At 39.6% G+C, this 220,748-nt stretch overlaps 3 protein-coding genes across 4 annotated transcripts; 2 read left to right on the top strand and 1 right to left on the bottom strand.

The window, feature by feature from the left end:
* The first annotated feature begins 3,637 nt into the window (after positions 1–3,637).
* itpr2 (inositol 1,4,5-trisphosphate receptor, type 2) lies at positions 3,638–151,391 on the top strand. 2 transcript variants are annotated; one of them, XM_057835807.1, is made up of 57 exons: positions 3,638–4,001; positions 21,448–21,518; positions 21,715–21,833; positions 21,934–22,020; positions 25,165–25,323; positions 32,367–32,465; positions 32,535–32,618; positions 32,722–32,868; positions 37,035–37,130; positions 37,432–37,476; positions 44,201–44,352; positions 45,637–45,736; positions 45,823–45,983; positions 46,413–46,554; positions 49,255–49,413; positions 51,076–51,248; positions 51,581–51,700; positions 51,905–52,087; positions 52,244–52,495; positions 52,578–52,725; positions 55,561–55,708; positions 57,723–57,910; positions 58,000–58,126; positions 58,225–58,282; positions 58,432–58,597; positions 58,696–58,863; positions 61,472–61,558; positions 61,669–61,794; positions 61,882–62,004; positions 62,203–62,403; positions 64,843–65,094; positions 67,500–67,625; positions 67,712–67,840; positions 68,084–68,198; positions 68,403–68,578; positions 70,145–70,287; positions 72,648–72,756; positions 94,088–94,208; positions 96,087–96,274; positions 96,355–96,535; positions 97,161–97,318; positions 97,390–97,590; positions 98,978–99,088; positions 99,212–99,307; positions 99,396–99,515; positions 103,238–103,372; positions 103,453–103,645; positions 103,958–104,083; positions 109,124–109,299; positions 109,368–109,532; positions 109,631–109,814; positions 120,180–120,263; positions 122,403–122,524; positions 122,618–122,783; positions 122,876–123,036; positions 146,569–146,730; positions 150,540–151,391. In XM_057835807.1, the coding sequence occupies exons 1-57, from the start codon at positions 3,910–3,912 to the stop codon at positions 150,618–150,620; spliced, it is 7,962 nt and encodes a 2,653-aa protein (XP_057691790.1). In that variant the 5' UTR covers positions 3,638–3,909; the 3' UTR covers positions 150,621–151,391. The 2 variants fall into 2 exon arrangements, with proteins under 2 accessions (XP_057691790.1, XP_057691789.1); XM_057835806.1 differs by having other exon boundaries at positions 97,065–97,318; positions 150,540–151,390.
* An 11,409-nt stretch (positions 151,392–162,800) lies between these two features.
* Positions 162,801–194,660, bottom strand: sspn (sarcospan (Kras oncogene-associated gene)). Its single transcript, XM_057835644.1, has 3 exons — positions 194,345–194,660; positions 187,917–188,003; positions 162,801–166,810 (listed from the first exon to the last, which is right to left on the bottom strand). The coding sequence occupies exons 1-3, from the start codon at positions 194,564–194,566 to the stop codon at positions 166,457–166,459; spliced, it is 663 nt and encodes a 220-aa protein (XP_057691627.1). The 5' UTR covers positions 194,567–194,660; the 3' UTR covers positions 162,801–166,456.
* A 15,859-nt stretch (positions 194,661–210,519) lies between these two features.
* bhlhe41 (basic helix-loop-helix family, member e41) lies at positions 210,520–220,442 on the top strand. Its single transcript, XM_057835693.1, has 5 exons — positions 210,520–210,704; positions 210,798–210,864; positions 210,973–211,080; positions 211,169–211,280; positions 216,742–220,442. Exons 1-5 carry the CDS (start codon positions 210,643–210,645, stop codon positions 217,635–217,637), a joined length of 1,245 nt encoding a protein of 414 aa, XP_057691676.1. The 5' UTR covers positions 210,520–210,642; the 3' UTR covers positions 217,638–220,442.
* The last annotated feature ends 306 nt before the right edge of the window (positions 220,443–220,748 follow it).

Here is a 220,748-nt window from a genome sequence, read left to right as displayed (position 1 = left end):
CAGGTGGAAACAATAGGTCATTAGGTGACAAGAGGAAGGGCAAGTACACGACTATGAAGAGGGTGAAGCGTTCAAAATAAAACAGGAAGCGACGTGACAATACAATGAAGTTTTAAATCAGGGGTCCCCACACTACGGCCCGCGGGCCAGATACGGCCCACCTTCATTTGGTCCGGCCCCCTGAACAAAAAAAATTGACTTGTGTTATTTCCTGACTTTTTCTGTGAAGAACCCAGAGAGGGTTATTTGGTTATCATCTGTTTAAATAATAGTGTTATTATTATATTATATTATATTATATTATATTATATTATATTATATTATATTATATTATATTATATTATATTATTTTTATTTTATTTACTTGTGTTCCATGAAGAATCCAGAAAGGGTTATTTGATTGTGGCTTTCTGAAAAACAATACATTTTTACATTTAGGCACTCCTGCAATCGTCACACTTTTTCTGTTACAAACCGACCCCGGCCGCTCATCAGAGAAGGAAAAATTTATGTGGCCCTCACAGAAAAAAAGTTTGGGGACCCCTGTTTTAAATGAACGAATAAATAAAAATTGTAGTGTTAATTAGTATGCAGTGTTGCTTTTGTCATTGTAATTGTATATCATTTTTGAATTACCATTTTACTAACCTCTTTTATTTATTCATAAACACATCATGAAAAAAAATAATGATACATACAATTTACAGAAACCTTTCACACATGTGGACAGCACATTTTGGGTCATGTAGGCCACAATGATGTCCACATATTGTGCATACAAAAATAGTCACTTGCCCAATAAACACACAAATCTGATACTCTTGAAAAAGGGCATAGGTTTACATAGGGACTGTAGGGACATAACACAACCAAATTTTCAGGATGCTCAAATGATCCCCACAAACTGTTAAGCAAGCATATTTGCATTATATAATGACTTCATTTATATAGGTCATTTAAATCTTCTTCCTATATGTTGTAAGGATAGAATTGATCCTGCCATTATTAAGTGAATTACAGTACTTTCATTATGTTCAGACTTACACTGACCCCTTTTCACTCGCTGAATGTGCCAGTCCATTTTCCCCCCTCAAACCCACTTTTGATTGGCTGATGACTTGAACCCACCCCACACCCACTCACCCATTCACAGCCCGACAGAAATACAACATGCCGCCTCCTCCACCACCTTCAAAGACGAGGGATATTAGAAGTTGTTTTCCGCCAGCAACAGCCACTGTAAGTAATGTAAAAAGACGTCAATCTTGTGGCGGTGGGGAACACTCCACTAATTTTGCTACTGCTACAGTGCTTCAAGTCGATTTTACTCACTGAGATTTCTTGAAATAAGAAAAACAGCTAGCTGAAAATAAGCTTAACAGACTTATTTTAAGCAAAACTTCTAGTTAATCTAATCTCAAAAGAAAAAGTTTATCAGAAATGTTCTTAATTCAAGAATATTGTTCAAAACATTATTTGATTTTTTTCCCTCTTGTTTTAGGTGAAATACGACCAACTTTTAGATGTATGGGCTCAATACGACCAAATAGTAATATTTACTTAAATTAAGTGGAAGAATCTGACGCATTAATCTGTTAACTAACCTTTAACACTCAAGAAAAGATGGAGAAAATAATTTGACTAGATTTAACAAAAAATATCACATTAAAACGTTATAAATTTGCAGTGTGAAAGGTAGTATAGGCCAATAAAGATTTATTTTGCATTAATCATTTAGCCTATCAATGAATTAGGTTCATATTGGTGAAAATTTTAGCCCTGAACCCCATTCATCAAATATGTTTGGTCTTATAATGTCCCATCCCCAGCAAAAAGTGTACATGCAGGTTATGCTGTTGTATCGTCCCTACCAATATTAAGACCAAACCTACGCTCTTGCTCTTGAAGGAAAAAAAAGATCATTTTTGTGTGACGGACAATAGAGAGGACACATGCATGAAAATTTTACCTTCCGCCATCTGGTGGAAGAGCATTTAATTGTTATGTATGGTTATGCTCGTCAAAACATCACCGTCAAAGAAAGATCAGCCGGTCAATTCGAGTTTTGTCGGAACTCGTTAATAACTATCAGAGCAATTTGACCCACAGGCCACGTAACAACCTCTTGCGGCTCTGTCTAATCTGCTACAAATCAACTTTACATCAAGCGCCATCATGACTTCCCTAAGTCATACCAATTCATAAGCAGATTTTAAGGGGGAGCCCAGGGGGGCCAGGCCCCCTTCCCGATGGCCAAAAAGTGTCATTGCATGTAATTGACTATCCTATACGCATATAAGTTGTAAAGCAATAAAACTGCCACAAAAATGAATGAAATGAACAAAAAAAAAAAATTTATATTGGGTCAAAATTATTTTTTGAACAGATCATGTGACTAGCACCTTAGACAGTCATTTTCTTTACATATAATTTTGATTTTAAAAAAAATTAGGGGAAGGCAATTTTATTTTTTCAAATGATTTTTTTTTTTTTTTTTATTGAAGCAACTTTTTGAGGGATTGAATGATTGCGACACAAATGTCCTACCCTAAATATGGCCCAAACACAAAAAGGATTGCTTCAATTAAAGAAAACTTTTTCAATGAAAAATGAAGTGTTCGATTGCAAATTTTTCAATCTCAAATATTTTTTCGCATTCAAAAACTTTTTCTATGATTGAAATTTTTCTTTTTTTTGATTGAAGTGATTTTTCTTTTTAAAAATATATATATATTTTTTGAAGCAACTTTTTTTTTTTGATTGAATAATAAAGACAAAAATGCCCTAGCCAAAATGTGGCCTTAACACAAATCAACATTACTTCAATTAAAAAAAAACAAAAAACAACAACAAAAAAAAGACTTCAAAAAAAGGAAAAAAAGGGAAAAAAAATCAACCAAAGAAAAACTTTTGCTTTTTTTTTTTTTTTTTTTTTTTTTTTTTTTTTTTTAGTTTTTTGAGTTTCAAATTTATTTTTGCATTTAAACACATTTTTTTTATTGAAGCGGCGTTTTTTGGTTGAAAATATATATTTTGATTGAAGCAACTTTTTTTTGATTGAATAATAAAGACACAAATCTACCTCCACATGGCTCCGCCCAGGGCATACAATTTTTGACTGGGGTAACTACATTGGCACGACACCGGCGGGCGTACCATATTCAATGGATGAGGATCTTGGCGAAAGGTATTGCCTAAGCAGCCTGATTTAGAATTCCCCTTAAGAATGATGGGGAACAAAAAATGGTCATTGTCAATTTATTATTATAAATATTCTTGTAAGTCAATTTTATTGCTGACACTGCGTTTCGAGGTCATCAACATGTTGTGCCCCCCCTGCCTCAAAAGTCAAATGTACCGCCTATGTACCAAATAAATTTATGGATCATTTGCTGGATCTGCTGATTTGAAACTACAAAACTCACACTTACATGGATTTTTTGATTCGATTTAAATCTATCTATTCCACTAACCAGTCTTTTTATGATTGGCTATTTTTAGCAGCTCAGCTTTTTCATCGTACAGGTGATCCATTATTGTTAGTGTCTGTCATGAAGAGGAACAACTCGTGTTGTAATGTTCAAGGACCTGTTGTGAGGGAGGACTGAGCGGAATTTGCTCAAAGGCCTGACAGCAGCAGTCTCCGCCCCCTTGAGGTGGATGTGAAAATCTGCCCCTGACATACAGGAAGAAGTTAAATACGCCTGTCAGAAGACGCCACTTTTTCCAAGAAGTTCGTTGAAAGTTCATTTACACGTCCTTGGCTCTACTTGATTGGGTCCGCTGATTAAGCAGAACATGAAGACGGAAAGTTGATGATCTCCTGAAACGCGTGGATTACTTCAAGCGAAGACGTGGGCGCAATGGGGGAAGCTGGACAAGTCTGAAGCAGATCATCACGTCTCAAAAATGTCAGAGCACCGATCCAGTTTCCTTCACATTGGAGACATTGTGTCTCTCTACGCCGAAGGCTCAGTGAAGGGTTTCATCAGCACTTTGGGGTACGTCGCGTTCACTCTTTCACTTCTTTTTCGAACTCATCAATCTCGACTGCTGTAGTTCGTTCTTCACGTGTCTTTCTTTCTAGCTGCTAAAATCACACAAACATGTAAATGTCACACCACAGCCGCTTCTCGTCTAATGCGTGTCGCGACTGTAACAGGTATTCAAAGCAGGAAGGCAAGTGCAAACGATAAAGATCAACTTTCTTTTCCCTTTTGGCTGAACCCCACCGAGGAGGAAGTGGTGCTTTCTTGTCATTGACGTGCTGCTTGTGGGCTACAGAATTCCCCTACAACAGTGACGCCACGATTATCAACCGTGAACTCAACCTTACAGGGTAGAGACTTTATTTTCATTAATATGAACTAAGAATGGACCAACAGTCACTTACCAGGAAAACTACACAAAACCACGAAATACAATACATAAGAAATGGTTAAATAATACCAGAACCACAATTTCGAAGCATAATGATTATGTATCTAGAATACAAGGGCGTAGATTTGCATAGGGACTGTAGGGACATAACACTACCAACTTTTCAGGATGCTCAAATTATCCCCACCAACTTTTAAGCAACCTTATTTGCATTATATAATGACTTCAGTTATATAGGTCCTTTAGATTGTCTTCCTATATGTTGTAAGGATAAAATTGATCCTACCATTATTAAGTGAATTACAGTACTTTCATTATCTTCAGACTTACACTGACCCCTTTTCACGCACTGAATGTGCCAGTCCATGTTTTCCCCTCAAAGCATGTTTGATTGGCCGATGAGTTGAACCCCCCCGCCCCCCACACCCATTCACAGCCCGACAGAAATACAACGTGCCGCTTCCCCCGTCCCCTTCAAAGACGAGGGATATTAGAAGTTTTTTTCCCGCCAGCAGCATCTGCTGTAAGTAATGTAAAAAGACGTCAATGTTGTGGAGGTGGGGAACACGCCACGAATTTTGCTACTGCTACAGTGCTTCGAGTCGAGTTTACTCACTGAGATTTCTTGAAATAAGAAAAACAGCTGGCTGAAAATAAGCTTAACAGACTTGTTTTAAGCAAAAAGTTTGTATATTTAATAGGGCTGTCAAACGATTAAAATTTTTAATCGAGTTAATCACAGCTTAAAAATTAATTAATCTTAATTGCAATTCAAACTATAAAATATGCCATATTTTTCCTCTAAATTATTGTTGGAATGGAAAGATGAGACACAAGACAGATATATACATTCAACATACTGTACATAAGTACTGTATTTGTTTATTAAAACAATAAATCAACAAGATGGCATTAACATTCTGTTAAAGCGATCCCTGGATAGAAAGACTTGTAGTTCTTAAAAGATAAATGTTAGTACAAGTTATAGAAATTTTATATTAAAACCCCTCTTAATGTTTTCATTTTGATAAAATTTGTAAAATTGCTCGCCATTGTTGATGTCAATAATTACACAATGCTCAGGTGCTGAAACCCATAAAATCAGTCGCACCCAGGCGCCAGCAGAGGGCGACAAAACACCAAAAAACACAAGTAACAAGTGGACATGACACTGTGCTGTCATTTTAATCTGTTTGAGCGGGGCATGTGCGTTAATTGCGTCAAATATTTTAACGTGATTTATCAAAAAAATTAATTACCGCCCGTTAACGCGATAATTTTGACAGCCCTAATATTTAATCTTAAGAGAAAAACTTGTTTGTCAGAAATGTTCTTAATTCAAGAATCTTGTTCAAAACATTATTTGAAAGAATTTTTTTCTTGATTTAGGTGGAAAAATGACCAACTTTTAGATGTACGGGCTCAATACGAACAAATAGTAATATTTACTTAAAGTAAGTGGAAGAATCTGACACATTAATCTGTTAACTAGCATTTAACACTCAAAACAAGATGGAGAAAATTATTTGACTATATTTAACAACAATGATCAGATTAAGACGTTATAAATTTGCAGTGTGAAAGTTGGTATAGGCCAATATAGATTTATTTTGCATTAGTCATTTAGCCTTCATATTGGTGAGAAATGGAGCCCTGACCCCCATTCACCAAATATGTTTGGTCTTATTAATGTCCCATCCCCAATAAAAAGTGTACATGCAGGTTATGCTGTTATATCGTCCCGTGGATGACGTGAAGGCTCATGTTTCAGTGCCATTGACGCCACCAGACGTCCAATCTAGTTTGATTGGTAGGGTTGGCATTGAATAAGGAAACCAACATACAATCGAACAAAATACCATGAAGGAAGATCGTACACAAAAATGGTGACAACCTTTTTTCTTTATACATCCACATTTACTGGTTGCGTGTAGAATCTGGGCCTGTTTAGTTGAACACAACAGTGACCGTATGAATTCATTTTACTTGTGGACTACTGTAGTTAAGTTCTGACATTTCAAAAGAAATGGTTGCATATCAATGTTTCCCATTTTAAGTCGTAGTTGACTAATAAGCAAAATCATTAGCATGATCAGTTTGTGTGTATGAACTGTATGTGTGTATGGATCTACAGTCATGGGAAAAAATTAGGACACCCCGTTAAATATGCAGTTCTTTATTAAGAAATGTTCAAATTGCAATGTCTGATCTTGTTTTTTCTTCATCTCTGAAGAAAGTGATTGAATACCAGGTAAACAACAAAATGAATATTGTTTTACTCATTAAACCAAGTTTATCATATAAAAATGCATATTCTCACTGAGGAAAAAGTGAGGACACCCTACCACCTAATAGCTAGTGTCACCTAGGGTGACCATATTTTGATTTCCAAAAAAGAGGACACTCAGCCCGGCCTCAAGATACTTGAATTTTACTCGAAGTTCACTCAAAGATGCCTATATCACTTTAATATATTTAAAGTGTGCCCCCTCACTCTGGATGGAAAAATGCATTTTGAAAAAAATAACAATAAATAATGACTTATATATACAGTATATAATGCAGACCCATGGAAATGTAGTCCAGTCAATACACATACACACAGTAGGCTATGTGCCAACTTAACATTTTTATAAATTACTATAGCGACAATTGTCCTTGACAAATTGTTATTCCCATTCAATTCATATTCTCATTAAATGTTCTAGATTGCACACAAACAATAACCGAAAAAAAACCTGAAAAACTACTCAACTAGTATGTTTCCAAACGTAGCAGTTCAAATTTACGTTTTCCATAATGCCTAGCGTGGTTTAGCTTACTGATAGTTAGCTGAGGCAAAAATCAAACTTTGCTACAAAAGTTTATTACAGTCAAAGCTCCGACAGAAGTCAACAGTTGCCATTATATACGTATTTATCGTAAAAAACTTAACAACTGGGCAGGCGTTGTGGCCAAATCGTCAACCCAGTAGATGGCGGTAATGCCTCATGATAGGGGTAAACTGCCAACAAAAATAAGAATAACTACTCCGTCCCTCCCTTCTCGTAGGAGCCATGTCAACTGGTGCCACCCAGCGGCCGGAGGGATTCTCTTAAAATTGGTCCTGTGAAAAATCATAAAAACCGGACATTTTTATGAATTTATAAAACCCGCCCGGACAACGAGGATACTACGTGAAAGTAGGACTTGTCCGGGCAAAAGAGGACGTTTGGTCACCCTAGCGTTACCCCCTTTGGCTGAAATAACTTAAGTGAGACACTTTTTGTAGCCATCTACCAGTCTTTGACATTGGTCTGAAGAAAGTTTGCCCCACTCCTCAATGCAGAATACTTTCAGCTGTGAGATGTTTGAAAGGGGTTGTACAACCAGTTTCATGCCACCCCACAGCATCTCAATGGGATTAAGATCTGGGCTTTGACTCGGCCATTCCAGGACGCATTTCTTCCTTTTCAGCCTGTCTTTGGTGGATTTACTGGTATGTTTTGGGTCATTGTCATGTTGGAGGGTCGAGTTTTACTTCAACTTTAATTTTTTCACAGATAATCTTACATGTTCCTCAAGCACCCTCTAATACACGTTAGAATTTATGGTGGATTCTATGATGGTGAGCTGGCCCCAGTCCTACTGTAGCGAAGCATCCCTAAACCATGACACTTCAATTTCTATGCTCCACAGTTGGTATGAGGTTCTTTTCCTGGACTGCTGTATTGGGTTTACGCCAAACGTGTCCTCTGTTCTGGTGTCCAGATACTTCAATTTTAGATTCATCTTTCCAAAAAAACATTATTCCAGAAGTCATGGTCTTTGTCTACATTCCCTCTGGCAAGCTTCAGTCTGGCCTTCATGTTCTTCTTGGAGAGCAAAGGTTTCCTCCTTGCACACCTTCCATGAAGGTTAAACATGTCTCTTTCTGATTGTAGAGGCATGCACTTTCACATCAACAGTAGCAAGAGCCTGCTGTAGGTCCCGTGATGACATTTTTGGATACTTCTTTTAGCATCTTGCGGTCTGCTCTCGGGGTGAACTTGCTTGGACGGCCAGACCTGGGCATGTTGGCAGTTGTTTTGAATGTCCTCCACTTGTAGACTATTTTCTGGACAGTGGAATGGCTGATTTTAAATTCTCTTGAGATCTTTGGAAATCCCTTACCTGACTCATAAGCGTCTACAATCTTCTTTCTGAATGCCTCAGACAGCTCCTTTGATTTCACCATGGTGTTTTCACTCACTTCAACAGTCGGTCACTGTTGAAAGTATTCTGCGTTGAGGAGTGGGGCCAACTTTCTTAAAACTGATGTCAAAGACTGGTAGATGGCTACAAAAAGCGTCTCACTGAAATCATTTCAGCCAAAGGCGGAAACACTAGCTATTAGGTGGTACGGTGTCCTAACTTTTTCCTCAGTTTTAATATGCATTTTTGTTGATAAATTTGGTTTAATGAGTAAAATAATGTTAATTTATATTGTTTACCTGCTATTAAATCACTTTCTTTTCCAGAGATAAAGAAAAACAAGATCAGAGATTGATATGTGAACATTTCTTTATAAAGAACTGAATATTTAAAGGAGTGTCCTGTCTGTCGTCATACATTATTATATCTTTATACAACGATACGGTATTTAGCAATTCTGGATTACTTAGTATACCGCAATTTGATTACTTTCAAGGGCTTTCAATCTATTTAATATTGTATTGTGTACACATTTAACAAAATCAGTTCCACTTTACCAGAAACAGGTACAAAGTAACTGTTTTTGACAATTTTGTTGTTGAAACATTTGAGACATTTTGAGAGCCATTCTTTATTAAATACATGTCTTATCTAAAACATGGCGGCATTAATCAGTGTTTTGTGTTTTGATCGATTTCGATTAGATTCAAAGGCTTTTGATTTATTTAAAATAATATGTACACATTTATGATAACACAATCAATTAATTACATGTCACCTAAAGCAATCAAAAATAGAGCAAGAAGAAATTTTCACGTTTTTGACAATTTTGTTGGTAAAACTTTTCATAAATGTAAACTAAAACCATTGTTTTTAAAATAAACAACATATATAAAAGATGACGATGATAATCATTGTTTTACGTTTTGATCAATTTTAAAAACTAGCACAAAATGCCCTCCCCCTTCGAGTTGCCAGAGTTTGGGGTCGACCCCAAACTGGAACGGTATTGTACATCTTATTTGGAATTTTCATGTAAGATGTTTTCAATGAAATAATGCCAACATTTAGAAATGACGACTAAAAGAGCCGTTCCATTTCTTTCTTTTTTACTGTAGCCTATCCGACATGCCACTCCTCACACGAGAAAAACCATGAAACTTAGAATTGTGTTCATTGAGTTCAATTGAAAGAGTTCTGTGCGTTGCTCTTTTCCCAAACCAAGCATACTTTGATCCATTATTGATGATCTCCACTAAATGTTAAGGGAATTTAGATTTCACTTTCTGAAGAGGCCCACTCATGAAAAAAAATGCAACTTTACTAAACATACTAGTTAAGATTTACAGAAAAATGGAATTGATTAGGGTTTTATGGGAGTTTAAGTATGCAAATTTACCTCATTTGCAGAGGAAGTAAAAGAGGCAGCTCTGGTTTTGTTTTATCTCAGTAATGTTTTTGTTCAGTCAATACCTACTGTATATAGCCACATTACTTTGTTTGGCTGCATCTTCACTGATCCTAAACTAAAAGAGTGTCAGGGTTCCATGTAGGACCTAAAGCCTTCAAAACATCTTGGTGAGGAATGACACTGCCCCACCCACCTGCCTCATGCTCCTGTTTTGGTTGAACCCAATTTAGGGCACTCATTTAACTCTTGGGTGCCATTGACGGTGCTAGACGCCCAATCCTTTTGACTGGGTGGGGCTGGCAGGGTTTGATCCCTGACAGCATTCCAAGTTTTCATGAATTGGACGTACAGTGGGGCAAATAAGTATTTAGTCAACCACTAAATGTGCAAGTTCTCCCACTTGAAAAGATTAGACAGGCCTGTATTTGTCAACATGGGTAAACCTCAACCATGAGAGACAGAATGTGGAAAAAAAAACTCCAGAAAATCACATTGTTTGATTTTTAAAGAATTTATTTGCAAATTATGGTGGAAAACAAGTAGTTGGTCAATACCTAAAGTTCATCTCAATACTTTGTTATGTACCCTTTGTTGGCAATAACGGAGGCCAAACATTTTCTGTAACTCTTCTCAAGCTTTTCACACACTGTTGCTGGTATTTTGGCCCATTCCTCCATGCAGGTCTCCTCTACAGCAGTGATGTTTTGGGGCTGTCATTGGGCAACACGGACTTTCAACTCCCTCCACAGATTTTCTATGTTGTTGAGATCTGGAGACTGGCTAGACCACTCCAGGACCTTGAAATGCTTCCTACGAAGCCACTCCTTTGTTGCCCTGGCTGTGTGTTTGGGATCATTGTCATGCTGAAAGACCCAGCCACGTTTCATCTTCAATGCCCTTGCTGATGGAAGGACATTTTCACTCAAAATCTCTCGATACATGGCCCCATTCATTCTTTCCTTTACACAGATCAGTGGTCCTGGTCCCTTTGCAGAAAAACAGCTCCAAAGCATGATGTTTACACCCCCATGCTTCACAGTGGGTATGGTGTTCTTCAGATACAATTCAGTATTCTTTCTCCTCCAAACACGAGAACCTGTGTTTTTACCCAAAAGTTCTATTTTTGTTTCATCTGACCATAACACATTCCCTGAGTCCTCTTCTGGATCATTCAAATGTTCTCTAACGAGCTGCAGACGGGCCTGGATGTGTACTTTCTTCAGCAGGGGGACACGTCTGGCAGTGCAGGATTTGAGTCCCTGGCGGCGCATTGTGTTACTGATAGTAGCCTTTGTTACAGTGGTCCCAGTTCTCTGTAGGTCATTCACTAGGTCCCCTCGTGTGGTTCTGGGATTTTTGCTCACCGTTCTTGTTATCATTTTGACACCACGGGGTAAGATTTTGCATGGAGCCCCAGATCGAGGGAGATTATCAGTGGTCTTGTATGTCTTCCATTTTCTAATAATTGCTCCCACAGTTGATTTCTTTACACCAAGCGTTTTACCTATTGCAGATTCAGTCTTCCCAGCCTGGTGCAGGTCTACAATTTTGTCTCTGGTGTCCTTCGACAGCTCTTTGGTCTTGGCCATAGTGGAGTTTGGAGTGTGGCTGACTGTGGTTGTGGACAGGTGTCTTTTATACCAATAATGAGTTAAAACAGGGGCCATTAATACAGGTAACGAGTGGAGCCTCGTTAGACCTCGTTAGAAGAAGTTAGACCTCTTTGACAGCCAGAAATCTTACTTGTTTGTAGGTTACCAAATACTTATTTTCCACTCTAATTTGGAAATAAATTCTTTAAAAATCAAACAATGTGATTTTCGTCCCCCCCCCCCCCACACACACACATTCTGTCTCTGATGGTTGAGGTTTACCCATGTTGACAATTATAGGCCTCTCTTTTTTTTTTTTTTTTTTAAATGGGTGCCGGGTGGCCCGGGGGACCTCCCTGGGTCCCGGGGGGGGGGACGATGGCTCCTTTGCTGGGCTGCGGGAGGAGGGATGGGCTGCGCATGGCCCCCCGCCCCGCCGCCCGCCCTCCCTCCCCGGGCTGGCTGGGTGGGGGCCGTGGCCCTGGGTTGGCGCCCGCGCGGCTTCTCCGCCCGTCTGCGTGGCTGTCGCGCGCCCGGTGGGGCCTGCGTGCTGCTGGATGTGGTAGGGCATGCTCTGGTTGGGGGTCCCGGTGCCGGGATTGGCGATGCGGCGGCGTAGGGTTGGTCGCCAACGGGCTTACACTCATAAGAGATTCACACGATTACTGGGTTCTAGATCACAGAACTGATTTGTGTACACTCTACCCCTTTCAATCACTTATCTTATAGACACCCCCACCCCCATTCTCCTCTTTCACTGGCCAATAGGCCCCCACATGGTGTAAACCGGAAATACATCTCGCTGACGATAGCACCAGCATATTAGTAACTAGTTTAGATGTTCAATGTATTTCTAGTTGTTGTTTGTGTATGTGTTTCTTTTCCTTCTTCTCTTGTATTTCTTTTCTTCTGTCCCCCCATAATCCCTTCCTGTTCGCTGCTTTGTCATAATAAAAAGGTATTTTGAATGATCACAATGGGAGTATGTCAGACTCTCAATGTGAAACATTAAAACTGTTCAGAATCCGGGCAGTTAGACTTCCATTCTCTGTGTCAAACAGCTGAACAGGACAGGTTTAAAAAAAAAAAAAATTACAGGCCTCTCTAATCTTTTCAAGTAGGAGAACTTGCAAAATTTGTGGTTGACTAAATACTTATTTGCCCCACTGTATATCGTTCTCAATGGTAGGCAATGAGCAAGGGCATAGGTTTGGTCTTAACATTGGTAAGGACAGTATAACCACATAACCTGAATGTACACTTTTTGCTGGGAATGGGACATTAATGAGACCAAACAGATTGGGTGAACTTGGTTTATGGCTACATTTCTCACAAATGTAAACCAAATTAATTGATAGGCTAAATGATCAATGCAAAAAAATCTGTATTGACTTATACTAACTTTCCTGTGTATTAGTTCAGGTGGAACAAACCTTTCTTTTCAAAAACTACTAAAGATACATTTAAGAAATTTCCCAAATAAATGTCTGGGTTTTATTACCAAATTTAAATTGCAATATTTGAACATAAATTATATTAACACACATTGAATACAAACTTGTTGATAATCTCTTAACTTTCCAGGAATGCTAAAAATAAACATTTGTCTTAAGACCACTCAACATTGTCTGTCTAAATAAGTAAGTTAAATATACGGTAGTTAGAAAACACTTCTTAGTAAGAGTATAACAAAAATAAATAAAAATGGAGTCTTCGTTCAGGTAAAACACTAATGCTTTTGTTCACAAGCACAGCCAAACTCCAAAAATTAAAACTTTTTAACCTCTATTATGATTAATGTATGATTATCTGAGAAAAATGTCTGCATAAGCTGCAAATAACATTTTTTAAATAAATAATGAACTAAAAGGGTTTCAGGGTTCCATATGGGACCTAAAGCCTGCAAAACAAACTTGAACAACTTGGTGAGGAATGACACTGCCCCACCCACCTGCCTCATGCTCCTGTTTTGAGGGGGAGCGGGGGTATAAAACGGTTTTCAACTTTGAATTCCTAGTTTATTTGTAATACATTGGCTTCTGGTCTGTTATTTATCCTTTGAATCCTGTAGAGAAACCATGTTTCTAATTTGGGGCTGAAAATTTAGGGGAAATTCTGCTCTAAATCATTAGTCTTGATTTTGCATCTGCGCAGGAAAGCTCCAGACATTGAACAAGACTTGTGTTGCTGCCAATGCAAAAAGTAGCAAACAGGAACAGCAAACATAAAGGTGTCCTTGGTGTGATTGTGAAGCCAAGCAGTAAAACAAACTGCTGTATTGGATTGTCAACAAGACCTCTTAGCACCGTGTCAGAGCTTTGTGAGGCAAAGAGTCCAACCCGTATAAGCACACTTTTGCTTGAGCTGGGCGGAGTGTCTTTGTTTGCTTAGGTTAACATAAAATCTCTTCATCTATTGCACACCTTTATATACCCAACAATCAGAAGCTAAGGTCAGTTTAAGTTCACCTGAACCATCCCGATTCATTCCAGCCCTTTTCGTCTTGGATTTCATGCTTTAAGTACCGTATATTGTATTTGGAATAGAGTACTCCTCTGAAATAACCTTGCAAACAAGACGGTATGTCCTGATTTATTAATTCATCATACAGTACAGTCTTGCCAACCTCAACTATCCAACCACTTCCCTGGTCATCTGATGTTTGAGCCAGTTTGGAGAAAGAGGTGGGAGCTGCAGACGTGACATGGAACCAACTATCTGTTTGAATACAATGTTGAATTGCAAAGCAGTTCTTTCAGATTGGTCCATTTCTGAAGTTTGGTCGGAAATGCACAAAATTTCCTCATTAAAAAAAAGAACAAAGAACATGACAAAGCTTTGTTTCTGACGGGAAACGATGATTTTTTTCCCTTTCACGAACCAATACATCATCATCCTGTGGCTTAAAGTGGTGGGCCAATCAGGGGAAACAGGCGGGAGCTTCAGAAGCAACTATTTGCATGAATACTATGGCAGAATGCAATGTGGTTTTTGTAGAGTTTTCTGAAGTTTTCTGAGTTACACTTAATTTCCTCATTAGAAGAGGAGTACAAAACATCACTAAAAGCTTTTTGTCTGGAAATTACGTTTTCGTGAGTCGTCCAATCAGCAGCCAACGATAAAAGCCTTTGTCCATTCAGCAGCTGTATTTTTATTTTATTTTATTTTTTTTTGAAGGTTTCTCCCATGAAACAAGTCTCGATTGGATCTTTCCCTGATTGAAATGTGTACTATATACGTAGCATATATATGGCACAATTAATCTGGTTTGCCAGGTTAGCTGTGATGACTTATAAAATAAAAAATCTGTACGGTAGGATACTTACAGTTGACCACATTTCCACCACCTTGGTCAACTTGGAACTTTTGGGATTTTGATACCAGCTGCATCTCCACAGTGTGTCAAAGTCACTCCGCGCATAGCCAATGCCCAAGGCTTGCAGCGACACACCAACTGCACTGACAGAAAATCGGCGAACGTTGAAATTTAATATTGAATATTTAAATTGGATGTGCCCTACAAATGGCTGGCAACCAATTAACGCTATACCTTCTGTCCATAATTAACCGAGACAGGCTGCAGCACCCCTGCGACTTCTTGAAGATTAGTGGCTTGGAAGATGAATAAATGAATCTACATGCAATATCTCTCCACCTACCAATAAGTCAAATCTTGTACACTGCTGGCCAAAAGTATTGGCACGCCTGCAATTCTGTCGGATAATACTCAATTTCTCCCAGAAAATGATTGCAATTACAAACGGTTTAGTAGTAGTATATTCATTTATTTTGCTTCCAATGAAAAAACACAAAAGAGAATAAAAAAAAAATTAAATCATGATCATTTTACACAAAACTCCAAAAACGGGCCGGACAAAAGTATTGGCAATAACAGCCTAATACTTGGTAGTACAACCTTTAGACGAAATAGTTGCGAACAACCGCTTCTGGTATCCATGAATGAGTTTCTTACAATGCTCTGCTGCAATTTTAGACCGTTCTTCTTTGGCTCCAGGTCTCTGAGATTTGAAAGGTGCTGTTGAGGTAATTATCGAGGGTTGATTGATTAAATATTTGCTTGATTGATTCTTCTCCAAACTGCCATTTTCAGATTTCTCCACAGGTGTTCTATGGGATTTAGGTCTGGACTCATTGCTGGCCACTTTAGAAGTCTCCAGTGCTTTCTCTCAAACGATTTTCTAGTGCTTTTTGAAGTGTGTTTTGGGTCATTGTCCTGCTGGAAGACCCATGAGCTCCGAGGGAGACCCAGCTTTCTCACACTGGACCCTACATTATGCTGCAAAATTTGTTGGTAGTCTTAAGACTTCATAATGCCATGCACACGGTCAAGCAGTCCAGTGCAAGAGGCGGCAAAGCAACCCCAAAACATCAGGGAACCTCCGCCATGTTTGACTGTGGGGACCGTGTTCTTTTCTTTGAAGGACTCGTTTTTTTCCCTGTAAACTCTATGTTGATGCATTTTCCCAAAAAGCTCTACTTTTGTCTCATCTGACCAGAGAACATTCTTCCAAAAAGTTTTTGCCTTTCTCAGGTAAGTTTTGGCAAACTCCAGCCTAGCTTTTTTATGTCTCTGGGTCAAAAGTGGGGTCTTCCTGGGTATCCACTATCCGAGCATAGAGTTCCTTTTCATTCAGACGCCGATGGATAGTACGGGTTGACACTGTTGCACCCTCGGACTGCAGGACAGCTTGTTTGGATGTTAGTCGAGGTTCTTTATCCACCATCCGCACAATCTTTCGTTGAAATCTCTCGTCAGTTTTTCTTTTCCGTCCACATCTAGGGAGGTTAGCCACAGTGCCATGGGCTTTACACTTACTGATGACACTGCGCACGGTAGACACAGGAGCATTCAGGTCTTTGGAGATGGACTTGTAGCCTTGAGATTGCCCATGCTTCCTCTCAAGTCCTCGGACTGTTTTTTGTCTTGTTTCTTTTCTCCATGCTCAATGTGGTACACACAAGGACACAGGACAGAGGTTGAGTCAACTTTAATCAATTTTAACTGGCTGCAAGTGTGATTGCTACCACTTGTTGTGAGCCACAGGTAAGTAACATATGCTGTCAATTACACAAAAGAGAGAAACATCACATGATTTTTTAAAGGGTGGCAATACTTTTGTCCGAGTTCTGTGTAAAATCCTAATGATTTTTTTTCTCCATTCTCTTTTGTGTTTTTTCATGGCAAGCAAAATAAATGAAGATATTACTTCCAAAGCATTTGTAATTGCAATCATTTTCTGGGAGAAATTGAGCATTATCTGACAGAATTGCAGGGGTGCCAATAATTTTGGCCAGCAGTGTAGGTGGTGGGCGAGCAGCAGATCAGGGCCAAACTCAACTCTGTGCACAACACCCTCCACCACAACATCTCTCTCATCGTCACTCAGACAAATTTCTTCTAAAAAGTCCGATGTATTGCAGGAAATATTCTCTGATTCAAGATCGAATTGTAATATCGCATTGGAGTCTGCCATTGTGTTGCAGTCACCGGCTCAACTGTTCACTTCAAGTGACGTCAGACTCGCAATGTTTCCACGAAGCCCTATTTTATTCGCGAATGCTATTTATTTCTTCCTTTGTGATATACTGGAACAGGGGCGTTACCGGGGGGGGCAGGGGTGGGCACTGCCCACCCAAAGAAAACGATGTAGTACTAACGGCAGTCAGGGCACCGCGTATGGTATCCCAATCATATAGTACTGAATAGTACTGATGTGTTCTAAGTTTTAACCTTTGCGTTATTACCTCTTTTTTCACCTTAAAAAAAAAAAAGAAGAAAAAAAAAAGAAAGAAACGTTGATTTTGTTCCTAGGGGGCGCTACACACATTTATGCATATTTTGATTTTTTTTTACATTTTAGCAAAGTTTTCACCAGTGTTCACCTGGCTGTTGAGTTTGGTGAGTTTTGAAGCATTCTGAGGGGGTCAAAGTAGGGCTCAAAGCGTCGGCGGGACAAAGAATGACTGCTAGGGGGCGCTACATACAAATTTTAAGGTGCAGTAGCCCTAGGCTGGATTTCGACCTACTTGAGCATTGTAGCTTTTTTTTTTTTTTTGCCCTCCCCCCAGGTAAGACTAATTCCCACCCACACCTTGCATCCAGGTAACACCACTGTACTGGAACCAGTGCATTTAGCTTGATGTACGTTGCGATTCAGAACAGCAACGAGGGTTTAAAAAAAAACAACAACAAAAACATAAACATTTTTGTGGTTTGTTTCTTTTTGTAATCAGATATGTACTGGACTGTCTCAGAAAATTAGAATACACAATATTCTAATTTTCTGAGACAGTCCTGTATATTGTTCTATGTAAAGGACGTCAGCCAAGGTCGGCCCCCCACATTTTTACCACGCCAAATCTGGTCCCCTTTGCAAAAAGTTTGGACACCCCTGCTTTAAATGGTGGATTAATGTACAGGACTGTCTCAGAAAATTAGAATATTGTGTATTCTAATTTTCTGAGACAGTCCAGTATGTTCAGAGATAATCCTTTGAGGTTCCTTTATTAGGTGCACCTTAGCTTAACGTCATGATTGACCCCGAGTTGAGTAGCCTACTGAAAGTTTGTGCTTCTTCGCATGGGTACTTTGTAAATGGTCTGGTCCGAATTCTACCTGATCTGCTGTTATGTTTTTGGGTTACACTTTTTTGCTCTTTTGTGAACATTTACAACATTTATCTTTGAATGTGTATGTCAATACTACTGTCTAATCAACAGGTTAAAACATGTAGCAAGTTACAAGCATTTGTCATATGATATAAAATCTCCATGTATCATTTGTTCTCTCCCACCTTCCTTTTGCTGACTCTGAATGTTATTCGGTTGTCCCTTTGACAGTATATCTTGTTGTTTCAGTGTGTTTGATGCTGACTCTGGAGCTATATTTAGATCCTGTGTGTCCAGCTTGGTTGCTTTATCGTTGGTTCATGGTTAACCCAGTTACAGAGCAAACCAGACACACTGTGTGATCGTCAACGCGGCTCCTTTGTACTGAAGCTCTTGTCTGTGTATTTTAGTTACTTATTTGTGAGCTTTTGGCACTTTCCTGTTTTGCTGTTTTTCACTTGATGGTGCCACCTGTTGGCTTTGATTGTTTTCTATCTATCTAAGAGGCTTTTTTTGAAAATAGAAATCTGTCTGAGGATTGGGAGTGGAATGAATTATGCCTTGGCTTATTTAAGCAGTTACAGGCTTGTCATGAATTGGGTGAATTGTGCATTGCATTACAGCAGGATGAATGGGTTGGTTGTGCATTTTAGCCTGTGTCTGTTGATATTGAATTACATGCTTTTTGCCTAGTAATACAGCCAGTAGCAATGGAGTAATGTGGCAATAAAGCTGTCAACATCCCCTGACCACAACTTCACAATGCTTTGACTTCTATTCCAAATCAGGAAGGGCATATTCATTAATTGGCAAAATGGTTGTTAGGAAATTTGTTAGTTGTTTAATAGTTTAATAATAGTTGACTAACCAACCACAACCAGAAGAGATGCCATTAGTTCAGTCTCAACTTGTCTTACATCTAAGCAGACCTAGGCAATTGCAAAACTTGTCCAAATGCGTCTTTCATGGAGCCAGGAAATGTCTTGTGTCAGCAACATTTCTTTCATTGCCTGATTATGGTGATACATGCACCAGTCACATGTTAATGTTTGCTGGATACTGTATGTCATTGTTCTTTGAGGTTTGTCTCCGTGTGCAAACATCAGACTCATTATTGTACTGTATATACAATATATAAAGAAAAGCCATTTGGTCACCCTGTTTTTGGAAGATTCATCTCATAGGTTGACTTTTATTTATAAATGTCAACTAGGTTCTTTCTCATTTGGCCACCTTTGTGAAAAATATTCTGTAGGTACCAGTCCCCTCGTGTCCTTGCCTTATGTTAGGGGAAAAAAGCTTAACCTTATGCCCTTTCCTCTGCATAGGACCTTCTGTAAATGGAATTAATATTGTCATCCTTAATCCCTCTTGGCAGTTTTAGGAAACTTCTTATAACAGAACTTGTTAACTCAATCTCTACCAAACATCTTGTCACAACGCATCCCCTTCTTTCAAGCGCCACAGAATATTGTGATCTATGGCTACATGAACACAGAATTTACAAAAAGAAAGATTACTGTCTTTCATCATATAAGTTTGATTCTACTCTTTTTCATTCTTTAGTTATGTTATTATAAAAAATATTGTTTATACGTATTTGGTATTGAATGAGTTGAATCGGTTGGGTATTGTCACTGTTTTTAAATCTTTTTTTTTTTTTCTTCCCAAATGTATATATAATATATGGCAGAAAACACTCAGGTGACTTGAAATTCCGCTCTGAGACCCCCAATTTGGCGAAATTTCAAAATTGTCCGGTATGCATGTGAGATATATCATAGGAAATCGTAAAATCTCAATTTTCTGGGGGAAGAAAAATTTTGAACAGGAGGGCATTTTTGAAAAAAAAATAAATCTTTTTAAATAGCAAAACCCTATCTGGAGGTAAGAGCACGCGAGAGCAGAATACAGACGCCGTGACTTTAACGAGATATTATCGCGGACTTACTTTGTTTCGATCCAAACCCTCCATCAGTATCAAGACACAGCTATGAATGGCCACAGCTGGATTTTTGGGGGATTTTATGGGTGAAACATGGGTCACGATGCAGAAATCGAAGACATCAAGGAGTGGTCGAGATTTTCTTTTTCATTTATTTACCCTTTTTTGTTTGGATCGATTATTCATCATGTAACATATTGTAGAAAATGCGACAGTAACAAAAAAATACAATTCAGCGATAGTTATGAGGTAGATATCCGCGACTTTTTTACAGACACCATTTTTTTCATTGTGACATGATTTATTTAAAAGTTTAAAATATGTGAGTGAATAATCTTTTAAAGTCGTTTAAAAAAAAAAAAAAGATCATCAATTAATGATTCAAAGCTAAAAACGACATTTTGAATAATAAATATAACTAATTACCTTCGTTTTATGGCTGGGTTGAAACAAAAGCGGTTGCGCGACGTCTGCAAATGGGGGTTTTCAGGGTAAAACGGACAAATTGAAAATAGTTCGGGGGCTTAATGCGCCATGAATCTGCTATGGCAGCATATAGACATATTGTTCTATCAAACACAACAGTTGTTTTGGCTTAAAATACAGCAATTTCTTTTAAAGAGGAGTGCAAGAGCAGAAACTGCTTTTCTAGTCTTTGTTTTCCGCCATATATAATATATATTGTATGTGTGTGTGTGTGTGTGAACAGTACAGCACTTGTGTGAGATACTCTTAACATGTGTGATGTTTCATGGCCATATCACGCAAAATAAATTTCAATAGCTCAATAAAGGTTTACTTGGTTAAGAAAAAGGTTAAAATGTTCAGAGAAATATGGTCAAACGCTCATCACCCATTAAGTAGAGCTGCGTCATCTGAAGCTGTTATTATTGACTATCAGAGCGGTATTTTAAATTTTCTATAAAAGTGTCTTCGTCTTTATACTGGAGAAAATTCTGAAACAAAAACACTCTCATATATGCACTAGTAACTGATATTCTAGACCAGTGAGTGTATATTAGTAATGTGGAACAAGAAATTCTTATTTAAAAAAAATAAATAAATAAAACAACCTCTAATCAGGACTGCACAGTTTCCTCTTGTGACAACATCCCACGGATGCCCATTTTAGTAGCCATCAATGGGTTCATCTTCACTAAGTCAGAAACTATGCACACACTTGATAACGGGACAAAATGTCGACAACAGACATACACTATCATGGCTATTGTACAGTACGTTATCAGCTGCACCACAAGGACACCAATAACATCAATACAGTATGCTGATTGCACTTGTGTTGCTCTTTTCTGCAGTCTTGTCGATGACAGATGTGTAGTCCAGCCTGATGCAGGAGACTTGGCAAACCCCCCCAAAAAGTTCAGAGGTATTTGGAATTAGTCCCACATGCACACGCACATTTAATGGTAACTGGGTTGTCCAGTCAGTGTTTTTGTCCAGTGTGACTCCAATAATGTATCGTTTTATTTCACTGATTCCAATGGCCTCTGCTTGGTAAATAAACATGACCTCCAGCTGATTCATGCCTGCGTGCCTGACTGCTTTGCTCATTTGCTCTGCAGATTGCCTCTTCAAGGTTTGTCCCATGAACAGGTACTCCGCCCAGAAGCAATTCTGGAAGGCAAAACAGGGCAAACAAGGAAATAACAACACGCAAGCCGACTTATTCAAGAAATTGCAGGTTAAACTTCACTCAGTACACATAATTAATTGTGTCTGAATATCTTAAGTGATTGTGTTAAAACATTTACTGTGTTTTTTTTTTTTTTTTTGCTACCCAGCATGCAGCGGAGCTTGAGCAGAAGCAGAATGAGACTGAAAATAAGAAGCTACTTGGAGAAGTTGTTAAATACAGTAATGTTGTCCAGGTAGGGGCCACCTGCGAACGCTCGAGGTGTCAGATTGTACTCACTCCATATTCTGGGTGTGTTTGCGCTATCTGAGCTTTATTGGTCATTTAATGCCACCTACAGAGCTTCAACAGTTAGTGTTCTCAGTTCCCAAATGTTTATTGAATGTAGAATGAAGAAACTGTGATGTAACACGGTGGTAAACGTGACATTGTCCCAGTTTTTTGTGAACATATTCAAGTAATAGTACTCTAAGTTAATGATTACTAGTAGGGTTGTTCCGATTGTGTTTTTTTGCTCCCGATCCGATCCCGATTGTTTTAGTTTGAGTATCTGCTGATCCCGATATTTCCCGATCCGATTACTTTTTTTTGCTCCTGATTCAATTCCAATCATTCCCGATAATTTTTCCCGATCATATACATTTTGGCAATGCATTAAGAAAAAAATGAATAAAACTCGGACGAATATATACATTCAACATACAGTACATAACTACTGTATTTGTTTATTATGACAATAAATCCTCAAGATGGCATTTACATTATTAACATTCTTTCTGTGAGAGGGATCCACAGATAGAAAGACTTGTAATTCTTAAAGGATAAATATGACTTTGTATATTGTGACTAAAGATTGCCATCTAGTGTATTTGTTGAGCTTTCAGTAAATGATACTGCAGCCATTCAACCCAAATGCATGATGGGAAGTGCAACCATGACTGTGCATAGGGTCACCAATTGATATATCTTCTCTGTGTTGGGAAAGAACTTATGGTGTTAAGAAAATGATCAACTACCACCTTTCTTCCTTACATTGCCTCCCACGTTAATTTTAATTGCTGAGAGAAGGAATGTAAGGCTTTAGCCAAATAATAAAAGGCTCCGAAGGCTGTCAAAATTCTCTCTACTCCTCATACACTGTGTTTAGCTCTATATATTGGTAAAGCATCGCCTTTATAGATTGAACGCGACAATGTGTGAGTGGGTCGTGCAGCGCATGCGTTAATTATTTCACGTGATTAATTAAGAAAACATAATTACCGCCATTAACGCAATAAATTCGATAGCCCTACTGTAAGCCAAAACGATGAGTGTAAGACATTTTGTCTGTAACGTTATATACAATTAGAAGACAATTTATATTAAAAAAAAAAAAAAAAGGCATGTCCGATATTTTTTTGCCGATTCCAATACTTTGAAAATGACGTGATCGGACATCTTTAATTACTTGCTAAAACCACTAAAGTTTATCATACTGAACATTTAAAAAAAATCTTTAGTGTATTCACTTAAATATAGGTTGAACATGAATTTGGAATCATTCTATTGTTTTTATTTATATTTAATCCAACATCCCATTTTCATTGGAATTGGGCGTTGTGTAATTCCTGGGATTGAACCAAGTTTCTCCGAATAGAGACTATGAATCATACAGTCGTAAGACTTGGTGGGAGGAATCTTGGCAGAGGAAGAACAAATTTATATGTTTTTAAGTGGTTGGTCTCAAAATTAAAATGTATATCACGTGATGTAAATCATTGTTTCCACCACCAGGCATAGCCATCACCAGGGGAACCAACCGGTCCCCATTTACAGAAGTGACCTTGGATTTTGTTTAAGTGATTGGTCCAGAAAGAAACTGTCTAATGTTAACTTAAATTGCTAAAGATATGATGGGTTGCCAAGGGAAACACAGTAAAGCCTGATTTATGCTTCTGCGTTGCGGTGACGAAGTAGCGACGGCGTAGGCCCTACGTCGTCAATGAGGATTTGAAGTTCTGCGTCAAGGGAAGGCCACTAGATGGGTGTTGCGTTGTGCTTGTGCGGTTTTGGGGGACTCTTGTCGAATTCCTTGAGTTGTCTTCCGGTTTGACAACAATAGCAACGAAGATGGAATGCTTGAATGTGGATCTTCAGCTCTTCAACATTGAACAACAAATGTTGATCATACAAATGTTGAGGAGCAGGCGATGCAGAAGACTTGCGGAAGTGGTCTGTTCGACAGTTGATGCCGCACAGACTGGCAGTCACATTACTAACTCTAGCTTCAGGTGGAAGCCAGCAAGCTGTGGCGGTTAGCTTCAAATTGGCATCGAGCAATGTGTCCAGTGTTTTGTCTCAGGTTTGCATTGTGGACAGCCCTACAGCCCGATTTTTTTGCAGTGTCCTACAACCAGCCATTGGGAAGCCGTAGCAGATTTCTGGTGGCTATGGAACTTCCCAAACTGTGTTGGAAGCCTTGATGGTAAACACATTATAGTAAAGGCACCGAGGCACTCTCATTCAGTGATTATGTATCATGTGTGTAAACTGTCTATTGTTGAAAATTAAACATCAAAAAAATTCTTTTGACACCACACCTGTGCTTTATTCTTCATATACTTGAAGTGTAAATGTAAATAAGTCACAGACTCACAGCAAACCTATGTACAAAAAAAATGATAAAGTGCACCAACCAAAAATACAACATAAATAAAAATACGACATATTGATAAAAAGCTGGCAGTTTTTGGCCGGGTGGGTCACCACTTTGTGTGGCCATTCGTTTCCAAACACACACATACTTGTCTCGGAAGTTATTCCATTTTTTTATGCGTTTACAGACCTCCAGCCCCGTGTTTTCAACAATCTCCTTCCAAAAATTGCTCGCCATTTGCCAATCTTTATAATGCCTTGACGAAACATTATACAGGTGGTCGTACTTGCGGACCTCTTTGATGATCCTCTCGTCGGCTTGGTCCATTTTTGAGTTGTAGCGCAACAATGTTTGTAAATGGCGGTGATTTTGCGCGGAATCGGAAATAACAGTCTGAGCGTCACGTCACCATGCGTTGACGTGAAGCGTAGTCAGGATTGTGTGGAGGTGCACGTCAGGCTCCGGCGTAGGGCCGTAAATTGGGTTTGCCTTTATTGTGTAGGTCCACCGCAGAAGCATAAATCAGCCTTGATACTACTCTATTTTATTGAGATGTACCTCATTTCTGTACATCATGACTGTACAGGTATACCGAGCACCTCGGGATTCCCAAGTTTTCCTACGCTTGTATACTTAGAATTTGCTTAGATTTTAATAACACAGGCTCTGGTTTTACTATACTTGCCATGAAAGAGTTGTTATTGCACTATTAGCCTATGAATGTGCTTAATTATTGGTTCTCAGCTCCTGCACATCAAAAGTAATAAGTACCTGACTGTGAACAAGCGTCTTCCCGCCTTGTTGGAAAAAAATGCCATGCGGGTTTCTCTGGACCCAGCTGGGAATGAGGGCTCCTGGTTCTACATTCAGCCTTTCTGGAAACTCCGCAGTGAAGGAGACAATGTAGGTGACCGTCTACTGGAACTCATAATCTCTACAAAGACTAATAATGCAACAAAAATTAAAACTCTTGCAGTCTTCTAGATTGTTTGTCCAATTCCAAGTAACCTTTCTTATTTTGTCCCTCCTCTTTGGCTTTAGCGTCCTATGGTTAAAGGTATTGCTCTTGATTGTGCATGAACATTGTTCATTAGTGGCTCAAATAAGAAGCATGGTTAGAAAGGCTTTCGCTCTCTTCTATTCTCTCACTAATATTCCTTTAAATTGTTTGACACCACTGAATTCAAAACCACAGTGTTCTTGACTGTAGCTTCTCAACACAACAATTAGTTATACTGTCCTAAATGAGGGAAAAAATAGCCTCCATGCAGAATATGATTATTTGCAAATCCTTGCACGCTGCTTCTGTTAAAAAGAAAAAATAAATATATACAGTATATATTTACACCCCCCCCCACACACACACATATATATATATATATATATATATATATATAATATTAGGGCTGTCAAACGATTAAAATTTTTAATCGAGTTGATTACAGCTTAAAAATTAATTAATCGCAGTTCAAACCATCTATAAAGTATGCCATATTTCTCTGTAAATTATATATATTATTATATATTATTATATTATATATTCTGTAAAATAAATTGTTGGAATGGAAAGATAAGACACAAGATGGATATATACATTCAACATACGGTACATAAGGACTGTAGTGGGCATTTTACTCTACTGTCATTTAAATCTGTCTATGCTGTCCTAACTCCGAAGCGTCTACTTTTTCCAAAGCTAGACAGCTAGTGAACGACGCCTTAATAATCAGACGTCTTTCTTTTTCATCTGATTTATTAATAAAATGGCCTCAAACCATTGTCCTCTTTAGACCGTCGTAAAACTACAAAAAAAAAAAAAGTACACAAGCATTGCATTAGCAACAACGTTAGCTTAGCACGCTATACAGGTTCACTAAACATAAACAAAAAGCGTCTCATACAAAAAATATAACATTTCGCTTACTAACATAATATGTACGTTCTTTACAACAACCATACTTACGGACAAATCTTGTCCAAGGATCATATAAGCACAACATTACAACGTAGGCGTCAGCCCGAGACGTCGTGCAGCCATACTGAACTGGCAAGAAAGCAATAAACCATGTCGCAAAGCGACCACAAGAGTTCGCTGTTAGACAGCACAAAAAGCCTTGCTGTAAAACTTACCAAAAGGCAGAACACTGTCTGAGTGGGACATGTGCGTTAATTGCGTCAAATATTTTAACGTGATTAATTAAAAAAATTAATTACCGTGCGTTAACGCGATAATTTTGACAGCCCTAATATATATATATATATATATATATATATATATATATATATATATACCTATAGTACAGTATATTGCCAAAAATGCTCACCTGCTTCAGTCGGTGACATCCCATTTCTAATCTGTAGGCTTTAGTCTGACATCGGCTCATATTTTCTATGTACAAAACTATTATTTATTAGAGATGGCCTGATTGCATATTTTTGCACCGAGTCAGTCACCTGATTTTGAGAATCTGCAGATAATGAGTCCCAATACGATACCGACAATAAAGGTTTTTGTTGTTTTTATTTGAACAAAAGTTCTTAATGTGTTACAGGACTGTACTTTTTACATAACTTGCGGAGTATAAAACATAGAGTGGTATGAAAAATAATCTGAACCTTTTGGAATTTCTCACATTTCTGCATAAAATCACCATCGAATGTGATCTAATCTTCAAAATTACACAGATGAAAAAAGTGTCTACATTAACTAAACCTATGAATGTTTGGGTGTTTTTTCCTATTTTAATGAGAATAGTATGCAAAAAATGACAGAAGGGGGAAAATAAGTAAGTGAACCATCACATTTAATGTTTTGACCGAGCTATGATGCACATCAGACAATGATTCTCGGAAAGACAATTCTTACCCCGTGTGTGTTTTATAGTGGGCAGGGCAGCTTTAAACCACTCATCAGTGATTGGGCACACATCTGACTTAAAATGCTTGGTAAAAATGGGTTTCAATTGCTCTTTAAGTTTCCTTAGGCAGAGGGTTCACTTACTTAATTTTCCCCCTTCTGTCATTGTTTGCAAGCCATTCATTCAAAAATGAAAATCTACAAATGGCTTAAGGTAAAGCAGACAATGTATTTTCATCTTTATGATTTTGACAAAGATCATATCGCATTTGATGGTGATTTTTTGCTGAAATGTGAGAAATTCCAAAAGGTTCAGATACTTCTTCATACCACCGTAGAAGAATTTTCACCAGATAACTCGAATAGTTCTGTTTGGGATGGGCCTGAATGATATTGTAAAAAAACTAACATTGCGATATAAAGGCTCCACACTTACTTTTTGTATTGGTTGCACTGGTGCACTATAGACTTCATAATTATGTTGTTATACTTCATATTTGTATTGTTATATTATGAAGTCTACGGGTGCGCCTGACTTTTTTCTTGAGGTGCACCAGCACAAAGTGCATTTTTTTTTTTGCATCACCTTTAATGCCATACTTATAATCACTGTCCAAAACAGATGCTACACCATCGTTTTACGCTTTGTGGATTATGAATGGGATGTCACTAAAATGCATAAGAAGTGTGGCACACACAGTTAACCGTAACTATTAATTGTGAACATACACTCCTACATTGGATATATTTTTATATTGGCTAGAATAAAAAGTGCCAAACTGAAAAAGAATCTCTTGGAATAGTGCAAAGATAAATACTCAGTCAGTGTTTCGATTACTTCAGCCTAGAGCTAGAGCAAAGTAAACATTTGCTGATTTGAAATGATGAAATAGACTTCTAAAAGTGTTCGTAATACTCCATTTGATAGTCCCCTCTCTGTATATTCGCATTTTCCTAGTACAGTGGTCCCTGTACTTACGAACGTCTCTACATGCAGAATTTTCAGGTTAAGGTTAAGGTTTGATGCATTTTTATGCATTTTAAAAGATTTATTTCTGAATTTCGGGAGGCTTGGAACCGATTAGGGCATTTACATGGAAAAAGCGTCTCTACTACTTACAGAATTTTCAGGTTACGAAACTACTTCCAGAACCAATTAATTTCATAAGTAGAGGTACCACTGTAGTGATCAGTGATAACTTCTTCTTCGTCTGTTATATATGTATATGGCAGAAAACACTCAGGTGACTTGAAGTTCTGCTCTGAGACCCCCAATTTGGCCAAATTTCAAAATTGTCCTATATGCGTAATGCATGTGTGATACATCAATGGAAAGCTTAAAATCTCAATTTTCTGGGGGAAGAAAAAATTTGAACATGAGGGCATTATAAAAATAAATAAATAAATAAACAAACAGAAAAACCCTAACTGGAGGTGAGAGCATGAGAGAGCAGAATTAAAGATGCCATGATTTTAACGAGATATTGCGTACTTAACTCTTTTTGATCCAAAAACTCCATGTAACATGTATCACCGAGTGTCAAGACACAGTTGTGAATGACCACAGCCGGATTTTTGGGGGATTTTATGGGTGAAACATGGTAATATAACAAGGCAAGGCAAGGCAAATTTATTTATATAGCACAATTCAACACAAGGCAATTCAAAGTGCTTTACATCACATGAATATCATAAAAATCACATTAAAATCAATAGAACGTAAAAAAACAAACAATCGAAATAGGAAATTGAACGCAATTTTTATGTATAATTTTATCACGAATAGAATAAAAAATAAATAAACAAAAATAAAACAAATACTACGACTACTGCTAATAATTGAAATCAGCAAAGGAGATAAGAATAGAAAGCAAATAGAATGAAATATATAGACAGCTATGGATATGCAGTTCTAAACAAAAACGTTTTTAGCCCCGAGTTTAGTCACGATGCAGAAATCGCAGACATGAAGGAGTGATCGCGATTTTCATTTTCATATATTTACCCTTTTAAAAGTTTTTTTTTTTTTTCAGTTTTGCTTTGTTTGGATCGATTATTATCTAAAATGTTGGGGAAAATGCAACACTAATGAAAAAAATACAATTAAGCGATACTTATGAGGTAGATATCCGTGACTTATTTACAGATGCAAATTTTTTCATTGTGACGTAATTAAATTTTTTTTTTTAAGATATGCGAGTGAATATTTTTTTTTTAAAGTATTTAAAAAAAAATAAAAATAAAAATAGACATTAATTAATGATTATGAGCCAAAAATGACATATATTTCGAATAATAAATATAATTACTTCTTTTAATGGCTAGGTTGAAACAAAAGCGGTTGCACGACGTCTGTGAGCGGGGATTTCCGGGGTAAAACAGACAAATTAAAAATAGTTCGGGGGCTTAATGCGCCATGAATCTGCTATGGCACAGGTGTCAAACCGATTCCAGAAAGGGCCTAGTGGGTGCTGGATTTTGTTCCAACCGATAACGCACAGAGAGTTTAACCAATGAACTTCCTGCTGAAACAAGCAGCACCTGACAAAGTTTAACTGATTACACATGTAAAAGATCTAATTGGTGAAAAGGCGTCCTCTTCATTGGTTGGACAGCAAACCTGTACCCACTAGGCCAGACATGTCCAAAGTCCAGCCCGGGGGCCAAATGCGGCACGTGGACAAATTTCATCTGGCCCCCAGCCTCTGTCATAAAATCAATAACGTCTGGCCCACACACACAGACTTAATAAATTGGTCAACAGTACTGCTACCAGCATATGAAGTCGCTTACACACTAAATGCTACTCCTCATTTACCCACTAAAAGGCAGCAGCACTCTAAGCAACCTTACCCCGTGTGACCCTTTACTCCCAATTTTCTAAACCGGCGACAATTAACAAAAAAATAAGAAAGTTGACTGCGACGGCCGACGCTTCAAGGATAGGTGGAAATTGGACTATTTCTTCTCTAAAATACGCAACAACTGTGTCTGCCTCATTTGCAAAGAGACAGTCGCTGCTTTTAATAGTTCAATGTGAGGCGATATTACCAAACAAGACACGCTGACATGTACGACAAGATTACAGGGTAAATACGTAGCGATAAATTGAAGCAACTTGAAGCTGGTTTAATTTCACAGCAGCAGTATTTCGCAAGAGCCCGAGATTCGAAAGTGCACGCCACAAAGGCCAGTTGTGCGATTGTTGAAATTACTAATTTAAAAAAATAATTAAGCAAATGTGACACACAGAATGGCTTGCTAAAATATGCTTAAATATATTGTTGTACGTAAAGGACGTCAGCCAAGGTTGGCCCCCCACATTTTTACCACACCAAATCTGGCCCCCTTTGCAAAAAGTTTGGACACTCCTGCACTAGGCCCTTTCTGGAATCGGTTTGACACCTGTGTGCTATGGCAACATATAGACATATTGTTCTATCAAACACAACAGTTCTTTTGGCTTAAAATACAGCAGTTTATTTCAGAGAGGGGTGCAAGAGCAGAAACGATAGAACAATATGTCAATATGTATAATTGTGTTCGATAGAACAATATGTCTATATGCTGCCATTGCAGATTCATGGCGCATTAAGCCCCCGAACTATTTTTAATTTGTCCGTTTTACCCTGAAAACCACCATTTACAGAGGTCGCGCAACCGCTTTTGTTTCAAACTAGCCATAAAAAGAAGGTAAGCAATTATATTTATTATTTGAAATGTCTGTCATTTTTAGCTTAGCATCATTAACTGATGTCTAATATTTCGTTTAAAAAAAGAAATCGACTTAAAAAAAAATATTCACTTGCATATTTTAAACTTTTAAACAAATTACGTCACAGTGAAAAATTTGGCGTCTGTAAAAAAGTCAGGGATTTCTACCTCATAACTATCGATTAATTGTATTTTTTTTGTGTTTTTTTCGCATTTTTCCCAATATATTAGATGATTAATAATCGATCCAAACAAAAAAAATAAATAACGTTTAAAAGGGTAACTATCTGAAAGAGAAAATCTCAACCACTCCTTGTTGTCTGCGAGTTCTGCATCGCGACCCTTTTTATATCACTGTTTCACCCATAAAATAAAATAAAAATCTAGCTGTGGTCATTCACAGCTGTGTCTTGACACTCTGTGATACATGCTACTTGGAATTTTTGGATAGAAACAAGGTAAATACGCGATAATATCTTGTTAAAATCGTGGCGTCTTTAATTCTGCTCTTGCATGATCTCGCCTCCAGTTAGGGATTTGCTGTTTAAAAAAAATTTTTTTTTAAAGATGCCCTCCTGTTCAAAATTTTTCTTCCCCCAGAAAATTGAGATTTTAAGCTTTCCAATGATGTATCACACATGCATATCGGACAAGTTTTAAATTTGGCCATTGGGGGTCTCAGAGCGGAACTTCAAGTCACCTGAGTGTTTTCCGCCATATATATATACACACACGTACTGATAGGTAAGGTTTATTTGAGGCACAATGAAACCGTCATAGGCTGCAGCTTCCCATGACATTAACCCCTACAGGACAAGTTATATGAGAAATTCAATTATGTGAATACTCAAAATATATGGTGAACAGATTTGAATGATATCCTATAAAGGACAGTATCAGAAAACCTGATAAAATAGGATTATGATGCAAACAGTGTGTTCCCATTGCAGTGTGCAAAAATATTGAATATGCCTCTACAAGAATTTCAGGTTTTCCATATCCACTAGTCCAGATTTTTAGATTACCATGTTGTCCTGTATTGGATTTACACATCATGTTTCACACAATGTAATAGTTCACACGGTAAACAATGGAAATTTAGTTGTTGATTGAAGTTTTTTTATTGTGTGATGCTGGAGAGCATGAACTGAGAGACCTTGTATGCTGCACCCATGGTCAACTCGCCATAGCAAACATTCATACTGACATACTATTTGCAGTGAGCATGTCTACAATTCACCCTGCGGCACACAACACCTCCAAAATGTGATGGGGGTTTTAGAATTTTGCATGAAGACACTCCTACCTTCATTACTTTTAGATGTTTAAAGCAAATTTAATTTTGGAAAGCAACTGTGTAAAATTTGACCTAAAGGTGGTGGTTGGAGACAAGGTGGTGCTGATGCCAGTGAATGCAGGGCAGCCTCTTCATGCCAGCAATATTGAGCTGCTAGACAACACGGGCTGCAAAGAGGTGGGACCAATAATAAAACTTTCAAAATTCTGCTGACTCACCTGCTTTCCCCCCTGCTACATGTTTCAGGTTAATGCCGTCAGCTGCAACACTAGTTGGAAGGTCACATTGTTCATGAAATTTAGTGACTACAAGGAAGACATCCTTAAAGGGGTTTGTTTGTTCTTTTGCAATCATTCCTGTGTATCTTTAAGTGAAAGTGCTTGAATTTGTGGCGTTAATGGTACTCTGTACATGTATGTGTGTCTCGTCTCAGGGAGATGTGGTTAGGCTTTTCCATGCGGAACAAGAGAAGTTTCTGACCTGTGACGACTACAAGAAAAAGCAGCATGTCTTTCTTCGCACTACTCTGCGTCAGTCTGCCACCTCTGCCACCAGCTCCAAGGCACTCTGGGAAGTTGAGGTGAAACATAGAATGATAAATACTTTCTTTGAATGCCTTTTCAAGTCTTTTTTTTTTTTTTTTTTTTTTTTTTTTTTGGTGAAAGTCTTTTGGTATCCTTTGGAACAAATTTCCAAGACTAAACGTTATTTGTCTTAAACGCAAGATGAATCTAATCAAGTGTGAGTTTAAGTAAGCATATCTAGAACTAACAATTTTCACATTCATTGAGGCAGTAGTGAGGCATAAGTTGCCAGCGCCTCGGTACACTCTAGTTCTCTAATAGTTCTTTACTACTTAATAAGGTTTTTTTGGTTGTGGAAGAGTCTAAAAAACACTCAAATCAACAATAATTCTCTTTAGAGCCTCGTAATAGCAAATATTCTTTTATTTTTCAATCAGATAATGTAATTACAATTTTAATAACAAAAAAATTAAAAATATTTTATATAGTTTTTTAAAAATTTATATTTAATTTTGTATCTAATTAAACAAAAAAAAAGGGGAAATTTTACTTAATTTTAAAAAAATGTAATTTAAAAATGCTTAAAAGGGGGAAAACAATTTTTTTTCTGATTATTCACTAAGCACTACAAAAACATTTTGTTGAATCTTATTTTAGGAAGAAACAAAGTCATTCTACATGTTTTACTTTCACAGGCCCCTATAAAGACATTTGGCGGGACGCATCTGGCCTTAAATTTGACACATGTGCTGTAACTGGTCTAAAAATACCTCGTATCACTGCATTGTTAAAATTGTTCTTTGCTTCCATTCCATGCTTCCGTTACGGCCGGTATAAATTGTGATTAAATTAGTCAAAGCTAATGTTTTGAGACCAAGCCCTAGATCAATCCTGTTTCCAGTTAAGCGCGTGCTAGTCGTCGTTTTTGCTTGCATTGTCACAACCTACTGATGAGTCTTTAAAGTTAAAAACCAAAAATACACTTTGGGCCATTTTCAACAAACCAAATTCTTTGATAACCTAGAAAATTCAATCTGCCTGGTCATACTAGCTTCTGAACGCAGAGGCGTTGCGTCCCATTAGGCAAACCAGGTAATTGCCTAGGGCCCCAGCCAGCAGGGGCCCCCGGAGGGCCAACAGATTTAGCACACACAGCTTTACTGTACTGTCGCAGCAATAAGTGTAAGGAGTGTTTTATTTCCATGGAATCATTTGGCAGATGATTTTACTATTCTGTTATCAATCCCAATCAGCACTAACCATGTCATGTAGATTAAACATGTTTAAGAAAGTCCAATCAGCTATTAATACCACATGATTGTTTAAAGAGTGCCTCACCAAGTACTCTGGAAAGTCCCTGCCGAGTTGGTTTACGTTGATTTTCACAGGCCACGTCATTATTCATGTGACTAGTTAAAGAATGGTGATTTTTTCCCCAAAAGTCTATTATTAGGTCTATCGTATTCCTCGTCGAATACTCTATAAGAAAAATATAACATATATGTATCTAAAATAATCCTAAACGATTTTATTAGCAATTTTAATACTCCTTTTAGCAAGGTTCCTTGGGTATGCGTACGCTCCCACAGCAACCAGTCCTGTTATTGTCCTACGTCACAAGCGCTGCGTATTCTGGGACCGAGAATAGGCGTAAGATCCGCATTTTGAGCAGAGGACGGCCACCTGTTAGAGGAAGTATTAATCTGTGCGTCCATGAGCGAATGTAAGAATTTCCTCTTCATGCCATAAAGTTCTTATGATAAGTTAGAGCCGTTATCAGCGTGACTGTTTCGTGTTTCTACTGTTACATCAGCTGGTTGCTCCCGCTCATTCTCGCAGCATCGAGGAGAGCGTTGTTTACATTATATTCACGTTGCACATTTGTGTTAAGAGGGAATGTGTTAGTTTAGCATCTTAAAATGATAATGTACATCTATATGAGTTTACAGTGCTTAGTTTTCGCCACTTTTATGGCCAAAACAACTCACGTGCGCGCAGCGCGCACTCGCACCCCCCACCTTTGTGTTCATTATACTGCGCGAGTATGTATGTGTCAGAGTGAGAACGGGTGGCAATCTGGCCTTTTTTTAATTAGCAAAATGAAGTTAAGTTATCCTTCTGCAAGCGGAAAAGAAAGACAAAAAAGCAGAATGTTACTTGTTGCTTGGGGCCCCTGGGGACCCTTGCTACACTTCTGTCTGAACGTAGATAATGGCAGAAGGCAATGACTTTGGATGTATTGAATTTATTACATACGCTGCCTTGGCAACCCGCAAACGCAAAACTGATATTATTTTGTGGCCCACTTGTGGCACTCGCGGCCGAACAGCTCATGGTTAAGAATACTCTTGACTTCAAAGGTTCCTAATGCCCTCATTTAAGATACCTTAGTTCAGACATAATATCACATTTGATGTGACCTGCAATCTACCCGGATTGTGGCTTTCAAACATAGAGCCGTACACTGCAATTTACCTGGCTCGACCTCTTTCAAATATGAAGTGTGCCAGTTTACTATTCGAATATTCTGCTGAAGAAATTACGTTGATATGAGACCAGACTAAACTAAGACACATTCTCAATTAGGAGGGGGACCCTCTTGGTACCTCACGATACGATTTGCGATACGATTTGCGATACGAAGCTCACGATAACGATGACCTGACGATATGGCGATACAACGATTATCGATACATTGGTCAGGAAATCATTCTACAAACAACTAATAAACAGAAAAACAAGCTTCTGGTGTGAATTGGAATGCGTTTATCACTAGTAGACGTCCAATCCATTTGAACTGGGAGGGTGGCAGCGAATGAACATTCGTTCATTCGCTGCCATCCCTCCCACTTCAAACGGATTGAACGTCTATGGCCGTCAGTGGCAGCCAATGCCAGGCAATGAGGTAATTTTGGGCTATGTAAGGTCATTTTCCTGTTGAGTTTGAGTTACTTCCTGTTGATTTTGGGGTATTTTAATGGTAACTTCCTGTTTATTTTGAGTTACAGAGCAGGAAGTGACCTTGGAATGACCCAAATGAATAGGCAGTGACTTAAACTCAACAGGAAATGACCTGTAAATGCCCTGAAAATTGGACAGAATGACTGTGAATGCTCTGGTTTCGAATGAACGAACGTTCCCAGTCTAAATGGATTGGGCGTTGTGCACCGTCAATGCAGCCTTAGAGTTAACTGAGACACTATTATGGTGGAAGATTTTGGTAGCAACTTGTTGGTTCCTTTTTATTTATTTATTTTTAGACAGTGACACCTTTTTAAAACGGTATCTTGATTCTTGGCAGGAGCATACAGTATTGATAACCTTTTGGGATACAAAGTATGACGATATACAGTATCACCATTTCGATATTTTGTCAGACCCCTATTCTCAATTAAAAGGTTTATTTAAAACAATATTAGGAAAATGCCCTATAAACACGGTCTTTGCTTAGCCACAGAGTCCCATGCCTTATTTTTCTAAACCCTGAGATTGGCAAATGGTAAACAGATCTAGTTTAATCTAGTTTAACATCTTTATAGTTAAATAGTTCTTTGTTTACTGTTTGTCAAATGTTATTTCATTTTACGATCAGGAAAATTAGGAAAAGTCATAAAGTCACTGCGCTCTGAAGCAGAACATTACCCACTGCATTCGTAACATGACCTGGGAACATTTCGGACTTGTGACCGGGTCTCGAGCTGTAATGTCCAAGTCAACTGAGCCAGCATTGCGTCTACACATGAGTGCGACCCGGAAAAATAGCATTACCCAACACCGGGGAATGCGTAACTGGACATTACAAAGTTTCATTTTTCTAGATTTTTTAAAAACATTTTTTTGTGTGAACCAGTTGTTAACAGAATTATTGAAAACACCTATTTTTTCATGGACTATATTGCAAATGTTATTATCATATGCTAGATTGCCCTGTGAGGCAACCAATACATTCATGATCTTTACTTGACTTTCTTGTACACTATACATTTATATACTGTATGCACAAAACATGATTAAATAATTTATTATGGCTTGATTTCAAAATAAATATTCAGAGGTTTATTTAAAAAACTACGCCAAAATGTAGTTCATACATTACTGTATTGTGAGAAGAACGCAAATCTAACATAATTCATGTGTTTAAAAACTAAAACACAAACACTAAAAAGTTTTTCTCTGTATTTTGTCATGTTTGTCTGAATATTTTTACCCCTTATCTGCCCAGGTTGTTCACTATGACCCCTGCCGAGGTGGAGCTGGCCAGTGGAACAGTTTGTTTCGCTTCAAGCACCTTGCAACCGGAAATTACCTTGCAGCTGAAGTGAGACATTTTCAATATAAAGTTAAAAAAAAAAAAAAAAAAAAAAAAACACAGGCATCACCTTAATTACTTTAATCTATTAAATAATTAAATACTTGAGTCAATATTTAATTCTAATCTTAATTTTTATGATACTTTACATGAGTGAATTGTTCCTCTTGAGAAGGATAATACTTTACTCTAGGTGGCAGTATTTACTTTGTTACAGCCAGCATCAGTTCTTTACTGTAGTTTGGATAGTCCTGAGCAAATTATGATAAGTCTTCTCTCGAGGTCACTTCTGATTTTTCTTTTTCTGCAGGAAAACCCCGAATTCAATGTTAAAAATGTTGAGACGAAAGGAGAGGTGAGTTTTTCCTCATGTTGATATTGAGCTTTTATATGACATAAAAATACATGCAACCTCATCTGTGCACCAATACATTCTATATAATATACGTTGGAAATTGACCTATAAAGAGCTGGGCCACTTAAGTGATCATTTTACGCCATAAGGTGAGTCAAACCGCAAGAGAATGAGTCATGAGATGGAGTTGTTTGTCTCAAACTCTTTCTCTCTTATTATGCAATTTTGCAAGATCTCAGAGACTCTCAATTTACTAAACACATACACACACACGCCCGCATGCCTACTCCTATTCTATATCTAGATTCTTAAGCCCCTAGCTACCTTGCACATTTGTATGCAGGCGGTGAGCGCGCACACACAAACTGTCTCACCCTCACACACTTTCTTATGCCCACGCTGAATTTCAGACACACAGGGGGCTCCTTACATAACGTCTGGGTGTGTGTGTGGATGGGGGGTGTTCTGCGAAGGGGTTGGGAAGGGTAGAAGACGTGCTGTCTGCTCTGCTCCGCTCGTCTGTGTTAAGCTGCTGATGTGAGTCACCAGCCAACTGGATAGAGGGAGGAGAGGTATCGAAGCTAAGGTTTGAAGGGACCTCTAGGGATCCTTCCATTTACATGCAAAGAACAGTGGTTGAAATTAACCCACTAACTGCTACATCTCATATCATTCTAACACTGCAGTATGAGCCACTTTACAGTGGGGCAAGTATTTAGTCAGCCACCAATTGTGCCAGTTCTCCCACTTAAAAAGATGAGAGAGGCCTGGAGTTAACATCATAGATATACCTCAACTATGAGAGACTGAATGAGAAAAAAAAATCCAGAAAATCACTTTGTCTGATTTTTAAAGAATTTATTAGCAAATTATGGTGGAAAAGAAGTATTTGGTCACTCACAAACAAGCAAGATTTCTGGTCACGCTCCAAACTCCACCATGGCCAAGAACAAAGAGCTGTCAAAGGACAGACCAGAAACAAAAAATTCTAGAAATAGATCTTACTGGGAAGACTTAATCTGCAATAGGTAAGCAGTTTGGTTTGAAGAAATCAACTGTGGGAGCAATTATTAGATAATGGAAAACATGCAAGAGCACTGATCATCTGCCTTGATCTGGGGCTCCCCACAAGATGTCACCCTGTGGGGTCAAAATGATCCCGAAAACCGTGAGCAAAAATCACAGAATCACTAAGGGGGAGCCCGTAAATGACCTGGGGAGAGCTGGGACCAAAGTAATAAAGGCTACTATCAATACCACACTCTGCCACCAGTAACTCAAATCCCGCAGTGCCAGATGTGTCCTCCTGCTTGAATGAATGAATTGAATGAATGAATGAATTTATTGTCATTGTCATCATCATCATCAAATCATTGACAGTTTCAGAGAGTGGAATTTTACCCGAAGGAAAGACGAAGACAGACAAGGAAAGACGGGAAAAGCAGATGCTTATCGAAACCCGTCCCCCATCAGCCAGGGATGCACAAAAAGCATATTGTGCAACAGTCCAGTCATAATCTTCACATTTCGTTCAAAAGTCATTGATTGCCATGGATTTTCACATATTGTCAATTCGAGTGGGTTCATTGTATCAGTTGATGTCCAAACATGGTCGTTGGCTTGGTGTAGGTCTCATCGTAGAAAATATTTTATCCAGAGAGGTCAATGCCCAATCAACAAGCTCCATTGTGTAGCAGGTCAAACACTGCACTCTGCTTAAGCCAGTACACGTCCAGGCCCATCTGAAGATTGCTAGAGAGCATTTGGATGATACAGAAGAGGACTGGGAGAATGTCATATACTCAGATGAAACAAAAAAAATAGAACTTTTTGGTGTACAACTTTCGTGTTTCAAGGTGAAAGATTGCATCCATACTTACTGTGAATCATTGGGGTGGAAACATCATGCTTTACAGCATTTTTCTGCAAAGGGACCAGGACACCTGATTCGTGTAAAGGAAAGGATGAATGGGGCCATGTATTGTGAGATTTTGGGTGAAAACCTCCTTCCATCATCAAGGGCATTTGGAGATGAAACGTGGATGAGCCTCTCGGCATGACAATGATCCCAAACATATTGCCTGGGAAACAAAGAGTGGTTTCGTAAGAAGCTTTCTAAGGTCCTGGAGTGGCCTAGCCGGTCTCCAGATCTCAACCCTATATGAAATCTTTGGGGGGAGTTGAAAGTAGAGCCATGCAAAATTTCCGATTCTTAGATTCGAGAACGATTCACAAATATCCAAATTCCGATTATTGAATTATACCAGGTAAAGCGGAAGTAAAACACAGTCAGCGCAGTCTTTGGGACGCAATGAGGAACGGACCGAGAGTAAATATCATGTTCAACTCATGCCGCTAGATAAAAAAAAACAATCATACCTGACTGCGGCCGACAGCCGCTACAAACAACGCCCAGTTGCTAGTTGCTACAAACATACGACTACAGTAGATATCATATATATGTAGAACCAGATGCAAAATGACAGACGACGTTGGTGTTAAAACATGTATTATTGAACAGAGATGCGAAATGGCAGACTTTCCCGCGTGAGTAAACAGCCGCCATCTTAAAGCATTAGACCTCTCTAGAAGGCTCTGTTGTAGCGTTCCTAATTAACTTTTTATCTGAAATACTCCTAAATCGGCAGAATCTTGTCTTGAATCTATCTTTAAATGATGAAATAGTTTTAAAACTTTGACAAAAGTAGACAGAAGGGAAATTATGGAATAACGGGAGTAATTTTAACAACTGTAACAGTTGATTCACAACATTAAATTGAATGTTGTTTAAAGCTGCTGATACAGAATGGGGACTGGAGTTTTTTTATTTACTGTTATTTTTGTATATTTGTTTACTGTGATATGTTAACTTGATACTGAAATAGTAGTTTGGTTTAGCCTGAGAGGATTTTTGAACAATTTTGGAACTAATGTACAAAACATTAAAAAAAAAAAAAAAAAAAATCGTAATCGAATTGTTAGGTGCCCAAAGACGCCCAGCTCTAGTTGAAAGTCAGTGTTGCCCAACGACAGCCCCAAAACATCACTGCTCTAGGAGGAATGGGCCAAAATACCAGCAAAAGTGTGTGAAAACCTTTGAAGACCTACAGAAAATGTTTTGACCTCTGTCATTATCAATAAAGGGAATATAACAAAGTATTGAGATGAACTTTTGTTCTCGACCAAATACTTATTTTCTATCATAATTTGCAAATAAATTCTTTAAAAATCAGACAAAGTGATATGCTGGATTTTTTTTTTCTTATTCTCTCATCGTTGAGGTACACCTATAAAGAAAATTACAGGCCTCTGTTATCTTTTTAAGTGGGAGCCCTTGCACAATTGGTGGCTGACTAAATACTTTTTTGCCCCACTGTACATCCCGTATTGTAGTCAAAGCTGTCAAACTGCAGTTCAGAGATCATCTGTCTCATATAAAAGATCAACTTTGGAGTTACAAGCAATTACTTGTGTGGTGCAAGTACGAGGATTTATTTTAACAATGTGCACTGCACCAATAGCTTTGGCTACTTATAGAACTTCAGCTTTTGTGGAGCAAATTATACATGTTAACATTAGGAGTGGGAACCTCTTGGTACCTCACGTTACGATTTGCGATACAAAGCTCACGATAACGACGATCTGACAATACAACGATTATCGATACATTGGTCAGGAAATCAGTCTAGGATATTCTACAAACAACTAATAAACAGACAAACAACCTTCTGTTGAGAATTGGAATTTTATCACTAGTAGAAGTCCAATCCGTTTGAAGTGGGAGGGACGGCAGCCAATGAACGAATGTTCATTGGCTGCCACCCTCCCACTTCAAATGGATTGGACATCTATAGCCGGTAGTGGCAGCCGAAGCAAGTTAATGAGGTAATTTTGGGCCATTTAAGGTAATTTACCTGTTGATTTTCAGTTACTTCCTGTTGATTTTGGGGTATTACATGGGTCACTTCCTGTTAATTTTGAGTTACAGAACAGGAAGATATCTGGGAATCACCCAAATGAATAGGCAGTGACTCAAACTCAACAGGAAATGACCTGTAAATGCCCTAAAATGAACAGCAAGTGACCTGTTAATGCCCAGAAAATCAGACGGAATGACTGTGAATGCTCAGGTTACGAATGAACGAACGTTCCCAGTCTAAATGGATTGGGCGTCGAGCACCGTCAATGCAGCCTTAGAGTTAACTGAGACACTATTATGGTGGAAGATTTCGGTAGCAACTTTTTGGTTAATTTTTATTTTTATTTTTTTTTACACATTGACACTATAGGAGCCTAAATAATGGTTTAGTTAATTGTTCTTGTTAATTGTGAATAATTTATTTTGACTTTATGGAACTAGTTTGTGACGTCACGTTTGACGATGTATGCGGAAGTAGCTGTGTGTGCGACAGTTGCATTAAGGCATAAGCCAGAGAGAGCCACACAGTTTTTCGACCTCTATCTACTCTCTCCATTGATCTCTTTATGTTTTCGAATTAAACTATCAAATGGATTATTTTTTGTTTCCTCATTCTCTCATTTGCTTTTTTGTTCGTGTTTGGATTACGTTTTGTTGGATTAAACAAACAAACTCGAGTCTTTTTTGGCTGGTGAGGAAAACAAGGAAGAGAGCGTTGAGCTGGGCTTTGTACATTTTGGAACCTACAGACACCTTTTTAAAACAATATTTCGATTCTTGGCAGGAGCATATCGATAACCTTTTGCGATACAAAGTATCACGATATATCGCCATTTCGATATTATGTCACATCCATAGTTAACATTGCTGTTCGCTAGCTGTCACATAGTTTTTCAGTTGGGTTTATGTCAGGGTAATGTTAGGGCCACTCAGTGACATTACTGCTTTAAACATCTAGAAACTTGCATACACCACCAAGATGGATGTTGTCCTTCACTAGAGGAAGTCCAGGGTCCAACTAATTTCCAGTTAGTTCACATTTCTCGTTGTTATTTCCCATGGAAAGTATTTAAGTTGTTCAATAATCCATATATTTGTCCACTGCTGGCCAAAAGTATTGGCACCCCTGCAATTCTGTCAGATACTGCTCAATTTCTCCCAGAAAATGGTTGCAATTACAAATGCTTTGGGAGTAATGCCTTCATTTATTTTGCTTGCAATGAAAAAAAAACACAAAAGAGAATGAAAAAATAAAAAAAAAACATTATAATTTTACACAAAACTCTAAAAATGGGCTGGACAAAAGTATTGGCACCCTCAGCCTAATACTTGGTAGCACAACCTTTAGAAGAAATAACTGCGAACAACTGCTTCTGGTATCTATTAATGAGCTTCTTACAATGCTTTGCTGGAATTTTAGACCAATTTTTCTTTGGCCAACTGCTCCAGGTCTCTGAGATTTGAAGGGTGCCTTGTCCAAACCGCCATTTTCAGATCTCTCCACAGGAGTTCTATGGGATTCAGGTCTGGATTCATTACTGGCCACTTTAAAAGTCTCCAGTTCTTTCTCTCAAACCATTTTCTAGTGGTTTTTGAAGTGTGTTTTGGGCTATTGTCCTGCTGGAAGACCCATGACCACTGAGGGAGACCCAGCTTTCTCGCACTGGGCCCTACATTATGCTGAAAAATTTGTTGGTAGTCTTCAGACTTCATAATGCCATGCACACGGTAAAGCAGTTCAGTTCCAGAGGCATCAAAGCAACCCCAAAACATCAGGGAACCTCCGTCATGTTTGACTGAGGCGACCGTGTTCTTTTCTTTGAAGGCCTCGTTTTTTTGGGTTTTTTTTCATGTAAACTCTATGTTGATGCCTTTTCTCAAAAAGCTCTACTTTTGTCTCATCTGACCAGAGAACATTCTTCCCAAACGTTTTTGGCTTTCTCAGGTAAGTTTTGGCAAACTCCAGCCTGGCTTTTTTATGTCTCTGGGTGAGAAGTGGGGTCTTCCTGGGTATCATACCATAGAGTCCCTTTTCATTCAGACGCCGAAGGATAGTACGGGTTGACACTGTTGCACCCTCGGACTGCAGGACAGCTTGAACTTGTTTGGATGTTAGTCGAGGTCCTTGATCCACCATCGGCACAATCTTTCATTGAAATCTCTCGTCAGTTTTTGTTTTCCGTCCTCATCTAGGGAGGTTACCCACAGTGCCATGGGCTTTACACTTATTGATGACACCGTGCACGGTAGACACAGGAACATTCAGGTCTTTGGAGATGGACTTGTAGCCTTGCCTATGCTTCCTTGAGTTATTTGGTCTTCTTTCTTTTCTCCATGCTCAATGTGGTACACACAAGGACACAAGACAGAGAGTGAGTCAACTTTAATCCATTTTAACTGGCTGCAAGTGAGATTTTAGTTATATCCACCACCTGATATGTGCCAGAGGTAAATAACAGGTGCTGTTAATTACACAAATTAGAGAAGCATCACATGATTTTCAAAGGGTGTCAATACTTTTGTCTGGCCCATTTTTAGGGTTTGAAATGATAATGATTAAAATTTTTTTCATTCTCTTTTGTATTTCTTTATTTCCAACGAAGTGAAGATATTACTACCAAAGCATTTGAAATTACAATCATTTTCTGGGAGAAATTGAGCATTATCTGACAGAATTGCAGGGGTGCCAATACTTTTGGCCAGCAGTGTACCTAATGCAATATTCGAGTACTATCAATGATGCAATTTCCTCAGAATCTACCAAAATATATTTTCACCAATAAATGTTTGTGATTGTTGCTACAGAATGAGACTGACGCTGTGTATTGCAAGAGAAAGCATCAAGCAGCAGACAAGATAGCTTTTACACTTGTTTCAGTCAAGCATGGCAGTGACCTAGCCTCCCTCTTTGAGCTGGATGCCACCACACTGCAACGGGCTGACTGTCTGGTGCCCAGGTTAGTATCTTATGAGTAAACTGAAGTTATATTCAAGATATACTGTATAGTACATTTACCATGAGAAGTTTTAGTTCAAGAAATTTTGTGAATTAAAAAGTTCGACACATTTTTAATTGTCTGGACAATTGAAAATAAATGATGATTATTATGATTTCAAAATCAAAATGTGCAAATTTCCACATCATCTGTAGTTTAAATAGTTCTGTGTCTTCTTGAAATAGTTCTACTCTGTCTTCTTAAAGTAGTTCTGTATTTTAGTCACTTGTAAACAGAAGTGCGTAGTACCGCGTTACATGTACTCCCTTAAATTTACTTGGGTAACTTTTTGAGAAAAATGTACTTCTAAGAGTAGCTTTACTAAGCCATGCTTTTTACTTGAGTAGATTTGTGAAGAAAAAAAACTCTACTCTTACCCCGCTACTATGGGCTACACAAGAGTCGTTACATTTTTCTCTTTATTCTACATATTAGGGTTAATTTTTAGTTTTTGCTAGCAATGCTATTGCCTAGAGTAGCACTGCAAATTTCACCAATGAGACATTGCAAAAATAACCACATGACTCCATTAGTCCAATCCGACGCAAGCTTGCCGTTCTATGATCACGCAAGCCTGTTGAATCACGCATTTTTAAGCCCCGTAACAAATTAAGTATTTGACACAGAGCGCTGCCCTCAACGTTAATCGAAAGCGCAGATTTAAAAAAACTCTCTCCCAGTTTTTATTTGGCACCGATGAACCACGGAAAACCGGAGATATGATCCTTTTAATTTAATTTTATTTAATTATTTAATTGTAACTGTGAAGGAACTACAGTATTCACTATTCAAACTAGGAACTATTTTCTCTACTGGAGGGCAGGACACTCATGCTCTTTGGACGAATAATGCTTCATTACTGTTTTTTTTCTTTCTTTAATGATATATTTTTGTTATTTGGTTTAATGTGGTGATGTAATGGGTTATTGTACAGTATCATCATAACAGTTCATATAGATAAGTTTGTTCTGAGAGAAAAAAAATACCATTGTTTAAAAAAAAAAAAAAAAAATCTAACAAAAATAAGCAGTTACTCAAAATGTTACTCATTACTTGAGTATTCTTTTCACTGGATACGTTTTTACTTGAGTACATTTTTTACTCTTATTTGAGTAATATTGTTTTGAAGTAAAGCTACTCTTACTTGAGTAAATTTTCTGGCTACTCTACCCACCTCTGCTTGTAAACAAATAAAAACTTGTGTTGTGCCAAGTGCTGATCTGGTTTTTAACTTTTTTTCTACAGAAACTCTTATGTGAGGCTCAGGCACCTGTGCACCAACACATGGGTGACAAGCACCAACGTGCCCATTGATGCAGAAGAGGAGCGTCAAGTCATGCTCAAGGTTTCCGTAGTTTTGCTCACACAAACAATTAGCGCAAACTAAACTCAGATAAATTACTTGGACATTTCCTTTGACTGTCTCAATAGATTGGCACCTGCTCTACTAAAGAGGATAAGGAAGCTTTTGCTATTGTGTCCGTTCCCCTATCCGAAGTCAGGGACTTGGACTATGCCAATGATGCCAACAAAGTTCTTGAGGCCACCGTGAGAAAGCTTCAATATGGAAACATCGCTCAGAATGAAAGGAGGTAAGGTAAAGTCAAGTCGAAGAGTGGTGCCAAACCCATTTTTGTCACTGGCCACAATATAATTCTGGTTTCCTTGGTAGGGGCATTATGAGTCTGCATCCCTGTATAAATTGCTTGTCGGTCTGGCGCTAGTCGGTTAAAAAAATTACGGCCAGACTGAGGACAAGACACATTCTGAAACTAGAAAACAGTAAAGAAAAAAAGTATTTCTACCACTGTATATTATTTGTTTGAAAAGAAGGGTGTATAACAAAAATTGCTTGCAACATCTCAACATTTTTTGAACTGAAGTCTTTGTAAATTTTTGATATTTTAGAGAGACACATGAAGTTGATGCACATGATTTACTTTGAAACCTGTGAAGTAAAATCAAAAACTTGTGTCTACAACTCATGATTTCATGTTTTTGTACCTTGCCATCATTTGCAGGTTTGTGACTAAGCTACTAGAGGACCTGATTTTCTTTGTATGTGTGGTTCCAAACAATGGTCAAGAGGTTCTGTCTGTGGTCACCTCCAACCCCAACCGAGAGAGGCAAAAACTGATGAGAGAACAGAACATCCTCGCTCAGGTTGTCACTAATATCTCAGTAGTTACAAACACTCACGATATTTAACGTGTTGTTTTAATATTGTGTGTTTAACAGCAAAATTCAATTTACCAATTCTATCTTGCTACACTCCTGCAAACTACACTTCCACTACAACATGCACATTATTTAATATTGCTCTAAGTTCTTTTTAAGCATTGTTTTATCATTTTTTTATATAATTGAACGCCATTTTACCATGTTTGCATGACAATTTGAGTTAAAACTGCCCAGAATGGCTTTATCCTAGTTGGTCTGCTTGGTTTGGAGTTCTACAAAAGTTCATTCATCTTCTTAGCTGCTTACTATCATGAGGGTCGCGGGAGAGCTGTAGCCTATCCCAGCTAACTATGGGCAGTAGATGGGGTACACTCTGAATTATTTGCGAGTTAATTGTTGGGCACATCTACAAATATTCAACATTACATTTCCAACTCTTTGCTTTGATTGTCTGTTGGTGCATTGGATGTGTCGGTGGAAGACTGTGGGAGTTTGCAATGTGTGTCGTGACTTTGACACATAGCGGAAATGCAGACTACAATCGTTCTTCAATGATATCTATTATTATATTATAATATATTATAATTATTAAAAAAAATAAAACACTCACTTGGCTTCACGGGTTTCAGTCAGGAGCCCAGCATTCGCCATGACTTCCTGGTTCCAAAATGTTTGTTTATACATAGCCAAAACATTTTTTTCACTTGATGCTAACACACTCACATGGTGCGTCAAGTCTGGAGTGTAGACTTCATAATGTACATTATATATGTATGTATACAGTGGGGAGAGCAAGTATTTGATACACTGCCGATTTTGCTGGTTTTCCCACTTGCAAAGCATGTGGAGGTCTGTATATATGTATGTATACAGTGGGGAGAACAAGTATTTGATACACTGAGGATTTTGCTGGTTTCCCCACTTGCAAAGCATGTGGAGGTCTGTAATTTGTATCATAAGTTCTCTTCAACTGTGAGGGACGGAAGCTAATACAAAAACCCAGAAAATCAAGTTGTATGATTTTTAAATAATAAATTTGTATTTAACTGCATGAAATAAGTATTTGATACATTACCAACTAGTAAATATTTCGGCTCTTAGTTATTTTTTAAGAACCCCTCCTGTTCTCCACTCATAAGTAGTGTATTTGTTTATAACAATAAGTCCACAACGTGGCATTAACATGATTACCATTCTTTCTGTTCAAGGGATTCACGGATAGAAAGACTTGTCGATCTTAAAAGATAAACTTGAGTACAAGTTTTCTATTAAAACCTGTCTTAATGTTTTCGTTTTAATAACATTTGTAAAATTTTCAGTCAAAAAATAAACTAATAGCTCGCCATTGTTGATGGCGAGATAGTGTAAAGCGCTTTGAGCGCCTTGAAAGGTGGAAAAGCGCTATATAAGTATAACACCAACCAACACCAACGTCGCTGAGCGGGACGTCACATGGGCTCCCTGCCGTTCTTCCACAGTGTCTTTAACTACGTAAGGTAGTGATTGAAATACACCACAAGGTGTCAATAGCGAGTTTTAAATTAGAGATCTAGCCAAGGCAAAGTCTGAGTAAGTTTTACGTGTATTTTGCATAGCTATTTTGATTGGGAATGCCAGTTCTCTTTGCGTTGAGCACTTTTCTTTTTGTGAACATTATTTTTTTTTTAGAGATAGGAATATTATTTTGGTTCTGCTTTCACTAAATGATACTGTAGCGACTTCACTGTTCCGCCCAAATGCATGATGGGAAGTTGGGCAACAATGACTGTAGGTGGTGGCTGCAAATGGTATACAGAATGAACTGTGTTGTGTTCAATTAAGCGTGTTAAGAAAATGATCAACACCTGTCATTCTTCCCCAGGTTGTTCGCCACAATACGTCAAATATAATAACGTGATTAATGAAAAAATTAATTACCGCCCGTTAACGCGATAAATTTGACAGCACTAATGTATTTATAGGTATATATATGTATGTATATATATATGTGTGTGTGTGTATATATATGTGTATATGTGTATATATATGTGTATATATATATATGTGTGTATATATATGTGTGTATATATATATATATGTGTATATAAATAATATACACGTATATTATGAAGTCTATGCCTGGAGGTCATGTTTTAGGTGTCCAAGGGTGACTGACAGGCAATAAGGAGGGGAAAAATAAGTAAATTGAGAACCAGGCGAGGAGGCCTGCTCCTGCTGGCGTGCAAGCCAGGAAAAGTGCCCCTTGACCAGCCAGACGACAAACAGCAGCAGGGAAAAACAGGAACTGGTCGTGTGACAAAAGTATTTTACTAAACCACAGAACATGTGTATGTCTAGATTTAAATGATGCTTTATTTATATACTCTATGTTTAACGTGGCACATTTTAGAACCAGGAATTAGCAACCTCCCAATAGCATTTCTCCGCGGTCCGATATTAGTGGGCGTGGAGAGAGAACGACGAGGGTAGGTTGCATAATAAGGCGCGGTACGATGTCATTCTGTGATCAAGTTCAAACCCTACTTTTTGCAGATTTAACTTAAAAAAACAAACTATACAGATAAAACAACTCAACCAGGGCACACTTCCATTTCGACCCATGAAATGGTTCAAAATATTGGAAATTGATTTGTGTCTCTAAGTTGTAAGCCAAGTTGAATCATAGGGGTCTCTGCATTTCAGATTTTTGGTATCCTCAAAGCTCCATTCACAGACCAGGGTGATGGCCCCATGTTAAAGTTGGAAGATTTAGGAGACCAGCGCTATTCCCACTTCAAGTATATGCTGAGACTCTGCTATAGAGTGCTGCGACACTCCCAGCAAGACTATCGCAAAAATCAGGCACGTTTCACTGGTGGTCTTCCCGTTGTGTTCATGCACATTCACCCAACTAAGGAAACTAGAATGTTTTGTACAAACTCTGCCAGACTGTCTAGAAATATATTTGTTGTGATCACACATTGCTGTACATATGGCAGTAACAACAGAACTGATATCTTACATATTGTCTTTTTTCCCCCAGCACTGTAAATGTTACATTTGTTAGTGGAATAGTAAACCTTCATTTTTAAATGATGTGATGGAATTTTATGTTATTCCCACTTAAAGAAGGGTATTGCAAAACGTATAGCCATGTAGCTCATACTGTGTTATTACTTAGGCTGAGTTTGTATCTCATTTGCCTTTTTACTGACCAAAAGCAATAATAGTGTCATTCAAAAAAAGTAACGAGTTGACTTTTCACGATCGATTTAAAAAAGTATTGTACAGTATTTCGGTAATAGATTTGCAAGTCTGCCTTTAAAATTTATTTTAATGGGGGTTAATACCACTAATTATAGATGTGTTTAAAATTGATGAACAATTAGGGAAATATATAACGTTATTTAATTGGAGAGGTAGCACAACTGTGTTTTCGTCATCTCGTGGTTTTGTTGATCAAAAATATCAATTACACTGCTGGCCAAAAGTATTGGCACCCCTGCAATTCTGTCAGATATTACTCACTTTCTCCCAGAAAATGATTGGAACTGTGTTCTTTTCTTTGAAGGCCGCGTTTTTTCCCCCTGTAAACTCTATGTTGATGCCTTTTCCCAAAAGGCCTTAGTTTTGTCTCATCTGACCAGAGAACATTCTTCCAAATCGTTTTTGGCTTTCTCAGGTAAGTTTTGGCAAACTCCAGCCTGGCTTTTTATGTCTCTGGGTCAGAAGTGGGGTCTTCCTGGGTATCCTACCATAGAGTGCCTTTGCATCCAGAAACTGACAGATAGTACGGGTTGACACTGGTGTACCCTCAGACTGCAGGACAGTTTCAAGGTGTTTGGATGTTAGTCGAGGTTCTTTATCCACCATCCGCACAATCTTTTGTTGAAATCTCCTCAATTTTTCTTTGCCGTTCACATACAGTATAGGGAGGTTAGCCACAGTGCCATGGGCTTTACACTTATTGATGACAATGTGCACGGTAGACACAGGAACATCAAGGTCTTTGGAGATGGACTTGTAGCCTTGAGATTGCCCATGCTTCCTCACAATTTTGTATATCAAGTCCTCAGAATGTTTTTTGGTCTTGTTTCTTTTCTTCATGCTCAATGTGGTACACACAGGACAGGGGTTGAGTCAACTTAAATCCATTTTAACTAGCTGCAAGTGTGATTTAGTTATTGCCACCATCTGTTATGTGCCACAGGTTAATAACAGGTGCTGTTAATTACACAAATTAGAGAAGCATCACATGATTTTTCAAAGGGTGCAAATACTTTGGTCGGGCCCATTTTTAATGTTTGTGTAAAATGATGATGATTTGATTAAAAACACTTTTTCATTCAATGAAGATATTACTACCTAAGTATTTGTAATTGCAATCATTTTCTGGAAGAAATTGGGCATTATCTGACAGAATTGCAGGGGTGCCAATACTTTTAGCCAGTAGTGTATGAAACCAACTGTTCTTTTCTCCAACTATTGTCTTATTAATGAAAATGTATTAATTCTGCCGCTTAGGAGTACATAGCAAAAAAGTTCTCCATCATGCAGTCGCAAATTGGGTATGAGATTCTGGCTGAGGATACCATCACTGCTCTACTGCACAATAACCGCAAGCTGCTGGAAAAGCACATCACAGCCAGAGAGATTGAGACATTTGTCAGCCTTCTCAGACGGAATCGAGAGCCCAGGTAATTTTCTACTGTGCATATTCACCTCTCAGATTACAAGTTACCGTGCGAAAAAGAACAAATGAAACAATTGGCTTCTCAATTTGCTGTGTACGTTCATTCACATTAAGTCATGTCAAATTAGTCATAATATACTAAGATGCTTAAAAGACATCTGCAAAATTTTCTTTGTAAAACACATAAATGGTCCAGAAAATCTCACTTTGAACAAAAGACTTCTCACCTCAATTAAGTTTATGACCTCAAGGCCATTTGATAGGGCTTTCTTTGAACTCGTTTATGAACTTTAAACTTTACTGTTGAACTACACTATATGTGCTTTATTCCTCTAGATTCCTGGATTACCTATCAGATCTTTGTGTGTCCAATAAGACTGCTATCCCTGTCACACAGGAGCTTATTTGCAAATTTATGCTTAACCCTGCCAACGCAGATATCCTTATCCAGACAAGGTGAGTCATACAACGAGGTGATTATACTACTTCAATGAGAGTTTCCATTTTTACTTGTGTATATACTGAACATGTTTATTGGCAAAAAAAAATCCACTACTGTCTGTGTCTCCTTTTGTAACTAACATTTTCAGTGACTAAATCAGCCTGCTGTCACATTATGTTGTAGTTACAACTGCTCTTTGTCACATTCCCCACATCCAGACTAATCCCTAATGCCGAGACCCCCCTGGAGCCCCCTCTGATGCAGGAAGATGGCGAAGACGAGGAGGTTTGGCTCTATTGGATCGACAGCCACAAGGAGCCTCATGGCAAATCCATCCGCCATCTGGCTCAGGATGCTAAAGGCAATCATAAGATGGATGTAGATATCACCACCTACTACAGGTTTCCTTATTGCTGTTACTTCCCAAATGTGCTAAAACTTTTTTGCCCTATGGCGAAATGTTTTCTTAAAAAAAGCACTCGAGTGAGGTTTTTTTTTTTTTTTTTTTTGTAGACTACTAGCTTTTTTCCAACCACTTATTCATTTCCTATTGTCAGGTATCAGCTGAACCTGTTTGCTAAGATGTGCCTGGACCGACAGTATCTTGCCATCAATCAGATTTCCTCTCAGCTTCCTGTGGATCTTATCTTGCGCTGCATGTTTGACGACTGCCTGCCCTACAACCTACGAGCCTCTTTCTGTCGCCTCATGTTACATATGCATGTGGACCGTGACCCACAAGAAGCTGTTGTTCCTGTGCGCTATGCTCGGCTCTGGACTGAGATCCCATCCAAGATCACCATCCACGAGTGAGCATCCGACATCTAATCAATCACATCCCTTTGCAAACAAACTTATGACCTCTCCCTTCAATATTGTGCTTCTTTGTAGTTTTGAATACGAGTCAGCAGATTCCTCAAGAGAGGAGATGAAGAGGAAGTTTGCCCCCACTATGGAGTTTGTTGAAGAATACCTCAAACATGTGGTCAGCCAGCCTTTTCCATTTGGGGAAAAAGACAAGAATGAACTCACTCTAGAGGTAGAATAAAGTTTATACATTGTAAATCATAATCTATAAATACTGTACAATGTACAGCATTATTTTTAGAATAGCCAACACATCTTTGCAAAGGAACTACTGTGTAATGCATTTAATGTTTTATTGTCAAGAGTGTACATTAGGGGTGGGGTGTGACAAAATATCAGAATGGTTATATATCATGATACTTTGCATCCCAAAAGGTTATCAGTATGCTCATGCCAGGAATCGATATATCGTTTTAAAAAGGTGTCAATGTTTAAAAAAAACAAAAAAAAAAAAACAAACAAAAAAACACCATAATAGTGTCTCAGTTAACTCTTTGGCTGCCATTGACGGCGCTTGACGCCCAATTCATTAAGACTGGGAAGGGCGAATAAACATTCGTTCAAAATTAGATCATTCATGGTCACTCTTTCCGATTTTTGGGGCATTTACAGGTCCCTTTCTGTTCATTGTAGGGCATTTGCGGGTCACTTCCTGTTGAATTTGAGTCACTGCCTATTCATTCCCAGGTCACTCCCTGTTCTGTAACCCAAAATCAACAGGAAGTGACCCATGAAATGCCCCAAAATGAAGAAAAACTTACTAAAATTCAACAAATTACCTCGTTGCCTGGCACTGGCTTCCACTGACAGCTACACTTCTGGCCAAAAGTGTTGGCACCCCTGCAATCCTGTCAGACAATACCCAATTTCTCCCAGAAAATTATTACAATTACAAATGCTTTGGTAGTAATATCTTCAGATATTTTGCTTGCAAAGAAAAAACACAAAAAAGAATCAGAAAAAAAAAATCATTATCATTTTACACAAAACTCCACAAATGGGCCGGGCAAAAGTATTGGCACACTTTGAAAAATCATGTGATGCTTCTCTAATTTGTGTAATTAACTGCACCTGTTACTTCACTGTGGTACAGAACAGGTGGTGGCAATAACTAAATCACAATTGCAGCCAGTTAAAATGGATTAAAGTTGACTCAACCTCTGTCCTGTGTCCTTGTGTGTACCACTTTGAGCATGGAGAAAAGAAGAGCAAAGAAACGTCTAAGGATTTGATAAGGCAAAATTATGAGGAAGCATGGGCAATCTCAAGACTACAAGTCCATCTCCAAAGACCTGAATGTTCCTGTGTCTACCGTGCGCGGTGTCATCAATAAGTGTAAAGCCCCTGGCACTGTGGCTAACCTCCCTAGATGTGGACAGAAAAGAAAAATTGACGAGAGATGTTCAACGAAAGATTGTGCGGATGGTGGATAAAGAACCTTAACTAACATCCAAACAAGTTCAAGCTGTCCTGCAGTCCGAGGGTGCAACAGTGTCAACCCGTACTATCCGTCGGTGTCTGAATGAAAAGGGACTTTGTGGTAGGATACCCAGGAAGACCCCCTTCTGACCCAGGGACATAAAAAAGCCAGGCTGGAGTTTGCCAAAACTTACCTGAAAAAGTCAAAGACATTTTGGATGAATGTTCTCTGGTCAGATGAGACAAAAGTAGAGCTTTTTAGGAAAAGGCATCAACATAGAGTTTACAGAAAAAAACAAAAAAAACGAGGCCTTCCAAGAAAAGAACATGGTCCCCACAGTCCAACATGGCGGAGGTTCCCTGATGTCTTGGGGTTGCTTTGCTGCCTCTGACACTGGGCTGCTTGACTGTGTACATGGCATTATGAAGTCTGAAGACTACCAACAAATTTTAAGCATAATGTGGGCCCAGTGCGAGAAAACTGGGTCTTCTTTAAGCAGGGCAATGACCAAAACACACTTCAAAAGCACTACAAAATGATTTGAGAGAAAGCACTGGAGACTTCTAAAGTGGCCAGCAATGAGTCCAGACCTGAATCCCATAGAACACCTGTGGCGAGATCTGAAAATGGCAGTTTGGAGAAGGCCCTTCAAATCTGAGACCTGGAGTAGTTGGCCAAAGAAGAATGGTCTAAAATTCCAGCAGAGCATTGTAAGAAACTCATTGATGGATACTGGAAGCGGTTGTTTGCAGTTACTTTGTCTGAAGGTTGTGCTCCAAAGTAATAAGCTGAGGGTACCAATACTTTTGTCGGACCCATTTTTGGAGTTTTGTGTAAAATGATAAGGGTTAAAGTTTTTTTTCCATTCTCCTTTGTGTTTTTTCATTGCAAGCAAAATAAATAATACTACCAAAGCATTTGTAATTCCAGTCATTTTCTGGGAAAAATTGAGCATTTTCTTGACAGAATTGCAGGGGTGCCAATACTTTTGGTCAGCAGTGTATAGAAGTGGGAGGGGGCTGCTAGAAGTGGGAGGGGTTCATTCGCTGCCACCCTACCAGTTCAAATGAGTTGGATGTCTACTAATGATGTACTTAGAGCAGAAGGATGAAAAGAGCTTGGTTTTATGTTTATTAGTTGTTTTGTAGAATATCCCAGAATGATTTCCTGACCAATATATCGCTAATTGTTGTATCGCCATATCATGAGATCGGTATCGTGAGCTTTGTATCGCAAATCGTACCATATCGTATGGTGAGGTACCAAGAGGTTCCCACCGATAGTGTACATACTGTAAGTGGTACACATGAGCATTTCAAATAATTAAAGTGTGGATCAGATTTCCAGGTCACTGTGCATTTGCATACCAAAAATATTGAAGATCAGCCACCAGTATGATTGTGGTCTGTCCAGCCGTCAAAGGGATTGTTGTGAGGGCCAAAACCCCTCAAACTAATTATTGTCAAAGCAAATGTATTTATTTGTGTCAGGCCATTATTAGAGTAATACATCCCCTTACAGTTTGTCATCTAAAAATAATACATTCTCACTGTACATTCTTGAATGGTTTTACTTTCTCTCCTTTAGGTGGTGAATCTGGCTCGTAACCTGGTGTACTTTGGTTTTTATAGCTTTAGTGAGCTCCTACGACTCACACGCACTCTACTGGCCATACTGGACATTGTTCATGAAAGTGAGCGGGTGTTGGACAAGCTCAACAAAAGTCCAGAGGCGGGTGGGTGTTCCTACATTCAGTGTGCAGTGGTACATTCGCCTAACTTGATTGCAGTCCGTGTGGGCTCAGTTACCATAAAATGACAGTGTGAATGCTATGCTATGCTAGGTTCATACTGGAGGTCATAATGCACAAATCCAATTTTTTTGTGTTTTTCCGACTTGAGTAAGCCATTAATTAACGGTCTGAATGGGACAAGTCGCATAGGCATACCAGTCAACCCGAGGCCGTTGACAATCTTACAAATAATGACGTATACCCTTACAAATTGGTGACTAATCTTACAACGTTGTATATAGCGTTCAATATGAAACAAAAATAAAACTCATTTTTTAAAATAACATGAATTTATATCTAAATAATATCTTCAGCTACATCATGATTACTAAAATTTAACAGTGACTTTTGTTATAATTTTAAAGTATGTAGCACTTTGGCAATTTCTATCATGTCTTGATGGCTGCACTTCACGGCACTTCAGCTCGCAATTCAGTTTGACTTGCTACAGCGTCACAACAAACACTCTTCTCTCTCCGTGTCTCTGACTTTTCTCGCGTCATTCAACCAACATAGTAACGCATAGTAACACACATTGTCTCTTTGCCGAGATGGTGACAAAATCCGAACGGTGAAAAAAAAATGTAACGCACGAAAAACGTATAGCTTTTGAACGTAAGTCGTACACATTTAAAAATCAGTGCTCACTTGTACAAATTACACCGAAACCGTACAACTTGACAAGTATGTGTCATAGGAGTGGACCATTTCAAATCCGATCTAGTTAGTTTTCACATGAGGTTTTAAATCCGATTTGGGCCACATTTTTCAAAATGTGGCAGCGGTCTGAACTATCGAGTTTCCCAAATTAAAATTCATACAGCAATTACATCAGCAAAGAGTGGACCAAAAAAGGACCAAAAGAGCAATATTTCAATATTCCTTACATGGCCAAGAGTTTGGCCAATCTGACCGTATGTGTCTGTGTCATGCAAGCACAGTGCGTGTATGCGTTCTTGTATCAATACATACTACTTTGAATAAAAGAGTAAAATGGGATTATTTATGTCTTTTATTTGAGTCCTCTTTTTGTTATTCAATAATAAAGAGCCAGCATATGTGCAGTGTATCAGAAAAGTGAGTACACCCCTTGCATTTCTGCAGATATTTAAGTATATCTTTTCATGGGACAACACTGACAAAATGATACTTTGACACAATGAAAAGTAGTCTGTGTGCAGCTTATATAATAGTTAATTTATTTTCTCCTCAAAATAACTACAAATATAGCCATTATTGTCTAAACCCCTGGCAACAAAAGTGAGTACACCCCTTAGAAACTACGTACATTCCTAAATGTCCAAATTGAGTACTGCTTGTCATTTTCCCTCCAAATTGTCATGTAACTCGTTACAGGAGTGCTGTCAGCATTGCAGCAGAGATTGAAGAGGTGGGAGGGTCAGCCTGTTAGTGCTCAGACCATACGCCGCACTCAACATCAAATTGGTGTGCATGGCTGTCACCCCAGGAGGAAGCCTCTTCTGAAGACGGTACACAAGAAAACCCGCCCGTCTCATCAGACCATAGGACATGGTTCCAGTAATTTATGTGCTTTGTTGACATGTCTTCAGCAAACTCTTTGCGGGCTTTCTTGTGTACCGTCTTCAGAAGAGGCACTGTATTTATTTGTTTTGATGCTTCTGCACATGCGGGTCAGTTTGCTTAGCATGCGTCATTGCACATGTTTAATACTTGAACGGGCTCAAAGGAAAAAGGCAGTCCGAATGGGCACCCCAAAAAACAGGTGACAAAAAAACGGAATGGTACATGAAGACCTGTGGTCTGAACCAAGCCTCTGTGACTGATTGGTGATCAGTCCAGGATGTGTGATGGTTAGCGCATCACAACATTTAAGCATTAATCTTTTTGTTAACAAATGGCTCAGCTGGAACATGTTTACTATGTAAATAAATACTGGACAAATGTCCAAAGATGTGAAAATGGTCGTCTCCTCCAGGTAACAATGTCCTCCGTACGATCCACGGTGTTGGAGAAATGATGACCCAGATGGTGATGGGTCAAGGTGTACCACAAGGCCTACCTGACACGTCTCCCTTGCTGCGTTACGGGAAAGGACACATGTTTGTGGACAATGAGGATGTCATGGTGATGGACACCAAGTTAAAGATCATAGAGATCCTCCAAGTAAGCACTCTCATGAGAACGGCCAGGGAGTTATCTGATGCAAGCTCATCTGCGTGATTTTTCGATCGCGTTCTCACTTTATTTTGCAGTTCATCCTGAGTGTGAGGCTGGATTACAGGATCACATATCTGTTGTCCATCTACAAGAAAGAGTTTGGAGAAAAGAGCATGTCTGAGAATACAGCTTCACAATCTGACATACTCCTGATCATGCCATGTAAGACGCCTAAAAAAATGTGTTCTTCTCGTAATGTATTTTGGCCTCGTGACCTCTCTGTTCTAAATACATTGCTGTCCACCTTGTTTTGTCTTCAGCTCCTGAGCCAGACATTGATGAGATTGCAACTAAGGCAGAGAGCATGTTTGCTGGGAGGTAGGTTGAATTGGCAGTGAGTGTGTAACAAACATTAAAACCTGATAAAAAATTTATTTTGATTCCTTTGGTGCTTAATGCTCGACTCTTTTTACATATGAACACCACTGTGAATGTGGGTGAAAACTTAAAATTCCTGCTTATCTCAGCTCCGAGTTAGGGGCAGTGGAGCTCGATGACGAAGGTGGCCGAACTTTTCTGAGGGTTCTGATCCATCTCATGATGCAAGATTATGCTCCACTGGTCTCTGGTTCACTGCAGCTCATCTTCAAACACTTCAGTCAGAGAGCTGAAGTGCTGCAGGCCTTTAAACAGGTGCACAGAACTCTTGCCGAGTTGTGTAAAGTCAGGTGAATCGGATTGCTATTGTAATAGTGAACTTACTGTGTATGTGTGTCTGCATATTTTTCCAGGTCCAACTATTAGTTTCAGAGCAGGATGTGGAGAACTACAAACAGATAAAGGCAGACCTGGACCAACTGCGCCTAACTGTTGAGAAATCAGAACTGTGGGTGGAGAAAAATGGAGTGTATAGCGGGGAAGACCTTGGCGTCAGGCAGGGCAAAGAACAGAACATGGAGGTAAATATACTGAAATCTTCATATTGCATAGCTGATACACATACCGTATTTTCAAGACTAAGAAGTTTCAGAGTGTAAGTCTCGCAATTCAAAATGTGTGTGATGACCATGTGTTAGGAGAAAATGTCTGTCCTCCACAATTTTTCTTCACCTTGTTAACTGAAGAAAATAAGTCGATTTTTTTTTCTTCTGACAGGCTCTATAATTCTCTTATGAGCAGGAGATGATGACATGATAATTCAGGAACAAAAAGAATATACCGAGTGTACATTTAGTGAGGAAAAAAAATAGGAAAGCTGGCCGGCTGGGAAGAAATCGCCCCCGGGAGCACCACAAGGCGCTCCTGAGTCGATCTGCCTCGACCAGTCAAGTTCATACAGTTTAAATTTGTCATTTACACAACCAGTGGAAAAAATATGTTGGGAGCAGTAGCCAACCCCCCATTTCTTATCAACAACAACCTTGAGCAAAAGGCGACTCCTTGTAAATAAAACAATATTCGTCTCCAGTACAAAGTAGTCATAACACAGTACAATGAGACAATACATGATTATGTGTGACGGTGTGAAATGAGCAGATATATATATTTGTGTGAATAAAAGGAAATCTATATCTACAAAACACAGTCACTATTATATCAGGATGAAAATAGCTGTAATTTGAATAGTTGACAAACCTCATATTGATTCCACTTTCATGGCCAGCAATGTTGAACGCATCAAGCGGTGTACGGTTCCTTTAGCTTAGCAAGCTACAACGTTACAGTGCTTCATCTCAGCAATGGGCATTTCGTCAGCTTTCTTCAACTTCCGTAGCGTGCACATAGCCTTTTACTCATGGTTGTGACTAATACTCATTTTACCAACAGTCCCATTGGGTTGGGTTAGCGTAGATCAGTGGCGAACCCTTGTCTTGGAGGGGAAGCTCAGTGTGTCCACCTGTGATGGTGCAGGTGCTCAGCGGCACCTGCTGCTTGGGAGGGTAAGAAATGGAGTGTTAGAAATCAACTCTCCAATTACAACTATTACAGCAGCTTAAAAAACAAACACCAGAAATAGAAGCTCAATTTTTCGCTAGTCGTTTTTAACAAAGCCAGTGTCGCTATAATGATTATAAAAGTCTCTGGTTCAACTCAGATCAACGGAATGAAAATTAAAAAATGCCTCCCATGGATGTTAATATGACAAGATTACTGATTCGCTCATTTCGCTTTTAATCAAGAAGGGAATCAGACTCAGACAGATCATCCAATCATCATGCAGAGAAGAGGGCATCCGGGCCAGGCGAGCCCAGAGAAGCTCAGTGTCCCATGGGCAAAATAACCCAACCTTTAGCCAATGAATCCTCTGATTTCGCTGTAGTGGAACAATGTATTCTCAACTCTGAAGATGCAGCGCAGTCCGCACTGTTTAAAGGACTGTGAAGCTGCGGACATGAAAAAAAAAGCAAGCCGCATCGTAACCAGTGTTACAAAGCTATTTCTGTACAAAAGTTGTTGAGCGCGTTATTGCGCACATTTAGTCAATGACATGTACACACAACGGTATACATTTGATCATTTGTTTTTTGACATTTTGATGGAAGCTCAGCAGGCTTAGAGCAATCACCAATGGCTTAGATGTAGTCCCTTTGCCTATTCTGTTCGCTCCTGGCTTGAGTCACTCCAATGCAGTGACCAAGTTGTCGTCCGTTCTTTGGTCAGGGCTGTTATCTTTATCCACCTGGCCCAGGAAACAATATGCGACTGTCTAGATTTGTGTAGCTTAACAACCTTCCTCTCAAGGGTTGTCAAAACAAGTACGACGGATAAAAAATTCAGCCTACTTTTAATTCCATTCAAAATTTACCGTAGTTCACAGACTGGTGTGTTTCGAAATGTAGGAATGCACTGTAGTGGAAGAACAGGTCTTAGACTGCCTTCGCCTAGCATTTTGCCCACTATGCGAAATCCAAAAATTATATCAAACGGCTCAAAATCTGTAATCATTTTAAATTATCATTGGTTAGATTAATATATGTAATATAAACAAATATATGGTCAAGTCAAGGTTCAGCTCATTACCTGTTCACAAGCCAAGAGTGGCCTCTTGTAGCTGGTTGCGAGTAACATTTACTCCTTTGTGTAAAATAACATTGAGAACATGTAAAATTCTATATTTTAACATGAGATAAGTCGCACCTGAGTCACAGGCCCAGTCAAATAGGCCCAAAAAATAAAGTGGTACTTACAGTAGGCTGTTAATACAGTAAATTTAATCTAGGAAAGCAATATTTATTGGTTCTGCCTGTCAGCATGCTATACAGTTTGTCACTGGCATTGATAGAGGAACAAACGTCCATTTTTTTGTATATTATTATTTGGACAGAAAGATAAAATTCGATAACTTCCTGCTGCAGACCTGATGATCTCCACCGGCTCAGTCATTGCGTAGCAATGATTTATTTTTGTTTAGAACTGTAGGGCCCAGCATATTTTGATTTAATGCATTTTCCCCAAAAAATGGGTACCAATATTTGCTGCTTTATCTTGTCTGCCGCCATGATTGCCGATGGATTATGTAATAAAATATAGCTCGTAACAGATTTATCTGTGTGTTTGCCTTGCCAGGAGACAGGACTGAGCACTGTCCATGATGGGAACAATAAACCTCAAATTGACAGCAACAAGGAAAACAACTACAACATTGTGAAAGAGGCGAGTTTCATGTCTCTTTCTTCACGTTATTGTCTATTCGTCATCATTGTCAAGCGTTCTGTCTGTCTGGTAGACTTTTGTCAATAGAGTGTTCTTTGTGCCTAACGTAGATCTTGCTACGGCTGAGTAAGCTGTGTTACCATGGTAAAAAAATCCGCACGCAGCAGCAAAGGCTTCTCAAGAACATGGGAGCTCACACTGTTGTGCTGGACTTGCTTCAAATCCCCTTTGAGAAAGTGAGCATGAACCACAACTGTTAAGACACTAGTTTTATCTCAAAGTGTCTATCTCCCATGACCTCTTTTTTAATTGTTCTTTCCCAGAGTGATGAAAAGATGAACGAGATCATGACCCTGGCACATGCCTTTCTGCAGAACTTCTGCAGAGGGAATCATCAGAACCAATTCCTGCTTCATAAACATCTCAATCTGTTCCTAACCCCGGGGGTGGGTATGATTTGATAGACAGGGAATTTACTGTTTTAATTAGGGATGCACTGATGCTGCTACTGTACGTCTGTAAACAAAAATGTTATCGGTGCATCCCTATTATTAATGCTCTGTGATGTGAGTGTTAAATCCCTTCATTGGAATTGTCTGTCTTGTCTACATAATAGACTGAATTACTTCTCTGTTTCCCAACAGTTGCTAGAAGCTGAAACAATGCGTCATATCTTTATGAATTACTACCAGCTGTGCAATGAAATCAGCGACCGCGTTGTTCATCACTTTGTCCACTGCATTGAAACGCATGGGCGTCATGTTCTCTACTTGAAGTTCCTGCAAACCATTGTGAAAGCTGAAGGAAAGTATGTGAAGAAATGTCAGGACAAAGTCATGACTGAGGTGAGTCACTTTAGAAATTATTTCTTTGCCGTCACAATTGTTCAGTGACTTGTAAAACAGCTTTTAAATATTAAAAAATGCTTTATGAAGAATGGAAAACAGTAGTGTCTCCTGCGGAACTGCCTGAAACGTATACATTGCCTGAAAAGATGGTAAAGGAAAATCATGTTCAGTAAAACCTAATCAGCCACTTTACGTGAAAACAAGGCATTCGTTTGTGCAAATGTTTAAAAATGGGATCTTTAAACCGGTCCTCAAGGGCCGCTCTGGTTCCTGGTTTTGTCTGGATCGAGCAAAGACAGTTTAACCAATGAGGTTTCTGCTAGAACAAGCAGCACTTGACTGCAATCAACTGATTACACTTGTGAGACACCAGATTGATGCAAAGGTGTCAACTTGTTTTGTTGGAACAAAATCCTGCACCTACTGCGGCCCTATGTGGAATGGTTTGGAGACCAGTGGTTTCAAGGAACAAGACAACAATTGTGTATATTCCCTTCATGTAAGGTATTTAAGCAAACAAATTGCAAATTTCCCTTGAAAATTGAGAAAATACTGTTTAGGCAGAAAAATATGACGCTAATGAGAAAAGGGCCAAGACAATTAAGATACTTTAAAACCGTTAAAAGAACCTTAAAATCGATCCTAAAATACACTGAGAACCAACGCAGCCATTTTGACGCAAGTCAGGACATATGCTGCTGAATTTTGTAAAAGTTGTAAACCTGAAATACATTTTTGGGGAAAACCAGAAGACATTACATTAGTCAATACGCCAGGTGATAAAAGCATGCATTAGTCTTCTTGTTGACTTGAAAGAGAATGGGGCAGACTGTGGTGTCTTTCTTCAAATGGTAAAAAGCTACTTGTAATTTTTTCATGTCTGGCAGTGTTGTTTTTGGCAGCCCTTTAATTTTTGTCTGTCTTTTGGACAATAACACTTATTAGTCATTATTTTGTCATCTCAATATGTGTTTGTCTTTTTGTTGACAAAAACCCAAGCCTAATTTAGTCTAGTTTTAGTCGACGTGTACTAAAAAAATGTTTTCTCTGTAAAATAAATTTTACTCCTTGAATAATTGAGTAAATAAAGGTTGCCAATTATTTCGAATGAACATTGACAGACGAGCACATATTGTACGTCTACAAGTACAATGCGATTGGTGATAATACACACTTAGCAGGAAAACAGTACAATATTTTCGATTAATTATCCCACCCGGACAGTATGTTTAAAAAAAAAAAGAAAAAAAAAAAAAAAGGGGGCAGTTTAAAAGAACGCTAGAGGTTAGCATTAGCCTAATGCAAATCCTATGCTAACGCTATGAGTTACATTTATTGTTTGACGATCACTCAGCACAGATCTTTAAAGACTATACAACAATGTAAATGGGAAAATCCATTGGCAGTGTATCAAATACTTGTTCTCTCCACTGTATATTCTCTCTGGCCAAGATAGTAAAACAAATCTTACTGTGAGTGCAGGCTGACAACACACAAAATGTCACACATTGTGAACATGTGACAGAAACTATTGCGCATTTTCGTCTCAATCTCATCTTTTCAGATGAAAACTGGCATTCGTAAAGTTAAGTTAGGTTAAGTTTTAGTTTCCCAAAACACGTTGTTAGCTCGTTCTCTCATCATCGTCATGAAAAAAAGTGTTCGTTGACAAAATATTTTTGTTATCGTCATCTTTGGGGAAAAAAAAAACAACAAAAAACATAGATGTGTGGCATAAAAGACAAGTCAGAGTCAAAGATCTCACCAAGGTTCCACACATATGGAGATGGATTAAACATCAGTGACTGTAATGCAGATAAAAATCTTTCTCTGTGGGCCTCAGGGCCGATGACTAAAATTACTGCCATCTAGGATTTAATATCAGTAATACAGTTAAGAAGTACTTCCATTATCCATGTGTCATCAGGAGACTGCGCATCATCAACATAACTATTAAAGCTGACTCAATGTCTTCTGAATACACTGCCAAGTGGAAGCATATGGAGAGTAAAAAGAAACTGGCCCTACAGTAAAATTCAACCCTGGGGTACCCCGTGTGTGATTTCATGAACCCTCAGGTCTTATTTAACCTAATTGGTTAAACAGTTTTTGCTGGATCGGTTGGAACAAAAAATTTGCATCCACACTTGAGGACCACACGCATGGATTTTGACTGCGGGAGTTACAGCCATTCTTGTGGCTTGTCATTAAAAAAACAACCCAATTTAACAAAAATTTTGCGTATAACGTTCACAATAGATAATCTCATAGAGCCATTTAGCATTTAGCCATTGTAAGTACGGTATACCAGTAGTGCAGAGGTACTGAGTAATGACAACCATGCTAGTGATGCAAAGAATTGCTAATGATGCAGATGTCGATACATAATTAGCTCCTCAAACTAAGGCTAAAACAGGATCCAAATTATTCTTGCAGCTTGTGAACGGAGGTGAGGATGTCCTGGTGTTCTACAACGACCGCTCCTCATTTCCAGTCTTAGTCCAAATGATGGGATCTGAGCGTGAGCGCACTGATGAAGATGGAGCGCTGGCTTATCACAACACGCTAGTCGAGCTGCTTGCTGCCTGCACTGAGGGCAAGAACGTTTACACTGAGTTAAAATGTAACTCCCTGCTTCCGCTGGATGACATTGTCAAAGTTGTCACTGATGTCAACTGTGTCCCAGAGGTAAACACATCATACTAACCCACTTTTAGAAACCAAAGAAATACAGTAGTTGCCCCATTTTTGTGTTTTTTTGTGACTATAGTTGAAATCTTATTGATGAAAATGTGTTCTCCATAAATTAATGTTATTGAACACAAAAAGCTAATTTTATTTTGAACTTTCGTAATACAGTACAGTGGTACTTCGACATACGATCACGTCGACACACGATCTTTTCGACATCCGACGTAAAGTTTGACCCGCCATTTGTTTCTACATCCGACGACATGCTCGAAATATGACGATTTATGACAGCGCCGCAGTTTCTTTGTTTTCTCGCACGGTGGATTTTCTTGTGAGACAAAGCAACATGGGTTCCAATAATGTTACTGCAGGTGGTGAAAATAGGAAAAAGGTGAGGCTTACCATTGAAATGAAGATGGAAATGATGGAAAAATATGAGCTTGGTGTGCGCATCCGTGAACTGCCTCGACAATACGGCTGTAGACTGTCTATGATCTCGCCGGTCCTCCTCCGTTCGCCAGTCTTTATAAGTTAAGGCAACAATTATTATTATTGTAACATAACCAAAGAAATCGCCAGATTCGTCAGGTTTTTGATCATTTATTTCAGAACTTGTGCAACAAAACATGCCTACTGTCCACTGCAGCTGAACATAAAAAGTAAAAGTAAAAAGTCCTCTTTCAATCTGACACATCGGCCACGCGGTGCATTAAGGTACACCATGCAAAAATACATCTGCCTCTTTAGAACCCGATTAGTTACATTAGTATACCGATTTTTCTTCATAATTTATTCGTTTTTCTCTGTGTAATTCCTATTTGCAATAGTACCAGCAGTATTTATTAAGGATTTAGTCTAGGCTTTCGGCTTGTGAAACGAAACAATGGAATCCTAATGTATTCTTATGGGAAAATCCTGCTCGACATATGACCATTTCAACTTACAAACAAGGTCCTAGAACGAATTAACTTCGTATGTTGAGGTACCACTGTACTACCTTTGATGCATACATTTAACCACACATTTTGTATACCTAGACCAAATCTGAGGTAGTGATTTAAACATTCATTTGATTAACTGGTATATGGCGGAAAAACACTCAGTTAAAGTTCTTGAAGGACTTGAAGTTCCGAAGACCCCCAATTTGGCCAAATTTCAAAATTGCCCTACTGTATAAGCATGTGTGATACATCATCGGAAAGCTTAAAATCTCAATTCTATGGGGGAAGAAAAATTTTGAACAGGAGGGCATATTTGAATTTTTTTTTTTTCAAATAGCAAAACCCTAGCTGGAGGTGAGAGCACGCGAGAGCATAATTAAAGAAGCCATGATTTTAACGAGATATTATCGCGTTCTTACCTTACTCCATGTAGCATGTATCATCGAGTGTCAAGACACAGATGTGAATGGCCACAGCCGATTTTGGGAGGATTTTATGCATGAAACATAATATAACAAGGGTCGCGATGCGGACAGACATCAAGGAGTGGTCAAGATGTTGTTTTTCATATATTTACCGTTTTAAATGTTTTTTTTTTTTTTCAATTTTTCTTTGTTTGGATCGATTATTTATCATTTAACATATCGTGGAAAATGCGACAGTAACAAAAAATAAATAAAATTAAGCCATAGTTATGAGGTAGATATCCTGACTTATTTATAGACACCATTTTTTTCATTGTGACGTAATTTGTTTAAAAGTTGAAAATATGTGAGTGAATAATGTTTTAAAGTCGTTTTTTTTTTAAACGAAATATGAGGCATCAATTAATTCTAACCTAAAAATGACAGACATTTCGAATAACAAATATAAGTACTTACCTTATTATGGCTGGGTTGAAACAAAAGCGGTTGTGCGACGGCTGTAAACGGGGGTTTTTTAGGGTAAAACAGACAAATTAAAAATAGCTCGGGGGCTTAATGCGCCATGAATTTGCTATGGCAGCATATAGACATAGTGTTCTATCAAACACAACAATTCTTTTGGCTTAAAATATAGCAGTTTATTTTAAAGAGGGGTGCAAGAGCAGAAACTGCTTTTTCAGCCTTGTCTGTGTTTTCTGCCATATCGTAGTAGAGCTAGAATGGACAAAGGAGCGGCAAGACTAATATGTGATTATATGTAAAATATAATGTTTTTACAAAAATATCCAATCTTCTAAATTTATTTCATTTGAATCTAGTTATGAAGAATTCTGAAACATGAGACAATTGGAGTACACTGTATATATTTGAATGTTACCCAAACAACAAGTGTGTTTTCCAAAGTACTTAAGATCGTAACAGAGGATTACAACTGGGATAAGCTCCAGTTCACTCATCACCTGAATACAAGTACTATTGAAGTTTTACAAGCGGATATATATATTTAGCCTTACATTTAATTGTGTTTACCCAACAGGTGAAAACTGCATATGTGAACTTTGTCAATCACTGTTATGTAGACACAGAGGTAGAAATGAAAGAGATCTATACCTCTAATCACATCTGGAAGCTGTTCGACAATATCTTGGTGGATATGTCCAGAGTAAGATACAGATTTTCACGTCACAAGCACCATTTGGCATATTTTGAGAAAATAACACCCTGATGATATTCCTTTTGTGTCTCCAGGTGTGTAACACCACCACAGACAGGAACCATGCTGATTTAGCCCTCGAGAAGTATGTGACAGAGACCGTAATGGCCATTGTCACAGGATTTTTTAGTTCACCTTTTTCTGTGAACCACTCCAACCTTCAGGTACCCTTACACAATAACACATAATAGAAATTACTGTTTTCATTTCAAAACTGTTTTGCTTGTAAGGAAGGAAGTTATTTTGATATTTTGCTATCTAGTGGTGAAATTATTATTGGTCTCTTTTGTTGAAATTCTAATTGCAGGGATGATTATTTAAAATAAGTAGTTCGTAATGACGTCTTATTGGTAGCCATCTGTATATCATTTGATTCCAAAGGACTCTGTATCCTCCCTTTGCCACAGACGAACCAATCCATCTTCATCAAGCTGCTCCAGTCAGCTTTCAGGCTCTACAACTGCACATGGGTCACTCAAAAGGCAAACATTGAGAACTGCATTAGAACACTCGCTGATGTTGGTAAGTAATGTTAATGTATCCAGCATTGTGTTGTTTCTTCAAACCACAGCACATTGTAATCCATTTGTGAAACCTTAATCAATTTGACTAGAATGCTGAAAACAATTTAACAAATCTCTGCGACCCTCGTGAGGAAAAGCGGCATGGAAAATGAATGAATGAATGAATGAATGAATTTAACAAATTTTCAATGCTTTTCTACAGCTAAAGCAAGGGCAATAGCAATCCCAGTTGACCTAGATAGTCAGGTGAACGCCTTGGCTCTAAAGGTCCACAGCATGGTTCAGCGGGCAAAAGAATGGAGGTTTTCTGCACGCGGACGCCCCCGTAAGGAGCACTTGGGTGGCCCGGACTATAAGACCATCATTGAAAAGTTGCAGGTATTCATCTACAATCTAAAGAACAGATGTCAAACTCGTGCTCCAGGGGTCACATCCAGCTGCCATATCAGTTTCTGTGGCCTGTGTAAGGAAATCTTGCGTGTATAAAAAAAAAAGAAAAAAAATTTAGTCATCTTTCTCCCATCATTTAAAATGCAATGCAAGCAAATGGATAAAAAAATAATATAAAAAAAAAAAAAAACAAGAGATTTTTTTTTTTTTTTTTTAACACAGCACTACCTTTCCTACATATTCTCATCACGATTCTGGGTAATGGTTGCCAGTCGGGGACCTGGCAGCCACAGTAATAGGGCAGTTAGTGGGTCCCCCACTTTTCTCTAAGGGTGGCTCCCGGGGGCATGGCCTCCTTTTTGCCTGGCTGCCAGTTGCAAGGGTGTGGGGAGTCGGGGCTACGGTCCCGCCCCGCCCGGCTTCTCGGCGCTCTCCTGCTTCCGCCTTCCCCTCTTTTAACTACTCGGCGGGTATCCTCCTTGGGCCCTTGCATGGGTCCCCAGCTGAATGTCAGTGGGGTGTCGCCCACTGTGGGTGGGGATCCTGTCCTACCCCGGGCCTAATGGGCTGCGGGGGTCCCGCGGTATGCCGTGTCAGTTGGGGGGTTGCTGTGTGGGCAGTGGTGGGCATGGGTGGCTGTGGCATGTCTCACCAGCTAATGGTCCGGGGACCACCCTGGGTCCCGGGGGAATGACAACAGCTTTCTTACTGAATCTGCAAGAGGCGGGATGGGACGTGGCCCTGGGACGGCTCTCATACAGCATTTGCACTTGTCTGTAGGACTATCGCATGCACGTTTGATGGGATTCACGCATTACTGGGTGCAATTAGACTTTTCAATTTTGGCTTATTTTAGCAACACAGGTGGACAAAAGCGGTAGTGTTTTGCTTTAAGGAAGACAGTGTCATAAAGTCCTTACCTACCAGTCGCCTGCAGATCGATTAAATGACATTTCTGTTTCCAGCTGCTGTGTGAAGGATGAAAGTGATGATGTAATGAATACAGTTTTGGCTAAACAATAGCATATGACGATGTTGAAAATAGAAACATTTCATTTTGTACCATATGTACAGTATGTACCAACACCTCACCCCCACCCGAACTCGTCCACACTTTTTTTGTCTCTTGTTGCTTTGCCATATTTGCAGAATTCGCATGAACGCGTTCACATCGACTTCCTTCTTTATAATGAATGGGGAAAGGGGGAAGTGACGTATGCCGTGAAACAGCACGTTTTTAGTTTTTTTGTGTGGCATGGTTCCTGCCACCCTCCATAAAGTTGATTAGTGCCAGTGAAAGCTATAGACCCCCTCAAGATATAGAGAGATGTCATTAAACTACTTGTCAGTTGACATATCACAAATTTTATGAAAATATTTTATAAAGGTCGAAAAGTTACCCAGTGTTGCTTTAAATCATTACTTCAAAGCCCAGGGTGTTAGGAAACAAATGACATAAATATGCTTTAAAAATACAAATTTCCAAAATTACATCAGGTTTTTATCCATTCCACATCAAAATTAATTGCCGAATATGCTTGTGTGTGTGTGTAGGGTGTTGTGTCCCATTTGGAGGGGCAGTTCAGTCCTATGGTGCAGGCAGAGTTTTCGGTGCTGGTTGATGTCCTCCACAGTCCTGAGTTGCTGTTTCCAGAAGCCGCTCGCCTACGCTGTGAGAGTGGAGCTTTCATGTCAAAGTAAGTTAGCTATCACTACAGGTCTGAGGGTCAAGTATAATCGAAACTTCACAAGATCTGGTATTGTCCTCCAGTGAGGCAGACTGCAACCTAAACCAAGCTGAATGCCTCTTTTGTACTTTGATACTTTTGGACGCACGCCGTACTCCAAGTGACAATGTTTTTATTTGAAACAGTAGCCCGTCTTTTGACAACGACCTGAAAGAAAACCCATTATACCAGTTTTAGAGGCCTTGCATTGGCTACATTTGCATTTCAGGACACATTTTAAGGTTGCTTTATTAATAGCTAAAACTGTTGGTTCCCTCAGTAAAATGGTTTACGTCCCTCTTATGTAGCTTACAGTGTGGCAAATAAGTATTTAGTCAACCACTAATTGTGCAAGTTCTCCCACTTGAAAATATTAGAGAGGCCTGTAATTTTCAACATGGGTAAACCTCAACCATGAGAGACAGAATGTGGGAAAAAACCCAGACAATCACATTGTTTGATTTTTAAATAATTTATTTGCAAATCATGGTGGAAAATAAGTATTTGGTCAGTACCAAAAGTTCATCTCAATACTTTGTTATGTACCCTTTGTTTGCAATAACGGAGGCCAAACGTTTTCTGTAACTCTTCACAAGCTTTTCACACACTGTTGCTGGTATTTTTGCCCATTCCTCCATGCAGATCTCCTCTAGAGCAGTGATGTTTTGGGGCTGTCATTGGGCAACACGGACTTTCAACTCCCTCCACAGATTTTCTATGGGGTTGAGATATGGAGACTGGCTAGGCCATTCCAGGACCTTGAAATGCTTCTTACGAAGCCACTCCTTTGTTGCCCTGGCTGTGTGTTTGGGATCATTGTCATGCTGAAAGACCCAGCCACGTTTCATCTTCAATGCCGTTGATGATGGAAGGAGATTTTCACTCAAAATCTCTCGATACATGTCCCCATTCATTCTTTCCTTTACACAGATCAGTCATCCTGGTCCCTTTGCAGAAAACCAGCCCCAAAGCATAATGTTTCCACCCCCATGCTTCACAGTGGGTATGGTGCAATTCAGCATTCTTTTTCCTCTAAACAAGAGAACCTGTGTTTCTACCAAAAAGTTCTATTTTGGTTTAATCTGACCATAACACATTCTCCCAGTCCTCTTCTGGATCATCCAGATGCTCTCTAGCGAACCGCAGACGGGCCTGGTGTACTTTCTTCAGCAGGGGGACACATCTGGCAGTGCAGGATTTGAGTCCCTGTCGGCGCATTTTGTTACCGACAGTAGCCTTTATTACTGTGGTCCCAGCTCTCTGTAGGTCATTCACTAGGTCCCCCCGTGTGGTTCTGGGATTTTTGCTCACCGTTCTTGTTATCATTTTGACGCTATGGGGTGAGATCTTGCATGGAGCCCCAGATTGAGGGAGATTATCAGTGGTCTTGTATGTCTTCCATTTTCTAATAATTGCTAAATTGATTTCTTTACGCCAAGCGTTTTACCTATTGCAGATTCAGTCTTCCCAGCCTGGTGCAGGTCTACAATTTTGTCTCTGGTGCCCTTCGACAGCTCTTTGGTCTTGGCCATAGTGGAGTTTCGAGTGTGACTGACTGAGATGGTGGACTTGTGTCTTTTATACCGATAATGAGTTAAAACAGGTGCCATTAATACAGATAACGAATGGAGCCTCGTTAGACCTCGTTAGAAGTTGGACCTCTTTGACAGCCAGAAATCTTGCTTGTTTGTAGGTGTCCAAATACTTATTTTCCACTCTAATTTGGAAATTAGAGTTAATTAATTCTTTAAAAATCAAACAATGTGATTTTCTGTTTTTCAAATTCTGTCTGTCATGGTTGAAGTTTACCCATGTTGACAATTACAGGCCTATCTAATCTTTTCAAGTAGGAGAACTTGCACAATTGGTGGTTGACTAAATACTTATTTGCCCCACTGTATATATTTTTTAAATTATTGATCTTTATTGTATTTTTATATTTTATATAATTGTACACTTATCCATGCATTAATACAATGTTTATAAAAGCTAAATTTAAAAGTATATAAGCAAATTCACTGGTTATGACCCAAAGTAACAGTGGTTGCATGCAACTGACGCCCATCGACGTCTCATCCATTTTGACTGGTTCATTCATTCGCCATTTGTTCATTTGCCTCTCCAAAAAGAATTGTACATCTAGTGCCATCAATGACAGCCAGTGCGTATAATGAGTGTGCTGTAATGTAAGGGGGGAAAAAAATAGAATCTGTACATGAAAGGGTTAATGCAGAAGTTGAATGATCGATCATAAAAACTAATTGGTGTCATCTGACCTCCGGACAAAATATAGTCTATGAGAACTGATGAAAGCTTTATCACACTGACAGGCTGATCACTCACACCAAAAAGCTTATGGACAAAGAGGAAAAGCTTTGCATCAAGATACTGAAGACACTCCGAGAGATGCTGGACAAAAAGGACCGGTTTCAAGAGGCTGTGAGTAGTTCACCCACATTGTTTGGCTTAGACGGAAAACCCTTGTAATGAGGTGAAAATTTCACAAGGTTTGTTGTTCGCTTACCCTTATTTCTAAATGTCAGCAGTGCTGTGCTGCTACCGGCAACCCTCATTCTCTCCCATGTCTGTGAGCCAAGAATCTTCCTCATCTGTATGCAGTGGGCCTTTCTGAGTTACATAAGGACAGGAGGCACTTGAGGACACAGACTGAGAGGGAGCGTAGGGGGAGGAAGTAAGGAGAACTGGTAGAGAATGAGGGGTGAGGTCTGAACAAGCAAATCGATACGTACGGGTGTGGGCGGAGGACACTTCTTCTTCAACCAGGGGTTAGGGGGAGTGAATAACTGCAGGTGATTGAGGAAAGTGACCCCATGGGGGAGTTTTTTTTTTGTTTTTTTTGTTTTTTTGTTTACGCTGGGCTGGAAAGTAAAACTGAGCGCTTTAGAAGCACAGGCTGTTAACAAACTTGAAGGCATTGAATTAAAACTTCAGGGCTGTGGCTGATGCTCATTTTCTCAGGACAATGTATTTCTTAAAGAGACTGGTGTTCCCTAATCCAAAAAAAATGTTGTTATGATACTGTTATCATTGTTGTATTTGCTTCCACCATCTTGGATGTTCATGGTAGAGCTGACTGAGAGTTTGACTTTTGAAGCGATGGACGGTGGTTAAAGGGACAGACAATACAGTCTCTTAACTCCCGTGTGGACAGGGTGCATATGCAAATACGGTCAACGGTATGATTGGCTGCGTATTGTAAGTGAACTGTATCGTATTATTGGCTAGACATCTGTTGCTCATTGAGTTACGTTGCAAAATAGTACAGAAAACAATATTATTGGTCTAATTTAATGGGTTATATCAATTCTAAAATCAGACAATTAATACTTTAGCGCAGGGGTCGGGAACCTTTTTTGGCTGAGAGAGCCATGAACACCACATATTTTTAAATGTAATTCCGTGAGAGCCGTACATTATGTTTAAAACTAAAAATAAAAGTAATGTGTGCATTTTATTTAATTTCAACACTTTCAAAGTAAAATATTTCCCTGATTTTTTTTAATAACATTGTTATGCTGCTGCTAATCAATGACGAGTATTTCTTACCATTAATGTGACTTCTGGTGTTGCATGGTTTTGCTGATGACTTTGTAGTCTGGTTGATACTTGGTGGGGTTAAGCTTCATGCAGGCGTTGACAAACTTAGGATGCGTCTCTTTTCATGTTCACGAAGAAGCGCCACGAATCCTGTTTTTCCCCACCAAGCACGGAGCACCATCCATCATTGCACACAGAAACAAGTTTATCCATCGGTAGATTTTTTTTTTTTCTTTAGCGAACTCAGTGAAGGACTTGAATAATCCTTTCCCCTTGTTGTCCCTTTCATAGTCAAAACCTTGCAATCACGCTGAACTGGGATAAATTGCTTACGTCTGTTAACTCATCCAAAGTGAGAGAAAAAAACAGTGCCGTATTTATGTCCTTATGTCCTCCTGAAAAGTACGATATGCCTTGTCTTTTTTCCTTTTTTTGCTATCTTCTCAAAAGGGTTTCCAAAATTAGCTGACAACGCGGAAAGCGAAACTGAAAACAAGGGAAGTTTACTTCTCAATCTCAAGCACATGCGCACATCGGCTGCTATTTTCGACAGCAAAATACGGAAACCCCACTTAAACAGTGTCTTGGCCTCATCTGCGTTGCCTATGCGATTGATAGATCGATAAATAGATAGACAAAATGACATATATGTTTGCCATTTTCCCACAAAAATTACTGCGAACCGGCCTTCTAGTTGCCGGTGACCGTCGCCATTTCGCGCAATGCGCAAAGAAGTATTTTTTTATTAAATAAATAAATAAAGATTTGTCTGCAAGCGGGATGCAGCCGTCAAAAGAGCGAGATTTGACTTGGAACCATAGGTTCCCTACCCCTGCTCCAGCGCTCACACAAATTGTTTCAGCAAATCTGCACACGAGTCTTGCTTACTTTTCACTCTAAATTTTCTCTGCACTCCTGAGGTCATGCACCTCAATCATGGTGTCAGTAACCCACCAATGGGATCGCTGTGTTGCCGTATCGAACGCACCAATAGGAGTGTCACGTTGCCGTATTGAACGCACCAATAGGAGGGTTCTCGCTGACAGATCCATGAGGCGCCAACAGTTGTCCGAGTGACGTCACCATACTTTTCTGATTAATTTTGTTTCGTGCGCTACAATTGATTTTCTTGTGCGTTGAGTCTGTGCAAGCCGTGCGCGATTGCGCAGGCACAAAGCTTAGTGATTATTGCTCAAGAGAAAGGGATACCGTAAATTCCGGATTACAAGCCGCTACTTTTTTCCCTCATTTTGAATCCTGCGGCGTATGCAATGATGCGGCCAATTTATCAATTTTTCTAACGACCGCCAGGAGTGCTCGAGCATTAAATGCAAGCATAAGGCACGTGGAATATGTGTGTCGAGGAAGACACTAGTTGGCACTCTTACCCGTATTTTAAGTTTGTGCTTTGTGCACGAATAAAAGTAGCAGACCCTCATCTTTGTGCATTAGTAGAATTAGCATAGCCTGGTACTCCAGACTCACCGCTGTTCCAGCTATTGAGTCTGGCCACCATTAAGCGGATAAAATTTTCAGAGCGGAGCAAGCCACAGCAAACAGACAGCGGAGTGGACCAATCAGCGACGGGCGGGACGAAGGACTTGCGCGCGGAAGTAAACATACGAGAAGAGCGAGTTTATTCAACATGGCTAGCGCGAGACAGACTGTTGTCACTGACTTGTTTCGATGTGTTTTTGGTAATTTAAAACTGATTTTACCGTGGATTGGAACATATTTTCGGCTCTCCTGTCCGCCGTCTGTGTTGTGGAGACGACTTCCGACGCGGAAGAGTGACACCGCTCGTTAAGAGCACATCACGCAAATAAACGAATCTGATTTATCGATTGATTTTGTACTTGCTCGAGAGGGCGTTAATGGGCTGGGTCTCAGACTATTCTCTCAGTGTTTGAAAAACACACGGAGAACAGTCTGGCCGTGCCAGGCAAGAATTAGCATACCCGCATCATGCTAGAAGAAATGGATATGATGTGCCGAGTTGAATTGAAGGCTTGGATGGCCAGCGGCGTCAGATCGTTTACAAAAGTGGTCGTATGAGAAGAGCAACTTTTGCAAAAGTCTGACAGCGTGGAGCAGCGTGAAAAAAATCCACCATCACCAACGGGTTTCGAAAAGCCGGTCTGCTGCGTGATGAAGAGGACGACACGCTAAGGAGTGAGCTTGAGGAGTCAGCTAAGTGCCGTGTTGCCAGCGCTGTTTGGAAAGAAAAGTTAAGGTATTGTAACGATGACAAATAGTAACCCGTTAAGTTAGGTTGCAATTCTTTATTTTGGAAACTCGTCGAACAACACACGACTGCTGCCTCTAGCAGCCGACGCACACACACAGACACACCCGCAACAACAACGACAGCACGTCTCTTGCTCTTTTGCACCTCCCTTACCTGTAAGTCACGCGCTGTATCATAACCCGATTTGTTAAAATATGGTATTTAAACTTGGAAAACTGTGTATTTCTTTATAAATATTTCAGTTTAATACGTGGGCACACGCGGCTTATAGGCAGGAGAGGCTTATGTATGTACAAAATGCTTTTTCCTTTAAAAATGTACTGGGTGAGGCTTGTAATCCGGGGCGCTCAATGGTCCGGAATTTACGGTACTCACATTTGATTGAGTAAAATAGTGCCGGCATTACTAAAATGTCTACCCGTACTTAGGGCGTCCACTGCCTGGAAATAATGAATTTGATAAACATTTTTCTGCACTACCATATGACACATCAGAAAACTTTATTATCTGCAAACACTTGATAGACACATGTAGGGCTGCAGCTATCGATTATTTTAGTAGTCGAATAATCGATTAATTAATTAGTTTGAAGAATAATCATGTAATCGGTAAAGGAACATAAAAAATACCTGAGCTGAGCCTCAAACGGTGTAAAAAATAAATAAATGAGAATCTAAGTTCAACAAAAGCTTAAATGCTATTAAATGCTAACTTTTTATTTTTTTTATTTTATTTTTTTTACAATGCTCTTGAAACACGTGAAATGATTTATGTCATATTGACTGTTGCCACTAGAGGGCAATCCTCCCAAATCAATAAAACTAAATGCGAACACTTTCAAAACAAACCTTTACACCGCGACTTTAATTAAACCAATACTCGAAACAGCAAAATTTAATTCGAATCGTTTTTCTACTCGAATTGCTCGAGTTACTCGATTAATCGTTGCAGCACTAGACACGTACAAAATTGGAAGGACTTTTGTGTCGAAAAGGAGGAAACAATTGGATTTTTTAATCAGATCTGTTCTTCATAAATATGTGAAAAAATGTTTTGATTGTGGCTTTTCTTGACGCATGACCTGGCATTGATCAGGGGCAAGTTTTCATGCACTATCATCTGACACTTCTTAAACCAAATCCCAAACTATGGGGATCAAAACTGGTAGAATAAGGAGTATATCTATTAAAAAATATGCAATATAAGTAGAGTTGTCCGGGAATGACTTTTAACCGATATCCCGATATTGTCCAACTCCAAGAATCCAATACCGAGAGCAAACCGATACCAATATATGGGTTGTGGACTTAACATATTCATTATTTTCAATCATTTATTTTTCATTTAATTTTTACACCATGAATGCAAATGGTCTGCTCACATAACAGAGCCCAAGCATCTTATTTTGGGGACATCTAATGATCAAGAAGAATAACTGCTTTGCTAAGCTGTGACCAGCCCTTGTATAAAGGCAGAAGGCTTCTACATTAACTTTGAAAGCAGCATGCATTTTGGCCCAAAACCGATTATGAAAAACCAACGATAATATCGGCTACTCGATAATATAACTCTACCAATAAGGATGTCTCATTCTTGATAATCCAGGAAAGTTTGCATTGGGACTAAATGTAGGAATATTCCCTAAACAGATATTAAGGAGCACCATGGCTAAAATTGATGACTCGTGGACTCTTGGTTGTTTTCACCTGTATTATTGACCTTTTTAGTCTGTTCCGATGACTCAACGCTAATATACAGTGGTTGTCGTGTGTATGTAATGAAGTAATTTTCTTTCCTTTTAATGAATTTACATTTTATGTCTTTCTTGATCTCATTATCTACCATATTTTCCACACTGACAGCCGAAAGAAGGTCGCTATTGGTGGGCCCTGTTCTTCCAGATTTGATGGTGTAGTCCAAAAGTTGTACTGAAGATGAAGACTTTAATTGCAGTGAACCAGTTATGTTGTGTCGTTTAGGTTGTAGTTACCTGAATAACTGTTAATGTTATGTTTACACAGTAGATGCCAATTTACCTTATTCTCCATTTTATTGTTATTACTAGAATGCATAATGTTTTTCTTGATCTCTGCAATATATTCTCTAATGTTACTCAAGTTTTGTCGCTCGAGCATTTTTGGCCTGACTTATATATTCAGGTGCGACTTATAGACCGAAAATTATGGTACTTATTTCCCATTATATTCTTATTATTAGATCCCAAGTAGATCGTCTCTTCTTAAAATGTGGAACAGGGAATTCAAAAGGCCAGACAGTGTAGCAGAGGTAGGATAAATATCGGTTTGTGAAGGCGTGTGTGCTCATGCATGTCGCTCTGGCCTCTGTCATATCCTTGTAGCCCTGAGAGTGGAGCTGCAGCCTCGCCGCACAGAGGGAGGGGGTGAAAGAAGTTGACGGAAATAACGAGAGAGACGGACAAAAACAGACAGGGAGAGGGAGACGGAGTGACAGCATTAGCATTAGAGGCTGGTGGCTCCCCAGGGGTGCGATGAGTTGGTGGGGAGAGAAAAAAAACGAGATGGCAGGAGGAGGGCTGAGGGGGAAGCAGCCATGTGAGGATCCATGTGAGCGGAAGAGGTGGGGGGGGAAGTATGCGTCTGTTGCAGAGTGAGGGATTGGAGAGAAGCGGCGTCTGCTCAGTCCATGAGGAGAGAGGGCAGGGGTTGGACTTATGTAATAGCCTGCAGTAGCTGAGCCAATGTCACGTGGAACATCACGTTCTCCCCCACGCCTTCCCCTCCCTCCTTCGTCTCTCTCTTCTGTCTGTTCGGTGACGCTTTCTTCCTCCTTCAGTCTCCCCTTGTGTGAGTCCATCACTTTCTGGTTGTACACTTGGGTTTTCTTGTCCCTCTGCTCACTGATCGGTCAGCAGACGACATAAGGAGAAACATGTGGAACTTTCTAAATATTGTAATTATTTATTACTGCTTGATTGAAAGTGGACTGTGGGACGATGAGTGCACAAGAGATAGTAAATATACCACTCACACTACTCTATAAACACCCAAATCTGACAGTTTCTTTCAGGAACTGCAACCATTGGGCCATTTTCATAAAACTCATGTGAACCAATTTCCAACTTCAGTGTGACATGTTTGGTGTAGTTTGAACTGTGAACACAGTAATGTAGTTGAACTTGGAAAATGTCACAAAAACGTCATTAAAAATTCTGGATGCTAAAATAATTATATATACCCCCACAAATTTACATCATGTGAAACCTCTGCCTAAAAAGCCATGTCTTTTTCTTATAGTATGCAACAGGTGGGTACTCGAGTTTATTGTACTGTGCTTCGTGCTATGTGTATCCTAGTAGATTGCTCAGTAAATGTAATGCACACCTATGCATGAATCAAGATAACATTTTTGACACTCTCCATCTCTGCTTCTTTTTTTTCTTTCACACTCATCCCCATCAGTCACACTGTCCTTTTTTCCCTCACTTGCCAATTTTAACACCACCTGCCCAAGGCAAAGCAGATTTACAGATTACCACTCTCTCAATGCTAAGCACATCGCATGCACACATGTATATGGTAAGCCACGCTTAGACACAGGCACATTCCCAGACATGCAGGGCCATGCTGGCTGTGACTATGTGTGAGCTCATCTTGATGGGTTTTGCCTGGTAGTGTGTCTGCCGATGGCTCTAGTCTAGTGGAACGCGGCTTACGTCCTTCCACGCAGATCAAGGCAGGCAGGTAGGAAAAGGGATGGATGAGCTCATGGACACCTCACATGATTTGACCTTTATTTGAATGCACTCTGATTAGCTGTCTGCTGTGCCCAGTAAGAAAGTTGAAGTCAGCCAATTTAAACTCTGTGACCCTTAATAAGAAAGTTAATTAAAGGACATAAATGCTAATGGCTAAACCCCGCCAGCGATAGTTCTAATGGCAGGAGAAAGATTGTCTATGATCCATCAGTCAGGTGTTTGTTAGGACATAATATGTTCTTGTTTCCTCGGTGACAGGAGATCAGCACGTGTTGTTTGTCTGCTCTGACCGTGACTAGGCAGAGGAAGTGTGTGTATGTTTGCGTGTTAGCGTGTTATTTGGTCTGTTGAGCACACACGCGAAATGTAAAATAAATAAAAAAGAATGCTAGAGAAAATGAAGTCTCATCCATCCATTCGTTTACTCCAATGGATAAATTGTGGGATGGATAACTTAATTTTTTTAATTCCCCCCTTTTTTTTTTTTTTTTTTTTTTTTTTTTTTTTTTTTTTTTAAAGCAAGAGGTGTCATATTCCAAATGTTTAGTCTTTTTAAATTGTGTTTGCCTTCAATAGCACAAATTGGGATATTGAATACAATGATACAATAGCAATTTGTCAATCCAGCCATCCATTGATCTATGGCTTAATCCGGGGTCGAGTCACGGGGGCAGCAGATTTAGCAGGGAAGCCCAGACTTCCCTCTCCCCAGCCACTTCAACCAACTCCTCCGGCGGGATCCCAAGACTGTCCCAGGCCAGCCGCGAGACATAGTATCTCCAGTGTGTTCTGGGTCATCCCGGAGGCCTCCTGCCGTTGGGACATGCCTGGAACACCTCTCCAGGGAGGCGTCCAGGGGGCATCCGTACCAGATGCATGAGCCCCCACCGTGAGCTCCTCCGTGAGTCATCACTTCATTGTTCTGGAGAGGTTTACGTGTCCCAATGATCCTAGGAGCTATGTAGGGGTCTAGGGGTTTTTATGTCCCTGGTGGGGTCACCCATGGCAAACTGGTCCTAGGTGAGGAACCAGACAAAGCATGCAAAAAAAGACCCTTTATGATGAGAAATACAAATGAACTCAGTTTCCCTTGCACGCAGGTTGTGACGCAGGTTGTTACCTAGGCCCCCCTCTGGAGCCAGGTCCGGCAAAGGCGAGCGTCTTGTGGCCAGGCTTGTATTGATGGGGCCCGGCTGGGAAAAGCCCAAAAAGGCAACGGGGGTCTCCTTCCCATGGGCTCACCACTTGTGGGAGGGCAAAAGGGGTCGGGTGCACAGTGAGTTGGGCGGCAGCCAAATGTGGGGGCCTTGGTGGTCACACCCACAGCTATGGAAGCTAACTTTTGGGAATATCAATATGTAATAATTACAATAGTTTGTCACCTATACGGGGTGGCCGTGGCACAGTTGGTAGCTCGGGTTGTTCTGGGTTGTGGTACGATTCCCAGCTATAACTTCAAACTGTCGAAGTGCCCTTGGGCAAGGCACTGAAGTTACCGAACCCTAATTTGCCTCCAATGGGTTGGCAGCAGCACCATTGGCGTGAATGTGTTCGTGAAAGGGTAAATGTGTGCTAATGTAAAGCTTTTTGGGCATTGTAACAATGTAGCTATACAGGTAGACCTCATGTTACGAACGATTTCCATTCTTATTCGGGATGTCCCGATCCAGGTTTTTGCACTTTCGATCCGATACCGATATAGTTTGGCACTTCCAATCCGATACCGATAGGTCGGTATCGGTATCGGCCACTATCTGAGCATGTGTTAAAGTTTAAAGTTATTTAGCCTCCTTACTTAGTCGTCAGACTCATGTTTAAAAAGGTTTTAGTACCCTTGATAACAACTAGCCAGCTGAATTAGGTGAGTTTGAATAACACACAACGGTTGGTAACAAGAAACTGACCTGTTTATTCAGTGACAAACACAAAACATTATAAATAACAAACAGAAATGGCATAGTCAGTCAGTAAAACGTGCAAGTAATATTGTAAACTGTCTTAAAAAAGCAAAACACACCAACAACCTCAGTGGAAAATCCCACAAATCCCCCAAGCTATTAGATGCTTTTAATGTTTCGTGCATTAGTTACAAAAATTGTATAAAAAGCCTCTATTTCAGTATGAAGTTAACATTTTAAAACAGTAAATAAAATACTCAAGTCCCCATTCTGTATCAGCAGCTTTAAATTACATTCAATTCATTTAATTTTGCGAATCAACTGTTAAAGTTGTTAAAATTGCTCCCGTTATTCCATAATTTCCCTTCTGTCTACTCTCGACATGTGAAAGTTTTAAAACTGTTTTGAAGATAGATTCAAGTCAAGATTTTGCCGATTTAGGAGTATTTTAGATAAAAAGTTAATTAGGTTCGCTTGGAAGGTTCACAACAGCCTACTAGGGAAGTCTTCTGCTTTAAGATAGCGGTTGTTTACTAACGCATCTGGTTTTCAATGCTTCAATGTTGCTAACGCAGTCGAGTCTGTCATGTAGCATCTGATTCTATATACATATGATATCTATTATCTCCAGTAAAACGACGTTGACGTAGTTTGTTGCGGCTGTCAGCAGATGTCAGGTATTCTTGTGTTTTTTTATCCAGCGGCATGAGTTGAGCTAAAGCCGTGAGTTGAGCATTGGCATTACCCGGGTCTAAGACAAGTTATGTTTACTTTCGGGACGCAATGAGAAACTGACCGCATTGCGTCCCGAAGACCGCGCTGTTTATTAGTTCCGCTTTACTTGACATATTTCAATAATCGGAATTTCGATGTTTGTGAATAGCTTTCGAATCTTCAGCGGCCGAATCACGTGTTGGATGGTGCGTCTTTACTCACGTGAGATAATGGCTCGTCATCCAGAATGAATTCTTCGGCAATGACTCTTGTTATTCCCTGGGCTTTGGGACTGTCGAGTGCCAGTTTTTCACGCATAGCAAAAGTTTTTGCCAGTGTTAGTTGCGTAGGACCTTTCTTTTTGACTTCTTTTTGTGTTCGGTTTTCTTAACATACAGGGTGACCCCAAAAAAAGTTTACACTCAATTGACTGCTTGTTTAAAAGCCACTGAAACATATCTAAATAGGTTGTCATGCTTAAGTGATTCATTAAGGTCACTCAATGCAGCTGGTAATCTCTTGTTATTCCCTGGGCTTTGGGACTGTCGAGTGCCAGTTTTTCACGCATAGCAAAATTTTTTGCCAGTGTTAGTTGGGTAGGACCTTTCTTTTTGACTTCTTTTTGTGTTCGGTTTTCTTAACATACAGGGTGACCCAAAAAAAAGTTTACACTCAATTGACTGCTTGTTTAAAAGCCACTGAAACATATCTAAATAGGTTGTCATGCTTAAGTGATTCATTAAGGTCACTCAATGCAGCTGGTAATCTCTCGTCTCTACAATTCCTGTGCTTCTGCTGAAAATGAAGAAAACTTTAGCTGTACCTGAATTGCTGCGTGCCGGTCTGACACCTACTGAGATTGCAGCAAATCTGAGAATATCCAGATGTGCAGTCTACAAAGTTAAAAAGAAGCTGAAAGATACTGGAACAGCCTCACGAAAACCTGGGTCTGGAAGTGCCGATCTGTGCGGACCAAAAAGTTGATTGACAAGGTGATATGTGGCCACCCCAGAGTCCAGATCTCAATCCCCTGGATTATAGTATATGGGCAACTGTGGAGGACAGGTCCTGTAAAAAGCCACAAACTTCTGTGGCAGCCTTAGAGAGGTCCATTGTTAGATCTTGGGAAAAGATGACAGCATCCTACATAAAGAAGACCTGTCAAGCGTTCCGCAGGCGCCTGGAGGCTGTTGTGACATTTAAGGGAGGACACATTGAAAAATAGAGTGTACTGTACATGTTCTTTACAATAATGTATAATTTGTGATTAAATTCTAATTCTAAGATGAATAAACATGGCATTTAAGTTGTATTATGGCAGTGTAAACTTTTTTTTGGGTCACCCTGTACTCCTCATATTGTTTGTGGTGGTATTTCGCTAAATGCTTGATTGGGTTGGTTGCATTAAAAGTTCTTACAGCTTTACCACCACGCTTGACTTTTTTGTGGCATATGTTGCACTCTGCCTCTTCGTCTTTGTCGTCCTTTAAGGTGAAATGATCCCACAAAGCTGACATTTTTACCGATAAAGTCTCTCGGTAAATTGGGAGACGGTAATGTTGTGTGTTGAAGGTGTGCCGTAAAATGCGGACCGGATTTTGGGGAAACCGAAGCAAAAACTGGAATGGATTATGTAAATCGGAGCGCTGGAAAACCCGGACCGGACTTTAAAAAAAAAACTGGATCGGAAGTCTGGATCGGAATTTTTCCCGTGTTCAGATCCGATACCGATGCGCATTTTTTTGCCCATATCGGCGTCCGATCCGATCCAAATATCGGATCGAGACATCTCTAGTTCTTATGCTGGCGACGTAACCCTTATTTCCACGTAAATCGTAATTAACCATAGAAGTACCCCTAAATACCCCCCAAATCTCAAAATAACTATCCAAAATCTTGTATTATACGTCATTGTACTGTCCTCGCCAAGATGTTGGAGCTAGACACCGAGCTAAACTCCAAATTGACGATGTCAGACATGTTTGCTGCTCATGACATAATCACTTGCAGAATAAAACTAAGATAAAAATGAAATTAAATCAGTTTCATCTTCAACAACACCAATTCAAATTTGCGTGTATAACCAGCTGCTGGTACAGCAACAACAATCCACACCAATGATTAGCACGTATCAGTTAGCGTCTGCACATCATCAAACACAATCACATAAACTCGCCCCAAGTATTTGACCACAATTGGAAACGCAGAATAAACAGTACAAAAGGTGTTGTATACAGGTTTCGCCTCTATGGATGCTTCACAAATGTGCGTGCAGGCTTGCAGCTGTCATCTTTCCCTTCTCTTACTCAGCTGCGTGACTTCTTCGTGGGAGCAAATACATTCTTCTTTGTGTGTACATGCGCTTTTACTCGGGTGTGGTAGTATTACCTTCTCTATGCTTCCTGCGCCAAAATAATAGCATGCATCACAAAACAAAAAGTCAACATTATTCAAACAAAATGACAGACGAGGCTCCGGCGACGTAAAGTCGAAATCACTTAAGTCGGGTACGTCGTAACCCGGGTACTACCTTTATACCAATTTAAGCAATCAATGGGGATAAAGAATAATGAAGAACTGAACTGATTCATGTCTTTAACAAGGGCTGATAAGACCCAGGATTTCCTAAAAGGTTTGCCATGTTTTTGTAAACTTTGTATTCGAACCATTTAGGAGTTCACATTTTTTTCCCAATGAATAAAAGATTGTTTCCCCTCATCAAAATTGTGTGAGGGAAAGCTGGCTTGCTTTTGGCAGTCAATCACTTACATTCTAAACATTTCAAATTTAAGTCCGGACTTTTATTGGGTTGTGCGGCTGTGACTGATAGCTAAGTAGCAGAATCCACTTGTCTTGCCGTGTCTGGGTCGGGTGAAGACTTGGTGGCAGGTGCAACTCAAGGTATGTTGATCGAAAGTATGTGAGAAGTTCATGCCAAATGAAAATATAACAAACATGACTTTGGTCTGGTAAGGATAAACTATAAATATAATCCTGGGATTGGAAAAGTCTGTGAATAAAGGATCATAATTGAGAAGCTACTGGGGGAATGTTTTTGTTTGGCAGTCCAAACTTTACAGTAGATGAGTTTGTTAAATTGTGGCATGCTTTTACATTCATTTTACAGTGAACACGCTCTTCTTTCTCTATGCCAGCACTCTTCTTCTGCAAATAAAAGCATGCTGTCTGACATGCTGGTTGCCCTCTAACATAATTCGTGTGGAATAAATACAGCTTTTGTGTTCCTCTGTGACGTCTCACACTTGACGAACATCATTTCGACTTCAGGTGAAATGTTTGGTATAATATCTTGACCAGATCTTTTGCAAATCAGTTAATCTAGGACTGTACGTCAAACTGGACAGGAAAACAAACATCAATCTGCCATACAGTTTTAATTTTTGCACCCATATCAATTTATATCAAACAAACAAGCCTATTTTCATCATATCACTCTTCAATTTAATAAATTAACAAATCACGTGGAACCCTCCTGCTATCAGTTGGACTTCTTGTTTATGCTGCGTTTCTCAAATTTCCTTGAAGCTGCCTCACCAATTGCTCTCACATGTGGATCTAATTTGTTTTGCTGTTGTGCCTATTTGCTGGATAAAAGCTTTTTCTGTGCCAGGACAGTGCATCTCGAAAACATTGTAACTGTGCGCATGTGATGAGTGTCTAGCTTTTCATAAGTTTCCTGGATGTGGGATTTATCAGAATTAAGTTAATTCAATTAGAGTATAACAACATTACTAATGAAATGATGTATAAAAAAAACAGCCTATGATTAACATTCAAATAATAAAAACACTTCTCATAACAAACCACTCGCAATTCTAAATGAGAGGTGATTGAAAATCTGTTTTTAAAACTGGTAATTTGTCTTTCACTTACGATCTATCATCTACCATCAGCATTGATCAGGAGATCTCTTCTGCGTAAATTACAATTGCATTTCACCAAATAAATTCTCTGTTGTTCCTCTGCAACTCCTACCAAAACACATGTAAACCCTTACTTGGACTATGATATTTGGAGTCGAGTGGATTATGTAAAAAGTTTTTGCAATGTTAATGGTCATTTAAATGTACTGTACGTCTGTTTGATATATTCCAGAAAGGTCCGCGCTCAAGTAGATTGTGTCTTTAGTGTGTTTTGGCCTGCCCTGTGCGCAAATTGCTCCAGCTGTTCTAGGCGCCGTCTAAAAACTGCATGGATTGTATCAGCTATACTTCCTCAGACCTTTTAGAATTGTCCAATCTCTTGAAAATGGCTAGTTTCATGTGTTTTGAATCCTTATTTCATTGTAGGAACCATGATCTTTTTCTTTGTCCACTTTAATATTTTTTTAAATTTTACTTTATAGCATAATCTGTTAATTAAACACCATTGCTGTTGAAAAACTGACATTTAAGTATGGTACCTTTTTATAGACTGGTTGCCACTTTGTGAGGAAATAAACACGCTTGGCCACTACATGCGTACTATACTACACAGTAATATCACTGGTCACAAATTGGAAATTGAACGTGGCATGCAAGGCCTCTGAAGCGCCAAATTTCCCACAAATGCTTGTAATTGGATAAAACAAATCATTATGAGCACGTTTGCAGTACTCGGGAACTCTGTGATTGTTTAATTCCATTTTTAGCGAGTTACTCAGACTGCCCAGATCGTTTTGTCCAATGATTGAACGATTTTTGCACATGTGTAGGTTTGTTGCTAAATACTTGGTCACTTTCTCGAATTGCGATGTGAAAAGGAATCGCATCAAAAAAGTCAGAACCAAATGTGTTTTTAGGCGAACCAAAGAAAGCAAACTATGGACTTTCCTGGTGTGAGTACGCTCTTACTCTTTCCACTGATTCGGTCTTGTGTGGAGAGCTATAGTCCCGAGGTCAGCAACCTAGAATGTTGGAAGAGCCATATTGGACCAAAAAAAACAAATATGTCTGGAGCTGCAAATTTAAAAGCCTCATATAAATAAGCCTTATAATGAAGGCAACACGTACTGTATGTATCTATATTAGTTATTTTAGCCTATTATCAAGATGACTACCGGTAAATTGGCTACAAATACATAATGAGGCTTCATGATTATAGTATTTTCTACACTATAAGGTGCACCTTCCATGAATGGACCATTTAAAAACTTTTTCCATGTATAAGGCGCAAGCATTATAAGGCGCATAGAATGGACACTACAGTGGAGGCTGGGGTTACGTTATGCATTCATTAGATGGAGCTGCGCTCAAAGTTCATGTGCGAGCTTTTGTGGCTCAATATAGATTCATATACAGTGGGGAGAACAAGTGTTTGATACACTGCCAATGGTGGGGAGAACAAGTATTTGATACACTGCGAATGGTTTTTCCCATTGGCAGTGTATCAAATACTTGTTCTCCCCACTGTATAAGGCGCAATAGATTATAAGGCGCACTGTTCGCTTTTGAAAAATTTAAAGCTTTTAGGTGCACCTGAGAGTGCGGAAAATATGGTTTATTTTCCCTGCAGTGCATCCTATAGAGAATGACACACCACGTGACTACTCTGTTGTACAATGCCGCCTCAAGTTTAACTTCATGACAATATTAATGAATTAGAATCATGTTTCTCCTCCTACAGAAACCTTATTAAAACAAAAAATATATTTCCCTCCCCCATCTTTTTCCATTTTCAAACATTTTTGAAAAAGCTCCAGGGAGCCACTAGGGCAGTGCTAAAGAGAGCCGCATGCGGCTCCAGAGCAGTGGGTTGCTGACCCCCGAGCTATACATTCTCCATGGTGAGAAGTACCGCAGCGACCTGATGGACTATCGATAATGTTGCAATCAAATACTGTATCCGAATACAAAATTTCGGTATCGATATGTTGATACTCCTTTATACTTTTGGCAATCCCTCCAAACACACTGCCGAAAAATTAAAGCTGTTCTTCAGGGGAAAGACAATTGAGTGTTTTTGACAAGCCAAATAAATTTCTTTGAAGTGATCCTTGGACTTAAACACTTGTAGGCTAGAATAAGCCACAATTGCTCTCTTTGACTAAAATATGTTATTAGAAACACAAAATATCACAATTGATTTAAAAATCCATTTTTAGTACATGCTTTATAGGTGCTCGGGGTGATGACGTAGATTGTTACTGTCACTCGTCAAATACTACTGGTGTTCTGTCAAATTTTGCACACCATCAGAAATTGCAACTTTGCGGTTTTGCGCATATGTGTAATGTTAAAAATGGCAGCGAATGCAGCGGTTCCAAAGTAAACACGATAAACTTTATTTAAAGAAACGAATATTTACTTAGGTTTGATCATGGACGGACATGTAGAAAGGTTTTCCTCAGACACATCCTGCCGTGTTAGCTTCACACTGCACTGCACTGCATGCTGCTCGCTCACTGTTAACGTCTTCGTCGTGTCGTTAAGCATTATTTACGACATATTCACATAAATGTTCATGATGTAACTTGTTTATTTAGCACCTTTGTATAGCCTTGAGAGTCCAACTGAATGTAAAAGAGGGCTTATTCACCGCCACAACAGCTTTTGGAGCAAAATATACCGTAATAAATGTACAAAATTTGACGGAACACTGGGTTACTGCAATTTCTTCTACATGGCGAGATGTCCAACACATGCGCTCATCGGTTAAAAGCGGCGAGTACTTACTATTTGTGTTTTTATTGAGTCTTTTATCACCTTTTCATTGCCTCAAAATACTTTTGCCTGTGTTTCCCTCTCATACTTTTAAGCATAGTGCTTTCTTGTGGTAGGTAGCTTTAAAGCAGGTAGCTGATTTGTTGACCACATTATTTACATATTTAAACCACCCTTATTTGATATTACTACGTTCAAGTATTTTCTTAGGCATGTTTAGTATGTTCTGTCTTGGTGCATCTACGCAAAACAAGCTGAAAGTGCATGGTAGTACTTTGGGTGTCAGATTCGCCTCTTATAGGACGTTTCGGTGGTGTAGCACATTTTGGCAGAACAGTTTTTTTCCCCCTACTCTTGTCACGTCTCATCCCATCTTTACTGTTCATTTTGCTATTGCTGCTTGTTTTGTGAAATATTGACAGTGCTATCATGCTCAATAATGTTCCTCTCAGGTTCAAATTGAAAGGGTTGAACAAATAACATGTTTGAATCGCTAGAGTCATACTCTGGAAGCCCGGCAGCGTAACCATGTGACATCACCACTCAACAACAATGACCACCTACTAGTTAAACTAATTTTACAAATTGTATAAAACAGAAAACATCAAGAGGAGTTTCAATGTCAAATTATTTTAACTTATAAATATTGTTTATATTTTAAGAACTACGAAGTCTTTCTATCCGTGGATCCCTTTAAAGAAAAAAATAAACACAAGCTCCAGTTAATTTAACCAACTCAAAGATATTGCGGTAAACTTAAGAAAAGCATAACAAAAGTTTAGATTTGTATTTAAACATCAACAGCTCTATTTTAAGTCCAGTGTAGGTGCATATGAAAGTGGGCGGTTCGTGCCGTTTCACAACACATTTGCTTCAATGTCCACGGTCTCATGTACTAACTTGATTGTAGGGCATTTCTAACTCTGTCGTTAATAAAAATGGAGCCCAAAGTCTTTATTTATTCATAAGTTTTTAAATTTTTTTATTTAATTATTATTTTTATTAAAGTTCAGTAAGTTTGGACTCTTTTAGTTTTGAACAATGGAGGATGAATTTGTGGTTTTAGTTGTGCATCAGTTTAACATGTATATGCCTGCAAATAAAACTTAATATGATTCCTTGTCCTTTAAAGCAGGGCTCCAAACGGCCACCAAATGGTCACATTTTGTGACTAAAATTAGAGCCAGTACGAGTATTTTTTTTCATCTACTTGCACATGTGTGACCAGTAACAAGGCATTTTGTTGTTGTTGCTGAGAAACTCCTTCACAGTTAAATCCACTCGTTTGCGGTAATATAACGAGCTGGTTTGCAAGGAAAAATACAACAGAAGAAAAGGAAGGTGTGGTCAGGCAATATGTGGAGCCGGTTATGATTGGGGTATCAGGAAAACTTGACAGCACTTGCGAACAATGGTAAAAAGGACAATAATTGACATTTCTTTCCAACAAACCTGCCGACACAGTTTCAAAGGAGGCCAACGGGGGGAATAACTCCTCGCCATTGAGCTGAAAACGAACACACGGGGCGCGATGCGACTGCAGCGACAAACGACAGTGACACGCACCGCCCTCTGCCTGTGTGTCATCACTCGTCACTGATTAGCTATGAATTTGGAGGGCATTTTAAAATTTCCGGTCTTTTCTGAGTGCTAACAACTTCCCATACTGCTGCTTTTTATGTCCCGGAAATCATGCCAAGAGGTATCACAAAGGATATGCTAGTCGCATACTGCTAAAATGATACGCTCCTCCATGTTGACAAAGTGTGGCGTGTGGATGTCAATTTCCGGGTTGACCAGTGTCCTCGATCAATAAATCCGTTGCTGATTGGTTGTAGTGCCAGCGACAGAAATAAAACAAAATTCCCATGGTAACCTAATTTTTTTCTAAATAGTATCCTGTTTGATGTTAAAACCGATAGAGAATAAAATAGATTCATAAGTTTGTAGTTTTATGCATTCTTGAGGAAAGTATTTATCGGTTAAACTGTGAAAATTAGAGAAAACTTTGCATGTCGATTTACAGTGTGCCCCCCTCAATCTTCTGCTTGCGCCCCTAAAATTTTAAGTTAGGGGCCACTATGCACTTGGTAAAAAAAAGTCTGGAGTAGACATGTGCTGATTACTGATTTCAAGGTAAAAAATTTCCGTCATACTGTTCCTAAGGTATTAACTATTTTTTTATGTCCCAAAAATGCATGGAGAAATCCCTCGCTTGCAGCTGCAAGGCTCAACCCTCCCCCACCGGTTGTTGCTCAGTGTCAATGAGTCAGCTGTGCTAAAAGATGGCTGGAGGAGGTGAAATTCCTGAACTTATTTCCGCCATCGAACAAAACAAAATTGCTGGTATGGAAATACTTCGGCTATGGAAAAGTTAGAGACGGCCGTGGCTTAGAGGAGGAGGGCCAACGTTTAAAACAAGTTTGTGGATGGCGGCCGCCGAGGAGCAAAATCTCCAGTATGATTAGCATTTATACAAAATTAAAGGTAGTAAACACTGTCGTGAACGTTTCCCACAAGTTACGGGAGTTAATTCCAGCGTGTTTAGTGTGTCTAGCGGTGGTAAAGCGGTGGTAATGTTTTTTTCTCTCTGGCAACTGTCTGTGTTGAGAAAGAGAGTGTGTGAATAATGTAAACATGATACAAGTCATACGTGCTTTTTATGGAAAATAATTCAATTATTTTTGTTCTGATGATAATAATGTTGAGCTGTGGCTGTTTAGGACTGCATTTATTTAAATTTTATGTAGACTTTTTTTTTTTAACTTAACATTATACTTATGTTCCAATTTGCTAATGTTTTGAAAAAATAAAATACTGTTCAATGGAATTAAAAAATAAATAAATAAAATAAAACGCCGATATCTCAAAGTAACACATTTTAGAGCAGTAATTGCAATACCGTAATACAGTGAAAACATGATATTTTGGAATATCATACCTGCCATACGAAACATGCCTAGTCTGGAGCCATGCTTTAAAGTAGAGTCCAAATAGTCGGTCAAACACAAAAGAAAAAAGGAATGGACCTCACAGTTATTACAGTTATTTCTAAAGATACCTCATCCTGACTTTATCAAAACATCTACCAGAGATAGGGATTTAAAGAATACAAAATGTTGTTTTCAGTGTGTGCCATTTGCCACATAGTTAGGTGCCACTAGTAGCTGTCTGCATGATTTGGACCTCATTTATTTGGCTAACACTTTGCTCCCTATGACCTCAGTTTCGCAGACTATTGACCTTGTCTGACCAGAGTATTACAAAGGGCAACCGCTTTCAATTTTCCTCCATGCTTCTCTGTCCGAGAAAATACAGATAGCGCAAATGTAATCCAGAGAAACGGTGGGAGAAGGGAAAGAGGAGGGGAAAATTGGGGATGTGTGGAAGCCGTAGGTGGGGACCGGCAGTTCTGGACACCAAGCCGCATTGTGGCGTGCCGGTGCACATTTTAAAACCCCAAGAAAACCTGCACCATACTTTTTTAAAAATCCTGGACTGCACTCCCCCAACCTTCGCACAATAAGTTACACTATCTCTATATCTATCACTCCTCTCATGGCTACTGCATGTCTGACTGGAGGGTTTCTCTTTAATGCAGTAGCTAGATGAGTCAGACTGAGCTGACTCTCCTCTGCCGCCATCCTGCCTCCCATCTCCTCTCTCTCTGCAGAGCGAGCCAGCAGACTGCAGCACCCAAAAGAGAGAAAACAAACAAAAACCCCAGAGAGTTTCCTTTCAGTCATACTTTCCTTTTTCAATTTATACAAAACTAACACGTCCTCGAAAAAAAGGAAGCGTAAAGTCAAACATGATTCTTTGTGCAATAAGTTAGAAAGTGTGCTTTGGGATGCGCTGGTAATGTCTGCCTTCTAGTCACTGTCTGTCGGTGTGTTGCAGCATGGAAATAAGGAGAGCTCAGTGGATCCTCAACTTTAGTTCAAGAAGAATGTATTGGTGTGTGTTGGTGTTTGTGTGAAAACTCAGCCAGACAGTGCAGGCAGACAAGTGTCTCCACTGACTGCAGATGAGATGTTTACTGACACAGAGAGCGTCAGCTGCATGTGCACGTCCACTTCTTCAGCTGGACTGCACCTAGCCAACAGCGTTGGTGAGGCATGACATTGCCTCATTTGTCTCTGTATGCAGTTGAAACAGTTTATGGTATCCTTGACAATGTAGTGCTCTAATAGCATTGGAGATGAACAATGCAGACGGTCAGTAATGTAAAAGTGATGTCGTCATCTAGTCTTCATGAAAAGATGTTATCTTTGTTAGTTATGCAAGCCAGTAGAGAATAAACATTATTCCCACCTCATTTTTATTAAAAAAAATTTTTTTTCAGAAAAAGGGGGGAAAATTACTTGGCCAACTTGCATTGTTTCTCTTATACAACCAGCTCTCGGGTTAATCGTCTTAGGGGAATCATTTGAGTCCTTGAATGTACTAGGACTGTAGCAATTAATGTATCGGAATCAATATACAGTATCTATTTCTTTAGCACAATCCAATCAAAACACCAAACATTGATTAATATAGTCATTTTAATAAGTTGGCTTGTTAACATCCACTTGTCCTGGTGTGAGAAAATTGTCACTTTCAGCCAAAGTGGGTCAAATGGCCCAAACTCCCGTACTAGTAGGGGGAGTCTATGCAGCTCAACCTTTGCCCCTCTGTCTCCCAATTCCTACGTATCGTACGTCGATGCGTTCATATGTTGAGGTACCACTGTATATGCATTGATCCTCGGAGCCCAATTTTTTCTTTCGGTGCTGATTAATCAAATGTGGTCTTAAAATTGCTATCCTTTTGCCTGTATATCTATCGATCCTCGGAGATCTATTTTAAAAAAAAAAAAATTTCTCAGGGCTGATTAATTCATTTCAGACCAATTGTTACTTGTTTCTCCCGAGTTAGTCGTAATTCATTTTGGTCTTGTTTTTTTTTAATGCAGGGAAAGGAGCTGAGAGAGATTCTTCTCACCCGCTACTTTGGAACTCAAAGACTTATTTCCAAATCTGAGATTGGGAGTGGAAGCAGCTCACCGGCTCTTTTTGCCAAGCCAACATTCGCAGGTACTGTATAGGAATTGAAATTACTTTACATAGTTGGCTTGATCAGATATTTTTTTCGACTTGGTCTTTTGGAGGAAAATACTTATTAGTCTGTCATATTTTAGTCATTTCAAAATGTGTTCGTCTTTGTCTAATTTTTAATCAACGGAAACACAGACAAATTTCGTCTAATTTTAGTCAACAATTAATTAAAATGTTTTCGTCTGTAAACACAAGTTTTAGCCCACGAATAAATAAATAAAGGTTTCCAACGAATTCGAATGACCATTGACAGATGAGCACATAATTGTAGTGTATACAAGGACATCACCATGTTCGTGATGATAATACATACTCAGCAAGAAAACGGTACATCATTTTCAATTACTGTATTTTTCGGACTATAAGTCGCACCTGAGTATAAGTCGCTTTTTTGAGGGAAATTTACTTGATAAAATCCAACACATAGAACAGATATGTCATCTTGAAAGGCAATTTAATATAAAAATACAATAGAGAACAACATGCTGAATAAGTGTGAAATATGATGTCACATGATGCATGAACAACGAGATGCGAATATACTGTCCTCACCAGAGTGCTACGGCTCGGTCCTGGCTATACAGCGAGCTAAACTCCCAAATGACGATGCTGGACATCCGTATAATTTGCTGAATCAATTTCGTCCTCGATACTAAACAGGTTCACATCAACGTAAATAAATGATAATTAGGTGCTATTACAGCAATGACACAAACGGTTAGCTTGCGCTCGCTAGCATTAGCACATCGTTCAAACAACCACACATGTGGCACTAAGTGTCCGATAGCGGGTGGAAAACACACAACAACAACAGAAAAGATAATACACACAGGCGTTGCCTTTGTAGAGATGTTTTACAAGCATAAACAATGAACGTAAGTTCGCAGCCATGCCTCTCTCTCGCTCTCGCTCAGAGACGCTGCGTAGCTATCAGTCTTCTTCTGGCGTGTGAGCGCTCTTCTTCGCGTAAACAAGTGGGAGTGCGCCCCCACGTGGGCGTGAAAGCTCCACAAACTAAAAGCATGCATTTCAATATAAAAAAGTCAATAATACAATTGAACACACATTGCTAGAGGCAGAACGCGAACGTGGCCATAGCTATTAAGAGTTCTTCAGATAACTATAGCATAAAGAACACGCTAACAAGTTTACCAAACCATCAGTGTCACTCCAAAACACCTAAATAAAATGTGAAATGATATCATAATGTGTTAATAATTTCACAATTAAGTCACTCCTGAGTATAAGTCGCACCCCCAGCCAAACTATGAAAAAAACTGCGACTTATAGTCCGAAAAATACGGTAATTAAACTCACCTGGACGCCACAAACTGTTTGTTAAAAAAAAAAAAAAAAAAAAAGTTTTTCCAAGAGTTTAAGATGACACTGACCACGCTAAATGCTAATGCTAACGCGAACGCTATAAACCAGCTCCTGACATGTGTTTCACAAAAGGAGCCTGGAGTGGACAGACGGTGAGTAAGTTTGTGTGTGGGACTAGGGGGCGTAGCACGTTACATAGTGACACGACCAAACACAGTCAACATGCATGCTAACTACACATATGATAAGAAAATGTCACACATTGTGAACTTATGACTGAAACTATGGCAAATTTTCATCTCGTTCTTGTCTCGTCAGACGAAAACTGACATCCATCTGATTATGCTTTAGTCCCTCAAGACATGGTTTTGGTTCGTCTTCATCATCAAAAAAATTGTTCGTTGACAAATTATTTTCGTTATTGTCATTATTGACGGAAACAACACTGTTCAATGGTTTGTTGAATGTGATTTGTGTCCATCTACAGTAAAATAAACAGCATATCGTAATTGTCTGTGTGACTAATTTGTGCAGGAGGTTCTCTCACAGCAGACTTTGACAAGCCATCCAGTAACCTAGTAGAGATCCAATGTCAACTGGACATTGTTGGGGCATCTGAGCTAGTGATTGATCTCATTGTCAACACTAAGAATGATCAAGTGTTTGAGGAGAGTGTCTTGCTGGGGATTGCCCTTCTGCGAGACGGAAATACACAGATACAGGTGCTCGGTATCGGCTTGCATTTAAATTTCTCTGCAATAGTGACAAATAGTTGAATTAAATGTCTGTCTGCTTCCCATAGAACTCCTTCTACAACCAACTGCACAAGCAGAAGAAGTCAGAGAGATTCTTTAAGGTTTTTTACGACCGCATGCGTTTGGCCCAGCAGGAGATCCGCGCCACTGTCTCCGTCAACATGTTTGAGCTGAACAGCAGAAAAAGGGATGATGACAATGACTTTGGCAGTGTCGGTTTCAGGAAAGGTACAGGCAAGCAATCAAATTATTTGTAAATACTCCTTCCCTACATTACTATTGCATGAGCATGAGCATAGAAAAGTTAACAATTGCATTACAAAATGGCTGTATAGCAGCTGAAAGGCTTAAGGCAGTGTTAAAAAAAACTCCACCAAATCTATAATCCGTATCCAGTTCATTCTTAATGTGTAATAATGGTAAACAAGTGAAATGTTGCTTTACTGACCACTCTTTAGGATGTTATTCTCAGTCTGTGCTGCACATGTCAGATGCCGTGTGACTTCCAACATCCCCAGCCAATCAAAAGGCCATTGTAAAAAATTGTGTGGTTCATGTTGCACACACACCTCAATAGTTGCTGTTTTGTTCACTCCAGAAATGTTTTTTCTCCAATGCCCCCAACTGGAAAAACAATTATTTTGTATAATCTTTAATGTCTATAATTTAAATGCATCCATTCCTTTGCAAATCCTCAATTGCACCAAAAATACCCTACTGCCCTCCATTGTTTGATGTCTTTCATCCATGCTGCAAGGGAAAGATTCAGGACTTCATATGAGGGAGGACATGCGAGGGCAGCTTAAGGAGGCCTCGTCTGTGACTTTAAAGGCTTTCTCTGCTTACCGAAAAGACCTGGATCCCGTTCTGGAAGCCTTGTGCCAGAACAGTGAGGTGACTGGAGCTGAAGAGGCCTTAGAGGAGACCCGCATGAGCCAGGCCATCGCTATTATGAAACCAATCTTACGTTTCCTTCAGCTTCTCTGCGAGAACCACAATTCCAACTTGCAGGTATTGTTTTTGCCGTCTGTGGTATAATTTGCCTCTGCTTGATTTTTTTTCTCCATCTCGTCTGCATATAGAACTTTTTGCGGTGCCAAAATAACAAGACCAACTACAATCTAGTATGTGAGACACTTCAGTTCCTGGACTGTATTTGTGGGAGCACCACTGGAGGCCTTGGGCTACTTGGCCTTTATATAAATGAGAGCAATGTTGATCTGGTCCGTCAAACCTTGGAAACCATCACAGAGTACTGCCAGGGCCCCTGCCATGAAAATCAGGTAGAGTGCTCCCTGAATCATTTCCTGAGAGAAAGAGAGAACTACTTTGAGTCATAGTAAAAAAACTAAAATCATACAAACTGAACCCTAAAAAAGGTTTGAACAGTGAGAGATGACATGAAAATACAACATGTTGCCTAATGTTAGGAAATTATGTAACATGTTCATGATTTCTACATATCATATCAATGCATATACGTATTTACTGTATGTTTGCTATAGGCTTTATGCAGCATAGGGGTAAACTCCAAAATAAAAGGTCACAATCTCTCTATGGTAGCCGTTTCTCAGGCTCCCTCTTTCAAGTACTATTGAAAGTTGATAGGGCAGACATACGGATGAGACGTCACCGCCACTAGGGGCAGCGATCCTGGAGGTTATCCAGGGTCAACAAAGCGGTCAGGTGCCGCCGGGGATACCCTCCGTGAAGGGGGGAGCCGGCAGAGCTCCCGCTTGGGTTTTGGGTCTGATAAATGTGCATGTCTCCAAAGTTTGGCGCTCATTTGCGGGACATTGCCAGTCCAGGGGAGAAGGGAGCCCGGCCAGGCTCAGGTTCGGGGGCGGTCATTGGTCGCGGGGTCCAGTCGGGGGTTCGGAAGCATTGGCGGGCCGCAGTAACCAGGCTGGGAGGTGTGGGGGGGTTCGATCTGCCGGGGACAACGTAGGCCATCGCCCCACGCTTCCGAACGGCGTTCGCCAATCCTTTAGGACCAACTGACTCATGTTCAACTGCTGTTCACATGGAACCCTTCTACACTTCGGCCTTCAAAGCTCTCGTCTGGCAAGTGCGTCCCCCTCTATGGGCGTGCCAGTGGGACAGTGGCAGGTGGGGAGTTTGACTGGGGCGGTACACCTGTCAAACGGTCACGCAGGCGTCTTCAGGTGAGCTCAAGGAGGACAACAGAATGCCGGGTTAAGGCGCTCGATGCCGACGCTTCTCAGACCCCAGAAAAGGTGTTGGTTGATATAGAAAGCAGGACGGTGACCATGAAAGTCGGAACCCGCCAAGGAGTGTGTAACAACTCACCTCAGACAGGCGTAGCACCGGGAGGGACCTGGGGCCGCGAGGTGCGTTCGATGATCAATGTGTCCTGCAATTCACATTAGTTCTCGCAGCTAACTGCATTCTTCATCGACGCACGAGTTGAGTGATCCGCCACTGAGTTGTTTGCTCTTTAAGTTTGAATCACTGAGACACAGATGCTGTCACACACCATTGAAATGATCTGATTAAGTCTGTTATATTCTCGAATTTTTCAAAGTGTGTTGAGCTTGTGATGTGTATGAATCATTCTCATTCCTCTTTTTTAGCATGGCGTTTTCAATTAAATTTCAATTTATTTTCTAATCATAACAGAGCCTTGTCATGTACTTCTTACGTTTCCAGACATGTATAGCCAAACATGAGTCAAATGGCATTGACATCATTATAGCGCTGATTGTAAACCCCATCAACCCTCTGGGGAAAAACCGTCTGGAACTGGTGCTGGAGCTCAAGGTGGGGCTGTACATTACAATACTGTAATAAACTGACCTTATGTATATTTGCCAGGCTTTGTGCCTAATCATTAATGTGAGAAAAAATGCTCACACGATCAAGTTTGAAAATATTTTTTTCCAGAATAATGCATCCAAGCTCCTGTTGGCTATTATGGAGAGCCGCCATGACAGCGAGAATGCAGAGAAAATTCTCTTTAAGATGAGACCCACTGAGCTTGTAAGTGTCCATCCTGTATGTGTGTTGTGGTGATTATGTACTGCACATTAGCAGAAGGCATTTAAAAATTGGCCCAATTATGCAACAGGTGGATGTCATGAAAGAGGCCTATGCCCAAGCTCTGGAAAGTGAAGTGGAGGAGGACAGTTCTCAATACCGCATAAGACCACTGGATGTTGGTCATAATATTTACATTCTGGCCCACCAGGTTCGTAACCACACCTGCTTTTTAATAGGATTTTTAAATTTAATTAATTTTTATGATTTTCGACTCGATTATGATTATCGACTATAAAATTAAAGAATTTTTCAGTATAAATTAAGGTTTCCACATTGACTTCACAATCAGTTGACGTGACATGGGGCTCTGGGCTGATCCGTAGGGGCCCTATTTTCAAAAACTTAAAATTCAAATATTTTCAAAACCAAAGCCGCTAGCTACTTAAAACCAAAACAGGCACCTCCCTTAGGCATATACAGTATGAGTCTCCATTAGCAGCGACATAAAAAAATTCCCTAATAAAATTCCCTAATAAAATCCAGATTAATTATTTTTTCATGCAGGTATAACAGACTTAAATGGCTATAAAATTCTCAAATTTTATGCTGGATGCACAAAAATCCCCAAATGCAGAGATAATCACTTATATTTTCAGTATCGATAGCAATATTTAACATAAACTACCGTAGTAAGTTTTTGCCCAAAATGTACTTTTTTTCCCTTTTATTTAGTGCAAGTTTTAAACAGCTAATAAATCACCCAATTTCCACATCAGATACTTAATACTTGAGGAAAGCATGCAGAATCATCTTAATTTTACTCAAGAAAAGCAAAATTTGCATTTTTCTATATACAACCACAACTTATTTAGGTTGAATTCCAATGTTACTATTGCCTCAGCATGGAAGCACGTCTTGCCGGCTATTTGGCCCTCATCATTTTTAGATCGAAATGTTACATCAAATAAAACACTTAAAAGGCCATTTTTTTTTTCCCTTGAAAAATTGGCGGCTGGCCAAAAATTACCTGATCAATTGAATGTAAACTTACGCTACTGTGTATGGATACAACATGGCTGCCACCATGAAACAAAGAGCTTTTTCAGTTACAAATTCTTAAATGTTAAATGTTTTCTTAAATGTGTACATCCCACAATCTCTAAAGATATGAACATAGAAGATTCTTGGTTAAAAGCAAAAATACTCAACAGTTATCATTCATTTTATGTAAATATTTCGATCTAAAATTACGCTATTGTCTAAATCTACGTGGCTGCCATCAAAAAGAGCTTTTTAAGTTGAAATTTCTTGTAAATGAATGCTTACATCCCTGAATTTCTAGAGATATCAACATAGAACAATCTAGATTATTGGTTAAAAGCAAAAAAAAACAAAAAACAGGCAGTTATCATTCATTTTATTTAAATATTTTAAGCTAAAGTTACGCTAATTTTTCCCATGCATTTTTTCCCACAACATTTCAAAGTGCATGCATGGGGCTATTTTATATAATAATTACCTTGAACCAAATCACTCTTGAGACACTTCTGCCTGCTAGTATGTATTAAACTTTTGTCCTTTTTCCACCTAAATCCGGCGTTTGAACACAGCGTGTGTTTGAGTTTATCACAATGAAAGCCAAATGCTCTGCCTGGGTCGGCCACCAACTGGTACCCTGATGGTACCGTCTATGGTTTCCAATTATTTCAATTGAACATTGACAGAAGAGCACATACTGTAACGTCTATCTACAACACAGGTGTCAAACCGATTCCAGAAAGGGCCTAATGGGTGCAGGTTTGCTTTCCAACCAATGATGAGGACACCTTTTCACCAATTAGATCTTTTACATGTGTAATCAGTTAAACTTTGATAGGTGCTGCTTGTTTCAGCAGGAAGTTCATTGGTTAAACTCTCTGCACATTATCGGTTGGAACAAAATCCAGCACCCACTAGGCCCTTTCTGGAATCGGTTTGACACCTGTGATCTACAAGGACACGCCAACTTGGTGGTAATACACACTCAGCAGGAAAACATTATTTTCAATTAATTACACCTACCTGAACGCAACAAACTGCAAGTAAAAAGTTGTCCGGGGGTATAAGAGGACACTCACCATTAGCATTAGCCTAATACTAACACAAACATGAACGCAATGCTAACGCTCAGAGTTACATTTAGTGTGTGATGCTCACTCAGCACAGAGCTTTAAAGGCTGAAGCAGCATTTCATATTCTCTCTGGCCAAGAAAACAAATCTTACCGTGTGTGCAAGCTTGCATGGAGACTGGAGGCGTCACACCAGTGAGTCGGGAAGGGGGCTGGCCAGCACGTCATGAGTGACACGACCAGTCACTGCTACGATGCATGCTAACTACACATAAATGTCACACATTTTGAAAATGTGACGGAAACTATTGCGCATTTCTCGTCTCGTCAGACAAAAACTGGCATTTGTCTCATTGTCGCACGTTTTTAGCTTGTTATTGTCTTGTCATTGTCACTTAAAACTGTTTATTGACGAAATATTTTCATTGTCGATATCGTTGACGATAACAACACTGGTTCCCAAATGCAGCAAATAAATGCTCTTTTGTGAATTTTTTGAATTTTGGCTTTGTCTGCTGTCACTTAGAAATAGTAGGAGGAGTCAGTCTTGTAGGCATTAACCTTACCTTCACCATGTCGAAGTGTCTGACAGTATTTTGGCCTACCCAGATGGCCTACACAGGTGTCTTAAACTGAAAAGATACAGTAAGTTGATCACCCTTTCAGACTTGTGGGACATTTTTTAAGTCACTGATGGTGAAGTGGTCCCCCTGTCTGACTTTCATGAAGGCAGTATAAGTTGATTTCTCAGTAAACGGTGTAACTGTCAGCATGAATTGTTGTCTGTGTCTATATATGCCAAGTAATTGACTGGTGACCAGTCGTAGGTGCTGTCTGTTTTCTGCCTGAAATCAGCTGACTGCAGCTTCGTGCAACTACGAACAGGATGAGTGGCATTGAAAATTGATGGTTTAAATGGACATTATCCCAGTCATCATGTGTCTACTTGAATGTGATATTATGAACTCTCCTCTTGGCTGCCAAACTTCTTGTAAGTCAGTATAAGAATAACTGGGAAGGAAAAAGAAAAGCATTAATTACACACAATTGGGTTTGACTCTGAAAGACCACCATCAACTCATCTTTGTTATGGTCCATTGTAGTTATGGTTCCTTCTGAGCGCAATTCATATACTGTACAGTATATAAGAGTACAACAGATTTAATCATACTCGGTACTCCAAACTAATTTAATTTATAAACAAAAGTAAATATTCACATTTCCACTCGTTTTCAGAATGTCACTGATAAATAGCGTACAAACAACAAATGGGCTTAATTGTGATGCGGGGAAAAAAATCAATGGTAATTATAATGATTAAAAAAAGATCAACTATGATTACAAATTGCACAGGCACACACGAGTAATGAAAAATTTACTTCAACTTTGTTAAATTTTGGGGGCTAAATGCTAAATGTCTGGGGAACTGTTTTTGAATTTTTTATTTTTTAATTTTTTTTACTTAATTAAAAAAATATTTTTTTTTTTTTTATCATTCTGATAACTACTTTTGAAATTAGAAGGAGTAAAGATTGTTCTGTTTAACAAATTTATTAAAAAAAAAAAAAAAAAAAAGGCAGATATGGCTCCTGGGTCTTGAGTTTGACCCCTGTGATATATGCAAAATGGTACATACGTTCCTCTAATTTCATGGTGATACACACTTGAATCAAAATTTGTCAGTAACATTCGCAAATCCCTTTCACCACGTCAAAGAAGAAATTGTTTTGAAAGGTTATGTTTCTCAGTTATTCACTATTGGACAGTGTTAAATTCCTGCATAATGTAAAAGCAATTGTATTTTATTGTCCCTCTTTCCAGCTGGCTCGACATAATAAGATCCTGCAGCAGAGTCTGAGGCCAGGGTCTGGTTTAGGGCCTGGATTAAGCTTGGATCCTGACAATGAAAAGGATGATGCCCTTCAATACTATGCCAATCACACAGCTCAGATTGAGGTAGACATTTGCTTTTGTTACCTTCCGTTTTCTTCTTAAAATGTCCCAAATCAAATCATTAAAAACCTTCTATTTACCAGATTGTGCGTCATGACCGCACCATGGAGCAGATAGTATTTCCAGTCCCCAACATTTGTGAGTACCTCACACAGGAGTCCAAAATGCGTGTGTTCACCACCACAGAGCGAGATGACCAGGGCAGCAAGGTTAATGACTTCTTTCAGCAGTTTGACAACCTCTACAATGAGATGAGTTGGCAGAAGAAAATCCGAAGTAAGTCTGCATTTTTCAGCACTTTGAAAAATAACATGGTGATGATAGTCTGTTACAATGTCCTGTATTTGATAGTCACCAAATTGAATTGAGCCAGGTCACTGTGAGATGCACGTCACTAGGCAGACAGGACTGTGCCATTTCTAATCCTAGCTCAAGGGAAGAATTCCCAAAGAACTGAATTTAAATTACATTATGTAAACCTTGAAAATTGATTTAAAGGGTTAAACATTAGAATAGAATAGAATAGAATAGAATAGAATAGAATAGAATAGAATAGCTCTTTCATGAAATATTTGTCTCTGGGTGCAGAAAATAAGGCTTTGTTCTGGTTCTCACGCCATATCTCTCATTGGGGAAGTATCTCCTTCTACCTGGCCTGCCTGCTCAACATCTGTGTGGCTGTATTCTACCCATTTGGAGATGATGGAGATGAAGGTGAGTGATTGATACAGGGCCTAATGAAAAAAAGTCACATTGCACTCTCTTTTTTTACTTCTCTGCCCTACTCTGCGCTAACATTATTTATTAATTTAATTTTGTATTTTCAGTCTAATCTTTTTATTTGTCCATGCTGCTATGTCGATGGATTATTAGGTTATTGTTATTAGCAATATGGTTAAAGTTTAGTTTAATTCCAAATTCAATCAATCTGCCTTCTAAACAAGTCTAGCAATGGGTACAAATAAAGTAACTTTGAACCATGATATTTCATATTGTGTACAAATCAGTCAAGGGCGTAGGTTTGCATAGGGACGGTAGGGAGTCGGGACATAACACAACAAACTTTTCCGGATGCTCAAATTGTCCGTACCAACTTTTAAGCAACCTTATTTGCAATATATAATGACTTCAGTTATATAGACAAGTTTCCTGAGCGACGGACTTCGGGTTTAGACAGAACACCATAAATTGCGGTTGAAGTTGACAAGCCTTTAAACTGCCAAATCAAACCAGAGGAACCCACAGAATCTCCAAAAATGGATTAGGCACAATGTAGATGAGACTCCTGGATTTTCTGTGCTGTGCTTGGTTGTGTGAACTCCTGGAAGCGCCTATATATTTGCCTGGAAGTGGAATGTTTTGAACAGCGTACAGTTTCAAAGCGCCAGTGTGGATCTACCTTGCCATATGCCTTAAATATGAAAGGATGTGCTTCTAACCTAAAGGATTCACCTAAAAGATTGCATTTTGTTCTTATCACTTTGTTGATCGTTCGTGGACAAAATTCTAACAATATGTGCAGTCTGTTTGAACATGGGGTGCAGATTGATAAGCCGGCCACTTGGGTGACCAAAATGAGGCAAAATTACAAACAATATTACAGTTACCGAATGCAGAAGGGTTGACACGGGTTTTGTTACAAGGAGAAATATAGTTGTGGTATTCTGAGCTCATCGCCCATGTATAAACACAAATAGTATGTCATTCTTTTTTTAATGCAGATATTGATCGTGATAAAGCTTTTGGACAACATGATTCTATTTCTTGTTTTATCTAAAACAATTGGTGCATGTGCAAAATAAATCAATAAATCACAATTTATAGAATTATTGGAAAAATATTACCGAAAGTGGAGCATAAATCGAGCCCTCCATCATCAAAGTAGAATGCATGTCGTCTCAATATATGTCCATCAACATACACTGCTGGCCAAAAATATTGGCACTCGTGCAATTCTGTCAGATGATGCTCAATTTCTCCAAGAAATTACAAATGCTTGGGCAGTAAAATCTTCATTTATTTTGCTAGTAATACAAAAACACAAAAGAGAATGGGGGGGGGGGGGGGGGGGGGTCATTATCATTTCACACAAAACTCCAAAAATGGGCCGGACAAAAGTACTGGCACCTTTTGAAAAGTCATGTGATACTTCTCTAATTTGTGTAATTAACAGCACGTTACTTACCTGTGGCACCTAACAAGTGGTGGCAATAACAAAATCACACTTGCAGCCAGTTAAAACGGATTAAAGTTGATTCAACCTCTGTCCTTGTGTGTACCACATTGAGCATGGAGAAAAGAAAGACGACCGAAGAATTGTCTGAGGACTTGAGAAACAAATTTGTGAGAAAGCATGGGCAATCTCAATGCTACAAGTCGATCTCCAAAGACCTGAATGTTCCTGTGTCTACCGTGCGCAGTGTCATCAATAAGTGTAAAGCCCATAGCACTGTGGCTAACTTCCCTAGATGTGGACGGAAAAGAAAAATTTAGATGAGAGATTTCAACGAAACATTGTGCAGATGGTGGATAAAGAACCTCGACTAACATCCAAACAAGTTCAAGCTGTCCTGCAGTCCAAGGGTATGACACTGTCAACCTGTACTATCCGTCGGTGTCTGAATGAAAAGGGATTCTATGGTAGGATACCCCACTTCTGACCAAGAGACATAAAAAAGCCAGGCTGAAGTTTGCCAAAACTTACCTGAGAAAGCCAAAAACGTTTTGGAAGAATGTTCTCTGGTCAGATGAGACCAAAGTAGAGCTTTTTGGGAAATGGCGTCAACAAAGAGTTTACAGGAAAAAAACAAGGCCTTCAAAGAAAAGAACACGGTGCCACAGTCAAACATGGCGGAGGTTCCCTGATGTTTTGGGGTTGCTTTTCTGCCTCTGGAACTGTACTGCTTGACTGTGTGCATGGCATTATAAGTCTGAAGACTCCCAACAAATTTTGCAGTATAATGTAGGGCCCAGTTTGAGAAAGCTGGGACTCCCTCAGAGGTCATGGGTCTTCTAGCAGGACAAGGATCCAAAAGATACTTTACAAAGTACTAGAAATGGTTTGCGAGAAATCAATGGAGACTTCTAAAGTGGCCAGCAATGAGTCCAGACCTGAATCCCATTGAACACCTGTGGAGAGATCTGAAAATGGCAGTTTGGAGAAGGCACCCTTCAAATCTGACTTCATATCTGAGACCTGGAGCAGTTGGCCAAAGAACAATTGTCCAAAATTACAGCAGAGCATTGTAAGAAACTCATTGATTCATACCGGAAGCGGTTGTTCGCAGTTATTTTGTCTAAAGGTTGTGCTCCCAAGTATTAGGCTGAGGGTGCTGATACGTTTGTCTGGCCCATTTTTTGGAGTTTTGTGTAAAGTGATAATGATTTTTTTTTTTTTTTTAATTCTCTTTTGTGTTTTTCATCGCAAGCAAAACAAATGAAGATATTACCACCAAAACATTTGTAATTGCAATCATTTTCTGGGAGAAACTGAGCATTATCTGACAGAATTGCAGGGGTGCCAATACTTTTGGCCGGCAGTGTAAGTGTTGTTGTGAAATTGAGAGGCACATCAAGTTGTCTTCCCTTGCCTAAAAGCATTTTACATCTGTAAACAAACGAACAAAAAACGTGTAACACTTGAATTTATGCATTTAGGGCAATAAGCCTGTGTATTACTTGAAGTAGGTGAGTGATAGTTTTCCATTTCTTTATCTTTGAAGCTAATGCAAAGCTAATAATGTCTCAGCTGTGACACAACACACAGGATTGTAGTCAAATTGAACATAATTGTAGCTGTTATTGCTTTGTAGTGGCACTGTCTTGGTTCCACATCTGCCTTCATGAACACAAAATTCCCATATTCATGTACTAGGACACATTCAACTGGATCATTTGGAGATTTAGAGGTCCCTGATTGCGTTTGCATCCACTGCCATTAAATCAACAAAATACAAAACTATTTTGGCTGTGGCGACTCTTAGCCATCTCTTCATGTTGTCCTCCCATGTCATGATGATGGCAGATGGATGCGGCATTTCCCAATTATCTTTTTTTGAGGGATTTTGATGAGTAATGCCACTTCACGGAAGTCGCGAGCAGAAATGTGGAAGTAAAGCGGAAGTACCTCGGAAACTTGTCTGTTGATAATTTAGATTCTTCCCATATGTTGTAGGGATAGAATTAACCCTACTATTATTAAGTGAATTATTTTCATTGTGTTCAGACTCGCATTTACCCCTTTTCACTTGCTGAATGTGCCAGTCCATTTTTTCCACTCAAATGCACATTTGATTGGCTGATGACTTGAATTTAGTAAAATGAATGTATCCATTTTTCTACATTATTTATTCAAAAATATTTTTCTTTGCAGCCAATGGAGATTTTTTTAAAAATATAATCATACATTAATCATAGTTGAAGTAAAAAGTTTTCTTTTTTGTTGAGTTTAGCTGTGCTTGTGGACAAAAGGAGTTGTGTTTTGCCTAAATGAATGCTCCATTTTTATTAATTTTTGTTATACCCATACTAAGAAGTTTTTTCAGTTCAGTTATATTTCTTGATTTAGACAGACATTGTTCAGAGTTCTTAAGACAAATGTTTATTTCTTTGCATTCCTGGATGGTTAAGAAATTATTAACAAGTTTGTATTTATTATGTTTGTTAATTTATGTTCAAATACTGTAATTTAAAATTTTCTAATAAAATCCAGACATCTATTCTGTAGGTTTTCAAAATGTTTAAGTTTTTGAGAAGTTCAGTCGAACGGTGTCTCACTTGAACTACCGGTAATTCACATGAAAGTTAGTATTAATCAGTACAGATTTATTTTGCATTGATCATTTAGGCCAGGGGTCCCCAAACTACGGCCCACGGGATGGATACGGCCCGCCTCCACATTTGGTCCGGCCCCCTGAACAATACCAGAGAGCATTTTGATTTTTTTTTTTTTTTTTTTCATTAGTGTTATTTGTTTCCTGGCTTTTTTCTGTGAAGAACCCAAAGAGGGTTTTTTGGTTATTATCTATTTAATTAATAGTGTTATTATTATCATCTCATCTCTCATATCATAGCAATCTTTTTATTTTTGTTCCGTGAAGAATCCAGAAAGGGTTATTTGATTGTGGCTTTCTGAAAAACAATAATTTTTTACATTTAGGCACTCCTGCAATCGTCACACTTTTTCTGTTACAAACTGACCCCGGCCCCTCATCAAGGAGGGGATAAGTTATGTGGCTCTCACAGGAAAAAGTTTGGGGAGCCCTGATTTAGGCTATCAATTAATTGTTCACCCAATCTGTTTGGTCTTATTAATGTCCGGGCTCCAGAAAAAAGTGTACATACAAACCAATGTTGAGACCAAACCTACGCCCTTGATATCAGCACCTAAGCAAATTCTCTTAGATTTACATAGTCTTAAATTGGATATCTAGCAATACTGTTTTTATGTAGGTTAATTCTGGTCATGTCCTCATGGTCAAAACCAATGAAGGAATTAAACCTCTGGAATTGCATCCCAATATTATGATACTCTATACCCTATAGTCTGTTTATTTCTTATTCTAATGGGTGCACACATTAGATGGCATCCAAGTGACGATTAAATACAATTGATCAAAAGAGTTGAAAATCCTGTTGAATATTTGTAAGACATTACATCATTTCCTAACAGTGTTGTAATGTAAATGTGTTGTGCTAAATTGAATATGCTTTGAATAATTCACTGAAAAAGGACGAAATTGTTTCTCTCCACAGGGACCTTAACCAATTTCTCCTGTGTACTGCTTTGGGCAGCATTGTCAATTTCCGTTGCTTTACTCCCAATCCTGCCCAAACCATGGGGGATTATTTTCGTCCTGGTCTTCCTCATTTTGCGTGCCATATACACCATGGGCCTCGGCCCTGCTTTGTTATTACTGGGAACCGTCAATGTAAGTGGCTGAAGACTTGACTGATGTATTGTTCCACCTTCTAAATGTATTTCTTCTATATTCTACAGTTGTTCAACAAGATCATTTTTTTGGTGAGTTTTGTGGGAAACCAAGGAACGTTCACCCGTGGTTACAAAGCTGTGGTCATGGATATGCTATTCATCTACCACTTGGGATATGCAATCATCTGTGTTTTGGGTCTCTGTGTGCACGAGTTCTTTTACAGCTTTTTGGTAAGACATCCTAAATCACTGTTTTATAGAATATACATATAGATGCATTGAATAGGAGAAATGCTTTGTAGATGACTCCTTATGAATTCTCCACACAGCTCTTTGACTTGGTAATCAGAGAGGAAACGCTGCTTAACGTCATAAAGAGTGTGACCAGAAACGGACGCTCCATTATTCTTACGGCGGTACTTGCCATCTTTCTTGTCTACTTCTTCTCCATCATCGGCTTCCTCTTTCTCAAAGATGACTTTCGCATGGAGGTGGACCGTCTACCTGCATCAGGTTAGAATTTTGTCTGTCATCACTGTGCTAAAAAATTTGCTCCAATCCGCGGTGCACTGAGGGTAATCTACGGTACCTACCTTGGTCTGGACTTGGTGTGTTTTGTTTTTCTTGGAACACCATCGTCTTAAAAGGTGTTATCACAATGCACCTGATGACACTCCCAACAAGCAGCCTTTGTATTGAGGCTCCCTTCCTCTATTTTAGATTGATTCCACAGTACGTATATTGTCACCCATTATCTACAAGAACATACACTACATTTTAGAATTATGCTCCAAATGATAATCCTGCCACCCACCTTCTTCTAGATTATCCGGGTTTGGGTCACTGGGGCAGCAGCTTCAGTGAAGAAGCCCACATTTCTCATTCAAGTGACTTGACCTGGGAGACAGTCTCCCCAGCGTATCCTGAGTCATTCCTGAGGGCCTCCTTCCATTGGGACGCGCCCAGGCAATTGTCCAGAATGCATTCTATATCCGAGCCACCTCATCTGGCTCCTCTCAATGCAGAAGAGCCACGGCTGTTCCTAACACCCCTTCGGATGAGTGCGCTTCTATCCCTATCTGAGCCTGGACATGCTGCAGCAGAAACTCATTTTGGCGTCTTGTTCTTTCAGTCACAACTGACAACTAGTGACCATAAGTGAGGGTAGGAACGTAGCATGACCGGTAAAAGGTCAATCCCATCCCAACCGCTCCCCTCTCCAATATGAACGACTCCAGTCAGAGTTGAAGATTGTGGCTTATTAATGAACCCAGCAAAACCACGTAGTCTGCAAAAAGCATGGTTCTAATACAGAGCACGCCAAACCCCACCCAAACCCTCAATGCCTCGGCTGCACCTTGATATCCTGTCCAGAAAGGTTATGAAAAGAATCTGCGACAAAGGGAAGCCTTGGCATAGTCAAACCCTCACTGCAGATGAATCTGACGATACGGACCTAATATGTCTGGACTGAGCTTCTCAACCTCACACACCAGCTCAGGCTACTTCCCCAACAGAGAGATGACATTTCATGTCCCAAGAGCTAGCCACTGTCAATGGGGATCAGACCGGCTACTCAGTTTGCTTTGCACCAGACTCCTTTGGCTCCTCCCACAAGCGGTGAGCCAGTAGGAAGCAAAAACGATCATCTCCATTATTGTTAGTCACGATGATATAATATCAGAGTTGAATGAATGAATGCTTTATTTGGACATTAGAAAAAAATTAAAATAATAGACAAAACAAACGAAAAACAAAATGAATTTTTTCTTTTTTTTTTTAAATCAGACAGAACCAATGATATTCTCGAGATAACAGAAACAATAGTTAAGACAATAATAATAATGATAATAATAAACAAGATCAGAATTTATTCATTGTGTCCAAATTAACAAGTTAACGTCATGTTTTACAGCGATACCATTCAAAGAGCTATTTAAAGTCATACAATGGTACCTCGACATATGAACGAATCGACATATGATCCTTTCGACATCTAACGTAAGGTGGTGAAAAAAGGAATAAGGTGACAGTTACCATTGAAATTAGGAAAGAAATAATAGAAAAATATGAGCGTGGTGTGAGTGAACTGGCTAGACAATGCAGCTCACCGTTCCTCCCACCCCTGGCAACAACAGAACATGAAAAAAAGTAAAAACTTTCATACAGTGCTGCTCGAAAGTTTGTGAACCCCACAGCGATGGTCAGATTTTTTGTAAAAAAAAACTAACCTTATTAAATGTTAAGTTATACCCAAATCCACAATACTGACATTCCAAATAATGGACTGAAACAAAAGAAATAGTTATATTGTCATTCTTTATTTAACAAAAGTGGTTGATTTAAGAAAAACTCAGATATCATGTGTGCAAAAGTATGTGAACCCCTTCAGTTAATAGGATATTGCGCCTCCTTTTGCAGAGATTACCTCAACCAAACGGTTTCTGTAGTGACTAATCAGCCTCTCACATCTACTTTGGGGGATTTTTGCCCATTCTTCCTTGCAGAACGCAGTCAGTTGAGAGAGGTTTGATGGGCGTCTGGCATGAACTGCTCGCTTCAGGTCCCGCCACAGCATTTCAATGGGATTTAGGTCAGGACTTTGACTGGGCCAGTCCAGAACACGAATCTTCTTCTTTTTCAGCCATTCCTTGGTTGTATTGCTGGAATGCTTTGGATCATTATCATGTTGCATGATCCACCTTCTGCCAAGCTTTAACTTCAAAACAGAGGGCGTCAGGTTATGTTCTAGGATTTGACAATATTCCTCAGAATTCATGATTCCCTGGACTATGTGGAGTTGTCCAGGTCCTGAGGATGAAAAGCAAGCCCAGATCTTGACATTCCCACCTCCATGCTTCACTGTTGGGAGAAGGTTCTTTTGGTGGTATGCAGTGTTGACTTTTCGCCAGACATGGCGGTTTTGGTTGTGACCAAACAGTTCAATTTTGCACCTACATCAGTTGATGAAAACTCTTTTTAATTTAGTCTCGACAACACAACTGTTAAAAAAACAACAAAAAAAACTACTGAATTGATTGATTAGGAAATCAGGTTGAAATAATAGAAAATTCCAAAATGTTGAGGGGGTTCACAAACTTTTGAGCAGCACTGTATATTCGCACCTCTTTCACTCTCACGTCAGTCACATGGTGCATTTAGGAACAGAATGCAAAATACAACTGCCACATTAGAGCCAGAATCGTTACATTCATTCATTATTATTATTACCTCTATTATATTATGCCGATTTGTATTTATAATGTATTTGTTTTGCTATATGCAATTGCTATTAGTAATTGTGCCTGCATCATTTATGAAGAATTTAGCATAGATTTTTGGGCTGTGGAAAGAATTAATCGATTTATAATGTATTTTGACTTACAAACCAGGTCCCTGAACGAATTCAATTCGTATGTAGAGGTACCACTGTACTTTAAAATGAATGGATCATCACTTTTGAATAAATTATGATAAAAATCTAATTTACGCAACAGAATAAATTAACTATCATCTTGTTTAATGCATTATGTACTGAATCCAAAATAAGCCCAGAAAATGAAGGTTGATTCTTTTTGAAGCAGTTTCTCATCACATGACACTCCTCATTTGAAATTTTTTCCCATAAAAGTACTTTTCAATATTCAGCAGGGGCCGCTTGCTTGTTATTTAGGCAGCTAAAGTCTTAACCATATACTACTACTATACCCCTGGTAGTCAGCTGACATGATAATAGATGCCTGATTAAATGTGCAGCAGACCCTGCATTATAAATTTAACTGGTCATGTTAATTTGAGTGTTTTCAAAAATCAAAATGTGATTAAATTGTACACATAAATTAATATAAATATACAGTGGGGAAAACAAGTATTTGATACACTGCCAATGGGAAAACCCATTGGCAGTGTATCAAATACTTGTTCTCCCCACTGTGTGTGTGTGTGTGTGTGTGTGTGTGTGTGTGTGTGTGTGTGTGTGTGTGTGTGTGTGTATATATATATATATATATATATATATATATATATAGGGCTGTCAAACGATTAAAATTTTTAATCGAGTTAATCACAGCTTAAAAACGAATTAATCGTAATTAATCGCAATTCACACCAATTTATAAAATATGCCATTTTTCTGTAAATTATTGTTGGAATGGAAAGATAAGACACAAGACGATACTGTATATACTAACCCTAACATACTGTACATAAGTACTGTATTTATTATAACAATAAATCAACAAGATGGCATTAACATTATTAACATTCTGTTAAAGTGATCCATGGATAGAAAGACTTGTAGTTCTTAAAAGATAAATGTTAGTACAAGTTATAAAAATTCTATATTAAAACCCCCCTTAATGTTTTCGTTTGAATAAAATTTGTAAGATTTTCGAACAAAAAAAACAAACTAGTAGCTTGCCATTGTTGATGTCAATAATTACACAATGCTCATGTTGCTAAAACCCATAAAATCAGTCGCACTCAAGCGCCAGCAGAGGGCGACAAAACACCAAAAAAATACAAGTAACTAATGGACATGACACTGTGCTGTCATTTTAATCTGTTTGGGGCATGTGCGTTAAATGCGTCAAATATTTTAACGTGAATGATTAAAAAAATTAATTACCGCCCCTTAACGCGATAATTTTGACAGCCCTAACATATACAGTATATATATATATATATAACGAAAAACTCAAAATTGTTCTATATGCATGTGTGAATCATTGGAAAGCTTAAAATCTGTAGTTTTCTGGGGGAAGAATTTTTTTTTTAAAAAAAGGAGGGCATTTTTGACACCTTAAAAGTAGGTCAAATCAGGTGAGTGAAAAAGACATTTTTTTAAACCTTTGAAATGTTCTTTAAGTTTCTCATTTTAAAAAAGGTTTTGGACACCCGTCCTGGTACATAATAAATAACGAACACTTCAAGATGATCCCACTTTGTCTACTCAGGTCTTTGATAATCAATATGCATGCACTATGGGTGAATGTAAAATAGTCAAGGAAATTGATGTGTGAGTAAATGTAGATTTAATTTAGCCCTGTGTTTTATTTTGTAAATAAACATGGCCAAATGGGGAGTTAGCTGTATAGTTAATGAGAACTTTACTGCATACAGCTTTTGATTTGGCTTGATTTTAATCTGTGCAAAGAAAAAAAATTTCCAGGGGAATTTTAGGGGTTAAATTCCGATACCGTAATAATTTCATTTTTGCAATGGGCTTTTAAAATATTTTTTCAATTATGATTAAAGAATGTGAATGTGAGATACTGAGAATAAAAGGCTTCATATGCATAAAGAGAACATATAAATTAAGCTTGAGAACGATAAACCGATACGACCGGATATCCGGTTTTCCAGGTAAGAGATACAGATGTATCGATAGTAAAGTTACCATTCGACAGTAATTAGCCATTAAATATTCCGTGAACCGATAGTAGAGATAGAATTTGGCTATCGTGAGCACAAGAATCGGCTTCTAATGCCTAGTTCAATGCATTGCTTAATATGATAATTTCGCTTTTACTACGCATGTGTCTTTCAGTGAATGACACGAGTGCGCGTCATTCACCACACAGCGCACACTTAGCTCGAGACCGCACGCATGATATAATATGGACAAGCACTACTCACAGTCGTGGTTGCCACAAGTTACTTCCCATGCATTTCGGCAGAACCGCTACTAGTCGCCGTCATTACCCGATCGTCACGGGCGTGTCATAACAACGCGAGAGCTAACGAAACCACTGTAACGCACGCAGCGTAGCGTTTTCTTCACAGCCCGAAATGAAAAGGAAACTAGTAGTGGCAACGAAGCAACATGCTAAAACAATGGACAGTGTGATCACCGACGGCAGCGACCTGCTGTGATTGATTTTCAACGCACCCAGGAAAACAAAAGTCGGACTTGGAAGTGATGAAGGCAGCCAGATCTGTTCGCATGGGACAGAGCTTGTGTGAAGTGTGGAGCGGTACAGAAATCGTGAGTTTTAACCCTGAAAAATAACCCACTACAATGCTGGAAAGGGCGGCATATTGTTTCCACGAAACGCAGTCTGCTTAAACATGAACATGTGGATTAGTTGATCTTCCTCAAGAAAAATCTGCCCTTCAAAAAAGATATGGACAGTGATGAGCAATAAAAAACGAGGAAGCATGGGAATAAGTGAATGACTTTGCTGTGTATTAGGTTAAAGTACCATAATTTTTGGACTATAAGGCGCACCTGACTACAAGCCGCAACCACCAAATTTGACACAAAAACAGCATTTGTTCACAGATAAGCCGCACTGGACTATAAGCCGCAGCACTCCTCACTGTATTATGGAATATTTACACCAAAAGGTAGTAACCGGTAACACTTTATTTGACAGCGGCACCGTAAGACTGTCATAAGACCAAATGAACCACCATGAAGCTTTGAACCAATGGGCTGAAAAGCTTCATTTCTTCGAGAAGCTTAATTTGCCCATTACTGCTCCACCTGCTGTCAACACTGTTGTCGTCCAGCATGCCTCCTAGCATGCATTGCAGCACTACAGATGTAAATAACAATCAAAATTCATGTTCTCTGCAAATTATTTCTTCAGTTACTGTTTCAGTTTCATTTATTGCTAGAGATGGTATTTGATAACTCTTTATTTGAAAATGGCCCCATAAAACTGTCATTAAACAATCATATTCATGACATGACACTGTTATGACAATTAATGAATGCTTATACCAGATGTCATTTAGTGTTATCCGGCAAATTATCTCACTTTTGAATGGATGTAAAAGATCCGAGCTGAACATAAATGGAGATAGTGACAGTTTGCCGGATGACACTTAATGACATCTGTCATAAGCATTCAGTAATGCCCATGATTGTGTCATGTCATAATGATGGCGGTCATAAGACCAAATGAACCACCATTGCTTCAAGAAGCTTCATTTGGACATTACTGCTCCCTTGGAGAGACAGTCAACCTCTGCTGCCACCTCCCATCAACACTGTTGTTGTCCAACATGCCGCCTAGCATGCATTGCAGCGCTACAGATGTAAATAACAATCAAAATTCATGTTATGTGCAAATTATTTCTTCAGTTGCTGATCCAGTTGTTTCATTAATTGCTCGTTATGGTATTTGGTAACATTTTATTTGACAGTCGTGCCATAAGACTATCATAATTATGACATGACACTGCCATGAGCATTGATGAATCCTTATGACAGATGTCATTTTGTGTCATCGGCAAATTATCTCACTTTTGAATAGATTTAAAAGATCCGAGCTTGACATAAATGGAGTTAGTGACATAGTTTGCCGGATGACAATGACATCTGTCATAAGCATTCATTGTGATAGTGTTATAATTATGACGGTCTTATGACGACGCTCTCAAATAAAGTGTTACCTATTAACCCAAATAAATCAACAAATAAGCCGCGCTGGACTATAAGCCTCAGGATACTGAGGGAGGGAAAAAAGTAGCGGCTTATAGTCCGGAATTTACGGTAATGATTATTGACCTGTCTAAAATGCTGTGTTTTTATACCCCCAATTATACCAGTCGTAAAGCATAATTTATTATTTATTTATAATAACACTAGCAGGTTTAATTTTTTTTTCAAGAGCTGCTGCAAATAATTAATATTTTTTGTTTGTAAGATGTTTACATTGAAAGTTTGCACTTAAATTACTTACCTCTTGTGTTATAAAACACCAGGAAATACAGTAATTGAATTACTGCACTTTATTGTTGTCTGTGACTGGAGTTTTATTGTATTATCAATCCCATCCAACAAAATGACGGTCATATAGTAAGCCTTATTTTTTTCTCATAAAAAAATCAAACGTACCATTGGTATGAAATTTTGTTAATTTTGCTATTAAAAAATGTGGTCTTTTTATATTTTTAAAATACTGTACGAACACACACAACAAATGTTTACTATCGTATCGTTTTCACTCTGTATCGAACCGTATCGTTCTTAAACTGTATCGAATCGTATCGAATCGCTCGGCCTTAAAAATGTATCGTTTTTTTAATCGAATCGTAACCTGTGTATCTAGATACATATCGAATCGGCTTCATGCCAGAGATTCCCAACCCTAATATAAATGTAATAACATAACCCTATCTATTTATTGTATTTAGCCTTGAAGCCTAGGACCTAGGCTATATGATTTAAGCATCTAATGTATCTAATACATTGATATCATTCTATAATAAGCAACCCAAACGGCAACAAGGGTCGAAAAGATAATAGACAGCATGCTAGTCAGTTAGCCTGCTGTGTCCATAATTCTTGCGCTAGCGTTCGACTGCAATGCATGTCTTTTTGTGGCTTTCCAGTGGTAACTCGAGGTGTGAGCATGAAAGAAAATAAAGACACCAGTATTTTAACGAGGTATTATCGCGTGCTTACCTTGTATCGATCCAAAAACTCCCTGTAGCATGTATCACCGAGTGTCAAGACACAGCTGTGAATGGCTCCAGTCGGACTTTGTGGGGATTTTATGGGTGAAACATGGTAATATAATAAGGGTCTCGATAGAGTCACAGACATAAAGGAGTGGTCGAGATTTTCTTTTTCAAATATTTACCCTTTTAAACGTTTTTTTTCCCCTCAATTTTTCTTTGTTTGGATTGATGATTTATCATCTAAAATATCGGGGAAAATGCGTTGGTAACAAAAAAGTACAAATAAGCGATAGTTATGAGTTACATATGTGACCTATTTAGAGACACCATTTTTTCATTGTGACGTAATTTGTTCAAAAGTTTAAAATATGCGAATGAATACTATTTTTTAAAGTCGTTTTTTTAAACTAAATATTAGACATCAATTAATGATTCTTATCTAAAAATGACATATTTAGAATAATAAATATAATTACTTACCTTCTTATATGCAGTGTCCGTAAACGGAGGTCTCCAGGGTAAAATGGACAAATTAAAAATAGTCCTGGGGCATAATGCGCCATGAAACTGCAATGGCAGCATACAGACATATTTTTCTATCAAACACAATAGTATTTTTGGCTTGAAATACAGCAGTTTATTTTAAAGAGATGTGCAAGATAAAGAGATGTGCAAGAGCGGAAACGGCTTTTTCAGCCTTGTCTGTGTTTTCCGCCATATATATATAATATATATATATATATATATATATATATATATATATATATAGATATATATATATATATACACACACATACAATTTGGCAATGTCTGGTGAAGTATACCAATTTTAACTTACAAGTTTTAAAAGTAATAATGGTAAAATATTGCTGTAATGCACTCCAATTAGGAGAAAAAAATGAATAGTCAAAATACTCTGGCTTTGTGCTTTAATGTCTTCATTCATTTGAATATTTTGAAACAATCAATGAACAGTATGTTCACAGATACATGTTTTGAAAATGCTGTAGAGAGTGTGGGTGTGTTAATGAGCTGTGGCTGTGAGCATCGCACGGTCAGGAGAGACACCCAGCAGGCACATGTGCACCTGTTGCATAACCTGGTGGCCGTGCCATCCTGTGTACGCACGGCAGAGCAGTGGCAGGTTACGTAAGCGGCGGCGCTCATGGTTCTGTGGTTGTTGGCTCAGGAGGGAGCTGAGGTGTAAAGCTTCTGCAAACCTGTGGAGAATACTGTCTGCTCAAACAGGTGCTTACCTGGGACTCTGACCTCTGCAGCCCTTCACAGCTCATCTGTTGTTTCCTATCCAAGGCCCTTTTTTTGCAATGATTATGCTACAATAGAGCTCCCAAGCTGCTTGAAATTTTACCACTATGCAATTGATTTGTACATGTTTTTTAAGCAACATTTGGACATCTGCCCACTCAGCAGCTGCATGCTCTGTTTACATAATAATCATATATCATGCTTCTGATTACCAGCACTGATTGGAAAGAGGAACATTTTACAAGTCATTTCATTTATAAAAAATCTGTTCTTAATGTCACTTGGACTGGAGCCTATGCCACATGATTGTGTAAAAGGCTAGATGCAATCTGGATTGATCACCTGTCAATCACTGGGCTGGCACATAGAGATAGGCAGGCATTCACACTCACATTCACACCTATGGGAATTTAGTGTTCACTGAACCTAACATACACTTACATCAGTGTGGGATGAAGCATTGGAGAAAAATCCAGTCAAGGTCAAAGTTGACACTGTCACTATGCCTAACAATCACTAATGAATGCACATAATTCTTAAAGTGGAAGTTCAGGATTTTTGACATTAGGCTTAATCTTCGAGTTGGGTGGTGGTGGTGGGGGGGTTAATAGGTCTGCGGAGTTGATTTAAAAAATATATTTTGAGGGCTCCAGAGTGGCTAAGTCAATAGTCACATTTTAGCATACCAATAAAAAGCAATATGAACAGATCTAACATAGTCGAATTAATAAAAAAATGCAGCTCAATGTTCAAAAATTCCATGTAGCAAAAACAATGTCGCACCAAAAATATTAACAAAAAAAAAAAAAAAATCAGAAAAGACCAATGTGATATCCCTCCGCCCTGCGTGCCCAGGCAGTCTGTTCTCTGTTACTAATGTTGCTGTTCATACTGCAGTTATTTACATGCAATGGTAAGTTTTAATAATGTTATCCAGAAAACATAGCCAACATTATTGATTGCATGCGTCATCAGCGATTCCCCTGCGTGCATATGTCGTTTAATTGGCATGCTCGGAGGGGACCATTGACTTGCGTTAGCTTCGCCACTCCGGATCTCTGAAAATAATAAAAAACTAACAAACTGCACCGATTTCTTAAAAAACAACTCCACTGACTAATTAAACCTCCCCTAACTCGAAGATTAAGCCCGATATCAAAAATTTCGAACATCCCCTTTAACGGCTTTTGTTATTTGTAGGAAATCAGCACATATTTGGTAAATCGATGGTGGAAGACTCATGTATGAAAGACAGCTGCCCTGTTTCCTCTAAGACTGTTGCTGGTAAGTTGTATTATGATTTAAAAAAAAAAAATTGGGGGGGGGTCCCTTTTTTATAGCTTACAATGTAGAATGGAAGTACTTGTGGTTTGACTGAACTCATAGCACAGGGACATCGGTGACAATCTGTGAACACGCAAACATTCCTCCTTTTCACACACATAAAGACAGGCACACAAAGAAACCCGATGAGGCAAAGGAGATGACTCATCTGCACAGCTCACCTGCATTAAGTCCACACACACGTGAGCCCGTCCACTCCCGACATCATCTGATCCTCAGCGGTCGTCGTTCAGATCAATTCAACATTAAATAGTGAAATGACATTTTCATGTTTGTAAAACAGCATTTTTGTAATGTGTAAATTTACAACTTCTTTGATGTAATGTGGGAGTTCTTCATCTTCAGTCACGCCGTTTTAGCTAAATTGGTGTGATAAAACCTTTATGGTAAAGTCATGAGATCCGAATCAAATCATTCACTATAAAGACACACACTGTGCTCTTTTTACCAATTGAAAACGGTTCATAAATGTCTAATTGACCCGTCGTTGACATGCATTTCGTAGTACCACAACAAGAACACTATACACACCCTCAATTTTTCATTTTAGGAAAAGAAGTCAATTGATAAGGTGGTGTCCCTGTCCCAAGCACATAAGAAACCCCTTAAACCACCCAATGTTCTGATAGGCCAATGGAATACATTGATTTTCATACTAAGAGATCCAGGCTTGGCAGACTACCTCTACACTGTGTGTATGTAGTGCATAACATTTTATTACACAAAAAATGACCAGAGGTGGATGAATTTTTGTTTTTTTTTAGGTAAAGCACAGATTAAGGTGCAAAACAATACTTAAGTAAAATACAAGTATCTAAGAAAAAATGCTTAAGTAAAAGTACAAAAGTACTTTTTAAAATTTAAATTTAATTAATTATTTAATTTAAAGTTATTCGGCCTTCCTGTGTGGAGTTTGCATGTTCTCCCCGTGCCTGCGTGGGTTTCCTCCGGGAACTCCGGTTTCCTCCCACATCCCAAAAACATGCATGGTAGGCTGATTGAACACTCTAAATTGTCCATAGGTGTGAGTGTGTGCGTGAATGGTTGTGTGTCTCCTTGTGCCCTGCGATTGGCTGGCAACCAATTCAGGGTGTCCCCTGCCTACTGCCCGAAGTTAGCTGGGATAGGCTCCAGCACCTCCGCGACCCTCATGGGGAATAAGCGGCATGGAAAATGAATGAATGAATGAATGAATTTAAAGTTAAAAGTAAAAATATTTTCTCCCGATGCAAAAATGTATTATACCTACAGTATAAATATACACACATACATGAAGAAATCTGAGACAATATTCGAAGAAAGAACCGGAAAATTAATTGACTGTTCAGTTTTTATCTAAACTGTCCGGTATGGAAAAAACGAGCAATAAAATTCACTGCACTGTAAACAGAAGCTTAAGAAGCTGAAAAACTACAAAATTTATCTTAATGGCAGATTACAAGCAACTATTCTGGTGCATACCGCCACCTACTGTACAAGAGTGTGCAGCATCCATCTGAAGGCGTAATGCTCTCACCGTTGGTATTTATTGGTCAATATCTTGTTCACCTGCCTAATCTTGCTTGTACTCGCGTTGCCGCCACTAGTGCTCAATTTCAGTATAGCTGCACGGGGCTTATCGATTGAACCGGATACATAGAAGCGAAACTATCAATTCACAATGCGAAAAAACGAAAACAAACAAAATTAACGTGTAACGCAGGTGACAACTTGAAAAGTAGAGTGTAAAGTACAGATATGTGCTGTAAAATGTAGTGAAATAAAAGATAAGTAAAAAGTACCACTTTATCTTTGTACTCAAGTACAGATACACAAAAATGGACTTTAGTACAGTAAAAAAAGTATTTACTTTGTTACATTCCAACACTGCAAATTACCCAGACTGCAGCTGGCATCTAAAAGTGGATCTAGTCAACTTGTAGATTTTTACCCAACTTAGATGTTATTGGTGGGAAATTCTATAGGGGCAGTTATTATTGATATGAAAATTTGGCCAACAGCTGTGTAAATCTGAGTCTGTCACAAAATTGTTCCTTGAGAAATGTCCGTCTGTAATATTCTCTCATCTTACTGTTATAGATGAAGATGAAAGAATAGAGAGAGTGTGCGACACCTTGCTCATGTGTATTATCACCGTATTGAACCAAGGACTACGCAACGGTGGTGGTGTTGGCGATTTTCTAAGAAAACCGTCAAAAGAGGTCAGCTCAAGATAGCTTTGCAAAGATAACCTTTGCATTTCACAGGCTAATTTGCATTTTCTCTCTATTTTGCATGTCCACTTGCTGATCCAGGAACCGCTGTTTGCGGCACGTGTCGTTTATGACCTTCTGTTCTTCTTTGTTGTCATCATCATTGTCCTCAACCTTATTTTTGGGGTTATCATCGACACCTTTGCAGATTTAAGGAGTGAGAAACAAAGAAAGGAGGAGATTCTGAAAACAACCTGTTTTATCTGTGGTGTGTACTATCCTGGTTATGAAATCATGCGCATATACTTGAAGCGATGATGCCTTGAAATTGTGTTAATGAGACAATGCTGTGTCTTTCAGGTTTGGAAAGGGACAAATTTGACAATAAGACTGTGTCCTTTGAAGAGCACATTATGTCTGAGCACAACATGTGGCATTACCTTTACTTCTTGGTTCTGGTGAGAGTGAAGAATCCCACCGAATACACCGGACCAGAAAGCTATGTCGCCCAGATGATAGCGGTCAGTATTATGTATTCACACAAACCATTTGCAAAAACAAACAAAAATAAAAAACAGCAGGGGTATCCAAAGTTACCAACATACACCATACAACAAGACCCACATAGGTCAATAAATGATGGACTGTGGTCCTTTTCTGGACCCAGAAGCAAACCTATATGAACACAAACCTACAGCAGAAAAAGAAGGGTAATGATTTAAAACTAAGTGGCAACCTCCAGTGGGGAAAATTGAGTTGAAGGTTTTACAAAAAATATAGCACTCGAGATTGTCACTAGAGACATTGCTGCTCCATGTTAGTAGTAGTAGTAGTGAACTTGCTGTTGTTGTTTAGTTGACTATAAACAGGTATTCAAAGAGTTGTTATTTTTGGCCGAAATGTGACAAAAAAATGTATTTTTGTTCTGAAATGCATTTTTCACCGAAACCAAAAAGTTGCGTGGATGCAAGAAAAGTAGCGTACTCTTCTCTTGCTACTAGGGAGGCATCATGTTCGGTGATTGAGAGTGTGTGTGTTGGCCCGGCTCAACTATTGGCACTTAGAGTGGATGAGCACCTGCAACATTCACTTCCCAGATCTTCTCTTATTGCCCGAAATGAGCAGCTAAAAATGAGGCTACCCGATTATATTGCCAGCTTTGGAAGCTTTTATAACATTAATAACAACAAAATATAATTCAAATATTGAAAGTAAAATGTAAAGGGGATGCCTGTGAGTTAATATCATATTTTCATAAAAATTATTAGCTTTCTGAACATGCTTTTTACTCTATTGTGGGTCAAATTGAAAATTTACTTTTGTGGTTAATCTTATTGTATGTTGAGAATCGTTGAAATGTCAGTATCAAACACCTATCAAATGTTTATGTGATTCTAATCACAAACCCTAACCCATACCAAAAATAAGTTTTAAAAAAAAAAAAATCTGAGTAATAAATGTCTTAATTGGGCATGTACCGGTATGAGATTCTGATGGTATGATAACAAGCAAAAATTTCACGATATGATGGTATTGCAATTACAGCTCTAAAACTTTTCCATTGAACAGGGTTTTTATTTTACAAAACAACATATTAGCAAATTGGTACATAAATATAATGGTAAGTTAAATAAAAAAAATAAATTAAAAAAAAAAAAAGATTGTAAATAAAATTAAATTGGCATGCTAATTAGCCATGTTATCTGCCTGGTTAACAGCCTTACGTTACAGTATGTTTTACCACTGCTAGACACACTACACACACACTGGAGTAAACTCCCGTAACTAGTGTGAAACGTTCAGGACAGCGTTTGCTAACCTTTAAGTTTTATATAAATGCGAAATCATATTGGAGGTATTGCCTTCTCTGGTAGCCACCCCCCACAAATATGTTTTACATGTCGGTTGGCCAGCCTAAGCTGCGGCTGTCTGTAACCGAAGTATTCCAATACCAGCGACTTCATTTTCTTCGATGGGGGGGGAATAATTCAGGTGTTTCATGTCTTCCAGCCAACGTGCAGCACGGCTAACTCACTAACACTGAGCAACAACTTTGAAGGGTAGGGGTAAGCCCTGCATTTTTGGGACATAAAAATTTGCTAAAACCGTAGGGAAGATAGGACGTAAAAATTTTTGTAGTTTTGAAACCTTGACGTTTTCGTACCACGGTATACCTTGAAACCGATAACCGGCACATGCCTAGTCTTAATTGTATTTTATATTTTTATGAAAATATACACTCACGGGCCACTTTATTAGGTACACCATGCTAGTAACGGGTTGGACCCCCTTTTGCCTTCAGAACTGCCTCAATTCTTCGTGGCATAGATTCAACAAGGTGCTGGAAGCATTCCTCAGAGAGTTTGGTCCATATTGACATGATGGCATTACACATTTGGTGAAGATTTGTCGGCTGCACATCCATGATGCGAATCTCCCGTTCCGCCACATCCCAAAGATGCCCTATTGGATTGAGATCTGGTGACTGTGGCGGCCATTTGAGTACAGTGAACTCATTGGCATGTTCAAGAAACCAGTCTGAGATGATTCCAGCTTTATGACATCGTGCATTATCCTGCTGAAAGTAGCCATCAGAACTTGGATACATTGTGGTCATGGTCCAACCATGCTCAATTGGTACCAAGGGGCCCAAAGAGTGCCAAGAAAATATTCCCCACACCATTACACCACCACCACCAGCCTGAACCGTTGATACAAGGCAGGATGGATCCATGCTTTCATGTTGTTGACACCAAATTCTGAACCTACCATCTGAATGTCGCAGCAGAAATCGAGACTCATCATACCAGGCAACGTTTTTCCAATCTTCTATTGTCCAATTTCGATGAGCTTGTGCAAATTGTAGCCTCAGTTTCCTGTTCTTAGCTGAAAGGAGTGGCACCCGGCGTGGTCTTCTGCTGCTGTGGCCCATCTGCCTCAAAGTTCGACGTACTGTGCGTTCAAAGATGCTGTTCTGCCTACCTTGCTTGTAACGGGTGGTTGTTTGAGTCACTGTTGCCTTTCTATCAGCTCGAACAAGTCTGGCCATTCTCCTCTGACCTCGGGCATCAACAAGGCATTTCCGCCCACAGAACTGCCGCTCACTGGATATTTTTTCTTTTTCGGACCATTCTATGTAAACACTAGAGATGGTTGTGTGTGAAAATCTCAGTAGATCAGCAGTTTCTGAAATACTCAGAACAGCCCTTCTGGCACCAACAACCATGCCATGTTCAAAGTCACTCAAATCACCTTTCTTCCCCATACTGATGCTCGGTTTGAACTGCAGGAGATTGTCTTAAACCATGCACTGAGTTGCTGTCATGTGATTGGCTGATTAGGAATTAAGTGTTAACGAGCAGATGGACAGGTGTACCAAATAAAGTGGCCGATGAGTGTATATTGAGAATATTTAGAAAAATAATTGGTTTCGGTTTTTGGCCCCCGTTTTTTCATATTCGGTTTCGGCCAAGAGTTTTCATTTTTGTGCATCCCTAGTTCTTAGATTTCATTTTTCCTATAGGTAAAGTCATTTTCAAAGAGCATTCTGGCCAAGGACACAAATGTTCAGACTGCTTGTGTACTGCCTAAATACCCTATACAAGGGATTCATGAGCATGCACAAAAACCATGGCACCGGTCATGGCACTGCCCTGAAAAATGAGAAGTGGAGAGCGAATAAAGGGCAGTCAAGGCTATGGGTGACATCACCAAGGCTTTGTCCAGTTCTTTTTTTAGTCTGTTTAAAACCTACAAAAAAGCATCACAGCAGCCAATTCAGTAGTGATGAAACATACAGACCAATGACATGTGAGGTAAGCTATCCCACGTACAGACAACTCACTTGTGTTAGTTTTAAGAATTACAGGTTGACCTCTTGTTGTTTAAGTCACTCTGCAACCCAGTGAACCGATCAATCTCTGCAGAGATCCGGTACTATCTTTCCTGCCTGCAAGCCCTTTTTTTTTTGTCTTCAAGGAGCCGGAAAATCATTTGTCACACCCTATTTAAATTTTTCATGTTTGTTTCCTCCTTGCACCACATTTATTAGCAAGATCACATGTGCAATGTGCTGTACATGTATCTCTACAGCAGATTCGCAATGCTAACAAAGACTGAGCCACCAAGCCTATGCCAAGCATCATTTCCTTCTACTTATAAATGCATGGAGAGAGACAGGGTGTTGTTGCTAAGGTAGTCTTTACTCTGCTGAGTTAGCCCTTTGGGAGTGAGTATAGTTAAACAGCAATTAAACCCAGTCCAGCTCTATTAGCATCAGTGCACCAACTTTCTACACTGACACACAGACCAGAGCACGAAGGAGGTAATGGCAGCTTAAGGCGTTATTACTGGTTAATGTTTTCAAATAAAGAGTCCTGGCACAATGGCACGTTTGGGAGTAACTTTGATTTTGTGATTGGGATAAGAAATGGGCAAATTATAATTAGCAGTTTCCATGACAAACACAATATCATGACGATGATGACAAACACAATATACGCTCAAGATTAATACTGTACACTGTAAAATATTAGAAGTTGACTTTACTAAAAAAAAATATGCAAACTTGCTGCCTTAAAAAAATTAATTTTTGTTGACTTAGATGAATTAGATTTGATTAACTTAATTATTGTGAGTTGGCAGTACTCAAATTAACTTAAAAAATTTGGATTATAGTCACTTGTTTATTTTGAGTTGGCAGTACTCAAACTAACTTAAATAACTGGATTACAGTAACTTGTTTATTTTGAGTGTACAGTACTCAAATTAACTCAAATAATTGAATTGTAGTAACTTGTTTATTTTGATTTTGCAGTATTCAAGTGATAATTGTGTATTATCTTTAGTTTTCCATTTCATCCATCATATTCAGGTGAACTTAATTTTCTTGACCTAAAAGAATTCCACAATAGAAATTACAACTGCACATACTAATTTCATTAAAAACACATTTTCTAACAGTAATGACCCCCAAAACACAATAAATGGAGAAGACTCATTGGATTAATTCAGTGGAATTAAAATTTACTTTAAAATGCTCAAAACTGCATTTAATGGGAGACACTGGCTCCTGGCAGGCTGAACAGTGTTTGGTTAGTGCTCAGTATCAATGAACAATCAGTGGATTAATTATAAACCCACTTTTGCAAACATTTTGCACCTCATACAAAGTATAAGTACCTAAAAATAACCTTTTGCTACAGAAATAACTGAATAATACCTGAACTGCATCAATGTCCACTCCTATCCTGTGATTTCCAAAGACTAACAGGCGAGATCCTATTCTCATAATTTCAGGACATTAACTCGAGCATTGAAGACATGGCGTCAAACTAGTTTCCCATTACAACATGAGCTTGAGCTCTGGTAAAGCTAACAGTTCAGATTTCTCCAACAATATTAGTGATCAAAACTGGAACTACAATCAACATTGTGCCATGGTTTAAACTGCGCAGCAGTGATAAAATAAACATAAAAATACAGAACTCTTTTTAAAACACACAACTCAGTTCAAATTCAAATTTCACTTTAACACCTGATACAGTAAACAAGATACCTTGTTTTTTTCACATCACTAAAAGAGTAAATGCAAAACGTGTACTGGAGTTATACACCTGAGAAACCTAAAATCTTACCAAGAATATGTGTCTTATTTTTATTCAAATTCTAATTTCATATTAAGCTTTTTCCTAAAAAAAAAGTCTAATTTCTAGTCAAAAATATGTCATTAGTATATATATATATATATATATATATTTTTTTTTTTCAATCAAAGAAAAAGTCATGTCAATCAAAAAATTTTGTTTGAATGCAAAGTCAAAAAAATGTATTTGAAAACTATTTTTCTTTGATTTTTTTTTTTTTTTTAATTTAAGTCAAGTTTTTTTTGATTGAAACAACTTTTTTGATTGATGTAATTCTGCGTTTGGACCACATTTTGGCTAGGACATTTGTGTCTTTATTATTCAATCAAAAAATAAGTTGCTTCAAACAAAAAAATGTATATTTTCAAAAGAAAATCACTTCAATCAAAAAAAAAAAAAAAAAAAAACCAACAATTGTAGAAAAAAAGGTTTGAATGTGAAAACATATTTGAGACTCAGAAATTTACACTTTATTTTTAATTGAAACTTTTCTTTGATCAAAGCAATCCTTTTTGTTTTTGAGCCATATTATGGGTAGGACATTTGTGTCCAAATCAATCAATCCCAATAAAAGTTGCTTCAATCAAAAAAACTATTTTTAATCAAAGAATAAAAACTTTTGCAAAAATATTTTTTTGAAAATATTTTATTTTAAATATTTTTTTTAATTAACGTGTCACTTTTTTTTTTTTTTGAAAAGCAAAAAGTCAAACTTTTTTTTTTTTTTTTTTTTTTAAGGTGGAAAAAGTTTTGAAGGCACTTTTTTTTGGTTGAATCATTTAGACACGAAGATCCAACTTCAACGCTACTTCCGACATGTTTGAGTGGCAGGTGATTACGCCAATGGCATAAAAGCAGGAAGCAAGAATAATGGCCCCCAGGGCTCCATCGAGCCATCGGACTCTGCTCGAGTCCAAGCCAAAAATAGGGCACCGGTACGGGGGTGTGACATCGGCATCTCACCGGAGTGCCAGCACCGGTACGGGGGTGTGACATCGGCATCTCACCGGAGTGCCAGCTATGGTACGGTGCCCTGTCGCGGCACACTGGCGGACCCCGATATCACCCCCCCCGGCGCGGAGGCCGGCTGTTGAGTGGACGGCCCGCGAGTGACACGACACTCATTCAAAGTTGAAGCGACGGGGCTCCTCGCGCGGACTCGCTTACTGGGCAGGCTAATGTCGGGCCACTCGTCGGCCACCCCCATACCGGCGCGTCGCGACACTGCGGTTGGACCCCGATTGCCAACCGTCACGTCAGGGCAGCGGGTGAAGTTCCCCTCTTGCATCACATTAAGCAGCAGCGCACCATACCATCGCGGGCACTCCGGTGAGATGCCGATGTCACCCCCCCCCGTACCGGTGCCCTATTTTCGGCTTGGACTCGAGCAGAGTCCGATGGCTCGATGGAGCCCTGGTGGCCATTAGTCATTCTTTTATGCCATTGGTGTAGTCACCTGCCACTCAAACATGTCAGAAGTAGCGTTGAAGTCGTATCTTTGTGTCAAAATGATTCAATCGAAAAAAAGTGCCTTCAAAACTTTTTCCACTTAAAAAAAAAAAAAAAAAAAAAGGCGTTCAAAATTTTTTCAACTTTAAAAAAAAAAAAGTTTAAAACTTTTTCCTTTAAAAAAAAGTGACACGTCAATCAAAAATAAATACATTTAAAAATATATTTTCAAAAAAAATATTTTTGCAAAAGGTTCTTTTTCTTTGATTAAAAATGAGTTTTTTTGATTAAAGCAACTTTTATTGGGATTGAATGATTTAGACACAAATGTCCTACCCATACTATGGCTCAAACACATTTCACATTTCTTTGCTTTTGTGTGCAGTGAAGGTAGAATAAACACTGTTCTGAAAGTTAGTCTTGATATGGGCAAGTAACCATTTGCCTCAGCTTAAGATGTCTTCGCAAATGGGTAAAGAAGTCTGCTTCTGAGCAAGGCTCCACAAAGTTGCACAACTGACGGTCAAATGCAGTTTCTCCACTTTTGCCTGCATCTTTTGGAGAATGCCATGTCGATAGGTGTACTTTGAGTGCATTAAAAGATTTAAATGTGCAGAGGCAGTCCTTATGAAGACATGGGAGTAGGGATGTCCGAGTGTGGTATCCATGTTTTAAGCGGTAATGCTTAAGCAAGTAGCCTCTTTTCAGCAGAAAATGTGCAGTACTTGCAAGTCCACTGCATTAGAGAATACTGCTCCGGTTGACCTGAAAAGACACGATAATTTCAGCATTGAGAACTTGTTAGAAAAAAAAAAAGTTACATTTTTTCTTAAGTCACAAATTAAAATGTCCAATTATTTTTAATCACAAATTAAAATCTGCAATGAATTATTTCAATATTCACAAACTAAAATGTGTAATAATGAGTTATTTTTAAATTGACGTAATTGATTATTTTTGAACATTCAAATTGAGATGTACATTTCTTCATCCATCTGTAAAAACATTAATGCATGTTTGTTATCCCAACCCCTGAAACAAATACAAATATTAAATGATTCATTGATCAGTGTATGAAACATACCTGTAATTGCTGAGACTGAGGTATGTGTGGACTTTTGACCATTTGCTTCAGCCTGATTGGGGGATGGTGAAAAAGAACACAAATTAAGGCAACAATTTCAAAATATAGGCACATAAATGACCAACTTTCAACACGCCAGGTTGTTAGAGCATGGAGTGTGATCCCTGCACTCTTTCTATCTGTATTCCTATATTAGGTTAGACCAATGTTAAAGTGGTGAAATAACAGGGGGAAATGTGATCTAGTCCTCTGATTTTTGCGATTAATGCAATTTAAAACAATTTCAAATTATCAGTGCAGTTTGATCAAACATGGAGGGGGGGGGGAGCACTGCACATGGAGAAAAGCAAATGGAAGGGCAGATGACAAACACTCTAAAGCAGGGGTCCCCAAACCTTTTCCTGTGAAGGCCACATGACTTTTCCCTTCTCTGATGAGGGGCCGGGTCAGTTTGTAACAGAAAAAGTGTGACGATTGCAGCAGTGCCTAAATGTAAAAATTTATTGTTTTTCAGAAAGCCACAATTAAATAACCCTTTCTGGATTCTTCACGGAACAAAATAAAATAAAAATAATAATAACATAATATAATATCATATAATAATGAATAATAATAACACAATTAATTAAATAGATAATAACCAAATAACCCTGTCTGGGTTCTTCACAGAAAAAAGCCAGGAAATAATAACACTATTGGGGGGGGGGGGGGGGGGGGGGGGGGATGTTCAGGGGGCCGGACCAAATGTGGAGGCGGGCCGTATCCGGCCCGCGGGCCATATCCGGCCCCCGGGCCGTAGTTTGGGGACCACTGCTCCAACGCAAGAACCGATTACGTTGGCGCACATAAAGTCTGACTGTGCATTTAGCTCTTACCTGAGCCGAAATAGACAGGCTGAAGCTGACTTAATTCTAGCACTAACTCTGTAAATAAATCACTTTATCGACATTTCTAAAATTTTTACGTGAGAAAGTAGGCGTTTAGATCCACAACGTGCAAATTCGGCGCTACTCAAGCTAGCTGTAGTGACTAAGGCACTTCCTGTTAGTTTCACAAAATAAAACACCCGCTAACGATAGAATTAGTTTTTTTATTTTTAAAACAGGAAGCGAACCTCCCCTCGGTCTTGCTAACTTAAAACTGCTCGGTAACACAGGAAGCGAACCTCCCCTCAGTCTAGCTAACTTAAAACCGCTCGGTAACTGTTTTAAATCGGTTTTAAAAACCTCTCCCATCGCCTAAAAACGTTACGAGCCCCCTCTGTCAACTTAATTACCAATAATTCAAAACGCCGGCATAAAATGGTTGTCCACCATAAACTGTAGTCTACATTTGTTTCTGAAAATGATGAGGTTACTGTCATGGTCATATAGCATGCTTGCTAGCGCTGATATTTGATGTAATTGACACTTCTCCTCCCTGGCAGCACACAGGCTACTACACTACAACAAGGCAAATCGACGGTTTACAAAAGAGTAAAATATTTACTTACCAAATCAGTGTGCTGAGGACAAGTAAACCCACAATGGCGAAAATAACTGAGAAAGGTGTTGGAAAGAGCGCGAAAGTGGGCAGGGCAGATCTGCATTCTGCGCATGTCTGATAGAACGCCCAAAGGACACTGGGTACAATAAATTATTTTTTCTAATTTGACTTAACTGGGATATATCAAGTTAAGCAAGTTCTCCAACGCCAAATTACTACTTACTTATTTAAAAGTAGTGTTCACAACAGGTTGATGAAAATTGAGTTAAGTTCACTTTCATTCATTCATTCATTTTCCATGCCGCTTTTCCTCATGAGGGTCGCGGAGGTGCTGGAGCCTATCCCAGCTAACTCGGGGCTGTAGGCAGGGGACACCCTGAACTGGTTGCCAGCCAATTGCAGGGCACAAGGAGACATACAACCATTTACGCACACACTCATACCTACGGACAATTTAGAGTGTTCAATCAGCCTACCATGCATGTTTTTGGGATGTGGGAGGAAATCGGAGTTCCCGGAGGAAACCCACGCAGGCACGGGGAGAACATGCAAACTCCACACAGGAAGGCCGAAGCCCGGGATTGAACCCTTGATCTTAGAACTGTGAGGCAGACGTGCTAACCACTCAGCCACCGTGCCGCCGCAGTTTGGTTCACTTATCACATTTAATTAATTTGAATGTTAGCATTTACAGTGTACGCACTGGCAGACTTCTAATAGATGTAAATATATATATATATATATATATATATATATATATATATATATATATATATATATATATATACAGTGAGGAGCTGAAGTGTTTGCACCCATTGGTATTTGGCAAGTTCACCCACTTAGAAAATAGGTAGAGATCTGAAATTTTAATCATAGATGCATTTCCAATTATAGAGACATAATCCCCCCCAAAATTCTGGAACTCGCATTGTATGATTTTTCAATGATTTATTTGTAATTTACTGGGGTTCATAAGTATTTGTACATTTACTGCAGAAGTCTTTGTTAGCAAATACAGACGTCAGAGGCTTTCTGTAGTTCTTCACCAGGTTTTCACAAATGGACACAGGGATTTTGGACCATTCCTCCACACAAATCTTCATTAGATCTGTCAGGTTTTGGGGCTGTCGTTTAGAAACACGAGGTTTCAGCTCCATCCAAAGATTTTCTTTTGGATTGAGGTCTGGAAACTGGCTAGTCCACTCCAGAACCTTGATATGCTTTTTACGCAGCCACTCCTTGGTCAGCTTGGCTGTGTGCTTCGGATCATTGTCATGTTGGAAGATCCAGCCACAACTCATCTTCAAGTCTCTGACTGAGGGAAGAAGGTTGTGGCTCAAAATCTGACGATACATTTCACCATTTATCCTCTGCATTATATAATAAATTTGTCCTGTTACCTTTGCCGAAAAGCAGCCCCAAAGCATGAGGTTTCCACCCCCATACTTCACAGTGGGGATGGTGTTCTTGGGATTGTACTCATTCTTCTTTTTTCTCCACACAAGACGAGTAAGGTTTACACCAAAAAGTTCTACTTTGGTCTCATATGACCACATGACTTTCTCCCATGACATAGCGGCATCATTCAGATGGTCCCTGGCAAACTTCAGATGGGTCTTCACATGTACTGGCTTCAACAGGGGAACCTTCTGAGCAATGCATGATTTTAAAGCATTGCAACGTAGTGTTTTACTGACAGTCGCCTTTGAAACTGTGTATCCAGCTCTCGTCAGATCATTGACCAGGTCCTGACGTGTAGTTCTAGGCTGAGCCCTCACTTTTTTCATCATGAGTGATGCCCCACGAGGAGAGATTGTACATAGATTCCCAGTCCGAGGTAGATTATAAGTCATGTTTAGCCTTTTCCATTTTCTAACAATTGCTGCAACTGTTGATTTATTCTCACCAAGCTGCTTTCCAACTGTCCCATAGCCTTTTCCAGCTTTGTGGAGCTCAACAATTTTTTTCTCTGGTCTTGCCCATGGTAGCAGTTGGATTATGACTGACTGTGGGGTGCACAGGTGAGAATATTGGGCCCAAACGGGTGGTGGGTGGTTACTCATGGGGTAAAGGTTGAATACTTTTTAAGGTATGCTGACAACTGTTTGAGTGTCATAAGTATTGCCGATTCTCAGGGGTACAAATACTTTTGAACCTGTGTAAATAATATATAAATTATTAAAAAAAAAAAAAAAAAAAGTGATTTCTGGATTTTTATTTAGATTATGTCTCTATTAGTGGAAATGCATCTATGATTGAAATTTCAGACCTTTCTCTATTTTCTAAGAAGGTGAACTTATAAAAATCACAAAGGGGTGCAAATACTTCTGCTCTTCATTGTATATACGTATTAATAAAAACAGGCTTTAAAGTGATAAATGGGTATTGTTCTGCTGTCCATTTTGTTTTGTTTGCAGTCATTTTGGCTGGAGATGATCCGTAGACTAATTTCTACCAAATCATAGGCAACATATGGACAAAAAAAATAAAATAAAAAAATACATTGCTTATAAGTATTCACACCCTTTGATATTTCTCCTTTTATTGCATTCATAAATCAATCATGGTCAGACCAATTTGGCATTTTGAACACAAAAAAGTTATTGGAAAAACTTGCTAATGTCAAAGTGTAAACAGATTTATACAGAGTAATGTTAATGAAAGGAAAATATACAAATGAAAATCATTGTTTGCATAAATATTCCCCCCCTTTAAGCAACTACCATGCTTCACAGTGGGAATGGTGTTTTTGTGATGTGCAGTGTTTGGTTTCTGCCAAACATAATGTCACTGTTGAAAGCCACTGTTGAAGAGAAGTCATATTAGATCTGGACTAGACGTTGCCAAAAGGCATGTGGACTTCATGGTCAAGTGGAAGATTATTTATTTTTTTGTCTGATGAGACCAAAATTGACATTTTGGCCATTAGACAAGACATTATGTTTGGCAGGAACCAAACATTGCACATTTCTCAAAACACACCATCCCCACTGTGAAGCATGGTAGTGGCGGCAGCATCATGCTGTGGGGATGTTTCTCAGCAGCCGGACCTGCAAGGCTTATAAAGATACACGGCAGAATGAATGTTGCAAAATACACTGAAATCCTGAGGGACAATCTTCAAGAGAGTCAGCAAGAAAACTACGGCTCGGGAGAAGATTTACTTTCCAGCAAGACCACAGGAGTGGTTAAAAACAAACAACAACAAAAAAGCTGGTAAATGTTTTGGAGTGGCTGAGTCAAAGCCCAGACCCCAATTTGAGAATTTGTGGCTGGACTTTAAAAGGGCTGTGTATCCGGCAATCTGACAGAGCTTGAGCAGTTTTGCAAAGAACAATAGAGCAAAATTGCAGTGGGCAGATGTACAACACTGACTGAGACTTATCCACAAATACTCACTCCTGTTTTTGCAGCCAAAGGTGCATCTCCAAAATACTGACTTGAAGGGGGTAAATAATTATGCAAACACTTATTTTTTATTTATTTTTCCATTTACATTACTCTGTAGAAATCTGTTTTCACTTTGACATTAAAAAGATTTTTCCCGATAATTTTTTGTGTTAAAAATGCCAGATTGTTTTGACCACGATTGATTTATGAATGCAATAAAATGTGAAAACATCCAACATGGTGAATACTTATGACAGACACTGTATGTATGAAAAATTGTGCCTTAATTTATCACACAAACCTTTTTTTGGTGGCGTGGGAGGGTTAGAGACCATGCAAATGCCTCACTGAGATAACACATAAGAGATACAAATTACGAACCTCTCATTTTGAGGCAGATATGCTAACATCCATGTTGCAAGTTTCTTTTTACACTCTGGCATTTTGTAGTTTTGCAAACTAATCAGAATTACATTTACAAAACTGTTGGTTTGGAAGTATCTAAAAATGTAACATGCAAAGTAGCCGATAGTCATGCTGTACAGTTAATAATAATTTTAAAAAAAATAGCATCCCTGCCTTTTAAGATTTAACTCCACCAGTAATAGGATATGGCTATATAGTACATTAGTTGGATGTTTTTTAATGGTTACATTTTTTTGTAGAATTTTTTGTGAGTATTGACCATGAATTTATTGAATCAATGCAACTTTTGATTGAAGTCTTGACCCAGGCTCGATTTAGCACACACGTGCATAGATGTGTGTTTCATGTTTTGTGGGAAACAGTTGATGTCTTGAAAAACACCGTTACTTAACATGCACAGTCAATGTATGCGTGTGTATACTGGTGTTTGTGTGAAAGGGACAGAAGCTACAGGCCAAGCAGGTACTGCATCAGCCTAGTTATATAACCCATCTCAAGTGGCCTGCTAATAGCTCAGCTTGCCTTGCACGTGCTCTCCTGTCCCTTTGACTTACACATACATATACGCACACAAAACACACTTCGCATTACAAGCCTTTCATTTACCCTACAACAAACACACACATAGTAAGTTGCAGAATGTTGACAAAAGAACAGCAGAGGTAAAAAAAAAAAAAAAAAAAGAATTTGGCACATAAAGCCGAGGAAGAGGCCACAGTTTGCTTTGTAGTATGAAGTTTTATGAGCTTTACATAACAAATTAAAATAATGACGTATGCTTGTTTGAAAGCAATTAACTGAAAGATTGACCTTGTTCAAATCATGTGACTTTTATGTGCAGTCGTTGCCTTTGATCAAAGAAACTGATATTATGTTCACTCACTAGACTGCTGAAATTCTCTTTTAATGACACGACTACATGCAAGTTGAAAATATCAGTTTGCTTTCACACTGTGTTCCAACCAATTTTGTTCAAGTCCTGGCATTTATTGTTTTGTCCATGAAACCGTATTTTCAACTTGTCAAGTGCATTTTATACTGAGTGTTCAATCCATGCGCTATTATTTTATCTGATACTTCACTTCTACAAACCGGATTCCAAAGAAGTAAGGAGGCTACAAATTGTGAATGAACACTGAATGAAATATGCAATATGCAATGCAATGCAGTGCATGTGGAAGTGCCACATTTCAATATTATATTCAAAGTAAAACATAGATAACAGATCAAAATTTTAAACTGGAAAAAAAAGGGGAAAAAAACAATTTGAAGGGAAAATATGTTGACTTTAAATTTATGGCCTCAACAAATTTCAATAACGTTGGGAAGGAAAGAAAGACTGGAAAATTCGATACAATGTCGATGTCACATGAACAGCTGAAAGACCAATTACCACGAATTCTAGTGGCAACATGATTGAATATAAAAAGAGCTTCTCAGAATGGCAGCGTTTCTCAGAAACCAAGATTGGTAGCGGACCAGCAATTCCACCAATGTTGCACAGAAGGATAGTGGAGCAGTATCAGTAGAAAAATGACATAATCCAAAGATATAACAAATCTGGAACAATCCCTGTGCATTAGGGTCAAGGCTGAGGAAACCATTCTGCATGTTAGTGTGTGTGTTCTCCGGGTCCCTAAACAGTACTGGACAACAAACAGGAATCGAAACAATAAAGAAAATCCCAGAATGGGTTTAGCAATGCTTCCAGAAACCATTCTCGGTGAACACAATCCACCGTGCCATCCGCCGTTTCCAGCTGAAACTCTACAGTGCAAAGAAGCCATTTCTTAAACACCAAGAAGCACAGCTGTTTTGCTTGTGCAATGGTAACAACTATTATTGAAACAAAAGACGCCAGATAGATGAATTCGGTTGCCCTAGCGGTTTCTTGATTTGAATACTCTTGGCAATGCTTACAGTTTTTGTTTGATATGCTCATTGGCTTCGTCTGTGTATGTACAGTTGTGTTCAAATTAGGGCTGTCAAACGATTAAAAATTTTAATCGAGTTAATTACAGCTTAAAAATTAATTAATCGTAATTAATCGCAATTAATCGCAATTCAAACCGTCTATGAAATATGCCATATTTTTCTGTAAATTATATATATATTCTGTAAAATAAATTGTTGGAATGGAAAGATAAGACACAAGATGGATATATACATTCAACATACGGTACATAAGGACTGTAGTGGGCATTTCACTCTACTGTCATTTAAATCTGTCTATGCTGTCCTCACTCCGAAGCGTCTAGTTTTTCCAAAACTAGACAGCTAGTGAACGACGCCTTAATAATTCTTCTTCCTTTTTCACCTGATTTATTAATAAAATGGCCTCAAACTATTGTCCTCTTTAGACCGTCGTAAAACTACAAAATAAAAGTACACAAGCATTGCATTAGCAACAACGTTAGCTTAGCACGCTACACAGGTTCACTAAACATAAACAAAAAGTGTCTCATACAAAAAATATAACATTTCGCTTACTAACATAATATGTACATTCTTTATAACAACCATACTTACGGACAAATCTTGTCCAAGGATCATATAAGCACAACATTATCAGCTCGAGACGTCGTGCAGCCATAATGAACTGGTAAGAAAACAATAAACCATGTCGCAAAGCGACCACAAGAGTTCACAGCATAAAAAGCCTTGCTGTAAAACTTACCAAAAGGCAGAATACTTTCTGAGCGGGACATGTGCGTTAATTGCGTCAAATATTTTAACGTGATTAATTTAAAAAATTAATTACCGCGCGTTAACACGATAATTTTGACAGCCCTAGTTCAAATGTATTCAACCCCCACAGAAGATAAGTGTTTTGCAAGTTTGACATTTATTTTTCGTCTTGTTTATAGTCACATTAAATAATGACATGTCAAATAGACAAATACAACTGAAATAACAAAAATATTTTTGGGAATATTCCAATTCATGGCATTTCTGTGATTATTGACAAAAATATTCAACCCCTTAAGTATGTATCACTTTAGATTCAGATTCAGATTCAGATTCAGAATATTTATTGTCATTGTTACAAAAAAGCACAACGAAACTTTGTTTGGAGTACTTAGTACTTAGTATAACATCCTTTGCAACAATAACATCCTTTACACGTGAAGCATAGCTTGACACAAGTTTCTAGCAGTGATACACAGGTATCTTTGCTCATTTCTCATGGGCAAAGGCCTCAAGTTGAATAACATTTTTGGGCTTTCGTGCTGCAACTGCCTATTGAGATTTTCAATGGGATTTAAGTCTGGTGATTGCAATGGCCACTCCAGAATCTTCCAGCAGTTCTTTTGCAACCGAGATGTGGTTAGATGTCGAGGTATGCTTAGGATCATTGTCCTGTTGGAAGGTCTAACCTCACCCAAGCCTCAGCTTTGTCAATGACTGCATGACATTTGCATCCAAGATCTCCTGGTATTGAACTGAATTCATAATAGCTTGCACACGCTGAAGATTCCCTGAACCCGAAGAAGCAAAACAACCCCAGAGCATGACTGACCCCCCACCATGCTTCACAGATGGTAGGGTGTTCTTTTCTTTATGGGCATAATTCTTTCTCCTCCACACGAAGCGTTGATCCATTGGCCCAAAAAGTTCCTGTTTGGTCTCATCAGTCCAGAGAACAGTATCCCAAAACCTTTGTGGTTTGTCCACATGGTTTTTGGCATATTTCTTGTGCTTTGGAGTCAGCAGGGGGGTGCGCCTGGGAGTTCTTGCATGGAAGCCATCATTTCGCAGTGTACGTCTTATTGTCTGGGATGAAAGCTGAATACCTTCCTATGACATGTCCTGTCATAGTTCCTCAGCTGTCACCCGGGGATTTTTATCCACCTTTCGCTTCAGGTATCGCACCGCTGTTGCAGACAGTAACCTCTTTCTACCATGCCCAGGTAGCGTTTCCACTGTGCCTTTAGTTTTAAACTTGCGGACGATGCTCCCAATTGTCTCTCTTGAAATTTTAAGTCCTTTTGCTATATTTTTATATTCATATCCTTGCTTAAGAAGTGAAATGACCTCCTCTCTAAACTTTTTTGACCATTCCTTGGACTTCACCATGTTGTAAAGATGCCATTAACTGCCAAGAAGCCATGTGTCACAGTCCTTTTAAATGTGCTTAATTGCTGCTCAATAGGGTTCCGTTCACATCTACAGATGTTTTCATCAGCTGTTTGACAACAGCTGTACGTCTCAGATAACCTGAAAGATTTTTCAACATTATGGTTTAGGGCAGTGGTTCTTAACCTTGCTAAAGGTACCGAACCCCCAAGTTTAACATGTGGATTCACCGAACCCTCCAGAATTACAAAATAAAGCAATTTTTTTCAAATTCAAAACCAATTTATCTAAGCTAGCAAGCTAATAATTAAGCAAATACCCATTCAAAGTCTTCTCATTTTGACAGCATGTTTTATAAACAGGTCAAAATTTAAGACCATGCTGCCCATTGGTCTGTTGTATTCCGTCATACCAAGTGAGAGTTAACCTTCCTCTGAGCAAACCAGTTCCTCCTCCTATCAGATCGAGGACTAGGAATTAAAATAAAATGGATTAAGGCTGTAAATTAGGAGCAAATCAGTCCAAAACCTGCTCTAAAAAGCCACTTTGCTTAGATTTAATAAGCGTACGAAAATAGTGCTCGGCGTTTGATAAGATAATTATTAGATGAATATTAAATATTTGCTTTTAATACACAATAAACACATAGTCAAACAAGTTCAAGGGGTGTCGCCAGCTTGATTCCCCAATTCCCCTTTAGGGCAACACACACATCTGTTGCTACGGCCAACTCAAATAAAAAGAAAGGGCAAGATAGGGGTAGGTTTAGAACGATCTTAGAAACTGTAGTGTCTAGTGTTGAATTGTATAGTTCCCTCCCATTCTCTTTGCGCAAGTTCTCAAAAGCTGGGTGCCTTCTCTCCTTAATTTGGGTAATTTTTTAAATGTCAACTGAAAGATTCATGTTTGAACTTGACATTTAATTGGTCCTTCGAGCTGGATTAAACCAGCGATGCAAGGATTCATATTTGAACTTGACAGCGTATCTTTACCTTCGTCAAACCCCTTAAAGTAACTGGGGTTCGATCAAACCCTGGTTAAGAACCACTGGTTTAGGGGAAGAATAAAAGCTGGCTCAGAGGTTTCAGCTGCCAGTTTCCACTGTGAGGAACATATTGAGGAATTGGAATACCCTCTGGCACAGTACTAGTAAAGGCCCAAAGGAGCAGGCCAAGAAAGATCTCTAACAGGCAGAGGTGAAGGATGGTGAGAACAGACGAACTCACTGACAGGTCAAAATCATGACCTTGCTCCTGATGGTGTTATTGTGCATTGTTCAACTAATCTTTGCACAAGAAGATGCTCTATAGCAGGGGTGCCCAAACCAGTCCTCAGCGGCTGTTGTGGGTCCTTGTTTTTGTACGTGCCGATCGAGCACAGACTGTTTAACCAATGAGGTTTCTGCTAAAACACGCATTACCTTACTCAAATCCAATGATTACATTTGTAGGGCACCAGATTAGTGCAAAGGTGTCATTCTGTTTTGTTGAGAAGAAATCCTGCCCGATGTGGACTAGTGTGGGTACCCCTGCTGTATGGGGAAAGTACGCAATGCAGATGAGGCCTTTTTTGCGCACATGCCACAAACAGTCACTTGAGGTTTGCCAAAGCACATCTGGACAAGCCAACTTCATTTTGGAATAAGGTACTCTGGACTAATGAAACAAAAAAATGTGTTATGTTGAAATAAAAAATGACGGCTTAAGAACACATTATTCCTAGACAAATACTTGCTATCCATCGTAAAATTTGGTAGTAGTTCCATTATGCTGTGGCGCTGTGTGGCCAGTGCAGGTATAGTCAATTTTGTTAAAGTTCGCATTGATTCAGTCAATATCAGCAGATTCATGGGAACATTTGTTTAAGAATCTATGACAAAGTTGAAGTTTCGCCGACGTTGAATACTTCAACAAGACAGCAACCCTAAACGCTGCTCAAAATCTACAAAGGCGTTCAAAAGGTACAACATTCTTGACAGCATTACAGTAAATTGCAATGGAACTCTTTTTTTTATTTGAAAGATTGTTAACATCACTGTAGCAATTTTGGAATTACTAACTCTTTCAAGTCTGGTAAAGTATTTCATAGTAATGTGCGTTTCAGCACATTCAATACAGCATGCATATTGATTGTTATGTTGACTGTGGCAACCACAAAAAGCACATGGAGTCTGTAAATTCATGCTCATTTCTGTGATGAAATTGATCAGTGGAGCAACAGAAGTCAGTCAGGCAAAACAGCACTAAGTAGAAATGAAAAGCAAAAAGGCATAGATGCAAATCATCACATTGCCTACAGCTGTGTCTCAATGTCTAGTGCAGTGGTTTTTAACTTAGGTTCGATCGAACCCCAAGGGTTCAGTGAGTAAGTCTAAGGGGTTCGACGAAGGTTAAGACACACAAGGCTCTGTTTTTGTAAACTGAATAAAGGCAAAGTGTTTTGGACTGGTTTGCCCCCAATTTAAAAGCTTACTGTAATTTTTGGGCTATAAGGCACACCTAACTATAAGTCGTCATCCACCAAATTTGACAAGAAAATGGCATTTGTTCATAGATAAGCCGCACAGGACTGTAAGCCGCAGCTGTGATGTCATTTATTGTCACTGGCAAAGGATCTCACTTTTGAATGGCTGTAAATGATCTGAGCTGGATGTAAACGGAGTTAGTGACAAAATTTGCCGAACCGACATTTGTCATAAGCATTTGTTAATGCCAATGACGGTGGCAAGTCATGATTATGGTCTGTCAAAAAAAGTGTCACCTATTAACCCAAATAAATCAACAAATAAGCTGCACTGGACTGTAAGCAGCAGAATTCAAAACGAGGAAAAAAGTAGCGTCTTATACTCCGAATATTACGGTAATTCCATTTCTTTCAACTGCTAGCCCTCTATCAAATGGGAGTAGAAACTGGTTTCCTCAGTGGAAGGTTGACCCGCACTTGGTACGAGGAAGGATAACCCCCCCAAAAAAATTGTCACATTTCACACTATTAAAATAGTATGTGATGCAAGGATGCAACACTAAGAATGTAGACATGAAAACAAAAAAAAAAATCATTTTCCAACATGAAAATTAACAGCAAAAGGCACAATTATTTGTATTATATTTGAAATCTGAAAAAATTTGAATGGTAAATCACTCGGATATTAGCTTTCATTTTTGAATAGGCAAAAAATTGCTTTATCATTGAGTTCCGAAAGGTTCAGTGTATGCACTTGTGAAACTTGTGGGGTTCAGTACCCTTACCAAGGTTGAGAACAACTGGTCTAGTAATTAGGGCAACAGTAGTAACTTTGGGGCCCATTTACATGGTGACGCTTGACACCAAGACGCAACGATTGTGTTGCAGAATGGCCTCGCCTTTAAACGTTGATGGCGAAAACGGAAGGCTAAGACGCAAGCTTTTGATTCTGGCCTCCAAATTGAAAAATTTGATCGCGGGGCTTGCTCCGTAACCATATAAATGGAACGCTCTCGCTCCGATGACATCGTAACTCGCACACGTCACTTTGGGCATGCGCAGTCACTGCTACTAAACATTAACAACAGCAAACATGGCGGAAAGCCCACCCTTCTCATCAGACCATAGGACATGGTTCCAGTAATCTATGTGCTTTGTTGACATGTCTTCAGCAAACTGTTTGCGGGCTTTCTTGTGTACCGTCGTCAGAAGAGGCCTCCTCCTGGGGTGACAGCCATGCACACCAATTTGATGTTGAGTGCGGTGTATAGTCTGAGCACTAACAGGCTGACCCCCCCACCTCTTCAATCTCTGCAGCAATGTTGACAGCACTCCTGTAACGAGTCACATGACATTTTGGAGGGAAAATGACAAGCAGTGCTCAATTTGGACATTTAGGGATGTACGTGGGGTGTACTCACTTTTGTTGTCAGGGATTTAGATATTAATGGCTATATTTTTAGTTATTTGAGAGAAAAATAAATTAACTCTATTATATAAGCTGAACACAGACAACTTTTCATTTATCAAAGTGTCATTTTGTCAGTAGGAGTGGGAACCTCTTGGTACCTTACGATACGATTTGCGGTACAAAGCTAACGATAACAATGATCTGACGATATGGCAATACGATTATCGATACATTTGTAGAATATCCTAGAATGATTTTCTGACCAACAACTAATAAAAAGAAAAACAAGCTTCTGCTGTGAATTGAAATGAGTTTATCACTAGTAGACATTCAATCCATTTGAAATGGGAGGGTGGCAGCGAATGAACATTCTTTTGCTGCCATCCCTCCCACTTCAAACGGATTGAACATCTATGGCTTCAGTTGCAGCCAATGCCAGGCAATGAGGTAATTTTGGGACGCTTAAGGTCAATTACCTGTTAATCTTCAGTTACTTCCTGTTAATTTTGGGGTATTTTATGGGTAACTTCCTGTTGATTTTGAGTTACAGAACAGGAAGTGACCTGGGAATTACCCAAATGACTAGGCAGTGACTCAAACTCAATAGGAAATGACCTATAAATTCCCTAAAATGAACCGCAAGTGACCTGTAAATGCCCTGAAAACCCGCAGTTTAAAAGCATTGGGTGTCGTGCACCGTCAATGAAGCCTTAGAGTTAACTGAGACACTATAACGGTGGAAGATTTTGGTAGTAACTTGTTGGTTCCTTTTTATTTATTTATTATTTTAGACATTGACACCCTTTTAAAACGATACCTTGATTCTTGGCAGGATCATATCGATAACCTTTTGGGATATGAAGTATCACGATTTGGATATTTTGTCACACCCCTATTTGTCAGTGTTGTCCCATGAAAAGATATACTCACTCTTGTGATGAACTGAAAATTTAACCAGAGCTGCCTCATGTCACGTCTGGCCGACAACACATTACATTTGCTAGATTAGTCATTTACAAACTTAAAGTATTATTCATCATTTTCAATCATTTCCATATTCTTTAAGTGAATTAAACCTCATTCATGTTCACGTGATGTAGCTGTGTGTCACATGTTAGTATGTATGTAAATGAAAGGGCAATAGTCCAGGTGGTTAAAGAAGGACTTACGTGAATGAGGGAATGCGGCCATTTGTGTGCGCCAATCCAACCTCAATGTCTCACACGTATTTATTTCATGCCTGAAATATATTCTTATATAAGAGTAGGTGAGAGAATACCTCACTCCTCCTACAGAATGTACTCTGGTGGTGCCAGTCATCTCCCACTCACGCCACCATTAAGTCATTCTTATCAGAAGTGGCCAAAAAATATTACACAATCTCAGCCGACGACAGTTTGTCTGCGTGAAGCAATTTCTCTCACCCACTACACGTTCTTGCAGATGTGCACACCCCCACTTGTACACACACAGGCACACTTTGCATGACAGGTCCAAGTCCGTTACATAATGCCAGTGGTTTGTTTTATTTTCGTCATTGACTTTTAATATTAGCGCCAGGCGTTGAAGTGGGGTACGATGACAAGAGGGTAGGGGCTAGGTTAGGTCCATGGGGGACAACCTAAAGGGGCAATGTTGGTCCCTGAAGATACTTGAATTGCTTCCCATGGGATAGGATCTGATCACCGACCTGGAGAGGGCACTCATTTATTTATCAAAAAGGTGATCCTTCGTCATGACGATGCGATGTGGACCACCACCCGAATCTGGCAATCCAGAGACACTATTCTGAAGCAGCTCAGCCATATTAGCATCTGTGTGGTTTTCATGCATTGCACCTAATGGCGAGTCGGTCTACATTCGACAGCGATGGCAGGATTTCTACTTTTGTCTGCTTGTAGAGAGCCGGGACTGCGGTGTCAGTGAAATAGCATCGGGATAAGATGACGTACCTCGGCTCTATTGCTTTCAACATTCGTCGAAATCCCCTGTTTTCTAGAAGATTTTTTTAGTCAAATCAAAATAATCCCACACGTCCACACGGTGTGATCTCTTGTTTGGTTAGGTCAGCCATGCTCGTTGCTGTTTTGGATCCAGGAAGCGTGAGTTGTGGATGTATACTCTTGGTCCGTTCCCCATAGTGTCCGGAATTACTTGGCTTATTTAAATTATCGGAATTTGGATGTTTGTGAATCGTTCTCAAATCTTCCACGGCTGAATCTCAATCTAAGAATCGGAAATTTCACACACCTTTAATAGTGACTCCTATCCAAATCAGCATCTGTGTATGTCCAGTGGGTAAGAATTGAAATGCCTGTGATTGGTCAATTTATTTATGAACTCGATTGACCGTAGCCCTAAGACTAAAATACTGTCGCACTCAAGTGCAAAGCAGAGTTTCCTCTCATAGAGGAGGACTTAAATTAAAAGTTGATGTCAGTCGCTAACACCTCCATGTTTATCCTTTCCAAAGCGTTGTAACACTCCCTGAATCACACCCCCACTCGGGGCTGACTGTGCCAAAATTGCCGACTCCTTGACATTCTGACTCAGCTCTATTTTGACCGTTATTCACTTCATCCTCACAATTTCTCTCACACCCAATCTCTGCCTCATCTCTCAGGAAAAGAACTTGGATTGGTTCCCCAGAATGAGAGCCATGTCTCTGGTGAGCAACGAGGGGGATAACGAGCAGAATGAGATGCGATCTCTGCAGGAGAAACTGGAGAGCACCGTAACACTGGTAACTCAGCTCTCGGCCCAGCTGTCTGAGCTCAAGGAGCAGGTAAAGAGCTATTTTCATACTCTTCCCGCCCGACTGTTATTGTAAAAAATAAGGTTGCACTACCATAGTAGCATGAGGCTCTCTTGACCTTAAAAATGAGTGGGCCAAAAAGTCACAGGCAATGGTACATCTTTTGCAGTCTTGCTTCTCTAATGTGAGCATACATCCTCTTTCTGTCAACTTTTTTTAATCTCCACCCATAAGTGAAACCTATGCAACCTAGGCAAGGAAGTTAGAGGTAATACCTTGTGATCCTTTTGTTTATATGTTTGTGTTCAAGATAACTCAAGAACGAATATAGGGATTATTCTTAAACCTGCAGGATATACTTAATTGTAATGTGAAGCAGATGAGGTGATTAAATTTTGGGGTAAAGAAGTCAAAAGCCACAGAGGTCAAAAGGAATTTCGAAATAACTTGATAACAGATTTGCATATTTACAGGGTAGATGATATGATAAGAGAAAGGGTCAAAGGTGGAGTTGTAACTAAAATTTTGGTTCGGTTTAGTTTCTTGAAGTGCTTGGTTCGGATAATTTTTAGTCGAAAAAAGGCAGAAAAAGTTATTTAAAATGCCTACACATTTAATATGTAAATAATAAAACTGGTGTGATTAAATGAAGCAACCGATTCGGATACCATTTCAAAAAAATTACTCTTAGGCTAGGTTCATACTACAGGTCTTAATGCACAAATCCGATTTTTTGCCATATCTGTTTTTTGGCGTGCCCGTTCAGACTGCCTTTGTCCATTGAGACCGTTCAAGTATCACGCATGCGCACTAATTTGCAGTCCGAGATGCACTCAGCAAAGAGACCCGCATGTGCAGAAGCATCAAAACAAATTACACATGCTAGCTGTATGTCATTCCAGAGTGATCATATTTTGATTTCAAAAAAGAGGACACAAATAAGACATTAAAAATCCCTGTTTAGTCTTATATTCAAAGTTTATATGAACTGATAGAACGCATACACGCACACACATGAGCCTTGACCTGTGTTCGTGAAATGACGTGGGTGCGTCAGTTTGCCCCGACTCGGCCATGTGTGCAATAATGAAATATTGCTCAATCGGCGCAAAGAATGAAAATCGAAAATTGTAAGGCTGATTCTTTTCTTCATTTTATTTTTTTATGACTGTCGTCAAGCCCGCTTTGTGCTTAAAACCAGAGTTCAAGCTAGGCGCTAATGCTTACATGGCTGCCTTCCGCCGTGCCTCTTGCTCTTTGCTGACATCATTGCTGCATGAATTCCGATTTGGGAGTCTTGGGAGTTCAGACCGCCAGTCACGTTCTGAAAAAATGTGGCGCAGATCGGATTTGAACTTCATACGAAAGTGACTCAGATCGGATTTGAAATGATCCACTTCAATGCGACTTGTTCCGTTCAGACCGCCAAGTTAATGCCTGTCTCGAGTCAGAAAAACATGAAAAAATCGAATTCGTGCATTAAGAACTGTAGTATGAACCTAGCCTTAGAGTTCCCCTATCACGTCAGGAGGTACTTTACTGAGCCACAACCTGTATGTAGTCTTTGTTCTTAAAATGAACCTAAAAGTGCAAAACACAATTTTAATCCCATTTTGCTAATGAACAGGAAGCCATTCACTCTAGCAAACCTCAGTCTGGCCTTTATGTTCTTCTTGGAGAGCAAAGGTTTCCTCCTTGCACACATCCCATGAAAGTTAAACTTCTGAAGTCTTTTTCTGGTTGTAGAGGCATGCACTTTCACATCAACAGTAGCAAGAGCTTGCTGTAGGTCCCGTGATGACATTTTAGGGTTTTTGGAGACTTCTTTTTGCATCTTGCAGTCTGCTCTTGTGATGATCTTGCTTGAACATTCAGACCTGGGCATGTTGGCAGTTGTTTTGAAAGACTCATAAGCATCTACAATCTTCTTTCTAAAGGCTTCAGACAGCTCCTTTCATCTCACGATGGTGTTTTCTCTCACTTCAACAGTCAGGGGTGCACCAAACTAAATGTGAGGTTTAAATAAGGCAAGCCTCCTTCAAAACACTGGGTAATGGTGTTCTAATAATGTGCACCTGATGTGATACACCTGTGTGTGCTTTTAGCCATTTTAAGTGGGATTGAAGGTGGGGGTGTCCTAATTTATTCATCAACAGAAATTGCATTTATATGAAATTACATTTTACAGAAAGTTATAAAGAAAAAAAAATCTTTTTCAGTTTTAATTGTTTAGTTCTATTACTTGAGTCGCTCAAGATTGTTAACATTGATATTAAATATCCAAAAGACCAAATATGTTAGAAAACACACAGGCTTCCATAGGGTGTCGTATTTTTTTGTTTTTTTACATGACTGTATATAATATAAACTAATTGTAATGTGATATGCACAAAGGTGTATTGTGTATAGTCAATTAACATCACAAAAGTGATGCCTCAATTTACCTGGCGCCTATCTGCTGACAAGAGAAAAATGCCCTGAATTGGACATGGCAAAGAGAATGATATGGTAGTTACAGCAAGTGACATTTCACCTGAAGTAATAAAAATATATGATGCATTTGTGAGTTTTTGTGATAACCAAACTGCTAACATACAGTATCTAAAGGATGACGCTGTTGATCCATATTTTGCGTTTCGATCCATTTGATTGAATCGGTGCATAACCAATCCCTGTATCGATACGAATTTATATATTTTTGCGTCCCTGTACCATAATTACATTTGTAACCAACTAGTGACTCAAACACTTTGTGTCAAATACATGGAGCGATAATAATAATTATTTTATGATAAGCTACTTTGTTGACTGGAAGTGTTTCTTTTCGTAGCAAAGTAGAGCACAACACATAACCTCTCAGAAGTAAAACATTGAGTCATCAGCAATTAAAAGTCATTTGCTTGACATAATGGTCCAAATGTATTGTTGAAATTGGAAGAAATCAAAAGTAGACATTTATAAGAATACAGCGTTTGTTTGTCTGTTTTTTAAATATCAATTAAAAATATTTAAACCTGTTTTGTCTTTTTTAATATCACTGCACTTTTTTTAACCTATTTTTTGCCATCACATCGGTTCAGTAGCAATATCGAGGTGCTTTATGTAGGTAACATATTGGAGTCATATATTTTTTTTTTATTGTGACATGACTACGCTCCTGTTTATTGTAAATGACATCATTACACACACACCCAATTATTGGTTTAGTTGCCATGTCACTTTCACTTGCCTAATGCTAGCTTTAGTAATCAGCATGTCAATTTCTACTTGTGGCATGAAAAATCACAACTGAGTAGCAATTTATTATTCCAACACACAAACCACAGTCAAGTGTCAAGCAAATGTCCCAAATTCAACCCCAACTTCCCTTTATAGTTGTCTGACATTTGATGGCCTTTAAAATGCAGTGGAAGAGGTTAAAAATTAGCCTTGGGCTATGTTGATGACTACGCTGATGCAAGCGTGAATGATCCCTGGCACCACCTGCCTCACCGGCATGTGATACCGGTCACAGTCTCGTCCTTGTTCCTCTTCCGACAGATGTGTTGACATCGCGCTCATTCAGAGGGGGAGTTTCACCCTTCAAATAAACAAAACAACAACCTGTGCATGCGGTCACAGCTGTCACATCCACCAGCTGATCCCTGTAATCACGGGTTCAAATACTGCAACAAAAAACCTTGGCCCACGTTCGACTAGAAGTCAGTTTGGATTTAATCGGGATTTCTTAACAACTAAGAATACATTTATGGACAGTTTAGTGGGTACACGTTTTGGTAATGCGATAGGACACTGGAGTTTTACTATGTGTGTCATGCTTGTGTGTCCTCCCTCCACAGATGACTGAGCAGAGGAAGCACAAGCAGAGACAAGGATTAATGGGTCCTTCGCAGACAAACCATCACGTCTCCAACCACTGAAGGTGTCTCAGCCCTGACAGGACAAAATGCACGGACTTTCTGTACTGTGAGAAAACATGATAGAAATACATAGATGGGCACCTATAGTTACTTCAACCATGGTTGACAGATGATGATTACTCAAAGGTGCCTTTGGTATGAAAGTGCTATGTTTTTTTTTCCGGCCACATGTTCACCAATTTAGGTCGTGTTGACACCTGATTGCACAGTGGTTACACTCAGCACACATGTGCCAATGTGGTGCTGCTGTGCCCAACAGAGCGCGAAGGGAATCATTTTGGTAAGATTGGTTCTTTCCTGTCTCAGCCCAAGTGCCTTTATGTTCTGAATGTGGTAGGATCAAACCATGGACTACTGGTACTGAGATCTGTACTTTTAACATTTTAATGACTGGAGTATTATTTTTTTTACATTTTGGAGATGGAATCTTTGCTGCCTAGCTGTTTTTAAACTGGTTTATCCATTGTTATAAATGCACTTTTTCCATAAAAAAGGGAGAAACTTTCCACCTTTGGAGTATTGCCTTTGACTATGATGCATTCACTGCACCACATCTTTTTCTCATTTATTCTGATTTCTGCAGAGTGATAACAATGTGAATAAAATTAATAGCTTCTGACTTGAAAGATATTGTACATTGGCTTATCCTGTAATAACAACTGGAGACCTACATTTTTATTGGGATTTCAGAGAAGTAATATACTACGTTTCTACTTTTAAAACTTGTCAAAATAAAGTGTCTATAAAAATGTGATATGATCTAGACTTATATGTGTGATTTTTTTCTCTCTCGTTTTTCTTTTTAGCGTTTCCTAGAACTTCGTTCAGGCGTTACCATGTTTTAAATCCAGCATTTAGTTACTTGTCTAATATTAGAAGCAAAGTGCTCATCTTGTCATATGAGAACTTTCATTTAATGTTGTTGACACACAAGAACTGTTGTTACCCTGCTTCCCCCTGACTGACAAACTTTACCACGAAGGGCCGTGGTGGGTGCAGGTTTTCACTCCAATCTATCAAGAGCAGCGTGTTTTCGTCAATGATGACTATAATGAAAATATTTAGTCAGCGAACAATTTTTTTTCATGACGATGTGGTTTGGGAGACTAAAACATAACGAGACTCATGCCAGTTTTCATTTGACGCGAAAAAGCGCTATAGCTTCCGTCATATGTTCACAATGTGTGACATTTTTTGTGTAGTTAGCCTGCATCGTAGCAATGTCTGGTTGTGTCACTCGTGACGTGTGGCTCTCTACAGTCTCCAGGCTTGCACACTGCACATGATAAGATTTGTTTTCTTATCTTGGCAAGAGAGAATATAATATGTTGCTTTAGCCTTTAAAGGTCTGTGCTGAGTGATCATCACACGCTAAATCTAACTCGTAGCGTTAGCATATCCTTCACCGTAGCATTAGGCTAATGGTAATGACGAGTGTCCTCTTAAACTCTCGGACATTTTTTTTTACATACAGTCCGTGGAGTCCAGGTGGGTATAATTAATTGAAAATAATGTTCGGTTTTCTTGCTGAGTGTGTTATCAGGGTAGGCTACCCGCGGGTTATTAAAAGTATTAAAAAGGCATTGAATTTAGTTTTCCATTATTAAAGGTATTAAAAGTATTAAATTAGCTGTCGTAAGTCTGGAATTTTTTCACCGAGGTTTTAATTTTCAAGAACATCTCAGTGCAACCTAAATTATATCCGTGACAATTTTTTTTTTTTTTTTTTTTAATTTTAATCCATAACGAAGATGAAGCATAGAATGTTTATGATGCACTGCACCTCGTGCGTGCGCACAGTTAGCATCGACATCAAAACAGCAGGCAATCGCACAGTACCAGGCCCGGAGTGGCTAATCGGGAGAACCGGGACAGTTCCCGGTGGGCCGGCCTGACGTTTGGGCCGGTCGTAATTTGCATTTTTAACGAAGCTTTCAGTTAAACTATTTACTAACGGCATCACGCAACCCCGCTTTGCGCGATAAATTACAATATTTCAATAAGGTAGGTCATGACATAAAGAGGGCCGGTCTGTGGCACAAAACTTTTTGTTTTAATTGTATCTTCAATAAATGTGCATTCTTTTGTCAAACACACTTAGTAATTGAGGTTAAATTTGATGTTCAGTGCTTTATTTTTTTAATATGATTAAATATTATCTAAATAATGGGTGCGAGAAAAGTATTAATTTTCAGTTGAAATGGCATTAACAAAGGTCTTAAAAGTCTTGAATTTAGATTGATCAATCCTGGGGGGACCCTGGTTATATCACCAAGTTGGCATAGTTTACAATATGTGCTCTCGTCTGTCAATGTTCATTCGAAATAGTTGGAAACTATTGTTTATATATTTTTGGAGTAAAACGTTTTGATTTTACAGGCGCAAACCCTTTTAGGGAATCTTGACCAAAACTAGACCAAATTAGTCACATGTGTTTTCGTCAACAAAAACTAGATGAAGAAACGCGTTTTGAGAGGACTATAGACAAGATTCCTGAGCGAAATATGGGCGGCGCCATCTTGGAAAATTTCTGCTTCGAACTTCCGGTTTAGAAAAAACCTCATGAGTTGTGGTTGAAGCTAGCAGTGTGTTGACAAAGTTAAAACTGCAAAATCAAGCCAGAGGAATCCACTGAATCTCCAAAAATGGATTCAGCATGACGTAGATTGTACTATTGTTCTTATCACTTCGTTCATCATTCCTGGACAAAATTATAACCCACTGTCCTCTGTAATTACAGCTCCAATAGCGTATCTTAAAGTTCCTGCAGTTAAAAGGCTCATAGTTGGATCTCGGGATGGAGCTGACGGTCCACCGCCAGTCGAGCCACCACCTCCAGCCTCTCTGGCACCCCAGGGTAGAACGACATAGTCTCGAGATATATATATATATATATATACATACATATATATAATATATATATATATATATATATATATATATATATATATATATAGTGGAAAACACTCAGGTGACTTGCGCCTTGAGACCCCCAATTTGGCCAAATTTCAAAATTGTCCTATATGCATGTGTGATACATCATTGGAAAGCTTACAATCTCAATTTTCTGGGGGAAGAAAATTTTTGAACAGGAGGGCATTTAAAAAAAAAAAAAAAAAAAATTAAACAGCAAAACCCTTACTGAAGGTTAGAGCACGCGAGAGCATAATTAAAGACGCCATGATTTTATACGCCATGATCTTGTTTCGATCCAAAAACTCCATGTAGCATGTATCATCGAGTGTCAAGACACAGATATAAATGGCCATAGCCGGATTTTTGGTGGATTTTATGGGTGAAACAAGATAATATAACAAAGGTCGCGATGCAGAAATCGCAGACATCAAGAAGTGGTCGAGATGTTCTTTTTCATATATTTACCTTTTTAAACGTTATTTTTGAATATGAAAATATGCGAGTGATTAATTTTTTATAGTCTTTTTTTTAAACTAAATATTAGACATTAATTAATGATTCTAAGCTAAAAATGACAGACATTAAGAATAATAAATGTAATTACCTTCTTTTTATGGCTAGTTTGAAACAAGCGATTGCGCGATGTCTGTAAATGGGGTTTCCAGGGTAAAACGGACAAATCAAAAATAGTTTGGGGGCTTCATGCGCCATGTATCTGCTATGGCAGCTTATAGACATACTGTTCTACCAAATTTAACAGTTGTTTTGGCTTAAAATACAGCAGTTTATTTTAAAGAGGGGTGCAAGAGCAGAAACTGCTTTTTCAGCCTTGTCTGTGTTTTCCGCAATTATATATATACTGTACATATATATATATATATATATATATATATATATATATATATATATATATATATATATATATATATATATATATATATATATATATATATACATACACACTGGAATTAAATAGTGATTTTTAAAAAAGCATCTTCTGTTTCGGCAAATCTTTGAACAAAATAATAGCAGTCTTTTCAATTCTTACTGTACAATTAAATAATCTGAAATAATGTTCTAGCTAATACCTCTTCTGTAGAAAATCCAGCTTTAACAAAAAGCTTATTTCTTTCCAGTAGAATAATTTAAATTAAACCGTAGCCTTAAGACTACCACTACAATTGTCATTGAGACATTGTTATTCCCACTCAGTTATTATTCTTATTCAATGTTCTAGGTTATATGCAAACAATAACCAAAATAACAGACAAACAATTCAACCAGCATGTTCCAAACGCAGCACTTCAAAAATACGTATCCCGTAATGCCTAGCACGGCTTACCACACCTACAGCTAGCCCTGGTAGCCGAGGCAAAAATCTGCAGCGTAACGTTGCAACACCAAACAGGATTTTACAGACCACACCAGTACAAACCTCAGACAGAAGTCAACAGTTGCGGAAAGGTAAGTTTAGCAAGTGTACATACTGATAGCCTGTGAGCTCCTGTCGCACTCACGACTCACGAAGGTTTGTTTGTGAATGAGAATTGACAGTTGACGTCATGATAAAGCCTGTCTGTGACTGCGCACGCATGCGCAAATTTGTATCCAAAGTAGAATAAAAGTATTTTTGACTTAATTACACTTTTAGGTACATGAGCATTTGATTATATACGTATTGAAATGAAATCTCAACAACTGGGCAGGCTCTTTGAGAAAATGTCACAGGCCCGACCGTACCGTAATATTCTGTGCAAATCAGTAAAAAAAAAAAAAAAAACATTTTCGTGAATTTATAAAACCCTGCCGGACACCACCGACCGGATGTAAAAAGTGGACATGTCCGGGCAAAAGAGCCCTACACATGAGTGACACGACCCAAACACTGCTACGATGAAAGCAGATTTACTCCATGTACTATGTGAAAATGTCATGCATTTTGAACATATGACAGAAACTATGTGGCGTTTTCAGTCTCATCAGATGAAAACTGGCATTCGTCTCGTTATGTTCTAGTCTTCCAAGCCACCTTTTTAACTGGTCATCGTCAATTGTTTGTCAACGAAATATTTTTGTACTCTGCATTGTTGACTAAAGCAGCACTGCATTGTAGTATTGGTTATTTTCCCAAAACGCTGTGATGGTTTAGTAACCCTTCATCCTCGTTAAGAGCCTGCATACCTAATAACTAGTGCTTTGTAACTGACCTGAAAGAGGTTTTATTTGAGGCTGGAATAATTTGCTGAGAGTTATAAAAAGCCATTAATTCCCATTTAAAACTGCATTTTCATTCACAAGTTATGTACAAAGAGATTATAAATCTCTGAAAGTCAGAGTCAGTCAGAGTGAAGGAGTTTTACTAACAGTGTTACTGCAGAAAACCAAGCGTTGTTCACGTAGATAAGCAACCCCCTGAGTATAATCTCGAAATTGTTTGGGCAAACTGTTTTTAGCCAACTGTGTGCTCTAAATGTGTGTTCACACCAAATATTAATTTTTAACATGATGTGATCACATGAAAAGATGAGGCAAAAGTGCTTAAAAGAGGAAATTGGCGAAAATTAATGTCTTCAATTCACATCTTTCACAAATCCTAGCGGCACAGACATTTCGGGCAAACGATGATTAATGCAAGTTATTAACTAACTTGTTTTTTTTTTTTTTTTTTTTATTTAAACAAATCAAGCATACGTTCTCTTTTGCAAAAGACGTTCTGACCAGTATCAATCTGGTGACTTTCTAAAGCCTCTTGCCGCCTTTTTTTTTGTCAATCGCGCCTAGCGAGAAATCTTGTTCTGGTGTGTGTCCCCCAACCCCCCCCCCCCCTTCATCTTTGTTTCTCCCATGACGTTATTCCTCCCTCCTACAGCGTCCATTACAATCACATGCAAATTGCCAATTATGCAAAATAGTTGATGACATCATGTAGCGACTTTAAGCAACTTTTAGGATGGCCAATAGCTACTTTCCATACTGGGGAGTTGGCAACACTGGTTCTGGCTATAGCTCTCGCACAATCACAAAAAACAAAAGTTAAAAATCTATTAATGGTCATTGAACCAACAACGGAAGACATGCACATTCCAGTTTGTAATGTGACGTGTGCATTGCTATTACAAAGCTGTTCATGCTTCACACACTTACAATTTGTCCTCGTGTAACCCCGAAGATGAGCATAGCTCCCAAAATCGCCCGACTGCTAGTTCATCCCTTTCTGTCTGTCGTTTACCTTCTGCGGGGAACACCACCCCTCCCCTTCTGTCTTTGGTCTGCTGTTTACGCCAGCAAGCCTGTGTCTTCCTACTGCCCAAGACAGCCATGAAATACAGTATTGCTCACCCAGAGACACTCCGGTGAGCAGCTGTTCCTGCATTGACAGGACCGATAAAATGTAGTCATAACTGAAAAGGATGGTGTCAAATAGACAAAGCATGTGAGATGTCATATGAGAATTCACTAGAGACATTCAGGTTTACCTCACACACTGCTGAAACACTCTCATACAGACATAATAATAAATTTGCTCGTTTATTTTACATTCACAAAATCCTTTCACTCACTAGCAGGGGTGAAAGTGGCTAGAATTTCTTGACGGAACTCCCTTACATAAAGGTCAGCACGGAGCCCTTTTTTTTTTGTGGGGGGGGTTAAATCTCATAAAACCACCGAAATGCAAAACCTGCTTTTGGCACAGTTATAAACAGGGGTGCACATAAGTGGTCTGCATTCGCGCATGCGTACTGGACGTAGACAAACGCGTTGGGCCTCAATGGCTTCCGTACGCATTTGCATACCGATGGCTGACCACTGTATTTGCGGCGGACACAAGAAAATAACTTCTCAAAATGTCGAAGAGGCAGGTCCCACTGAGTAATTATTTCCGTGTTCCCCCACCCCCGTCAAAAGACAGACAGACGACAGAGACGTCAGCGGAGCTACCGAAAAAAAGGACTTTTGCTGAAAAGTGGCTGCAGAAGGTACCATGGCTAGAAGTAAATGATGCTCGCACGGAAATGCGGTACAAAATGTGCCGTGAGAATCCCAATGTCGCTGATAAGAGCAGCGCATTTTATGTAAGGTCAAAGAATTTCAGCCATCCAAACTTTGAAAAGCACGAAAAAAACAGAGCATGTGGCAATTAAGCAAACTATCGATGTCAGACAGGACCCCACTCGCCCCATGGACAAGTGGCGGAATAAAGGTAATGAAGAACAGCGCCATGCACTGACAAAAGTGTTTTTGCTCGCATTTTACAAAGCTAAACATGCACGTTCAATGAGGTCTTATGAGGAGGACATCCCACTTTTACAAAGGCTTGGAGTTAATGTGGGAGCCGCTTAATACCCTTTATTTTGAATTGGTGCTTTTATGTTTATTTCTTTACATTTGACTTCAAAGTAATGGCAATTTTGTTGTGCCAGTTGGTGTTAATCAAGCATTAAGTGTTAATATAATTAATTGAAGTTAATTGGTTCTAAGTAAAGCTTGTCATAATTTTATCGCATCAGGCGGGGTCTGCTCTCAAGTTCAAAGAGGACCAAGTCACATCTCCAGGTCCTCCTCTGAGAACCTGGGCAAAAAAATTATGTGCACCCCTGGTTATAAATATAACACACAATAAAGTAAAACAGGTTTGACATACACAGTGGTTAGCACGTCCGCCTCACAGTTCTGAGATCAAGAGTGCAATCCCGGGCTCCGGCCTTCCTGTGTGGAGTTTGCATGTTCTCCTGTGCCTGTATGGGTTTTATCCTGGAACTCCGGTTTCCCCCCACATCCCAAAAACGTGCATGGTAAGCTGATCGAACACTTTAAATTGTCCTTAGGTATGAGTGTGTGTGTGCCAATGATTGTTGGTCTCCTTGTGCCCTGCGATTGGCTGGCAACCGATTCAGGTGGTACCCCGCCATAGTTAGCTGGTACTGGCTCCAGCACCCTGTCACCCTCGTGAGGATAAGTGGCTCGGAAAATGAATGAATGAATGAATGAATGAATGAAAGGTTTCACATGCAATAGGTCACTGCATTACACTGAAACAAGGCATAAATGAGAAACTGATTTCCATTCAAAATTGTATATTTTCACTGATTTACAAAATTCCAAACTCCATCTTTAATTTTTATATTCCCTCATTTCCTCAAATCTAAATGCAAAACCTCAATTTTGGCTATTCAAGAACATAGAACTTAAGATAATAAAAATAAAAAAAACTGACTTTTTTAAAATAATAAAGATATGAGTAACATACATTATCATAAAATAAGTATAAATGACTTACATTATGCACAAACATTGACCTTTTTTTTTTTTTTTTTAAATTTAAATAATAATAAAATAAATAAGTAGCCTGAAATGAACATAAAATAAGTCCAAAGTGCACATTAACATGGAAGATGTTCTGAACCTCCCAAATAAAAATAAAATAAACCTCATCAACTCTCTTTTCTCTTAAAGACCTCATCAATTTTCCGTTGCCCTACCCTTTTAATTAAATAAGATGTTTTTTTTTCTTTCTCATTTTGTTGTTAAAAAAAAAAAGCGTGCATTCTAACCAATCAGAGCTAACTATCCATGCTGATCACATGTCAGTATGTTAGCCAATTGAATGGACAGCAGAGTCTATTTTTTTTTTTTTTTTGCCGCCTGCATGTGTTCAGAGACGCGACTTGTCAAATACAGAGAGACACTGGGAAGAACAACGTAGGATAAATAAATTAATAATAAATATCGGTGGAAACGGATGACTCCACACAAGCACTTTATTAGGCTTGTTGTTAACACTTGTGTATGTAAATCTGACGTTGGTAGATTGTTCTTTTGGAGATGCGTATGTGGCAGAGTTTTTTTTAAACATGGAGTTTAGACAGTTGCAGTCATATTTTCGGGATCAAAGCACCGTTGGCCGGTACGGCATTCCGGCCCCGAAACTCATGCCGGTACGGAGTTCTGGCCTGTTCCAGCCTACTTTCATCCCTACTCACTAGCCTTACTGCTACTTCTGAAATTTATCACTTTAAGGGGAGAACGGTTAGTGTTAAATACCTCTACACAGTAACCTGAAAAAGGAATGTGCTCTGTTCTGGTGAAGCACCATTATAATTTAACGGTAATGTTGCATTGGATTTTTGTTCATGTTTTTTATTAAGATAATTCATTAAGAAAACACATTTTAAAAAGAAGAATGTCATCGTTTGTCAAGAATATCAATTTAACTGGGTGAAAACCAACTCCATATTGGGGACAGTTTGTGCTGTAAAATTTTTTGTGTTTGCTGCTATCGTTTTATAGATATTGAGATATTAATTTTAAGTGATGACGTCAATCGGACCACATTCTTCGTGGCTGACGAAGCATACTAGCTATCTCAATAACAGAGGGGTGTCCCAACAACTAACACAAACGAATGGCACCCATTCGGATCCATTTTCCGATTGATGTCATCTCTCGAAATTAATATCTCAATATCTATACAACAATAGCAGCACAAACCAAAATTTTTTAGGCACAAACGTAGCACAAACAAATGACATCATTTCGGGTTCACTTTTCAATAAATGGGGGGGGGGGCTGCTTGACATCATCACTCGAAATTAATTTCTCAATTTCGCAAAAATGATAGCAGCACAAACGAAACTTTTTACAGCATAAATGTAACACAAAAGATTGCTACATTTTTTAGCCATTTTTAATCAAAATGGGGACTGGTTGACCTCAGATTGACCTATAAAAGAGTTGATAATGTCTCAAACGATGACAACAAAACCCTAGCACAAACAATGAGATGACATAATTTTTCTATAAATTTGCATATGATTGGATGTCATATTCACAGCGATCCCATGCACATATACATGAATGTATTCAGTTTTACTGATTTCGGAATGTAAAAACCCAACTATGATAAAGATATTTCAATGAATTCTTTGATTACGTATTACGATAAGTATCTAAAATTTGTGGGTCTAGCAGATGATAAATTATATATGGAAAATGGCTCTTTCATTGAAATAAAAATGTGGAACCAAATTATTGAAAACTGATTTTATTTTTTTAGTATTATTATTTTTTTAAACTTTCGCAAACAATAATGAAAGATTTTGTTGCATCAATTTTTGGTATACTTTATATCTTGACTTTTTACATTTTGCAAATATCTTTTTTTTTTTTTTTAAATGCACCCAGTATGTTTTGCCCTTGAAGGAAGTTACAGAAGATAAAAAAGACAGAAGATGCAACAAACTCAAGCATGTGGACATCAACTGCACACAGGAAGGCCAACATTTGAACTCTGCCGTTGAGAACTGCTGGGCGGACATGCTCACCACTATTTCCATCGTAGCACCAAAGTTTGTATCAGAAAAATATCATTATGTCAAAACAGAATTCTAAGGAGTCACAATGTTAACCTTGGTAACATGAAGCAACATGCTGTAATGTTTTTTTTCCCTGAAAGATTAAGTGACCATCCATTTAAATGTTCAAGTGGGTTGAAGGTTCCTCTTACTGTCTTTTATAAATAAGCATGCTCTCGTGATGTCAGGCATGTGACTGGCTGTGTCTAAGTCTTTTGTGGTCACACGATGCGTCACAACCGCATAACAACACAAGCACAAAGGTGTCTGCCATTGCAGCACTTATTAGGTAGAATGTAAACTATTCATGTTGGAGAACATACGGTTTATCATACAACCGTATCCAACTCTACCATCTCTCTACCTAGACTTACAGATGGCAGATTTACTGTATTTGCAATCTCAATCCGTGCTTCTGTAAATAATTATGTATTGGAACGACAAAACATTCCTCAAGGAAACTTTGCAGTGCATCTGTTATGAGAAGTCACACTTGTCACCTGTGAATTAACAGTTCAGAGCCCAGTCAAATACATGTGAGTTTGAATAGAGATCACTTTGTCTCTTACCGACGTCACATTTTAATCACAAATTTGGTTTCAAGCTATGATTGCTACACTGCTATTGAAGAAGAAAAAAGGTATTCATTTAACAATATGTTTATTATTGTCTGTTTAGTTTGCACAAGTTTAAGAGTGACAACACAGCAAACAAACAGCAATGTAAAAATAACCAAACACTCTATAACTCATTTTTGACCTCTATCAGAAAATAAAAGCTATTTGCTTTTGTTGGAACTCAAATTGTGGAAGTGTAATCATGTTTGTGGTCAGTTTAGTGTATTCACAAACCGAGGGCTTGGGTTTGGTCTCAACATTGGTAGGGACGATATAACAGCATAAGTTGCATGTACACTTTTAGCTAGGAAAGGGACATTCATAAGACCAAACAGATTGGGTGAACGAGGGTCACATTTCTCACGAATATGAACCTTAATGAATTGATTTGCTAAATCAGGGCTGCTCATTATGTTGATGACCAGTCGGTCGCGACCAGGGGTCGCGTTAACCGAATATTTTCCGTCGTTGACCGGTTTTTTAAAACGGTGACGGAAAAAACTGAAGTCCGTCCGTCATTTTGACAGGTTGCAATTCACACCCCAGACCACAGGGTGGCATATTAATTAGCTATTGTCTCTCTTAATGCATGACGTCGTTGGCTATTCTGTCAGAATATTGTAGCGTCACCGTGATCTGGCGGCAGCACCGGGATTGACACATCAACGCGAGGTTCTTATTGGTGCACCCGGTGTGCCAGCGCGTCATCCAATTGGTGGACTAGATTGTCGCCTGTGTATGGACAAGTTTCCGAGGTACTTCCGGTTTACTTCCTTATGTCTTCCTTCCCCTTCCGTTTCCGCCTGTTTACCGTTGAAGTCAATGGTGGTGGACTCAAAGTTGGGAGGTCTTTATACAAGATCCCGGGAATGTTATTCTGATGTAGGCGGGTGGAGAACCAAGCCAAGGCCTTCATGCTTCGTACCATGTCGATTTCCAAACCATGGGTGCTCGTACTCGTCACACAGGTGGGAGGGAAGGAGATGGACAAAACTGACAGCTCCTGCAGTCATGCCCCCGCTGTGGTAATGTGCTCTAAAAATACGAAACCTAAAATCTGGTGCATGAAACGACTTGTTGCCTTTGCTATTGATATTACGATGATGATTGTAATTACGAAGTTTAATCATTTTTACAACAACTAGCTTCTGCTACTGCTGCTAGCCGCCTGTTGCTAATCGTGTTTGAATGCACCGCATAAATCCAAGTGTTACAAATGTTTATTCTTTTGTTTATAGCTGGGAAATGCTGTTATAAAAGAGAAGACAACTTGACTTGTACGTTGATGGACATTTATCGAACATATATAGTTTGCGTTCCACAATGATGATGACAGCTCGACTCCCGGGAGAGGCCGAGAGAGGTAGGAATTGTGACAGACGGTGGTTCGCCGAGATCGCCGTGATCCAACTACGAACTTGTGAACGGTAGCGTCTTTAAATATATGCTATTGGAGCTGGAATTACCGAGGATGGGAAAAAAGCACATCTAAATGCCGCCGAGGGCCTCCGTGATGTCGCTGTTTGTTCACGAGGCTCCGGAGCTCTGCGGTCTGATATCACATTCTTGTATGCTATTTTTGCAATACTTTTATAATTATTGACCTGTTTTGGAGTGCACCAATCGTTTTAAATAAAACAAGAAATTGAATCATGTCTAAATGTTTTATTGCGATCAATGCCTGCAATAAAAAAAAGAATGACATACTATTTGTGTTTACATCATATGTACATAACCTTGTAGCATTTCCTTGTAACAAAACAATCCATGTCAGCCCTTCTGCAGTCGGCAAATGTAATATAACTTGTAATTTCACCACATTTTGGTCACTAATGGCCGTAGTATCAATCCATTCCTCACGTTAACACAGGCTGACCGTTGTTAATAATTTTGTCCACGAATGATCAACGAAGTGACACGAACTGCCATCCAATCTCATCTACGTGTCATCTAGGTCGTGCTGAATCAATTTTTGAAGATTCCATGGGTTTCTCTGGCTTGATTTCGTAGTTTTATCGTCGTCAATACACTGCTAATACACTGCTACTCGACCGGACCGGAAGTGCGAAGCAGACATTTTCCAAGATGGCAGCGCCCGTATTTCGCTCAGGAAACTTGTCTATAGACCCCAATCACATGACGTCACAACTCCGCCCCCTGACTGGAGCAGCCATATTGTCCGTCAGCTCGTTGTGTTTACACATTACCGCTACGTACATGCCTCCTATTACGGCGTGTTTTTCTGCTCGTTAACATTAATAATCAAAATGGCGAAGGCGTGTGTGGCGGTTGGTTGCAGTAACAGAGAAGATAGACGGAGAGACTTGAAGTTCTACCGTATTCTGAGAGACCCGAAGAGGAGAGCGAGATGGACTGCTGTAATTCGACAAGAAATCTGGGCACCAAACGATCCACAGACTATGTAGTAGTCATTTTATATCTGGTAAGATGCATTTAATATATATTTAGAAGATTTTGGGCTGACAACCACAATTAAGATCATTGTGTGACGTTGGTGATTGGGGTCTATATAGTTGCCTCTTTTTCTTTGGGAGTGGAGTTGTTTTGTTGGTGTTGTTGGCGGTAAGCAGAGTAAAAAGAGGGAGAAAAATACAACTTCCGTGTCTAATTTTTCTCCGCCAAACAAGCGTTACAATATTAATTAAAAATGAATGAAAACTAAATACTATTGAATATGTCATCATTATCATTTCAAAAATTTAAGTGACTGGTAAAAATAGATTATGACTGGATTTTTATGACCCTGTCAGTCAAAATGACAGACAACGAAAATGTCTAGCGCAACCTCTGGTCGCAACACTAGTGTGGGTAACTCACAGCATCCAAACAAACAAACAAACAAATACATATGGCAGAAAACACGGACAAGACTGAAAAAGCAGTTTCTGCACTTGCACCCCTCTTTAGAATAAACTGCTGTATTTTAAGCCAAAAGAACTGTTGTGTTTGATAGAACAATATGTCTATATACTGCAATAGCAGATTCATGGCGCATTAAGCTCCAAACTTTTTAATTTGTCCGTTTTACCCTGGAAACCCCCGTTTACAGACACGCGCAACCGCTTTTGTTTCAACCCAGCCATAAAAAGAAAGTAAGTAATTACATTTCTTAGCCAAATGTCTGTCTTTTTTTAGCTTAAAATCAATAATTGATGTCTAATATTTCTTAAAAAAAAAAAAAAACACTGTAAAAAATTATTCACCCGCATATTTTAAACTTTTAAACAAATTACATCACAATGAAAAAAATGGTGTCAGTAAATAAGTCACGGATATCTACCTCATAATTATGGCTTAATTTTATTTTTTTTGTTACTGTCACATTTTCACCGATATGTTAGATGATAAATAATCGATCCAAACACAGAAAAATTGGGAAAAAAACATTTGTAAATGTATGAAAAACAACGTCTCGACCACTCCTTGAGGTCTGCGATTTCTGCATCGCGACCCTTGTTATATCACCATGTTTCACCCATAAAATCGCCCAAAAATCCGGCTGTGGCCATTCACATCTGAGTCTTGACACTCGATGATACATGCTACAGGGAGTTTTTGGATCGAAACAAGGTAAGTACGCGATAATATCTCGTTAAAATCATGGCGTCTTTAATTCTGTTCTCGCGTGCTCTCACCTCCAGTTAGGGTTTTGCTGTTTAAAAAATGTGTTTTTCTTTTTTTTTTTTTTTTTTTTTTTTGAGAAAGCCCCCCTGTTCAAAATTTTTCTTCCCCCAGAAAATTAGATTTTAAGCTTTCCAGTGATGTACCACACGTGCATATCGGACAATTTTGAAATTTGGCCAAATTGGGGGTATATACAGTATATCTGGTTTATGTTGTGTGCTGTTTTGTGTGGGCAACATATGAAGTTATGCAGCACCCCTCTCTAAGCAGCTTCTTGCTAATGTTTTTGTAGTTCTATAGTTTCCAGCAGAGTTCACTACATTTTTCACTGTTCAATTAACGTTAACAGTAGAAAAGACAAACAGAAGGACACTTCTCGCTAAGTAGCTTCCTACTTGAGTTTTGCAGGTTATTAAACTCACACAGCTAAATGTTATGCTAACGCTAATGCAGGTCGGACTTTCAGTAGCAAAATTAGTGGTGTTTCCCACCTCCATAACATTGGTGTCTTACTAAATTACTTACAGTGGCTGCTGCTGGCCCCAAAAAAACTAATATTCCTCCTTTTCGAAGGGGGCGGAGGAGGCTGCATGTTGTCGACATGTATTTCGGTAAGCGCTGTGTGAGCATGCGTGTGTGGGGTTGGAGTGGGTCAATTCATCAGCCGAGAAAACGTGCTTTTGAGGGGGAAAAAATGGACCGGTTTGAAAATAATGAAAAGAATTTACTTAATAACGATAGGGTCAATTATCTCCTTACAACGTATGGGAAGACAATCTGAAATACTTATATAGCTGAACTCATTATGTAATGCATATAAGGTTGCTTGGGACAATTTGAGCATCCTGAAAAGTTGGTAGTGTTATGTCCCTACCGTCCCTATGCAAACCTACGCCCTTGTCACAAACGCTTATGATTATAATGCTGCAAACAACCAATGAAAACCATGCAAGTGACTGCATAACAGTAAGCAAAAAACTGATTTTGATCCAATGCTTTTGCTTAGGCTTGAAGAGAAAACCTAAGGAAGTAATAACCAAAATGATTATCCCACAAGGTGTAACACATCACACACGTTTTTGAATTTGTGTTATGCTTTATAACACAAACACATTTAAAGCATATACGTTCATCTTGTGATGTAATAATGGGCTTAAGATCTGTTACAGAATGCACGTTTGCCTCTCTAATTGTATGACACAAAATAACAGTCTTGCAGTTGCAGCATACAAAAGTGGTACAAAATGGATTTATATAAAACTCAATTGCCACAAAGTTTGCATGTACTTCAGGATCTGTCATCCTTTTAAATCTTGTTCCACCGCTGTAGGGATCCGATTTGAAGACCAGAGAAGAAGACTTGGTAGCGGTGCTTCCACATGATGAAGGTAGCCACAGCACAGAAGAAGGCCTGAGCCAGGTTGAGCACAATCTGGAGCATATGGTAGAGTACAAGTGTCTCTGTAATCTCCTGACAGTCGCTGACACCTTCATAAGTAAAAGTGCGAGCAATTGGGTCGCGGGGGTCCAACGTGCACACGCAGGCCTCTGCGGAGGTCAGACAACTGAAGCTGCTGGTCTGCGCGTGGTGGTATCCAGCGAAAGCCACAACCAACACGGATATGACCAGGCCAATTGTACTGAACACGAAGTACAGGAGCTGTGGGTAAGAGAAGAAAAGTCACAAGATGCAATGTAATGATGTTTGTTGACGCTTCCCTCAGAGAATGTCCCGTTTAAATTACTAATGATAACTTTTTGGGCAGTGTATAAGAGAAGTCTCAAAACTTAAGAGGGGTACATATATTTGCTAGATGTACAAAATGTTAGTATTTTCATACTCTGAGTTTGTGTTTTTTTTTTTCTTTTTTAATATGTCCCCGTCAAATTTTTATTGTAATCATGGGTGTCGCCAGACATACGGTATTTCACTGGGGCACGTGCCCCAGTATAAATTTCACAGGTAAAAAAAAAAAAAAAAAAAATACTTGGGAATTTTTAATGTACATAGCATAATCTCAAATGTGCCTATTTAATATGATCATATTACTCATTTCACTCCATATACACATACTCCATATCTGCACATGGCTCGTTAATATGGTAATTTATGCACGTAACTTTGGCTGTGATGGGCATATGAGTTGACACTTCCGCGAAGCACCTTCGGGAGATATGCTGTGTTCATGTGTGTCGGGAGATTTGAGTTCACTAAATAGAAAAAATTGTTTTGATGTGTTGTAAAGTCGTCATGTGTAATAATAACATGTTTGCTACAAAAAAATAGTAGTATTTTAATGCTCCAACGATACATCCCAAGTTGAGTGACAGTTTGGCGCTTTTTATAGACACCTTGTAATAGATTCATTTTTTTCGATTACTCCAACAACAGGTGAATGCAGCATCAGTATTACCAATTACCAGTGCCAATCATACAGTCAAAGGTGCAAATTACATCTTCCCACCCGCTTTACAGTTTAGAGCCAGATGAACTGTGTATCTTTGTTGTTCGTTTTTACCTCTGTGTTGGTGTTTGTTTGGTTGCCTATTCCCATGAATTGTGAATTCAAATGCTTCAAGTTCACTCCTTACTTATTAAGCAGTTAACTGCAGTAAACTACTCTGGTCGCAAATTGACGTACCAAAGTAGCTGCTATCTTTTAGCCAACTGCCTGGCTATGAATACAGTGACAATTTAATGCTATTTGAGTGAGAAGCTCTCACTCAAGAGCTTTGTCTAATTGTGTCATGTCATAATTATGATTGTCTAATGACAGTCTAATGGCGGCGCTGTTGAATAAAGTGTTACCAAATACCAAAACTAGCAATTAATGAAACAACTGGAACAGTAACTCAAGAAATAATTCTCACAGAACATGAATTTTGATTGTTATTTACATCTGGAGCGCCACAATGCATGCTAGAGGGCATGTTGGACGATAACAGTGTTGACAGCAGGTGGTAGCAGAGGTTAACTGTCTCCTCTAAGGGAGCTGTGATGGCCAAATGAAGCTTCATAAAGAAATGGTGGTTCATTTGGTCTTATGACAGTCGTATGATGCTGCTGTCAACTAAAGTGTTACCTGTTAATACCTTTTGGTGTAAATATCCCATAATACAGTGAGGACAGCTGCAGTTTATAGTCCGGTGCGGCTTAACTCTGCTTTTGTGCCACATTTGGTGGGTGGCGGCTTATAGTCAGGTGCGCCTTACAGTGCGAAAATTATGGTATTACTTTCTTTTGGGTGTTTGTTGGCCAGAGAAAGAGTAATTTGATTGTGAATTTTTTGGCAATTTCATTGGGGAGAACATACAATGTCCTTTGAAGGGTATTCACAAATTCTTGCATGTAATCCTATCTTTAATGGCGCATTAATTTCTCACCGTGTAATTTTATAAGTTATTATTTTTGTTCCAATTTGTTTTCGATCGTGTCCAATTAAGTATCATAAATCATCAAACTTCAATCATCAAACAAACAAACAAACAAACAAAAAAATCAAACCTGCTGACCAGTGGCCTATACTACGAACCGAGTTCAACCTCCCCAGAAGTAATCCAGTTTACCATCGGGTAACCGGAGTTGACAAAACCTGGTTGTCTAGTTTGTGGTCAATCGGTGCTACGACGCTGATTATGAGGTTGATTAGTCGAACCTGTGTCAACCCAGTCAGAGTTACTGCGTGTTCACATAAAAGGGGGCGGTGACCAGAGTCAAACACTACTTGTGACGATGGCACGGGCACCTTACTTCACGGAGGAGGAATGCGCGATGATCATGCGGAATTATGAGGAATTAAAATCCACTCTCACCGCGAAATCCAACACCACTTCGGCGAGTAGAGCGCAACGGGTCTGTTGACAGCGAATTTACAGATCGTGTGATTTGTGAATGCGTCAATATGCCAGTTTACTTATGTCCATGAAAAGAAATAAAGCCTGCTGTCAGGACAATAAAATAAGATTTGGTACATTAACAGTAAGAAATAATTGTCACGCATCACCACACGAAACAGGATGATTGTATGTTTAGTCCCCTTGACTGTACGAATACGTATGTTCTTTTTTTTAGTTTGGGCCTAAAAAATCCAGCCCGACCCGACCCGAGTCCGATCAATAAACTTGATTTGCAGGCCCGAGCCCGACACGTAAAAAAAAAAAATTATGTTATATTTGTGAGGACTCAGGAGAAGAAGGAAATGCGGGGATGCCATGCGTTGTTGCGTGAATAAAAGCCCGTCTTTTGTAACGATTTTTCACAGTTAAACAAGACTGTAAGATGCATATTCAATAAACATTTATATCTTTTATATTTGTGCGTCTGTCCTATCAGTGGATTTCACATTTAATTTAATCTCCTCCAGTTGGCAGAAAAAAACGCAAGTTTTCTCAATGTTTAAATAGTCTACATATTTCTATGATTATTATAAATGCATCAATTTGAAGCGTTTCCATACCCCACTCCGAATCGCACGGCATACAGTGTTCTTACGCAGATATTCAGCATCACCGATGGAATACATATATTGTCCCTGGCGAAAGAGCGCACGGACAGGCACACATAATCTGCGCGGTTGTGAGGGCCTGACTCGGCGGGTTACATTAGTGACGTCTGCCTAGATCAGTTGGCACAGGTAAAGAATTCCCTCAGCTGAAAATCTATATCTTTCATGGAGAACATCTTCCGGGTACGCCAGCGGATTCTGGCGGTCCCGAAATACCCTCACAATCCGCGCGCCAATGTCCTATTGGTCGTCCAAGTACGCTGTCATTGTCAGGAGGACACGTCCGCGGAGGAGTGCTGTTTAAATAGAGCGTGGTTAATTGGAATCCTGATGTTAAGCAAGATCTAACTCTGACACGACCAGGTTTGGCGTGTGGCGTGTGTTGCCATGGCAACATTTCTCGGTTCCAACATATCCACCTTTCGTAGTCTCACATAGCCGCGAACTTACGTCGTACGTGATAAAGTTACTCTCGAAGTTACCCTGCTAAGCCAGAAAACCGACTTCGTAGTATAGGCCACAGAGGTCTCTGATCAAAAACAACAAATATTTTTCTCACACACTTGTTCACAGAGAGGTGAATTGTTCTCATTTTACTTATATTATGTTCACCACCCATATTAACAGGAATCGAATCTGATATCCGATATTATATGCTTTGATCTAGCAGTAAAAACTCGCATTTCTTTCTTTGATATTTAAGCCCAGCATGCAATTTCTAGCTATCAATATTCTTCCGCTCATTTTTCTACTGCAACTAATCATAGCTTCATAACACAAAAAAAAAATAAATCAATCAACAAACATAATTTGTAGCAACAGCTGCACCATTACTTCTCTCATTTTAAACAATGTTTTTTTCCCCCTGCAAGGTCAAAGGATATTCAATCGTGAGAAAAACAATGATGTCCTCGATCACCCTTGAAAGAACTAACTAAGCATCAGTTTGCTTGATGCTATCGAATTGACAATTTGAATGGAATCTGGCGATTCATGCATTAAATGGCATTATGATCAGTCATTTCTGCATTTTCCCGTCTTACAGCATTCATTAACTTGACATTTTTGAGGGAATTTCAATTTGTACACTCTAGTTTGTTGCTGTTTGTCCAGCCTAGTAGGCATGGTCTCTAGCCTAAAGAAAGTCTTGAAGGATTTTTTATTGATGGGACACAGAAATAGTCTTGAGATAAAGAGTGAATGATTAGAATGTAGTGGGCAAAGATCAGCTTCACTGTTACCTCAAAGGACATGACTATCATAAAATAACTCATAGAATTATACAATTTAAATCCTAAAAAACCCAACTGTCTATTTTGTGAATGAACTTCATAATTCATTCTATGATACAGTCTCCGTTATAGACTTGAAATTACTCTCCGATGTAGATGAAGATGTTTTTGCTATCTGTTTCTAGTCTCCTTGTCTCATGCTCAACCTGGAGAACTCTAAACTCATATACAGGCATGCCCACTCTTTGTCTGCTGTGCAGGTTCACTTCAAAGTGATTTTCCACAATTCTGCAGGCTAACTTCTGACCCTGCAGCTTGTCTGGTGTGTGTGCGTGTGTGTGTTTGGAGCGACTGCCAGGATCTAAAAATACAGTTGTAAAATGTGACAATGGTTTTATGATGTTTATACAACTTCATAAGAGCAATAACACTTAAGTTTAATTTTAATCCACCACTTATGTAACCGCAGTATTCATTTAGTTGCGTGTTTTCTCTCACATACATTCTCCTTATGGAAATTATACGAGATGACACGCACCGTTTGATTCCAAATTGGATTCATGCTAATTTTGGAACTGCCGTGAAATCTGAAGCATGGTCAGATGGAAGCGGGCGCGGTCACAGCAAATGGAACAACAACTGTTTCATTGGGCATTCATGCTGGATTTGGCATTTGGCAACAGAAAGAAGTATTCTCATTTGAAATGCTGTGATCGATGAGCCACTGATAATTATCAGCTGAGTTACGCATAATCGGTGATAACACATCCATGCCTTTAATTTCTAGTCAAAATTCATCATTAACTGGTGTCTTCCGGGAAAGTCAAGAAGCTTCCATACCTACGTTTAGGACTACTACACCCTCATTCTCCTCCCCTCCAACACACTATGCTGGTGCAAGGCTGCGTTCAGAACTAACAGTCTTCTCCCACTGAGCTGGCAGCTATGGTGCCAAACAAGCATGTCTTCCACAATGTTTATGAGTGTTATATTACATTTTCTGCCTGTAACATATGCCATGAAAAACTTCAACATAGAAAATTTAATTCAACATTTGAACAACCAACGTATGGGGAAGTATGGTGAGACTATAGCTGTGACCAAAAATCCTTCGGCTGAAAATAGCTAAAATAGCATTTTTGGTTTTCGCTTTTAAGACTGAAAGTTTATCACCAAAATGTGTGAAGAACTGTAGTCCTCTTGTAAGGATTTAATCAAAACACTGCGAGAAGCAACACTACTGCCAACATGTTCAAGGTTTGGAAGTATGAAAGAAATACTTAAATTATTAATAGGCAGGAAAATTAAATAAATTTGCTTCATAGCTGCTACACGCTCGTTCTGAAGTTGCTTTCCATTGATTTCCTGCGTCACATCGAGTACAGTGCATTTGAGCTCTTACATGAGTAGTTCGGAGTTTAATCAAGTGAACAGTGCACAAATACTGTAGTTAAATGCATACATGTGCATTTGCTGTGTTTTAGTACTTGGGCATGGCATGACCACTTCCTCTTTTTGTCAAATTTTTCCCCGCGACTTCCACACCCCATCTGTCAGTCGCCGTTTAAACCGCCTGGGAGCGACTTCGCTCGGCAATGTCACTAGAACTCGGCCCACTCGCCTGGCTCTCGCGAGATACCACTTGTTGCTCAAGAAAACACAAGAGTCTTATTTTAAGAAACATGAAATTTTGTAATAGCCTTGTAAAGAGCTTTAGCAGTTTCAGCGAGGACGAAATAGTTTTGTGTTGTTGTTGTGAACTACAGTTATAAACAAACATACTGTATATCGAGATCTCATTGAGCTTAGCTATTGGAGGCATGAAATCCATTTTTTTCTGCCGCTGGGAGCGTGTCTTCCCATGAGCAGGGGCAGATATAGAAAAATATTGATGGGTTAGCGAGAGGGAGGCAGGAACTTTTTGAGGATTGGCAAATACAGTGGGGCAAATAAGTATTTAGTCAACCACTTGAAAATATTAGAGAGGCCTGTAATTGTCCACAAGGGTAAACCTCACCATGAGAGACAGAATGTGGGGGAAAAAAAAAAAAAACAGAAAGTCACATTGTTTGATTTTTAAAGAATTTATTTGCAAATCATGGTGGAAAATAAGTATTATAAGTATATGGTCAGTACCAAAAGTTCATCTCAGTACTTTGTTATGTACCGTTTGTTGGCAATAACGAAGGCCAAACGTTTTCTGTAACTCTTCACAAGCTTTTTACACACTGTTGCAGGTATTTTGGCCCATTCCTCCATGCAGATCTCCTCTAGAGCAGTGATGTTTTGGGGCTGTCGTTGGGCAACACGGACTTTCAACTCCCTCCACAGATTTTCTATGGGGTCGAGATCTGGAGACTGGCTAGGCCACTCCAGGACCTTGAAATGCTTCTTACAAACCCAATCCTTTGTTGCCCTGGCTATGTGGTTGGGATCATTGTCATGCTGAAAGACCCAGCCACGTCTCATCTTCAATGCCCTTGCTGATTGAAGGAGATTTTCACTCAAAATCTCTCGATACATGTCCCCATTCATTCTTTCCTTTACACCAGGGATGTCCAAACTTTTTGCAAAGGGGGCCAGATTTGGTGTGGTAAAAATCTGGGGGGCCCACCTTGGCTGACGTCCTTTACGTAAAACAATATATTTAAGCAAATTTTAGCAAGCCATTCTGTGTGTCACATTTGCTTTATTATTTTTTTTTATTAATAATTTCAACAATTTCGCAATTAACCTTTGTGGCGTTCTCTTTCGACTCTCGGGCTCTTGCGAAATACTGCTGCTGTGAAATTAAACTAGCTTCAGGTTGCTTCAATTTCTCGCTACATACTGTATCTTCCCTGTAATCTTGTCGTACATGTCAGCTTGTCTTGTTTGGTAATATCGCCTCATATTGAACTCTTTAAAAACAGCGACTGTCTCTTTGCAAATGAGGCAGACACAGTTATTGCGTATTTTAGTGACGAAATAGTCCAATTTCCACCTATCCTTGAAGCGACGGCCTTTGCAGTCAACTTTTGCTGTAGTTGATTGTCGTCATTTTACAAAATTGGGAGTAAAGGGTCACATGTGGTAATGTTGCTTAGAGTGCTGCTGCCTTTTAGTGGGTAAATGAGGAGCAGCATTTAGTGTTAAGCTAGTTCTTAGTTTTTAGTTAAGATGCTTCATATGCTTGTAGCAGTACTGCTGACCAATTTATTAAGTCTGTGTGCGGGCCAGACGTTATTGATTTTATGACAGAGGCTGGGGGCCGGATGAAATTTGACCATGGGCCGCATTTGGCCCCCGGGCCGGACTTTGGACATGTCTGCTTTACACAGATCAGTAGTCCTGGTCCCTTTGCAGATAAACAGCCCCAAAGCATGATGTTTCCACCACCATGCTTCACAGTGGGTATGGTGTTCTTTGGATGCAATTCAGTATTCTTTCTCCTCCAAACACGAGAACCTGTGTTTCTACCAAAAAGTTGTATTTTGGTTTCATCGGACCGTAACACATTCTCCCAGTTCTCTTCTGGATCATCCAAATGCTCTCTAGTGAACCGCAGACGGGCCTGGGCGTTTACTTTCTTCAGCAGGGGGACACATCTGGCAGTGCAGGATTTGAGTCCCTGGCGGCGCATTGTGTTACTGATAGTAGCCTTTGTTACTGTGGTCCCAGCTCTCTGTAGGTCATTCACTAGGCCCCCCCATGTGGTTCTGGGATATTTGCTCACCGTTCTTGTTGTGATACGCACCGGGTCCAGGCTGTGACAACATTACAAAGAACAACAGCAAAAGCCGGGGCCCTATGGAGTACAGTCTGTATGCTCAACAATCCCAGTGGTGATAAACAACAACAAAAAAGGGCTAGATTGGCGCGAAATAAAAAACGTTCAATCAACTCTGCCAACCTGTTAAGCATAGTATGTCATTCCCAAAACTCACCAGTGAATCCAGTCTGGAATCTACAATTGGTTTTGCTAAATATCAGATCTTTAGCTGGCAAATCTTACTTAGTTAATGATTTTATCAGCAAACATAACCTTGACATGATGTTCCGAACAGAAACTTGGTTAGATCAAGATAATAGCTCTACAGTTCTGATTGAGGCAACTCCCACAAACTTCAATCTCTTTAGTGCGCCAAGAACCCATAAGAAAGGAGGTGGGGTTGCCAGTCTGATCAGGGACAGTTTTCAATGCACGAATATTTCATGTGGTCAGTTTGATTCCTTTGAATATATTGTCATTCAGCTAAAAAGCCCTTGCAGAGCTGCCTTGGTAACAATTTACAGACCACCAAAGTATAACACAATGTTTTGTGATGAGTTTACCAAAATACTGTCTTCTGTCTGCATGGACTTTGATTGTGTTGTTTTAGTGGGTGACTTTAACATTCATGTTGATAATCCTGAAGAAGGAGGTGCTAGAGAGCTTTTAAATATTTTGGATACATTTGGTTTATCTCAGCATGTCACAGTTCCAACACATAACAGAGGGCACATACTGGACTTAATAATATCCAAAGGTCTTAACATCTCTGAGGTCACAGTGAATGATGTTGCTCTGTCTGACCACTACTGCATTATGTTTAAAATGACCACCCCTGTCCATCCTCTGAAAAGGGAAACAGAGGTAACTAGGCCTGCAAGCAGGACTGAACGGGCCCACGCAATCTAGCGCAACTCGGACGTCATGCAACTCGGACAGTGTGCAGGTCAGGGTGGTGGCAGATCGTCCTCTCTAATCATCTCATTAGAACCTAACATGCGCGAAAGTTGCCTCTTTACATTCACACACCTAAGAGATAAAAACCCCTATTGGACAGAGGACTACAAAAAAGGAGCGAATAAAGGGTCATCACAGCAACAGACAGAGACATGTGGACATGGGCTGTAAAATAAGTATTTTAAAAGGTCTTGAAACTACAATGACCAACCTGAAAAGAACTGGACATATATTTTAAAAAATGAGTGACTTTCTATTGCCACTAGTTGGCGCTGTAGGGTTGATGCAAATGACCCCTACAGGACCCTTCAGACTATGACTCAACAAGCACGATATGTTTGGCGCAGATATGTTGTAGAAGTTATGACTGTTCAAAACTTGTGGTGAGACGAAATGGCTTCAGTCATTTTTACTTCTCCTGTTGGACCCTTCTGCTTCAACCAAACCTCAGTATTTTTCATCAGGCACCTGAACACATGTCTTAAGGCTCCCCTGATGCAGGTTTGAGGTGAATAGATTTTTTTTCCTTGGAGGAGGAGCCTGTTTCGTAAAAAAGGCATTTCCTGTTCCCACGAGGGGGCGCTAGGCCTAATGAGTAATATTTCAATGCACTCGTGTTAAGGGTGGGATGCCGCATATACATGCCAGATATGAAAAAGATTGAACGTTGTTTCAAGGAGCTATTAGTCCTTTACTGAATTTGTCATTTTGCCGAAAAAATGGCCGACTTTGGCACCACGCCCAGGTCAGACCCATGAATGAAAACGCACCATTTTGAAAAGTTTAGATTTCATATGTATCCTGAATTGTCTAAACAATTTTGAAGATGATCCAACTGATTCCCTCTGTGACAAGGTCTCAAATGTGCACCCTGTTAATTGATAAAAATTTCACATTCGATCCAAAATACCCGATTTCCTGTTGGGTTTGGAATATGGGTGCAAGAGACTTTTTGGAGCAGTTTTGCACAAGGTATCGACTCCCCAAATTTAATTGCTCTACGTTAAAAAAACCTAATAGGAAACGCCTTTTTGAAAAATTCAAGGGGGCGCCACTGAGCCATTTTGTTACATTTTTTTGTAACGTTGCAAGATTATCGAAATCCACACAAAGCCGCATGTATGTGCAAAATTTGGTGAGTTTTCGTGCATGTCCAGGCCTCCAAATGTAAACTGTACTAGAAATGGACAGAAATTTCACATTCGATCCAAAATACCCGATTTTCTGTTGGGTTTGGAATATGGGTGCAAGAGGCTTTTTTGAGCAGTTAGGCATAAGGTATCTACTCCCCAAATTTAATTGCTCTACGTTGAAAAAACCCAATAGGAAAGGCCTTTTTTAAAACTCCTTTCTGTCGCCACTAGTTGGCACTGTAGAGTTGATGCAAATGACCCCTACAGGACCCTTCAGGGTATGACTCTCAACAAGCATGGGAAGTTTGGCGCAGATATGTTGTATATCTGCTGAGTTATGACTGTTCAAAGTATTTTGCGAGACAAATTGTTGACGATCATTTTCACTTTCATGTTTGGACCCCTCCGCTTCAACGAAACCTCAATATTTTTCATCAGGCACCTGAACACAGGTCTTAAGGCTCCCCTGATGCAGGTTTGAGGTCAACAGATTTTTTTCCCTTGGAGGAGGAACCTGTCTCGTAAAAAAAGGCATTTCCTGTTCTCACTAGGGGGCGCTAGGCCTAATGGGTAATATTTCAATGCAGTCGTGTTCAGGCTGGGATACCGCATATACATGGCAGATATGAAAAAGATTGAAAGTTGTGTCAAGGAATTATTAGCCATTTACTGAATTCGGTGTTTTGCCGAAAAAATGGCCGACTTTGGCACCACGCCCAGGTCAGACCCGTGAATGAAAACACACCATTTTAGAAACTTAAGATCTCATATGTCTCCTGAACAGTCTCACCAATTTTGAAGATGATCCAACTAACTCCCTCGGCGAAAAGGTCTCAAATGTGCACCCTGTAAATCGATAAAAATTTCATATTCGATCCAAAATAACTGATTTCCTGTTGGGTTTGGAATATGGGTGCCAATGCTTTTTTGAAGCGGTTTTAGACAAGGTATAGACTCCCCAAATTTCATTGCTCTACGCTGACAAACCCTAATGTTATAGGCCAATTTTAAAATTTCAAGGGGGCGCCACTGAGCCATTTTGTTACATTTTTTTGCAACGTTGTTAAATTATCGAAATTTACAATTTTACGCACGTATGTGCAAATTTTGGTGACTTTTCGCGCATGTTCAGGCCTCCAAATTGGCCGTTTTCATTTGCCCTGAAAAAAAATAAAAATAATCCTTTGCAAAACAATAGGGCCTTCGCACGCCTAGTGCTCGGGCCCTAATTAGGAAGCGTTACATAAGGGATAACACTTGTGCGTTATTCACACAGGCCTATGCCTCACCATTAACCCCTACAACAGCTCCAGTGGAAGAACTTGTAAATAGTTTCAGTTCCAGTGTGATGACTGTAATTGACACTATTGCCCCGGTTAAGACAAAAACTTTGTCAAGAAAGAAGAGGTCACCCTGGAGAAATGCCATACTAGCTTTAAAACAAAAGCAAGATTGTAGACGAGCAGAACGCAGATGGCGAAAAAACAAACTCCTAGTTTTTTATGATATCTACAAAGAGAGTCTTCGCAAATACAACCAGGAACTGAAAAATGCTAGACAGTCATATTTTTCAGAGATCATTAGTAGAAACACCAACAATACTCGAACACTATTTTCTGTTGTTGACAAACTGACAACCCCACAAGCATCAATACCACAGGAATTGGCATCTGATGTGTCCTGTAATGATTTTGCAGCATTCTTTACACACAAAATACTAAAGATTAGACAGACTGTGTGCAACTCCAGATTAACAATTGCTACACTAAATGCCTCCCAAAATGTCCCCCACGTCAATCTTAGACAGTTTAGCCTCTTGGACTATGCCACTTTAACAGAAATTGTGTCAAAATTAAAGCCCACAACATGCTGCTTTGATATCCTTCCTTCAAACTTTTTCAAAACTGTTTTTCATTGCATAGCCCCAGACATACTTCAGATTATAAATACTTCTCTCCAAACAGGAGAGTTTCCACAGACTTTAAAAACTGCAGTAATAAAACCTCTCCTAAAAAAACCTAATCTGGATGCCTCAACCATTAACAATTACAGGCCAATATCAAATCTGACATTCCTGGGGGAAATTATCGAAAGGGTTGTGTTCGAACAGATCCAGACTTTTATGATGCAAAACAATCTTTTTAACTCATTTCAGTCTGGATTTCGGCCACAACACAGCACCGAGACCGTGCTTGTCAAAGTCCTAAATGATATTCGTCGGAATACCGATGCAGGCAAATCATCTGTTCTGTTACTATTGGATCTCAGCGCGGCATTCGACACGGTTGATTACAATATACTACTCAGCAGATTGGAACAGTGGGTAGGGCTTACTGACACTACTCTTCAGTGGTTCACATCCTATTTACATGATAGGGATTTATTTGTGTCAATCGGAAACTATCAGTCAGAACGAACCAAATTCACATGTGGAGTCCCTCAAGGGTCAATTCTTGGACCACTCTTATTTAACATCTATATGCTTCCGTTAGCTCAGATAATGTAACAGTATGACATCTCCTATCACGCCTATGCAGATGACACACAACTGTACATTTCTGTGTCCTCACATGATTATAGTCCCTTAGTCTCCCTGAGTAAATGCATTCATCAAATCAATGAATGGATGTGCCAGAATTTTCTTCAGTTAAATGCGGAGAAGACAGAGGTGATCATTTTTGGGCCAAAAAAGGAAAGGTCAAAGATAAGCAGGCAACTTAACACAATGTCATTTACAGCTACAAATCAAGTCAGAAACCTTGGCGTAATTATTGACTCGGACCTAAAATTTGATAGCCATCTAAAGTCCGTCACTAAATCCGCTTATTACCACCTAAAAAAATATAACCAGAACTAGGCCTGCAAGCAGGACTGAACGGGCCCTCGCAATCTAGCGCAACTCGGACGTCACGCAACTCGGACAGTGTGCAGGTCAGGGTGGTGGCAGATCGTCCTCTCTAATCATCTCATTAGAACCTAACATGCTCGAAAGTCGCCTCTTTACATTCACACACCTAAGAGATAAAAACCCCTATTGGAGAGAGTACTACAAAAAAGGAGCGAATAAAGGGTCGTCACTGCAACAGACAGAGACATGTGGACATGGGCCGTAAAATAAGTATTTCAAAAGGTCTTGAAACTACAATGACCAACCTGAAAAGAACTGGACATATATTAGAAAAATGAGTGACTTTCTATTGCCACTAGTTGGCGCTGTAGGGTTGATGCAAATGACCCCTACAGGACCCTTCAGAGTATGACTCAACAATCACGAGATGTTTGGCGCAGATATGTTGTAGAAGTTATGACTGTTCAAAACTTGTGGTGAGACGAAATGGCTTCAGTCATTTTCACTTCTCCTGTTGGACTCTTCTGCTTCAACCAAACCTCAGTATTTTTCATCAGGCACCTGAACACATGTCTTATGGCTCCCCTGATGCAGGTTTCAGGTGAATATATTTTTTTTCCTTGGAGGAGGAGCCTGTTTAGTAAAAAAAAAAGGCATTTCCTGTTCCCAATAGGGGGCGCTCGGCCTAATGGGTAATGTTTCAATGCACTCGTGTTAAGGGTGGGATCCCACACATACATGCCAGATATGAAAATGATTGAACGTTGTGTCAAGGAGCTATTAGTCTTTTACTGAATTTGTCATTTTGCCAAAAAAATGGCCGACTTAGGTCCACACCCAGGTCAGACTCGTGAATGAAAACGCACCATTTTGAAAATTTTAGATCTCCTACGTCTCCTGAATAGTCTCACCAATTTTGGAGATGATCCAACTAACTCCCTCTGTGACAAGGTCTCAAATGTGCACCCTGTTAATTGATAAAAATTTCATATTCGATCAAAATACCCAATTTCCTGTTGGGTTTGGAATATGGGTTCAAGAGACTTTTTGGAGCAGTTTTGCACAAGGTATCGACTCCCTAAATTTCATTGCTCTACGTTAAAAAAACTTAATAGGAAATGCCTTTTTGAAAAATTCAAGGGGGCGCCACTGAGCCCTTTTGTTACATTTTTTTGTAACGTCGCAAGATTATCGAAATCCACGCAAAGCCGCATGTATGTGCAAAATTTGGTGAGTTTTCGTGCTTCGTGTTTCGTGAGTGTTCAGGCCTCCAAATGTAAACTGTACTACAAATGGCTAAAAATTTCACATTCGATCCAAAATACCTGATTTTCTGTTGGGTTTGGAATATGGGTGCAAGAGACTTTTTGGAGCAGTTTTGCATAAGGTATAGACTCCCCAAATTTCATTGCTCTACGTTGAAAAAACCCAATAGGAAAGGCCTTTTTTAAAACTCCTTTCTGTCGCCACTAGTTGGCACTGTAGAGTTGATGCAAATGACCCCTACAAGACCCTTCAGGGTATGACTCTCAACAAGCACGGGAAGTTTGGCGCAGATATGTTGTATATCTGCTGAGTTATGACTGCTCAAAATTTTTTGCGAGGCAAATTGTTGACGGTCATTTTCACTTTCCTGTTTGGACCCCTCCGCTTCAACGAAACATCAATATTTTACATCAGACACAGGTCTTAAGGCACCCCTGATGCAGGTTTGAGGTCAACAGATTTTTCTCCCTTGGAGGAGGAACCTGTCTCGTAAAAAAAGGTGTTTCCTGTTCTCACTAGGGGGCGCTAGGCCTAATGGGTAATATTTCAACGCACTCGTGTTAAGGGTGGGATACCGCACATACATGCCAGATATGAAAAAGATTGAACGTTGTGTCAAGGAACTATTAGTCATTTACTGAATTTGTCATTTTGCCGAAAAAATGCCCGACTTTGGCACCACGCCCATGTCAGACCCGTGAATGAACACACACCATTTTAAAAACTTAAGCGCTCATATGTCTCCTGAACATTCTCACCAATTTTGAAGATGATCCAACTTACTCCCTCGGCGAAAAGGTCTCAAATGTGCACCCTCTAAATCGATAAAAATTTCATATTTGTTCCAAAATAACCGATTTCCTGTTGGGTTTGGAATATGGGTGTAAATGCTTTTTTGGAGCGGTTTTGGACAAGGTATAGACTCCCCAAATTTAATCGCTATACGCTGACAGACCCTAATGTTATAGGCCAATTTTAAAATTTCAAGGGGGCGCCACTGAGCCATTTTGTTATTTTTTTTTTTTTTTTTTGCAACGTTGCAAAATTATCGAAATTTACAATTTTCCAACGGTAAACGGGACTATTGCAACGGTATATTTACGGGTCTTGATAAAAAATCAGTCAGGAAGCTGCAGCTAGTACAGAATGCTGCAGCCAGAGTCCTCACAAATACAAGGAAGCTGGACCACATTACACCGGTTTTGAAATCGCTGCACTGGCTTCCAGTGAGTCAAAGGATAGACTATAAAATACTACTGCTCGTCTACAAAACACTTAATGGCCTTGGACCAAAATACATGCTTGACTTGTTAGATTCCTATGAGACATCGAGACCCCTAAGGTCGTCTGGAACGGGTCTTCTGCATATTCCAAGAACAAGAACCAAGCAGGGTGAGGCAGCATTTAGTTATTATGCTCCTCGCCTCTGGAACAAGTAACCTGAACGTCTGAAGTATGCTCAAACTGTTAGCTCTTTTAAATGAGGGCTAAAAACGCTTTTGTTTAGCACTGCATATCCATAACTGGCTATATATTTCAATCTACCTGCTTTCTATTCCTCTTGTGCTTATCTCCATTGCTGATTTCAATTATTATTATTAGTAGTAGTTTTTGTTATATTTTTGTTTTATTTATATTTATTTTTATTCTATTTGTGATTATATGCAATCTTTTGTCTTGGTTTTTACGTTGTATTGATTTAAATGTGATTTTTATGATCTTCATGTGATGTAAAGCACTTTGAATTGCCTTGTGTTGAATTGTGCTATATAAATAAATTTGCCTTGCCTTGCCTTGCCTTGCCTTATAATTTTGACACCACGGGGTGAGATCTCGCATGGAGCCCCAGCTCGAGGGAGATTATCAGTGGTCTTGTATATCTTCCATTTCCTAATAATTGCTTCCACAGTTGATTTCTTTACACCAAGCGTTTTACCTATTGCAGATTCAGTCTTCCCAGTCTGGTGCAGGTCTACAATTTTGTCTCTGGTGTCCTTCGACAGCTCTTTGGTCTTGGCCATAGTGGAGTTTGGAGTGTGACTGAGTGAGGTTGTGGACAGGTGTCTTTTATGCCGATAATGAGTTAAAACAGGTGCCATTAATACATATAACGAGTTGAGCCTCGTTAGACCTCGTTAGAAGAAGTTAGACCTCTTTCACAGCCAGAAATCTTGCTTGTTTGTAGGTGACCAAATACTTATTTTCCACTTTGATTTGGAAATAAATTCTTTAAAAATCAAACAATGTGATTTTCTGTTTTTTTTCCACATTATGCCTCTCATGGTTGATGTTTACCCATGTTGACAATTACAGGCCTCTCTAATCTTAATAAATAGGAGAGCTTGCACAATTGGCGGTTGACTAAATACTTATTTGCCCCACTGTATGTCATGATGGTATAATACATTATCAACTTTTTAATACAGTGTTTTTCAACCTTTGCCGAGTCACAGCATGTTTTTACGTTGGTAAAATGTCACGGCACACCACAAACCAAAATTGTTCCAAAATTACCTTCTGTGCTGTTTATTTAATTACAAAATAATTTCTCAGTATTTATACGTAGTCAGCGTGAAACTTGAGCTTGTTTAGATGAACACAAAGACAATATCCTGGCAGGAATCTTCAACAGCTCTCAGTCTCTCTGTTTTTATTTTTTATAGCAGTTAGGCTTGAAAAGCACAGAATTATCAGACATGTACTTTCGCAATGTCTTACCGCAACAGGGCCGAGCCTCTCGCTGACATTAGCCACGTTTACATGCTGACTTTTATTCAAACCGATTCAAATAATTCCGAATGGAAATTTCAGATCAGCTGTTTACATGTCACTTCATCTATTCCGATCCAGCGTTTACATGTGTCTGCCTTTATTCCGAAAGGACGTTTGACAACTGCCGTCTGACATGCGCAGATTAATCAAAACAAAGCGTCACGTTGCAAAACATGGAGATCGATCGTCAGATCAGCTGCTGTTTTAACTTTTCGAGTGGAAACAAAACTTCAGAATGACACGCCGTTCATTTAAAAAGTTGTGTGGGCTGGTGGAGGGATTCATGGATATTAACTTTCCGCCGGACTCCAATTAGGTGCGCTGTGCGTGTGCTTGCAAGCCATGTTGCAAGTGACGTTACTTACGTCACCTAGTGACGTCACCACATCAGTACGGAGCTTGTGCAGAAAGAACGCAACCAGACACCATTCCGCTTCCCTGTTTACATGATATAATTTTACTTCTAATCGGTTTGGGAAAAGGAATATTCCACCCCTGTGAAACGGAATGAAATTTGTTCTCGACAATGTGTTGGAATAAAACACAGGGCGAGGATTGACAGTCATTGTTAGGTTTTGTGTTGGGTTTTTCCTAGTGTGACTTGTCTCTGTGATTACCCATTGATTTCACCTGTGTGTGTTCTCCCAGCGTATCCTGCAATCTGCATCCACCTGTGTTACCCAGCTGTTCCTCGTCTCGTTACCCCTTGTCTGCGTGTGTATATAATGACCCAGTTCCTTGTCACCCCTTGTTGCGTCATTGTCTATGTCCGTCTCTGCCAAAGTCAAGTCCGTTCCAAGCCCTCGTGTATCCGTCCCGCCGATTTAAGTAAGTTTTGTTTGAATCTTGCCCTTTTGATCCCCAGTGGTTTTGGTTGTACTTTGTGTTTTTGTTAGATATCATTAAAACGTTTTTTGAGTTCATTGCCATCTGCCTCCTGCCTTGCATTTTTGTTTCCTGCGTTTGGGTCCACACACACACCTGCCTGCCCAGCACTCCCTGACAGAATGACGCAACCAATTGTGGACCCAGCGGGAAAAATTCGCCACCGGCGTGCACGCCGACGACCATCTGCCCGTTCCCCTGATTATGTTTTTCCTCGACATATTTTTTTGGATTCAGATTTTTCGGATTTTGAGGAAGATCATAATTTATATGATCTTCTCTCTGATTCAAACTCTGATTTTGATTTCATGCCCTCTGTCACCCCTGATTATTTTTCTTACCACCCTCCGCACTCGGTGTCACATTCTGAGCTCATAGCCAAGGACTCCTACCTGGGATCCCGTTGGGCCATCTATCGGGGACCCCCCCGGGGTGGTCTACGGGGTCGCCCAGGCTCAAGGCGGCCTAATGAGGCTGTTCTGCTGCCCCTGCCACCTGAAGGCACTCACCAAAGGCCTCGGCGTGGTCATCAACGCCGACGGCGTGCGGCAGTTCCTCCCGCGCCGGCTCCCCGCAGTCAAGTTCCTCCCGCGCCGGCTCCCCGCAGTCAAGTTCCTCCCGCGCCGGCTCCCCGCAGTCAAGTTCCTCCCGCGCCGGCTCCCCGCAGTCAAGTTCCTCCCGCGCCGGCTCCCCGCAGTCAAGTGCCTCCCGCGCCGGCTCCCCGCAGTCAAGTGCCTCCCGCGCCGGCTCCCCGCAGTCAAGTGCCTCCCGCGCCGACTCCCCGCAGTAAAGTGGCTCCCGCGCCGACTCCCCGCAGTCAAGTGCCACCCGCGCCGACTCCCCACAGTCTTGTTCTCCCGCCAGCAGTCTCCTGCGACCCCGCTGCTGTTCCGCCAGCAGTCTCCTGCGACCCCGCTGCTGTTCCGCCAGCAGTCTCCTGCGACTCCGCTGCTGTCCCGCCAGCAGTCTCCTGCGACTCCGCTGCTGTCCCGCCAGCAGTCTCCTGCAACTCCGCTGCTGTCCCGCCAGCAGTCTCCTGCGACTCCGCTGCTGTCCCGCCAGCAGACTCCTGCGACTCCGCTGCTGTCCCGCCAGCAGACTCCTGCGACTCCGCTGCTGTCCCGCCAGCAGACGACTCCGCTGCTGTCCCGCCAGCAGACTCCTGCGACTCCGCTGCTGTCCCGCCAGCAGACGACTCCGCTGCTGTCCCGCCAGCAGACGACTCCGCTGCTGTCCCGCCAGCAGACGACTCCGCTGCTGTCCCGCCAGCAGACGACTCCGCTGCTGTCCCGCCAGCAGACGACTCCGCTGCTGTCCCGCCAGCAGACGACACCGCTGCTGTCCCGCCAGCAGACGACACCGCTGCTGTCCCGCCAGCAGACGCCGAAGTTCCTGGCCCTCGCCCCGACGATGCTGCTCCCCGCTTCTTGCCACGGCTTGGCGGCATGAAAGACCGAGCACTGCCTCGTCTGGGACGCCCACCTAATCGGCCCGTGCGGTCGCCCAACGTCTGGCGCCCTGGACGCCCTCCAGATCGACCCTTGCGGTCAACCCATGTCTGGCGTCCTGGACGCCCGCCTGACTGGCCCTGACGGGCTGGTGTTGCTCCCTCCCCTGAGCAACCTTCTGACTTTTTGTTTCTTCAGGACGTCTGGGATCCGTCCTTTGAGGGGGGGGTACTGTTAGGTTTTGTGTTGGGTTTTTCCTAGTGTGACTTGTCTCTGTGATTACCCATTGATTTCACCTGTGTGTGTTCTCCCAGCGTATCCTGCAATCTGCATCCACCTGTGTTACCCAGCTGTTCCTCGTCTCGTTACCCCTTGTCTGCGTGTGTATATAATGACCCAGTTCCTTGTCACCCCTTGTTGCGTCATTGTCTATGTCCGTCTCTGCCAAAGTCAAGTCCGTTCCAAGCCCTCGTGTATCCGTCCCGCCGATTTAAGTAAGTTTTGTTTGAATCTTGCCCTTTTGATCCCCAGTGGTTTTGGTTGTACTTTGTGTTTTTGTTAGATATCATTAAAACGTTTTTTGAGTTCATCGCCATCTGCCTCCTGCCTTGCATTTTTGTTTCCTGCGTTTGGGTCCACACACACACCTGCCTGCCCAGCACTCCCTGACAGTCATCACATATGTACCAAATGGAAAGGACACTTTCGCGTATATCAACACTTGACGAGTTTAATCAAATGATGTACAGGAGACGTGCTGGGGTCAACACTGTCGCTGACAGCAAGGTGGCTGATGGCTACAAATCCGAGTAGTTCTTGAACTTGACACGAGCAATACCTCGCTCATCTGCACACGACCGAAAACTTTCTACCTACTCTTTCCTTCCTACTGCCAACTCTCCCCGAAAACGTAAAAAAAAAAAAAAAAAAAAATAGTGACATAGGATAATTTTTCCCAGCACACCTGACGATCTTTCACGCGGCACACCGCTTACAATACAATACAATGCCTTAATACACATTTAACACAATCAGTTCCAATTTACTTAAAGACAAAAAAAAAAAAAAAATTAGTTTTTATGTATATGACTGAATTTTGTAGATGAAACATCAAGATTTTTTTCAATAAAGAAAACTTTTCTTTAACAAAACGGGATATTGAAATTATAATTATTTTGCATTTTGATCAAATTACATTCAATGGTGCTGATTGATGTATTATTGATCCACATCGACTAATTGTTACACCCCTTGTAGATCCGCCCCTGCCCATGAGGTTTCAGAATTGTCACCTTTCAAACTAGATTTCTCGAGCCTCTGGGGTTGTTGAACCAATACCAAAGAAAAGGGCATTATTCGGAAAATAATGAAATAATTAAAAAAAAAAAGAAAGCGAAAAAATGAATTGTATGTTTTCAGTTTTTTGGCCAGGTGCTTCCAATATAATATAGTTTTCGGTTCGGCCAAGAATTTTGCTTTCCGTACATCCCTGGGTGAGACACATGAACTGGGTAAGAACAAACATAGACTAACATGCGGGAAAATTGGGACTTTTAATAAATCATTCTGAAAGAAACTACACTGTAGAAAACGCACGCATATGGTACTTTAATTTTTTTTTCTCAAGCTCAATGAATGCAACCTTCAACAAAAGCCCTATAGGAAAGTCGCACGTGCACAAACAAGAAATGAAAGATGAAGTGAGGACTCTTGTTAAGCCATAATACACTGTGATGGACTGATTTTTAGATCTATTTTGGATTGCAACTATGTTGTTTGATTAATGAGACTACTCTATGAAGCTATGTCCCGGACATAAAAAAAAAAAAAAAAAAAAGGAAATCCATGCAGAGATCAACATCGTCTGCTGCATGCCATTTACAGGGTTGTAAATGAATCAGAAGACCTCATTCATTTATGCACAATGAGTGTCAACACATCCTGTTTACTCATGTACAGACAGACGCACCTTGACAATGAACTGCACAGTTGAACGCTCATCTGGGCGGTAGGTGACACAGTACAGGATGAATCCCACAATGGCAACCACACACATCTGCAAAACAAAAGATACACATTAACTTCATTCGTTGTAATCACTGTTAAAGTTGATAATCTTGTTTGTGTGTTTGCTTTGGTTCCTAAAGCACAACATGTTGTTTTGTTTACATGTTGACAACTGCCTCTAATTTATTGCATATTAACTGATTACATGACTCTCTCTAACTCCACAGACAGTCTTTCTTTCACACTCTTTCCACACCGCAATTTGAGTCTTGTGACTAACGTGCAGTATCTTATTTTAGGGTTATTCCCAGGTTTTTAAGCACTCAACAAGTCTCTGGAAAGTTTTTGATGACCTCAGTGTTTTTCACTCAAATTTGTCTCGTGAGGAGCTAACTCGGGATGCTGATGACTAGAGATGTTTTCGACTGCAGATTACATCTTGGCTGGGGCACTCAGATAGGGCTTAAATACAAAAACAAGGACTCTTTTGTTCCACGCAACGTGCCCTGACTCACTTGAGCTTAAGTAAATCGCACGCATGCCTTCACCAGATACTTCATTAGCTACACCTGCATTACAGCAAATTATAGCTAATGGGGGAGCTGTATAATTACTCTGCCCAAAAACTTCACTTTTATATGGACACTTGAGAGCATTTCACATTTATGTAAAGTCCCATTTTGAAGCCTAATTACAGTAGGTAAGAAGGAGTTCTCAGTATGTTGCAGTATCACAAATTAATGCCAAAATAATAAGCATGTTTAAAAAGGTTAGTGCATTGGAAGGGCATTGGTCCACACTGCTGATTTTTGACAGTGGGCGATCAATTGCCCCCCTGCGCCTGCAGGTATGAATGTCAATGTGACGGCTGTTTACAGGTGCTCAGTGATTTATTGAGCTGTACACCCTTATAAATTCACAGAATTCAAACATTATTATATAACAGATTATGCAACAATATTTCAGTGATGCAGACCGTACGGTTCCTAAATTTCTTGAGAGTACCAAACAAATAAATGTTCTGAATCTTAATCTGAAATTACATATAAAATATTATGATCTATTCAATTAAAGTGGCATGGATGATAACAGAGATCGAAACTGAATAGCTCAATCATACCTGACATTAATAGTTATGAACGAGTCCAACTGTTTGGGATTACAGTGTATGCCGTGTAGAGAACAATCCACAGTACACGAATTTGCAACTTCCAAAAACAATACAAACAATCTCAAAGGAACTACAGTATATCAAGCTCTCCTGTGGCAAATCAAAACTTTTTTTTTTTTTCAATCATTTAAAGGCATTCAGATTTACCATTCTGTATGTTCTAGGAGCTGAACAGGAGAGTTAAGGGGGAAAAAAAGCACAGATTTTTCCTGACCACGGCATCAGTTTTTGATGAGTTTTATTAAGGGGCCGTTAACATGGCAACGCTCCAAAAACACAACACATTTCATGTTTGCATTTACATGGTTGCCTGGCACAGCCAGACTATTCTCCCTGTATTTTTCATAAACTGTGAGAAATAGTCTGGGACCCAGCCCATTAACGACCTCTCGAGCAAGGTACAAGATCAATCGTCCAATCAGATTTGTTTATTTGCGTGACGTGTTCTTAATGAGTAACGTCACTCTTGCGCGCTGAAAGTCGTGTCTACAACAACACAGATGGCGTACGGGAGAGCCGCGAATCTGTTCCAATCCGCGGTAAAACCAGTTTTAAATTACCAAAAACACGTCGAAACAAGTCATTGACAACAGTCAACATGGCTCGCGCTAGCCATGTTGAATAAACTTCTCCAGTCTCCGCTCACGTTAATTACATGTCGCTTTAACAATGTCACGGCTGCCCGTCGCTGATTGGTCCACTCCACTGTCTGTTTGCTGTGGCTTGCTCCGCCCTCGGAATTTGATCCGCTGGACGGTTGCCAGACTCAATCGCTGGAACAGCGGGGAGTCTGGTATACCAGGCAATTTACATGGTTCCTTCTTGGTTCCGTCTCCATTCGAACGATGTCGCAATGGCGTACCGTAAGCAACACGTCACTTCCGCTCTTTAATATTCATGACATTGGCTACGGTTGCTAAGTAGGAACAAGCCACCTTTTGTCCCTAATAGGAAATGAATGGAAATCGTGTACGAAGGAGATGTTTACAGAGCTAAACCTATCAATTCTCTCCGAAAATGATGTGCCTGGTGCCAAACTCACTGGAAAAGATGTGGAAGAACATATAAATGTTCAGTTAAAGAGATGGCTTTAGTGTCGAAGGCTGAAAAAGACGAGAAAAACGAGCCGACCTAAGCATAGCTTTAGCTTTTTTATCGACGCGACTGACAATGACATTCTCCTGTTTCAACAAGCTATCCTTTACCATCAGCCCTGTCTTTCTTATATATCCTCTGGCTGTCCTACGTCTCTTACCGTTCTTGGGGGTAATTTAGTTAGCTTTGTGTAGCGATCGCAAATGATACTCAGTGACAGCCAACGAACACTTTTAATTTTTTCCTTGATAACACATCTTAATCCTATAATTTATTTACAATTCTCCCTTACTAAAGTTTTTTTTTTCTTATACAGGGTGACCCAAAAAAAAGTTTACACTGCCATAATACAACTTAAATGCCATGTTTATTCAGTTTAGAATTAGAATTTAATCACAAATTATACATTATTGTAAAGAACATGTACAGTACACTCTATTTTTCAATGTGTCCTCCCTTAAGTGTCACAACAGCCTCCAGGCGCCTGCGGAACGCTTGACAGGTCTTCTTTATGTAGGATGCTGTCATCTTTTCCCAAGATCTAACAATGGACCTCTCCAAGGCTGCCACAGACGTTTGTGGCTTCTTACAGCCACTGTCCTCCACAGTTGCTATATGCTATAATCCAGGGGATTGAGATCTGGACTCTGGGTGGCCACACATCACCTTGTCAATCAACTTTTTGGTCCCCACAGATCGGGCACTTCCAGACCCAGGTTTTCATGAGGCTGTTCCAGTATCTTTCAGCTTCTTTTTAACTTTGTAGACTGCACATCTGGATATTCTCAGATTTGCTGCAATCTCAGTAGATGTCAGACCGGCACGCAGCAATTCAGGTACAGCTAAAGTTTTCTTCATTTTCAGCAGAAGCACAGGAATTGTAGAGACGAGAGATTACCAGCTGCATTGAGTGACCTTAATGAATCACTTAAGCATGACAACCTATTTAGATATGTTTGGCTTTTAAACAAGCAGTCAACTGAGTGTAAACTTTTTTTGGGTCACCCTGTATATATAACAGAAACGGTAACAGTGGCAGTCAGATACCATTGTAATTCTTTTCAGGTCATTCATTGTCAGACAGAATCAGTACGGCACAACGTTACGCTAAAAAAATAAGTTAAAAATATAAAAATGGCTTACCTCTTTATCCTCTGAAAGACCATGCCAACCCAACATAATGTTTGCTGCATATGAAATGTGAATGGATTCACCGAGCTGGTGTTAAAAGTCCGCGCAAGTTGATTCGGTCTTCACATTTTTTCCTCCCAAGTTTTTGGTTTCCGGAAACGTATGAAGAAAACATCCTTCATGTGTCGTAATGTCTAGAGTCATTTCTACAAGTTCCAAAAAAGCAATGCATGATCGGCATGTTTGTTTTTGAAAGATTACCCGAAAAAAGCAGCACAAATTACATTGTGTCTAAGCGAGGGCGGGTCTATAATGTCCCACTTCGGCTTTACTTCCGCTTTACGATGCGACGTCACGGTCTAAAAATAGCCTGCGTGCGATACGCCATTCCGCGTGAAAACGATGTAGTATTCATGCCAGGCCCTAGGGGGCAGTGCAGTTTTACAAGGCGACAGCCAATAATGCACATACCCGTCCACCCGTTTTTTTTCTTGTACTCCAAGTGGCATAAAAACGTGAGCATACAATATATTTCAATAAAAAAAAACGTATTGGCCCGAATATAAGACATTTTTTTGCATTAAAATAAGACTGAAAAAGAGGGGGTTGTCTTATATTCGTGGTCTAGACTTTATACCCATTCACGACGCTAGATGGCGCCTGATATCATTGAAATGATGTTCTGTCACGACAGATCTCAGCTACTCTCAAGTTTAACCAGTTTGCATTATTTTATTGCAATGTTTTTCCTTATTCAGATTTGTTTCAAGACTACAGCTACAGTTAGACCTCACTTTGATGGTTATTGCAGTTATTGCAATTTTGTTGTTTTATCACAATTGATTGGTTTATTTACATTTCAAAAACCAGAAGCTCATTCATCTACGAATGTGATTGCACTTTAGTTTACATATTTAAATGTTCAGATATTAGGATTTGAATGAGGCAAAATAACATGCTTTTTCTCTCAAATATATTGTTATAATCATTTGTTTCGGATGTACTGTAATTATTTTTTGTATAAAAATTAATTTGGTGTTGAAAAAGTCTTTTTTTCAAACTTCAGTCTTGAAAAAGACGGGGTCGTCTTATAATCAGAGCCGTCTTATGTTCGGGCCAATACGGTATTATAAAAACAGTAAATTAAAGCCGACGTTCCACCATGCTTGCATGCTTGCTTTTTTGATTGTTTAGTAGCAGCGACTGCACATACCCAATGTGACGTATGCGATTGCTGACATCATCAGCGAGAGCGTTCTATTCATATGGTTGCGTAGCAGTCCCCGCAATCGAATCGTTCCGCTTTGGAGGGCAGAATCAAAAGTTTGTGTGATCGGCGTCCGTTTTCTTTATCACCGTGTAAGGGCGAGGCCATTCCACAGCACAATCGTTCCGTCTTTATGTTGCAGCGTCACTATGTAAACAGCCTCTTAGTTGAAAGAAGCCTGCAACACTTTGTATTTCCTTCTGCGGTCACCTGGCAGCCATTTCAAGGTGTACACCGCCTCCTGCCTATAATTAGCTGGGATAGGCTCCAGGAACCCCGTGACCATTGTGAGGATAAGCACTAGAGTAAGAATGAATAAAAAAAAACATTTTACTCTGACCTTAAAGTGCTATCTTGTGGCGTAATATGCATTCATCATTGGTACCAATTAGTATATATAGACAAATGTCTTGGGGATGTTGTCAGAAACCTGGAGAAAACCAACACAGGGACAGAGAGAACATGGAAATTCCACTCAGAAAGACCAGAGCCCGGAATCAAACCTTTGATCTCTGAACTTTGAGGCTGTGTTTTTTGATACACGGTACTACTTTTAAAAAGAAGGAGAAAGAGGAGGGACCTAGCGTAGTCATTCATAACTGACCACATAAAAGCAAGTTGACTTTTAAACCGTTTCATCTTAAAAATGTTGGACTTTTTAATGATGTGATAATTCGTTCATTCATTCATCCATTTTCCGTGCCGCTTATCTTCACAAGAATCATGGAGGTGCTGGAGCTAATCCAAGTCTTATGACGCCGCTGTCAAATAAAGTGCTACCTATTAATCTAAATAAATCAACAAATACTCTGCACTAGACTAAAAGCCACAGGATTCAAAATGAGGTGAAAAAAGTAGCGTCTTATAGTCCGAAAATTACGGTACATGGGTAAATATATGCAGGCTTATTCTTTGAATACAGAATTAACTGTTTGGCCTTTTTTGAGTCAGGTCAGTACACCTGATCCTGACAATAAAAAACGGGAGGTGTTGTGTTGACCAATGTGGCTGTTTTGTCAGAGAAATTCAGAAGGATTTTCTCCAAACATTACATACAGATGTTCGTGAAAACTCAGCGATATCCACAGATAAAAGACAAGGACAAAATCCTTAGAATGAAACTCGGCATTTCTTCTTATGCATTTCATTGCAGAGAGAAGGGCAGTGACTTTTACATTGGTGAGATCACCCTACATAACCCTTATGTGACAACACCCCCCAACACACAAACACATCAACCTAAGACTTACAAATAGAGAAATGTTTTAGATTAAAAAATATGAAGTATCCTCATCAACCAAGGAGAACACACGTGGCTTAAATCAGCCATTTGTGGTTTGAATCTTTGTACACTCTGAGGTAAATACTCGGCGGAAGTCGGTGACTGTTTTGGTCTAGTGTAAGTCGGAACTCCATGCATATCACATTTCAAACTTTTTAAGGTCAAAGTGGCATGCTCACCTCCAATATGCAATTTGATTATTGTACAGTACATCCCTTATCAACCAACATATTGTAAACAAGCTTAATTGGACATTGTTAGTTGAATTCAAACTAATTACACTATATCTGTGATACCGGTGCTTTTCCAACTTAGTGAAATACAGGCATTGCTGACTCTCGTTGAAGTGAAAAGAGAGACACATTGCCTTACATGCACTAGGAACAAGAAATAGAAGGTGTCCATGCAAGGAATGCAAAAGATGAACACAAAGACGGCGCTTACAAAGATCCCAGCCCAGTGTGGCGTCTCTCTGGCCAACAGTGAAGGGCTGATGGCCAGCATGAGGAAGGCCACCACAGTGACGGCTACCCCCAAGAGCAGCTGCGACAAGGCCACGAGCAGAGGAAAGCGGCACACTCTGCACTTGTGGTTGTCGTCTGCTGCAGAACTATCTTCTCTCGTCTTGCTGCCATCCCTCTGTTCGGAGGAACCTTTCTGGCCCATGTCTGCTGCCGCTAGCTGACAGTCTGTACCTCTCAGTCCGCACCAATTTTTTCAGCACACTGTTTGAAAACGGCCAAGCTTGGCTGCCTGCTTGCCGTCGGCCTCCCGCCCCCACTGTTCCCCTCCCTGCCGTGGCCTCCTCTCACTATAGCTGCTATTTGGAAACAGAGGAAGCGCTGAACTAATATGGAAAACATTTGGAACGGATTCCTTCAGTGGTTCCTGTGCCGCATATAGACCAGGCAGCTCACAGTGGAGAAAAGGAACAGAAGGGAAGGGTGGCAGAAAGACTCAAAGTCAGGGATTCCAACCTACGGTACCCCTGGTCTGCGATGAACTTCAGTATACACATTAAACAGAGGAATAAGAATGAATACAATACAGTTGTGCATTCATATTACGAGTAGTTGATAGTAATGCTGCAAGGCTCAAGAATGGTCTTGAGCAGTGTTGTTAATCTTACTTTCAAAAATTAATTAATTACAGTTACAAATGACTTCTCCCCAAAAGTAATTGCGTTAGTAACTCAATTACCTGAATGTAAGAGTAATTAGTTACTTGGCAAAGTAACTGGTGTTACCTTTCATAATTTTTTTTTCATTCCAAAAAAAAAACAAAACAAAAAAACATAGTAACCTTTGTTATGTTTGGAAGTGATTTAATGTTGTGAATCAACCGTTAAAGTTGTTAAAATTGCTCCCGTTATTGCATTAGTTCCCGTCTGTCTACTTTTGACATTCGAAAGTTTTAAAACTGTTTCATCATTTAAAAATAGATTCTAGTCAAGATTTTACCGATTTAGGAGTATTTTAGATAAAAAGTTACTTAGGTTCACAAGGAAGGTTCTCTACAACATAGCCTTCCTGAGAGGTCTACTGCTTTAAGATGGCGGCTGTTTACAAACGCATTTCGCATCTAGTTCTCTATACATGTGCTTAACGCCACCCTGTCTATCTAAAGTAGCATCATGTGGGCGTAGTTTGTGGGCTATCTGCTACAGTCAGGTATTATTGGAGCCACCTAGCATCGCGTTTGCAACGACGTCACAACTCCCTTCCCTCCGTGAGCTCTCGTCTCGGTGAGTCCATGTCTCTCAGACTTTTCTCATGTCATTCAACCAACGTAGTAACGCGTAGTAACGGATAGTAACGCACGCCTTTACATTCTCAGTAACGGTAACGGTGTTGCCAAAATGACAAAAGTAATTCATTAGATTACTCACTATTGAAAACAATTATGTTGTTATACTCTAACGCCGTTATTAACAACAGTGGTCTTGAGCATTATGAACATCTTGGTCATTTTTCAGTCTTGATTAGGGCTGAACGATATTGGAAAAAATTGACATTGCATCTTTTGGGGGATTTGCGATATACATTGCGATATAAAAACTAGTGTTGCACCGATACCATTTTTTGGCCCCGATACCGATACCTGGCTGTGCAGTATCGGCCGATACCATACCGATACCACCCCGTTTATATATATATAATTTTTTTTTTTTTTTTTCTCCCCCAAAGAGCTACATAATTGGATGTGAAATCATTGCTATCAAGGCTTTGTCAGGCTGTTGCTTACCTTTGCAAAATAGTAAAAGGATTTGTACAAAGTATAATACTAGCCCAACAGTAAGAAAGTAAAAATAAGTTCATAGTAATAAACTCTGAATGAACTGAGTAAACTTTTTTAAACCTCTCAAAGGCCAAACAGTGCAACTTTAATGAAATTATTGTTACATTCTGCTGCTGGTTAGATTGTGTTTTGTTGCTGGGCTGTTAGTGGGGGCGTTCCTGACGTCGCACCTGAATCCAATGCAGGCTCATTAACGCAGCATTTAAGCACGGGTGAGCTCAGAGAAGGCTGCCGAGATATTTGCTTTGCTGATTGCCATTTGACATCTCGCACTATAGTCTCGCTAGATTTGCTTGTTACGCCCCTGCATTGTTTTTTTTTTCTGTTAGTGTGCCGCACTCGTTTGTAACCTCTACCCTGTGCAGGTATTTGAGTGTTTTTATTTTGACTTTTTGGCTCGCTGCCTATCGTCTTAGTAACCTTCGAGTTTGTAGTATTGAGCTCCGTCGACCTGCTGTCACGGACTCCTTTTGTTATTTCTACTATCCCGCGATCGCGTGTTATTTTTTTGTTTGCAGTCATTAAACCCTCGTACGTATCCCCCGCTTGTTGTCCGCCTCGAGGTCCAGCCTTGTTTCTGCATTTGCGGACGCTTACAATTATAAGTAATAATAATTGACCACAGCATCCCGTCTCTCTATTTGCCTCCTTTTTTCGGGAAGGGGGAGTCCCTTATCTCTATTTCTGAAAGGTGGCAACCCTACTTTGGAAACAGTTCCCAAATTACTGCAGCATTTCTTTACGTAAAAGACAAAGTAAAGTTGACGTAGTGAACTGACCAGAGATTGTTGCACCGGTCCAGCGCCCTTCCTCTGGATAGCAGTCCTGCTCTTGCAGGCTCAAACTCGTTGTGTTCGTTCACGCTTCGTCTTCAAATGTTTTATCATGTTCGAGGTATTGAAACTGGCCGATTTAACTCCACATCTTGAAACTTTCAGGCCGCAAATCTTGCATGCAGGCATTGATTTTAATTGACGGGATTTCTATTTTGAAATATTTCCTGACTGCCGCCATGTCGACGCCGCCAAGCGGCCTTGTCATTAGTCAGGAGTGGCTATTGGCCCGTTCTCATTGGTCTGGAGCAGGTCAATAGCGATAGCTGCTTGGTGTTCACGTGTCATCACACAACACGGAGACAGAGCGTAGTGAGCGCCAGGAGAGAAAAAAAAAAGGCTGCGGTCAAATGTTCTAATAATGGACCGGTAAATGGTACTGGCGCCGTCTTTGTTGGTACTCGCCGATACCGATACCACCATTTCGGGCCGGATCGGCGCCCCCTGCCGATACTAGTATCGGTATCGGTGCATCTTTAATAAAAACTAGAAGAATTTTCTTGAATAGCTCTGTTTGGGAGGATTTTGGTTGACTCATCATGACCACATTGTTATTGAATTACATTATTGTCAAAAAAAGATTCAAACAAAACTTCTGGCTTCAAACAAAACTTCCTAAATTACAAGAGAAAAATTGGAATTTAAGCAAAATAATTTAACTTAAGCAAACAAATGCATCTGAAAGCTGAAAAACTAAACACTTACTGTACAATGTTTACAATTCTCTTTTTCGTTCTCACTACCCAGACTTTTGCTCTCGATGTCATGCTTTTTTGCTTGCACTGCCTATCTTTTTGCTTGCGTAACAGACGCAGTGTTTATTATCAATGTTGATATATCCACAAGAAATTTGCTGATAGTGTAGTGGGTACAGTCACTTGATTTCAGCGCAGGTAGCGTGGGATTGATTGCCACTCAGTGGCGGTGTGATTGTGGGTGCGAATGGTTGTTATATCTCTGTGTGCCCTACAACTGACTCACGACCGGTTTAGGGTGTAGACCACCCTTCACCCAAAGTCACCTGGAATAGGCTTCAGCAACCCGCGACCTTGACATAGATAAGCGGTGTTGAAAATGGATCTAAATGCGCATATGCACATGTCTGAGACAAGGTCCTTAAGATGTCAAGAGGCAAAGGCTAATGTTGTGTGGAAGAAAATCCGGTCATTTTTCAAAATACAGCATTGCTGAAATAAAATTGAAATTTCAAAATGTTATTTATTCTTTCTGTGCGGCCTGAAAAAAAAAACAAAAACCTAAAGATCAATATCGGTCCGCAGCTCAGGGGTTGGGGACCAGAGCTCTTTATCATGTGTTTTTTTAAGTTTTGAAAGACTGTGACCCGTACTAAAAAAATGTTTGTTTATTTTTAGAAAACCACTATATGAACAAGAAGAATGTGTGCGTTGCCTGCTGAGATCAATAAAGGACTATGATGTAGGCACACAGTTGGGGTGCTGCCATGGTTACAATGCACCACATGAACACGCCTTTGCATGAACAAGTGTGCATGTTCAATATTTCAGCTTCATGCTTCCTGTAATGACATAATTTTGAATTCTGCATAAATCAGAATTTGTTGTATGTGAGTTAAAATGTGATATATCGTGCTTCTACACAAGGACATTTTCATCGGGAGGGATTTCACTTTTTTTATTACTTGAATTTAGATGAAGATGATATCTATACAAAAATGCTCACATGACTGTTGAGCAAACTAAAAGTGCAATGTCTTCTTCTTCAACTTCTTTCACTTCATCCTGTTTGTTTCACCTCCATAGCAATGCATTACATTGAGTTAGTCTTGTAACACAGTTCCAAACAACCTATTGGTTTCAGTGACATTCTTCACCCTTCATGTATTAAACACACTACAACCAATCTCTCAATGTACTATCATGAAAGAAATGCTCAGCAAATATGTACAGATGGTTCCTGGGTTACGATGAACCCGACTTACATGATTTTGACTTTATGACTCTGGAGTCTCGGCCGCCATTTTGTCTCCAGTTGTTTTTACAGTAACTTTTTGTTCCTCACAGTATGGTATTTTTTACTTTACTTTATTAATATGACTGTTCTGCCCTTTGGCGAAATTTGTACTTGATTATAATGTTGACTTTTGTTTTGTGATGCACGCTTTTATTTTGGCGAAAAAAAGCATAGAGCAAGTATTACTTCCGCACGCGAGTAAGAGCGCATGTATACATGAAGAAGAACGTTTACGCACAAACGAAGAAGAGCACACGTGCACACATGAGGGGGAGCAAATTTCCTCACATGAAGAAGTCGCGCAGCTGAGTGAGCGACAGAGGGGACTACTACAGCTTAGCTTGCTGTCTACCTATGATTTAGCTCCAATGTCTTGGCAAGGACAGTACAATCATGTATAACACATATTTTGGATAGTTATTTTATATCTAGGAGGTATTTTGGGGTACTTAAAGGGTGAATTCCGACTTACACAAAAATTCAGGTTACGTCGCCAGCATAGAAATGGAACTCATCCGTAATCTACTTGTATTGTTTATACCCTATACATTTTACTATACTAATTTGAGAAAGAAAAATGCTTTTACAGCTCTCTGCTCGAGGTGACGTAACCTTAAAGGGGTTTATGCAATTACAATCACTGGTGTGCTGTGGTCTGTTTCACAAAGCAGACCATGACACATTGGGCATTCTTGCTATTTGCTTCTGAAACTGAATGACTGTATCTTTATCCATTTTGCCGTTATGAGTGAAGCTGTTGTATTATTTTTTTGTAGCATAACAAATAATTTATTTTTAGGCTCCTTTAATAGTTATTAGTAGTTGTCAGCAGTCAAACAATGTGTTAAAGGTTATTTTTTGAATGCTGTACTATATAAAAAAAAACAACAACAAAAAACCCGACAGGCCACAAATTGTCTATGAACCATACTTTACATGCCATGAAAAACAGTACATATAAATGGGTGTCGTCACCTCCGGATGGGGATCCTGCTCTGCCCTAGGCCTAGTGGGCCGTGGGGGTCCCACGGTGCGCCGCGTCGTTTGGGGGATTGCGGCGGTGGCAAGTCCCCTCATCCCTTCCCAGAGTGCTGGTAAATTGGGGCACAGATGGTCCAGGTGACAGAACTGGGTGCCGGGGGGATGATGGTGGCCCCTTTGCCGGAGCTGCAGCAGGAGGGGTGAGCCACGCTCTCTCATGGGGTGATTCCATGGCATGGGGCGGCCTCCACGCAGCACTTCCACTTTTATGGAGGATTATCACACATCTGAGTGGGTTAACGCATGACTGTGTGCAATTAGACACACCCAGGTAGAGATATTGTTGGTGCCAGGATTCGCGATCAGGCAGCATAGAATAGGATATCAACATACTGAGACAGCAAAATATAACTGAAGCGGACGTGGGCGAGATGTATTGCAAGTTTCGGCCCAATTTCGTAAAACAGATCAGCCCCAGTGTCTTTTTGAACAATGGGGCAAACTCAGTATAAATTCACTTGCCAGATCAGCAAACAGTTTGGGCTTGAACAGGTCCAAAGTAGCAGAAAAGCCATTAATGTATGGCCCAGACAAAAAGATTTTTTAAAATTAGAACAAGCTACTCCACATTCAAGATGACCCATTTTTAGACTGTAAACGACATATTATATTTGTTAAGGTAACTGGGGTAACGAGGGACCCAAGCACAGAGACGGGAGGCAAGTTAGATGGAGTGGCAGATAATGTCTGAAGAATCTGGTGGGCAGTTTGGTGATAGAACAGGTGAATGGCCAGGCAGTCTTCTGGCAGGCAAGCAAGTCATAGAGGAGCTAGGGACAAAAATAAAAATTGAGCGTTCAAAGCTGGAGTCACAAACTTGAAGAGTTGTTGATCTGATGATGATGTGAGGTCAAGGACCGGTTTAAGTAAGCTGCTGAGGATGATCATTGGCACCTGGTCCCAGGCTCACCCATCCGTTCAATCCTGCAATCAAGGCAGTGACACACATACACACACACACACAAGGAGGAGGAGCGCGGCTTAGGGGGTAGGGGCTGTAAAAGTATTCCAAACTTTAATACAACAATACAGAGTAAATGCTTTCTCCCTCCATAGGTTGTTCTGCAACAAATTTTGAATTACTTAACTTCCAGACATGGCAGAACACTTGAATTCACCGGCCACTGAGAGTGAGCTCAAGGGTTTGACAATTTACCCAGCAGCCTCGGGTCCTGAGCTGTAGACCTAGAGATGACAAATATTTGTGATTACAAAGGATTTAATGATAAAGGGCTATCAAATAAAATACTTAGTTATGGCATTTTAGTGGTGGACCACAAAAATACAATAGAAACACAGCCAAGCAATGACTACAAAAATGCAATTATGACTTTGAAATCAGCACTTTCCGTAAAAACTTGCCATCCGTCGAGATGCTGTGTCCTGACTCCTGCGTGTTCTCCTGTTTAGTGTCTAAGTGCGGATTACGGCCTTCAGGTTGCCCGCTGCTGTGACATCACACAGCTTAAAATTTCAGATTTTTAGAGCGTCCGGTCTGCACGGTCCGCCCTGTAACAGTGCATAACCTATCATTTAGACTGTCAGATTGATGATCCCGGCTGCATATGGCGCAATGACGTTCAGCGGCTGAAAGTGCTACAGTATGTAAATCTGGTGAGCCGAGGCTGGCCACACAGTCACCTAGTACAAGGGGATCCACAGTTACACATGTTTCACATAATATTGGGTACCACACCTCACTATGCTGATTTGTGTATGCTTCACCCCACCTAATCACGTCTCCTGTAACATGCCAATCCTGCTCTTTTCTCTCAGTTATCAGTCCCCCCACATGGTATCTATGGGTAAATATAATTAGCTACAAGTTGCACCACTATGTTAATAGGGAGCATTGGTGTGTAAAAATGAATTTATTGTTGTTGTTTGTTCTTCCTCTCTCCTGTCTGCTTCCTTCCTTTCTGTCCCCCATAACCTCTTCCCATTTGCTGCTTTCTTCTCATGAATAAAACATGATGAACAACCACAATGGGAGTATATCAAACTCCCATGTGATACATGAAAACTGTCCAGACCATAAGAACACTCAGATTGAGTACTTGAGATACTTGAGTAATATTATTTTGAAATAATGCTACTCTTGACTAATATTCTCGGCTACTCTACCCCATGGGCGTGGCCAGACATATTTTACTGGGGCACGTGCTCCAGTATTGATCTGCAGTGCCCCAGTATAAATTTCACCGGTAAAAAAAAAAAAAATAATAATAATACTTTGGAGTTTTAAGTCTACATAGTATAATCTACAGAATGTGCCTATTCAATATTGTCATATTACTACTTATTATTCACTTCATATACACAATCTGCACATGGCTCCTCAATATGGTAATTTATGCACGTAACTTTGGAACAATTATTTTGATGTTTTCAAGTCATAATGTGGGATAAAAACATGGTTGCTCCAAAGAAGAGTAGCCTATTTTAATGCTCCAACAATACTGTACATCACAAGTTGAGTGACTGTTTGGCGCTTTTTATAGACACCATGTAATAGAGATTCTTTTTTTTTTTTTTTGATTAGTTCAATAACACTGAATGCAGCATCAATATTTCGGTATGTGTGCCAAACTGCCAATCATACAGTCGACGGTTCAAATTACATCTTCCACATGCTTTACAGGTTAGTTTCAGATGAATGCCCATCCTTGTTGTTCATTTTTACCTCTATGTTGATGTTTGTTTGGTCGCCTATCCCCATGAATTGCGAATTTAAATGCTTCAACTTTACGCTATTTGTTTATATGACCAAAATGAATAGAATCAATCTGTATGAATTAATTTAGGATATAACAGCTAACGATTTCATATGTGTGCTCATCATAATTTCCAGCTGTTTTACAAGCATTTCATTTGTTACTGCACTCCCTGTAGTGTAATCTGTCCCGAGATGTTTTTTTTTTGTTGGGGTTTTTTAAATTTCTATTTGAGTCAAACAGCATTACTCTTGCAAATAAATATTAGAGTTATTTGCTCACAGCAAGGATAAATCAGCTAAGAGGAATGACAGAGGTAAGCTAGGTAACCCACCTAGGCAACCTAGACCACTTTTAGGTTAAAACCTACCAGTTGAGAAATACTGATTAATTGCATAACAGTTACAGAGATATATGGCCAAGTAGAGCAGCAGAGTGCAGGTTGAGGAGAAGGAGAGATAGAAGTTGATGAATGTGAGCAGAGGTGAATTGACTATCAACAAGGGATGTCCCAATTTTGATTTTGACAATTGATGGCTTAAAACAAAACAAAACAAAACAAAACAAAACAAAACAAAACAAAACAAAACAAAATTCACGTTTTTACAGAAACATGTATTGTGGTTTGATTATATATAGTTTAAAGCGCTATTTCTGACTTTTCATGATAGATAAGTGCTAAAAAAAATAAAAATAAATATTTGCTCGCTCACCAATGCCCCAGTGTTGTATTAGGTCTAGTGACGCCCCTGCTCTACCTAACTCTGTGTAAGACACACTTTTATACTCAATGTTAATATTGTGGCCTAAATGACCCAAAATTCTATGTGTGTGGAGTAGACGTGCCGATTACCGATTTCAATCTGTCAAGGTTTTAAAACTTTTTCATCACACCGTCCCTGAGGTATTAGCTATTTTTTATGTCCCAAAAATGCATGGAGAAATCCCTCGCTTGCAGCCCTCCCCACCAGATGTTGCTTAGTGTCAGTGTAGCTGTGCTACACGATGCCCCCCCCCCCCACCGAAGAAAACGAAATCACTGGTATGGGAATACTTCGGCTACAGAAAAGTTACAGATGGCCGCGGCTTAGAGGAGGAGTGCCAAGCGATATGTAAAACACGTTTGGCCGAGGAGGCAATAAAGTACCTCGACATACGATCTCTTCAACAAACGATCTTTTTGACATCTGACATAAAATTTGACTCGCTATATGTTTCTACATCCGACGACATGCTCGAAATAAGACGCCATGACAGCACCGCTGACGAAGGCACGGCGGATTTTCTTGGGAGAGAAATCAACACAGGTTTTAAAAAGGTTGCTATAGGTGGTGAAACAAGGAAAAAGGTGACGCTTACCATTGAAATGATGAATTATAGAAAAATATTAGCGTGCGCATCCGTGAACTGGCTCAACAATACATCTACGGTCCTCCTCCGGCCACCGTTCGCCAGTCTTTATAAGTTAAGGTGACAATTATTATTGTGGTAACATTGCCAAGGAAATCGCCAGCTTCGTCAGGTTTATATCATTTATTTCAGGACTTATCCTATACCAAACGCCTACTGTCCGCCGCAGTTGACGGCGTTCTCAGGAAAACATTAAAAGTGAAAGTAAACCGCTCCCTCTCTCTGTCACGTCAGCCGCGCGGTGCGTTCAGGCACAGCAAAAAACGTCTGCCACATTAGAACTCGATTCGTTATATTATTGCAGACACAATTATTATTATTAAATTATTCCTATTTTTATTTGTAAATTATTTGTTTTGCTATGTGTAATTGCCATTTGTAGTAGTACCAGCAGTACTGTATTTATTAAGGATTTAGTGTAGGTGGGCTGTGGAACGAATTAATGGAATTATAATGTATTCTTATGGGAAAATGCTGCTTGACATACGACCATTTCGACTTACAAAGTCCTGGAACTTCGTATGTAGAGGTACCACTGTACTTCCAATATGATTTCGCATTTATACAAAATTAAAGGTTAGTAAACACTGTCGTGAATTTTTCCCACCAGCTACGAGAGTTTACTCCAGCGTATTTAGTGTGTCTAGAGCAGACATGTCCAAAGTCCGGCCCGGGGGCCAAATGTGGCCTGTGGTCAAATTTCATCCGGCCCGCAGCCTCTGTCATAAATCTCATAACGTCTGGCCCGTACATAGACTTAATAAATTGAGCAGCATATGAAGTAGCTTACACTAAATGTTCCTCATTTACCTACTAGAGGGCAGCAGCACTCTGAGTGACATCACTGCGTGTGACGCTTTACCCCCAATTTTCTAAAATGGCGTCAATAAACAAAAAAAGGAGAGTTTACTGTGAGGGCCAGTGCTTCAAGGGAAGGTGGAAATTGGACTATTTCTTTACTGAAATACACAACAACTGTGTAACTCATTTGCCAGGAGACAGTGGCTGTTTTTAAAGAGTTCAGTGTCAAGCGACATTACCAAACGAGACACGCTGACATGTACGACAAGATTGCAGGGAAGGAACGCTATGAGAAATTGAAGCAACTTGAAGCTAGTTTGTTTAAGACAAAAAAGTTAAGTGAATATTCATCTGCATCTGATATGCATGTTTCAAATGAACCAAAACACATGCTTAAAACTGTTGAAATTATAATAAAAAAGCAAATGTGAAACAGAATGGCTTGCTAAAATTTGTTTACATTGTTGTTGTACGTAAAGAACCTCAGACAAGGTCGGCCCCGCACATTTTTACCACACCTAATCTGGCCCCCTTTAAAAAAAGTTTGGACACCCCTGGTCCAGAGTGGCAAAACGTGTTTTTTTTCTCTGGCAAATATCTGTGTTGAGAAAGAGAGATTGTTTATAATGTAAACATGATACGAGTCATACACACATGCTTTTTAAGGAAAAAAAATCAGTTATTTTTTTGTTCTGATGGTGGCATTTATTTTAATTTTCTAAATAATTTTATATTTACTTAACATTATATTTATGTTCCAATGGGGTACCGCACGCTACGCGTCACTTTCCACTATTTAATATTTATGACTTTAGCTTCTGTGGCTCTGTTGTTAGCTAAGGGGGGACAAGCTCTTGTTTGTGAAATACGGCTGAATAATACGCGAAAAAACGAGCAGACTTCAGCTTCCCTTAGCTTTTTTATCGACACCTTTTTCTTACGCCACTGACAATGACATTCTCCTTTTTTAACAATCTATCCTTTACTACCATAAGCCCCATCTTTCTTATGTATTATATCCCCTGGTTGTCTTACGTCCTTTTGGGGGACATTTCTGTTTTGTGTAGCGATCGCAAATGCTACTCGTTGACAGCCAACAAACACTTCATTTTTTCATAATAACAAATCTTAATTCTATTAATTTATTTACACTTCCCCCTTACAAAGTTGTTTCTTTACAACAGAAAATGTAACAACGGTGGCAATCAGATACCACTTTAATTTTTTTTCAGGTCATTCATTGTCAGACAGAAGCAGCACGAAAAACGCCACACGAAAAAAATAACTCAAAATATCAAAATGGCTTACCTCTTGGCCCAAACAAAATGTTTACTGTATATGAAATGTGAACGGCTTCACTTTGCTGGCGTTAAACTGGTCTTTTAGACGTCCGCGGCAGAGTAGCTTTATTCTTCACATTTTTTGGTTCGGGGAGAGTATGAAGAAAACATCCTTTGTATGTCGTAATGTCTAGAGTCATTTCTACAAGTTCCATAGTAGCAGTGAATAATCAGCATGTCAGTTTTTGAAAGATTACCGGAGAAAGGAGGCCGAAATATAATGGTTTGCATGCGACGGCGTGTATAGACCCCAATCACCCACGTCACACAATCACGTGATCGCTGTATTGTGCCGCCATATTGTCGGTCAATGTGTGTCCGTATTGTCAATGATCGTAGTTTCTAAAGGTGGATTCACTTGCAAATTATAGAAGCCCCGGTGCTTTCTAACGCTGTAAACTCATTGGATGAGTTGCATAAAAGCTGTTATTTGGAAAAGCTTTGGTCGATCCAGTCGCCAGATCCATATTTGATGCCAAAACCGATGTTTCCTCCCGCCCCATCCCGTCCCGTGCGTCAGAGCTCGTCCTGAGACCACAGAATTTCTAATCATACTTCAGTTTATGTCATGATGAGGAGTCGGGTACCCAAAATCGGAACCGGCCCGAATATAAACCGACATTTGGTCAGCTGAGCGCCAGCATTGTCACGATTGTAAAATGAAACTTGATCCACAACGGGCCGGTGTGTGCCGAAAAATAGCTGCCCCACATGAAATGTCCCCCCTGACGGGAGCGCTTATTTATATCACTTTATTGATGTGAAAACATCAAATGTTTTCATGGACGCATTACAGTAATGGATTTACGACTGTAAGATCAGTTTTAAAATAATTAAATTACACAAAATATTAGTACTGTATTTTAGTAACAAATCGTGGACTGGGCCACATAACCATCTTTGAACAGAAATGTATTAGTCTACAGGTTTTCACGACCATATCCCGATGACAATCACACAGGTATGACATTTATTAGTTCAAGCAGAGTAAAATAATACATATTCACGGTACAAGAAAGTCGTTTCCGTCTGGGCGCTCCCGTCAGGGGGGACTTATCACGCAGGGCGGCTATTTTTCGGCACAACACATGTTGTTGCGCTCACCTTCTTGCTGCGTGACCGTGGCGAAGAGCTTCGTGTCTCCGTCTGATGATGTCTGCGATCGTGTTGGCATCATATTGATGTTTTCGCTGCTGTCTGATGCATCATGGACCGAGATAAACAAACCGTACTGCTTTAGAGATTTGCCCTTTTAACAATGGGCACACAGCAACTACTAAAATGACTGTTTATCTTCTTTGTTACTGCAACAAACCGCCACACATGCCTTCACCATTTTGATTAATCAATGTTAACGATTGTAAGGAAGGTTTTTGGGTTCGTTTACTAAGCGGTGATTCCTTAGACAAGCAGAAAAACACGCAGTCATAGGAGGAATGTAAGTAGCGGTAATATGTAAACACGATGAGTTGACGGACAATATGGCGGCACCAGTCAGGGGGGCGGAGTTGTGACGTTACGTGATTGGGGTCTATATAATGTCCTACTTCCGCTTTACGATGCGACGTCAAGGTCTAAAAATAGCCTGCGTACGGTTCGCTATTTGCTAAGATGTTTTGAAAACTTAAAATCCTGTTCGATGGAAAAAAACATTTTTTTCTTACCCAGATATCTCAAAGTAACACATTTTAGAGCTGTAATTGCAATACTGTGATACCGTGAAACCGTGATATTTTGGCTTAAAGTGGAAATGTGAAGTAAGGTTGGCCAACCATGATTTTGAATAATATCAATGGCTAAACAATTATAAGCATATTTTCGTTGTTGTTTTTTAACGCAACCCTTCCAGATTCTTTGTTTAACCCATAGCAACGCCCTTGACAACGAAAATGCTTTTCTGCGGCAATCTTCGGAAATTACGTCACACCTAGAAGTGCGAGGGAAGTCCGCCATAGAACAGTATTGTTCGTTGCATTGTTTCTCGGTAAGATGCCACAGCGGTGTGTGGCGATGTTTTGTTCTCACTCTAACGAAAAGTTGTTTGAGTGGCCAAAGGATAGCAGGGCACATAAATGGACATCTTTCGTTCCCACGAAGCGAATGGATTTCACGCCATCATCGAGTAGTGTTCTCTGCTACAAACACTTTGAAGATGCCTGCTTCCTTAACCGGTCTGCTTATGATCGAGGATTTGCCAAAAAGTACATGTGATTTTTGGATAGATGACTGATGACTTTTTCTAAGCAGAGCTGCCAACTGTTGTGAAATGTGCAGTAGAAGCTAGCGACGTTAGCCGAAAGCCAACTCGTGGCAATCCCCGATCATAGTTGTCGTTGCGTTCGCTACGTTAAGCGTGTTTAAATTGTGCGTCATCTACGATCTTGTCCGAAAGGGTTCATCCACTGTCAATCGGGAAAGGGGTGTGGATGTGCATATAAGCGGGTCGGCGTCGTGGTAATTCACAGTCACGTTGCCGTAAGAGACACACACTGCCGGTGAGTTTGTGCACATTTATTTGTATTTGTATTATGTATTTCCACCTTCATGCTTCAAGCATTGCATTGCATTTGTACGGTTCGGCGTTACTTTCACGATGATCGCTTGATAGCCTTCTAGTTTGTGTTTTACGAGAGCCACTGGCTGACAGGTGACAACTCGTGTGTTGGCATTGAGTCAATCTCGCAGCGAATCAGCGAGCGGCTCAAGTCACGCAGTGAATCATGGGAAATGTAGTCTCTGGACAACACTGAAGTGGTGCTTTGTAATCTGTTCGCTTGTGTGAAAAAACTACATTTCCTCACGCCATTAGACGCCACTTCCTGCCGAGACTGTACTGTTAGCTCTATGTGTTAATAAAGAAACAAAGTTGTCAGCATGTCGTGTGTTCGATACCTTGGTCAACAAAAAGCTCATAACAAGACACTATGCACGATCCGTTTAAGAGACGCTGGGACTGGAAGTAGTAATAGCTGGTCGTACGAGGCGAGGCAGAGATGAGCGAGAATCAAAACTTTGCGGTCGAATGTGAAGGCAGTCTGCTATTATTTTGTTTTCTTATTGTTGCCACAATAAAGTGGAGAAAGCCATCAATGACTCATCTCCTTCTTTCCCCCCAACGTTTTTATATTATTATTTTATATGCACGAGAGCTGCCGGATCTGCCAAAATGAACATGAAGTCTGGTTATTATTTTTTAAAACAATGTCATCAGATAGACAAAAACATAAAATTATGTGCAAATGCCTGCATCTTCAAATGATGAAAATAATAACAGCCTATATTTTACCAATCTTGTAATCTCGATGGGTCTTGTCTCCATTCCATGTCAGGTAGTCTCGGCACATTGTTTGCATCCTGATTAGCGTCTGGCTAATACGTGTTAGGTCCAACATAAAATTCCAACCTCCTCTTCTTCCTCCAACTCTTCAAAAACTTGGATCTCCTCCCTTGCACTCGATCTATCGCTTATATTGCTGTTTGAATCATTGTTTGAAGGGCTTTGTATGGCGGCCGTATGTATGGAGCGCTGCCATCGCTGTTCTTGGTGTGACGTATCACTTCCGGGTTCGTCCCCTTTCAGGCTCGAACTTCGGAAACGCGATTATTTTGTCAAATATACAACATACAAATTATTTTTTCATGCTTTATTTGTTGGACAATGTTTAACTACTTTAATTATGACCCTATTTGGCATGTTATGAAATTACTTCACATTTCTGCTTTAAGGTTAGCATACTATCAGAATATCATACCGGCACATGCCTAGTGTGGAGTCCAGGTCTTTATTAAGTTATTCAAAGGTAGTCACTTGCCATTTAAAGGGTTACAGGACACGTGACCCGAGCACTTCTGGATTGATTTGATTTGAAACACCCATCAAGCATGTGCTCGTTTATAACAGTTGCATGAATCGAGTCTCAGAATGATTTCAGCTTCCAGCTGTTGGCTTGCCGGTTGAGGCTGCAATCGCACGCGCACACCAGCACGCGCAGATCAGGTTTTAGCGGACTTTGTTCCGTGAGAGGACACGTGAGTGTGCAGCCGTTCCCTGGCTGAAGGCGCGCGTGCGCTCTCGCTGGCCACGGCGGCGGGCGGCTTTGCGAAGTGGACGCGGCGTGGGTGAGGTGGGGTGGGACGGCGAGGGAGGGGGTAAACTGGGGCGGAGAGACACATCAGCCGCGGAGGGGGAAGTGGAGGTGTCACTGTGAGGCGGCGCTGCTCCAGCAGAGGACACGCACACCGTGTGCACCATCAACCGCGCGCATCGTGGAATAACAAACATTTGTGCCAAGGAAAGCCGCAGCAAACATCCCATGGATGAAAGAATTGCAGACTTACAGGAACGTCACTTCATGGAGCGCGCGGACTTTTTGGGGTGAGCGTCTTTAAAACTATTTTGTAAACTCTTAGGGCGGTTATAGTTTTTTAGTCATTTTTCTACAGGACACTTTCTTCACCTTTGTTATAGGATGGATTACCCTTCTCTTTACATGTGCAAACCCAAAAGGGGAATCAAGAGGGAGGACGGCGGCAAGGTGTGGATTTTGAAACAATTCCAAACGTTTGATTTAATTCATTATTTGCGTTTATATATCCTTTTATGTAACTTTGAAACGCACTATCTGATTTTCTTTTGCCAACAGGACGCTTATAAGTTACCACACCGTTTGATAGAGAAAAAGAGAAGAGACCGAATCAATGAATGTATCGGTCAACTGAAGGATCTGCTGCCGGAGCATTTAAAGCTTTCGGTAAAATCACGAACACACACACTCTATAAAGTAGAAAGTAGTAGTCTTTACAAGAGAAAACTCAGACGTGTGTTTTGTGTCCACGCAGACTCTGGGCCATTTGGAGAAGGCGGTTGTTCTGGAATTAACTCTGAAACATTTAAACGCATTGACTGCGGTCACGGAGCAGCAGCACCAGAAGATCATCGCTTTACAGAACGGTAGGAAGAACCCGCTTCATGGCATTCATAGTAGATATAAAGGTGCGGTAAAGTGCACGCACAGTGGAAATGCACAAATAATACTTGCACGCACGGGCGCGCATCCGAGTGCAGCAGACGCGCACGTGAGCTGGCACTTGTCTCTCACGTGTTGTTGTCGTCGACTTGAGTATGTCTTTTGTTGAAAAGTTGCACCACCAATCGACATATTCATCTTTCCGTACCCTTGCGTGCGATTATGACATTTGACAAGGAATAAAAAAAAAAACTTCCAAGATGTTAGTTTTCCGAACCAAATGCGCTAAAAATAAAAGAAATAGAAATGTTATTCTTACAGGTGCTGCAAAGTTTGTGTTCCATCTCCAAATGACCTGTTCTATGTATAATAAAATAGTTAGACGTGATTAATAAATGAAAATGGTAGCATTGGTGGAAATATCTGAATTTATAGCTATGCCCAATGTGTGGATTTTTTTCCCAATTGGACAATATGGAAGCTTGAAACTGTCAACTAACATATTTGCAGACCAGATACCTGTAGGACATAGATGAGGCAAATATAAATCAATGCAAGAGAGACAGGTTAAATTACTTGACCTGATACAAAATGTGTTTGAAAAAAATAGTTGGAAGCAATTAGAAACTACACATTTCCCCCTTTTTGACAGGGATTCACTAAGGACCCAAATGCACGAATATTCCGTTTAAACAAAAAAGTTTATTTTCCAATTCATAGGAGTTAAAAAAGAGACAACGAAAAATCACAGTGCTTGCTGGATACCAAAAATCTGAGCAAAGTCAACAAAGTAACAAAAAGGGCATTTGAACCAACATAAATCTTAGTCAAGAAAAGGCCTACATGAGCTGGTAACATAGAATATGGCAGGATTCAAGACGAACCGACACAGGGCAAGGTTAGGTCAGGCTATATATACAGTGGGGCTAACAAGAATTTATTCAACCACTAATTGTGCTAGTTCTCCCACTTGAAAATATTGGAGAGGCCTGTAATTGTCAACATGGGTAAACCTCAACCATGAGAGACAGAATTAGGAAAAAAAACAGAAAATCACATTGTTTGATTTTTAAAGAATGAATTTGAAAAATGGTGGAAAATAAGTATTTGGTCAATACCAAAAGTTCATCTCAATACTTTATTATGTACCCTTTGTTGGCAATAACGGAGGCCAAACGTTTTCTGTAACTCTTCACAAGCTTTTCACACACTGTTGCTGGTATTTTGGCCCATTCCTCCATGCAGATCTCCTCTAGAGCAGTGATGTTTTGGGGCTGTCGTTGGGCAACACGGACTTTCAACTCCCTCTAGAGATTTTCTATGGGGTGGAGATCTGGAGACTGGCTAGGCCACTGCAGGACCTTTGAAATGCTTCTTACGAAGCCACTTCTTTGTTGCTCTGGCTGTGTGTTTGGGATCATTGTCATGCTGAAAGACCCAGCCACGTCTCATCTTCAATGCCCTTGCTGATGGAAGGAGATTTTCACTCAAAATCTCTCGATACATAGCCCCATTCATTCTTTCCTATACACAGAGCAGTCGTCCTGGTCGCTTTGCAGAAAAACAGTGGGTATCGTGTTCTTCGGATGCAATTCAGTATTCATTCTCCTCCAAACAAGAGAACCTGTGTTTCTACCAAAAAGTTCTATTTTGGTTTCAACTGACCATAAGACATTCTCCCCGTCCTCTTCTGGATCATCCAAATGCTCTCTAGCGAATCGCAGACGGGCCTGGGCGTGTACTGGCTTCAGCAGGGGGACACGTCTGGCAGTGCAGGATTTGAGTCCCTGGCGGCGCATTGTGTTACTGATAGTAGCCTTTGTTACTATGGACACAGCTCTCTGTAGGTCATTCACTAGGTCCCCCCGTGTGGTTCTGGGATTTTTGCTCACCGTTCTTGTTATCATTTTGACGCCACGGGGTGAGATCTTGCATGGAGCCCCAGCTCGAGGAAGATTATCAGTGGTCTTGTAAGTCTTCCATTTTCTAATAATTGCTCCCACAGTTTATTTCTTTACACCAAGCGTTTTATCTATTGCAGATTCTGTCTTCCCAGCCTGGTGCAGGGCTACAATTTTGTCTCTAGTGTCCTTCAACAGCTCTTTGGTCTTCGCCAAAGTGGAGTTTGGAGTGTGACTGATGGAGTTTGTGAACAGATGTCTTTTATACCGATAATGAGTTAAAACAGGTGCCATTAATACAGTTAACGAGTGGAGCCTCGTTAGACCTCGTTAGAAGAAGTTAGACCTCTTTGACAGCCAGAAATCTTGCTTGTTTGTAGGTGACCAAATACTTATTTTCCACTCTAATTTGGATACAAATTCTTTAAAAATCAAACAATATGATTTTCTGTTTTTTTCCACATTCTGTCTCTCATGGTTGAGGTTTACCCATGTTGACAATTACAGGCCTCTCTCATCTTTTCAAGTAGGAGAACTTGCACAATTGGTGGTTGACTAAATACTTATTTGCCCCACTGTACAGTGGATCACAGGTGGATATGATCAGCCTGATTGGGAAGAGCAGGAAGTGAAGTTGGGAACCAGGCGGAATGCCACGACCAAAATAAAAGAAGGACATTCTGCACCAACAAAACAAAAAACACTAACATGACTTCCAAGACATGACACTTTTGAGTAATTCCCCTTGCACTCCTTGATGGATACATCTGGGATTATTCGCAGCACTGCCTTCCCATTTAGATTATGTACACATTTTTTGAAGACCCTCTTGAACTTGTAAAAGAAAAGGGGAGGGAATCGCTCAACTAGGTTGGGTGAAGAGCAAGGGACTGTGAGATGCTCAGCACCGTTCACACGTGTGCTTTGTCATGTTTTGTCCTGCTCCAACTCTTTCATCTTGTCACACACTGTATGGTGAGAAGCAGGATGGCAGATGCAGAATCTAGCTGATCTTCTAACATTGACTGGGGAAATTACGTATGGTTTTGAAATATATGCACCAGTACAGAATCTTTGTAACACACCTCAGAGGTGGTCTTACCCAAAAACAAATAGTGCGTAAAAAATGGTCTTTCCTTCTTCTGTGAATCATCAATTAAGAATTAATCATCCATCTGTTCATCTCATACAGGTTATTAATGGCGAAGGGTTATGATATAAAACTGCAAGCGAGATTAGAATGTAGTCTTTATGCAAATATTCAATCATATTAAATTTGATGCCCGCTACAATTTCATTCATACATGTACAAAGATGATGAAATCCCTTGTTTGTTGAGGAGTATTATTCTTAAACTGCTGGGCATCATTGCTCATGCAATAAGTTACAAAGTGGTGAACCTCGTTCCATTGTTGCTTGTGTATAACTAAGTCTTTTCGGATGTTCTTTTTATTCTTTACCTATAGACAGCTGCATTTTGTTGTTGTTGCAATTTTCGACTTCTCTAGACTTTTGTTGTCCCTGTCCAACTTTTTTGGAATGTGTTCTAAGCATCACATGTAAAATAAGAGAATAATTTAAAAACAAAAAACAATGTTAACCACTTTATTACATTAATCTCTGCATTTTGTAAACACACTGAGATGCATGGTGTTTAGCTGGACCATGACTAGAACACCACCATTCAGTATACTGTATTTTCTCTTGATTTGTATTGAGAGATGTTAAATTCCTTGTTTTGCATTTCTGTTGATAATTCAAGTTAAATAATCAGACCACAGAACTATTATATGCATCTGTTGTGGGAGGCTCCAGTGTGCATTAACTTGAGCGCACGCTCAATGGGAAGTTTTTGTTCACGCCTTCTGTCTTTGCAGTCTCTTATTGGCGTATCCTGTTCTGGTGTGACATAGAATGATAAAATTAGTTGGGATCAGAGAGATCAGTTTTAAAATATCACTTTTCTTTTCACATAGACAGTTTAGTATACACTTAAACCCATTTCAGACATGTATTCAAGTCCAGGATTGTTCCATGGGTCAAGATCATGTGTTAACACACTGACCCAGCTCAGTTGACTTAGACAACCTGAAATTTACAGCCTCGTATCGTAGTCACAATACTAGATCATTTGTGGTCATTTAAGTCTAACTGCAGCAGATATTGTTCCCACTTCACAGTGCAGAGGTTGATGATGTAGCTAACACGTGACCACAACACACTGCAATGTATTTCATCATTCTTCTTCATTGTAAGATGAAATAACAACAATTTACATGTGGCAGTATTGTTTTTGGCAGCCCTTTTAATTTTTGTCTTAGTCTTTAGGACGAAAATACTTATTAGTCTTGGTCATATTTTAGTAATTTCTAACCGTTTTGTCTTCATCTTGTTTTAGTTGACGAAATCTCATCCAATTTTTGTCTAATTTTAGTCGACAGTTACTCAAAATGTTTTCGTGTGTAAAATTCAAATTCAAAGTTTTAGTCCAAAAAAAAAAGGTTTTCTAATCATTTAGAAATGAACCTAGGCAGACGAGCACATAATGAAGTGTCTGCAAGGACAACGCCAACCTTGTGATAATAATACACACTCAACAGGAAAAGCAGTACATTACTATTTTTAATTAAACTACCTAGAAGCCACAAACTTTATGTAAGAAAAGTTTCCAAGGGGGTTAACATCCTCTAGACTTACTGCCCAGAAAAGCCAAGTGGCTCAGCTTTAGACTGGCCCATGTTTTAAGAGGACGCTGGCCATTCTGAAGATAATGCTGACGTGAACGCTACGCTAGGATTACATGCAGGGTCTGATGATCACTCAGCACAGACCTTTAAAGGCTAAAGCAATGTTTCATATTCTCTCTTGCCTTGATGAAAAAACAAATCTCACTGTGTTTCCAAACAAGCAAGATGGAGCGCAGCCTAGCTTGAGACACATCCTAAACTCTGGTGAGGAGGGAGAGGCGCAGCACATCTCATATGCATGACATGATCCTAACACCTCCACGATGCAAGCTGGTGTACAATATGAAAATTTCACTCATTGTGAACATATTACAGAAACGATATCGCATTTTCGTCTCGTTGTCGACTCATCAGGGGAAAACTGGTATATGTTCTACCCAAGCCACATTTTTAGCTCGTCATTGTCACATCATCGTCATGAAAAAAATTGTTCGTTGACGAAATATTTTTGTTGTAGTCATCGTTGATGAAACCAACACTGACATGAAGTAGCCAAAGAAGTTATTAAATATGTAGATGGAAAACTAGATTCGACAGCTGTTCACAGATATGACGTCATGCCCCATCTCTGTCTACACTGGCAGGCTACCTTTTTGAAAGCTGCTAATTTCTGGCTCACGGCTCTATATCTGAAAGCCAAATCCGGGGATATTGCGGGGCACATCACATGGTAATGGTACGGTATTTTAGCTCTAAAGAAAGAGTTATAAACTGTTTATATTCTTGCTCTTAACATGTATGCATTGAAAAAAACAAAAACAATACAAGGAACGTGAAACATGATTATCTTTTAACAGGGGACCAGTCTATTAAGACATCTGTTCACAGCGAGGTGGACGCCTTCCATTCTGGTTTCCAAACATGCGCCAAAGAAGTTTTGCAGTACCTGAGCCAGTTTGAAAACTGGACTGCGCACGAGCAGAGCGGCGCCCAGCTCCTCCAGCACCTTCACAAGGCCCTGGCCCGGGTCCAGTCCGGCTCACTTCTCTCCCGGCAGCAGCAACAACAGTTCCCTGCTGGCGACACACCAGAAGGGCACAAAGCCGACAACCAAGCCAATTGCGTCCCAGTCATACAGAGGACCCAAGGAGGGGATCTGACTGAGAACGACACGGACACGGACAGTGGCTATGGGGGTGAGGGGGGCAAGGATAAAGAGTGTGAGCACAACAACACCTCGCAGGAGGCAAAAGGTGTGAAAATCAAGCAGGAGTACGGAGACGATTGCCCGGCTAAGAAACCAAAGATGAATTGGTCCGGCAATAGCTCAGGGGGCACTGATGTGGCCTTCATGAACTCTCTGATGGGATTAACCGGTGTGGGACAGCAGACGCCGATTTGCATGCCTTTCTACTTCATAAATCCATCAGCTGCTGCCTCGTACATGCCTCTTTTCGATAAAAACAACATGGAAAAGGGCATGTACCCGGCGGCTGCCCTGGCCTCCCCCTTTCCATGGCTGTATCCCGCGCAGGCATCTGCAGCAGCGGCAGCAGCGGCTGCTGCCTTTCCGGGGCTTTCCACGCACTTTGGCCCTTCATCTCCGTGTGAGGATCCCCAGTTTGGTGATGACGCGGAAACGAGTTCGCCCGAAGACCGTGAGGAAACTCCCACGAGTGAAGGGGGTGACGATGATGACGAGAGTGGACTTCACCGGCCACATGACCAGTTGGCCGTCTGTAAAAGCAGCTAAATTGTCTGGGTCAAGTCAATGTCGTCCAGGAGACCAAGCACTCTCCTATTAGATGCATTTGTTGTGTGAATGCTGAGAGTCAAGCGCCTCTAGCTTAAGAAAGAATAGTATTATCATAATTTCATTATTACAGTTTGCATGTTCTCCCAGTGTTTGTGTGGGTTATTTTCTTGTCACGCTGGCTTCTTCATACATTCCAGAAACACATGTAAGGTTGAATTTTTGTCATACATTAAACCTCTTCCGGAGCAAACCTGGCCGTAATTAACCAAAATTGTCATTGGTCCCAAAAAATTTTGTCATCCTAAATCCACTCTATTTTTCCACTTGAAATTAAACTGCTCACAATTGATTTTGACTTAAAATGCTTATCATATACAGACTTAAAACTAAGACAGTCGCTAAGATATAACTATTTTAGTCAAGATTTGTCACTTGAACTATACTTGCTTGACAGCAATTCCTACTTTCCTTATGGCCAAAGTTTTGGAACTATTTTGTGGTTTGAATCTGCACAAAAGAGCACAAAATTACGCGAATATTTGAATTTGTATCATTCCATTGCTTGAAAACAATTCATGGAGAGCCTTTTGCCAAAATTCTAGAGTGCAGTCAATGAATGCGGCGTACATGGATGGCCAAGGACCTCTAAAAAAAGCCATACATTTGTCTTAATTTAATTCATTTTTTTGCACTATCATAGCAGCAACTTTATGACAATCATGCCACCTTGTTTGTGGTTTAAAAAAAAACTGGAAAAATATTTTAAAAATCAAAATTAAATTTCTCAACAAACACACAAGAGGGGACAGTTTTACCCTTCCTTGTCGGTTCAGTGTACTGCGGTCAATCCCCTGGCGTGCGGGTGTGTGCTGCCAACTGTATTTTTTTTGGGGGGGGGGGGGGTTGTTCTGTTAAGTTACATTTTGACACATCACTCGTGGGCAGCAAGCGAGCATTCAGTCAAATTGCTCTGATGTCATGGTCTGGGGCAGGGATGTCTAACCATTCCACAAAGGGCCAAGTGGGTGCAGATTTTCCTTCCAACCAATCAAGAGGACAGGTTTTCACCAATCTGGTCCGTTACAAGTGTAATCAAGTGATTTTTGTCAACTACTGCATGTTTCAGCAGAAACCTCATTGGTTGAACTGTATCAGTTGGAAAAAAACCTGAACTCACTTGACCCTTTATGGAACTGGTTTGACACCCCTGCTTTTAGGGGTGTGCTTGCAGGGTATATTATACTGTGATGAATGATGGAGGTCACAGCCCTTCTATATTGTTGCATCTCTCAGCATTCACACAATTTGTGAGGTTATAGCAATTTCTGAGGATTGTAATGTGAATGAAGTGTGTCCACAGAAGAGATATTCCTGTATTATATTTACCTTGACAGGACCGTTCTGACAGTATGTGCCTTTTGCACTTATACTAGATTAATTAATCTGAATGCACATCGACAATGATTGGCATAAACGCAACAAAATTGTTGTGTTGTATTGCAATTAGTTTTTGTATCTATCCTCTTTGATTAAAAAAAAAAAAAAAATCTCGTATGGCAGCATTGGTGCCAAATTTTGAGAAATACAAGTGCAAATGCGCATTATCCCAATCAGCTGGTCTCTTTGGACTGAAGGCGTGGTAAGAATGTCTGCCAAATTGGGAACATCTTGCTGCATCTGCTTGGACTGTAAATATTTAAACCTGGATGATAGTCGGGTTAATCAAGACGTAAATGTGCACTAGATGGCCACAATACCTCACCCCCAGCTTTGTGCGGGGTATTCTTATTCGGAGAGAGAAGCATAAAACTCATCATACATGAACACATATGCACATAATCTCTCTATGAAATCAATCAAATTGAATGACAGTCTTATTTAGTCCAAATTCAGTCAGACACAGGCTCATTCAAGTGCTTAACTGAGATACTCTTGAAGCCTTTCCTTCACAATTGGTTTCACTTGTCAGCGTTTTGTAGGCCCCCCCAATGAAGCATTTCTGAATTGAGATGCAGTGAGCCCCTTTACCTACAGGAGGCAATGTAGGATAGCACCTTATTGATCTTTGATATTGAATGTACCTGTATTTTCCAAGCTGTTAACATTTCTATGTAGGACGAGTTTTTACTCTCTGAGATGTAAAGTGCACTTTTTTCTGCTTTTACTCGAAGCCCCTAAAAGTCACATGATCCATGAAGAGCCAATCACTGTAATTGACCTTTTGTGTTGTCGGTGTAAAGTTGCCTTGAATCGAACGTGATTTCAAGTCCAACCAGATTTGGATATGTCACATTGGAGTTGATTTTATATACAGTAATGGAGTGCAAGCTTTGTCATTTGCCCAATTTAGCTGTTGTTCAATATTTTTAATCCAAATCAGCTTTGAGAAGTCCCACTACAATAAATTTTTGTTATGTATTTTTTTCCTTTAAAAAAAGAATACAGCTATGGTCACATGACTGTCATTTGAGAAAAAAATTCCTGCAGTTTTAGTGATGTCGAGGCTTTGAAAAGGTTTAACAACTACCCGTGATTCACTTTGCATTTTGCAAACATGTTGCTTTTGTAGTTTTCTTCTGCTGATCTAGCCTCAAATTGGTCAACTGTTATAGAAAGTGGCATGTATGTCTGTAAATATATTTTGTGAATGTACTACGAAACATGTCTCTGTCAATGTTGTAGATGTCTATGGATTTTTTTTTTTTAAGAGGAAAAGATATTTCCCTAAGCAATTGTTGCACATTTTGTTGCTTTGCGCATTATGCTGTTATAAATTATTGCTGATGAGTTGAAAAATAAATATCAAAACTCAACACGGCAGTTTTTTCTTAAAGAGTATGTCATATATGAACAGGTTTCGGATGGGAAGTCACTTCTCGTTGATAGACACATCGCTTCAATCAGATTAGAGGTTATGCCTCAGGAATGTCCAGTAAATCAAGGCTTTGAACTCATGTCATGTGGTAGAAGGATGATGGAGAGATTACCACAGATGAAAGACAAGGGGCCCAGCAGGGGTCCACCCATTGACCTTGTGTAATATAATATGATCCTCGATGAATAACCGGATAAACCGCTCAATTTCGTGTGGTCTAGAGGATTTGAGAA

Source organism: Corythoichthys intestinalis, chromosome 5 (genome assembly GCF_030265065.1).
Source record: "Corythoichthys intestinalis isolate RoL2023-P3 chromosome 5, ASM3026506v1, whole genome shotgun sequence".
In the NCBI taxonomy this organism is placed as follows: domain Eukaryota; kingdom Metazoa; phylum Chordata; class Actinopteri; order Syngnathiformes; family Syngnathidae; genus Corythoichthys; species Corythoichthys intestinalis.
The sequence above is the reverse complement of the archived record's forward strand: the minus strand, read 5'-3'. Positions and strand labels throughout refer to the sequence as shown.

Coding starts and splice junctions, on each gene's coding strand:
- itpr2 (XM_057835806.1), top strand. CDS start 3,910: ATGTCAGAGCACCGATCCAGTTTCCTTCACATTGGAGACATTGTGTCT. Junction 25,324..32,366: donor TCCGCAGTGAAGGAGACAAT/GTAGGTGACCGT, acceptor TTTGACCTAAAG/GTGGTGGTTGGAGACAAGGT. Junction 51,701..51,904: donor GATATCCTTATCCAGACAAG/GTGAGTCATACA, acceptor CCCCACATCCAG/ACTAATCCCTAATGCCGAGA.
- bhlhe41 (XM_057835693.1), top strand. CDS start 210,643: ATGGATGAAAGAATTGCAGACTTACAGGAACGTCACTTCATGGAGCGC. Junction 210,705..210,797: donor GAGCGCGCGGACTTTTTGGG/GTGAGCGTCTTT, acceptor CCTTTGTTATAG/GATGGATTACCCTTCTCTTT. Junction 210,865..210,972: donor AGAGGGAGGACGGCGGCAAG/GTGTGGATTTTG, acceptor TTTTGCCAACAG/GACGCTTATAAGTTACCACA.
- sspn (XM_057835644.1), bottom strand. CDS start 194,566: ATGGGCCAGAAAGGTTCCTCCGAACAGAGGGATGGCAGCAAGACGAGA. Junction 188,004..194,344: donor CACACTGGGCTGGGATCTTT/GTAAGCGCCGTC, acceptor TTTGTTTTGCAG/ATGTGTGTGGTTGCCATTGT. Junction 166,811..187,916: donor CTGTGCAGTTCATTGTCAAG/GTGCGTCTGTCT, acceptor TCTTACCCACAG/CTCCTGTACTTCGTGTTCAG.